This window comes from Somniosus microcephalus, chromosome 7, assembly GCF_052327205.1.
Source record: "Somniosus microcephalus isolate GS21.2 chromosome 7, FLI_Smic_1.0, whole genome shotgun sequence".
Lineage (NCBI taxonomy): Eukaryota > Metazoa > Chordata > Chondrichthyes > Squaliformes > Somniosidae > Somniosus > Somniosus microcephalus.
This window is the reverse complement of record NC_140993.1, coordinates 217,742,357-218,030,714: the sequence shown is the minus strand read 5'-3', so window position 1 is coordinate 218,030,714 and position 288,358 is coordinate 217,742,357. Positions and strand designations below refer to the sequence as shown.

Sequence of the window (288,358 nt, the reverse complement as noted above, 5' to 3'; positions counted from 1 at the left end):
AAGAAATATATCTAACTCCTTCTTGAATATATTTAATAAATTGGCCTCAACTGCCTTCTGTGGTAGAGAATTCCACAGGTTCACCACTCTCTGGGTGAAGAAATTCCTCCTCATCTCTGTCCTAAATGGCTTACCCCTTATCTTTAGATTGTGACCCCTGGTTCTGGACTCCCCGCCATTGGGAACATCTTTCCTGCATCTAGTCTGTCTAGTCCTGCCAGAATTTTATAAGTTTCATTGAGATCCCCTCTCATTCTTCTAAACTCCAGCGAATATAAGCCCAATCGATCCAATCTCTCCTCATACGTCATTCCTGCCATCCCAGGTATCAGTCTGGTGAATCTTCGCTGTACTCCCTCCATGACAAGAACATCCTTCCTCAGATAAGGCGACCAAAACTGCACACAATACTCAAGGTGTGGTCTCACCAAGGCCCTGTACAACTGCAGCAAGACATCCTTGCTCCTGTACTCGAATCCTCTCACTATGAAGGCCATCATACCATTTGCCTTCTTAACCGCCTGCTGCACCTGCATGCTTACCTTCAGCAACTGGTGCACAAGGACGCCCAGGTCTCGTTGCACTTCCCTTCTCCCAATCTATTGCCGTTCAGATCTGCCTTCCTGTTTTTGCCACCAAAGTGGATAACCTCACATTTATCCACATTATACTGCATCTGCCATGCATCTGCCCAATCACCCAACCTGTCCAAATCATACTGGAGTTTACATAGATACATAGATACATAGAAGATAGGAGCAGGAGTAGGCCATTCGGCCCTTCGTGCCTGCTCCGCCATTTAATGAGATCATGGCTGATCCTTTAATTCAGTATCCCATCCCCGCCTTCTCTCCGTAACCCTTAACCCCTTTTGCCCGTAGAAATATATCTAATTCCCTCTTAAATATATTTAATGAGCTGGCGTACACTGCCCTCTGTGGCAATGAGTTCCACAGGTTCACCACTCTCTGAGTGAAGAAATTCCCCCTCATCTCTGTCCTAAATGGTTTAGCCCTTATCCTTAAATTATGTCCTCTAGTTCTGTTCTCACCCGCCAAGGGAAACATTCCTTCTGCATCCAGTCTGTCTAGACCTGTCAGAATTTTATACACTTCTATGAGGTCCCCTCTCAATCTTCTAAACTCCAGTGTGTACATCCCTAAACTACATAGTCTCTCCTCATAGGTCATTCCCGCCATTCCTGGTATCAGCCTGGTGAATCGCCGCTGCACCCCCTCCATGGCAAGAACATCCTTCCTCAGATGAGGCGACCAAAACTGTACACAGTACTCGAGGTGTGGTCTCACCAGTGCCCTGTACAGCTGCAGCAAGGTATCCCTGTTCCTGTATTCTAACCCTTTTGCTATGAAGGCCAGCATACCGTTTGCCTTCTTGACCGCCTGTTGCACCTGCATGCTCGCCTTCAGTGGCTGGTGTACAAGAACACCCAGGTCTCTCTGTACTTCCCCCTCTCCCAATCTATTGCCATTTAAATAATAATTTGCCCTCCCGTTCCTGCACCCAAGGTGGATAACTTCGCACTTGTCCACATTATAGTGCATCTGCCATTTATCCGCCCAATCGCCCAGTCTGTCCAAATCGCTCTGGAGCTTCCTGGTCTCTTCCTCTGAGCCCACCCCACCTCCTAGTTTAGTGTCGTCTGCAAATTTGGAAATGCTGCATCCGACTCCCTGATCCAGGTCATTAATGTAAATTGTGAACAGCTGGGGGCCCAGGACAGATCCCTGTGGTACCCCACTTGTTACTGCCTGCCATTCAGAAAATGAGCCGTTTATTCCAACTCTCTGTTTTCTATCTGACAGCCAGTTCCCTATCCACGCCAAAACTTTCCCCTTTATCCCATGAGCCTCAATTTTCCATGCTAATCTTTTATGTGGGACCTTATCGAAGGCCTTTTGGAAGTCCAGGTACACCACATCTACTGGCTCTCCCCCATCTATTCTACCAGTTACTCCCTCAAAAAATTCCAATAGATTAGTCAAGCACGATTTACCCTTTGTAAATCCATGTTGACTCTGTCCTATCCTGTCCCCATTTGCTAAGTGCTCCGCTATTTCATCCTTAATGATGGACTCCAGCATTTTGCCCACAACTGATGTAAGGCTTACAGGTCTGTAATTACCTGCTTTTTCCCTACCCCCCTTTTTGAATAGTGGGGTAACGTTAGCTACCCTCCAATCCATCGGCACTGTTCCCGAGCATCCTCCTCACAGCACGCACGCCCACCCAGCTTTGTGTCGTCTGCAAACTTGGAGATATTACATCTAGTTCTCTCATCTAGATCATTAATATATATTGTGAATAGCTGGGGTCCTAGCACCGATCCCTGCGGTACCCCACTAGTCACTGCCTGCCACTCGGAGAAAGACTCATTTATTCCAACTCTTTGCTTCCTTTCTGTCAACCAGTTCTCTATCCAAGTCAGTATCTTAACTCCAATCCCATGTGCTTTAACTTTACACGCTAATCTCTTATACAGGACCTTATCGAAAGCTTTCAGAAAGTCCAAATGCACCACATCCACTGGTTCTCCCTTATCTATTCTGCCAGTTACATCCTCAAAAAATTCCAGTAGATTAGTCAAGCATGATTTACCTTTTGTAAATCCATGTTGACTTTGTCCGATGCTGTCACTGTTTTCCAAGTGCTCTGCTATTACATCTTTTATAATGGACTCTTGCATTTTCCCCACTACTGATGTCAGGCTTACCGGTCTATAATTCCCCATTTTCTCTCTGCCACCTTTTTTGAATAGTGGGGTTACATTAGCTACCCTCCAATCCATGGGAACTGTTCCAGAGTCTATAGAATTTTGGAAGATCTATAGAATTTTGGAAGAGAGAAGATTGGAAAGGAGAAGAAATTGAAGGTGAGAGTAACGTTTCCCTTCTCCAGAAATTGTCTTGATCCCCGAGTTATATTTTACGTCGTGGCTATGCAGTTTAGGCAGGAGGGAAATATGCTTATAAAAGTGGTGATTCTGATTCTTTTGGAGGAATATGTTATTATTTTTAGAATATGAGAACAGGTTTACCATGAGCTGTAGCTTTCACTGTTGTCCATTATAGGAAAGAATGTAAATCGTTCTCTCAAACAACGCCATGTTATATGATCAAGAACACAATTTCTCTCCCCATCTCAAGTATGAATTCCTACTGAAAGCATCTGAGACAAAATAACAAATCCTCCATTTTCCTAGATTGCCATGGGTACCAGTTAACAGCAGACCCGTTAATATACCAATTCCCTCTTTGTCTAAATAGTTCCAGCCTTTTCCTATATTAGAAACAGCTGGAAGGGGATTGTATCTTTGTGAATTAACCCTTAAAGTCCCAAACCCCATTGCCCAGAACATCGGGTCTCCACGGGTGAGTACGCACGGCGTACTCACCCGTAGGCCTGATGGAAGTGCCGGTTTCCTGCATGCACTGCGCATGCCCGGGAAACCGGCACTTCTGTTCCCCTGAACGAAGGGGTTCAGAGTTCGAACACGTGCGCGGGAGAGGCTGCGCGTACGCATCGAACTAACGTTTTTTCTGCAGGTTTTCCCGGGAGGGTAAGTCTCCAGAAGTTACACATTTAAAAAGCAGTCGCAAGGCCTGCTTTTTACAAGGTCAGTGGTGAATTAATTAAAATTAAAACATTTTTTCCACAGGTTTATTATTTTTAAATACTTTAAAGATAGATAAGTTTATTTTTAGCCCCGTTAGAAAATAAAATTATTTTTTTCAAAAATTTAAATTATTGTTTAAAATAGTTATTTCATGTAATTTATAGTTTATTTAAAAAATGTGATGTATTTAAAAAATGTATTTGAAGATTTAGTGATGTTTTGGGGCCCGTAGTATTTATAAGTTTTGACAGCTCTTCTTGTCAAACTTATGAATGGAGCATTCCCTGCTCCAATTGGCTCCCCATGGCCCACGTGATCCCAGGGGCCACATCGAACTAACTGCGCCCCTGGGATACGCAAGCACTGCGCGCCGGCAGCTGGAGCAGGCCCAGGATCGGAATTCCACGCGGGCCCACAGCTCAACGGCCGGTGCGCAATGTAAGTGCAGGTCGGGGGCTTGCACCCACGGGAAACCCCCGACCCGAATTTCTGGGCCAATATATTAACAGAATGATCCATTAAATATTTCCTGTGTGTAATTTGAATGTCAGTGGTTTGATAGCCACATAGGTATATGACTAGATCTAACACTATTTACTCATCCTTGCTTATTAACCCTTTAACAACTTAGCGTGACCAGAGCAGATAAAAAGAAAGACTTGCATTTATATAGCGCCTTTCACGACCATCAGATGTCCCAAGCGCTTTACAGTCAATGAAGTACTTTTGAAGTGTAGTCACTGTTGTAATGTAGGAAATGCGGCAGCCAATTTGCACACAACAAGCAATGTGATAATGACCAGATTTTAGTGATGTTGATTTAGGGATAGATATTGACCAGGACACCAGGGATAATTCCCCTGCTCTTCTTCGAAATAGTACCATGTGATCTTTCACGTCCACCTGAGAGGGCAGACGGGGCCTCGGTTTAATGTCTCATCCGAAAGACGGCAGCTTAGTTTTTTGTGCTCAAGTGGGACTTGAACCCACAACCTGCTGACTCAGAGGAGAGGGATGCTACCCACTTTTTTTTTTATTAATATACTTTATTGAACATTAAGAACATTTACAACATCGTGATCATTTCATTGTATGATATAAATCAATTCCGCCGCTCTGCACAGCCATTCTGCCAGCACATTTTAACATCAAAACCTAAAGTTTAATTTGTCTCCTGTAACATATATTAATCGATTGTACTTTAAAAATTGGTTGTAAAATACTATCCTTAAATTCCTTTCTGAATGAAACATCCACAGAGCCTTATAATGATCTTTTAGCTTATATTTAAAATACTCTTTCAGATTGATTCTCCTCCCTTTAAAAAACAGAGCATTCCTTCTTTGCACAATCACGAATCTAGCCAAACTGAACATTAAATTAATTGCCGCTCCGCTGGACTCGGACAGACTCTCCTGCAATCCCCATCTCAAAATTGAGTCCCATGGGATTCCCATTCTTGCTCTTCGGTCCCCACCCAGCAAAATCGATTTCAAAAACATATTATTGTATTCCATATACAATATCCCCTGCCCTCCTATCCCACTTCGTTTTAAAAAATGCTCAAAACAATCCTTCCAAAAACTTGTATTTGACTTCTGAAGAAATCTCTTCACCCATTTGATTCTAAAGGATTTTTTCTTCAAATCAATATCTGGGAAATTGAGTCCTCCCTGATTTCTCCGTCCAATGATGGTATTGTAAGCCACCAAGGCTGGTTTCCCTTCCCATAAAAACCTCACACAAGCCTCTCGGATGGACTTTTCCGCCCACTCAAGAATATCGTCCACCGTCAATAAGTACCATAGCTTAGATAGCAGGAGAACACACACCATTGTCGCTCTTCCTTGCACTTTCAACCACCTTCTTTCCCATCTTCCCAAAATCTTTTTAATTTTCATAACCTTCGGTTCCCAATTTAATCGATCCACTTCATCCCTGTCTTTCTTGCACCCCATATGCACCCCCAGAACTTCCAAAACCTCCACCACCTTAAAGGGACATTCCCCCAACCATTCCCCCCTACCCTTTCCTGCAACCAGGCATTGGGACTTACTATAATTCACTTTGGCTCCTGAAGCTCTACAATATTCCTCCACTACATCCATAGCTTTCCTCACTGACTCCCCATTTCTCAATGTTAAGGTTGTATCATCTGCATATTGGTGTATCACCGACACCAGCCCAGAACTGGGAACCACAATCTCAACTACACCTTGTTTCTTTCGCATCATGTAACCTAATGGTTCTGCTACCAATGTGTACAACAATGGGGACAGGGGACAACCCTGTCTCACTGATCTCTGTATCGGAAAATATTTGGATAAAAAAACCATTACATTTAACACAGCTAACTATGTTTGAATAAAAAATCCTTATCCACTGAATTACATTTTCCCTGAAACCAAATGTTTACAAAACCTTCAATAAAAACTCATGAGAGACCCTATCAAAGGCTTTCTCTTGATCTATCTTTAATACATAAGCCTCCCTCACACTCTCTTCCATGAGCTCTATCGCATCTCGGATTGAGACCACAGAGTCTGCGATGTCCCGGCCTATGACTCCATAGGACTGAGAGGGCAAAACTATCTGCGGCAACATCTCCTTCAAACGATTTGCCATAACCCTCGCCAAGATCTTATAATCCACATTTAATAATGTGATGGGCCTCCAATTCTTCAGATCCCGTCTATCCCCTTTATATTTTTATAAGCTAAGCTTATGATACCTTTCCTCATAGATGGGGCCAGGCTTCCCTCAATTTTAATTTCCTTAAAAACTTCTAAGAGCAATGGACTTAAAATCGCGAAAAATTCTTTATAAAATTCTGCACTTAGTCCATCGGACCCTGGGCTTTTCCCGCACTTCATTCCACTTATTGCTACTTTTATTCCCGCTAATCCTACTTCTTTGTCACACATGCTTCTCTCATCCTCCTTTAAACCCTCTTCAATAAAAGCAGTAACCGTCTCCATCGCCATATTGGAAATGTCTTCTTTTGTATATAACTCTTGATAAAAGCTGCTAGCCGCCTCTAAAATCTTCCCACTTTCATGAATGATCTTCTCCCCAACCTTCAACTCTTCAATTAATGATAATCTCTGTCACAGCTTCTCTTGCTCTAGAAAATATCTAGTGCATCTTTCACCCTCCAATGCATCTCTAGCCTTTGCATGGAGAATGGTCCCCTTGAGTTTTTCAGCTTGCAATAATTCCCACTCTTCCTTTACACCCAGAACTTAGTCTCAGCTCCCTTATCCCCTCCGTCAACTGCTTTACAGATATCCGTAAACCTTTTGTTTATATTCCCTTCTCGATGCCGGTTAGCTGCCTCTCTCTTTTTCCCATAACATACCGAAAAAACTTTTACCTCATATTTGAAATTGTCCCACCAAACTCTTCTTTGTTTCAAGAACAAAGGTTCCTTCCGAGCATTCTTTATTATATTTATAATCCCTTCTTTATAAGCAATTTCTTTCAGGTATTGATTGTTTAAAATCCACACCCCTGAACCGATCTTAACTCTGCTGTTCCTAATTCAAAGAACCAAAGCCGAGTGATCACTAAAAAATACTTTTTTATAATAAATCTCCATCACCTCAGAACTTAACCCTTCCCGCATTAACACAAAATATATTCGGCTCTGTTTTAAAACATCACCCACCCAACCTGATCTAGAGAACTCCCTTTTAATGGGGTTCCGGATGCTCCATAAGTCTCTCAAATTTAAATTTGCCATCATTTTTACAATCATCCCTCTGGAGGTATCATTCTTAAAAGTCATCTGGGCTGAAATATCCATCCGAGATAAAAATACATTAAAATCCCCCACTATACAAGGATTTTCCACCTCTGCCGCTTCAGTGAATAACCCCTGAAAAAACTCGCGACGCTTGCAATGGTCGTTTGGTGCATAGATATTAAAGAGATCGCAATTAAATTCCTCCATTTTTACCCTTAGCTGTAAAAATCTCCCCTCAGTGTCCTTGTCCACCAAGGTAATGGTCTCTTATGGACGGACTCACCAAAACAGCCACCCCTCTATGGTTATTGTTTGCACAACTTGCAAACACCTCTCCCTTCCAAACCTTCTGAACACTTTCTAGGATATCCTCATCCCAAAAGGTTTCTTGCAGACACAACAAGTCCGTGCCTTTAAAACCCTGCAACAACTGCTGCAATTTCTTCTCACCCCTCAGTCCGTTCACAGTAATCGAGACCAATGTAATCATAGCTCCAAAGAAGGGAAGTATGCCTGATAATCTACCCATCATTTAATCTCTGGCCCTTCCCTCCTTACATGCTCCTTCCCAACTTTTCGGCCAGCTGTTGCTTTTTCCTGCAGCCTCCAACTCTTTTTCACCTCCTGTTTGAACCTTCCCTGCTGTTTCAGCCTCTTCCTTGCATTAAGTTTGGGCCAAGGAGCTGCCCTTTCTCCCTCCTTCTGCCCCTCACTAACCTTTCCCTTTCCACATGATGCCACCCCACCCCCCACTTCCATGTCTCTGTCCCCCTCTAATTCCTCACTCTCAAGCTCTTCTGTAACCCTCTGTGCCTGCTCCCCATCAGATACATAATCCTGCTCCCCATCAGATACATCATCTCCCATAGAGAGTCTTCCTGCTATCGTGGTTTCTCCAACAGTGCCACTCCCTTCAACCTCATCTCCACCTCTGACCCTTGCTCCCTGATCCTTCTCTCTATGGGACAATGGCGCACCTATATTGTTCCCTTCTGGCGTCTTTGTCTCGCCAATCCCGTCCTGCTGCCCCTTTAAGGCTCCTGCATCTTGCACCCTCTCCTTGTCTTGCCCCCTCCTGCTCACCGAGATGTCCGAATCCCTGTCTTTCTTTGGAGTACTTACATTTACCACGCACCCCGCTCCCACCTCCTCTCCCCCCACGGACACCAGATTCTTTAGGGAGAGCTGAACCGTATTAAGGGTTGAGTCTGCACTCGACCCTTGCTGCCCGCTGCTGTCTTTGTTCTTTTCCACTGTACTTGGTATGTTTTCCACCATCTCCATCCTGTTCTCTGCTCTGCAATTTTCTGCCTCTTCCTGTGCTCTTTTCTCCTTCAATTTACCAGCTGAGTCCTCCGACTGCTCCGCTCCTCCAGCCGTTCCACTCACACCTCCTGCTCCTTCTCCCATCTCCTCATCACTCATAGAGCTTACTTCTGCCTCACACTCACAGCGGGTGGGGCCTTTGTGACACACCCCACAGCTCGCCACCTTGCAGCTCCGAGCGATGTGTCCAGACTCACTGCAATTATAACAGTACAAGTCTGGACAGTTTCTTACAAGATGGTCGTGTCCACGACAATAATAGCAAACCTTCACTTGGTTATCATGCAGTACTTGAAAGTACTGCACTCCTTCCAGTGTCTCGAATTTCATGCTGTACGATAATGACCTCACCCCCTTTGGGAACCGCACCTTTACATAACAGGTTCCATCTGCTACCCGTGTTCCTGGATAGTACCTCCTCTTTATTGCTCAGCAAATTTTAATGTCCCACGACTCCAACTTTTTGATTAGCACATCGTCCTCAATATAAACTGGCAAGTTTAAGATGAGACCACCACCTCTTCCGAATATAGCAGAGATACCTCCAAGAACTTATCGTCAACTTTCAGACTGTGTAAAAGTATTTCCACCTCCTCTCGGCCACTGACCGTCACCTCGAACCCAACATTCGGCTTTGGTCGGCAGGCAAAGCAGCTTCCCTAGCCACAGTCCTCATGTACCACTTGGATAATATCCCAAGCTCGTATCTCCTTATCCTCACACTGAACCACCACCATATTTTCTTTTCCAAACCTTCTGGGGTCCCGGCCCAAATCTTTGGGCCTTTTTCTTTCCCTTCCAACCACAGTTTCTTCCCTAATTAAATTCATCTAGGGAACACTGCCCTCTGAGGGGCCCGGCACTCCGAACCCCTCAGCAGCCATTGGCTGTTTTATGTGGGCCAAAACAGCCCTAAAACTTGAAAACAAAAACCCCAAAACCCACCACCAACTTTTTACAAACTCACTCCAACTCCCTGCTGCAATCAGGCAACCAGTAACACCTGTTCACTCCTAGACCCTCCCACCTAGAGAGTGCTACCCACTGAGCCACGGTTGACATCACACAACTCCCCAATATGTCAACAAGAAGGCTTCATACAGTTATGCATATTTTATTTTACAATATTTGTAAATAGCAGTATTCATTTTAAATATTTCCAAAGCACAGCTTTGTCACTGATTATTGAAACTGGACATATCCACACTGATACTTTATGGAGGGATATGATACAGTAGCTATAATGGAGATGTGGCTTAGCTTTGGATAGGACTGGAAGCTTCATATCCCTAGCTGATACATTTTGAGGTGAGTTATGTAGGGTAAAGGAAGATGGCGTGTTAGTGAAGGATTCTATCACAACTAGAAAGTGAGGATATCCTAGAGGGTCCCTTCAAGACAGGGTCCATATGGTTAGAGTTAAGAAATCGGAAGTGTAGAGGGTGGTGTGTGGGGTCAGCTTCACCTCTGACTTATGAGCGGTTCGAATCACTCCCACTCCCTTGGTTCTAGACCTTGGACTTATTTGGGGGTTGTGATAAAAGTGCAGCAGACAACTGGTTTTGGTGCAAGAACTTTGAATTTTATTTGAGAAAAGAAAATACAACACAATAATAACACGCTAATAAAATGGGGAAACACTTCAACATACATGAGGGAAAATTAGAGTAGACAAATATCTCACCCCTCCCAATCCCACCTTACTAGCTAAGTTAAGCTCCAAAGGACCAGGGATAATGCTCACCAAACGACTCCTTGTCAGTTGAGCTGGTTCACAATTTTGGGGTTCGCCAGATGTGTCGGTTGGGGCCTGCCGTACCCCGGACGCAGTAGAGGACTTCACCTGCGTATCTGGTCAGTCTTCGCGAGTCCGCTGATGCAGTAGGATGCGTATTGGATTTATCAGGTGAGTACCCAATTTTCTTCTGTTAGAAATAGGGCTTAGAGTCTCTTTGAGGAAAATCTTACCCAGGGGTAAGTCAGAATAGTTTGTAGAGTGGTAAAACTTGCGGATCTTCGGTTTCTTCCGAGTTGGTTTTCCGTTGGTCGTGGTGGCCCAATATTACACAGTTGGCTGAGGGTAATATTCGGTTGGTTGTTTCGTGGGGCCCTTGGTGCCGCGAGGTGTCCGATGGCGTGTTACTTCTTCTTCTTCGAGAGAGAGAGAGAGAGAACTGCTTCTTGATGCTTGCTCCTTGATCTTGATGTTACTCGATAATGGCTCTTCTTGAACTCCTCAACTTGTACTTGGAACTGTTTCAACTGTTTTACTTCTTGAACAGGCCTCCAATTATACTAATCGAGGCCTGCTAATCAGCACGCCAAATCAGTTTAGGTTTATTGTTAGATTTTGGCGGGCTCGTTAACATTGAGTTGTGCAAATTGTTTAAGTGGTTTCGGGATGGCTCCCTGAGCAGTTGAAGTTGTTTAAAAATGTGAGAAATGGCTTTGGGATGGTTTCCTGAGCTGTTGAGCACTTACTTAATTGTAGTGAAATGTCCTCAGTGTTTGAGTTTCCTGCGGGGCCTGAGATTCTTTGTAGGTTGGCGAAGCGATTTGTTTTATGCATGTTTTTGGATGGGTCCTGTGAGGCTGTTCTTCCGTGGGTCTATTGTTAGCATGTAAATTTCTTGATAGGGGCTGAGTGACATTTATAGTTCCCCCAGTTTGACTATCTGATTAACTCCAATACTCAAACTGTCTATTACAGAGGTTGATCCCATCTCCTGCTTCAGACTTTTTCCTTTAGAAGCCCAAATATGCCTTTTTTTTAAATACCAAATCTTGGTTTTTAACCTTGAATCTCCCTGTTAGGCCCAACATGCCTTTTATCCTCCTGAAGTTTTTAGCAAGGATCCAAAGTCATTTTTAATAGGGTTTTCCTTCGTTTTGGGGATCTGTTAATTTTGAGAACCGTACAGTCCCCCCGTGATACTTTACTCGTTAGAGTATCATACTGGGTGAGCAAAATTCTTGATGCTCCAGAGCCAACCTTCCCCTGTATTTTACTTATCTAAAACCCCAAAACACACATTCACCTTTTGGTGTAGTGTTCAGATACATACAAAGGTAAGAAAATTTGGTTACATTCATATCCAAGCGCGGAGGGGGTCCAACACCCCTGCACCACTTGGAAAAAAAATATGGTACATACATAGAAAAGAAAAATACACGGTCACAATCTTTATTTTTAATAACGATTAAGGCTCATCTCATACTTGGTCATAGACTTTATTTTGATGCTTGTCCCATGCTCTCTCATGTTGGGATCAGAGCATTCTGCCCCTCCCCTTGCACTTTGTGCATAGTAAGTAGAAAACTATACTGAGCTGGCAGACTACTAAAATGTGGGAAGCCATTCTGATCCAAGAAGGACCTCTATATTTTCAAAAAAATCCCACCTGGGTGGAACTACGATATCCAAGCTCTTGGCCCCTATCTCGACTGTCTTCTGTTCCAGTGTGTAGAAATGTTTTTGTGATATAACAACTGCTTTTAGTAGGGCGGTAAGATGTTCGGGTAGAGGGGGAATTTCATAGCCGAAATGTGTGACATAGTTTTGCAGGTTGGTGATGTTTTCAGTTACAGTGAGGTGAACAGTGGAGGGTTCAGGAATGGGGACAATCCGTTCCTGGGCCACTTGAACTTCTGCCTCAGGTTTAAAGCAGAAACTGCTGTCACTTACCAGACACCAGATGTGCTGTCCATGCTGGTAGTGGGCCACACTTGTGGTGGCACAATATGTCCCACCCCCTATGAATGCTACCTATGGGGGAACATGGTCTTGTGCCATTACCTCCATGGTACAGTTTATAGGTTGTGCGCCAGCAGCTTTAAACCTGCACTGTGGTCTCGAATAGGTGTTCAAGTGCTGGGGACACAATATTATGTGTGCTCCCCGGCTCCGACACCTGGAGAAGTCTGTACCTGTCATAGCGTGCTCCCACTTTATGACATAAGGTGGGACCGCTGCAAAACGGACGTGTGCACCCACTTGAATGATTTCAATGTTCTCCACCCTGTATACTGGTGCGGGTCGGGCTGTCCCACCCATGACCGGCATCCTCACTACTATCCCCATGATAGTGTGATTGGAACGTCCACAATCCACTGGGACAGGGTAGGCTTCAGAGGCTAGACGGAGCTGACACTGGCTCAGCGAATTACTAAACAGGTGGAGGGCTGCGAGGTGCTTGTTGCTAATCCAGGAGGGGACTAAACCTTGTTATAAATCCTCCAGGTTGCTGTGGCCCTCGCCCAGTAACCATGCCCCGTATAGCACACACACCTCATTCTGTGCAGCCTGATCCGAAGCATTCCTGTCCTCCCGTATGAGTGCATTTACTGTTTTTGCATGTCTTTCTAGCTCAGCAATGATTTCTTTTAAATGGACTGTCGTAGCTTGGTCCTCATGTAGCTCTGAGCCTACCACTGTGTTCTCCTCTGTTAGGATCTTTCGTAATTGGGTTTTTAAGCCATTTATCTGTGTTTGCAGTTCTATATCATCCAGGCTATTTATTACAGAGGATCCTGTATTATAAGTGGTGAAAATATCGTTCCAGGTTCCCCTTCTTTGTCTCCCCGCGTCCATAGTATGCTCAGCGTGTAAAGTGTATAGCTCTGCTTTGTCTATGTTGGCAAAGTCAAATTCGTAAAATTTCCTAAACATTTCCTTTCGTAGGGCCTGGTATAACTGTTCTGTCTACTTAGGGCACCATTCAGGTAAGTGTACTTCGGTAAGGTTTAGGATCACTGAAGCTACTGCATAGTGTACCCCCTGGTATAGCACCTTTTCAGTCGGCACTAGCGCTAACCCATTCCCTGGTCCCTTGGTGGTGGTAGGACACCTCTCTATTACTGTCTGTGATGTCGGGGTCGTGGGCAGGGGTTTTCGGGTGCATGCTACGAGTTCGGTGGCATTGACTGGGATCGGGGAGTGTGGGACCACACAGGCTTGATCTCATCCCATCCCCTTCCCGGCATCTTGCCATTGTCTGGAGAAGATGATGGATATGCCTGTGGGCAGGCTCTCTCTGATTCCCACATGCAGATATAGATTCCCTGTTCTGACTCCCACCACTTATCCCAACACACACTCACTCCCCCTTGGGTCCCTGTGATCGTCCGGTGGGTGTTGTTCCCCAGCCGTTCCCAGTCGGCTGTACGGTCCCCTATGTCCCTGCTCAGCTTCCTGAGCCACCACCACCCATCCGGGGGAATCCGTCCCTTGCATGTGAGGCACACACGTTTCCCCTCAGTGACACTGATCCATGTGGCCACGACCTGTACCCTGGGGCACGGGATGGAGGCCGCCCCGTAGGTGAACCCGGTCTGGCTGGAGTATTGTGTCGAGTTAGACCCCAGCCACCCTGGCCACCTTCCCTCATGGAAGTAAATAGCGAGCTCCTCCACACCCGATTCGCCACCCCCAGCGGTAACGATTGGCGCTCTCTCTCCCGAGCACCCATAAATGTGGGAGTCCTCCACATCACCTCGGTCACTGATGCTCACCCCTACCAGGACGAGCAGGAGCAGAACCCTCCTCATGCCGATTTCCTCTCTGTAGGGACACACAAAACAGATAGCCATGTCCCGAGAAGGTTCTCTGGCTTGACAAGTGATCAAGACACGAAAATTTTAAACTTACTTATTGTAAAATAATTAAATAAAATACACCTAAAGCTACCAAAACTGTAGAAGACACCTAAATACTTCAGAAAACTGTATGTACATCCGCCGCCCGTCTCCAGACGGCCAGGCTAATTCCTGTTCAGCCTCTGTCTTTTGTGGCCTCTGGGCAGCTTGTACACCTGGGCGTAAGGTGGTCTGTGCCGTCGGACCCGAAGAGTCCTTCTTAAAATAACTGGGAGTTTCCCTGAACCCCAGATGATCGGGGGAATGTGCCCTCCTGTACTGCAGCACACTACCCCCTTCGCTGAGTCCCTGTCCTGTTCTGTGGGTTCCTCGCAGCCTGAGGCCGTAGGCTGGGGACCCCTCTCGTTCTCTTTGCCCACCGCTACCTCTCCTGTGAGTCCCTCACCGTTGGAGGCTGCAGGCTGGGGATCCCTATCTCTAGACTGATCCCTGACCTTGGGCATTCTTTTTCGGGTTGCGGCCCCTCCGGGACTGAACTCTTTAAACTGATACGCTGATGACCATGGTAGTTTAGGCTGTGGCATGCGAGGAGACCTTCTTAAGGCTCCGGCTACCGGGGGTGTGTCCGAGTCCCAAATAATTGGTGGGACGGCCCCTCCAGTGACACAAGCCACTGCCCCCACTGGTGCGGTCTGTAAGTCTGCCACAGCTGCTAGCTGAGGATCTCTATCCTTAACCTTAATCTCTGCTTCCTGACCCTCCTCGTCCCACTCCACCCGGGTTTCCCCTGGTGCCATTGAACAGACCATGCCTCTGGCCTCAGACAAGGCTTGGGTCAATTTTTTAATCCTTTCTTCGCTGGGACCGTGATCAGAGTCTTCATAACCCCTACTTCTAGCTACCTTCTGAGCTATTTTAATGTCCCTTAGCTGACCCTCCAAACCGTCAGCTCTTGTTGTTAATCTTGCATTCTCCTCCCGTAAGGCCTGCTCATTTAACCTGGCCTCCGTAACCTGGCACCGCAGGTATTCCCCCATATTACAGGAGGTCTCTTCCTGGGCGCGTCTTTCAAGGGGACACAGGTAGACAGGCTGCGCTGGTTCTAGTCATAGGTCTGGGTTGTGTGGGGCAGATGGGGTTAAAGCACCAGTGGCGGTGGCTACCTTCCCATGGCCATTTAATAAAGTTCAGATCGCAGCTATGACTGAGTCTAACGTGGGGGGAGAGATCGGTGTTTTGGTTCTTGGGGCAGGAGCTGGGGAGTTCTTTCCTATGTTATCCTTCCACAGATTCCTACAGTCCCTTCTCCAATGCCCATTCTTACCGCACCCGAAGCAGTTACGCTTCATGTCGGAAGGGTTACCTCCTTCCTGGTGCCACTCTTTCTTATCACTAGGTTTCATTTCATGTACTTTTCCTTTAGGTGGGTGCTCTTCTGTCCCTATACCGTTCCGGTAAGCCAGGGTCAGTTGTCTGACCACTGTCTCCTCGGTGACCCGGGGGTCTTTCGGGTCAAACCACAGCTCAGCCTTGGCTCTGATCCATGGCAAGCTGTTTGCCACCAGGCTTCGGAGCCAGTGGGTCAGCTCGTCCTGATTTAGGTGAGCCCGGTCGAGAACCCCATTACAGGCACTCTTGTACACAGGCCACAGTCGGTCTGCGAAAACCTGTGGGGTCTCCCCTGCTAGCTGTGTTGTCCTCTCCACCCGGGAGAAGGGACTACCATCATTCATACCCATGGCCTCCAGAACTTCCTCCCGGATAGCAGCATATCCGCCCTGCCCTTTTTTACTCTCCGCAGAGAGGGACTGGTAGAGGTTGTCATCCAGGGAGAAAAGGAGCATTTTTGCCATCTCGGAGTCATCGCAGTCGTTGATGCCCGCTGCCTGTTCCACTTCCATGAAGTGGACCGAGGGGTCTCCCTTTTGGGTGAACTTACTCAGGTGGCTTATCATAACCCTAAGCTGTTGGTTGCCATGGGGAGCCACAAATTGGCTTTCAAGGGGTCCTTGACCCCCACCACCGCCGGGCAGGCCAAACTTTTGCTGCTGGACTGGGCACATCTGCCCTGGCTCCAACCTTTCCTGCATTGGTTCGCCCACCCCTCCCTGCTGCCAAACCGAGTTAAAACCCGGCGCCACAGGTGGTGGTGGTGTGCACTCCCTGCCGGCCTCACAAATTGTCCGTCCCTCCTGCTGCCAAACCGGGTCGTTCCCCGGCACCCCAGGTGGCGTCCGAACAGTTTCCGCTTGCACTTCCAGGTCCACCCGGGCCACACCCGGGCTTATTAGGCACACCATGCCTTTTGCCCTGGACAGAGCAAGGCTCAAATTATCGATCTGCTTCTGACAGGGGTCGTGATCTCCCGCTTCAAACCCCCTAGTGCTTGCTATCTTGTAAGCTGCCTGTACGTCTCTCAACCTCTCCTCCTGTTCCCTTACTTGCTTGGCAAGGTGGGCGTTCTCTTCCTGTAACACTAATTCATTACTTTTTGCTTCGGTGACCTGACAAGGCTTTCTCCACAAACTTTTTAAGATCCTTGCTCTCAGTCCATTTGGCTGCAGCGTCCATCGGACGCTGAGCTTGCAACAGACTGAGCACCCATTTCTTTGTTATACTTACTTTCTTGAACATGTAAGAGGAAATCCTCTCTTCCATCTTAGTTCTTTCCTCAAAAACAGTGTCCACTGCAACACATCCCTTTTGCCAAGCTCCTGCCATGGTCGCCATTATGTAGGGGGTGGTGTGTGTGTCAGCTTCACCTCTGACTTATGAGCGGTTCGAATCGCTCCCACTCCCCTGGTTCTAGACCTTGGACTTGTTTGGGGGTTGTGATAAAAGTACAGCAGACAACTGGTATTGGTGCAAGAACTTTGAATTTTATTTGAGAAAAGAAACTACAACACAATAATAACACGCTAATAAAATGGGGAAACACTTCGACATACACACGAGGGAAATTACAGTAGACAAATATCTCACCGCTCCCAATCCCACCTTACTAGCTAAGTTAAGCTCCAAAGGACCAGGGATAATGCTCACCAAACGACTCCTTGTCAGTTGAGCTGGTTCACAATTTTGGGGTTCGCCAGATGTGTCGGTTGGGGCCTGCCGTACCCCGGACGCAGTAGAGGACTTCACCTGCGTATCTGGTCAGTCTTCGCGAGTCCGCTGATGCAGTAGGATGCGTATTGGATTTATCAGGTGAGTACCCAATTTTCTTCTGTTAGAAATAGGGATTAGAGTCTCTTTGAGGAAAATCTTACCCAGGGGTAAGTCAGAATAGTTTGTAGAGTGGTAAAACTTGTGGATCTTCGGTTTCTTCTGAGTTGGTTTTCCGTTGGTTGTGGTGGCCCAATATTACACGGTTGGCTGAGGGTAATATTCAGTTGGTTGTTTCGTGGGGCCCTTGGTGTTGCGAGGTGTCCAATGGTGTGTTACTTCTTCTTCTTCGAGAGAGAGAGAGAGAGAATTGCTTCGAGATGCTTGCTCCTTGATCTTGATGTTACTTGATGATGGCTCTTCTTGAACTCCTTTCTTCAACTTGTACTTGGAACTGTTTCAATTGTTTGATCTGTTTTACTTCTTGAACAGGCCTCCAATTATACTAATCGAGGCCTGCTAATCTGCGCGCCAAATCAGTTTAGGTTTATTGTTAGATTTTGGCGGGCTCGTTAACATTGAGTTGTGCAAATTGTTTAAGTGGTTTCGGGATGGCTCCCTGAGCAGTTGAAGTTGTTTAAAAATGTGAGAAGTGGTTTCGGGATGGTTTCCTGAGCTGTTGAAGTTGTTTAAGAATGTGAGAAGTGGTTTCGGGATGTTTTCCTGAGCTGTTGAGCACTTATTTAATTGTAAATTGTAGTGAAATGTCCTCAGTGTTTGAGTTTCCTGTGGGGCCTGAGATTCTTTGTAGGTTGGCGAAGCGATTTGTTTTATGCATGTTTTTGGATGGGTCCTGTGAGGCTGTTCTTCCGTGGGTCTATTGTTAGCATGTAAATTTCTTGATAGGGGCTGAGTGACATTTATAGTTCCCCCAGTTTGACTATCTGATTAACTCCAACACTCAAACTGTCTATTACAGAGGTTGATCCCATCTCCTGCTTCAGCTTTTTTCCTTTAGAAGCCCAAACATGCTTTTTTTTAAAATACCAAATCTTGGTTTATAACCTTGAATCTCCCTGTTAGGTCCAACATGACTTTTATCCTCCTGAAGTTTTTAATAGGGTTTTCCTTTGTTTTGGGGATCTGTTAATTTTGAGAACCCTACAGAAGGGAAATTATACAATTATTGGTGTGCATTACTTGCCTCCAAACAGTAAAGATGAGATAGAGTTGGAGATCTGAAGACAGTTCAGAGAGATATGTAAGAACAATAGGGCGATAATATAGGTTGATTTTTAATTACCCCAAGATAGATTGGAATAAAGATAATGGCCCTGAATTTGTGGTTGGAGGCTTCCCGTGGGGAAATGCTTCCGATCTGCAAATAAAACCCGCGCCTACCTGGTGGTCCAGGAGGTACGGAGACACGCGGTCCTGGGCCTCTTCGGGTACCCGCGGGCAGAGGCCCATGTATCTCAGGGCGCAGGCGGTTCGCGAGTGCAGCTGGGATCACGTGGGCCGGCCCAACGAATGACAGAAGGGAATCCCCATTCATAATTATGGGGATTCTGTATGCACAGAAACCCCATAAGTATGAATGGGAATACCCCAAAAAATACATCTACACTTCAAATAAATAAAAAAAATCATCATATATTTTAAATTAATTAAAATGGAATTTAATTAAATATTTAAAACAAAAATTACATTTTTTGAAAAATAACAGTATGTTTTAAAGGGGCTAAAAATAACCTTATCTTATTTCACAGGTTTTTAAATGTATAAGTTATTGATAACATTTTATTTTTCTGTTTTTTAAAACTCTTACACTGGTAAAAGCAGGCCTGTAAGTGCAGGGTTCCCAAAATTCCCGCACTCCCCAAATTATGGATCAAGGGACCCTGTTTGGACAAGTTATTAAAACCAGGGTACCCAAAATGGCTTCTGCAGCCTCGTGACCAAACCAACAAGATTTTTAAAGCAAGATTCTGCAGACAAGCAGGCCCGGAGATGAAACTTAAAATGCAGGAATCTGTGAAAAGGGACTCTCTGGAGCCAGCCAGACAAAGTAAACGCAGAATACGCATTCATTCGACTTGAAACAAATCAAGCTAGAATGAGCCTAGAATCGAGGCCATTAGGTTTCTGCATATTTAATAGGTAACAGCTCACAGTAGCCATCAAGTCAGGATGGGGACAATTAAGTCTTATCCATGACAAACAATCAGGACATCGGGGCCATTAGACCCGGAGACAACCACTCCAAAAGTCGTTAAAGTAAATGGTTATAATCATTTAAACAAGCCCATCAAAAGTAAGACAATGGACTGACCTGATTTGGCACGCAGATAAGGAGTTGAAGAACAGGTATAATTGTAGGCCCATCAGTGGTAATCGGGGTGCGCTTCGCTTAGCTCTCTGATCTCTTGCTTGTGTCCTCAGCCTGCTGCCGCTCGTACTCGCACCCTGGCCTTGTGGCGGGCTCTCTTCTCGCTCCCCGTGCCGCTCAACAGCCAAGGATGCCCATTACACCAGGGCCAAACGCGGGAGGAGAACGAGACCCGAGTTCAAAACCACACAGGACACACAGGCCACAAACGGGCAGATGAGATGAGATGAAGAAGAAAGTAAACTGATAAAAGCAGAGAAAGGCAGTGAAAGACGCATTGGGAAAATCCAAATGCCTAGTTATAAGCTGGCGTTTGGTGAATAAGTTAGTGTTGCATACATGAACAGTGCGAATAAGCAGGCGTTCGAAGAGTGGGTGGCAGCGCCCATGGCGAATAAACTAGCATTCGAAGCATTGGTAGTAAAATCTTTTAGACGATAAAGACCGCCAATCGACTCCAATCGTAACATTATCGACGACGACCGCCCGAGGGAGAAGAAGAAGAAAACCCATCGCGACGAGACGACGATGGTAGCTGAGGAAAAGGGAGGGTGCTTCACAACAACAACTTCAGCGCCGCACCCTGAGACCACGTGGCGACGGCGTACCCCAAAGGACAGCGGGAGCGGACCTCAAAACTCATAACCATTTAAGCAACAGGGTTTGGATCAGTGAGCATGAATTCCTGGCCCCTCATAGCTTAATCTAGTTAGGTATAGGGGGTGGGATAAGGATAAGGGGATTGTTTAATGTAGTTGTTTTCCCTCGATGTGCGTGTGTTCCCCATTCCCATATAAGTGTAATTGTTTTATGCCTGTAATTTTCATACCAGTAATTCTCATAAGATTGTTCTATTCTGCTTTTAATAAAATTTTGATTTTCTTGCACCAAGCCACTTGTCTACTCGATTTTCTGTACCGTCGCCTGTACCTAAGTCCGGTCTCTAGAACCCAGGGGTGTGGGAGCGATTCGAACCGCTCAAAGGGGACAGCCAGAGGCGACCGCGGCAGGACTCTGGCAACAAGGTTGATATACAGTAGACAATGGTTCAGATGAGCAAACCATGATGGAGGAAAGGATTTCTGATTATGTGTTCAGCAAGGTGAATATCACAAAGAAGTGGATCACCACTCTGTTAAAGGCCGGGCGTCCGGTAGATGCAGCAGCTAAGTGGACAGAGGGAAAGGAACACAAGAAGTCCTTAGAGAAGGCAGTCTGGCTGATGTGTTTCAAAAAGCAGGTCCAGCTTTTGGACAGGCTCGTTGCAGCACAGGCAGCCGAGTTAAAGGAGTCAGCCCTGGAGGTCCAGGATAGGGCTCTAGCAGGGGGGAAGTTACTGGTAGCATTGCAGGCCCTGAATCAGGATAGGTTGCATTTAGTGGGAGAACACAAGGCCAAGTTGGAATACCTACAGTTCCAAGTCACCGAAGCCAAGGGTAATGAGTTAAGGTTGCGGGAATAGAATGCCCGCCTAGCAAGGCAAGTTAGAGAGCAGGAGGAGAAAGTAAAAGAGGTAAAGGCAGCTTACAAGCTAGCGAGTGGGAAACCTAAGTGGCAGAGCGGGGCATAAAAGTCCCCAGAGACCAGGAAACGCCTCACAGCGTCGGCGGGAAACCTGAGCAGCAGAGCGGGGTATAAAAGTCCCCAGAGACCAGGTAAGGTCTCACAGCGTCGGCGGGAAACCTGAGCGGCAGAGCAGGGTATAAAAGTCCCAGAGACCAGGAAAGGCCTCACAGCGTCGGCGGGAAACCTGAGCGGCAGAGCGGGGTATAAAGTCCCCAGAGACCAGGTAAGGTCTCACAGCGTCGGCGGGAAACCTGAGCGGCAGAGCGGGGTATAAAAGTCCCCAGAGACCGGGTAAGGCCTCACAGCGTCGGCGGGAAACCTGAGCGGCAGAGCGGGGTATAAAAGTCCCAGAGACCAGGTAAGGCCTCACAGCGTCGGCGGGAAACCTGAGCGGCAGAGCGGGGTATAAAAGTCCCCAGAGACCAGGTAAGGCCTCACAGCGTCGGCGGGAAACCTGAGCGGCAGAGCGGGGTATAAAAGTCCCCAGAGACCAGGTAAGGTGTACCAGTCTCTGAACTCGGAGGGAAGGAGAGAGGTAAAAAGTAATCCAAGTGTGACGTCACCAGAAAGCGGGTAAGTGATTGGTTGGTAAGTATTTCTCCCTTTTAAGCTTAAATCTCTTTGGTTTATAGCTTCTAAGGTGTGATATACACCATCTAGAATCGGGGCAGAGGATATTTAAGAATAATATTAATAAATTTAATTAATTACATAGAATGGGAGATCAGGCGATGTGTTGCTGCTGCAATATGTGGGAGCTGGTGAACACCATTGATGCTCACGGTGATCACATTTGCAGTAAGTGTTGGCTGCTCGAGAAACTCCGGCTCCGTGTTGAAGAGCTGGAGACCGAGCTTCAAACACTGAGACACATCAGAGAGGGGGAGAGTTACCTGGACTCTGTGTATCACGAGGTATTCACACCAATTAGATTAATTAATTCAGATGTAGTCCGTGGCCAGGGTCAGGATGGTGTGACTAGAAGTGAGGCAGGTACGGGGATCCAGGAGGTAGTGTTGGAGGAGCCGCAGCCCTTGCACTTGTCCAACAGGTTCGAGGCTCTTACTCCCTGTGGGGACAGGAGCAGGGACTGCAGGGAGGATGAGCAACCTGGCCACAGCACCGTGGAGCAGGGGGCCATTCAAGTGGGGGGAGTTAAAAGAAATGTTGTAGTGGTAGGGGATAGTATCGTTAGGGGGATAGATAGAGTTCTTTGCAGCCGAGAGCGAGAGTCCAGAAGGCTGTGTTGCCTGCCCGGTGCCAGGGTTAAGGACATCTCCTCTGGACTGGAGAGAAACTTGGAGTGGGAGGGGGAGGATCCAGTTGTCGTGGTCCATGTTGGTACCAACGACATAGATAGGACAAGGAAGGAGGTTCTGCTGAGGGAGTTTGAGCAGCTAGGGGCCAAATTAAAAAGCAGAACCACAAGGTATTATTACCTGAGCCACGAGCGAATTTGGCTAGGACAAATAAAATTAGAGAGTTAAATGCATGGCTCAAAGAGTGGTGTGGGAGAAATGGGTTTTGCTTCCTGGGACACTGGCACCAGTACTGGGGCAGGAGGGAGCTGTTCCGTTGGGACGGGCTTCACTTGGCCAGTGCTGGGACTAGAGTCCTGGTGGATCATATAACTAGGGCTGTAGAGAGGGCTTTAAACTAACTAGTGGGGGGGAGGTTCCTAGAGAGCAAATAATAAAAATGACAACAGAGAAGGTAATAGACTTAGGTAGCAGTGGGGAAATTAAAAACCAGAGCGTGTCAGGAAGGGGCAGAAGGTATGGAGTAAAAGGTAAAGTAATAAAAAGGGCAAAATCAGGAACTAAGTGTCACAAAACATATTTGAAAGTTCTCTATCTGAATGCACGTAGCATTCGTAACAAAATAGATGAGTTAATGGCACAAATAACTACATATGGGTATGATCTTGTGGCCATTACAGAAACATGGCTGCAGGGTGACAATGCCTGGGAATTAAACATACCAGGTTATTTAACGATCAGGAGGGACAGGCAGGAAGGAAGGGGAGGTGGGGTGGCTATGTTAATAAAGGAAGGAATCACTGTAATACAGAGAAATGATATTGGGTCAAAAGATCAGGATAATGAAACAGTTTGGGTGGAGGTAAGGAATAACAAGGGGAAAAAAACACTAGTGGGCGTAGTCTATAGGCCTCCGAACAGTGGCAACTCTGTTGGACGGAGTATCAATCAGGAAATAGTTGAGGCTTGTAATAAGGGAACATCTATAATTATGGGGGATTTCAACTATCATATTAATTGGACAAATCAAATTGGGCAGAGCAGCCTTGAGGATGAGTTCATTGAGTGTATTAGGGATGGGTTTCTTGAGCAGTATGTAATTGAACCGACCAGGGGGCAAGCAACCTTAGATCTGGTCCTGTGTAACGAGATGGGATTAATTAAAAATGTCCTAGTAAAGGATCCCCTTGGAATGAGTGACCATAACATGGTTGAATTCCATATTCAATTAGAGGGTGAGAAGGTTGGATCTCAAACAAGCGTGCTAAGCTTGACTAAAGGAGACGATGAAGGTATGAGAGCGGAATTGAGTAGAGTGGATTGGGAAAATAGATTAAAGGGTAAGACGATACATGATCAGTGGTGTACATTCAAGGAGTTATTTTACAACTTCCAAAAAATATATATTCCGCTGAGAAGAAAAGGGTGTAAAAGAAAAGACAGCCATCCGTGGCTAAGTAAAGAAATTAAGGATAGTATTCGACTAAAAACAAGGGCATACAAGGTAGCCAAATCTAGTGGGAGGATAGAGGATTGGGAAAACTTTAAAAGACAGCAAAAAATAACAAAAAGATTGATTAAGAAAGGGAAGATAGATTATGAAAGTAAATTAGCAAAAAATATAAAAACAGATAGTAAGAGTTTTTATAGTTATATAAAAAGAAAAAGGGTGGCTAAAGTAAATGTTGGTCCCTTAGAGGATGAGACCGGGAAATTAATGGTGGGAAATATGGAGATGGCAAAAACACTGAATGAATATTTTGTATCAGTCTTTACAGTAGAAGATACTAAGAATATCCCAACACTGGACAAACAGGGGGCTAAAGGGGGGGAGGAGCTAAACACGATCAAAATCACTAAGGAAGTGGTACTCGGTAAAATAATGGGACTCAAGGCGGATAAATCACCTGGACCTGATGGCTTACATCCTAGGGTCTTGAGGGAAGTGGCGGTAGGGATTGTGGATGCATTGGTAATAATTTTCCAAAACTCCCTGGACTCGGCAAAGGTCCCGGCAGGCTGGAAAACTGCTAATGTAACACCCTTATTTAAAAAGGGCAGTAAACAGAAGGCTGGAAACTATAGACCGGTTAGCCTAACATCTGTGGTAGGTAAAATTTTGGAGTCCATTATTAAGGAGACAGTAACAGGACATTTGGATAATCATAATTTAATAGGACAAAGTCAGCATGGTTTTATGAAGGGGAAGTCATGTTTGACAAATTTGCTGGAGTTCTTTGAGGAAGTAACATATAGGGTGGATAAAGGGGAACCAATGAACGTAGTGTATTTAGACTTCCAAAAGGCATTTGACAAGGTGCCACACAAAAGATTATTGCTTAAGATAAAAAATCACGGGATTGGGGGTAATATTCTGGCATGGATAGAGGATTGGCTATCTAACAGAAGGCAGAGAGTTGGGATAAATGGTTCATTCTCAGACTGGCAATCAGTAACTAGTGGTGTTCCGCAGGGGTCAGTGCTGGGTCCCCAACTCTTTACAATCTATATTAACGATTTGGAGGAGGGGACCGAGTGTAACATATCAAAGTTTGCAGATGATACTAAGATGGGAGGGAAAGAAGTGAGTGAGGAGGACATAAAAAACCTGCAAGGGGACATCGACAGGCTAAGTAAGTGGGCAGAGATTTGGCAGATGGAATACAATACTGGAAAGTGTGAGGTTATGCACTTTGGCAGGAAAAATCGTAGAGCAAGTTATTATCTTAATGGCAAGAAACTGGAAAGTACTGAAGTACAAAGGGATCTGGGGGTCCTGGAGCACGAAACTCAAAAGGTTAGTATGCAGGTGCAGCAAGTGATTAAGAAGGCCAATGGAATGTTGGCTTTCATTGCTAGGAGGATAGAATATAAAAATAGGGAGGTATTGCTTCAGTTGTACAAGGTATTGGTGAGGCCGCACCTGGAATACTGCGTACAGTTTTGGTGTCCATACTTAAGAAAGGGCATACTTGCTCTCAAGTCAGTACAAAGAAGGTTCACTCGGTTAATCCCGTGGATGAGGGGATGGACATATGAGGAGAGGTTGAGTAGATTGGGACTCTACTCATTGGAGTTCAGAAGAATGAGAGGCGATCTTATGGAAACATATAAGATTGTGAAGGGGTCGGATCGGGTGGATGCGGGTAAGATGTCCCCGATGATGGGTGAAACTAGAACTAGGGGGCATAGTCTTAGAATAAGGGGCTGCTCTTTCAAAACTGAGATGAGGAGGCACTACTTCACTCAGAGGATGGTAGGTCCATGGAATATGCTGCCCCAAAAAGCTGTAGAAGCTACATCATTAAATAAATTTAAAACAGAAATAGACAGTTTCCTAGAAGTAAAGGGAATTAAGGGTTACGGGGAGCGGGCAGGAATTTGGACATGAGTCTAGGTTCGGATCGGTCATGGCCCTGTGGGTAGCGGAGCGGGCCCAGGGGCCGTGTAGCCTGATCCTGCTCCTATTTCGTGTGTCTAATTCTGTTAGATTCAGGAGATGGTTCTGTGATAGTGGATTGGCAGTTAGGATCAGATCAGCCATGATCTTATTGAATGGCGGAGCAGGCTCGAGGGGCCGATTGGCCTACTCCTGCTCCTATTTCTTATGTTCTTATGTTCTTTTGAGTGAACAGGGGTTTGAAGATGCTGATCATGGCCCCTGCAAGGAGCAGATAGAAAATCTGAGCCTGGCCCTGATGTAAGATTCGAAATTTTCAGTAATTTTAATCACGCAAGAAAACAGGGTTAATAAGACAGTTTTATTGACCAAAAGAAGCTTGTACAGAATAACCTTGATAAAAAAAAAGGGCATACAAAATGGCCGCCGGACCTCGTGATCAGTTTCTGGGACCATTTGATTTCTGTTACTGCAAGCCAGACAGGCTTGTGGATTGAGGACAGTAAGCCCGCGAAAGCCAGTATCGGGAAAACGAAACTCAGGGAACTGAGCATACATATTAATTGGATTCTAAGTACAAGACAGTTTCAGGTAACAGGATGGGGCCCATCAAGAAATGGGCGGACATTTGAATGAACACTTAAACCCATTTACTGTACAAAGGAAAAACCGTTTAACAGCCATCAAGGGCAATCTCCAGACCGATCAATGTACGAACCGAGTTACGGTGACAAAGTAAAGACATTATCGGCCAGGAAGGCCAGTTAAGTTATCACCGGCTCCCGTTGTAAGACAAAGCACCCCTGCAGAGATTTCTGCCTGCCAAAAATATTACAAAGACAGGATTATGATTTGGTGGGAGATAAGACTGTCCCAAAAAGGTATAACTGTGGATTGAAAAGTCCATCAGGGTCTTCGCTTCAGCTCCGCTTCAGATTCACGCTTCGGGAACACGCTTCTTCTACCTCGGTAGCTTCGGAATTCGATCAGGACGTTTCGGGACGGACTCTTCGGTTAAGGCAGCGTGGTCGGTGTTCGGCCAGGCAAGGCTCGGCCACGACGGGGAGACGACGAGGGTGGCCCGGGTACTGTTGTCGGGAGATCATCGACAACCCAGGCCGAAGGAGAAGACACCCTCAGGAAAACCGACGATCCAGGCCGGAGATAGAAGGACACTCTGGGCCTAGCCCTCCAGGGCCTCAACATACCATTCGACCAGGAACTTTCCCTGTGCAGTTCTGCAACATCGCATCGGTGACTGAGTCTTCCATGGGCATCCAGTTCTTAAAGTCACGTCGGTAACGGATTCAGCCATGACGAGCGCTCATCGAGACTGTATCTACTGCTCCATCGCCTGAGAGAAAAACAAACTGCGCCAGAAGCTTCCAAATCCACGTGACGACGGAAAGCTGTGCCAAAAAGGCTGTGAATCCCCTTTTTGCAAATCTGAAAGTGGTGAGCATGATTCCGAGTTCCTCAAGTCGAAACTTAGGTTAGGTCTAGGGGAGTGGATTAAGGGAAATCGTAATGTGTTTCCCCTTTTTCGACGTGCCGTGTGTTCCCCATTTCCATAGAGTTAAGTTTATAGATATGTGCATGATTGTAGTTATTTTAATCTGTGCTTATGACATGTATTTTACAATGCTGCAAACTGTTTTATAATAAAAGCCTCCATTTCGTGCTATTCAACCTGGTCTATTGAGTTTTCTCTGCACTACAGTTCCCTGCACCTAAGTCCAAGGTCTAGAACCGTAGGGAAGAGTGGGTCGAACCACTCAAGGGTAATTATTGCACAAAGCCTGGTAGGAGACCAGAACGAGCAAGAGAAACCCCCTAGAGAGATGGCGACCGCGGCAGGACCTTGGCAGCAGGAATGTAGTGTTTTAGATCAAGGTCTGAATAAACGAAATGTGATGGATGAGAGCATAGCGGATTATGTTTTTGGGAAGGTAAACCTAACAAAACAGTGGATATCTGACCTATTAAGAGATAGGCGCCCGCTAGACGCAGCCATCAAGTGGACAGAAAGTAAAGAGCATAAGAAATCGGTAGAAAAGGCGGTCTGGCTGATGTGTTACAAGAAGCAAGTCGAGCTTTTGGACCAGGTCGTTGTAGCACAGACAGCCCAGATCAAAGGGCTGCTTACAGAAGTAGAGGAAAAGGTTGCGGGAGGTCAGAAACTGATTCAATCGCTTAACGTGCTGAATCAGGAATGCCAATCCGCAACTCACCGCCATGAGACCCGGATAGAGTATTTGGAATGTCAGGTCACTGAGGCCAAGGCCAGTGAAGGTAGAATGAAAGAGAGGTGTTTCCGCCTAGCTAAGCAGATAGCGACACAGGAGGAAAGAATTTTGGGGGCTAGGGCAGCATATAAGATGGCCATGGAGGATAGGTCTGAGAACACCGATCATAGCGCTTGCCACAGGGAGTTAGAGGACCTGAGAATGGCCCTAGCGAAGGCAAACGGCTTGGTGTGTCTCATAAACCCGCCAGCGAGCCAGATACTTTTAGCCAAGGAATCCAAAAGACCAATTCCACAGGAGGCAGTTAGGGTACCAACCCCCGAGCCCTCAGCACCTCCCGCCTATACCGAGTCTTGGACTCCGGGGGAGGAAACGGTAGAGTTAGACGAAGAGATTCCTGAGGTAGAGCAACCCCAGGTAGTAGAGTCGAAGCTGGCACCGATGTGTCCCGCTCGACACCGAAGGCTCGGTCCGGACCAAGTGAATGGGGAAGACGGACCCCTCGTGAATCAAATCATAATGCCCCATAGCGCACGACAGCTAAGGGAAATGATCAGTCACATCCCAAAGCTCTCCGAGTCAGGAGATCCCTCCGTGCATTTTAGGGACGTGGAGCAAACCGCAGCAGTTAATGACTGCGACGGGGCCGAACTGTCCAAAATGCTCCTGTTCTCCCTGGACAGCTCGCTCCTCCAGTGTCTCCCTGACGAGAGCAAGAGAGGGCGCAAGACATATGAGGAGGTACGGGACGAGATCCTGGAGATTATAGGGGAGGGTGACGGAACTCCGTTCCTCCGATTGGAAAGGACGGTACAGCTAGAGGGAGAACCCCCACGGGTTTTCGCCGGAAGGTTGTGGCCAGTGTATCGGCGCAGCTGCCCGGGAGGACCGGACCGGAACGCGCTAAATAATGTCCAAAGGGCTCATTGGCTCCGGTGTCTGGTCGCCAATTGCTTGCCACTGGTGAGGGAGCAGGCCAGAGCATGGTTTGACCCCACTAACCCCCCCTCCACGGAGGAAGTAGTACTTGATCAACTCACGATAAGTTACAGGAACAACAAGAGTAGGGATGTGCCTTCCTCAAAGGGAAAGGTGCATGAGGCAAGGCCAGCAGCTCCTGCCAAAAAGGAATGGCATCAGGAGGGGAATCGCCCTCCCCAAGCCAAGAGCAGTTGTTACGGGTGTGGGAAGGAAGGTCATTGGCGCCGGGACTGTAAAAATCCCTGGAAGGATTTAAAGGGAAAAACTTCCCCAGCCCCAGCCCAAATGCCCATCCGGGAGAAAGGGCCCGAGGGGTCGATACATCCCGATGCAATCGAGTCAGTGTTAGAGGCAATGCGGTCTCTAATGACCTCACAGGGGAAAGTAGCAGTCGCCAACAGCCCTGTCGCTCCCGAAACCCCAACCGCGGCGCCCAAATGACTGACGCCCGCGCAGCCCGTCTACTTGTGTCCGCTCCGCTATGACGCTTGGAGAAGACCTGTTGTGGAAATGGAGGTGGAAAGGGAGAAAGGTAGTTACCTGTTGGATACGGGAGCATCTTGTACCGTGATCCATACAGCTAAACCTTTTGCCTCACCTCTGTCTACCCAGGCTCCATTCTCAGTAGCGGGTTTCACAGGCAAAGAACAGGCTGGCGCGTACTCCATCACGCTCTCCATTCATTTAGGAGCACTCCACACCACATGGACGTGTATCCTATTGAAGTGGAATGAGGGGGGTGGGAAAGGCATCCCCGGGGCTGATTTCTTAGTGGAACACGGGATTCTCGTGGGCCTTAGAAATCACTGTCTCTGGGGAGCCGAGAATGTGTTAGGCAAGGTAGTTGTGATCCCAGGAAGGGGAGAAAAGGGGACCCTATGCACCATGAAGCCGTCAGGAGGTTACGATCTCGAGCTTATGGTCTCGGATGTCCCAACGGATTTGCAGGCGTGTGTGTCGGGCAATCTGACCGCGTTTGCCACCCACAACCACGACTGTGGGAGAGTCACCGGGTTTGAGGTCAGCGTAGACGGGGACCCCATGATCCAACCCCAAAAACAGTATAACTTCCCCAAGGAGGCAGAACCCGACATGGAGACAGCAATATCTTCATTGGTGCAGCAGGGCGTGTTGAGACCAATAGCCACTCACGTGAACTCCCCATTATGGCCGGTAAAGAAGCCGGACAATTCGTGGAGGGCCACGGTGGACTATAGAGTCCTCAACAGTAACATCCCAGTCTGCGCGCCCACGGTAGCAGCAGTTGCCGACCTAATAGGGAGTATTCCAGCATCCGCGACCACGTTTACGGTGCTGGATATCTTGAACGGTTTTTGGTCCATTCCGCTGCGGCAGGAGGATCAGTACAAGTTTGCCTTTACTTTTAAAGGGCAACAGTACACTTGGAACTGCTTGCCACAGGGTTTTCACAACAACCCCAGCATTTTCCATCAATGCATGGCAGGAAGTTTGAAGGAATTTAGCCAGCCCAATCAGATAGTGCAGTATGTGGACGACTTGCTCCTGTTCACTGATTCAAGGGAGGAGCACGGCCCGCTATTAGCCGAATTATTGGAGCTACTGGAAAGGAAGGGTTTCAAAGTAAACCCAAAGAAAGCACAGATCGGCCAGCAGGAGGTGAAATTCCTGGGTCTGGCCATCCGCGCTGGAGAAAGAGCCATAGATAAGGCTAGACGGGAATCGGTGCAAGATCTACCAATCCCTAACACAGTAACGGGTGTAAGGTCCTTTTTGGGATTGACCGGGTACTGCAGGGATTTCATCGAGGACTATGCAGCCACAGCAGCCCCGCTACTCCGACTCTTACACAAGGGAGTCGAGTGGTCCTGGGATGAGGGTTGTCAGGCAGCATTCGAGAAGTTGAAAAGGGATCTGCAGACCGCGCCAGCCCTAGGGGCCATAGATGGGGGGGAGGAGTTTTTCCTGGAAGTAGCCGCTAGTGGAGACAGCCTGAGCGCCGTGCTGCTCCAGGAGCGACACGGCAAGCTGAGACCAGTAGTCTATTCCTCAAGGGTACTTACGGATGTGGAGAGGAGTTTTTCCAATTGCGAACGGCATCTCCTGGCCACGCATTGGGCTGTGAACAGATCAGTGATCTTCACAGGAACCTCTCCCATCACTCTCCTCACCCATCACACCCCCACAAAGATGCTTCTGGATGGAAGGATTAAGGATGGGACTGTAAGCAGCGCTCAGATTGCGCGCTGGACCCTCCTCCTTTCCCAGATGGATCTCAAAGTTAAAGGTCTCTGCGAGCCAAAGCTCGCAGCCAACATGGTATATCCCGGAACAGCCCATCGGTGTTCCGTAGAAGGGGTATGGGAGGTCGACATAGGTTTACGGGCCGGGATACACCCCACAGGCCGCGAGATCTACGTAGACGGTTCCAGCACGGTATCTGCTGGCGAACGACTCACAGGGTGTGGAGTTTATGACCCTACGGCAGACATTGCCTTGGCAATTAAGCTCCCCAGCACTATGAGCGCACAGCAGGCTGAACTGTCCACGGTGGTGTACGTGGTTACCCACCCCGAGATCTTCCCAACCCCATACACGATTTGCTCGGACAGCATGTTCACGTGCAATTCGTGCACGGAGTACCTCGCCATCTGGTCCCGCCGCGGATACACCTCCGCGGACGGACGACCTTTAACAGTTAAGCCCTTGCTGGAGAAGATCCTGGCAGCTGTGGGGGAGGAAGGGGAGGTGTTCATCCACAAGGTAAAGGCTCATTCCACCACAGAACCCCGCAGCCAGGGCAACCAGCAGGCAGATGCGCTAGCCAGGGAGGGTGCCCGCAACGGCATTTTCTGGGACCCCTATGGACCCGGACCCATGGCAGCGATCCGAGACAGGGAGGGAACTCCAGGGAACACAGGGGCGACACCGCCCCCAGACCTAAAGACCGTCCAAACCCTGGATCCCACCCTAAAAACAGTCCTAAAAGCCATTACTGAGGGCAAGCAGGTAGAGGGTCCGTACAGTACGGCAGCCCTCTCAGTCAAGGAAGGCATGCTGTTCCGAGAGGAACAGTGGGTTGTGCCGCAGCAGCACCGGAGGGAATTCCTTCAACTGGCCCATGAGGGTCCAGGGGCAGGACACCCCGGGCCTGAGGTTACCTGGCAACGGGTAGAGCAGGCGGGATGGTGGCCGGGACTTAGAGACGATGTCCGCGAGTTCTGTGCAAGCTGTCTTGTGTGCGCTGCGAACAACCCAGACCCCCAGAAAAGGAAGGTGCCCATGGGGCACATCAGGAGGGTAGAGGGACCATGGCAATCGATTCAGGTCGACTACATAGGGCCCCTGCCCGCCGCCCAGGAAGGCTATAAGTACTGCCTTGTCCTGGTGGATGTGTTCACCAAATGGGTAGAAGCTTTCCCGTGCAGAACAGCTACGGCGCTGGGTACTGCCAAGATCTTGATCCGGGAAGTGTTCTCACGGTGGGGACTCCCCCGTTTTGTTGAGTCCGACCAAGGGAGTCAGTTCACCGGTCAAGTGATGCAGAACACCCTCATGCTCTTGGGCATTGAAGGGAAGTGGCACGTAGCGTACAATCCCCAGTCATCCGGGATTGTTGAACGCATGAACCGGACCCTCAAGGAAAAGCTGAGGAAAGAGACAATGGGCTCGCCCCAGAAATGGGCGGAGGTCCTGCCTTTAGTCCTCATGAGGATCCGGGCCAGCCAGTCCAAAAGTACGGGGTACTCCCCGCACGAATTAATGACTGGAAGGATCATGCGAACACCCACCCATTTACTAGCCCCAGTGCTCACTGAGGGCCAGCTCCAAGAGGTGAAGCGAGACAAGTTCGTCCAAACCCTTTTGGAGCACCTGAAACAGATTTATGGGCAAGCGGCTGGGAACATGGGGAGACAGCATCAGGGGAATCGACTGTTACTGGAACCTCATAAGCAACAAGAGTGGGAAGTCGGAGACCAGGTCATGGTTAGGAACTATGCCCGGGTGGGGAGCTTTGAACCACTGTACATGGGGCCTTATAACATTGTAGACAAGGCCAGCCCCATGGTGTATGCAGTGAAGGTGCCCCGACATACTAAATGGATTCACATTAACTAGTGCAAACTGTTTAAGTCGGGTGCACAAGGGCCGACAACAGGGGCCAGGTCTGAGGACAAAAATCCTCAGCCTGCGACAGAGTCACAGACCACACAGGCTGGAACAGTAGCCTGCGTGAAGGGAGGAGTCATCCCATTGGAGTGGGAGGTCTCCCCTCTGATTTGGGATTTGGACGAGGAAGAGCCCGAACAGCTCGACCCCGCCCTTGACCCGATCACGGAGGAGGAAGAGTCAGAGGACGAAGATCCCGCCCTCGACTCAAGCTTAGGGGAGGTAGGGGTTGGGGGCGGAGACTCACTGCCTGTAGGGACAGGTGAGGTGGAGTCGGATGCCACAAATCCCGGCCCCGGGGGGGGCGGAGCCTGAGGGAGGGGAGCCGGAGCCGGCAGCTGTGGTGGAACCACAGGCTGTGACGGTGAAAGCCCCAACCCCCGGTCCATCAGCCCAGGGAGCCTCACCCAAGGCAGCCCCTCGTAGGTCGACTCGAACGCCCCAGCCCAGAAAGCATTGGCCAAATTCTCCCTATCTTCCCCAACCTCGGTCCAGAGCAGCCCAAGAAGGGCACGATTCCCGTTCAGCAGCGACAGGCTGCGGGGGATCAAAGCCGAAGGTCAGTGCAGCCCCGCCACAGGGAGCGGCACGCTGCAGCCCCCACAGGGATTAAGTAGGCCGCCCGGAGGAGGGCGGCGCTGTACATAGGTGTTAGGAAATGATAAGTTAAGTTAGGTAGTTGTAATGATAGTTTAAGGTGTGTAAAGTTTAAGGTGATGGGGATGTTTAAAAGGTAGTTTTCGGAGTCTGCCCAGAATGTGTGGTTGTTTGGAAGCGGGGTCAGAGGACCCGCGCGTCCGTTTAATTAAGCCAGCACCTATTGGAAGCCTGGCTACATCATCTTATCGGTTACAGAAACCAGGAATGCAATGGAGAGGATTCTCGTGATACTCGCGGCGATCGGGTGCGGGCTGGCCTACCGGGGCCGCACCAAGGACGTCATCATGTTCGGATGTTCCGGGGACACAGCCCCCATCGCGACGGATGGGACGGGGAAGCGAGAGGTTGAGGAAACCGCCACCTATTTCCACCAAGGGAGATGGCCAGGATGGCTGGGGACGAATTCTACGGAATACTCCAGCAATTTCGGTTTCGCCTACCAAGAGACTTCGTTAATGTGCCCCCGGGTGAGGATCCTTGCACCCAGAGTCAGCGTTACCGTGGGAAAGAGGATCTGTTTGGTGTGTAATGGGAACGTACCGCTAAGTAGATGGTGGTGGTTACGAAAGCTGGGAAAGGACATAAAGAACTCTACTATCGAGTGGGAACGACTGGGTAACAATACCCATCGGACAATTACGGGGACTCACGGACAATTACGTGTGTGTTGGGACAAATGGTGGGAACCAGATGAAGGCATATATGTCTGTATGTGGGGTTCAAAACGCGTTTGCCCCAAGGGCATATCCATCTTTTTCCAGAGGCAGTGGCAGGATGAAGGAAAGGGGATGAGATGGGATGTCAGCACTCGGGCGTGCGGAGCCCCATACTCCCCGATTCCGGTAAACGCCACTGAACTCATCACCCGCCCACGCAAGCCCCTGCCCACGATTCCGGTAGCGCTAGCCCAGAGGGAAGGGTGCCCCGCCACCACAAAGGGACCCGGGAACAGTTTAGTATTGGTACCCACCGGTCAGGTGCTGTACCAAGGGGTACACTACGCGGTGGCCTCAGTGATTTTAAACCTCACTGAGGTACGATTGCCGGAGTGGTGTCCCAGGGAAATGGAACAATTGTACCAGGTCCTGTTAACTCGAATGTTCAGACAATTTTACGAGTTTGACTTTGCCGACATCGACAAAGCCAAATTGTACACCACACCACAGGAAGTTTTGGATCGGGTAGGGAGGCTAAAAAGGGGTACTGTAAATGACATTTTCACTGCTTTTAACACCGGAACATCTGTTGTCAACGCTCTAGACAATGTGGAGCTGCAGACACAGATCAATGGTTTAAAAGCACAGTTGAGGAACATACTGACAGACGAAAATAAGGTAGTGGGTTCTGAGCTACATGAGGACCAAGCCATGACACTACACTTAAAAGAAATAATTGCTGAGCTGGAGAAACACGCTAGAACGGTAAATGCGCTCATCGAGGAGGATCGGAATGCGTCCAATCAGGCTGCACAGAACGAGGCCTGTGTGCTATACGGGGCGTGGTTACTGGGTGAGGGCCGCAGTAATCTGGAGGATTTAAAACAAGGTTTGGTCCTGTCCTGGATCAGCAACAAGCACTTGCAAGCGCTCCACCTTTTTGAGAACGCATTAAGCCCGTGCCAGCTCAGACTAGCTGTAGAGGCATATCCAGTCCCAGTGGACTGCGGACGCTCAAACCACACTATTATGGGAATAGTGGTAAGGATGCCGGTGTTGGGTCCCGCAGCAAAGCCCGCCCCGGTATACAGGGTGGAGAACATTGGAGTCATTCAGGGGGGTGCGCACATTCGTTACGCAGTGGTCCCGCCTTCTGTCATCAGATGGGAGCATATGATGACAGGCACTGACCTCTCGGGGTGTCGTAGCCGGGGAGCACACATCATCCTGTGTCCCCAGCACTTGAATGCCTTTTCGAAACCACAGTGCGGTTCAGAGCCGCTAGCGCGAAGCCGATAAATTGCACCATGGAGGCAATGGCAAAGGACCATGTGCCCCCACAGGTGGCATATATCGGAGGTGGGACATACTGTGTCACCACTGCAGCGCCTCACTACCGCCACAGACAGCACGAGTGGTGTCCGGTCAGTGACAGCAGTTTCTGTTTTAAACCCAGGGCTGAAGCTCAAGTGGCACAACAACAGATTGTCCCCATTCCTGCACCCTCCACCGTTCACCTCACTGTAAAAGAGAATTTCATGGACTTGTAGCAATTCGTCGCGCATTTTGGTTATGTCATTCCCCCTCTCCCCGAACACCTCACCAAGATTCTAAAAGCCGTTATGGTTTCACAGAAACATTTTTACACACTGGAGCAGAAGACTTTAGAGATAGGAAAAGACATATTGGACATAGTCATCCCACCATGGTGGGACCTGTTCACCAATATAGAGATCCCGGCCTGGATTAGAATAGCATCCCACATCCTAGTAGTGTGTCAGGTTTTAATTGTAATATTTTTATTGTTCGTGCATTGCAAGAGAGGCAAACGCCTCCAGAGGCACGAGAACACAGGAGAATGGAGAAAACGCTATGTGCGAGTAGGGGAAGAGGACACCCCAGTGTAAGCAGCTAGTATTAAAAGTTAAAGCGTCCCTCCATTTTTGGATTTCAGCCACTGCATGATTTAAGTGTGTGAATACTGTTGTGTTATAGCCGTTGGTAAGTTTTGTTTTGTTTGATTAATAAAAGGTGTATGCAGGTGGTGCAAGGGGCATTGGCCCCCTTCACATCTGAAAGTTGAATGTGTTATAGTGTAAGATAATACTGCCGATGATTGTCCAACTGTACACAAGATAATTTTTCTGAAATGGGAACTGCATGTGTCGTGGGGGTTATAGATAGCTAATTACCAGGAATGTTTGGATGTGAGGAATCAGGGAAGATTTGCTCACCAAGGATTATTGATACTTTAAGCAAGCTATCAGTATAACAGGGGGAACTGTAAGATTCGAAATTTTCAGTAATTTTAATCACGCAAGAAAACAGGGTTAATAAGACAGTTTTATTGACCAAAAGAAGCTTGTACAGAATAACCTTGATTAAAAAAAAGGGCATACAAAATGGCCACCGGACCTCGTGATCAGTTTCTGGGACCATTTGATTTCTGTTACTGCAAGCCAGACAGGTTTGTGGATTGAGGACAGTAAGCCCGCGAAAGCCAGTATCGGGAAAACGAAACTCAGGGAACTGAGCATACATATTAATTGGATTCTAAGTACAGGACAGTTTCAGGTAACAGGAGGGGGCCCATCAAGAAATGGGCGGCCATTTGAATGAACACTTAAACCCATTTACTGTACAAAGGAAAATCCGTTTAACAGCCATCAAGGGCAATCTCCAGACCGATCAATATACGAACCGAGTTACGGTGACAAAGTAAAAGACATTATCGGCGAGGAAGGCCAGTTAAGCTATCACCGGCTCCCGTTGTAAGACAAAGCACCCCTGCAGAGATTTCTGCCCGCCAAAAATATTACAAAGACAGGACTATGATTTGGCGGGAGATAAGACTGTCCCAAAAAGGTATAACTGTGGATTGAAAAGTCCATCAGGGTCTTCGCTTCAGCTCCGCTTCAGATTCACGCTTCGGGAACACGCGTCTTCTACCTCGGTAGCGTCAGAATTCGATCAGGACGTTTCGGGACGGACTCTTCGGTTAAGGCAGCGTGGTCGGTGTTCGGCCAGGCAAGGCTCGGCCACGACGGGGAGACGACGAGGGTGGCCCGGGTACTGTTGTCGGGAGATCATCGACGACCCAGGCCGAAGGAGAAGACACCCTCAGGAAAACCGACGATCCAGGCCAGAGATAGAAGGACACTCTGGGCCTAGCCCTCCAGGGCCTCAACATACCATTCGACCAGGAACTTTCCCTGTGCAGTTCTGCAACATCACATCGGTGACTGAGTCTTCCATGGGCATCCAGTTCTTAAAGTCACGTCGGTAACGGATTCAGCCATGACGAGCGCTCATCGAGACTGTATCTACTGCTCCATCGCCTGAGAGAAAAACAAACTGCGCCAGAAGCTTCCAAATCCACGTGACGACGGATAGCTGTGCCAAAAAGGCTGCGAACCCCCTTTTTGCGAAACCGAAAGTGGTGAGCATGATTCCGAGTTCCTCAAGTCGAAACTTAGGTTAGGTCTAGGGGAGGGGGTTAAGGGAAATCGTAATGTGTTTCCCCTTTTTCGACGTGCCGTGTGTTCCCCATTTCCATAGAGTTAAGTTTATAGATATGTGCATGATTGTAGTTATTTTGATCTGTGCTTATGACATGTATTTTACAATGCTGCAAACTGTTTTATAATAAAAGCCTCCATTTCGTGCTATTCAACCTGGTCTATTGAGTTTTCTCTGCACTACAGTTCCCTGCACCTAAGTCCAAGGTCTAGAACCGTAGGGAAGAGTGGGTCGAACCACTCAAGGGTAATTATTGCACGAAGCCTGGTAGGAGACCAGAACGAGCAAGAGAAACCCCCTACACTGAGGAAGGTGAAAGGCATGGTGTGCCTCATAAGCCCGAAGGCAGGCTAGGCGGATTTTATGGGAAACGAGGGGAGAACAGTTCAAACATCAGTGGTAGTGCCCAGGGACGACCTGGCTGAGGAACAGGAGGTCTCACGACCACCACCCATAGCGCCAGGTTTTAGCGAGGTCTGGCAGCAAGGGGGGGTGGAGCCACAGGTGGGAGCGGAGGTGGAGCAACCCCTGCCAGAGAGGTCGGAGCCGGGACCGATGTGCCCAGCCCGGCATTGGAGGTTCGGCCCACCCGTCAATGGCGACGATGAGGGACCCCTCCAAAACCAGTTCGTTTTACCCTATAGCACCCAACAGCTTAGGGCTATGGCGAGCCATATCCCAAAGCTCTCCGAAAAAGGGGACCCCTCGATCCACTTCAGGGAAATAGAGCAGGCAGCCAGCGTCAACGACTGCGATGGTGCTGAGCAGGCCAAAATGCTGCTATTCTCCCTGGAGAGTAGGCTCCTCCAGTCCCTCTCTGACGAGTGTAAGAAGGGGCAGAGCGGGTATGAGGCTCTCAGGGATGAAGTTCTGGAGGCCATGGGGATGAATGAGGGAGGTCCTTTCTCCCGTGTGGAGAAGACGGTCCAGCTCACAGGGGAAACCCCGCAAGCTTTCGCGGACAGGTTATGGCCGGTGTACCGGAGTGCCTGTCCGGAGACACCTAACCGAGCGTTCCTAAACGGGGATCCACTGGCTCATTGGCTCTGTTGCCTGGTGGCAAACAGCTTGCCACAGGTCCGGACCAAGGCAGAGGTCGGGTTCGACCCCAAGAATCCCCAGACCACCGAACTTACGGTGATCAGACAGTTGACCCTAGCCTATAAGAACGGTAGGGGAACCGATGCACACCCGCCCAAGGGGAAGGTGCATGAGGTAAAACCCAGACCTGGTAGGAAAGAGTGGCATCAGGAAGGGAATAACCCCCCAACACAAAGACGAATTGTTACGGGTGTGGGAAGGATGGTCACAGGCGGAAGGAGTGCAAAAACCCTTGGAAAGACAACAAGGGAAAGAATTCCACAGCCCCAGCCCAAAAGGCGGGGACAGGAATCTCTCCCGCAGCGGTCGAGTCATTCTTGGACACCATGAGGTCCTTACTGACTGGCCACGGGAGAGTAGCAGCTGCTACCGGTGCTCTAACCCCGTCAGCCCCATCCAACCCACAGCCCTGACTAGAGCCAGCGCAGCCTGTTTACCTGTGTTCCCTTCGGTACGATGATTGGAAAAGACCCCTCATGGAGATGGAGGTGGAAAAGGTGAAGGGGATCTATCTGTTGGACACGGGGGCATCATGCACCGTGGGCCATTCAGCTAACCCCACCACCTCACCTCTATCTAATGGGGTCCCATATAGTCTGTTGGTGTTCACAGACAAAGAACAGGCCAGCTCGTTTTCCATCCCGCTCGCCATTCGTTTAGGACCGCTCCGCTCCAAGTGGACCTGTGTCCTGATGAAATGGGAAATGGAAGGTGGAAGAGGGGTCCTGGGGGCCGACTTTATTATAGGCCATGGGATCCTAGTAGATTTAAGGAATCATTGCCTATGGGGGGCAAGTACAGGAAAGGATGGCGCAATAGTAATAATCCCAGGGAAGGAAGGGAAGGGGACCCTATGCACCATGAAGCCCAAAGAGGGTTATAACCTCGAGCTTATGGTCAGTAACACCCCACAGGAGTTCTAGGCATTTGTGCAGGCCCACCTGGCCACATTTGCCGCACACAAAATGACTGCGGGAAGGTCAACGGGTTTGAGGTCAGCATAGATGGGGACCCCATGGCCCGACCACGGAAACAGTACAACTTCCCCAGGGAAGCGGAGCCAGACATGGAAGCAGCCATGTCCTCCTTAGTACAGCAGGGGGTTCTGAGACTGATAGCCACCCATGTAAACTCTCCATTGTGGCCGGTGAGAAAGCCGGACAATTCCTGGAGGGCCACGGTGGACTATCGAGTGCTCAACAGCAACATCCCAGCCTGTGCACCCACGGTAGCAGCAGTCGCCGTCCTGATAGGAAGTATCCCAGCATCCGCGACCACTTTCACGGTGCTGGATATTTCCAACGGGTTTTGGTTCATCCCTTTAAGGAGGGAGGATCAGTACAAGTTTGCCTTTACGTTTAAAGGGCAACAGTACACGCGGAACTGCTTGCCTCAGGGCTTTCATAACAGCCCCAGCATTTTCCTTCAGTGCATGGCAAACAGTTTAAAGGATTTCAGCCAGCCCAGACAGTTGGTACAATATGTGGATGACCTGCTTCTATTCACGGATTCGAGAGAGGAGCATGGCCCACTACTGGCCGAACTGCTGGAGCTGCTCGGGCAGAAGGGTTTCAAAGTAAACCCCAAGAAAGCGCAGATCGGCCAGCAGGAGGTGAAATTCCTAGGCCTGATCGTACGTGCTGGAGAAAGGGCCATAGATAAGGCTAGGAGAGAAGCAATACCAGAACTACCGGTTCCCAACACAGTAACAGGTGTGAGGTCATTTCTAGGGCTGACCGGGTACTGGAGAGACTTCATTGAAGACTATGCAGCCACTGCAACCCCTCTGCTCCGACTCCTACACAAGGGAGTGGAGTGGGTTTGGGATGAGGGTTGTCAGGTAGCATTTGTCAGGCTCAAGAAGGACTTGCAGACCGCACCAGCTCTAGGGGCCATAGATGGGGGGAAAGAGTTTTTCCTGGAGGTAGCAGCCAGCGGGGATATCCTGAGTGCTGTGCTGCTCTAAGAGCAGGACGTCAGGCTAAGGCCGGTGGTCTACTCCTCCAGGATACTCACAGATGTGGAGAGGAGCTACTCCAACTGTGAGCGGCACCTCTTGGCCACACATTGGGCTGTGAAGAGATCACTGATCTTCACAGGCACCTCTCCCATCACCCTCCTCACCCATCACACACCCACCCAGATGCTTCTGGATGGGAGGATCAAGGATGGAACAGTGAGCAGTGCCCGCATTGCCCGCTGGACCCTGCTCCTCTCACAGATGGATCTCAAGGTGAAGTGTCTCTGTGAGCCAAAGCTCGCAGCCGACCTGGTATATCCTGGAACAGACCACCGGTGTTCCATAGAAGGGGTTTGGGAAGTGAACATAGGTTTACGGGCCGGGATACATCCCACGGGTCACGAGATCTATGTAGACGGTTCCAGCACGGTATCTGCTGGCGAGCGTCTCATGGAGTGTGGCGTTTATGACCCAGCGGCAAACATTGCCCTGGCGATTAACCTCCCCACCACCATGAGTGCCCAGCAGGCTGAACTGTCTGCAGTAGTGTACGTCGTTACACACCCCGAAATCTTCCCAACCCCATACACAATTTGCTCGGACAGCATGTTTACATGCGATTCGTGTACGGAGTACCTGGCCATCTGGTCCCGCCGCGGATACACCTCCGCCGACGGGAGACCCCTCACAGTAAAACCCCTGCTGGAGAAAATCCTGGTCGCAGTGGGGGAAGAAGGGGAGGTCTTCATTCACAAGGTGAAGGCCCATTCCTCCACAGAACCCCGCGGCCAAGGCAACCAGCAGGCTGACATGCTCGCCAAGGAGGGTGCCCGCACCGGCACGTTCTGGGACCCATATGGGTCCAGACCCATGGGAGCAGTTAGAGATAGGGACGGGATCCAAGGGAGTGCAGGGGTAACTTTAGCCCCGGACCTTAATACGGTCCAAGCCCAAGAACCTGTCCTCAAAGCAGTCCTCAGTGCAGTGACTGAGGGAAAAAGGGTAGAGGGTCCTTACGGCACAGCAACCCTCTCCGTCAAAGAGGGCACGCTGTTCCGGGGGGAGCAGTAGGTTGTGCCGCAGCAACACCGGAGGGAACTCCTTCAACTGGCTCATGAGGGTCCAGGAGCGGGGCATCCCGGGCCTGAGACCACCTGGCAGCGGGTGGAACAGGCGGGATGATGGCCAGGACTCAGAAAAGATGTCCGCGACTTTTGCGCTGGCTGTCTTGTGTGCGCTGCTAATAACCCTGAACCCCACAAAAGGAAGGTACCCATGGGACACATCAGGAGGGTAGAGGGATCATGGCAGTCGATACAGGTCAACTACATCGGGCCCCTACCCACCGCCCAGGGAGGCTATAAGTACTGCCTAGTCCTGGTGGACGTGTTCACCAAATGGGTAGAGGCCTTCCCCTGCAGAACAGCCACAGCTCTGGGTACTGCCAGGATCCTGGTCCGGGAGGTGTTCTCGCGGTGGGGGCTACCACAGTATGTGGAGTCTGACCAAGGGAGTCACTTCACCGGACAGGTGATGCAGAACACCCTTATGCTGCTAGGCATTGAGGGGAAGTGGCACGTGACCCACAACCCACAGTCATCGGGGATTGTGGAGAGAATGAACAGGACCCTAAAAGAAAGGTTGAGGAAGGAGACGGTGGACTCGCCCCGTAAATGGGCCGAGGTCCTACTGTTGGTTCTGATGGGGATCCGGGCCAGCCAGTCAAAAAGCACGGGGTACTCCCCATACGAGCTGATGACTGGCAGGGTTATGCGGTCCCCCACCCATGTACTAGCCCCGGTGTTCACAGAAGGTCAGCTCAGAGAGGTAAACCGGGACAGGTTCGCCTGAAACCTGTTCGAGCACCTTAAACAGGTCCACGAGCAGGCGGCTGGGAACATGGGAAAGCAGCATCGGAGCAACCGATTGCTGCTCGAACCCCGTAAACACCACTATTGGGAGGTAGGAGATCAGGTCATGGTAAGGAACTATGCCCGAGTAGGGAGTCTGGAAACATTATACATGGGGCCCTACAGCATTGTAGACAAAGCCAGCCCCATGGTATACGCCGTTAAGATGCCTCGGCGTACCAAATGGTTTCACATTAACCAGTGTAAACTGTTTAGACCCGAAAGGAGAAGACAGCCAGTTGGGGTAGGGTCTGATAGAAATCCTCAGCCTACAGCGGGAGTGAGTTCACAGACAGCACAGGCAGGCGCTGTGGCTTGCTTAAGGGGAGGGGCCATCCCGCCCACCGATTGGGACACTCCCCCACTCTTCTGGGCTCCAGATGAGGAGGGACCCGAGGGCGAACACCCCGCCCCTGACCCAGGTTAAGAGGAGGAGGGACCCAACGGCGAAGACCCCGCCCTAGACCCAGGTTTGGGACCTGGGGGCGGAGACTCTCAGCCTGCAGCAACAGACTGCACTGTGGGGTTTCTGTGGGGTTTCTTTCTGTTACCTGCCCCTAGCCCAGGTTCGGGAGAGGTAAAGCCCGAGGAAGAAGATCCCCGGCCAGCGGCAGTGGTAAGCCCACAGACCGCACCGGAGGGGACGACGGTTCGGGTTAAAGGCCCACCAGCCAAGAAAACCCCACCCGCCAAAGTCCCTAGAAGGTCCCCACGGACGCCCCAGCCAAGGAAACCCTGGTCACTGGCTCCCCATTTCAAAGGGACAGCCTCCCGAGTCAGGGTGAAGTCCAAGGACAGAGGTCCCCAGCCAACAGCCGCAGGCTGCGAGGGACCGACAGTGCAGGACAGTGCGGCCACGCCGAAGGGAGCGGTTTGCCACAGCCCTAACAGGAATTAGGCTGGCCGCCCGGAGACGGGCGGCGGATGTACATAGTAGGTAATTTAAGTTTAGGTAATTTAAGTTTGGGTGTTTAGCTTAAGTTAAGTAAGGTGATGGGTAGTTTTAATTAAGTAGTAATCTGCTAAGAGTGTGTGTATTTGAGTCGAGGTTGCGAGACCCGACTATGCTTCACCCAAGCCAGTGAATCTCTTGGGGACCTGGCTGTATGTTTCTGAATCTTTTGCAGAAGGACTTTCAGGATGAAGGGGGGCGTGATCCTACTCGCCCTGATAGGACTGAGCATTGGAAAGAGGGGTGACATGAAGGAATCCCACATCTATGGGTGCTCAGGAGAGAGAGCACCTATAGCAACCGACGGAAGCGGCGAACGAGATGTGGAGGAGACCGCCGTCTACTTCCACGAGGGAAGGTGGCCAGGGTGGCTGGGGTCCAATTCGTCTCAGTACTCCAGCCAGACCGGGTTCACGTACGGGGAGGCCTCCCTCCTGTGCCCCAGGGTACAGGTCGTTACCACAAGGGTTAGCGTCACCGTAGGGAAACGTGTATGTTTAACGTGCAAGGGACACATTCCTTTGGATATGTGGTGGTGGCTCAGAAAGCTGAGTAAAGATATGAGAGACCCCGCAGTCGAGTGGGAACGGTTGGGGAACAATACCCACTGGACGATTACAGGGACTCACGGGGGATTAAGTGTGTGTTGGGATAAGTGGTGGGAACCGGATCAAGGGATTTATATCTGTATGTGGGGGTCAGAGAGGGTCTGCCCCACAGGCCTATCCATCATTTTCCACTGGCAGTTGCAAGACGCCAGGGAGGGGATGAAGTGGGATACCAGCCTGAAGGTGTGCGCAGTCCCATACTCCCCGATCCCAGTGAATGCCACTGAGCTTGTAACCCGCCCCCGAAAGCCCCTGCCCACGACCCAGGTGGCGAGGATACACAGGGAAGGGTGCCCCGCCACCACCAAGGGACCAGGGAATGGGCTGGTACTAGTGCCCACGGATCAGGTACTATACCAGGGGGCACACTACGCGGTAGCCTCCGTGATTTTAAATCTCACCGAGGTACATTTACCGGAGTGGTGCCCCAAAGAAGCAGAGCAGCTATACCAGGCCCTATTAAAGGAGATGTTCAGAAAATGTTATGAGTTTGATTTCGCCAATGTCGACAAAACCGAACTGTACACCACACCCCATGAGTTTTTGGGTAATACAGGGAGACAAAGAAGGGGAGCATGGAATGATGTTTTTACTGCGTTTAACACTGGGTCCTCTGTCATCAACAGTTTGGATGACATAGAATTACAGACCCAGATAAATGGTTTAAAAACACAGTTAAAGAAAATCCTAATAGATGAGAACAAGGTAGTGGGCTCAGAGTTGCATGAGGACCAGGCCATGATGGCCCATTTAAAGGAGATTATAGCGGAGTTGGAGAAGCACGCAAAGACCATAAATGCCCTTATAAGGGAGGACAGAAATGCTTCTGACCAGGCTGCGCAGAACGAGGTGTGCGTGCTGTCTGGGGCGTGGTTGCTGGGCGAGGGCTGCAGTAACCTGGAGGATTTAAAACAGGGTTTAGTCCCCTCCTGGATCAGCAACAGGCACCTCACAGCCCTCCATCCGTTTGAGAATGCATTAACTCCAGCTAGCTTCTGAAGCCTACCCAGTCCCAGTGGATTGTGGACAGTCCAACCACACCATTATGGGTATAGTAGTGAGGTCATGGGTAGGACAGCCCGACCCGCACCGCTATACAGGGTTGAGAACATCGGAGTCATTCAGGGGGGTGCACACATTAGTTTCACAGCGGTCCCACCTTATGTCATAAAGTGGGAGCACACTATGACAGGTACTGACCTTTCGGGTTGCCGGAGCCGGGGAGCACACATAATACTGTGCTCCCAGCACTTGAACACCCATTCAAAACCACAGTGCGGGTTCAGAGCTGCTGGCGCAAAACCTATAAATTGTACCATGGAGTTAATGGAACAAGGCTGTAGGGGGTTTCTCTTGCTCGTTCTGGTCTCCTACCAGGCTTCGTGCAATAATTACCCTTGAGTGGTTCGACCCACTCTTCCCTACGGTTCTAGACCTTGGACTTAGGTGCAGGGAACTGTAGTGCAGAGAAAAACTCAATAGACCAGGTTGAATAGCACGAAATGGAGGCTTTTATTATAAAACAGTTTGCAGCATTGTAAAATACATGTCATAGGCACAGATTAAAATAACTACAATCATGCACATATCTATAAACTTAACTCTATGGAAATGGGGAACACACGGCACGTCGTAAAAGGGGAAACACATTACGATTTCCCTTAACCCCCTCCCCTAGACCTAAACTAAGTTTCGACTTGAGGAACTTGGAATCATGCTCACCACTTTAAGATTCGCAAAAAGGGGGTTCGCAGCCTTTTGGCACAGCTTTCCGTCGTCACGTGGGTTTGGAAACTTCTGGCGCAGTTTGTTTTTCTCTCAGGCGATGGAGCAGTAGATACAGTCTCGATGAGCGCTCGTCATGGATGAATCCGTTACCGACGTGACTTTAAGAACTGATGCCCATGGAAGACTCAGTCACCGATGTGATGTTACAGAACTGCACAGGGAAAGTTCCTGGTCGAATGGTATGTTGAGGCCCTGGAGGGCTAGGCCCGGAGTGTCCTTTTATCTCCGGCCTGGATCGTCGGTTTTCCTGAGGGTGTCTTCTCCTTCGGCCTGGGTCGTCGATGATCTCCCGACAACAGTACCCGGGCCACCCTCATCGTCTCCCCGTCGTGGCCGAGCCTTGCCTGGCTGAACACCGACCACGCTGCCTTAACCGAAGAGTCTGTCCCGTAACGTCCTGATCGAATTCCGAAGCTACCGAGGTAGAAGAAGCGTGTTCCCGAAGCGTGAATCTGAAGCGAAGCGCCTGATGGACTTTTCAATCCACAGTTATACCCTTTTGGGACAGTCTTATCTCCCGCCAAATCATAGTCCTGTCTTTGTAATATTTTTGGCGGGCAGAAATCTCTGCAGGGGTGCTTTGTCTTACAACGGGAGCCGGTGATAGCTTAACTGGCCTTCCTGGCCGATAATGTCTTTACTTTGTCACCGTAACTCGGTTCGTACATTGATCGGTCTGGAGATTGCCCTTGATGGCTGTTAAACGGTTTTTCCTTTGTACAGTAAATGGGTTTAAGTGTTCATTCAAATGTCCACCCATTTCTTGATGGGCCCCATCCTGTTACCTGAAACTGTCTTGTACTTAGAATCCAATTAATATGTATGCTCAGTTCCCTGAGTTTCGTTTTCCCGATACTGGCTTTTGCGGGCTTACTGTCCTCAATCCACAAGCCTGTCTGGCTTGCAGTAACAGAAATCAAATGGTCATAGAAACTGATCACGAGGTCCGGCGGACATTTTGTATGCCCTTGTTTTATCAAAGGTTTTTCTGTACAAGCTTCTTTTGGTCAATAAAACTGTCTTATTAACCCTGTTTTCTTGCGTGATTAAATTACTGAAAATTTTGAATCTTACAGTCCCCCCTGTGATACTGATAGCTTGCTTAAAGTATCAATAATCCTTGGTGAGCAAATTTTCCCTGATTCCTCGCATCCAAACATTCCTGGTAATTAACTATCTATGGCCCTCACGACACATGCAGTTCCCATTTCAGAAAAATCACCTTGTGTACTGTTGGACAATCATAGGCAGTATTATCTTACACTATAACACATTCATCTTTCAGATGTGAAGGGGGCCAATGCCCCTTGCACCACCTGCATACACCTTTTATTAATCAAACAAAACAAAAAACTTACCAACGGCTATAACACAACAATATTCACACACTTAAATCATGCAGTGGCTGAAATCCAAAAATGGAGGGACGCTTTAACTTTTAATACTAGCCGCTTACACTGGGGTGTCCTCTTCCCCCACTCGCACATAGCGTTCTCTCCATTCTCCTGTGTTCTCGTGCCTCTGGAGGCGTTTGCCTCTCTTGCAATGCACGAACAATAAAAATATTACAATTAAAACCTGACACACTACTAGGATGTGGGATGCTATTCTAATCCAGGCCGGGATCTCTATATTGGTGAACAGGTCCCACCATGGTGGGATGACTATGTCCAATATATCTTTTCCTATCTCTAAAGTCTTCTGCTCCAGTGTGTAAAAATGTTTCTGTGAAACTATAACGGCTTTTAGAATCTTGGTGAGGTGACCGGGGAGAGGGGGAATGACATAACCAAAATGCGCGATGAATTGCTGCAAGTCCGTGAAATTCTCTTTTACAGTGAGGTGAATGGTGGAGGGTGCAGGAATGGGGACAATCCGTTGTTGTGCCACTTGAACTTCAGCCCTGGGTTTAAAACAGAAACTGCTGTCACTGACCGGACACCACTCGTGCTGTCCGTGGCGGTAGTGAGGCGCTGCAGTGGTGACACAGTATGTCCCACCTCCGATATATGCCACCTGTGGGGGCACATGGTCCTTTGCCATTGCCTCCATGGTGCAATTTATCGGCTTCGCGCTAGCGGCTCTGAACCCGCACTGTGGTTTCGAAAAGGCGTTCAAGTGCTGGGGACACAGGATGATGTGTGCCCCCCGGCTACGACACCCCGAGAGGTCGGTGCCTGTCATCGTACGCTCCCATCTGATGACATAAGGCGGGACCACTGCGTAACGAATGTGCGCACCCCCCTGGATGACTCCAATGTTCTCCACCCTGTATACCGGGGCGGGCTTTGCTGCGGGACCCAACACCGGCATCCTTACCACTATTCCCATAATAGTGTGGTTTGAGCATCCGCAGTCCACTGGGACTGGGTATGCCTCTGCAGCTAGTCTGAGCTGGCACGGGCTTAATGCGTTCCCAAAAGGGTGGAGCGCTTGCAAGTGCTTGTTGCTGATCCAGGACGGGACCAAACCTTGTTTTAAATCCTCCAGATTACTGCGGCCCTCACCCAGTAACCACGCCCCGTATAGCACACAGGCCTCGTTCTGCACAGCCTGATCGGACGCATTCCGATCCTCCTTGATGAGCGCATTTACCGTTCTAGTGTGTTTCTCCAGCTCAGCAATTATTTCTTTTAAGTGTAGTGTCATGGCTTGGTCCTCATGTAGCTCAGAACCCACCACCTTATTTTTGTCTGTCAGTATGTTCCTCAACTGGGCTTTTAAACCATTGATCTGTGTCTGCAGCTCCACGTTGTCTAGAGCATTGACAACAGATGTTCCGGTGTTAAAAGCAGTGAAAATGTCATTTACAGCACCCCTTCTTTGCCTCCCTACCCGATCCAAAATTTCCTGTGGTGTGGTGTACAATTTGGCTTTGTCGATGTCGGCAAAGTCAAACTCGTAAAATTGTCTGAACATTCGAGTTAACAGGACCTGGTACAATTGTTCCGTTTCCCTGGGACACCACTCCGGCAATCGTACCTCAGTGAGATTTAAAATCACTGAGGCCACCGCATAGTGTACCCCTTGGTACAGCACCTGACTGGTGGGTACCAATACTAAACCGTTCCCGGGTCCCTTTGTGGTGGTGGGGCACCCTTCCTTCTGGGCTAGCGCTACCGGAATCGTGGGTAGTGGCTTGCGTGGGCGGGTGATGAGTTCAGTGGCGTTTACCGGAATCGGGGAGTATGGGGCTCCGCACGCCCGAGTGCTGACATCCCATCTCATCCCCTTTCCTTCATCCTGCCACTGCCTCTGGAAAAAGATGGATATGCCCTTGGGGCAAACGCGTTTTGAACCCCACATACAGACATATATGCCTTCATCTGGTTCCCACCATTTGTCCCAACACACACGTAATTGTCCGTGAGTCCCCGTAATTGTCCGATGGGTATTGTTACCCAGTCGTTCCCACTTGATAGTAGAGTTCTTCATGTCCTTTACCAGCTTTCGTAACCACCACCATCTACTTAGCGGTATGTTCCCATTACACACCAAACAGATTCTCTTTCCCACGGTAACGCTGACCCTGGGTGCAAGGATCCTCACCCGAGGGCACATTAACGAAGTCTCTTGGTAGGCGAAACCGAAATTGCTGGAGTATTCTGTAGAATTCGTCCCCAGCCATCCTGGCCATCTCCCTTGGTGGAAATAGGTGGCGGTTTCCTCAACCTCTCGCTTCCCCGTCCCATCCGTCACGATGGGGGCTGTGTCCCCGGAACATCCGAACACGATGACGTCCTTGGTGCGGCCCCGGTAGGCCAGCCCGCACCCGATCGCCGCGAGTATCACGAGAATCCTCTCCATTGTATTCCTGGTTTCTGCAACCGATAAGATGATGTAGCCAGGCTCCCAATAGGTGCTGGCTTAATTAAACGGACGCCGGGGTCCTCTGACCCCGCTTCCAAACAACCACACATTCTGGGCAGACTCCGAAAACTACCTTTTAAACATCCCCATCACCTTAAACTTTACACACCTTAAACTATCATTACAATTTACCTAACTTAACTTATCATTTCCTAACACCTATGTACAGCGCCGCCCTCCTCCGGGCGGGCTACTTAATTCCTGTGAGGGCTGCAGCGTGCCGCTCCCTGTGGCGGGGCTGCACTGACCTTCGGCTTTGATCCCCCCCAGCCTGTCGCTGCTGAACGGGAATCGTGCCCTTCTTGGGCTGCTCTGGACCGAGGTTGGGGAAGATAGGGAGAATTTGGCCAATGCTTTCTGGGCTGGGGCGTTCGAGTCAACCTACGAGGGGCTGCCTTAGGTGAGGCTCCCAGGGCTGACAGACCGGGGGTTGGGGCTTTCACCGTCACAGCCTGTGGTTCCACCACAGCTGCCGGATCCGGCTCCCCTCCCTCAGGCTCTGCCCCCCCCGGGGCCGGGATTTGTGGCATCCGACTCCACCTCACCTGTCCCTACAGGCAGTGAGTCTCTGCCCCCAATCCGTACCTCCCCTACGCTTGAGTCGAGGGCGGGATCTTCGTCCTCTGACTCTTCCTCCTCCGTGGTCGGGTCAAGGGCGGGGTCGAGCTGTTCGGGCTCTTCCTCGTCCGAATCCCAAATCAGAGGGGAGACCTCCCACTCCAATGGGATGACTCCTCCCTTCACGCAGGCTACTGTTCCAGCCTGTGTGGTCTGTGACTCTGTCGCAGGCTGAGGATTTTTGTCCTCAGACCTGGCCCCTGTTGTTGGCCCTTGTGCACCCGACTTAAACAGTTTGCGCCACTTCCCACCAAACCACTTGCTACGACGGGACACCGCCACTGTGCGAGTGGCGTAGGCCGGCGGACTTTGCACCGATTCCTGCTCATCCTCCTGGTCTACGTTTCTCTCGCCAGCGCATAGGGTTAGACCCAAGAATTTTACTTCTCGACGGCCAACCCGCGCCTTTGTAGGGGTTTCCTGAACACTCTCCATCTCCTCCATGCTCGCAATCTCTCCACAGAGACAGTGATTTCTCAGGTCCACGTGGATCCCGTGGGCTACCAAGAAATCCGACCCCAGGACTCCCGCTCCCACTCCCTCTTTCCACCTCATCAGGATACACTTCCACGTGGTGCAGAGTGGCCCTAAACAAATGGAGAGGGGAAGGGAATGTGCGCCAGCCTGTTCTTCGCCCGTGAAGCCCAACAGACGATACGGGACCCCGGTTGACAAAAGCGAGTTGGTGGGGTTATCTGCGTGGACTACGGTGCACGATGCTCCCGTATCCAACAGATAAGTTTCCTTCAGCTCCTCCACATCCATCTCTATGAGGGGTCGTCTCCATGCATCGTAGCAGGTAGACGGGCGGCGCCGACTCTAGTCACCTGGGTACAGCGATCGCAGTTTCGGGAGCGACGAGGCCGGTGGCAACCGCTATTTTCCCCTGCGAGGTCATTAGAGACCGCATTGCCTCTAACACTGACTCGATTGCATCGGGATGTATCGACCCCTCGGGCCCTTTCTCCCGGATGGGCGTTTGGGCTGGGGCTGGGGAAGTTTTTCCCTTTAAATCCTTCCAGGGATTTTTACAGTCCCGGCGCCAATGACCCTCCTGCCCACACCCGTAACAACTGCTCTTGGCTTGGGGAGGGCGATTCCCCTCCTGATGCCATTCCTTTTTAGCAGGAGCTGCTAGCCTTGCCTCATGCACCTTTCCCTTTGAGGAAGGCACATCCCTACTCTTGTTGTTCCTGTAACTTATCGTGAGCTGATCAAGTACTACTTCCTCCATGGAGCGGGGGTTAGTGGGGTCAAACCATGCTTTGGCCTGCTCCCTCACCGGTGGCAAGCAATTGGCGACCAGACACCGGAGCCAATGAGCCCTTTGGTCATTATTTAGCGCGTTCCGGTCCGGCCCGCCCGGACAGCTGCGCCGATACACTGGCCACAACCTTCCGGCGAAAACCCATGGGGGTTCTCCCTCTAGCTGTACCGTCCTTTCCAATCGGAGGAACGGAGTTCCGTCACCCTCCCCTATAATCTCCAGGATCTCGTTCATCAGGGAGACACTGGAGGAGCGAGCTGTCCAGGGAGAACAGGAGCATTTTGGACAGTTCGGCCCCGTCGCAGTCATTAACTGCTGCGGTTTGCTCCACGTCCCTAAAATGCACGGAGGGATCTCCTGACTCGGAGAGTTTTGGGATGTGACTGATCATTTCCCTTAGCTGTCGTGCGCTATGGGGCATTATGATCTGATTCATGAGGGGTCCGTCATCGCCATTCGCTTGGTCCGGACCGAGCCTCCGGTGTCGAGCGGGACACATCGGTGCCGGCTTCGACTCTACTACCTGGGGTTGCTCTACCTCAGGAATCTCTTCGTCTAACTCTACCGTTTCCTCCCCCGGAGTCCAAGACTCAGTATAGGCGGGAGGTGCTGACGGCTCGGGGGTTGGTACCCTAACTGCCTCCTGTGGAATTGGTCTTTTGGATTCCTTGGCTAACAGTATCTGGCTCGCTGGCGGGTTTATGAGACACACCAAGCCGTTTGCCTTCGCTACGGTCGTTCTCAGGTCCTCTAACTCCCTGTGGCAAGCGCTATGATCGGTGTTCTCAGACCTATCCTCCATGGCCATCTTATATGCTGCCCTAGCCCCCAAAATTCTTTCCTCCTGTGTCGCTATCTGCTTAGCTAGGCGGAAACACCTCTCTTTCATTCTACCTTCACTGGCCTTGGCCTCAATGACCTGACATTCCAAATACTCTATCCGGGTCTCATGGCGGTGAGTTGCGGATTGGCGTTCCTGATTCAGCGCGTAAGCGATTGAATCAGTTTCTGACCTCCCGCAACCTTTTCCTCTACTTCTGTAAGCAGCCCTTTGATCTGGGCTGTCTGTGCTACAACGACCTGGTCCAAAAGCTGGACTTGCTTCTTGTAACACATCAGCCAGACCGCCTTTTCTACCGATTTCTTATGCTCTTTACTTTCTGTCCACTTGATGGCTGCGTCTAGCGGGCGCCTATCTCTTAAGAGGTCAGATATCCACTGTTTTGTAAGGTTTACCTTCCCAAAAACATAATCCGCTATTCTCTCATCCATCACATTTCGTTTATTCAGGCCTTGATCTAAAACACTACATTCCTGCTGCCAAGGTCCTGCCGTGGTCGCCATCTCTGTAGGGGGTTTCTCTTGCTCGTTCTGGTCTCCTACCAGGCTTCGTGCAATAATTACCCTTGAGTGGTTCGACCCACTCTTCCCTACGGTTCTAGACCTTGGACTTAGGTGCAGGGAACTGTAGTGCAGAGAAAAACTCAATAGACCAGGTTGAATAGCATGAAATGGAGGCTTTTATTATAAAACAGTTTGCAGCATTGTAAAATACATGTCATAAGCACAGATTAAAATAACTACAATCATGCACATATCTATAAACTTAACTCTATGAAAATGGGGAACACACGGCACGTCGTAAAAGGGGAAACACATTACGATTTCCCTTAACCCCCTCCCCTAGACCTAAACTAAGTTTCGACTTGAGGAACTCGGAATCATGCTCACCACTTTTAGATTCGCAAAAAGGGGGTTCGCAGCCTTTTGGCACAGCTTTCCGTCGTCACGTGGATTTGGAAACTTCTGGCGCAGTTTGTTTTTCTCTCAGGCGATGGAGCAGCAGATACAGTCTCGATGAGCGCTCGTCATGGCTGAATCCATTACCGACGTGACTTTAAGAACTGGATGCCCATGGAAGACTCAGTCACCGATGTAATGTTGCAGAACTGCACAGGGAAAGTTCCTGGTCGAATGGTATGTTGAGGCCCTGGAGGGCTAGGCCCGGAGTGTCCTTTTATCTCCGGCCTGGATCGTCGGTTTTCCTGAGGGTGTCTTCTCCTTCGGCCTGGGTCGTCGATGATCTCCCGACAACAGTACCCGGGCCACCCTCGTCGTCTCCCCGTCTTGGCCGAGCCTTGCCTGGCCGAACACCGACCACGCTGCCTTAACCGAAGAGTCCGTCCCGAAACGTCCTGATCGAATTCCGAAGCTACCGAGGTAGAAGAAGCATGTTCCCGAAGCGTGAATCTGAAGCGACGCGCCTGATGGACTTTTCAATCCACAGTGATACCCTTTTGGGACAGTCTTATCTCCCGCCAAATCATAGTCCTGTCTTTGTAATATTTTTGGCGGGCAGAAATCTCTGCAGGGGTGCTTTGTCTTACAACGGGAGCCGGTGATAGCTTAACTGGCCTTCCTGGCCGATAATGTCTTTTACTTTGTCACCGTAACTCGGTTCGTATATTGATCGGTCTGGAGATTGCCCTTGATGGCTGTTAAATGGTTTGTCCTTTGTACAGTAAATGGGTTTAAGTGTTCATTCAAATGTCCGCCCATTTTTTGATGGGCCCCATCCTGTTACCTGAAACTGTCCTGTACTTAGAATCCAATTAATATGTATGCTCAGTTCCCTGAGTTTCGTTTTCCCGATACTGGCTTTCGCGGGCTTACTGTCCTCAATCCACAAGCCTGTCTGGCTTGCAGTAACAGAAATCAAATGGTCCCAGAAACTGATCACGAGGTCCGGCGGCCATTTTGTATGCCCTTGTTTTATCAAAGGTTTTTCTGTACAAGCTTCTTTTGGTCAATAAAACTGTCTTATTAACCCTGTTTTCTTGCGTGATTAAAATTACTGAAAATTTCGAATCTTACAAGGCCATGTTCCCCCGCAGGTGGCATATATAGGAGGTGGGACATATTGTGTCACCACAGGAGCGCCCCACTACCAGCATGGACAGCATAGCTGGTGTCTGGTAAGTGACAGCTGTTTCTGCTTTAAACCCGAGGCAGAAGTTCCAGTGGCCCAGGAACGAATTGTTCCCATTCCTGGACCCTCCACTGTTCACCTCACTGCAAAAGAGAATTTTACCAACTTGCAGAAGTATGTAGCGCATTTCGGCTACGAAATTCCCCCTCTCCCAGGACACTTTACCAAAGTGCTCAAAGAAAACAGTAGAGATAGGGGCTAAGATATTGGACATTGTAGTTCCACCCTGGTGGGACATTTTCACTAATATTGAGGTCCCTTCGTGGATCAGACTGGCTTCCCGCATTCTCATGGTTTGCCAGTTGGGGATAGTATTGTACCTAGTATGCACGCAGTGCAAGGGAAAGGGTCAGATACTAGAATTCTGAAACCAAAGGACCTGGAAGGAACATTATGTTAAGATGGAGGGAGATACACGTGTTTGAATTTGCTGTTTGTAACGTTGATTAAAGATTGTGTTTTTTTTTAATGTTCTTTTATTGTTTTTAATAAAGATGTTCAAATGTGTTTGTAATAAAGATAATGTGTACCAAGTGGTGCAGGGGTGTCGGACACCCTCCGTGCTTGGATGTGTGTAAATGACTGTAATATTATTCTATGTATGCTTATGTACACTACATTTTTACAGAATGGGAAATGCATGTGTCTTGGGTATATTAGATAGGTAATTACAGGGGAAGGTTGACTATGGAGTGTCGGAAATTTTGCTCACCTCATCAGGATGATACGTAAAGCAAGTTTAGTATCAACAGGGTGGAGTGTAAGCGCAGGGTTCCCAAAATTCCAGCACTCCCCAAATTATGGATCAAGGGACCCTGTTTGGACAAGTTATTAAAACCAGGGTACCCAAAATGGCTTCTGCAGCCTCGTGACCAAACCAACAGGATTTTTAAAGCAAGGTTCTGCAGACAAGCAGGCCCGGAGACGAAACTTAAAATGCAGGAATCTGTGAAAAGGGACTCTCTGGAGCCAGCCAGACAAAGTAAACACAGAATACGCATTCATTCGACTTGAAACAAATCAAGCTAGAATGGGTCTAGAATCGAGGCCATTAGGTTTTTGCATATTTAGTCAGTAATAGCTCACAGTAGCCATCAAGTCAGGATGGGGACAATTAAGTCTTATCCATGACAAACAATCAGAACATCGGGGCCATTAGACCCGGAGACAACCACTCCAAAAGTCGTTAAAGTAAATGGTTGTAATCATTTAAACAAGCCCGCCAAAAGTAAAACAATGGACTGACCTGATTTGGCGCGCAGATAAGCAGTTGAAGAACGGGTATAATTGTAGGCCCATCAGTGGTAATCGGGGTGCGCTTCGCTTAGCTCTCTGATCTCTTGCTTGTGGCCTCGGCCTGCTGCCGCTCAAACTCGCGCCCTGGCCTCGTGGTGGGCTCTCTTCTTGCTCCCCGTGCCGCTCATCAACCAAGGACGCCCATTACACTGGGGCCAAACGCGGGAGGAGAACGAGACCTGAGTTCAAAACCACACAGGACACACAGGTCACAAACAGGCAGACGAGATGAGACGAGATGAAGAAGAAGGTAAACCGATAAAAGCAGAAAAGGGCAGCGAAAGATGCATTGGGAAAATCCAAACGCCTAGTTATAAGCTGGTGTTTGGTGAATAAGTTGGCATTGCATGCATGAACAGTGCGAATAACCAGGCATTCGAAGAGTGGGTGGCAGCGCCCGTGCTGAATAAACTAGCGATCGAAGCATGGGTAGTAAAATCTTTTAGACGATAAAGACCGCCAATCGACTCCGATCGCAACAGTACCGCCGACAACCGCCCGAGGGAGAAGAAGAAGAAAACCCATCGTGACGAGACGACGACGGTAGCTGAGGAAAAGGGAGGGTGCTTCGCATCAACAACTTCAGCGCCGCACCCTGAGACCACGTGACGACGGGGTACCCCAAAGGACAGCGGGAGCGGATCTCAAAACTCATAACCGTTTAAGCAACAGGTTTTGGATCAGTGAGCATGAATTCCTGGCCCCTCATAGCTTAATCTAGTTAGGTATAGGGGGTGGGATAAGGATAAGGGGATTGTTTAATGTAGTTGTTTTCCCTTGATGTGCCGTGTGTTCCCCATTCCCATATAAGTGTAATTGTTTTATGCCTGTAATTTTCATACCAGTAATTCTCAAAAGATTGTTCTATTCTGCTTTTAATAAAATTTTGGTTTTCTTGCACCAAACCACTTGTCTGCTCGATTTTCTGTATCGCCGCCTGTACCTAAGTCCGGTGTCTAGAACCCAGGGGTGTGGGAGTGATTCGAACCGCTCAAAGGGGACAGCCAGAGGCGAAGCTGGCTGGGCACGACACACCACCCCCTACAGGCCTTACGCTTATGCTTTTACCAAGCGTAAGAATTTCACGGGCATTTGCTGGGCAGACAACTCTCCACCCGCGGAGGCCCTTTTCCCGGGGATGCGCTGAATCTGTCGAGAAGATTCTTGACAGATCGCAAGTTCTGGGTTTCAGCGCATGTGCAGCGCATGCCTAAACCCGGAACTTGCACAGCCCCTACGGGCACATACACACCTCGTACGCACCCGTGGGGGCGCAAATTACGGCCCTATGCATGTGATCAAAGTGGGGAATGCTTTTCAGTTCTATGGATAAATAGAGAAATTAAAACTAAACTGAAACTTAAAAAAGAGGGATATGATAACGTTAGGGCTAACAATACTAAAGAATATCCTGAGGAACATAGATAGTGTAGTAAGGAAGTTAAAGGGATATCAGAGGGGTTAAAGGAAAATATGAAAAAGGCTGGCAGATCACATCAAAGGAAATAGTAAGGACTTTTATAAGTATATAAAAAGTAAAAGAGTAAAAGAGAGGGTATGGCTGTTCAAGGATGAAATAAGGAGTATAATTGTGGGAGATCAAGGTATGGAGGAAATATTGAATAAGTATTTTGCATTGATGGTGAAACTGAGAATGTAGGTTCACTGGAGGAGGATATGGAGCAGTGATAACTGTCAAACAGGAATGGTGGAGAAGTTATCGAACCCTGCTTGTATGCACCCTAGGTTGTTGAAAGAAATCATAAAGGAGATACCAGAGACTGTGGCCAAAGTTTTTCAATCCTCCTTAAGTATGTAAATCGTGCCTTTGAACTGGACAGTAGCCAATTTAACACCTTGGTTCAAAAAGGGAGAGAAGGATAAATTGGTCAACTATAGACCAGTTAGTCTAATGTCAGTTGTGGGCAAACTTTTAGAATCCATAATTTAAGATAAAATTAGTGAGCATTCAGAAAAGCATGGGTTAATCAAGGACAGCCAGCCTAGATTTGTTCAAAGCAAGTCATGTTTGACAAATTTAATACAGATTTTGAAGAAACGACCGATTGGATTGATGCAATGCAATAGGTATAATTTTTATGGACTTTCAGAAGGCTCTCGATAAAGGTACCACACAAGAAACTTGGTAGAAAAATTCTGGAGTATGGTATAAGGAATAAATTTTGCAATCTAGATATAAAGTTGGTTGATGGACAGGAAGCGAAGAGTCAATAGCATATTGTTGTTACTTAAACTGTTGACATGTTAAAAGTGGTGTACCCCAGGGGTCAGTGCTGGATCTACTTCTGTTCTTGCTATATATAGATGATTTGGACTTGGGTGTAGGGAACACAATCTTGAAATTTGTTGATGACACAAAAGTAGGAAATTTGGTAAACACCAAGGTGGTAAAATATAAACAGGAAGACAGACATGTTAGCAGATGTGAGATAAGACAAGGAATGGAGTATACGCTTAATAGAGAGACGCTGAACAGTATGGATGTACTGATAGACCTAGAGGTTCAAATACCAAGGAGGAGAAATTCAACTTGCGCCCAAACTGGGCACAAAGTCGGCAGAGCGACTGCTCTGTCCATGCCAGCCGGAGGACCGAACTAAATTTGCCTTCGGGCATCATTTAAATGCTGCCAGCGAGCATCTCATCTGGCAGGGAGTCGGTCGCTCTCACACGGAGCCAGCTGGCAGGTCAGGCCTGGGAGGAGGGGTGGAGGCAATCCCAGGGAGGGGCTCGAAAGCACCAGAGATTTTTTTTGTGGCCCACGAGTACTTTTCCTGGGCTCACAAAAATCAAAACTTGGGTCTTTTTTTGAGCGGGCTCCAGGGTCACTGGTTAGGTGTGAGAAATGAGTCGGGAAGAAATAAGAGATTCTGTAGGAATGTTTAGTTCCTATCCAAAGGCTGAGGTCCACTCAGGCAATCAAACAAAACGAAGTTTAATGGAAACTAACAGGTTTAAACAAGTAACTGCAGGAGAACATCGAGTGTAGGTCTGTTCAGTTCGGAGGCTCCACGAGGACTGCTCAGGCAGTCCCGTGGTTGATGTCATGACGTCAACACGTTCTTCCCGCCAGTGGGGGATCACGTGATGAACGGCATGACGTCATCGCGTTTACCCGCGCTGTTAAAGTAATCACGCTCTATACAAGTAAACAGTATAAATAAAGATACAGACTCAGGCTGTAGCTAACATGTTGTTAAAGTACAAACGATCTGAGTCCTTTAGTGGTTCCGCCACATGTGCCCCCCCAGAATTGTCTTTAACAGCAAAAGTGAGATGGCGAGGAGGCCTGACAAGCCTGTCCGAGCGACTTCTGTAACCCTGAAGTGAAAGCTGATGGACGGTGGTTGAGCTGGCGGGCGGTTGTGGTGGATCTGGCACGGCGACTGTAGGCGGTCGGCCACGTTTTGGCGGTTGAGCGATTTCGACTGGGCGGTCCATGTCTAAGTGTGCCGGCTTCAACCGGTCAACCAAAATGTGGTCCGGTTTACCTCTGATATCAACCGAAAAGGTTTTGTCTCCCGGCTCTATGACGCGGAAGGGACCAGTGTAAAGAGGCTTGAATGGATCCCGGTGAGCGTCGTGGCGGATAAACACGTACTCGGCGCTTTTCAGCTCAGTTGGGACGTGGGAGCTCTGTAAGCCGTGATGCGACGTAGGCACTGGGGCGAAACATCTGGCCGCTTCCTGGTGGCTGGCGAGTTGCTGGGTTTGCGGACTATGGCTCTGTTGGAGACGAGAGGAAATCTCCTGGTACTCGTAGTGGCTGGCCATATACGAGTTCTGCCGAGGGTGATTGCAAATCTTCTTTGGGCGCCGTACAAAGACCCAAAAGGACCCAGGGAAGTCTGTCCACCCATCCCGCGCCTTGAAGACTGGCCCGCAGAGCGGCTTTGAGTGACCTGTGGAATCGCTCGCACAGGCCTTTCGCCTGTGGATGATAGGCGGTGGTGCGATGCAGTTTGGTGCCGAGCCCCTGAGCCACAGCGTTCCAGAGCTCAGAGGAAAACTGCGGTCCACGATCGGAAGAGATGTCCGCCGGTATCCCGAAACGAGCAACCCAAGAGGAGATGAAAGCACTGGCTACGTCTGCCGAAGTGGTGGAAAGCAAAGGAACTGCTTCAGGCCATCTAGTGGTGCGGTCTACCATTGTGAGGATGTGTGTAAAACCTTGAGAAGGTGGAAGTGGCCCCACGAGGTCTACATTCACGTGGTCGAATCGACGCTCCGGAACAGCGAAAGTGGTCAATGGAGCTTTTACATGACGCTGTACCTTAGCCTTTTGGCAGACCACGCAGGTGTTGGCCCAGTCACAGACATCCATGTGCATACCCCTCCAGACGAATTTTGACGACATCAGCCTTTGCGAGGCCTTCATGCCAGGGTGTGACAACCCGTGTATGGCGTCGAACACTTTATGGCGCCAGGTGGCTGGTACGATAGGGCGGGGAGCTCCCATGGAGACGTCACAAAGTAGCGTGGTGCCTGCGGCATGGAATTTGACATTTGCCGCTTGGAAGCTAGAGGGGCTGGTCCTGTATGCTTGGACATCTGGGTCCGAGGCTTGATCCGCAGCCATGAGGGCATAGTCGATTCCGAGTTGGACTGCGTGAACAGTCGTGCGGGAGGGGCAATCCGCCACCAGGTTGTCTTTGCCGGACAAATGTTGAATGTCCGTGGTGAATTCTGAAATGAACGTCAGGTGACGTTGTTGCCGAGCTGACCACGGTTCGGCGGTCTTGGCCATAGCGTACGTTAGTGGCTTGTGGTCTACAAAAGCCGTGAACGGACGTCCCTCTAGTAAGAACCGGAAATGGCGGATGGCTAGAAAAAGGGCCAGCAACTCCTGGTCGAAAGTGCTGTACTTTGTTTCGTTTCGCCGTAGTTGACGGCTGAAAAATGCCAGCGGTTGCCACGTCCCATTCACCCACTGTTCCTGCACTGCGCCGATTGCGTAGTCCAACGCGTCGGTGGTAAGGGCAATGGTGGCACCTGGAAGCGGGTGCGCCAGCATGGTAGCATTGGCCAAGGTGCCTTTGGTGTCGATGAACGCCCGGTCCATCTCGGCCGTCCAGCTGATCGGATCCTTACCGGACTTGGCCTTGAGGGCCTCATACAAGGGCTGCATAAGCAGAGCCGCCTTAGGGATGAACCGGTGATAAAAATTGACCATCCCGAGGAACTCTTGTAGGGTCTTGATGGTCTGCGGGCGCGGGAAAGATGTAACCGCCTCTACCTTTGTCTGTAAGGGAATTGCGCTGGCCCAAGAAATCAATCTGCTGCAGGCCGAACTGGCACTTGGCCGGGTTGATAATCAAACCGTGTTGACTGAGGCATGTGAAGAGGGTGCGCAAATGGCAGAAGTGCTCCTCTTTGCTAGGGCTGGCGATGAGGATGTCGTCGAAGTAGACGAAAAGGAATTTTAGGTCCCGAAGCACGGAGTCCATCAAGCGCTGGAAAGCCTGTGCAGCGTTCTTCAAGCCAAACGGCATCTGCAGAAATTCAAACAGGCCGAATGGGGTGATGACTGCAGTTTTCGGGACGTCTTGCGGGTGCACGGGGACCTGGTGGTAACCACGGACGAGGTCGACTTTTGGAAAAAAGGTATTTCCCACCAAATGGGCCGAGGAATCTTGAATATGCGGGATCAGGTACCGATCAGGAGTAGTGGCGTCATTCAGGCGTCGGTAGTCGCAGCATGGCCGCCATCCGCCGCCGGGTTTCGGAACAATGTGGAGAGGCGAAGACCAGGGACTATTCGACCGGCGAATAATCCCCAGCCGCTCCATCGTGTCGAACTCCGCTTTCGCAGCCGCGAGTTTGCCGGGTTCGAGCCGTTGGGCCCGTGCGTAAACCGGGGGGCTGGTAGCGGTGATGTGATGTTCTACACCATGTTTAGTGGCCGAGGAGGAGAATGTGGGCCTGGTCAGATCTGGGAACTCTCCGAGGAGGCGAGTGAAGTCGTCTGGAGGTGGGAATGCACAGGAGACAGTGTGCGGCACGGCGTTACCGCGGTGGCACGGGATGGAGTGGAACATGGCCGCATTGATCAACCGGCGGTGCCTGACATCGACCAGGAGGCCGTTGGCGCACAAAAAATCCGCCCCAAGGATGGACTGCATGACTTTGGCCGTGATGAATTCCTAGTGGAAGCGCTGGCCGCCGAAACACACCTGGACCCGCCGCCTTCCGAAGGTCCGAATGGCCGCGCCATTAGCCGCCGCGAGGGCGGGGCCGTAGCCCCCAGCTAGTATATTGCGATTTGACGCAGGTAGGATGCTACACTGCGCCCCGGTGTCGCAAAGGAAACGTCGACCAGATAGGGAGTCGGTGATGAAGAGAAGCTTCCCCGAATTTCCGATGGCCATCGCAGCCGCGGGGCACTCGTTAGACCCGGTCCTCTTTCGCCAGGGTGGCTGTAGATTTTTTTTTTTGAGCGAGAAACTGCAGGGAGGGCGGCAGCATCTTGCTTTCGCGCCAAAACGGGCATGGTAGAAGCACAACCCCGCTGATTGAGGAGCTGGAGCAGCATCTGTGGGGGATGGGTGCCTCGTGGCAGCGCAGTACTGCAGTGTCACCGCGAAAATCTTGTCCACTTCGGCAGCAATCTCCACGCAGTCTGTGACTTCGGACCTGGCTAGGGCAGCCTGAACTTGCTCCGGGAGTAGGCTGAGGAATAGCTCCCTGAAGAGGAAGCATTCCGGTTCGGAACCAAGGAGCATGAGCATCTGGCTCATGAGCTCGGACGGCTTGGAGTCCCCGAGGCCGGGCATAGCGAGCAGCCGGCGGGCACGCGCCGACTTCATGAGCCCGAAGACCTGCAGCAACCGCGCCTTTAACGTGTCATACTTGCGATCAGTAGGCGGACTACTGAGCAGGCTGACGATCCACGAGGCTGTGGCGCTGTCGAGGGCGGAGACCACGTAATAATAATGGGTCTGATCCGCAATGATGTCCCTGATGGCGAACTGGGCTTCAGCCTGGATGAACCATGTGGCTGGTTGTTGCTCCCAGAACTGCGGTAGCTTCAAGGTAACGGCATTCGCTTCCATGTGGAGTATCTTCTGCGAAAACCGTTTGCAAAAGTCGGGGTCACCAATGTAGGAATGTTTAGTTCCTATCCAAAGACTGAGGTCCACTCAGGCAATCAAGCAAAATGAAGTTTAATGGAAACTAACAGGTTTAAACAAGTAACTGCAGGAGAACATCGAGTGTACGTCTTTTCAGTTCGGAGGCTCCACGAGGACTGCTCGGGTGGTCCCGTGGTTGACGTCATGACGTCATCACGTTCTTCCCGCCAGTGGGGGATCACGTGATGAACGGCGTGACGTCATCGCGTTTACCCGCGCTGTTAAAGTAATCACGCTCTGTACAAGTAAACAGTATAAATAAAGATACAGACTCAGGCTGTAGCTAACATGTTGTTAAAGGGAATTATATACAAACAATCTGAGTCCTTTAGTGGCTCCGCCACAATTCATTATTTTGTGGATTGCCAGTTCTGTCGCAAGGTTCATAGTTTTTTGTCCAGCATTACCTGCGAGTGCCACTCCTAACCAGGAGTGCCTGATTAATGAATTAACCTTCATATGTTTAAATGGAGCAGTTAGGCAGCATATTGAGAGGGAAAGAGGCTAATGTGGGAAAACTACTGAAAGCAATTGTCTCTATTGTCTCAATCCCTCCACTAATTCCCTCCCTCTCTTATAAGCTTTCCTTACAATTACCCACTCATGGATAGTTTACATATAAACTTCACTGCCGGCTTACTCTACAGTGACCTACGATAACCTTAGCTGGGGGAGAGGGCGGGTGATGTGGAGGACAGGGTAGGCCTGAAGGAAGGAACGCCACACGTCATGGTGTTGGTACGTAAACTTGAGGTCATCCAAAACTCAGCTGCCTGTAAACTTGAGGTCATCTAAAACTCGGCTGCCCATGTCCTAACTCGCACCAAGTCCTGTTCACCACCCCTGTGCTCACTGACCTACATTGGCTCCCGGTTAGGCAACGCCTCAATTTTAAAATTCTCATCCTTGTTTTCAAATCCCTCCATGGCTTCGCCCCTCCCTAGCTCTGTAATCTCCTCCAGCCCCACAACCACCCCCACCCCCCGAGATCTCTGCGTTCCTCTAATTCTGTCCTCCTGAGTATCCCTGATTTTAATTGCATTGGTGGCCGTGCCTTCAGCTGCCTAGGCCCTAAGCTCAGGAATTCCCTCCCTAAACCTCTCCGCCTCTCTACCTCTTTTTCCTCATTTAAGATGCTGCTTAAAACCTACCTCTTTGACCAAGCTCTTGGTAACCTGCCCTAATTTCTTATGTGGCTCGGTGTCAAATTATTTGTCTTATAATAGTCCTGTGAAGCGCCCTGGGACGTTTTACTAATTTAAAGGCGCTATATAAATACAAGTTGTTGTTGTTGTAGTTAAATGGAAATGTAATGTTAGTGGAAAGAAATCATGGAAATAAAGGCCGGAATTTTCTGGCGTGCATGTGGGTCCAATTGGAGGCGGGTCAGGTGGGAAATTTGAAATAAGTTGGAGCGGGTTGGAAACCCGCTGTCATCCCACGCACCTTTCCCTCGGGCGCATTTTCCAGCGCGGCAGAGGCCGCCGAGCTCATTGAACTCATTATGAGGTAATTGTCAGGCGCTTAAGAATCTCTTTAACCCTACCTTTCAAATTTCCGTGGATGAGCACAAGATTCTCGCAGCTCAGGAATCACGCCATCTGTGAACCTGAGACGGAAGTTGAGTGGCCATTGATCCAGCTCATTAGTGCACCGCATGAAAAGTACAATAAGAAATCTCACCTGATAGCTGGTCACTTTCCTAAGGCAGATCTTGTTGCTGACTGCATTGTCAGCATACATTTAGCTTTCTAGAGGTTGCAAGTGTTTCCAGCAATGTCGGCATCCAGTGTCATCTCATTGGCAGAACCTATTAGACCATTGTCAGATTGCTCCTGTCATCTCTACTTGACCTGCCATCTATTCCACCAGCATGGGTGCCATTTATACTGTCTCACCTTGGTCCTCAGAATCGGGCCACGATGAGCCCCAACTCCAGCAGCACCAGGGACACCAGCAGCACCAACAACAGCACCACCACCCTTCTCCTCAATGACCTGATGCTCCACAGTACAGAGGGCATCAGTGCAGGGCTGCACCGCATCGGAGGTGATATACTCAACACAGGGTATATAGGCAGAGGATGAGCTTCCTCAAAATGATGGAGCAGCAGTGCCAAAGGAGGCTCAGGCTATCTTGCCAGGTTATCGCAGACATTTGCAGATTGCAGCCCAGAGGAGCGGGTAGACATGCCTTACCAGTGGCTGTCAAAGTCATCAGCGACCTCAACTTCTTTGCCTTAGGTTCCTTCCAGGGATCTGCAGCAGACATTTGCGGCATCTTGCAGTCGGCCGCCCACAAATGCATCACACAAGTCACCAATGGCCTCTTTGACAAGTCAGCCAATTAAATCAACTTTGCCACTGATGAAGCCAGTGTTACTGAGCAGGCACTGGCCTTTGCCACTCTGGCTGGCTTCCCACAGATGCAGGGCATCATCAACTGCACATGTGTGGCCATCAGGGCACACCCATCATCACCCAGGAGTCTTTGTAAACTGTAAGGTCTTCCACTCCCTCAATGTGCAGCTGGTCTGCAACCATAGGAAGATCATCATGCATGTGTGCATCAAATTCCCTGGCAGCTGCCATAACTCTTTCATCCTTCGCCAGTCCACCCTCCCTCAGCTCGTCACTCCTCCAGACATTCCGGCTGTGAATGCTGAGCCTTTGAGTATATTCAAGGCTGAGATAGTTAGATTTTTGGACTCTAGGGGAATCAAGGGATATGGAGATCGGGCGGGAAAGCGGAGTTGAGGTCAATGATCAGCCATGATCTTATTGAATGGCGGAGCAGGCTCGAGTGGCCGTATGGTCTACTCCTGCTCCTATTTCTTATGTTCTTATATAATGAAAGCCACATTTCCACCAGATGTGTCATAGAGCATAGAGCAGACAATAGGCATGCTGAAAACGCACTTCAGATGCCTTGACAGATCTGGGGGAGCCCTTCAGTACACACCAGCCAGGGTCTCCAGAATCATCGTTGTCTGCTGCGCCCGGCACAACATAGTGCAGCAGCGAGGATTAGCACTGCATGAGGATAAAGGCCCTGAGCGCACAGCCTCTTCAGAGGAGAAGGAGGAGCATCAGCTGAAAGATGAGGAGCAGCAGGAGCTGGAGGAACCGACAGGCCAGATCCCGCCAGCACCAGAGCACATTGCTGCCCAGGAGGCATGGGATGGGCTCATCATGGCCAGATTTACTTAACTTCAGGCATTGCACCCATATGGCTGCCACATGCTGTGCCAGGTTCCCACCACCTCACAGCAACACCATAAAGCATCCCTACAATGACCAAGGCATTCCTTTCACACTGATCACCATTGCTGGAGGTAACCTTATGTCTCACCATTCACTCCAACTCACTAAGAAATTTGGCCATGAGTGTGGTGAAAATAAATATTTTTATCTGCGACATCACAGTAATGTAAACTTTACATGAACATTTATTAAAACACCCAAGTGGCTACCCTTGTGCATCTAATTGTGTTTCATCTTTCTCTTATGTTTGCTTCTACAAGGTGCTACTCCTGTGGCTTCAGCAGAGGTAGAACAGCCTGCTCACTTCCCTGTGACTGTGCAAGGGCAGACTTGGCCATCGCGATCCGGGGAGGCACTTGGGGCTCTGACTGAGAGGGGGTGTGCAATGGGGGAGAAGAGTGAGTGCTTTGAGAGGAGCCCCCACTTCCATGTCCCCTCTCATCATCATCCCTCCCATGGGCCACCCACACTTCCATGCTAGCAAGGAGCTGGAGAGCAACTTGCTGCACAGCAATGGGGCCATGAGGACCCACGTCTATGTTGACATCCCTCCTAGACAGGAGGTCTATGAGCATCTACCATCTATTCGCCATAGAAGCCATCTATTCTCCATAGATAGCCATCTTTTCTCCACAGAGACCATGTGCTCATGTGAATGGTGCATTAGCTGCTCCATGCAGGTGACCATCCTATCCATGGAAGAGCCTACAATCACCATTGCCTGTGACATGGTGGTGCTCATGTTGGAGATGGACTCCATTCTCTGCACATTTGTAGACATCGTGGTCACAAAACCTGTCAGAGCCTCCTGCACTTCTTTCTGCACCTCCAGGATTGCCCTCTTTCTGGATGGCCCCCCAGGCTCAGCGTCTGCATACAGCTGAGCAGAGCTGGGAGCGTCCTGCGCCCTCCGGCGAGGAGTCTCCACTGCTGACCCTGTCTCCACCATCTGTTCTTGCTTACTTGTGACACACCAGGTGACAACACTACTCTATCTTGCGTGAGACCCACCGAGGTGTGCATCTCTGTGCTGGTGCTGGGTGCTCTTATGTTTGGGGACGCTGCACCCTCAGAGGCTGGAGGCTCCTCTGAGGAGTCACTTTCCTCTTCCTCCTGGAACGTGAATTGGGTGGTTGCTCTTGATGGACCTGTGGGAGAGTAAAGAGATGAGTTAGATATGTCATATGAAGAATGGATATAGATAGCATTATGCATGTGATGAGCATTCACTGGCTGCTGACATCAGTCCCCGTATGAGTGACTGCTGTATGCTATGTAGCTGTATGAGATGTAATTCTGTCACTGGTTTGCTGAGATGTCCCCCACTCTCCATCTCCCACCTCCAACTGCTCTGCGACTCCGGACACTTCCAAGGCAACCTCCTTTGCTGCTGTTAAGGTGGTGAAGGATGGAGTGCCACCTCTGGATCTCTCCCTCTCCCTCTTATTGCGGGCTCTCTTTTCCTGCAAGGAGAGAAAGAAGAGAAGGTTGAGTGAGAGTGATGGAATGAGTGTAAGGAATGGATGGGTTACATCTTTAGAGGGTGACTATGAGGAAATGGGGTGGCAAAGCCAAGTGACCACCTTGTGTGTTGTTAGTTGGTATGATTTCATTAGGATGAGGGTGAGTGTGAGGGGTGGTTTGTCAGTTGGGGATGTGATAATGTAGATAGAGATAGAGGGATGGGTGGAGGTGCAAGGTATGTTGGTGTGAGTAAGGCTGTGCAGGAGTAGGGTTGGGAAGGCAGTGTGATGGGGATTCAATGAGAGGCACAGCAGGAAGAAGTTGAGTGTGGCTTTGTACTTACCTTTCCTGATCTAATGAGATCATTGAAACGTTTCCGGCACTGCACCCAGGTCCTCCTGACCCGTTGACCTCTTCTGCTATTGGGAGCCAGGCTCGTTTGATCTGCTGAGGAGGTCTCTTCTGCCCATTGGAAGGGAAGAGGACCTCCCTGCATGCTCTGACTCCCTCCACAAGCATATGGAGGGAGTCATCTGAGAACCTGGGCGCAGCCCTCTGTCTCTGTGCAGTCATGTTTGCAAGTGTTTGGAACATTCCAATGGTGCAGTGCCTGCACTCTCCTAGATGAACTTTCAAATGCAATGTGGCCTTGGCTCCTTTAAATATCCTGGCTGAAAACGCATCATCGATGATGTCATGAGACCTGCACCATTTAATTGGGCCGGGTAATGAGCTGGACAGGCTTAATACGCCACCTTACCGGGAAGTCGATCTCAGCAGCGGGATGGAATGAAGACCGGAGTCGCGACCCGCCACGCCGATCGCCCGCACCCGGCCTGCCCAGGTACAGGAAATTCCGGTCATAGTATCTATTTTCATGTGAGAATATGCAAAATATATTGCAGGTGGATGCAGTGCCCTATCATAAATATTCTAAAATAGTGTTGTGCTCTGAAATAAAAACAATGTTCAAAGTGAACGAGAAGGGCAGGCAATGTTTCAAGTGCTGATCATTCTGCATTTCCAGCATTTTCCATTCTTATTTCAGATCTCCAGCATTTGTGTGTGGTGTTTTTTTTAAATTTATTTTTATTTCTTGTGCGTGTCTTGAAATTAGTTTAGGGCTAATTGCCACTAACATTGTGTGCACCACGCTCGACGCAGTAGGTAGCGGTTTAGCAGAGATGCAATTTATAATGGAACAGGTCCAGTAAAGCTGATAATTGAGTACAGGAAACTTTCAATTAACCGGCCCCTAAACGCTCCATCCACCAGCAAAATTCAGGAGTCGGTTCAGGTAACTTTTTTTACTTTTAGTTACTTTTTTTACTCCATTTATTGCTGTGCAAGGGTGTAGCTGAAGCTGTTGCTAAGCTACAGAGATGCTTGCAACTTGTGCCGATTGTTTTGAAGCAACAGGGTTTGTTGCTTTATACGGAGCTCTGAGCTCCGTATCTTTTACTATAGCGTTCGGTGATCCGGAATTGTTGATGAATCGGCACCACGTCGGTCCCGTCCGTGCCGGATACCAGAAAGTTTCCTGCAAATTAAACGAATAAGATGTGAAGTTGCTTGTAATTAAATCACTGGATGATTTACGTGACGGGGTGTATATATCAGCTGACCTTGTGAATAGTTAATACCGCACTGGTGAAGAAAGGGCAGAAAAACATCCCTTTCCTCAGCACCAGCATCCTCCATCTACACGGTAGATAAGCAGCAGAGTAAATAATATGCTCAGCGTTAGGCAATGATAAAATAGTCATGTCTGTTACAACTTTCCAAAGAGTTACAACATTTACACTTGGGATTTGTTTATCTGCAATCTGCTTTTGTGTTTGCAGTTTGCAGGTCTGTGCAGTTTGTGCAATGATAGTGCCATTATTTAGAAGTGCTGAGCCACTGAAGTAGGCAGTGAAAAGGTTACGGTGCGTGGGAGGGTGTAATAACTGTTAATGTTTCACTGCTGTACTTCACCTCATAAATCACAAGTCAGGATTCATTTGCACAGGTGATATAATGCAGTGAAATCTGAATTGGTATATTACGCCCTACAGTCATTTTACAAGACAGCGTTGTTTTTCTTTATTCTTATTGTTTAGACGGGCAGTTTATTTGGGACATTTTCAAGAGTTGTTTTAGAACACTTATTTCAGCAGTCAAGCTGCTGCTGCAGTTCCATTGGTGCGCAAGGCTCGATGCAGTAGGTAGCGGTTGGTGCGCATTTAGCAGGCAAAATCTTAAAGTGAAAATTCATTTTTTGAAAATAATACTGATAAGAATTGTGTTATTATGTACCTGGAAATATCAGTTCATATTTCACTAACATATTGAGGGGATTTTAACCCCCAAAAACAGGTGGTTTGCGGGCGGGTGTGAGGTTAAATTGTTAAAAGTTTGAATCCCACCCCCCAACCTGCCCACTTCCGGTTTTATTGGAGGAGGGATGGGGGGGCGGGCAGCCGACTCACTCCCAGGAGGCACATTGGCACTTTAAATATGATAATGAGACTGGGAGCCTCGGATTTATCCTGCTGTCCAGGTTTAACTGTGGCTGACCAGGCTTCCTGGGGCTCGGGATTCCCGGAAGCTGCAGCGAGGCGAGGTCAGTTTCAGGGAGCAATCTTTGTGGGCCGGGAGCAGCAGGTGTGCTTCCGCCCAGTCCCTCAAGCTCACCTACCATCAGACCCACCCCCATACAAACCCCACCCCGGGGTTGGAGATCGGAGCCCCCACCCCGAGATCGGACCACACCCCTGGCCCGGGGGTTGGAACCCCCCTTGAGGTTGGGGATCAGACCACCCCCCCACCCCAGGGATCAGGGATCAGACCTAGGGTTGCAAAATTCCAGGAATTTTTAAAAGAGGAAACTTTCCATGGGAATTTTCAGGAATTTATGGGAATTTGGGGAATTTATGGGTATTTTGGGGAATTTTGAGTTTTTTTGCACACTGATGGTTTTTTCTCTGACCCTTATATTACCTTTGTCATCAAAATAGACATACTGTTCCATACAAATAAAAACAGGCTTTCAAAACTTTATTTAGGTTATAATTTTGAACTTTATTGAACCCCCACAAAAAAGACCCATCTAATATAAAATAAAAAGAGCGTCAGCTTATTTAGCCTGTAATTTGTCCTTATTTTGACCCTTTGAGTCTTCTACTCATGAGTCTTCTGAATCTTCTACTCCTCATTGCTCCTCCTGATTCGCTGACTCTGGCACTGACATGTCCATTTCCTCCTCTGTGTCACTGTCTAGCTGTGTGGTGGACACTTCTGTATCTGGCTCAATAAGTTGTAGGTTCGCCTGGATAGTCACCAGTTTCTCCACTCTCTTGTTAGTCAGCCTGTTGCACACCTTTGTATGCGTATTCCCAAAAAGTGACCAGTTTCGTTCAGAGGCCGCCGATGAAGGTGGCATTTGGAGCATCACCGATGCAATGGGTGACAGGGCCTCAGATGCACAAAGTCCCTTCCACCAGGTATGTGCACTGATATGCTTGCATGATTCCCATATCCCATCCCCATTCCAAAGACCTTGCTTGGTAGAGAACTTTGCCAGACTTCCCAGAACTTTGCCCACGTCTAGATTGAGGTGGCGTGAGAGGGTAGAAATCACACTGTAAGCTCTATTGATCTGTTCTCCAGAAAGTATTGGTCTCCCAACATGCTTTGGATCCAGTATGTATGCTGCAGCATGAATTGGCTTGACACAAAATTCTTGACGCCTCTGTATGAATTGAACAATTGCCTTCTCCTCTGCTTTGAGCAGCAGGGATGTGGGTAGGGAAATGCTGATTTGTTCTTTTAAATCAGCAAAAAGCCTGAGAACATCTGACAAGACAGCATCATCTCCTTCAATCTGAGCAATTGCAGATGCTACTGGTGAGAGTAGTTTAAGGCTGCTAACCATCTCTCCCAAAACACATCATCCAGCAGTATTTTCTTGATGGTGGTTTCCATATCCCCAGACTGGGATATTGCCATTTCTTGCAGCAACTCCTTACCCTCCAGAAGGCTGTTGTACATTATGACAACGCCACCCCATCTAGTGTTGCTGGGCAGCTTCAGTGTGGTGTTCTTGTTCTTTGTCATTTGCTTGGAGTTGTAGGCTGCTGCAACTACCTGTTTTTCCCTGACATACTTAACAACTTGCTTGTCTCTCTTGTACAGTGTTTCCATGGTTCTCAAACCCATGATGTCCTTGAGGAACAGGTTGAGCCCATGAGCTGCGCACCCAATAGACGTAATATGAGGGTAGGCCTCCTCCACTTGAGCCCAAGCAGCCTTCATATTCGCAGCATTGTCAGTAACTACTGCAAAGACCTTTTGTGATCCAAGAACATTGATGACCGCTTTCAGCTCATCAGCAATGTATGTGCCTGTGTGTCTGTTGTCCTTTGTGTCTGTGCTCTTGAAGAACACTGGGAGAGGAGTGGAGATGATGTAGTTTATGATGCCCTCCCCTCGTACATTTGACCACCCATCTGAGATAACTGCAACACAGTCTGCCATCGCTATTGTTTCTTTGAGCTTTCCTTGGACTCTGTTATACTCAGCCTCCAGCAAATAAGTAGACAAAGCATGTCTGGTGGGAGGACAGTATGCAGGGCAAATAACATTGAAAAATCTCTTCCAGTACACATTGGCTGTGAGCATGAAGGGTGAGCCTGTCGCATATACAGCTCGAGCAAGGCACTCATCTGCATTCTTCTGGTTATGGTTATCCATTGTATCAAAGAACCTTCCAAGTGGGCCAGGAGTTGCTGATGATAAGGAGCCTGATGCTGAATGTGAACCTTCATCTTCTTGAATGGAAGCAGAGGAACTCTGGGCTGACTGCACTGAGCTTTGAGTGAAGTTGTTGCATTTGGATAAATGCTGCTGCATCTTTGTGGCATTCTTTACATATGGCTTTGTACAGTGCTTGCACATGTACACAGTCTTTCCATCTTTAATGCCTGGGGTAAAATGCTTCCACACATCCGACGGTAAACGTGGCATTGTTCTATGCAGAGAAATAAAGGGCATTCGTCTCTTTGTCGAACTGCGGTCGATCAGTACGATTGCAACAGGGTGAGTAAATTTTTCCTGATGCTCCATGTGATGGAAGCATGACCTGTGCATGCACGACACTACATCACCAATAGAGGGAGCTAATCGCTCATCCACTCATCCAACCAATGAGGACACATTTGTTCACAGTCACACACAAAACTTGTAATTATTAAAACAAACCAAGAAAGAAGATAAACATATATTGATTAAGAAATTCCTTAATAATTAAGATTCCATCTCTTAGTAATTTTAAGAGAGGACCTGTGAAAAAAAAAATGAAAGAAATACAAGAAAAAACAATATTATGCTAGCATTGACTTTTTTGGGCAAAATTCCCAAAATTTCCAAGCTAAACTCCACATGGAAAACTTAACGGAAATTTACCGGAAACTTTCCACCCCTTCACAACACTAATCAGACCCTCCCTGGGATTGGGGATCAGACCCCGCCCCCGGGATCAACCCTTGCCCCACCATCCCCCCCAGGGCTTGGGCTGGGACCTACCTGGGGCTGCAGCCTCTTCTCCAGTGCTCCCTGCCCGACTGAAAGCCAAGTCTGTCAATCAGACTGACTTCTGGGTGGCGAACCTGTCAGTGACATTGCATGCAAGCTGTGTAGTTAAAACTCCAAAGCGTGCGAGGAGCCCCGGACTTCCGAGTTTCCTGCCGTTACCATGGTCCCCCCCGCCCGGCGGGTCCAAAAGTTAAAACACCCCCCATTGTTGTCATAAACATGGTTAACGATTATATCTGCATTAAAAATACATTTTCAACCCACATTGTTGTTTTGTTGTTTTATCTGCCAGTGTCACATATATACTGTTGTTATTTGAGGTTCTGTTGTGTAACAGGACCAGAAGGTAACAGGCTGTAGCAGAACTATCAAAACTGGTCGATGGGTACCAAGAACATCTGCAATTTTACTAAAAATCAAGGGGAGAGATTTGGTACCTTAGCACCTCCGGGGGGGGGGGGCACAAATGGGGCGCTGCCAGCTTTGGGACTGGGAGCAGCGAGAGTACCGATGCCCGCAAAATTGAGGTGGAGGTTCGCGACGGCAGTACCCACTAGCCCCATGCTCTCTGCGCCCAGAGATCGTGACATCATCCAGCTGTGCCCCGGTTCAGAAATTCACTCTCACCCCCTGCCTGAGCGCCTGCCATTAGCACCGACAGGTTGAAGGGATAATTACAAGTCCTAGCCCTGTTCGGGCTACCCCAGATCAGGTGTATTCCCCAGACGTTCACCTTCAACATAAGTTAGAGACAGCCGAATTCTATAAGACACTTAAATGGGTCTAAAGGTTCAGGCTATCTCCCCCTAAAGGAAAGGAACGACTGAAGATGTTACCATCCTCCAGATAGCACTTTTAGTAAGTTTAACTAAACTGTAACCTTCCGGATATTATGAGGGTCCGTAATACCCCCCAGAATTCTGCAACTCCTTACAAAAGAGTGTACAGAAATTGGGTTTGCGAGTTTATACAGAAATACTCTGAGACAATTCTAAAAATATATAGTTTTATTTAAGAACTGACATTCAGTTAACAGCTGTTGAATCAGTCGCAACATTAACAATTCAAAATACAAATAGCTTACATTTCTTATTTCTCAGCGATCCTTATTCTCAAATCTTTACTTCGTTACATTTCTACATTTCTTATTTCTAAATCCAGATTATCCACCAAAATCAATTACTTTGATTACCCGAGACTCAAAGTTAAAAACTTACAGAGTGTGCCTGTGAAGTTGAGAAACGCTTGGCCCGTTCAGCGAGTTCTGACTTTCTGTTTGAAAAGCTCTTATTTTTGTACCTTTTTTGCAGTGGTTTATTCTTTGAAGTTCTCTGCTGATGTAGCCAATTGTTTTTATTGATACCTCTGTTGAATGATTTCTGATCTTATTGTCATTTCAGCTGCTGCATGCATAATTATATCTCTACCACTAGGTGTTCCCAAAACTATCATAAAAACAATATGACAGCAATGGTTTCTCTTTGATGCCACTTTTACAAAATACTTTTGTTCAATTCTTAATATTGGCTTAACTGGTTTTTAGCAGACATTGAGGGCTGGATTTTGTTAATGGGGATGTGATGGAGGCAGGACTCCCACTTTTTGGGTTGCAGTCCCGCCTCCATCGACTTGTGGCCAACCCATGCTATTTTCCCTTGATTTACTTTGTTAAGCCCACCCAGCGGGCTCAGCAGGCCAATTAAGGGACAGATGGTTACTGGTGACATCAGTGATTGAGATTTCATCTGTCAAGAGCTTTTGACAGATGAAAAATCAGTGTTTGACAGCTCTGTGAAGCTGCCAAACACTGACAATCTGTCTTCTAACTTGAGTCCTTCTACTCAGACTCAGTTAGGGATCTCTCCAGACCAGAAAGTAGAACGATGCAGCTTTTGGCATTTCAGCGGCCATTCTGCTTTCTGTGCCAGTGAACTGAGGGACTCCCGAGAACTGAAGGAAGGAAGCCTTGTAGCATTCTCAAAATTCCCACATTCCCCAAAAGTTATGGATAAAGGGACCCTGCATGGACAAGTAGTTAAAAAAAAAGGGGACACAAAATGGCTTCTGCAACCTCTTGACCAAAAGTACAGGATTTTAAAAAAGCAAGGCCCTGCAGAAAAGACAGGCACTTTTTCAAACCTGAAACGAAACTTAAAATGCATGAATCTGTGAAGAGACTTTGTGGAGCCAGACAGCTAAAGCAAACACAGAATATGCATTCATTCGCCTTGAAACAGATCAAGTTAGAATGGGCCTAAATCAAGGCCATTAGATTTCTGCATATTTAATCGGTAACAGCTCACAGTAGCCACCAAGTCAGGAAACCCAATTTAGTTTCATAAATAACAAACAGCCAGGACATCGAAACCATTAAACACGGAGACAACCACTCCAGAAGTCGTTAAAGTATGTGGCTGTAATCATTTTAAACAAGCCTGCCAAAAGTTAGACAAAGGACTGACCTGATTTGGCGCACAGATAAGGAATGAAGAACCGGGTATAATTGTAGGCCCATTGGTAGTGATCGCAGGCTCTTGCTCTGGCCTCTTATCATTTGGCTTTTGGCCTGCTGCCTCTCGTTCTCGTGCCCTGGCCTCGTGGCGGGCTCTCTCCTCGCTCCCCGCGCCGCTCAACACTAAGGATGCCCATTACTACACCGAGGGCCCAACGCGGGAGGAGAACCAGACCCGAGTTTCGAAAACACACAGGCCACAAACGGGCAGATGAGACGAGACGAGACGAAGAATATGATAAACCGGTTAAAGCAGAGAAGGGCAGCGGAAAGGTGCATTGTGGGACAAACACCTGGTTATAAGCCAGCGTTTGGTGAATAAGTTGGCGTTACATGCATGGACAGTAAAACCCCAAACTACAGCCCAGTTTAAGAATATGCTGGCGTTCAAAGAATGGGTAGCAAAATCAAGACAAACGGCCTAGTTATAAGCTGGCGTTTGTTACATGGACAATAATAGCCCAGTTTAAGAATGAGCTGGTGTTCGAAGCTTGGGTAGTAAAATCATCGAACAGTAAAGACCGCCAACCAACCCCCAACCACAGCAATACTGTCGGCGACCGCCCGAAGAAAAGGAAGGCCCATCGCGATGAAGTACCCAACGACGGCATTGACGAAGGAAAAGGAGGGTGCTTCGCACAAACAACTTCAGCGCCGCGCCGCGCCCTGTGACCACGTGGTGACGAGATACCCCAAAGGACAGAAAGAGCGGACCTCAAAACCCAACCAGTTAAAGCAACAGGTTTCAGATTGGAGAGCATGAATTCCTGGCCCCTCATAGCTTAATCTAGTTAGGTATAGGGGGTGGGATAAGGATAAGGGGATTTTTAACGTATTTGTTTCCCTCGATGTGCCGTGTGTTCCCCATTCCCATATAAGTGTATTATTTTTAAATGCCTGTAACTATATCAGTAATTCTCAGTAGTATTGTGTCTTATTCTGTCTTTAATAAAATTTTGGTTTTCTTGCACCAAACCACTTGTCTACTCGATCTTCTGTATCGCCGCCTGTACCTAAGTCCGGTGTCTAGAACCCAGGGCTGTGGGAATGATTTGAACTGCTCAGAGACAGTCAGAGGTGAAGCTGACTGGGCACACAGCCACCCCCTACAGAAATGGCAACCGCGGCAGGACTCCGGCAACAGGGGTGCGATACAGTAGACAATGGTTCGGATGAGCAAACCATGATGGAGGAAAGGATTTCTGATTATGTGTTCAGCAAGGTGAATATCACAAAGAAGTGGATCACCACTCTGTTAAAGGCTGGGCGTCCGGTAGATGCCGCAGTTAAGTGGACAGAAGGAAATGAGCCCAAGAAATCCCTAGAGAAGGCAGTCTGGCTGATGTGCTTCAAAAAGCAGGTCCAGCTTTTTGACAGGCTCATTGCAGCACAGGCAGCTGAGATAAAGGAGTCAGCCCTGGAGATCCAGGACAAGACTCTAGCAGGGGAAAAGTTACTGTTAGCATTGCAGGCCCTGAATCAGGAAAGGGCTCAATTAATGGGAGAACAGAAGGCCAGGTTGGAATACCTACAGTGCCAAGTCACCGAAGTCAAGGGTAACGAGTTGAGGTTGCGGGAAAAGAATGCCCGCCTAGCAAGACAAGTAAGGGAACAGGAGGAGAAAGTAAAGGAGGTAAAGGCAGCTTACAAGTTAGCGAGTGAACAGGGGTTTAAAGATGCCGATCATGGCCCCTGCAAGGAACAGATAGAAAATCTGAGCCTTGCCCTAAGGAAGGCAAAGGGCATGTTGTGCCTCATAAGCCCGAGGGCAGCCCAGGCGGATTTTACAGGGAACGAGGGGAGAATGGTTCAAACATCACTGGTAGTGCCCAGGGACGACCCGGTTGAGGAACAGGAGGTCTCACGACCGCCACCCGTAGCGCCAGGTTTTAGCGAGTTCTGGCAGCAAGGGGGGGTGAAGTCAGGGGTAGAAGCGAAGGTAGAACAGCCCCCACCAGAGAGGCTGGAGCCGGGACCGATGTGCCCAGCCCGGCATCGGAGGTTTGGCCCACCCGTCAATGGCGACGATGAGGGACCCCTCTAAAACCAGTTCGTATTACTCTATAGCACCCAACAGCTTAGGGCTATGGTGAGCCATATCCCAAAGCTCTCCGAAAAAGGGGACCCCTCGATCCACTTCAGGGAAGTAGAACAGGCAGCCAGCGTCAACGACGGCGATGGTGCTGAGCAGGCCAAAATGCTGCTATTCTCCCTGGAGAGTAGGCTCCTCCAATCCCTCTCTGATGAGTGTAAGAGGGGGCAGAGCGAGTATGAGGAGCTCAGGGATGAAGCTCTGGAGGCCATGGGGATGAATGAGGGAAGTCCTTTCTCCTGTGTGGAGAGGACCGTCCAGCTCACAGGGGAAACCCCGCAGGCTTTTGTGGACAGGTTATGGCCGTTTTATAGGAGCGCCTGTCCTGGGGCGCCAATCGGTCATTCTTGAACCGGGATCAGCTGGCCCATTGGCTCCGTTGCCTGGTGGCAAACAGCTTGCCACAGGTCCGGGCCAAGGCGGAAGTTTGGTTCGACCCCAAGAATCCCCAGACCACTGAACTTATGGTGATCAGACAGTTGACCCTAGCCTATAAGAACGGTAGGGGAACCGATGCACACCCACCTAAGGGGAAGGTGCATGAGGTAAAACCTGGACAGGGTAGGAAGGAATGGCATCAGGAAGGGAATAATACCCCCAACATAAAGATGAATTGTTATGGGTGTGGGAAAGACGGCAACTGGAGGAAGGAATGCAAAAACCCTTGGAAAGATAACAAGGAAAAGAATTCCACAGCCCCAGCCCAAAAGGCAGAGGCAGGAATCCCTCCCGCCACAGTCGAGTCATTTTTGGACACCATGAGGTCCTTATTGACTAGCCACAGGAGATTAGCAGCTGCTACCGGTGCTCTGACCCCATCAGCCCCATCCAACCCACAGCCCTGACTAGAGCCAGCGCAGCCTGTTTACCTGTGTTCCCTTCGGTACGATGAATGGAAGAGACCACTCATGGAGGTAGAAAAGGTGAAGGGGACCTATCTGTTGGACACGGGGGCATCATGCACCGTGGTCCATTCAGCTAACCACACCACTTCGCCTCTATCTAACAGGGTCTCATACAGCCTGTCGGGATTCACAGGCAAAGAACAGGTCGGCTCGTTTTCCATCCCGCTCGCCATTCGGTTAGGAGCACTCCGCTCCAAGTGGACCTGTGTCCTAATGAAGTGGGAAGTGGAGAGTGGAAGAGGGGTCCTGGGAGCTGACTTTATTTTAGGCCACGGGATCCTGGTAGATTTAAGGAATCATTGCCTATGGGGGGCAAGTACAGGGAAGGATGGCGAGGTAGTAGTAATCCCAGGGAAAGAAGGGAAGGGGACCCTGTGCACCATGAAGCCTACAGAGGGCTTACAGCTTCTTTCCCAGGGCTGTCATCCTACTGAACTCCACAAATAAACACTAAAGCCTGCACATCTGCCGATGCACTTTATTATGGTCATATTTATGCTAATATATATGTACAAATGTATGTTGAAATGTTTAAGTGTCCTAATCCAAATTGTACACTCTCGGGAGCATCAAGCCTACATTTCGTTGTACTGCACTTGTGCACTAACAATGACAATAAAAGTTGATTTGATTTGATTTGATTTGATTTGATAACCTTGAGCTCATGGTCAGTAACACCCCAAAAGAGTTCCAGGCATTTGTGCACGCCCACCTAGTCACATTTGCCATGCACAAACACGACTGCGGGGGGATCAATGGGTTTGAGGTCAGCGTAGACGGGGACCCCATGGCCTGACGACAGAAACAGTATAGCTTCCCCAGGGAAGCGGAGACAGACATGGAAGCAGCCATGTCCTCCTTAATACAGCAGGGGGTTCTGAGACCGATAGCCAGCCATGTAAACTCTCCATTGTGGCCGGTTAGAAAGCCGGACAATTCCTGGAGGGCCACAGTGGACTATCGGGTGCTCAACAGTAACATCCCCGCCTGTGCACCCATGGTAGCAGCAGTTGCCAGCCTGATAGGAAGTATCCCAGCATCCGCGACCACATTCACGGTGCTGGATATTTCCAACGGGTTTTGGTCCATCCTATTAAGGAGGGAGGATCAGTACAAGTTTGCCTTTACGTTTAAAGGGCAACAGTACACCTGGAACTGTTTGCCTCAGGGCTTCCACAACATCCCCAGCATTTTCCACCAGTGCATGGTGTAGGATTTTGCAATAATTTCAAAATTTCCTATGGCTCCGAAGATTAATTTTGATTAAAGAATCCCTGGGTGTTATGCTCTTAAAATTCCAGGGATCAAAATGGCCGTCAGACCACATGGCCAAAGACAAAAGCACTTGGAAAGAGCAGCTTGTGTCTGTGAGAAAAGGACAATGGAGCAGTCAAAACTGCCAATCAAAGGGGAGTTTCCCCCCACCTCCCTGCAGAGACAATCGATGTGTTTACAGAAACTGCTACTTTCTGTACACAAAGGAGTAACCACTTGAGACTGCAGTTTCAGTTGACCACAGGACAATGACTTTCTGTTTACAATACCGTCAAGGCTATTTACTCAAGCAATCAAGGAAATAACTTTATTCGATGGCCCATCACAGACAATGAAGACACATTCAAACCACTGCAGCTTTATTCACAGACAATGAAGGCACATTTAAACTGCAACTTTATTCAAACCCACCCTAGACAATGGGGCAGCTTGGATTCCTTTTGTTTTAGCCCAGATACATCCGGATTTGGGCAGGCCCCAAATTGGGGTATAAAAGATAGCTTCTCAGAAGCCATCGCTCTCTGTGGCCTTGCCTCCGTGCTCTCTACAATGTGGGAGTCTGCCTGAAGAAGTGGAACACCAGCAGTTTACTTTTAAAATACTGGGGTGTTTTTACTTCGGGGCAGTGAAGATCAAAGATTGCAGGGCACGGAGGAGGCATTTTCATTGGTGAGCATATATTTTTCTGGCTTTTCACAAGGCAACTTAGAATAGGTATCGGGGTGGGAATTAAGTGGGAATTTTGTCAGAACTGTGATTTTAGTCGATCTTCCCTCATTGTGTCCGTTTCTCCCCCCCACCCTATTTAAGTAAGACAGTGTTGCACTAGCAGAAAAGTGCTTCAGTGAACACCGAAAGTAGCTGTATTAAAGTGCTGTTTTAAGTAAAAGCCACTAAGCAAAGGTGCTGCAGTGAGCAAGGTGTTTCTGTGTTTAAAACTGTATTAAAAAGGGGTGTTGCACCTAGCAGAGAAGTGCTGTGGTAAACACTGTGTAGCTGTCTTTAAAGTGCTGTATTTAAAGGAGTGTTGCACTGAGTAGAGAAGTGCTCCAGTGGACACTGAGTGGCTGTATTTTAAAAGTGCTGTATATTTTAATAAAGGAGTGTTGTACCTAGCAGAGAAGTGCTGTGGTAAACACTGTGTAGCTGTTTTAAAGTGCTGTATTTAAAGGAGTGTTGCACTGAGCAAGGACCGCTCTAGTGGACACTGAGTGTATTGCGTTAAGCAGAAGTGCTGTACCAGGCACAAGCTGTGCTGTATCGATTTTTAAGTTGTTTCTTTCTTTTTGTTTCAATAAATACTGATCTGTTTTGCACCCAAACCATGAGTCACGTTTTTCTGTCTATATCGCTACCGAATAAGTCCGGCGGTCAGAACCAGGAGGAATAGGGGAGCACTTCAAAACCGCAAGGGGGTCCCTGGAGCAGCTCAGAGGCTTCTGACTGGCCAGAGACAAATAACCCCAACCCCACTAGCGTGTGCTAATTCCTTACAAAATGACGACCACGGCAGGGCCGTCGGCAACGGTGTGCGATGTGGCAGACAGTGGTTTGAGTCTGGAGAGAGCAGCAGCAGTTATTGGGTTCCTTTTTATCCCACTAGTTTGTCTGTGGTTAGGTTCCCGCAGGCTTGGGGAAGTCACCCGCAGGCTTAGGGAAGCCAGGGCAGAGCATTGGGATAGGGAAAGGGAGGTTGAGGAATACCAGGCCAAGGTAGAGTGCCTGGTGGTCCAGTTTAGTGAGGGCAAAAGCCACACGAGGCACGAGTCAGAGTACCTGAAGTGCCTAGTTGCAGAGGCCAAGAACAAGGAGATGAGGGTGCGGGAGGAGAACGCTCGCCTCATACAAGAATTAAAAGAGCAGGAGGAAAAGGTTAGGGAAGTAAAGGCAGCATATAAGCTGGCCTGCGAGCAAGGGTTTGAGGAAGCAGATCATGGCCCCTGTAGGGCAGAGATAGAAAGCCTGAATATGGCTTTAAAAAGAGCAAAGGGGATGATTTGTCTGATCAGCCCGAAGGCAGGTCAGTCGGATTTTACTGCCAACCTAAGTAAAACAGCCCCACAGACAACACCCAGGGAAAGGTTGGTCAGGGAATCAGAGGTCCCACGACCGCCACCCATGGCTCCAAGCTTTCGCTAGCTCTGGCAGCAAAGGGGGGTGGAGGATGGGATGGTAGAGGAAACACAGCAGGCCCCGCTAGATAGGCTGGGACCAGGACCAGTGTACCCCCTCTGACAAGGGAGGTACTGTCCGCCCGTTGATGAAGATGACCCAGGGGATATCCAGAATCAGTTTCTGGTGCCGTATGGCACCCACCAGCTCAGGAACATGGTTAGCTACATCCCCAAGCTCACTAAAAAGGGAGACCCCTCTCTGCACTTCAGGGAGATAGAGCAGGCAGCTTGTGTAAATGACTGCGATGAGGCAGGGCAAGCAAAAATGCTGCTGTTTTCCCTGGCAGGAGATCGCCTCCAGTCCCTATCTGGCGAGTGCAAAAGTAGGCAGAGGGATTATGAGGGTCTTAAGAATGAGGTATTGGAGGCCATGGGACTCAATGATGGTAGCCCATTCGCTCGGGTGGAAAGAACAGTGCAGCTCCCAGGGGAGTCCCCGCAGGCATTCGCAGACAGGCTGTGGCCAGTCTACCGGAGCGCATGCCCGGGAATGCCAGGGCGGGCAGCACTGGACCCAGTCCAATTGACTCACTGGCTCCGGTGTCTCATGACAAACAGCCTACCCCAGATCCAAGCCCAGGTCATGGCTTGGTTTGACCCCCAAAACCCCCAGACCACTGAAGAAATGGTGATCCGCCAGCTCACAGTAGCCTTCAGCAACATGAGGGGTATCGAGGCTCCCCAACCCAAGGGAAGAGTCCATGAGGTTAAACCTGGGAGCCAGAGTAAGAAAGAGTGGCACCAGGAGGGGAACCGGCCCTCTCAGGCTAGGTTAAATTGCTACGGGTGTGGGAAAGACGGTCACTGGAGAAAAGACTGTAAAAATCCTTGGAAGGACAGGGGAAAGGATCCCACATCCCTAGCCCAAAAGGCAGGGCCAGACCTCCCTCCCGCAGCAATTGAGTCATTTTTACAGTCCCTACGGTCTCTTCTGACTGGCCAGGGGAGAGTAGCAGCCACTACTGGTGTTTTAACCCCGTCTGCCCCATCTTACTCCCAGCAATGACTAGAGCCAGCGCATCCTGTTGACCTGTGTCCCCGTGAAAATGCTGAGGGGAGCAGGCCCTCTGTTGAGATGGTGGTGGAGGTGGTGCAGGGGAGATATTCAGTGGACACTGGAGCCTCCAGCATGGTGGTCCACTCGGAGGACCTGACCCACTCACCCCGGTCTAACAAGGTCCCATTTAGCTTAATGGGACCCACAGGGAAACAGGCAGCTGGGAATGAACCTGAGAATAGTAATCCCCAGCCCACAGCAGGTCCAAGTTCACAGGCAGGCGCTGTGGCTTGCGTTAGGGGAGGAGCTATGCATGATTTTGAACAAGATTACTGGCAGGCAGCCAGTTATATCAAACAATGCAGTTTGTTTAAGCAGGGGGCAGGGGAACAGGCAGCTGGGATTATAGAAGCCCCCCAGCACTTGGCCCGAGCAATTCCCCCTCTCTTGTGGGACTCCGGGGAGGAGCCTAAACCAGGTTTTAGACCTGAAAGGGAAGGCTCTCAGTGACCGGCAGCCGGTGGCAAGGGATTGCCTGTCCCCAGCCCAGGTTTGGGAAGGGAGGGACGCGAAAGAGGAGGTCCCCAGCCAGCAGTGAGTGTGACCCGAGCTGAGGGCCTGCTCGCCAGGGTAGCCCCACCGGCAACACTTCCTAGGAGATCTCTTTGGGTACCCCAGCCCAAGGAAGTATGGTCACCCACTTTTCAGTGGAGTAGGGTGGACTCCCGAGTCAGGGAGAGGCCAAAGAGCAGAGTTTCCCAACCAGCAGCCATAAGCTGCGAGGGACCGGAAGCTGGAATCAGTCCAGCCATGCCACAGGGAGCAGCCTGTGGCAGCCCAACCAGGGATTAAGCTGGCCGCCCAGAGATGGGTGGCGCCTGTATATAGCTTTGTTAAGGTAGAACGTGTATTAAGGTAGAACGTGTATTAAAGTAGAACGTGTATTAAGGTAGAACGTGTTATGAAGGTAGAATGTGTTAAGTTTTGTTTTATATTGAAATTAATATAAGTGTATAAGTTTTGAGTGTGGTATGGTTCCAGAATTGTATTGTGCATCAAGGTCACGGGACCTGATTACACTTCCCCGAGCCAGGGGACCTGGCGAGATGTTTTCTTTTGTTTTTTTTCAGAGTTCCGGAAGGCACCGAGGGCCAGCATATCGTGAGACCCGAGGAAGAAAGCACTCCCAGCTTGCGAAGAAAAGGGGACCACGGGAGGCGGATGCCCACAACTTTTAAACTGTTGCTGAAAACACAATTTACAGAATTTTTACTGCTTGTTTGGAGTTAAGGGAACGGATTGTATATGCCTAGGAATTGTTGTGCCTGCAGTTCCATGAATATTTAAAATACATTTCTGGCTGAAGAACAGTGCCATTTAATAAAGTGCCTCATTATAATAAAAAGAAAAGGAAGCTCGTTGTCTTCCATCTGTTTTTTTGCAGATATGTTGGCTGGGTGACAATCCCTTTAAAAATGTTAAAATTATGTTACAAGTGGTGCAGGGGCATAGGACCCCTCCATGTTTGACTTATTATGAATATAAGTGGTGCAGGGGCGTAGGACCCCCTCCGTGCTTTGATTATTTAATTAATTTGGGGTTTTCTGTCAATAGATGCCTGCCGTACTACGATTCTCTCTGGGCAGGGGAGATTTAGTTAAGTATAAGGGAAGGTTGTTTGTGGGGGGTCAGAAATTATTGCTCATTTTTGGCAAGGATACTACCAGCAAGTTTTAGTATCCGAGGGCGGACTGTAGGATTTCGCAATAATTTCAAAATTTCCTACGGCTCCGAAGATTAATTTTGATTAAAGAATCCCTGGGTGTTATGCTCTTAAAATTCCAGGGATCAAAATGGCCGTCAGACCGCATGGCCGAAGACAAAAGGACTTGGAAAGAGCAGCTTGTGTCTGTGAGAAAAGGACAATGGAGCAGTCAAAACTGCCAATCAAAGGGGAGTTTCCCCCCTCCCTGCAGAGACAATCGATGTGTTTACAGAAACTGCTACTTTGTGTACACAAAGGAGTAACCACTTGAGACTGCAGTTTCAGTTGACCACAGGACAATGACTTTCTGTTTACAATACCTTCAAGGCTATTTACTCAAGCAATCAAGGAAATAGCTTTATTCAATGGCCCATCACAGACAATGAAGACACATTCAAACCACTGCAGCTTTATTCACAGACAATGAAGACACATTTAAACTGCAACTTTATTCAAACCCACCCTAGACAATGGGGCAGCTTGTATCCCTTTTGTTTTAGCCCAGATACATCTGGATTTGGGTGGGCCCCAAATTGAGGTATAAAAGATAGCTTCTCAGAAGCCATCGCTCTCTGTGGCCTTGCCTCCATGCTCTCTACAACGTGAGAGTCTGCCTGAAGAAGTGGAACACCAGCAGTTTACTTTTAAAATACTGGGGTGTTTTTACTTTGGGGCAGTGAAGATCAAAGATCGCAGGGCACGGAGGAGGCATTTTCATTGGTGAGCGCATATTTTTCTGGCTTTTCACAAGGCAACTTAGAATAGGTATCGGGGTGGGAATTAAGTGGGAATTTTGTCAGATCTGTGATTTCAGTTGATCTTCCCTCGTTGTGTCCGTTTCTCCCACCCCTATTTCAGTGAGACAGTGTTGCACTAGCAGAAAAGTGCTTCAGTGAACACCGAAAGTAGCTGTATTAAAGTGCTGTTTTAAGTAAAAGCCACTAAGCAAAGGTGCTGTAGTGAGCAAGGTGTTTCTGTATTTAAAACTGTATTAAAAAGGGTGTTGTACCTAGCAGAGAAGTGCTGTGGTAAACGTTGTGTAGCTGTTTTTAAAGTGCTGTATTTAAAGGAGTGTTGCACTGAGTAGAGAAGTGCTCCAGTGGACACTGAGTGGCTGTATTTTAAAAGTGCTGTATATTTTAATAAAGGAGTGTTGTACCAAGCAGAGAAGTGCTGTGGTAAACACTGTGTAGCTGGTTTTAAAGTGCTGTATTTAAAGTAGTGTTGCACTGAGCAAGGAGCGCTCTAGCGGACACTGAGTGTATTGCATTAAGCAGAAGTGCTGTACCAGGCACAAGCTGTGCTGTATCGATTTTTAAGTTGTTTCTTTCTTTTTGTTTCAATAAATACTGATCTGTTTTGCACCCAAACCACGAGTCACGTTTTTCTGTCTACATCGCTACCGAATAAGTCTGGCGGTCAGAACCAGGAGGAATAGGGGAACGCTTCAAAACCGCAAGGGGGTCCCTGGAGCCGCTCAGAGGCTTCTGACTGGCCAGAGACAAATAACCCCAACCCCGCTAGCGTGTGCTAATTCTTTACAATGGTGAATAGTTTAAAGTGTTTCAGCCAGCCCAGACAGTTGGTGCAGTACGTGGATGACCTGCTCCTCTTCACCGATTCGAGAGACAAGCATGGCCCGCTGCTGGCCGAACTGCTGGATCTGCTCAGGCAGGAGGGTTTTAAAGTAAACCCAAAGAAAGCGCAGATCGGCCATCAGGAGGTGAAATTCCTGGGCCTGACCGTGCACGCTGGAGAAAGGGCCATAGATAAGGCTAGGAGGGAGGCGGTACAGGAGTTACCCGTCCCCAACACAGTCACGGGTGTGAGGTTATTTTTAGGGCTAACCAGGTGCTTCAGAGACTTCATTGAAGACTATACAGCCACAGCAGCCCCTCTGCTCCGACTCCTACACAAGGGAGTGGAGTGGGCTTGGGATGAGGGTTGCCAGGCAGCATTTGTCAGGCTCAAGGAGGGCTTGCAGACCACAGCAGCTCTAGGGGCCATAGATAGGGGGAAAGAGTTCTTCCTGGAGGTAGCAGCCAGCGGGGATAGCCTGAGTGCTGTGCTGCTCCAAGAGCAGCACGGCAGGCTAAGGCCGGTGGTCTACTCCTCCAGGATACTCACGGATGTGGAGAGGAGCGACTCCAACTGTGAGTGGCACCTCTTGGCCAAACATTGTGCCGTGAAAAGATCGCTGATCTTCACAGGCACCTCTCCCATCACTCTCCTCACCCATCACACACCCACCCAGATGCTCCTGGATGGGAGGATCAAGGATGGCACGGTGAGCAGTGCCCGCATTGCTCGCTGGACCCTGCTCCTCTCGCAGATGGACCTTAAGGTGAAGGGTCTCTGCGAGCCAATGCTCGCAGCCAACCTGGGATATCCTGGAACAGCCCACCGGTGTTCCACAGAAGGGGTTTGGGAAGTGAACATAGGTTTACGGGCCTGGATACATCCCATGGGCTGCGAGATCTATGTAGACGGCTCCAGCACGGTATCTGCTGATGAGTGACTCACAGGGTGTGGAGTTTATGACCCAGCGGCAAACATTGCCCTGGCAATTAAGTTTCCCAGCACCATGAGCGCCCAGCAGGCTGAACTGTCCGCGGTAGTGTACGTTGTTACACACCCCGAAATCTTCCCCATCCCATACACGATTTGCTCGGACAGCATGTCTACGTGCAATTCTTGTACAGAGTACCTGGCCGCGGATACACCTCCGCTGACGGGAGACCCCTCACAGTAAAACCCCTGTTGGAGAAAGTCCTAGCGGCAGTGGGGGAGGAAGGGGAGGTTTTCATCCACAAGGTGAAGGCCCATTCCTCCACAGAACCCCGTAGTCAAGGCAACCAGCAGGCTGACATGCTCGCTAAGGAGGGTGCCCGCACAGGCACTTTCTGGGACCTGTATGGGTCCAGACCCATGGCAGCAGTCAGAGGTAGGGACGGGACACAAGGGAGTGCAGGGGTAGCTTTAGCCCCGGACCTTAAGACGGTCCAAGCCCAAGAACCCGTCCTCAAGGCAGTCCTCGGCGCAGTAGCTGAGGGAAAAAGGGTAGAGGGCCCTTACGGCGCAGCAGCCCTCTCCGTAAAAGAAGGCATGCTGTTCAGGGGGCAACAGTGGGTTGTGTCACAGCAGCACCGGAGGGAATTCCTTCAACTGGCCCATGAGGGTCCAGGAGCAGGGCATCCCGGGCCTGAGACCACCTGGCAGCGGGTGGAACAGGCGGAATGGTGGCCAGGACTCAGGGAAGATGTCCACGAGTTCTGCGCCGGCTGTCTGGTGTGCGCTGCTAACCACCCTGACCCCCACAAAAGGAAGGTACCTATGGGACACATCAGGAGAGTAGAGGGATCATGGCAGTCGATACAGGTCGACTACATCGGGCCCCTGCCCACCGCCCAGGGAGGCTAGTCCTGGTAGATGTGTTCACGAAATGGGTAGAAGCTTTCCCCTGCAGAACAGCCACAGCTCTGGGTACAGCCAGGATCCTGGTCCGGGAAGTGTTCTCGCGATGGGGGCAACCGCAGTATGTGGAGTCCGACCAAGGGAGTCACTTTACCGGGCAGATAATGCAGAATACCCTTATGCTGCTCGGCATCGAGGGGAAGTGGCATGTTGCCCACAACACACAGTCATCAGGGATTGTGGCGAGAATGAATAGGACCCTAAAGGAAATGTTGAGGAGGGAGACGGTGGACTCGCCTTGAAAATGGGCAGAGGTCCTACCGTTGGTTCTGATGGGGATCCGGGCCAGCCAGTCGAAAAGCACGGGGTACTCCCCGCACGAGCTGATGACTGGCATGGTTATGCGGCCCCCACCCATGTACTAGCCCCGGTGCTCACCGAAGGTCAGCTCAGGGAGGTAAGCCGGGACAGATTCACCCGAAGCCTCTTCGAGCACCTTAAGCAGGTCCATGGGCAGGTGGCTGGGAACATGGGAAAGCAGCATCGGAGCAACCGATTGCTGTTAGAACCCCGAAAACACCACGAGTGGGAGGTAGGAGGTCAGGTCATGGTGAGGAACTATGCTCGGGTAGGAAGTTTAGAACCGCTATACATGGGGCCCTACAGCATTGTAGACAAGGCAAGCCCCATGGTATACGCCATTAAGATGCCTCGGCGCACCAAATGGTTCCATATTAATCAGTGCAAACTGTTTAAACCCGAGAAGAGAAAGCAGTCAGTTGGGGTAAGGTCTGAGGATAGAGATCCTCAGCCTGCAGCAGGAACAAGTTCACAGATTGCACAGGCAGGCGCTGTGGCTTGTTTAAGGGGAGGGGCCATCCCACCCACTGATTGGGACACTCCCCCACTCTTCTGGGATCCAGATGAGGAGGGACCCGAGGGCAAAGACCCCGCCCCTGACCCAGGTTTAGAGGAGGAGGGACCCGAGGGCGAAGACCCCGCCCCGGACCCAGATTTGGGACGTGGGGGCGGAGACTCTCAGCCTACAGCAACAGGCTGCGAAGGGTTACCTGCCCCTAGCCCAGGTTCAGGAGAGGTAAAGCCAGAGGATGAAGATCCCCAGCCAGCGGCAGTGGTAAGTCCACAAACCGCACCGGAGGGGGCAGCAGTTCGGTTTAAAAGCCCACCGGCCAAGAAAACCCCACCCGCCAAATTCCTCAGAAGGTCCCCACGAACACCCTAGCCAAGGAAACCATGGTTACCAGCTCCCCATTTTAAAGGTACAGCCTCCCGAGTCAGGGGTAAGTCCAAAGACAGAGGTCCCCAGCCAGCAGCCACAGGCTGCGAGGGACCGAAAGTGCAGGACAGTGCGGCCACACGGAAGGGAGCGGTGTGCTGCAGCCCTAACAGGGATTAGGCTGGCCGCCCAGAGACGGGCGGCGGATGTATATAGTTTAGATAATTCAAGTTTAGGTATTTTTAAGTTTGGGTGTTTAGCTTAAGTATTAAATAAGGTGATGGGTAGTTTTAATTAAGTAGTAATCTGTTAAGAGTGTATGTATTTGAGTCGAGGTCGCGAGACCCGACTATACTTTACCCAAGCCAGAGAATCTCCTCGGGACCTGGCTATATCTTCTTGTATCTTTTGCAGAAAGATTTTCAGGATGAAGGGGGCCGTAATCCTACTCGCCCTGATAGGACTAAGCATTGGAAAGAGAGGTGACGTGGAGGAATCCCACCTCTATGGGTGCTCAGGAGAAAGAGCACCTATAGTAACCGATGGAAGTGGTGAGCGGAACGTGGAGGAGATCGCCGTCTACGTCCACGAGGGAAAGTGGCCAGGGTGGCTGGGGTCCAATTCGTCTCAGTACTCCAGCCAGACCGGGTTCACGTACGGGGAGGCCTCCCTCCTGTACCCCAGGGTACAGGTTGTTACCACAAGGGTTAACGTCCCCGTAGGGAAACGTGTATGTTTAACATGCAAGGGACACATTCCTTTGGATAGGTGGTGGTGGCTCAGGAAGCTGAGCAAGGATATGAGAAACCCCGCAGTCGAGTGGGAATGGTTGGGGAACAATACCCATCAGACGATTACAGGGACTCATGGGGGATTAAGTGTGTGCTGGGACAAGAGTTGGGAACCGGATCAAGGGATTTATGTCTCTATGTGGGGGTCAGAGAGGGTCTGCCCCACAGGCATATCTATCATTTTCCACCGGCAGTGGCAAGACGCCGGGGAGGGGATGAAATGGGATACCAGCCTGAAGGCGTGCGTGGTCCCATACTCCCCTATCCCAATCAATGCCACTGAACTTGTGACCCGCCCCCGAAAGCCCCTGCCCATGACCCAGGCAGCAAGGACACACAGGGAAGGGTGCCCCACCACCACCAAGGGACCAGGGAATGGGCTGGTACTAGTGCCTACAGATCAGGTGCTGTACCAAGGGGCACACTACGCAGTAGCCTCCGTGATTTTAAACCTCACCGAGGTACACTTACCGGAGTGGTGCCCCAAAGAGACAGAACAGTTATACCAGGCCCTATTAAAGGAGGTGTTTAGAAAGTTTTACGAATTTGATTTTGCTAATGTCGACAAAACCGAACTGTACACCACACACCATGAGTTTTTGGGTAATACAGGGAGACAAAGAAGGGGAGCATGGAATGATGTTTTTACTGCATTTAACACTGGGTCCTCTGTCATCAACAGTTTAGATGACATAGAATTGCAGGCCCAGATAAATGGTTTAAAAACTCAGTTAAAGAAAATCTTAATGGATGAGAACAAAGTAGTGGGTTCGGAGTTACATGAGGACCAGGCCATGACGGTCCATTTAAAAGAAATTATAGCCGAGCTGGAGAAGCACGCAAAGACCGTAAATGCCCTCATAAGGGAGGACAGAAATGCTTCTGACCACGCTGCGCAGAACGAGGTGTGCATGCTGTATGGGGCATGGTTGCTGGGCGAGGGCCACAGTAATCTGGAGGATTAAAACAGGGTTTAGTCCCCTCCTGGATCAGCAACAAGCACCTCGCAGCCCTCCATCCATTTGAGAATGCATTAAGCCGGTGCCAACTCCGGCTAGCTTCTGAGGCCTACCCAGTCCCAGTAGACTGTGGACGGTCCAACCAGGCGATCATGGGTATAGTAGTTAGGATGCCAGTCATGGGTCAGACAGCCCGACCCGTGCCGGTATACAGGGTTGAGAACATTGGAGTCATTCAAGGGGGTGAACACATCCGTTTTACAGCGGTCCCACCTTACGTCATAAAGTGGGAGCACGCTATGACAGGTACTGACCTCTCAGGGTGCCGGAGCCAGGGTGCACATCATCCTGTGTCCTTAGCACTTGAACGCTTATTCAAAACCACAGTGCGGGTTCAGAGCTGCTGGCGCAGAACCTATAAATTGTACCATGGAGGCAATGGCACAGGACCATGTTCCCCCACAGGTAGCATATATAGGAGGTGGGACATATTGTGTCACCACAGGAGCGCCCCACTACCAGCATGGACAGCATAGCTGGTGTCCGGTGAGTGACAGCAGTTTCTGCTTTAAACCCGAGGCAGAAGCTCAAGTGGCCCAGGAACGAATTGTCCCCATTCCTGAACCCTCCACTGTTCACCTCACTGTAAAGTAGAATTTCACCAATCTACAAAAGTATGTAGCACATTTCGGCTATGAAATTCCCCCTCTCCCAGAACATCTTACCAAAATACTCAAAGCAGTTATAGTTTCACAGAAACATTTTTACACTCTGGAGCAGAAAACAGTAGAGATAGGGGCCAAGATATTGGACACTGTAGTTCCACCCTGGTGGGACATTTTCAATAATATAGAGGTCCCTTCGTGGATTAGACTGGCTTCCCACATTCACATGGTTTGCCAGTTGGGGATAGTATTGTACCTAGTATGCACCCAGTGCAAGGGAAAAGGTCAAATACTCGAATTCCAGAACCAAAGGGCCTGGAAGGAACATTATGTTAAGGTGGAGGGAGTTACACCTGTTTGAATTTGTTGTTTGTATTATTGATTAAAGATTGCTGTTTTTTTGTGTTTTGTTATTTTTAATAAAGATTTTCAATGTGTTGTTTGTAATAAAGATGATGTGTACCAAGTGGTGCAGGGGTGTTGGAGCCCCTCCATGCTTGGATGTGTGTAAACGACTGTAATTATTCTGTGTATGCTTATGTACACTACATTTTTTACAGAATGGGAAGTACATGTGTTGTGAATATCGTAGATAGGTAATTACAGGGGAAGATGGACTATGGAGGGTCGGAAATTTTGCTCACCTTATCAGGATGATACTTAAAGCAAGTTTAGTATCAACAGGGGGGAGTGTAGGGTTCTCAAAATTCCCACATTCCCCAAAAGTTATGGATAATGGGACCCTGCATGGACAAGTAGTTAAAAAAAAGGGGACCCAAAATGGCTTCTGCAAACTCGTGACCAAAAGTACAGAATTTTAAAAAAGCAAGGCCCTGCAGAAAAGATTGGCACTTTTTCAAACCTGAAACGAAACTTAAAATGCATGAATCTGTGAAGAGACTTTGTGGAGCCAGACAGCTAAAGCAAACACAGAATATGCATTCATTCGCCTTGAAACAGATCAAGTTAGAATGGGTCTAAATCGAGGCCATTAGGTTTCTGCATATTTAATCGGTAACAGCTCACAGTAGCTATCAAGTCAGGAAACCCAATTAAGTTTCATAAATAACAAACAGCCAGGACAGCGAAACCATTAAACACGGAGACAACCACTCCAGAAGTCATTAAAGTAAATGGCTGTAATCATTTTAAACGAGCCCACCAAAAGTTAGACAAAGGACTGACCTGATTTGGTGCGCAGATAAGTAATGAAGAACCGGGTATAATTGTAGGCCCATCGGTAGTGGTCGCGGGCTCTTGCTCTGGCCTCTTATCATTTGGCTTTTGGCCTGCTGCCCCTCGTTCTCGTGCCCTGGCCTCGTGGCGGGCTCTCTCCTCGCTCCACGCACCGCTCAACACCAAGGACGCCCATTACTACACCGAGGGCCCAACGCGGGAGGAGAACGAGACCCGAGTTTCGAAAACACACAGGCCACAAACGGGCAGACGAGACGAGATGAGACGAAGAATACGATAAACCGGTAAAAGCAGAGAAAGGCAGCGGAGAGACACGTTGGGGGACAAACGCCAGGTTATAAGCCGCTTTTGGTGAATAAGTTGGCGTTTCATGCATGGACAGTAAAACAACAAATTACAGCCCAGTTTAAGAATATGCTGGCTTTTAAAGAATGGGTAGTAAAATCAAGACAAACGGTCTAGTTATAAGCTGGCGTTTGTTACATGGACAATAATAGGCCAGTTTAAGAATAAGCTGGTGTTCGAAGCTTGGGTAGAAAAATAATCGAATGGTAAAGACCGCCAACCGACCCCCAACCGCAGCAAAAATGTCGGCGACTGTCCGAAGAAAAGGAAGGCCCATCGCGACATAAGAACATAAGAACATAAGAAATAGGAGCAGGAGTAGGCCAATCTGCCCCTCGAGCCTGCTCCGCCATTCAATAAGATCATGGCTGATCTGATCCTAACCGCCAATCTACTATCACAGAACCATCTCCTGAATCTAACAGAATTAGACACATGAAATAGGAGCAGGATCAGGCTACACGGCCCCTGGGCCCGCTCCGCTACCCACAGGGCCATGTCCGATCCGAACCTAGACTCATGTCCAAATTCCTGCCCGCTCCCCGTAACCCTTAATTCCCTTTACTTCTAGGAAACTGTCTTTCTGTTTTAAATTAATGTAATGATGTAGCTTCTACAGCTTTTTGGGGCAGCATATTCCATGGACCTACCACCCTCTGAGTGAAGTAGTTCCTCCTCATCTCAGTTTTGAAAGAGCAGACCCTTATTCTAAGACTATGCCCCCTAGTTCTAGTTTCACTCATCATCAGGAACATCCTCCCCGCATCCACCCGATCCAACCCCTTCACAATCTTATATGTTTCAATAAGATCGCCTCTCATTCTTCTGAACTCCAATGAGTAGAGTCCCAATCTACTCAACCTCTCCTCATATGTCCATCCCCTCATCCCCGGGATTAACCGAGTGAACCTTCTTTGTACTGACTTGAGAGCAAGTATGTATTTTCTTAAGTACGGACACCAAAACTGTATGCAGTATTCCAGGTGCGGTCTCACCAATACCTTGTACAACTGAAGCAATACCTCCCTATTTTTATATTCTATCCCCCTAGCAATGAAAGCCAACATTCCATTGGCCTTCTTAATCACTTGCTGCACCTGCATACTAACCTTTTGAGTTTCGTGCACCAGGACCCCCAGATCCCTTTGTACCTCAGTACTTTCCAGTTTCTTGCCATTAAGATAATAACTTGCTCTACGATTTTTCCTGCCAAAGTGCATAACCTCACACTTTCCAATATTGTATTCCATCTGCCAAATCTCTGCCCACTTACTTACCCTGTCTGTCCCCTTGCAGGTTTTTTATGTCCTCCTCACTCACTACTTACCCTCCCATCTTAGTATCATCTGCAAACTTTGATATGTTACACTCGGTCCCCTCCTCCAAATCATTAATATAGATTGTAAAGAGTTGGGGACCCAGCACTGACCCCTGCGGAACACCACTAGTTACTGATTGCCAGTGTGAGAATGAACCATTTATCCCAACTCGCTGCCTTCTGTTAGATAGCCAATCCTCTATCCATGCCAGAATATTACCCCCAATCCCGTGATTTTTTATCTTAAGCAATAATCTTTTGTGTGGCACCTTGTCAAATGCCTTTTGGAAGTCTAAATACACTACGTCCACTGGTTCCCCTTTATCCACCCTATATGTTACTTCCTCAAAGAACTCCAGCAAATTTGTCAAACATGACTTCCCCTTCATAAAACCATGCTGACTTTGTCCTATTAAATTATGATTATCCAAATGTCCTGTTACTGTCTCCTTAATAATGGACTCCAAAATTTTACCTACCACAGATATTAGGCTAAGTGGTCTATAGTTTCCAGCCTTCTGTCTACTGCCCTTTTTAAATAAGGGTGTTACATTAGCAGTTTTCCAGTCTGCCGGGACCTTTGCTGAGTCCAGGGAGTTTTGGAAAATTATTACTAATGCATCCACAATCCCTACCGTCACTTCCCTCAAGACCCTCAAGTACCCAATGACGACGTTGATGAAGGAAAAGGAGGGTGCTTCGCACAAACAACTTCAGCGCCACGCCCTGTGACCATGTGGCGATGAGATACCCCAAAGGACAGAAAGAGCGAACCTCAAAACCCAACCAGTTAAAGCAACAGGTTTCGGATTGGTGAGCATGAATTCCTGGCCCCTCATAGCTTAATCTAGTTAGGTATAGGGGGTGGGATAAGGATAAGTGGATTTTTAATGTATTTGCTTCCCTCGATGTGCCGTGTGTTCCCCATTCCCATATAAGTGTATTATTTTTATATGCCTGTAACTTTATCAGTAATTCTCAGTAGTATTGTGTCTTAATTTTGGTTTTCTTGCACCAAACCACTTGTCTACTCAATCTTCTGTATCGCCGCCTGTACCTAAGTCTGGTGTCTAGAACCCAGGGGTGTGGGAGCTATTCGAACCGCTCAGAGACAGTCAGAGGTGAAGCTGACTGGGCACACAGCCACCCACTACAGCCTGCAGGAAAAAGTAAAGGTAAGTAAAACTTATTAAAACACTTTACACTTACCTCACACACTTACCTCTGCACACATGCACCCATCACTCACCTGCACAACGGACATCTCGACCCCTCCAACCCCTTCTGAACAACGGCCCACCGCGCTAACTTGGCGTGGTTCGGAGCCATCGGGAAGCCCACACTTCAGGGCTAAAAATAGGGAATAGGCAAAAAACTGCCTTTTAACTACCTGTTAACAAGCAGTTAATTAGCACTAATCCCCTTCCCGCCTCGGGGAGGCGGCTCCCAGCACAGGTCGGATACCCGCCTCCTGGGACATTGGCACGGAGGCGGGTTGGGGGCGGGATGGGTTCGTGCCCCCCGATTCTGCAATTTTCCCACCACTCCCGCCTCCAAACCCGCCTCCACGGGGCTTGGAAATTCAAGCCCTGAGTCTCCTAACTGCTCCAAGTTCAATACAAATACAATGTAATTGCTTGGTGTATCTATTGAAGTCTATCTTCAAAGTGTGCTGCAGGTATCATATTTACAATATGTAAATCAAAACCACTTTAACCAGAGTTTTTACTTGTTTTCTAGTTATCTCAATTGGTTGCATATTTAATCTTGTTTCCTGTCTTCCAAGTTTAACTTAAAAACTATTTGACCAGCAGATGTTTCTTTTACATGCCTCTTTTAATGTTTGTGTTTCTGTTCAACGTGTTAGCTTATAACACCTTAAACTGGGTCTTCCATTGTGTTATTCCCAAACTCCAGACCCTCTGGAATCGCCAAACTGCCATTTCAATAGGGTCATTGTTTTAGTATATTTAACTAATTCCCATTTCAAAGCTTGTTTGGTTTTTACAACTTTGTTAAACAACAGATCTTTATCTCAGAAGCCTGTATATCTGTTTGCAGCCTGTGTCTCCAAGGCTTTCCAGGCTTTTAAACGCAGTATATCATGTATTAATAAATATTAGAATTCTGTTCATATTATGGTGTATCTTTCTGAAATATGGCTTTTTCCTTCACAAGGTAGAGGAGGTGGTATGCAGTTGGATGAGCGCTGGAGGGCACTATATAAAAACGTCAACATCTGGTTTATTTTTAGTCGGCAAAGAATGCTGTCTTGTCAGTTTGACATAAGCAAGCAGGCGTTTTGAGCAATTTCAGCGTTTTCCACTTGAAGGAGTCTTCTGCCTCAGAAAAATTTATCACTTTCATTTTGATGAGATTTTAAAGTGCAATATTTCCATAATTTAATGGGGGCTGTGCTGGCATGGGACCTCGCCCTCCAGCGTCAATGTCAGAGGCAGCGGAGACAGAGAGAAAGAATGCAAAACGTGGCCAGAGGGAGGAGGGCCAACAGGGCTCTCAACAGGAGACATTACCCACCCAGGGTATTCTGGCAGCAGTTCTCCTACATCAATTTCACTGAGGAGCAGTGACTTAGAAGGCCCTGCTTAACCAAAGACATGGTCACAGAGCTGCCACCTCCTGTAGCCAGACCTCGAGTCTCACATCAGGAGCACCACGTCTCTCTCAGTGGCAGTCAAGGTCACCGTTGCCCTCAATTTCTATGCCAGCGGATCCTTCCAGTGTGCAGCAGGAGACATAGAAACATAGAAACATAGAAGATAGGAGCAGGAGTAGGCCATTCGGCCCCTTGAGCCTGCTCCGCCATTCAATGCGATCATGGCTGATCATCCAAGTTCAGTACCCGGTCCCTGCTTTCTCCCCATACCCCTTGATCCCTTTAGCCTTAAGAAATATATCCAACTCTTTCTTGAATATATTTAATAAATTGGCCTCTACTGCCTTCTGTGGTAGAGAATTTCACAGGTTCACCACTCTCTGGGTGAAGAAATTCCTCCTCATTTCTGTCCTAAAAGGCCTACCCCTTATCCTTAGACTGTGACCCCTGGTTCTGGATTCCCCGAACATCGGGAACATCCTCCCTGCATCTAGTCTGTCCAGTCCTGCCAGAATGTTATAAGTTTCAATGAGATCCCCTCTCATTCTTCTAAACTCCAGCGAGTACAAGCCCAATCGACCCAATCTCTCCTCATACGTCATTCCTGCCATCCCAGGTATCAGCCTGGTGAATCTTCTCTGAACTCCTTCCATGGCAAGAATATCCTTCCTCAGATAAGGCGACCAAAACTGTACACAATACTCAAGATGTGGTCTCACCAAGGCCCTGTACAACTGCAGCAAGACATCCTTGTTCTTGTACTCAAACCCTCTCGCTATGAAGGCCAACATACCATTTGCCTTCTTAACCGCCTGCTGCACCTGCATGCTTACCTTCAGCGACTGGTGCACAAGGACACCCAGGTCTCGTTGCACTTCCCATTCTCCCAATCTATTGCCATTCAGATAATAATCTGCCTTCCTGTTTTTGACACCAAAGTGGATAACCTCACATTTATCCACGTTATATTGCATCTGCCATGCTTCTGCCCAATCACCCAACCTGTCCTAATCATCCTGTAGTTCCTCGGCATCCTCCTCACAGCACACACGCCCACCCAGATTTGTGTCGTCTGCAAATTTGGAGATATTACATCTAGTTCCCTTGTCTAGATCATTAATATATATTGTGAATAGCTGGGGTCCAAGGATCGATCCCTGCGGTACCCCACTATTCACTGCCTGCCACTCTGAAAAAGACCCGTCTATTCAAACTTTTTGCTTTCTATCTGCCAACCAGTTCTCTATCCAAGTCAATACCTTGCCCCCAATCCCATGTGCCTTAACTTTACACGCTAATCTCTTATGCGGGACCTTATCGAAAGCCTTCTGAAAGTCCAAATACACCACATCCACTGGTTCTCCCTTATCTATTTTACTAGTTACATCCTCAAAAAATTCCAGTAGATTAGTCAAGCACGATTTATCTTTTGTAAATCCATGTTGACTTTGTCCGATCCTGTCACTGTTTTCCAAGTGCTCTGCTATTACATCTTTTATAATGGACTCTAGCATTTTCCCCACTACCAATGTCAGGCTTACCGGTCTGTAATTCCCCGTTTTCTCTCTACCACCTTTTTTGCATAGTGGGGTAACATTAGCTACCCTCCAATCCATGGGTACTGTTCCAGATTCCATCGAATGTTGGAAGATGGTCAGCAATGCATCTACTATTTCTAGGGCCACTTCCTTAAGCACCCTAGGATGTAGATTATCAGGCCCTGGGGATTTATTGGCCTTCAATCCCATCAATTTCTCTAACACCATTTCCCTACAAATACTGATTTCTTTCAGTTCCTCCCTTTCATTAGACCCTATGTTCCCCGACATTTCTGGGAGGTTATCTGTGTCCTCCTTTGTGAAGACAGAACCAAAATATGTATTTAATTGGTCTGCCATTTCTTTGTTACCCATTATAAATTCCCCTGATTCTGATCGCAAGGGACCTACGCTTGACTTCACCAATCTTTTTCTCTTCACATATCTATAAAAGCTTTTACAGTCAGTTTTTATGTTCCCTGAAAGCTTACTCTCATATTCTATTTTCCCTTTCTTAATTAATCCCTTTGTCCTCCTTTGTTGAATCCTAAACTGCTCCCAATCCTCTGGATTACTGCTCTTTCTGGCCAATTTATATGTCCTCTCCTTGGATCTTATGCTATCCCTAATTTCCCTCATTAGCCACGGTTGAGTCACCTTTTTTGTTTTATTTTTATGCCAAACTGGGATGAACAAATTCTGTAGTTCATCCATGCGGTCTTTGAATGTTTGCTATTGCCTATCCACCGTTAACCCTTTGAGTGACATTCCCCAGTCAATCCTACCCAATTCACGCCTCAGACCATCGTAGTTTCCTTTATTTAAATTCAGGACCCTAGTCTCTGAGTCAACTACTTCATTCTCCATCTTAATGAAGAATTCAATCATATTATGATCGCTCCGACCCAAGGGACCTCGTACAACATATCTAACATCTCGCAGTTCGCCATCCATTGCTGCATCCGGGAGGTCACAGATGCTCTCTACAGAAGGAGAAGGGACTACATTTCCTTCCCCATGAGAGAGAAGCAGGACGAGTGTGCATGTGGCTTTGCCAGGATAGCGGAGTTCCCTGTGGTGCAGGGCGCCATTGACTGCACCCACATCGCTTTGCGGGCATCTCATAACAATCCTGAGGTATTCCGTAACGGCAAATCCTACCACTCACTTAATGTGCAGTTGGTGTGTTACCACACACAGCGAATCCTCACCGTCAATGCCCATTATCCTGGTAGCAGCCATGATGCCTTCATCCTGCGCCAGACCAGTTTGCCAGCTCTGATCCAGCCACCATATCAAGCTCGTGGCTGCCTGCTGGGAGACAAGGGCTATCCGCTCTCCACCTGGCTCGTGACTCCCCTCTGCAACCCCAACACTCATGCCCAACAGTCATACAATGAGAGACATGCTGCCACCAGGAATATCATTGAGCAGACCACCAGAGTGCTCAAGCAATGGTTCCACTGCCTTGACCGTTCGAGAGGAGCCCTCCAGTACTCAGCTGAGCAGGTGTCCCTTTTTGTCATCGTCTGCTGCATGCTGCACAACTTGGCAATCATGAGGGTGCAGCCATTGCCACCAGGCATTGTCGCACCACCTCAGGAGGAGGAAGAGGGAGACAAGGAGGATGAGGATGAGGACGAGAAGGAGGAGGAGGAGGAACAGGAGCACAAACATCAGCGACGGAGGAGGCCACCACTCAATCTGCCTTGTGGAAGGGTGGTCCGTGACCGCCTCACCAGACTTCAGTTCCAATTAATTCGAGGCCACTTCCCGGTTGCTCAGCCTGTCCCCATCATTCCATCAATTTCTCATTCCATACCACACCCCAAAGCTGAAATGAGACACAGCACCATTTCTGCAACATTCCAATAATAAATGTATCCAAAATCAGTAACCACATATATACAACAACAATATTAACTAATCAGCCTTGTGCAAACCATTACTTGCCCTCATTACAGTGTCTTTTCCTAATCTACTGCTCCTACCAGTGCTTGCAGCAGGGCTGGCGGAAGGCAGCTGAGTGTCTGTGCCAGAGACGACAGATGGTCTTGCGGGATGCCCTTGACCAGTTCTGGGCCTGGAAGTCCTGGCTGTAGATTGCACCACCTCAGGATGGGTGGCGGCAGTCTGGGCTGGCTAGATGACAGGCAGCAACAAGGGTAATGGCAGAGTGGCAGTGGTGGGAGCAGGAATGCTGTCATCCTGAGAGAGGACAGCAGGATTCTGCTCCACTGATCCACTGCCACTCCCCCGGTGCGGTGCCTCAGCATTTCTAGTAGTCTGTTGGAGCGCAGATTGCTGTGCTGCTGCGACACCGTGAAAGCCCCATTGGACTCTGGTAGACCCAGCCATGATGGCAGCAGTCAGAGCTTTCGTGGCATCAAGCTGAGACTGCATGAGAGCAGCCTGAGATTGAATGGCACCAACCATAGACTGCATTACAGCACTAAGACGTTGCATGGCTTCCACCTGTGTGGCAATCGATGCTGTCACATCGCCCATGACACGTGGCATCAGGTCTGGGTCACCACAGTCTCTCTGGGAGTCTACCATCCTTTGCAGACTGCCAAGGATGGGCTCTATGGTGTGCGCAGAGCTCTGTGCAATGTTGGAGGTGGACTCCTCCACGCTCCTTACCATTGCTGACAGGCTCTTGGGCACCCTTGCCATTGCAGCTATCATCTCCGTGTGCTTGCCCATCACCCTTCTTGTGAACACCTCCCCATCGAGATCCTCATCTGAGCCCTGTGCAGCAGAACTCACCCTCCGGGGAGCTGGCTCCAGAGCTACCCTTTCCCCCTGGCCTTGCTGCAGCCTGCTCATCCCCGGTGCATCACCCAGTGCAGACCCCTCTACTAAACTTGCCTCTAAAGATCGCTTAGTGCCAATATCTGAGGTGGTGCCTGCGGGTGACACATGCAGTGAGGCGGTGCTTTGCTCCTCCTCCTCTTCTCCTTCCTCACTCTCAGTGGGAGGCTCAGGGACAGGCTGGTCATCTGGTTGCTGATTCTCTGAAAACATAAAGGCACAAGACTCACGTTAAGGTGAGGGAAGGAGGGCAGGAAGGGAGCAAGGAATGCAGACAGTATCAGGAGCTGGAAAGTGGGAAAGGCTTGTGGTGTGAGGGGGAAGTGGGATGAGAGAAGGAGAGGGAATGAACATACCGTTGTTGCCCCCAAGGGTTTGACGTTGCCGACGGCCACGCCGCCCACCACCTGCTGCCCAATGAGTCGCAGCACTCGCTCCTCCAGGTCTGAAAGCTGCTGGAGCTGCGCATCAACCCCGCCTGTTCTCTGCTGCACCCTCCTATTGCGGGCCATCTCGGCCTGCAAGAGAATCGAATGTGTGTGAGTCAGAGTCCAGCTATGTGTTTAGGAGCTATGCCTGCCATAGTTGAATAGCTATGATTGTAGGCAAGACATGAGATGTGGATGTGAGTTTGAGTAGGTGCAGATGCTAGTGGGGGTGTGGTGGTTTGTGCAGTGTGTACAGACTGAGGTTCAGCTGCTGGTATGTAGGACCTGTTGAAGCATGTACTCACCTTGACCACCCGAGTGAGGTCGTTGAATTTCTTCCAGCACTGTGTCAGGCTGCGTACGACCAAACTACTGACCGAGATCTCCTGGGCCACTTCCCTCCACATTGCCCTGAAGACCTGGGGCAATGGCCTCCTTCCAGTGTCTGGGAACAGCTCCTTCGCTCCACTCCCGCAACCAATGCCTCCAATACTTCGCCTGTGAAATGACGAGCTCCCTCCCTGGGAGTGGGATCAGCCATCACGATCAGGGGATTCAGTTGGTTGCAGGTCGCCCTCACAGCCAGCAATGCTGTTAATGAGGATCTGCACAATGATGCAACCTCCCTTTTAAGAGCTGGAAGGAGTCAGTGTGAAGGATCATTCCCGATTACACTGCACCTGAAATTCAGTGGCCCAGAACTTGGTGTCGGGGGCTTGCCGCGCGTGCAAGCCCCCGATGTGCACTTACCTGGCGCGCCGACATCTGAAACCTGGCCCGCAGTGGATTTCCTGTCAGTGGCCCGGTTCTGATGTCGGCGCGCTGTGCTAACCTGACCCAGTGGCGTAGTTAGTGCGATGTGCCGGCTGGGATCAGGTGAGCACTGTTCAGCCAATCAGGGGAGGGGAAACTTCATTCATAAGTTTGAGAGTGAGAACTCTCAAACTCATGAGAAGTACTGCACCCCAAAACACTACTTAAACTTTAAATAAAATTTTTTAAAACATCCCAATCATTAAATTAAGTATAAATAAGTTTAAAAAAATAATTTAAACAATAATTTTTTTTTTTGAAAAAAATAAATTTTTAATAAAAAGGGTCTAAAACTAAACTTACCTTATTGTAGATTCTTTAAAATAATAAACCTGTGGAAAAAAAAATTCTAAATTGCACTAAGACACCACTTACCTGTAAAAATAAATACTTACGTGTGCTTTTTACAAGCGTAAAGACTGGAGGCCTTTACACATGCGCAAATCCATCAAAACAGAGGAAATCCAAGACGCACGCGCTGCCCCCTACAGCGCACGCGTTAGCCTCTTCACCTCTTGGGTTAGAGGAGAGGAAATGCCGGTTTTCAGCGCATGCGCTGTGCATGCTGAAAACCGGCATTTCCTCCGGCCAGACGCTTGAGTACCCCTTCCGTACTCACGCGTTTGGGAAGGAATTACTGCCCCATTATCGCTCTGCTGGTAGCGCCCCTGTAGCACCCTGCTTAGGTCATTAGTGCTTGATTTAGTGCTCCAGCTTTCCAGGAGTACTAGCAGCCAATTTAGGGAAGTCTCAGAATCATTAGCGCCTGGCGCTAATTTTTCACATTTTCTCCCCCCTTGTTCCTAATGTAAGCATACTAAATATTGTCAAAAATCAAAATACTGCAGATGCTGGAAATCTGACAAAAACAGTAAATGCTGGAAACACTCAGCAGGTCAAGCAGCATCCATGGAGAGAGAAACTCTCAGCCATAAACCTTGGTCAGAACTAAATAAATGTTGTGTTCTGCACTATAAGGTTATTGTTGTGTGCATTGAGCTGTGGGAAATATGCCACTTACCCAATAGAATAATTTCTCAAAGTATGTCTGTGCTGTCAGTAAACAACAATGTCAAATTTCTGAGATATCCCTTCTCATTACGATTGCCTCTGGCCGCATGATGCTTTTATACTAGCCAGTATATGAAAATATATATTACAGCATGTGTCTCATCATTAGAGGGCACTACAGTACACGAATTTGAGTTTAGATTCCATCTCATTCAAACCACAAGAGTTGGAATTTCTGCAAGTACAGTCACTGGATGCATTATTTTGTACTCAAGAACTTTCCAATCCTCAGTATATGCACAATATAAAAACATTAGAAGTTAGAGAAGTTCAATAAGTCTGTGGCATCATTATTCATATTAAGTCATCTTCATCACAGATATTGCTTTCTCTAAATTAAAGTTTTGGATTATTCAAGAACTGTACCAAAACGCATCAGCAACTGATAATTTTTCACACTTAAGTAAAATATTATACCACGTTGCTTAATAATATCTATAATCTTCTGATAGGACTTTTCTCTGTGTTAATCTCTATGTCAGAAATAGCAGAGAGGGACCATGCGTGTTGGAGAAAACAGACATGGAGGAAGCTGTTGCAGACAGATTGGTTAGCTAAGTTATTCATTTCTCTCTATAAGCCTAGAAATGTTGGTTGCCGTTATTGACAGACATTCATATGACAATCCTATGTCCAATGTTTTAACTATTATTTTAAATATGCGACACCTCCACTAAAACAGAGAAATGTCATACAGTAATCTCTAGGGTGTAGTATCTTACATAGTCATGAATGGAGTAATCTAATTGGCTGACTGCATCTTTCCCACTTTATAAAAGATGCTGATCTTTTTCTTATTCGTTCATGGGATGTGGGTGTCGCTGGCAAGGCCAGCATTTATTGCCTATCCCTAATTTCTCTTGAGAAAGTGGCGGTGAGCTGCCTTCTTGAACCGCTGCAGTCCGTGTGGTGAAGGTACTCCCACAGTGCTGTCAGGGAGGGAGTTCCAGGATTTTGACCCAGCGACGATGAAGGAACGGCGATATACTTCTAAGTCAGGATGGTGTGTGACTTGGTGGGGAACTTGCAGGTGGTGGTGTTCCCATGCACCTGCTGCCCTTGTCCTTCTAGGTGGTAGAGGTCACGCGTTTGGGAGGTGCTGCCGAAGAAGCCTTGGTGAGTTGCTGCAGTGCATCTTGTAGATGGTACACACTGCAGACACAGTGTGCCGGTGGTAGATCCTACCAAGTTATGTCACTACATAACAATTAGAAAGTAAATAAACAGTATTCTGAGAGATCTGGACTATTTAAGCAGAACTAAGGACTTGCAAGATATATCTTAATATAGGTAAATTTATGATAAAGTATGTGCAACAGGAAAATATGCACATACAAATAGAATTAAAGATGAGCAACAGCCATTAGGCCTATCAAAGCTCATTCCTCTGAAATGCTCACTCTCCCATTATAACATCCCGTTACATTTTGAACACCCTTAATATTTTTCAAAAGCAAAATACTGTGGATGCTGGAAATCTGAAATAAAAACAGAAAATGCTAGAAACACTCAGCGGGTCAGGCAGCATCTGTGGAGAGAGAAACAGAATTAAATTTCAGGTCGCTGACCCTTTGTCGGAACCGTTAATATTTTACCTGCACTATTCTTCCAAACACTTAACATTCTTTGAATAAAGAAGTTCTTCCTTACAACTTGTCTAAAACTGTTTTGCATTAAATTAAATCTAAATCCTCTGGTCCTACTTTCGTGATTTAATTTGAATATTCTCAGTTTACTCCAGATCATTTAATATTTTGCGAAACTCAGTGAAATCCCCCTTTAATTTCCTTCTTTCAAGACTGAACAACTTCTCCAAACTTTCCTCATAGCTCAACCCCTTTCTACTTCGGATTAGTCTTGTTGCTCTTCTCTGCACCCTCTCCATTACTTGTATGTGTTTTTGTGGCTCAGTGAACAGAAATTAACACAATATTCCAAATATGGTCTTACCAGTGCTCTGTAAAACTCTCGAAACTTGGGGAGGAATTCTCTTGGATCATGGCAGGGAATGACAGAAAATACAAGTGGTGGGACCTATTGCCACCTCAGTGCCCTGACCAAGAATTCCTTGTTCTCACCTCCACTGAGACCGCTGCTGGCCACTCCTTCCCCACCCACTGCATGCAAATGGCAGGGGAGGGGGAACAAGGCCTGGGTCTGGAACAGAATTCGCTCCTGTCTGCCCAATTACCACAACTTCCCAGAGCCACCGTGTGGAAAGTGGCATTAATAGATCCGGGGTCCCTTGGTGGACGGAAAAGGCCTGGTAGCAGCTTCCCCTCCCTCCAGCTCAGGCCCAGCACATACCTGCTGAAGGCATCGGTATCAACCTTGGCCTTGCTGCCATTTTTGAGGCACTTCTGCCTCTTTAAGGTCCCTTACTGTCTCTTCTGGTACTGCAATGGCGTTCGTGCTGCAGCACTGGCAGGATTCTCCACCCTCGCACTGGCAGGATTCCTCTTGATGATGGGAATGCCTCCAGGAGCCCACAGTGCATATGGAAAGAACCCTGACCCAATCAAATGGGTCAGGGCTGGGTCGGGTATTGATGGTGGGTGAAAGACCCTCCCTGCCAGAACTCTAACCCTTAGAAGAAAATCATCCCCTTGTGCTCTACTGTTCTGCCTCTATATTCCAGTAAATGACAAGGTGCCTATTAACAAATGTGAAAGAGGAAATAAAGGATTTGGTTGTGATTATTGATCATTCATTGGAAGTATCCAATCAATGTGAAGCTGTTAACTGGCAAGCATTTTAAGGAAATGTAACTGAGTTAGCAAGGTTAATTAAATGCCAGGATATATCTGAGGGCATTTGACTGTAAATTAACATGATCTAAATATTGTAAATATCCCTTTTAAATTATATTTGGTAATTATGCACAAATCTAATTTTCAAAGAAGACATTGGCGCCGAATTTCCTCAGACATTTTGCCACTGTGCCGCCATAACTGAAAATTGTACTTAAAATTATGCATATATAAAACAAATTTCCAGTTGATGCTGTAATCAATTAACTCCTCCTTCAAAACAGAGCTGATTAACAACTGGTAAGGAATGGGATTGAAGTGATAGAGATTGTGATGATCAGATACTCCATATAACACAATGACACCAGTGTTGCTGGGGCTGGTTTGGGAGTGTCATCTATGAACTGTTGAACAGTAGAGATACGGGATGGATAGATAATCTGGCATTTCAGTTGATAAGGTTTTTTGGATCAAACAGCATTTATAATAAACTTTTCCTCAGGAGTCTAAATATATGGCATAGAGCAGGGGTTCTCAACATATTTGCTTCTGAGGCCCCTTCCCGTGTTATAAGAATTCCACGGACCCCCTGTTGGTGGGGGGGGGAGAAGCGGGTGTGTGAGGAGCGGGGCTGGGGATTCATCTCACATGGTTGCCATTAGCAACCGTCAAAGTTCACTAGGCCTCGACCCCTCAACGCAAACTTTCCACCCATTTTACCGCACCTGGAGGCACTCATTTCCAGGCCCCAGGCCTCACTCGCCCTCCAACAGATCTCCGATGCACTCAAAGGTGATCTCGAATTGAAAAACGGTGTCAGGTTGTCCAGCACCACCACGTTGTTCACCTGCACCTTTGTAATTTTGTGGGGTTTTTTCCCCTCGGGCCCACCCGTGCCGATTTAAAACAGAGACCAAGACCCCAGGCTGGCTTGGCAGAGTGTGACGGGCCCCAAGTCTTTGCTTTCCTGCAGAAGCTCCGGCCCATCCTCCTCCTCGATCTGCCACTCTCAATTGGTTCACAGAGCACCCACAGGCAGCACGCGCCTCTACTGCTACCAAAGGCCCAGCTGCTGACCTCCCCGTAGGGCATCACCTGCTGGCGGCAGCAGTGAGGCGGGTCCACCCAAAACCACCGGCTAGAACAAGTTGATCTCCCGTGGTGTTGACCCCTTGAAATATTCTCATGGACCACCATGCTGGATGCCTGGTTGAGAATCCCTGGCATAGCGCCAATCACATTGAGTCACCACGGCCAAACACTCCGCTACTCCTGACACAAGTATCAGGCTTAACCACCTAAGTGTAAAATTATAGTTGTTGCTCTACATCTACATTGGCCGTACGAAGTAGTAGTAGTATAGAGCCTATGATTGGATAGATTGTACATAACCTTTGGAAGGAACAAGTTTGAATGGGCTTTTCTCGCTCTATATTGTTAACTGTCGAACACACATTCTGCTTTTAGTTGGATAACTTATTTACGTTCACGAAATATAATGGCCCAGAAATTCGGGTCGGGGGCTTCCCGCGGGTGCAAGCCCCCGACCTACACTTACCTAGCGCGCCGGCAGTTGAGCTCTGGGCCAGCGTAGAATTCCTCTCCGGGGCCTGGCCCAGAAGCCAGCGCGCTTTGCTGGCGTGTCCCGGGGCGTAGTTAGTGCGATGCGTCCCCTGAGATCACGTGAGCCATGGGCAGCCAATCGGAGGAGGGAAAAGCCCATTCATAAGATTGGCAGAAAGACCTGTCAAAACGTATGAATGCTGAGGGCCCAAAACAGTAGTTAACCTTCAAATAATTTTTTTTTTAAATCACACTTTTTAAATAAACTATAAATTACATTAAATAACTATTTTAAACAATAATTTAAATTTTTGAAAAAAATAATTTTATAAAAAAACAGGGCTAAAAATAAACTTACCTTGCTTTAAAGTATTTAAAAATAATAAACCTGTGGAAAAAATGTTTTAATTTTAATTAATTGACCACTTACCTTTTAAAATGCAGTCCTTACGCCTGGTTTTTACATTTCTAAAATCTAAAGACTTACCCTCACGGAAAAACCTGTAAAAAAAACGTAAGTTCAAAGCGCATGCGCAGAATCCCGCGCGCGTGCGTTCGACCTCTGAACCCCTTCGTTCAGAGGATCGGAAGTGCCGGTTTCCTGCGCATGCGTAGTGCATGCAAGAAACCGGCACTTCCATCGGGTCCACGCGTGAGTACCCCGTGCGTACTCACGCGTTGGGACCCGAATTTCTGGGCCAATAGCAAGTTCAGATAATTAAGTAGCAACAGTAAAACTCATTTTATTGCTACTTCCATAACAGGTGGAGGGCGTTGATAACAGCATTATATAGTGATGGTGAGTTCCTTTGCAATTCACCAGCTAAAAGAACCCAGTATCCTGAGAGATCCTGTTTCAGTTTGTGTCAACAACTCAACACTCTGTGAGCGTCTGCATCATTTTGAGTCAAGACCAGGGTGGTGAAGAAAAAGCAGCAGTCAAAAAGCATTGAGAATAGCAGAGGTTAAATAATGGAAAAAGGCAGACAACATTAAAATGCTGGATTAACAACTGATGATGACACCGATTATTGAGTCCTGGAATACAGATGACTAATTAACTATTGAACTTTGCTCTTGTGGTTTTGTGCCCCTCAGTTGGATTACTATCTTGTAATCCACTTCGACCAGCCCTGTATCTTCTGCGTGCATACATCCACAGACACTAATTCTTCAAAACAAATTCCTGTTTAATATTCTTTCTGACATTAGCTTTTAAGCACCTTGGGATGTTGTATTACATTAAAGGCGTGATATAAATGCAAGTTGTTGTTGTTAATAAAGTGTAACTAATATTGCAGTTATGAATAGACTGTGTGATTCAGAGACGGGTCTTGGCTTGTCGTCATAGCAGGATTGTCCCGATTAGTGGTTCTCTAATATTGTATTGGTTCATAGGAAAACAGGCTCTAATTTAGAAAACAATCTGGTCATTAACAGTCATGTGAAAGGGATAATCAAATATTTAATACTTGTTGGAAAGTAAATCTATTAATACAGCCATTTATCAAATGTGAATGTAATATATTAACAAGATTTTAAACTAAGCTAAATAATTTTATTATGCAGTTGAATGTAAAGCGTTCATAAGATAAAACATAAAAAGTAAGGTTTATTAACCTTTTGATTAGTAATCAAAAACAACTTTAATCTGCCATGATATATGTTTTCTAATCCTAATGCTTGTCAAATGATTTCAAATATTTTCAAATGATAAATGTTAGAAAGTTAGGCCATTGACACCAAGTTTTCTCTACTTTCTCTCCCTAGAATGAATAGGCAGGCAAGTGTTCTGCTCCCAGCATTCTACCTGTGGCACTCTGATCTAACTTCCAGGAGGTGTGTGAGTACACCACGAGGATGACACTCTCCTTCCTTTCCCATGGGTACGAGCTTGGCTATATTCAGCGCACCAGCATTCTAATGCCGCAGAGGTCAAGAACTCGTTGGATATATGAGAACTGTAGGCTGGAACCCAAGTCCTACCATTCCATCACATCATAGTTTGTTTTTGTTTTGTTCTCTATGGTATCTCTTCATCCCGCAAAGCCATCATTGACTGCAGTTGAGTGGATAGATGCCTGTCCAACTCTCAAAACTCCATCAGTATCCCTCCAAGTCAGCAACATGTACATGAGAGCAACCCAGAATTGATTTTCCCTCTCCTTTGAGGAAGTGATTTGTCTTCATTCAGTGAATCTCCATAACAGCATTGTGGCAATCAGAAGTTAGGGGGTCGATTTTCCTGGAGCCGTCAGGCGGGGTTTCAGGCGTGTGGGGGGGGGGGAAATCTCATAAATAGAGGGTCGCGACCCCCCCCCCTGCCTGATTCCCCGCCCCGTCCGACTTTCACCCCGGCGTTTCAATCCGACCCGAATCAGTCCCGCCCGCAGCTGGCGGGACTGGTCGTCGGGAGCCTAATCACCAATAATTGGCATCTTTAATGCCATTTTAAGGGGCCCTTGCTATTTTCAGCCTTTTCCCACGCTAAACACGCCTGGTGGGAACCCCACTGATGAAACCTGGCGTGAACAATGTCGGCTTGCTTACTTTCAGCTGCAGGTCAATCAGGAAAGAAGAGATTTTATCAGACAGCATTTGTAGGTTGCAGGACCTTGTTGTTTCAGGCTTGGGGCAACTTGTTCAAGGCTTAGGCACAGCTGTGGAAGGTTGGAGCCTCACACACTTCTCCAGTGTGAGCTCCTGGGAAGCCCCTCTCGCCACCCTCATTCAGCGCTTCCTCAACTAAGGCACCTACCAGAAGCATGGGAGGCTTTATTTCCCTTCCCCTCTTGGCATTAGAGGACCTCCAGCCCCAATCACGAAATGACACACGCCACAACTGCAGAAGTTGCCATCTGAAATTTTATTTACAATCACCAACTGATGGCATTTTTAAAATAAACACATTTCACCCAAGTGACTACCCTTGTGATAAGTGGTGCTTTATTTTTCGTAGTGGTTCCCCTGTGGCTTCAGCAGATGTGGAGGCCCCTTGCTCACTTTCCTGCTGCTCCTGTCTCAACACCTTTGGTGGGCATCCTTTGGGGTGGTGAGCCTGTGAGGGCTCGCCAGCAGTCTGCTGCTCCAACATCTGTGCATGGAGATCCTTCACCTCTTCTCTTGCAGATGGACCCAGAGGCAGAGGGTCGACATGCAGCAGAGCTGAGCTGGCAGAGTCCTGCGCCCTCCGACAAGGACTCTCCACTGCTGTCCCTGTCTCCACCATCTGCTGATGCTCACTTGTGAGCTGTGATACACCAGGTGACAACACTACTCTATGTCCCGAAGGTCCCACCGAGGTGTGAGTGTCTGCGCTGGTGTTGGGTGCGCTGAATTCTGCTGACGCTGCGCCCTCAGAGGTGGGCGCTTCCTCTGAGGCGTCTGGCTGCTCAGCCTCTTCCTCCTCCGCAGTGGGGACGGGGGCTTTGGATGGTCCTGTGGGGGAGTAAAGGAAAGAGTTAGAGATGTGATGCCAAGGTTACATGCACATTGGATTTTGCAGATGTTCATAAGTCCAAATGATGTAGTTTCAGAATCATAACAGCGACTCATGCTATGTCAATGAGAGAGATGGAAAACTATTCTGCCACCAGCTTGTGGGCCTGCCCCATCTCTCCTTCCCCAGCTTCCGCTGCCACATCAGTCCCGACAATTTCCAGGACTCCTTCCTCCCAGGGGGTCAGGTGGGCTATTGAGGGTGGGCCTCCTCCAGTCCTAGCTCACTCTCTGTTGTTGTGAGCTCTCTTTTCCTGCAATGAGGGAGACAAGTGGAGTTTGAGTGAGAATGAAGGAGTGAGTGTAGAGATTGCATAGCATAGATACTTAGAGAGAGACAAAGATGGTGTGAGGCTGCAAGACCAAGGGCCCTCCCTGTGTGTTGTCAGTTGTGCTCAAAGCATCAGAGTGAGAGGGAGTGTGAGGGCTGCATGGTGGAATAGTTATGTGAACATCAGCATAGAGAGAGAGGAAATGGGTAAGGGTGCATGGATGTGACTGTGAAGTGGGATGTGGAGGAAGAGAGTGCTAAAGCTGAGTGCTGGTGGGGAAAGGCAATGGGGATCAGTTTGAGGGTGGTGGAAGCTTCATAATTACTTTTCCTGTACGGTGAAGGTCATGGAATCGCTTCCGACACTGTATCCAGGTTCTTCTGGTGACTCCCAGCAAGTTGACATCTGCTGCCACCTGCATCCATACAGCCTTGGTCTCAGTGGGAGGTGTCTTCCTCCCTGACCTCCCTGTGGGCCCTCACCCCATCCAATAATGCCTGCAGTGAAGTCTCGTCGAATTTGCTGCCAGCTTGGGGTCTGGCACTGGCCACAGCTGCTGCAGGCTCCTCTGCCATCCTGTGTGGTTCATATGGAAGCCTGCAGAGGCTGCAATGCTTGTTATAGACTTTTAAAGCACCATGAATGATGACATCATACTGTGGGGCTTTCTGACTGGAAATAATCAATTAGCAAGGGTTCCCACACGCTGGAAATGAATTGGCCAATTGAGGGAAAATTGCATCAATCTGGCAGACCCATTTACATTCGTGTGGGAACCTGACAATTCCTCGCACCTGCGGGAAAATCGACCCCTAGGTGTCTGTGTGGGGGCGGGGAGAGGGGGAGAGAGGCAAGAGAGAAATTGGACTTGTGTCTCACCACTCTACGGTCCCACACATTGGTGTTCCAACATGTAAGATTTGAAAATTTCTGCAAAACCCCAGAACAGAAGGAAAGCCTTATTTTAAAACGATTTTGGAACATCACAGAAGAAATCTGTAAAAGGGATAAAAGTGTGGTTGGGCCAAACAGAAGAATTCAAAGAGTTAAATTACACATTTTTCCTAAATGTAAGGAAGGAAGAGATTTTGGACTGTTTTAAGGAATTATTGGGCCAAAGGGATTTAAAAATAAAAATCCCAGGAAGATTTGGCTGGTTTAAAAGGCATGTTCAGGCTTGCAAAAGGCTGTGACACAGGGAGGTGGGGTGGGCCCACGAGTTTGGATATTGGACAGTCTGAGAATGTCCTAGGCCACCTCAGCCTTTTACATAAGGACAATGAAACCTGTTCCCACCAAAAACTCGCAGAGCCAAGGTACATGAATAAAACAGTACATGTCCCCAGCAACACAAAGGAAAGAACATAGCCCTACAGGATACAACAATCAAACCACAGTCCAAAACCAATCAAGGAGATTGGAAAACGTTTTGCATTTTTAAACTAGTTTCAAGGTAATCCCGAAACCAGTTAAAGGCCGATTAAGAGTTAGATGGACCATCCCCAAAACTCGTTAAGTTTAGATGGGCCATCCCCGAAGCTGGTTAAAGTTTTAAAACACATTAAAATTAACGAGCCCACCAAACTTAACAAAGAGACCCGAGATTTGGCGGTCAGATAAGCCAGGCCCCAAAGTAGTATAATTGAGGCCTGCCTTTTCAGTTAAACAGTTCAGCTCAGCAGTCAGGTCAGTTCAGCTCAGAAGTCGGTTCGAGTTCAGCTCAGAGTTCAAGTTTGAGAAACAGCACAGTACAGTTCAACAGATCATCATCATCGGAGACTTAAAGAAACAGAAAGAAGAAACGGAGATCGCGGCAACCAAAGGCCTACAGAAACCAACAACCACCAATATTACCACCAACCAGGTAATATTGGGCCACCGCGACGAACAAGAAACCAACCGCCAAAAAACTCAAAAAACAAAGACTTGTTTCCACTCTACAGGCTAGTCTGACTTACCCCTGGGTAAGATTTGGACACAAAAGACCCTAAAACTAGCCCTAACCAAAGAAAATCGGGTACCCACCTGATACATCCAACAACGCGACTAACCGCATCAGCAGTTCAACCCAAACTGAAGACCCAACACAGGTGCAGTCTTCTACCACGTCTGGGGTACGGCAGGCCCCAACCGCCACAACTAAGGAGAACCCCAAAATCGTGAACCTCTACAATCTGTCAAGAAAGTCGTTTTGGTGAGCATTTCCTGGTCCTCTGGATACCAGCCTAGCTAGTGTAGTGTGGTTTAGAGGGTAAGGGGTTTTGTATATTGTAATTCTCCCTCGCTTATTCCAAGTGTTCCCCACCCTTTTAGAGTATAAGTTTTATTGTATTGTATAATTTTCCTGTCTCAAAATAAAGATCTGAATTCTTTTGACTAACCCAGGTGTCTGTTGCAAGTTTATTACAACCCCCAAATAAGTCCAAAGTCTAGAACAAAAGGGAGTGGGAGTGATTCGAACCGCTCAAAGGAGTCAGAGATGAAGCTGACAAACAACCCACACACCACCCCTTACAAACACCCTGTGCCTTCTAACTTATATTGTTGAGACAACTTTTACAAACTGGTATATATTTATATTTTAATGAAGAAGTACCACTGCAGTCCTCGGCAATGGGTTTATGTTGGTATAAACTCTGGCATGCTGCATTATGGTGCAGGATATGAGTTTGAAAAAATGAGAATAAAATGGAATTTTAACATCTCTGTTGAAAATAATTTTTTAAAAAATACATCCAAGATCCCTCCCACCAGCCCCTTCGCTCCACTGAGCATTAATGTATGTAGGTACTAGCTGGAGTGCCCGACGGTGCCGAGGCTTTTTCGAGGGCATGTTGTTGTTGGAAGAGAGAGAGAGAGAGCGACTGGGGGGGGGGAAGAGAGAGAGCGACTGTGGGGGGGAAGAGAGAGAGCGACGGGGGGGGAAGAGAGAGAGCGACGGGGTGGTGAAGAGAGAGAGCGACGGGGGGGAAGAGAGAGAGCGACGGGGGGGAAGAGAGAGAGCGACTGGGGGGGAAGAGAGAGAGCGACTGGGGGGGGAAGAGAGAGAGCGACTGGGGGGGAAGAGAGAGAGCGACTTGGGGGGAAGAGAGAGAGCGACTGGGGGGGAAGAGAGAGAGCGGCTGGGGGGGAAGAGAGAGAGCGACGGGGGGGAAGAGAGAGAGCGACTGGGGGGAAGAGAGAGAGCGACTGGGGGGAAAAGAGAGAGAGCGACTGGGGGGAAAAGAGAGAGAGCGACTGGGGGAAGAGAGAGAGCGACTGGGGGGAAGAGAGAGCGGCTGGGGGGAAGAGAGAGCGACTGGGGGGAAGAGAGAGCGACTGGTGGGAAGAGAGAGCGACTGGGGGAAGAGAGAGAGCGACTGGGGGGAAGAGAGAGAGCGACTGGGGGGATGAGGGGGGAAGAAGAGGGAGGAAGAGGGGGGGAAGGGGAGGGGAGGGAGGGAAGAGGGGGGGAAGGGGAGGGGAGGGGGGAAGGGGAGGGGAGGGGAGGGGAGGGGTGGAGGGGAGGGGGAGGGGAGGGGGAGGGAAGGGGAGAGGGGGAAGGGGAGGGGGAGGGGAGGGGAGGGGGGAAGGGGAGGGGAGGGGTGAGGGGAGGGGAGGAGGGGGGAGGGAAGGGGAGGGGGGAAGGGAGGGGGAGGGGAGGGGGGAAGGGAGGGGGGGAGGGAGGGGGGAGGGGGAGGGGAGGGGAGGAGGGGGGAGGGGAGGGGGGAGAGGGGGAGGGGGAGAGGAGGCGGGGGGGAGGGGAGGGGAGAGGGAGCGGGGGGGAGGGGAGAGGGAGCATGGGGAGGGGAGGGGGGAAGGGGGAGGGGAGGGGTGGGGGAAGGGGGAGGGGAGGGGTGGGGGAAGGGGGAGGGGAGGGGTGGGGGAAGGGGGAGGGGAGGGGGGGAGTCCCCGAGCCCCGCCCCCCCGATCTCCCGAGGCTCCCCCCCCCGATCTCCCGAGGCTCGCCCCCCCTCCCCCCCCGATCTCCCAAGGCTCGCCCCCCCACCCCGATCTCCGGAGGCCCGATCTCTGGAGCCCCGCCCCCCGCCCGAGCCCCGGTTGCCTTGGTAACCCTCCTCCCCTCTCCGCCTCCCGATCTCCGGGCCTGGGCCTGAGCGGCCGATTGCGTGAACAAAGACCCTCCTCACCTGTCACAGAGTTGAAGTCTCCGAAAGCAGCCACGGTGCCCCGGGCCTCTTCCCCCGCGCATTCAGGAGGCGCGGAGAAGAGAGAGAGAGACAGACTGGGGGGGGGAGAGTTAGGCGCTGCCGCGCACCTGCTCCGCGGAGCTCCGTGACGCCACCGCCGCACCAGCCTTTACTAAGATGGCGGCGGTAGTGGCGCTCAACTGAGGCCCGCCCCTCCAGCCTTCACAAAGATGGCGGCGATCGGGGGCCGCTTGTTGACAGGGGCCGGGAGGTGCCTAGCTGGGGCGTGGGTGTGGAGGAGAGGCCGAGGCTTCGAGGCCTACCTGGAAAAACGGGGAAAGGTAGGAAAATTAATGAGATTAGATAAAAGATTTAGAAAGTAATTAACTTTTTTTTAAAAGAATATGTTTTAAAAGCAACTTTTTTTTTAAAGACGCAGAAAGCGGGAAAAAGAAAGGAAAAGTTTGGAATCAAGATGGCGGCGACTCACCTCGGTTCAGAACGATAAGGCCCGCCCACACACGCACCGATTGGTCGACCGTCAGGTGACCAAAGCGTAGGATTGGTCAATTGTCCCGTCACTCAACCGTAGGAGGGCCCGGCCGCACACGCCAGCAACCCGGCGTACGATTGGTCAACCTCGAGGTCACTCTATCGCTAATGAGTGGATAATGAGATGCTAATGAGCAGAATGTTGAACGTTTTTCGGATACCGCGGGCGCGATTTTTGTCCGGCCGAAACGTAAATACGCTTACGACCATTTCGGAACGGTAAGCTTTCTTTCGACGTAACGCACGCGTAGGTACGCCCTATAACTTTCGAGCGCATAGCCGGACAGACGCACACATGAGGACAGACAGACAGATAGACAGACAGATAGACAGACAGACAGACAGATCGATCCGTTTATATATATAGATACTATATAGATCCAACAGACCTTACTTCCAGCAGCCCTGGACAGCACAGAAACTATTATTTCATTACATAGGATTTACATGGGATATACGGCACAGCAACAGGCCATTGGCCCAACCAGTCGTTGCCGGTGTTTATGCTCCACTCGAGCCTCCTCCCATCTTTCCTTATCTAACTCTATCTGCATAACCCTGTATCACCTTCTCCCTCATATGTTAATCTAGCCTCCCCTTAAATGCATCTATACTATTCGCCTCAACCACTCCCTGTGGTAGCGAGTTCCACATTCTCATTTCCAGCAAATCGATTTTATTGTTACAATTCCCAGTAGAAAATGCATCAGTGAAATCGCAATGCCTATTATAATTACTGCTCCCTATAAGAATGTGATTGCCAGTAAGTGCTTGATTCCAGTGACTGGAGATGTCTCTCTTTGCTTTGCTTTGCCTGGTGAGCACGCAATCCTTGACGTCAAGCAGCTGAGATTGAGAGACAGCAGAAACGTGTGGAGGAGCCTCCAGCCACTCCTGCACCACAATAGTTCTCAGGGTTCAAACAAAACAAAAAAAAACAGACACATCATGATTTCCCTGGGCTTGTCAGCAGATAAACTAGCCGTGCCCTAATTCGGCCCACCTCACTGCGCCGGGAGACGGGAAAGATTCTACTGCTGGTCCTAGTTGGAGCTGAAGCTGTGTTTGGGGGGAGGAAGGGAGGAATCGCAGGATGGGTTGTGGTGGAAGCCGGGCTGATACTATCGAGCCCAGGTACTACGAGAGCTGGACCAGAGAAACCGAATCAACCTGGCTTGCCTACACGGACACGGATGCGCCTCTGCCCCTGGTCCCCAGCGAGCCCGGCGCGGTGGAGCAGGGCTCCCTGCCTGTGTGTTGCAGTAAGTAGCGCTGCGTGGGCTGGCTTTGCTTTGTCGAGAAGGCGGTCTGGTTGCATTTAAGTCTGCGCTCGTCGGATGTGTGTCAGTTACTTTAAACAGTAATTCAAGGGCAGTCGGACTATGGGATGGGGGGGGGGGGGGGGGTCTCTCTCCAAAAGCAAAGTCCGGCTTTGAGCTGAGCTGCGACTTGCAATCTGCTGTTAATTCCAGCAACTCTTTTGAGCATCATCCGCATTCCGTTTGGAAAGGCCGGATTGACACTGAACAAGCACCGGCTCCTTAGGCTGTTGAGCAAACGCATGCGAGCTGTCTCATTCACCCGGGCGGAGATTATTTTAGCAGCAAGAATTAAAAGAAAGCAGGAGGAACACGCACAACACACACACACAGCGCTTGTCTGAAGTCCCCGATCGCCCGAGCAACAGCACTGGGCTCACTTCCACCAGGACAAACCTCCCCGTCCCTCAAGTGCAGGGAGACAAGTGTTTTCGAGTGGCGGTACGTGGCTGGTGCTGAGGAGAGATCCAGAATTGTGCCCTGTTCCTGAGACGGGTCCGGAAGGGAGGAATCGCTGTGGTCCTCGCATGTTGCGCTGTCTCAGCAGTGGTCGCTGATGTGCTACAGTTGCCAAGAATACTCTTGATGTAGTCTAGGTAATTCAGTCCTAAACTTAGTTCATGCATCATACTTTGAAGTGAGCAGGGGTGGTGGGGGGAAACAGTCGGGAGATTGACGGATCCCTTTTATCATTTTGATAAACTGACTGCTAATGATTACTGTACAAGCCTTTAAATAAATGCACTATTTCACCCAGACATCGACGAATAACTTAATACCAAAGGAAAATGTTGATGCTGTATGATTGGTGGTTCCAGAGTGTAAGGTCTGAACGGAAGCATAACATCTAGTCACCATGTTAATTTTTTTTACCAGTTGGGATATTTTAGGTTTGGTTCTCTAAGCCTTTTCAAATTAATTCGATGTTCAGAATATCTATTCTTCCGTTCTTTCTAAATGTTATTGATATACCAGGTTTACATTTACACATACAATATTTGAATTTCTTTTACCACTGATTTTCCAGGCAGGTTATTTTTAATAAGATTAGTGAATGGTTTGTCCCCTGGCTGGAGAGTATAGAACAAGGGGTCACAGTCACAGAATAAGGGGTCGTCTATATAAGACTGAGATGAGGAGGAATTTCTTCACTCAGAGGGTGGTGAATCTTTGGAATTCTCTGCCCCAAAGGGCTGTGGATGCTGAGTCGTTGAGTGTATTCAAGGCTGAGATAGATAGATATTTGGACTCTAAGGGAATCAAGGAATATGGAGATCAGGCGGGAAAGTGAAGTTGAGGTCGATGATCAGCCATGATCTTATTGAATGGTGGAGCAGGCTCGAGGGGCCCTATGGCCTACTCCTGCTCCCATTTCTTATGTTCTTAAATCCCATCACAGATCCAGTCAGTAACTGTCCTCGAGCAGTGGAAGGGGAATCAAGCAGTTTCCATAACAAGCAGTCATTCGGCACCAGAGCAGCAAGTTGAAAATCTAACCCCAATATTTTCAAACATGCTAGAATGACATTGGTCTTGGTCGATAGTGAATCAGCAGGCCATTTTACATGTCACATAATTTTTTTTCCCCCCATAATATTTGGGAAAGTAAATCAGGTGGGGTGTAAAATGGCTACTAATTTGCTTTTACCATTTTGCCCTTCCAGCCAAAACCAATTTTACCCCTTTTAACAACTTTTGTTCTGCCCTATTTAAAGAATAAAAGAAGCTAGGGGGTTATCATTCAGGGTTCCTTGTATGTAACAGTATCAAGAATACAATTTCATGAAAATTAAACTTGCATCCAAAAAATCTAAAGATTTTCTGTGGTTAATGTTAAAGCATGTCATTCAAGCAGAGTGTACAAAGCTGGGTCAAGCTTCCATAAAAAGAGAAAATGCTGGAAATACTCAGCAGGTCAGGCAGCATCCATGGAGAGAGAAACAGAGTTAACGTTTCAGGTCAATGACCCTTTGTCAGAACTGGAGAAAGGTGGAGGTGTAACAGATTTTAAGCAAGTGTAGGAGCAGCGAAAGGGGGGAGGGGAGGAAAGAACAAAAGGTCTGTGAAAGGCTGGAAGGCAGAAGAGGTTAAAAAGACAAAAGGGATGATGGTGCAACACAAAAGGGTGTGGAAATGGGGCAAGAAACAAAAGATGGGTCTAGAGAAACTGTAAATGGCAACAGCAGAACCATTACCACCACCTGCTGTCTGAAAAAATGGGGGCAGAGGTTATAATCTGAAACTGTTGAACTCAGTGTTGAGTCCGGAAGGCTGTAAAGTGCCTTATCGAAAGATGAGGTGCTGTTCCTCGAGCTTACGTTGAGCTTCGTTGGAACAGTGCAGGTGGCCAAGGACAGAGAGGTCAGAGTGGGAGTGGGACGAAGAATTAAAATGGCAAGCGACTGGAAGCTCGGGGTCATGCTTGTGGACTGAACAAAGGTGTTCAGCAAAGTGATCACCCTTTCAAGCATGCTAGAGTGAAAGTGGTCTGTGTCGATGACGAAGCAGCAACCCCTTTTACATGTCACATGATTTTATTTCCATTGGAAAATCAAGTGTGCTTTCAAAATATCAAGCTACATCTGTCTTCTGAATGCTCGATGCTGATACGACAGCCAGAAAGTGTTTATTTCACAGCATGACATCCCTCACCTTAATACACAAAATAGTCTTGAAATACCAATTAAAAAAATATATGGCTTCTTTAAATATGCACCTTTATTTAAATACTGATAAATGAGGGGGATGTAATCCAATGATATGCACGAGCTCTCAGACAGCTGAGTCATATTTCTGTGGAAAACTGGGGAAATAAACCATCAAACTTTACATTTTCCATACATCAATTATTTTTAATCTCCGAGAGTTACTAGGTTGGAGGGCCCCCTCCTGTGCAATCTCTCCTGTGCATACTCATGCCCATTTCAAAACAATCAATTTACAGTAGAATTCCTTTCATTTTGTGTGTGGTGAGGCTGATATCGTTCCAACTGGCAGACGAAGCAACTGAATGTTCCTTCCACTTGTAGCCTGGCTGACATTTCAACGCAATGCCTGGGACTGAAACAAGCACAATGGGGCTCACTGACATATCTGTCACTCCAGCTAGACTGAATGTAATCATTCAAGAGCTCAATTCCAGAATCATTTCTCAGTAATTTCAAAGCAGTACATTTAAGGGCACATTATTAAATAAAATTTAAACTGAGCTCATTTAAAATGTGAAATCACTTTATTTTTCAGATCAATCCAATCTAGTACAGCAAGGAATGAGCATCCATGAAACACAAGCTCCTGATTTCTAGATTAACAGTGATATTTTCTCACCAACATATTGTGGTAGCCCTATTCCACTTCCCACATCAACTGAAATGGATCTTAGTGGATGGATTATACATTATGTGCATTTTAACTGATTAGCCACCAGGAGTAATATTCACAATGAAGGACCCACAGATTGACAATGTCAGGGAAAGCATTAAAGCAGGTGGAGAAAGAAAAAGATCTGGGCATCCTAGCGTATAGATCTCTAAAGGTTCATGAGCAATGCCGTGAAGCGATAGCTACAACAAATAGGGTGTTGAGTGCATTTATAGGACAATTGACTATAAGACAAAGCACACTATTTAGGTTAGGAAGTACCAAGTGTCACAATTTTAAGTTTTAAGCCAGATCTAGATAGATGTCAGGAGGTAGTTTACTCAGAGAATAGTGGACTTCTGGAACAAGCTTGTGCGGTGGACACCTATTCGCCGAATTTCTTCAAGCGAGAGCTGGACCTGTTTCTGGCTGGGGTGGAGATCACCTCTTCCAGAAGAGAATTCAGGACCAGAGTGATCTCCTGGACTAGTTTCGATCGCCTAGGGGAGTCGGAGAGGAATTTCCCAGATTTTTCCCTCAAATTGGTCTGGGTTTTTATCTAGGAGATCACATGTTTTTTTGGGTGGGATGGAGTGTGTATATATTGTGATACACAAGGTATCACAATTGTATAGGACAGGCTGGATATACCAACCGGTAAGCCTGACATCGGTAGTGGGGAAAATGCTAGAGTCTATTATAAAAGATGTAATAGCAGAGCACTTGGAAAGCAGTGACAGGATCAGAATAAGTCAACATGAATTTACAAAAGGTAAATCATGCTTGACTAATCTACTGGAATTTTTTGAGGATGTAACTGGTAAAATAAATAAGGGAGAACCAGTGGATGTGGTGTATTTGGACTTTCAGAAGGCTTTCGATAAGGTCGCACATAAGAGATTAGCGTGCAAAATTAAGGCACATGGGATTGGGGGCAAGGTATTGACTTGGATAGAGAACTGGTTGGCGAACAGAAAGCAAAGAGTTGGAATAAACGGGTCATTTTCCGAGTGGCAGGCAGTGACTAGTGGGGTACCGCAAGGATCGGTCCTAGGACCCCAGCTGTTCACAATATATATTAATGATCTGGACGAGGGAATTGGATGTAATATCTCCAAATTTGCAGACGACACAAAGCTGGGTGGGAGGGTAAGCTGTGAGGAGGATGTCGTGAAACTCCAGTACGATTTGGACAGGTTGGGTGATTGGGCAGAAACATGGCAAATGCACTATAATGCGGATAAATGTGAGGTTATCCACTTTGGTGGCAAAAACAGGAAGGCAGATTATTATTTGAATGGCAATAGATTGGGAGAAGGGGAAGTGCAATGAGACCTGGGTGTTATTGTGCACCAGTCGCTGAAGGTAAGCATGCAGGTGCAGTCGGCGGTTAAGAAGGCAAATGGTATGTTGGCCTTCGTAGCAAGAGGGTTCGAGTACAGGAACAAGGATGTCTTGCTACAGTTGTACAGGGCCTTGGTGAGACCGCACCTTGAGTATTGTGTGCAGTTTTGGTCACCTTACCTGAGGAAGGACGTTCTTGCCATGGAGGGAGTGCAGCGAAGATTCACCAGGCTGATACCTGGGATGGCAGGAATGACGTATGAGGAGAGATTCTGTCGATTGGGCTTATACCCACTGGAGTTTAGAAGATTGAGAGGGGATCTCATCGAAACCTATAAAAATCTGTCAGGTCTGGACAGACTAGATGCAGGAAGGATGTTTCTGATGGCCAGGGAGTCCAGAACCAGGGGTCATAGTCTAAGGATAAGGGGTAAGCCATTTAGGACTGAAATGAGGAATTTCTTCACCCAGAGAGTGGTGAACCTGTGGAATTCTCTATCACAGAGGGCGGTGGAGGCCAGTTCATTAAATATATTCAAGAAAGAGTTGGATATATTTCTTGAGGCTAAAGGGATCAAGGGATATGGGGAGAAGGCAGGGACAGGGTACTGAATTTGAATGATCAGCCATGATCTCGTTGAATGGCGGAGCAGGCTCGAAGGGCCGAATGGCCTACTCCTGCTCCTATCTTCTATGTTTCTATGTTTCTATGTTTCTATGTATGTTTGTGTGTAATCTGCTGCCGGCCCTTTAGGCCACTTCAGGCCTAGTACCAATGGGTGGAGCATGCACGGCGCACACCCTGCCCATTGTTACATGAAAATGCCGTCGGGCCCCATGACCAGCATAGGACCCTGATCAAAAATCGAGTCAGGTGGGCCTTGGGCAGACAATGGACAGGAGACTTTTTTTTTAATTTTCTGTCGACAGCCCTGATTTGAATGGGATGGTAGGCAGATAACATTCACCCCCATTGTTCAGGTAGAGTAGAGGGAGTTGTGTTTTGCATCTAGAAGCAAAACATTACATTGATTTAGCACCTGTCACGTCCTCGGATGTCCCAAAATACTTCACACCCAACGAACTACAGCCAATGGATTCAGTTGTGCTGTACCTAGCGTGTGGAGTATTTGATGCAGAAACTGAAACAAAAGTAATGTATTCCCAGCATTGACACATCTCACATCAATGGGCACAACATTGACAAAACAATGTAAAATAAATAAAAAGGATATTCAGAGGGAGTTAATGTGAGGGTGCCAGTCAGTTCCTTCTGTAACCTCTAGATGGCACCTTCACTTGTTTCTAGTCCTTTGTTAATTGTTCCTAGCTTCCTGTGTTAAGTCTTAACGGCCTGTTAGCTGTTCATGGGTTTCACCTGGTTTTCTTGGTATATAAGTTCTGTGGTTGCTTCCCTCTGTGCTCAGTCCTAACCGGGGAACCGGGGACTAGCCTTCGCTCTGTGGCTCCTGGCTTTGACTAGCTGGCTGCCATGGTTCTCTCGAGCTCTGTATTTAAGATGTATCTAAGTCTGTGTTCTTGTTGTTCTTAGTCTTGATAAGGTGCTGGGCTGGACTAGCGTGTTGCCATGTTGGCGCTTGTCTTGAGCTCTGTATTGATAAGCCTGTTACCCCTGTGGCAGCCCCTCGTGATAGCTTGTCTCGAGTCTCGTCTCGGCAAGCTGGTTGCGCTTGTGGTAAGCTTATCCCAGCTCAGTATGGACAAGTAGGTTGCCTCATGGAAGCTGTCCTGAGTTCCTATTCTTGACTAGCCATTTTGTAACTTGTCTCGAGTTCTATATATATTGTTGTGTTCCTTGTATGAATCTAGTTATGTGTGAATCTAGTAAAGTTCAAACAAAGTACTGTATATTTGCCTCTCTCCTCGTTTCTGCACTTGGGTCCAGAACCTACATTACCCGGAGAGCACGGCCCCGTGTCTACACGGCCCCGTGGCTCCCCAAAACCCTCACAGTAGGACTGAGCCATACATGGACCCAGTAGAAACCAACCGGCTAAGGTTTGAAACTCTCGAGTTAATTTTTTGAGCTGTTTTGGGCAAATATTTGGTCTCCTAGGACGTAGACTCCCCGCTGTGTCAGTGTTTAATTTTGAGTCTCCTAGGAAGAAGACCCCCACTGTGTTAAGTTTTCAAGTGTACTTTCAAGTCTTGTGTTAAATTTTCGAGTGAATTTTCAAGCCTCCAGTGTTAAATGTTCAAGTGAATTTTCAAGTCTCCTGTGTTAAATTTTCGTGTGAACTTTCAAGTCTGTTGGGCCTTTATAATGTTAAACTTTCAAGTAAAACTTTTGAGTCTCCTGGGCCTTTACTATATTTAGACCCCCAGGTGAACTCTCAAGTCTCCTGGGCCTCTATTGTGTTAGAACCCCAGGTGAACTCTCAAGTCTCCTGGGCCTTCATTGTGTTAAAATTTCGAGTAAACTTTCAAGTTTCCTGGGCCTTCATTGTGTTATGTTTTCAAGTCTACCTCTCAAGCTTCTTGGGCCTCTACTGTTAGACCCCCAGGTGAATTCTCAAGCTTCCTGGGCCTCTACTGTGTTAAACCCCAAGTAAATTCTCAAGCTTCCTGGGCCTCTACTGTGTTAAACCCCAAGTAAATTCTCAAGCTTCCTGGGCCTCTACTGTGTTAGATTTTTTGAGTAAATTTTCAAGTCTCCTATGTTAAATTCAAGTGAACTTTCAAGTCTTTTGGACCTTTATTGTGTTAAGCTTTCAAATTCTCTTACAAAAGAGAGACTTTCAAGTTCTTCTGGGCAAATTAAGTTTTCAAGCTCTCCTGGACAAATTAAACTCTCAAGCTCTCCTGGACAGGTTAAACTTTCGAGTTCTTCTGGATCGTATAGACTCTCGAGTTCTCCTGGATAAGTTGAATTTTCGAGCTGTCCTGGACAAGACAACTTTTGAGCTCTCCTGGATTGGATACCTTCGAGTTCTCCTGGACAAATATAATCCACTGAGCGTGCTAACTCTGGAGAACGATGGCTTCGTTGCTTACAAAGATTTTGGTCATATGATCGCCACGACATGTTCCTGCCGCTAGTGGATGAGGAGGATGATTCTGTTTTGAGATTTCTGAACATCTGTAGTTTGTGAACAGTTGGAATGGGAAATATTATTGCTTGAGAAGCTAAGAAGATTCGAGCCCTGTGTATTCGAGCCCTGTGTATTCGAGCCCTGTGTATTCGAGCCCTGTGTCTTAGCGCCCTGTGTCTTAGCGCCCTGTGTCTTAGCGCCCTGTGTCTTAGCGCCCTGTGTCTTCGAGCCCCTAAACTCCTCAAGGATTTTCGCTGTCGCCATCCTGATTGTCCAGAGGGAACGTCAGGAGCCATTCCTAGGGGAGGGGGTCCTGTGAGGGTGCCAGTCAGTTCCTTCTGTAACCTCTAGATGGCACCTTCACTTGTTTCTAGGCCTTTGTTAATTGTTCCTAGCCTCCTGTGTTAAGTCTTAACGGCCTGTTAGCTGTTCATGGGTTTCACCTGGTTTTCTTGGTATATAAGTTCTGTGGTTGCTTCCCTCTGTGCTCAGTCCTAACCGGGGAACCGGGGACTAGCCTTCGCTCTGTGGCTCCTGGCTTTGACTAGCTGGCTGCCATGGTTCTCTCGAGCTCTGTATTTAAGATGTATCTAAGTCTGTGTTCTTGTTGTTCTTAGTCTTGATAAGGTGCTGGGCTGGACTAGCGTGTTGCCATGTTGGCGCTTGTCTTGAGCTCTGTATTGATAAGCCTGTTACCCCTGTGGCAGCCCCTCATGATAGCTTGTCTCGAGTCTCGTCTCGGCAAGCTGGTTGCGCTTGTGGTAAGCTTATCCCAGCTCAGTATGGACAAGTAGGTTGCCTCATGGAAGCTGTCCTGAGTTCCTATTCTTGACTAGCCATTTTGTAACTTGTCTCGAGTTCTATATATATTGTTGTGTTCCTTGTATGAATCTAGTTATGTGTGAATCTAGTAAAGTTCAAACAAAGTACTGTATATTTGCCTCTCTCCTCATTTCTGCACTTGGGTCCAGAACCTACATTACCCGGAGAGCACGGCCCCGTGTCTACACGGCCCCGTGGCTCCCCAAAACCCTCACAGTAGGACTGAGCCATACATGGACCCAGTAGAAACCAACCGGCTAAGGTTTGAAACTCTCGAGTTAATTTTTTGAGCTGTTTTGGGCAAATATTTGGTCTCCTAGGACGTAGACTCCCCGCTGTGTCAGTGTTTAATTTTGAGTCTCCTAGGAAGAAGACCCCCACTGTGTTAAGTTTTCAAGTGTACTTTCAAGTCTTGTGTTAAATTTTCGAGTGAATTTTCAAGCCTCCAGTGTTAAATGTTCAAGTGAATTTTCAAGTCTCCTGTGTTAAATTTTCGTGTGAACTTTCAAGTCTGTTGGGCCTTTATAATGTTAAACTTTCAAGTAAAACTTTTGAGTCTCCTGGGCCTTTACTATATTTAGACCCCCAGGTGAACTCTCAAGTCTCCTGGGCCTCTATTGTGTTAGAACCCCAGGTGAACTCTCAAGACTCCTGGGCCTTCATTGTGTTAAAATTTCGAGTAAACTTTCAAGTTTCCTGGGCCTTCATTGTGTTATGTTTTCAAGTCTACCTCTCAAGCTTCTTGGGCCTCTACTGTTAGACCCCCAGGTGAATTCTCAAGCTTCCTGGGCCTCTACTGTGTTAAACCCCAAGTAAATTCTCAAGCTTCCTGGGCCTCTACTGTGTTAAACCCCAAGTAAATTCTCAAGCTTCCTGGGCCTCTACTGTGTTAGATTTTTTGAGTAAATTTTCAAGTCTCCTATGTTAAATTCAAGTGAACTTTCAAGTCTTTTGGGCCTTTATTGTGTTAAGCTTTCAAATTCTCTTACAAAAGAGAGACTTTCAAGTTCTTCTGGGCAAATTAAGTTTTCAAGCTCTCCTGGACAAATTAAACTCTCAAGCTCTCCTGGACAGGTTAAACTTTCGAGTTCTTCTGGATCGTATAGACTCTCGAGTTCTCCTGGATAAGTTGAATTTTCGAGCTGTCCTGGACAAGACAACTTTTGAGCTCTCCTGGATTGGATACCTTCGAGTTCTCCTGGACAAATATAATCCACTGAGCGTGCTAACTCTGGAGAACGATGGCTTCGTTGCTTACAAAGATTTTGGTCATATGATCGCCACGACATGTTCCTGCCGCTAGTGGATGAGGAGGATGATTCTGTTTTGAGACTTCTGAACATCTGTAGTTTGTGAACAGTTGGAATGGGAAATATTATTGCTTGAGAAGCTAAGAAGATTCGAGCCCTGTGTATTCGAGCCCTGTGTATTCGAGCCCTGTGTCTTAGCGCCCTGTGTCTTAGCGCCCTGTGTCTTAGCGCCCTGTGTCTTCGAGCCCCTAAACTCCTCAAGGATTTTCGCTGTCGCCATCCTGATTGTCCAGAGGGAACGTCAGGAGCCGTTCCTAGGGGAGGGGGTCCTGTGAGGGTGCCAGTCAGTTCCTTCTGTAACCTCTAGATGGCACCTTCACTTGTTTCTAGGCCTTTGTTAATTGTTCCTAGCCTCCTGTGTTAAGTCTTAACGGCCTGTTAGCTGTTCATGGGTTTCACCTGGTTTTCTTGGTATATAAGTTCTGTGGTTGCTTCCCTCTGTGCTCAGTCCTAACCGGGGAACCGGGGACTAGCCTTCGCTCTGTGGCTCCTGGCTTTGACTAGCTGGCTGCCATGGTTCTCTCGAGCTCTGTATTTAAGATGTATCTAAGTCTGTGTTCTTGTTGTTCTTAGTCTTGATAAGGTGCTGGGCTGGACTAGCGTGTTGCCATGTTGGCGCTTGTCTTGAGCTCTGTATTGATAAGCCTGTTACCCCTGTGGCAGCCCCTCGTGATAGCTTGTCTCGAGTCTCATCTCGGCAAGCTGGTTGCGCTTGTGGTAAGCTTATCCCAGCTCAGTATGGACAAGTAGGTTGCCTCATGGAAGCTGTCCTGAGTTCCTATTCTTGACTAGCCATTTTGTAACTTGTCTCGAGTTCTATGTATATTGTTGTGTTCCTTGTATGAATCTAGTTATGTGTGAATCTAGTAAAGTACCTTAAAGATTGTATACCTGCCTCTAGCCTGGTTTCTGCACTTGGGTCCAGAACCTACCTTGCCCGGAGAACACGGCCCCGTGGCTCCCCACACCCGTCACAGTTAAAGACAATAACAAAAGGCTGGATATTATTGTTGGCGATATTAAGCATGTTTTTAGAATGTTACCTAATGCACAATTTTATTGGAGGCATTAAACCATAATGCCTGTTCAAATAATAGATGTAGCCATGTCATATGCATGCAGTAAGTGTCTGTATGCTAATATCACAGTACTTTCTAGGCTTTATTCCCACAGAATTATTTGTATGAACTACATACACTTTAAGGCTAACAGTGTTACCTGAACCCTTTAAGTCCATTACTGCTATGAAATTCTTCATTTCCTGCATGTTATTAAGTAAGTAATGTGCAAATGCAGTAAATATATCTGTGACTGTTGCCAAAATATTTCCTGTGCTGAAGTAGCTGCAGTAGGGAAGCTGCAATTGGGCCCAGTGGGTCAGGGAAGGTAAAATTCAGTCAGAATGCCCCTCTCTGACTGGCATTCAGTGATAAACAAAGGGCCAAATACTGCAGGTGCTGCAAATCTGAATCAGAAACAGGAAATGCTGGAACAACTCCAGTCGGCATCTGTGGCGAGAACAGGTATGTTTCAGATGCAGCTCTTTCACCAGAACTGGGAAAAAATACAGATGAACAGTATTTAAAAAGCAATAGAACAAATGGAAGGGGAAGAAAATGCACAAACATAAATGTGCACATGCAAGAGAGGAAGTAGAACGACTTGTAAAATGTATAAATTGGAAAAATGAGATTGTTAAATGGTTGAAGTAATATTAACATGAGACAATAGAAAGAAGCAAAATGGAAAAAATGAAAGACATTTAAGAGGTACAGAGAACTCAGATTGCTGAGGTAGTGACAGGTTAGGCAGGTGTGAAATGGAAAAGCTGGCAGAGTGGAGTAGACTCCAGCAGACCAGGAGCTTAAAAGAAGGTAAAAATCAAGCCAGCACGAGGGCGTGGGCTGTCCCACCAGCACAGTGTTCCGACAGAAGGTTTCACCCCAAGCACCTTTCCATCTCTTTCCTTCCCCCAAAACACTGTCACACCCATCCCACATCGCCAGCATCTCCTGCTATAGTCATCCTCATGTTCAAATCCCTCCATGGCTTCAATCCTCCCTACCTCTCTTATCTCCTCCACCCCTACAGTCCTCCAAGAACTCTGGCATCTTGTCCAACCCCAACTTCCTTCACTCCATCATTGGCGGTCATGCCTTCAGCTGTCGAGGCCCAAAGCTCTGGAATTCCCGCCCTAAACCTTTCTGCCTCGCTACATTTCTCTCTTCCTTTAAGACACTGCTTAAAACCTACCTCTTTGTCCAAGCTTTTGGTCACCTGTCCTAATGTTTCCTTTTTTGGCTCGGTTTCAGTTTTTGTCTGATTTGTGTGATTGGGGCATCATTGCCTATGGAAACATGTGCAAAAACCTACGTGCTATAACTCTGCCACAACAATGTTGAGCCAAAACACTGCCTGCCATTGTTAACTTTAATGGGTTCTTGAGCAAAAACCAGAGGTCAAGATTTAAATACATCAAAGCAACAAGGATAGTGTATTTGTACAGAAGTATGTTGATGAGGAAGAGAGGAAAGTATCACTATTCCTGCAGATGAATAGAGCTCTGTCCAATGTATCTACAGCATCTACTAGCACAGCACAATTGATTGCATGACTACGCCATGCATGTAAAGACATGTGGCTGGCTGGGCTTCATTGCTCTGCAGCTGGATTAGTGCACTGTATTTGATATTGAAACGTGGAACTAACTAAGGGTTAACACTGTCAAGGCTCAATTGTTTTCTTCAAAGTGATAGACCTTGCTATTAATAATGTAATCACAGAATCACAGAAACCCCACAGTGCAGATAGAGGCCATTTCGGCCCATCGAGCCTGCACCGACACATATCACACCCGATCCCTGTAACCCCTACACCAACACATATCCCACCCTATCCCCGTAACCCCACGTATTTAATCCCCCTAACACTAAGGGTCAATTTATCATAGCCAATCAACCTAACCCGCACATCTTTGGACTGTGGGAGGAAACCGGAGCACCCGGAGAAAACCCACGCAAACACGGGGAGAATGTGCAAACTCCACACAGACAGTTGCCCGGGGCTGGATTCGAACCCGGGTCCCTGGCGCTGTGAGGCAACAGTGCTAACCACTATGCCACCATGTTTTCTTTTCTTTTACATTTTTCTAAAGATCTATTCAAATAAGTGTTTAACCTTCCTTAAGTACCTACGCACATTACTTTATCATTCTGATATAAACCAGAATAGTCCATGTTGAAGATCACTAGATTTTTTTGTTCCGCTTATCAACAACCATTTCCTTTAGCTGGGTGTATGCTGACATTTACCTTTCATCTAAACATAGCATCTTAGTTACATTCAGAGCTTCAGTCTGAGAGAGCCGAACAAGCACATTGATCTTTGGATTGTAATGCTTCTGATACCTTTAAGCAGTTTTCTATCCGAATGTATTATTTTATTCTCTCCAAAATATAATTTTCTATGACTTAAATTCAAAACTCTCCAAACTAATTTACCTCAATACACGAATGTTTCTTTCCAAAATCTCTTTCACTCACTCACTCACTTTGAAACAGGTCATTTTTGTTCTTATCAATGAATGATACTTTAATACAAAAATGATATTGACTTACTGAGATGGGGAAAAAAATGGCTAACCCCAGAAAACGGGCATGGGCACCGCAATTAACCCGCACTCGCTCATTTAGTTGCAGGCAGAACGTTAAATTGGTGCTGCCTGCTGCTTTACATGATTGCTGCATGCAGCCAGCACTACCCATGCTGTTCATTGGCTGCATGCATCAGCAGGGGGCCCGATATCGCGAGTGGCTAGCACTACTTAAAGGCAGCCTGCACCTCTTAAAGGGGAGGTGCATTGTGGCATTGTGGCTGTGAGAAGAGGTTGGAGTCATTTGAAAACTGAATCTGTGCTGTGAAACTTGGAGGAACGGCTGAACATGCAAGAGAGCATGAACCAAGGTTTTCAGACACTGCACTGGAGGTCTTGGTGGAAGAGGTAGAAAGGAGGAGAGATGTCCTGTATCCATAGGGGGGCAAGAGGCCCTTCAGACACATGCTCAGGAGGCAGTGGGAGCAAGTAGCGGCGGAGGTCAATGCCAGGAATGTTGCTCCAGGAACATGGATGCCGTGCAGGAAGAAGTGTAACAATCACACACGAGTTGTCAAGGTCATTCAGTTTACCTTCAAATGGCATATCCTACCAATTGCATCACTAGCCTCATTCACTACTCAATTCACTACACCCCATCACCCATCCATCAACAATCTCTATCAATCAGTACTCAACCCTTCAATTCATATGCTTTACCTTACCCTCACACACTCAGCACTGTTGCAAGCCTCGCACCCACATCTCACAGCTCACACACACTGGCAGCTATTCAACCATGACAGCCACATCACCCAAACATATTGCAGGACACTCACTAACACACTTCCCTCCCCTCGTTCTTGCAGAATATGGTAGCGCATAACAACAGGCAGCAGCAAAGAACAGGAGGAGGACAAGCACATCTGCATGTTTTAATCCCCAAGGAGGAGACAGTGCTGGTCATCATGGGAAGGGGCATCACTGAAGCCGTGGCCACTGGCGGGGCTGAAGCGATCAATGATGAGGGTATCTGCATACCTAATCCTCCTTTCATTCCACTTCTCCCTCATCCCTTAATCTCTTCTGACTTAGAAGCTTCAGATGGTGTAAGCACATGCTTCTTACTTTCTCCTTTCCCCTCACCGCAAACCAACCCTTATCCCTTTTTCATTTCAGATACCCAAGAACTGGAGCCTTCCCAGTCAATGAAGGAAGAGGAAGAAGAGTGAAGATGAAGAGACACCATCACGCGATCTTACAGTCGCAGCCAGCAGCTCAGATACTGACACTGCACATATTTTAGAGGCTAGGATAGAGGAGGTATCTGCACGTGGTGTGATACCGGGCACAAGTGCGCAGGAGCCAGGGTGGGGGAAAGGATAGTGCAGGTGCCAGCTCGCCGGAAGTCAAGGTCGCACACTTGTTCTGCTGCAGAGGAATCAGATGAGGACTTCAAAGGGCTAGGCTGTAGAAGAAGGCTGATGGGCATACATAACCAAATGATTGGTGCATTGGAAAGCCTGCCAGAAAGCCTGCACTCAATGACAAGGAACATGGAGGAGTCCAGCACCAACTTGGCACACGACTTTTATGCAGAGCTTGGAGCACACCCTTCCAGCATGTAATGGGTGGCCACCTCCATCAGCACACTTGTGGAATGCTCCAAGATGCAGCATCTGATGGCTGATGTCACAGGTTGCATTGCAGTAGAAACAACTTCCATTAAAAGTCTGAGTGCTGCCTTGCAAGCTCAGACTGCTGCCATCATATTTCTGGATACCACTGTTTAATGGGGCTTCCAGGGCCTCACAGCAGTCCATCAATCTGTTCTCCAACAGATTACTAGGATTGCTAAGGCGCCGCCCCGGAAGAGGGGCAGTGGCTCCATGGAGCACAAACCTGCTTTCCTCTCTAAGGATGACAGCATTCCTGCTCCCATTCCTGCCACTCTGCCAGTGCCCTTGCTGTTGCCTGTCAGCCAGCCAGCCCAGACTGCTGCAGTCTAGGATAAAATGATGCTGCCTGAAGCCAAGCCTTCTAGGCCCAGAGCTGTTTGAGGTCACCCTCCAAGGCCATCTGCAGTCTCCTCAAATGGAGGTCAGCAGCCTTCCACCAGCCATGCTGCAGACACAGGGGAAGCACCTCGTACGGGCACCAGGAGAGGCAAAGCAACACAGAAGACAGACTCTAAGGGAATGCACAAGGGTGATTCGTTTTTTTTTGTTTGCATTATGTCATGAGTGAATTTATAAATTTGGATTGGAATGTGTATTTTCTGGTGGTTTTTATTTTTGTGTTGTCGGAAAGAGGACGATGTGATGGTCAGTGATAGAGGAAAGGTAAGGAGCGTGGGACTGTTGGTGAATGGGGAGGTGTGGTTGAGGTTACTGGTATCACTCATTAATTATTTCATCACGTAGCATCCGGGCAGAAAGGAACTGTCTATGTTGTATCCTCCCTTCCTCTCCACTGTCTGTCGCACTTCCTCCTCCTCCTCCTCCTTCTCTTCCTCAAACTCCTGCTCCTCACCTTCTTGCCTGATGGGTGGTGGCAAGGGCTGTTCCCTCATAATGGTGAGGTTGTGCAGCATGCAGCATACTACCACAAATCTTGATACCTGCTCAGCTGAGTACTGCAGAGCTCCTCCAGAGCACTCCAGGCAGTGAAAGCATTGCTTGAGGATGCCAATGGTGTGCTCTATAACATTCCTTGTAGCAGCATGGCTCGCATTGTGCGCCTGCTGTGCACATGTGCATGGGTTCCGGACCGAAGTCATGAGCCATGTCATGAGTGGATAACCATTGTCACCCAGTAGCCAGACTTGCTGTGGTGGTTGAAGAAGGGTTCAACCCGAAACGTCAACTCAAATTTCTCTCCACGGATGTTGCCTGACCTGCTGAGTTTTTCCAGCATTTTCTGTTGTTATTTTGGTTCAAATACAGCTGGCACAGAGGACTGTCGCAGGATGAAAGAATCGTGACTACTGCCAAGATATCGGGCATTCACTTGACCCCCAGGACTCCTTTGCAATGCAGGAATAAGTTCAATGACCTCAACAGAGCAGCCAAGGTAAGCTAGCTGTCCCCCTAACCCTTCCTTGCAGTCTCTTTCTATGTGTGGCACTTCTTCTTTCATTGCCCATATGGTGCTGTAGGACTTTACTCTGAACTTCTGATGCCTTCTTCCATTCTGTGTCACCTGCTGAGGGGTCTAGACAGAGTAGATAGAGAGAAACTGTTCCCATTGGTGGAAGGGGTGCGAACCAGAGGACACAGATTTAAGGTGATTGGCAAAAGAACCAAAGGTGACATAAGAAAAAACTTTTTTACACAGTGAGTGGTTAGGATCTGGAATGCACTGCCTGAAAGGGTGGTGGAGGCAGATTCAATCACAGCTTTCAAAAGGGAGTTGGATAAGTACCTGAAGGAAAAAAAAATTGCAGGATTACTGGGAAAGGGCAGGGGAGTGGAACTAGCTGAAGTGCTCTTGCAGAGAGTCGGCACAGGCTCGACAGGCCGAATGGCCTTCTTCTGTGCTGTAACCGTTCTATGATTCTACAAATGAACCTTCCCTTGAAGTGTGCCATGCATGAGCATTCTTCGCTAACTCACCACCACCTGTCCTTTCTTGACTTTACTGCCTCAAATAACCTGATGTGTCAAACTGTTGTAACAAACGGCTCTGCCCACTCTTCACTGCAAACTCATGCCCTCTTCTCTTTCACAGGAGAAGGTTGCCCATAAGCATAGGGAATCTCAGGCCATGAGTGGTGGTCTCACTGATGATAGATCTCTGTCCTTTCATGAGGAAGAAGCCTTGGCGATCTGGAGAGCCATGTAGCCAAACCTGTTGGGGAAGGAAATAAGGAGAGCCAATGGTAGCTTCAGGTTTGTGTGGAGCATCTGCAGCTTTGCTGTGTAAAGGCTTGCGAGCACAAGCACGCTAGCAAGAAATATGATCACACACCTTCAAAAACTACAGTGGAACGGTCATGGTAGCCGCATAACATTATAGCATCTCTTCAGTTCCTTTTCCCCCAGAAAACTCAAAGCAAGATGCCACTGAGGAGGAGGAGAGAGAAAGAGTTGAGTTGCCTTCCATCCCTGCCCAACTGGCCACATCCTCACTCATGTCATCATTCATCCTTTCCCTCTCTTACTCACCAGCCCAGAGAAATCCCCCTCAGGGGATGTAGATAGTTCCAATGAGGGTTTTTCACTGGGTGAGTTTACAACACACGAGGGTGCTGGAGGAGTCAGAGGTGAAAGTGGGATCTGACAATGGGAAATGGAGGCTCCACAGAAGTCAATCCAAGCTCCAGAGCCTGTCGACTCAGTTCTCTGGGGTCCTACTCTAAAAAGAAGAATTCTGGACTGCTCCCTGGGGCAAGTGGTGGCACCAGGATCATCTGCATCTATCCCCCCAACAGAGAGACCTCTAGACATGTCAGTATATCCAAAGTGGATTCTCTGACCACTGACATTCAAGCTTTGGGGAATCGTTTGGAGAGAAAGGCTTTTAAAATCATGAAGGGTTAAACAGAAGAACATAAGAAATAGGAGCAGGAGTAGGCCATTTGGCCCCTTAAGCCTGCTCCGCCATTCAATAAGATCATGGATGATCTTCTACTTCATCTCCACTTTCCTGCACTATCCCCAAATACCTTGATTCCCTTAATATTCAAAAATCTATCAATCTCTGTCTTGAATATACTAAAGAAAAATTATTTCCAATGGTTGTAGGGTCGTTAACGAGAGGGCACAGATTTAAGGTGGTTGGCAAAAGAACCAGAGGTGACATGGGCCAAATAGCCTCTTTCTATGATTCTATGGAAGTGGCAAATGGCTTCTGAGAGCTTACGGGCACCACCTCTCTAGATCTGCAGTATCTAACTGATACCATCAGGTCTGTCCTCCCACTGATCAGTGAGCGCTCAGATGCAGGACCTAGTGTTAGTGGCTTGACCAGAATCCATCTACAGGAAACTGTCCTCTCTCCTGATGACAATTCATGTGACTTTTCCAGCCAGCTTCTTTCGATGCCTGCTTACGATGGCAGGATAAAGGACCAGGTTGCTCCTGCACCTGCAGCGGCAATGCACTTTGTTGAAGAGTCCTCCTGGGACGCAAGCCATTATATTTAAACAAAATTGTAGTTATCTGTGAGAATCTGTGGGGGTGATTTTAAACCACCTCGCCTGCCGGGATTCAAAATGATGTATTTACTCACCAATGTTAACACATCCCTAAGCAATAGATGGAGAAGGACCGATCTACACCTGGGAAAAATCAGCATTCATGGGGCAGGATGAGCCTAAGCATGGGATCGGTAGCCTTACCGCCCTGTTAAGCTTGACGCTGCAGCCCACTTTAACTTTCACAGAAACCTACCGCTGAGCGGCTGAAGTGCCTGCCTGAAACAAGCGGTAGGCCACTTTAGTGTGCAAATCAGAGTCCTAATGATGTAGTTAGGAGCTCGATTGCAATTTGAAATGACATACGGCCGGATCTTGCGACGTGAACGCACCACACATGTGTACTGGTGTTCCGATCGGGAACTGGCCAGAAGTGTTTTTTCTACTTGATTTGTTTGTTGAACGGGAAAGGGCAGGAGTGCTCCTCCTGGTTCCACAAGACTACTGCAGACCATAGAAAAGCTGGCCGAGCCCACTTCGTGTGTCTCTGCCACCCCACCCCACCCCCTGATCACCTACCTGTGGGCCTTTGCCAGCATCCCAGCCAGCCGACGATCCTGACACCAAAGATTGGAGAGCTGCATCAGGGCCCCTGTTTGACAACCGCACCTTACCTGCCAAATTCAACATCATGGCTGCCTCTTTGCTGCCCAAAAGACAAAATTGACGCCAACATCTCTTATTGAACCAATGTGACATTTGTATTTCCTGCAGTATCCTTAATGGGCCATCACTATGGCCTGTATGAGTTAGATTGCAAATTCAGCACCAAGTTGTCCCAAACCATGTTCTGTACAGTGGACCTATTTCCACTAGGAGCTTCACAGTCAGCACAGGAGACGATAAACCCTGGTGCGAGAGGGAGAAAGACACTGCTCACATGGAACACTGCTTCGTGTCCTTTATTGTGCAGTATTGGAATGCCAAATGTGAAACTCTTTATATTAACAGCTGGTTGCTCTGAACAATAATGATAGTGACTGTCAGATCATTGACATCGGTGGAGTGCTAAATTGGTGGCATTGTATGTTTTCCATTCAACAAAGCGAGGTTCGGGGAATCAGTGATGAGGTTTGTAATGTATATACCTTTAAGGGGGGAACTATCTTTTACAGCTCATGTATACTGCAGTACCGGCAGTGACCACACCTGTATATAGCACTGAGTAGTAATCTGTACAGATCAGTTCCAGTGTGAGCCACGTTGAGTAAACACCTGTTGTACCATTCTCCTGCAGTCTGTGTCTTATTATACACAGACACAACAAGGTTCACCAATTTAAAATTGTCACTGAGAGAGAGGAAAGGGTTTAGCAGAAATTGCTTTACTCAGAAGGTTATTGGAAGATGGAATATTTCACCACAGGAAGTGGATGAGGCAGAAACCATTGGGGGTGAAATTGGTCTCCGGCAGTAGGACACAACAGGTAAGAACAAATTGGCAGTGGGCTTTTATAACCCGCAACAATTCTTTAAACCATTGACTTCAGTGGAAAGGAAAATCGGGCGTGGTGTAAAACAGGCTGCTGGTTCGCTATCGCCCATTTTGCATTACCGCCAAAGACCAACCTCACTCCCATTGTATCTTTTTAAGGGAGAATTGGATAAATATTTGAAACAGAGGAAGATACAAGTCTGTGGGCAGAGAGTGGCACAGTGGGGTTAGATTTGGATTGTCTACCAAAGATACAATGGGCTGATTGGCCTACTTCTGTGCTGTAAACTTCTGAGGTTCGAAAGTGCCTATCTGCCATGCAATCATTTCTTTAACACATGACTGCAGTGAGGGCAGGTCTCCTGCCATCTGGAATAGAAGAGGCTGCATTTTTTGTTTGCTTATCCTGGCTGTTTCAGAAAAAGAGTAAAAAGAAATCAGGGCTAGGTCAGTAATTCTGCCGCTGCACCACTGTTACCATGTTTCATTCAAGTTTTGATAATCTATTACTTCCAGTGTGGGCACCAAGAAAATGGTTTTAGCTGATGATTTTATTACCAGGCAAAAGCATTACAAAACTGAGTGATGAATGAACCATGAGGTTATTCAGTGTAATACTTTAATGGTTCGGAAATTAATATTAAAACCGTTTTTTAACAATGAAAATTACTTAGACGTTTAATTCACTCTCAAAGCATGGCTGTTCTTGGCTAAGTTGGGTTTCTCATTTCATTATTCTAAGTTGAAAGTGCGAATGGATAGCCAAAATCTTCTAATAATGTAAACTAAACCGGAATACATAGAAGGTGGGAGGACGCACATTCCACAGGTTTTAGTTCCACGAGTCAGGGAGAATTTTAGTCAGATCCTTGAGTAGAAATCTATCTATATTATATAAAGTTGACATGTATTCTTCATCAGGATTTTCTGGATGACATGATTTTTGTTGTTATATTACTTAAGTTTAGTCTGAAAAACCAAACTACCCGAGAGGGTATGTTTTTGCTTAGTGCATAAAATTGAAGAAAAAATATTTTACTAAACTGTTGTCATAAACCCCTGGATTAGTAAAATAATTTTTCTATAACTTTACATGCAGAACAAAATATACCCCAACAGTAGAGTCACTACTTAGTTGAGACAACAATAGTGTGAAATTATATTTCTTTTGTTGGTGTTATAAATAAGACTCTCACTACAACATTCTGATGGCGGTATTAGCGGACAAATGCTTACCGTATGATAAGCCCTATGATATTCCTCCGTCTGGTATTAAACACAGGTATTAACCTGTTTATTTTAGTCTCTGCCAAACAAATGGGCATAAGGCTGTCATAGCCTAAGCATTCATCTACTGATATCGTCAAGAGTGATTCCTAGGCTTATGTCTCATTAATGGAAACATTATATAAAAACACACTTCTCACTTTGTCAATACTGGATGAAGAATGCGACCCGAGTACCTCTTCCTCCAATAGAGAGGATCTATTGTTCAGGTATTTTATGAAAACATAGGAAAACAAGAAAAGGGATATTTGGCCCAAAACTGGTTCTATCATATCACTTTAGAGCCCATGGGATCCAGGGTGCCTTGGCGCGTTGGATCCTAAACTGGCTGAGTGGCAGGAGGCAGAGGGTGATGGTCGAAGGTTGCTTTTGTGACTGGAAGCCTGTGTCCAGTGGGGTACCTCAGGGATCGGTGCTGGGTCCCTTATTGTTTGTGATCTACATAAATGATTTGGATGAGAATGTAAAAGGTATGATCAGTAAGTTCGCAGATGACACGAAAATTGGTGGGGTGGTAAATTGCGAGGAGGAAAGCCTCCGGCTACAGGACGATATAAACGGGTTGGTCAGATGGGCGGAAAAGTGGCAAATGGAATTTAACCCTGAAAAGTGCGAGGTGATGCATTTTGGACGGACAAATAAGGCAAGGGAATACACAATGAGTGGTAGGACCCTAGGAAGTACAGAGGGTCAGAGGGACCTTGGTGTACATGTACATAGATCCCTGAAGGCAGCGGAGCAGGTAGATAAGGTGGTTAAAAAGGCATTTGGGATACTTGCCTTCATTAGCCGAGGCATAGAATATAAGAGCAGGGAGGTTATGATGGAGCTGTACAAAACGCAGGTGAGGCCACAGCTGGAGTACTGTGTGCAGTTCTGGTCGCCTCACTATAGGAAGGATGTGATTGCTTTGGAGAGGGTGCAGAGAAGATTCACCAGGATGTTACCTGGGATGGAGCGCCTCAGCTATGAAGAGAGGCTGGACAGGCTGGAGTTGTTTTCCTTGGAGCAGAGAAGGCTGAGGGGGGACCTGATTGAGGTGTACAAAATAATGAGGGGCATAGATAGGGTAGATAAAGAGGAACTTTTCCCCTTAGTGGGGGGGTCAATAACAAGGGGGCATAGATTCAGGGTAAGGGGCAGGAGATTTAGAGGGGATTTGAGGAGGAACTTTTTCACCCAGAGGGTGGTTGGAATGTGGAACTCAATGCCTGAAAGGGTGGTGGAGGCAGGAACCCTCACAACATTCAAGAAGCATTTGGATGAGCACTTGAAATGCCATTGCATACAAGGCTATGGACCAAATGCTGGAAAATGGGATTAGACTGGACAGGGATGGATGGGCGGCACAGACACGATGGGCCGAAGGGCCTCTTTCTGTGCTGTCAAACTCTATGACTCTATGACTCTATGACTTTACTCATCTCAGGATAGCTCTTTAGTTTCAAGACTATAGCACTTCCACTGTATGCCTCATTTGCCTCACTCTGTCTGATTCTTGACACTTTAAATCCTGTAGCAAGCACTTACTGAACCTTTTAACATTTTGAGTGAGCCTAGTGTTGCTGCAATAACTGCGCTGACAGTTAATTCCACTATTCAGTGTTCTGCAGGAATAGCCTGCCTAACAAGCTCATTAGATCCTCCAATTCCTACAGTCATTATGAGGCATGATTGTTTATTTTAATTGCCCACAGGGGGATTTTTGGCATGTATGAAAATCAACAATATTGAAAGATTGGCAGCAGTGCACAGCATTCCAGAATTCACTTCAAGATGTACTTAATAGCGCGCAAATGCTGGGAGAGATTAGTCTGATGCAAAGTAAAAATTTGCTGTCCATGACTTCAATTTTTCACTGCCAGTGCCAACATATCGGGAATTTTGAGCTAGCACTGCCGTAAACCAGATCTGTCCAAGTGGTGGGTCTCACCATTGAAAGACTACAAGAATAAGCTAGCAGTGGACTTGTGACTGTGCATAATCCCTCCTTCTCATACTTACCATCTTTCTGATGCTTATCCGTACACCTGACTCCAACTCACCAATGGGAAAAATAGAAAAAGTAACAAAGTACAAAGCGCACACCATGGAGCTCCCACTGCACATGACTACTCCGGATACACTGCGCTGCCCACAGGACAATAAAATGGAGAGTGCACATTTTTCACAGGTGCTTGAGGTGGAGCAGAACAGCTTGCAAGAAAAGCCAGCACCATACAGAAATTTTTGGTAGTAGAGTCATAGATACGTGTATGGCTTTGTTTTTTTTCACATCACTACTCCAAAGTCCTAGTACCAATATCAGCAATAAAAAGGTTTGTTTCCAAAAATATGTTTTCCATGAGCTCTGCACCTTTCCTGGTCAAGTTCAAAGGCTGGAGGTCTGCCATTTTATAACCAGCCGCTGGAGATGCGCAAAAAGGTACCTCACTAAGTTACGCCCCCCCCCCCCCGAAAGGAGAAGCACTTAGTATTCTACACCTCCACAAGGTTTGAAACCATGTGCTGCTATTCTCTGTGACGCCACTCCAGAGCACACTGCAGCCATGTCCAAAACACTTTAAAGGTGCTTTTATGTTGCTGTGCTGGTTTCAGGAAAGGGGCACAATGCTGGCTAATAGGCGCCATGCTCCACCCAGCTACTTTTATACTGGTGCTGTTGTAATTCCAATTCCAGGCAACCAGGGTCTGTGAATTGGAACCCAGTGTTTACCAAGCTAAATCCCACTTCCTTATCTGAGCGCAGACTCACAGACCCAGTTCATCATAGGTGAACAAGCCATGCCACCAGGATTAGGGAGTCGGGATTAGCAGAGTAGATGCGGGAACCAACTCATGAGTGTCCGGCGACCAGAATCCCAATTTAATAGCACCAATATAAAAGCAGCTTTACATTATAAAAGTATAGCTGATGGATGGGAAATCTGCAGGACTGCTGTCAATACAGAACCACCTTAGGAAACAACTCGAACCACCTGCATTCTGATGGTAGTTTGTTCTATTGAAACAACATACAAGGACATTCTAAATTGCACTGCTTCGTACTTCAGTCTGTTTAGCTGATGCACTTCAGGCCAGACAGAGCATATTGGGATTCACTGGGGTGAATTTTAACTTGCCAACACGTTAGGAGCGGGGAGGAGTCTGGGAAACCCAGAAGTAAGTGCAACGCGTCTGTCAGTGGCTTTTTAACCCAGCCACAGCATTAGCACATGATTTCTGGGTTTCCCGACCAATTAGGCGTGATGGCGACCTGCATGAGTCGATTTTAACTCCAGTATTTAAAGGGATACTGCAAAAAATGACATTTGATGGATTCTGGAGTTGGGAGTAGAACACAAGGAATTGACAGAATGGAATTTAAGAGCTCGATTTTAACTGCCCAGAGGAGGCGGGTTTGGAGGCGTGTCAGCTGCTAAAATCAGAAAAAATGGCTTCAGACACCCAACCTGTCTCCATCCCGCCCCCACGTGATTTTCGTGAGTATTTGTTCAGCCGCTCCCAGACTGACTCGACTCCAACCGGTGGGACAGGTAGTTAAGGCAGTTAAGAGCCTGGTAACTGCCTTGATAATCCTACTTTGGCAGAGGTTTCCCCTTTTTGTGCCTCTGGCTCCTGTTTCCCATCGTGTCAGAAACAGTCATGCTGCAAGGAGACGAGTTGGTGGAGGACATGATCTGTAGTCATTATTGGTGCAGAACTTTAAAAGCACTCCTGTAACATGGCTGGCATTCAAATGCAACAACTTTGTCATTGGAGGTTTGGGATAAGATTTTGCAAATCTACTGACCTTGTGACTGGTCAAGCTGACACACATCTGCTGTTTGAACTGATTGGAATAATTTCAGGCCACTTTGAGTGTGCGCTGGCAAGCTTCTTGACTCAACTGAAATCTATAACAATGGGATTGAAACCATCCTCTCATCCTGGTTGTCAGATTTGGAGGAAGAGCAGCGCGGCTTAGTGCTGCCGGATGAACAGGTGGCTCAGCACACAGCCTCCTCGGAGGAAGATGAAGAGAACGATGAAGAGGACGAGGAAGAGGATGAGGAAGAGGTTGGGGAGTGATACCTTATGGGGCCAGATGTGGCCAAACCAGCAGCAGGCGACCACATTGCTGGCCGTCAGGCAAGGGATGCACACATCCATGCCAGATTTGCGTAAGCTTGCGCTTCAACCACAGGTGGCTGGCACATGGAGATGAATATAAGTCTGACATTCTCAAAACCCCAGGCATCATCTGTCCAATAAACAGTGGTTTGTGCTCAGTGTCACCACCACCATTCTACATGGAAATCACCCTGAGCCCTCACTCTTGGGGGTAAAAATTTGGTTGCTTTGCACCTCCCGTTAGCACCCTAAGAGGGCGCTAACGGGGCGCAAAGCAACTAGCGTCTGGGCGCTGCGCCGCCAACGCCTCCCGCAATATTCAGCGGGAGGTTAGCGGAGACAGTAACTATTGGTGCCCCGCGGCACTGCGCCGCTGGCGATGACATCATTGCCATGCGCAGCGCCCCACTTGCGCCCCAGCCACGATCTTCGGTAGCGCCACCTGACTTACCGCCGGACGCTATGTCCGACAGGGTCAGTGGGGCCTACCTGAGGCCGGGGCGGTGCTATTTAAAGGCGAGGTGCCAGGCGGCCATTTTTGTTGCTGGCTGCCTGCCAGCACCTGCCTCTGCTCCCGTCCCCGGCCTCCTGACCCGCCCGTCCCCCCCGCGGAGTGCTGGCTGTGCTCCATGAGCACTTCTCTTGAATGCCAGGCTCTTTTGCTGGCACTCTGATCCCCGGCTGGGCCCCTGGTTGTGCTGCGCAAGGCTCCTCCCCTCAATTTCGTCCGCAGGGGTGATAATTTTTCCGGGGTGCTAAAAGTAGTGCCCTGGCAAAGTTGCACCCCCAACGGGGGCGTGACTCAATTTTTCCCCCTTGAACTTCCATTTCCCAGAACACAGAGGCCACACTTCAGGTGATCTCAGCAGATCATTAAACCTTTTTCCACACTGAACCTATGTGCGTCTGCACACAGACCTTGAGCTCACCTCCTCAGCAATTTGCAGCCAAGCTGCCTTGGTTTGCTGAGGAGGCCTCCTCCTTCCATTTCCAGGGAAGAGGAGCTCCTGACGTCCTTTAACTCCCTCAACAAGACCATGGAGAGAGCCCTCATTGAACCGGGCTGCAACCTTTTTAGTTTTTGGGGCTGCCATTCCAGCAGCAGCCAGCACCTTTAAGAGAAAAAAGCATTAATATTACTAAGTCAATGATTGGAACAAATCTGGCATCTTTTTCATTTCATAGTCAGATAATAAATTGATATATAAAAAAATCATAAATATCATTTTGGAATAATATGACCAGCAATTTCATTCATTAAATTTTGTTCAGAATAGACGCTGTCAACTCTCCTTTCTATATAATACAGCACCAATCCATCCCATTGACATTTTTCCCAAAGGGGACATGGCCCCTTTAAATTTTCATCCAAACAACGTGTCATCAGACGCGAGAAACTGACAGCCTCCAAGCAATTGCCTGGAGAGACCTGCACATCATCCGTAACGAGGTCAACCAAGTGAAAATAGTAAGTGATGGGAGGCAGCAGCCAGGAACGAGTCGGAAAGCTTCCAAGCAGCGGACCCACACTCAACCCACCTCCATTAGTAAAATCACGGCCTAAATGTTCAAAGTTTGCACTTCGTTTTAGTGACGCCTCCCTGAATGTGATGCTGTGTAAGGACCCGCAGGGACCCGCAGGTTCCCTACTGACGAGTAGAAGAAGCCTGTAGGTGCCACACTCATGGATTCAATGCCTAAAGTGGTTTAATGACCTAAGCAGGTCAGGAAAGATGAGTACAGTGGCACATTCACCTACATCATGCTGTGCCCATCACCCCAACATCCTCACCATGCCTTCTCAAGCCTACGCCATCACATCACTCCTCACACCCACTTACCTTGCAGGTGCACCCATCCTTCTCTGTCTATGCACTTCCTTACATCCCATCTATCCATCCACCACTCTCACTCACCCTCATCATTATGCAATATCATGCCTCTCCCTCATAGTCACCCTCAATAAATGCTCTCCATCCATCCGTTCAACACATGCCATTACTCTCACTCATAAGTCCCTTCTTTCCCTCCTTGAAGGAGAGGAGAGCACAGAACACGAGGGAGAGGCAGAGAACCGGAGGTGGCCCTCCAGCCACCTCACAACTGACAGCTGTAAAGGAGGAGGTGCTGGACAGCAGTGGAGTCTCGGCGTGCTTGGCTGTCGGAGATGGAGAGATGGGGACTCAGATACTCGCACTTCGGTGGGGCCTCGTAGACAGATAGCTGGGTTTTCACCTGTTGATTCACACATCACAATTGAGCAAGAGCATATGGTGGAGTCAGGTGGAGCAGTGGAGAGTCCGTCTCGGAGGCTGCCGGACGCTCCAAGCTCTGCTCAGCTGGATGCTGATGCTGAACCCCGGGGGCCGTCGATGAACAGGATACTTCTGGAGCAGCAGCAGAGAATGTGTGATGTACTGGCAGGCGTTCCACTGTGCACCAATGCAGAGATTGGAGGAGTCCATCTCAAGCATGAGTCACATGATGTCGCAGACCTTTCCGATGATGTCTACGTCCATGGAAAGAGTGGCCACCTGCTTGGAACATCAAATGCAGCAATCACATGAGTGCATGCAGGCATTCAACAAGGCTTGCACACTAAGAATGCAAGTAGGATTGATGAAATCCTCACTTTGGCTGTTCATCACCCCACTGATCTGCAGCACGGTTCCTTCCAGAACATTGCTCACAGGGAAGTGCGAGTGGCTCATGAGAGGGATGATGGTGAGAGGGGACATGGAAGTGGGGACTCGGCTCAATGTGCTTCCACTTCTCACCCATTGCCCCCTCTCAGTCAATACCCGACATACAGCCTCGTGTCCCGATGGTCGAGTCTGCCCCTGCACAGGTGCAGGTGGAGCAGTCTTTGGCAGGGCCCTCACAGGCTCCAAAACCCAGAGGACATCGACCAAGAGCATCTCAGCAGTCGGAGCAGGGATCTGAGCAGCCTGCCTCTACCTCTGCTGAAGCCACAAGGGTTGCACCACGTAGAAGTGCTAGGAAAAAGAAGAGTAAAGATTTGTAGTTGCACAAGGGTACGCACATTGGTGTGTGACACATTGTTAAATTGCTAAGTTTCTGCTCCATTTTTAAGCCACATAAATATTATTTGCTTACACCACTTTCCCGTCTTGCCCATTTTTGGTTGCTGCCTGGCAAGTGGCCTTTTCACTTGTGATGAATTGTAAGACATGAATTGATGCCGAGCAATGGGGCGCTGTGAAAGGGATGCTTGGTTGTTTGCAGGACTGCTTTATGTTGGGAGCTGGGGGAGGGTGGGCAGTGCCTTTTGCATGTGGCTGCCAGATGGGGGGACTGGTGGATACTAATTGAACCTCACAATAATGAGGGTATCCCGGGCAGCAATGTGCGCCGCTGGTGGTGCATTGGCCGCATCACATTCCTCCTCCTCCTCCTTGGAATCGTCTGAAGAGGCTCTGTGCCTTGTTCCTCCTGAAGGTCCAAACCGTGCTGCTGTGCAATATTGTGGAGAGTGCAGCACACCACAACCATTCTGGAATCCTGGCTGGTGTGTATTCAAGGGCGCCTCCAGATCTGACGAGGCACCTGGAGCACATCTTCAGCATGCCGATTGCTTGCTCAATGACACATCTGGTTGCCATATGGCTTTCATTGTATCGCTCCTGGGCCTCATTGGTTAGGTTTCTCACGGGTGTCATCAGCCACGTTTTAAGTGGGTATCACTTTTCTCCAAGCAGCCAGCCGGTAACCCTGCTTCGAGATGCGAATAGATTAGGGAGGGTGGACTGGCGCAGGACAAAAGCATCATGGCAGCTACACTGGAATCTTGTGCACACCTGCAGAAATATATTTTTGTGGTTGCACACCTGCTGGCCATTGATGGAGTGGAAGCCCTTGCGGTTGATGAATACTCCTGGTGATCTGGGGATGCCTTCATTGCCACATGCGTGCGGTCGATGACACCCTGCACCTGTGGGAAGCAAGCTAAAGCCGCAAACCCGAGCACCTGCTTATTCTGACCGGCATCATCAGTGGCAAAGTGTACATAATTGCCTGCCCTGGCAAACAATTTGTGGGCCGCCAACTGAGCGATCCTGCAAATGTCTCTGACCGAGCCCTGGAAGGAGCCAGAAGCAAAGAAGTTGAGGGGGTTGGTGACTTTGACAACCACTGGCAAAGTGTGACCACCAGGTCCACTTGGCAGCAGGTCTTCTTCCAGCTGGCTGCAAATGTCTGCCACCACCTGGCACGAGACCCTGAGCCTCCTGAGACACTGGCGTTCCGACATGTCGAGGAAGCACATCCTCTGCCTGTACACCCTGTGTTGGGGGTTTGGCCGCCTGCGAGCTGCACCTCTCTGCTCATCACCTCTCTCCTGTGGAGCGGCAGGTCTGTGAGGAGCAGGCTGGTGCTGCTGCTGTGCCTGGTGCTCCTGCTGGTGATCTTCCTGCTGCTGGTGGTGCTGTTGATGCTGCTGGTCATCTTGGTCCTCATCTGAGGTCCAAAGTAAAACATAAGCGGCACCCATGCTGATCTGATAGATCACAGCTCCAAAGTGGAGATCAGACGTACAAACCTCCAAAGTGGTGAGAGTAGCCTCTCAGCACCAGTACTGTGAACAAAGCCTTTCACACAATCAGGCAAGAAAGCAGCTGGGAGATTTCAGTCCTTATTGTCGTATTTCCCTGTCATGTCTTCAGCCCCCTCAATTGCCGCTGTGTTCTGGCCTTGCTTTCACTGGCGAGTTACAGGAAGCCCAGGAAACCTGTGCACCCACAGATAAATCCCAAAACCCACGTTAATGTCGCTGTTAATGACCGATTAACATATTGAAATTAACAACCCGCCTCTCACACGCAGCCTAACACGCTGGAGTCAAATGCGGAAGTCGGCGGATTGGAGCCGGCTTCTCGATGCGCTGTCAATTTCCACGCCCAAACCCACGTACTCCTGCAAGTTAAAATTCACCCAAGGCTCTCAGAAGATGTTTGCCGTTGATAAATCACATCACTGTGGCCGTTGGCCTCTATCTCTGAATAATTAATGACCACACTAAACTCATTACAGATAAACCTAGTGTGCATACGGGTGAAATACCTAATGCATTAAACTCCTGGGGTAACTTTATGTTGCAGATACCCCACTGAAGGTTCTCTTCATGTGATACTGGTGGATTGTGTGCATTGCTCTCATTTTTATTTACTGTATGTGAATGCAACAGTCTCAACAAAAAATCCTCTTTTTAACAGATACTTCGGAAGGAGGAACTCAAACTCATACCCACGTAACTGTGTCTTCTAATGCGCATGAAAAAGTGAGCACCGATAAAATGACATCTACTATTGGAACAAACACACACAGTGGAAAACATCAGCTAACACATGTCCCAGGAACTACACTACAGAAAAGACGCATGTTTAGAACAGATGAGGTATGTTTACAGTGTCTGAACAAAGTTACAAATTCTGACAAAAACTCTTTTTTTAACTAAATTGCGACCAAGCACATTTACAACATAATTTTTTTAAGTTAGTTCCATCTGTAAATATATTTTTGTTTGTTTTGACCAATTGATTGACAATTTCAGTACAATAGGTCACAGAGATTCGCAGGAGAACTGGGCCCAATATGTTTCTTTCCATTCTCCCATTATATTCAGGCAATGTCCTATTTAGATGTTTATGGTATGTGTCCTTAAGACCTGGAATTTCCTCTGGATTTGCCTTTGGAAAGGCTCTAGATTCTACTCTGGGGAGGGTCTGGATTTTACTCTGGGGAGACTCTGGATTTTGCTCTGGAGAGGCTCTGGATTTTACTCTGGGGAGACTCTGGATTTTGCTCTGGAGAGACTCTGGATTTTACACTGGGGAGGCTCTGGATTTTACTCGGTAGACTCTGAATTTTACTCTAGGTAGGTTCTGAATTTTACTCTGGGGAGACAAGGCCATTTTGCACCTTGTCAATGTAACAGAATTCAGTCTTCTGATTTTTTGAAGCATACAGTTTATCGCGATATCTTCTCCCTGCCCCCTCCCCATTCCCAACTCCATCCCACCTGCCCCCCCCCGACCCCCCCCAACCCGTGAGTTGCTATTTACTTTCCCATAGAAGTGTTGCTCACTATGTACAGAAAATAGTATACGAGCTCTGCTTTCTCCTTCCATTCTCAAATCCCGGAGCCCCAACTGAATGCAAAGATTCTATATTCCTTCCTTCTCTGTGGCGCCTCTCGGTACTGGCATAGCAAATTAAAATGGGGTTTAATTTCCTCTGGTAGGTGCACGGCTTAATTGATTTGAGTAAAATTTCTTTGTGCTTTATCCTAAAATAAATTGATTAATGACTGTGATAAAATGTGCACAAAGGAGCTTTACACAAATGGATTGGGTATCTTGCTATGAGAGTAAACCTAACCCCATTGTAGGGAATTGTGTTTGCGAATCCACATCCATGGTGCAGCTTGTCAGAACATCAGTATGCTGCCTCATCTTGTAGCCCATAAAAAATTGAAGCGCAATCTTTAATCAGTTAAGTTTCAGCAACTTCGCTTTGATTTGACTGAATTACAAATGACAGAACAAAGTCTATCTGAGGTCAGACTGATCCATCAGGAATGATAATTACCCATAGCACTAACTACCTCTTGTGGCGCCATTCATGAACATATATTCAGAACTGTCAACAGTGGGAAATATGATGAGTGAGGCTTGGGATCAAAAAGAGCGAGGCAGATTACAAACCCATTTAAACAAATGGGCCTCATTATCTTCCAGCCGGCGAGCTCCGGACATGAACAGGCAACCGAAAAATGGGCACTTCGCAGCTGAATTTCTAGGCCATGGGGTGAAGATTTCCTCTCTGCACTAGGTGTAGCAAAATAATGAATCGTTCTTTTTAAGCAAGGTTTTAAACATCTGGATTTGGGAATAGAGGGCTTTATATCCAGGTTTGCAGATTATACTAAACTAGGAGGAAGAATGCAAATGGATTTGGAAAGATTAACTTAGTGAGCGGAATGATGCAGGATACAAATTGTTATAACAACGTGTAGAATTAAGAATGTCAGAAGGGAGTATAATCTAAACAATGGAGTGCTAAGGGGGCAAGGTGAACAGGGAGATTTAGGGACCTGGGTGTAGAAGTCATTAAAAGACTGCGCCGAGATGCAAAAAGCAATCGAAAAAGCTAATGAGAAATTGGGCTTCATCACAAGTAATTTAAAATATAAAGGAAAGGAAATACAGGTAGACTATCCTTTATCCGCACTTCCGAAAACCAAAAACCTCTAAAAACCAAAAGTTTTTTCGTGGAGCGTAAGTCGTGCGCACGACATGACCCGAGTGGCGCCAAACATGACAGAGTGGTCCGGGAGCTCTGCCTTTCCCTGTGAGCAGGGCAGAGGGTCACAGAGTTCCCTCCTGGGTAGGAGATTGCAGGCCGAGCCGGGCAGTGTGATGGAGGTACCGGGAGAATGAACCCAACAATACAGCGGCCCGTCCAATAGCTGCAGCGGCCCGTCCGATAGTCTTTTCTTCCCCCCCCCACCTGATTTGCGGGCCAGCTTAGTGTAGGAGTCAGCCGATATCCGGCTTTCCCACAACTGGCGGCGGCAGTCGAGCCCCAGACCCCCGCTAAGTCAAGGAATTCAGATATGGAGCAGGGGGAGCCAGAAACCTCGATCTAACGACAGAAATCAGCAGCCGTTTTGTTAGGTTTTTTTTCTTCCCCTAGCATTTTTTTTCTTCCCCTAGCATTTTTTTAAACAGTCAGGCTGTGGAAAGAGTCTCTGTAGCTTAGCAACAGCTTCAGAGACGCTTCCAAGGCAGGGCCCGAGTGTTTACAAGCTGTTGCTAAGCAACAGTGTTTGTTGTCAGATACGGAGATGAAAACCTTCTGAAATCCGAAAAATTCCAAAAACCAAAACACAGCTGGTCCCAAGGTTTTCGGATAAAGGATAGTCGACCTGTACTACCAAAATTATACAAAACATTGGTCCAACATCATTTGGAATATTGTGTTTCATTTTGGATGCTGCATCTTAGGAAGGCTACATTGTCCAACAACAACAACAAGAACTTGTATTTATAAAGCGCCTTTAACGTAGTGAAACATCCCAACTCGCTTCACAGGAGTATTATAAGACAAAAAATTTGACACCAAGCCACATAAGGAGAAATTAAGGCAGGTGACCAAAAGCAAAGAGGTAGGTTTTAAGGGGCATCTTCAAGGAGGAAAGAGAGGTAGAGAGGCGGAGAGGTTTAGGCAGGGAATTCCAGAGCCGAGGCAACAGAAGGCACGGTCACCAATGGTTGAGCAATTATAATCAGGGATGCGCAACAAGACAGAATTAGAGGAGCGCAGATATCTCGGGGAGTTTTGGGGCTGGAGGAGATTACAGAGATAGGGAGGGGCGAGGCCATGGAGGAATTTGAAAACAAGGATGAGAATTTTGAAATCGAGGCATTGCTTAACCAGGAACCAATGTAGGTCAGCAAGCACAGTGGTGATGGGTGAACGGGACTTGGTGCACGTTAGGACATGGGCAGCCGAGTTTTGGATGACCTCAAGTTTACGTAGGATAGAATGTGGGAGGCCAGCCAGGAGTGCGTTGGAATAGTCAAGGCTAGAGGTAACAAAGGCATGGATGAGGGTTTCAGCAGCGGATGAGCTGAGGCAAGGGCGGAGATGGGCGATGTTACGGAGGTGGAAATAGGTGGTCTTAGTTATGCCACGGATATGTGGTCAGAAGCTCATTTCAGGGTCAAATATAACACCAATGTTTCCAACAGTGTGGTTCAGCCTCAGACAGATGTTAGGGAGAGGGATGGATCAGTGGCTCGGGAATGGAGTTTGTGGCAGGGACCAAAGACAATGGGCTGGATTTTCATTCAGCAGTCGGGAAGGAGGCGGGACTACAACTTTCGGGTTTTAGTCCCACCTCTGTTAGATCCGTGGTTCAGTGGATAAATAATTACACGGATGCTGTACATAAACAAATAACAGGTCTTTACTGGAGGAGGGTAAATCTCTAGACTGGGGTACAGAGGCATGCGCACAGCTTATATACCGGTGTGGTCACTGCCGGTACTACAGTATACAGGAGCTGTAAAAAGTAGTTCTGACTTAAAACACATACACTACAATTCCTCCCTTTTTAGATTAATAATACCCCCTTAATATTCAAATAACAATTACATTTTTACATGTACATTCAATAACAAAAGTCCATTTATAGATTCAGTCTTTGGGGCGGCTTCCTGACCCTTTCGGGATAGCGCCTTTCCGGAGGTTCTTGTTCTTGGTGCAGAGGCGATTCTGACCCCCTTTCATCGGGTAGTTCATCGGGTTCCACTGCTACTGGGCCTGAAGTAGATACAACCAGTATGTCGGGTTCATCCCCAGGTACTCGAGACATGGAGTTGACGCATTCCTGTGATGCTAAGATCTGATCGACGTGGCGTCTCACAATGTTCTCCCCGACATCCATTGTGTACATTAATGGCCCCTGCCTTGTACATATCGTTCCGGGTTGCCACTTCTCTGTTCAGTAGTCTCGGGCCAAGACTGGTTGCCCTACATTGAAGCTCCTTGTCGGCTTCTCGTTGATGTGCTGGAATTGTTTGTCCTCAACATTTCTTCGCACATTTGGTCGGAGCAAGTCCAGACGAGATCTCAACCTTCGGTTAAAGAACACCATGGCCGGGGTCTGCTTGGTAACTGCATGTGTCACGTTTCGGTAGGCTAATAAGAAATTGTCCATCTTATGCTGCAGTGGAATTTCCTCGTCGCACATGGCCTTTATCGCCTTCTTAAAGGTTTGTATGAACCTCTCAGCCAATCCATTGGTGGCTGGATGATACGGGGCGGGTGTAATGCCTTACCCCATTCCTTTTCATGAATTTTTGGAACTCGTTGGACACAAACTGTGGTCCATTATCAGAGCAAATCTGCTCTGGCAACCCGTTTCTGGCAAATATGGTCCGTACGACTGCAATCGTTTTCTCTGTAGTGGTTGAAGACATCTTTATCACCTCAGGCCACTTTGAATGAGTATCCACTGCTATTAAGAACATTGAGTCCATGAATGGACCAGCAAAATCAATGTGCACCCGTTGCCATGGAGAGGAGGGCCACTTGGACCTTCTGGCATCCTGAGCAGCTCTTAGTTAGGTCTTCGATTTGTTGATCGATTCCCGGCCATCACACATAAGCCCTAGCTAGGCTTTTCATTTTCACTCGCCCCAGATGACCTTCATGTAGCTCATTTAGCACTCTCTCCCTTAACTTGGGTGGAATCACCACTCTGGATCCACACATCACTGTCCCCTGGCATACTGACAGCTGTTCTCTTCTGGATGAGAATGCTGGCAACAGTGAGTCGCCATGTGTTGGCCATCCCCTCACTGTCAATTCATATACCCGTGACAGCGTCAGATCATTGCGGGTCTCCTCTATATCCGCGTTTGTTACTGGCAATCGTTCAATTATCGATGAATAAAATATCTCGATAGGGTCCACTGCTGGTGCTTCCTACACAGTAGGCAGTGGCAGGCGCGATATCCCATCAGCATTCCCATGCTGTCTCGTGCCTTTATATTCTATTTCATATTGATTCGCCCCTAGAAACAGGGACCATCTTTGTAACCGCTGTGCAGTCATTACTGGCACGCCCTTCTTAGGATTAAAGATGGAGACAAGTGGTTGGTGGTCAGTCAGCAAGGTGAACTTCTGTCCATGCAGATAGTGGTTGAATTTTTTTACTCCCCATACTAGGCTGAGGGCCTCCCTGTCAATCTGGGCATAGTTGCGCTCGGCTGAGGTTAGTGACCGAGACGCAAAGGCTACTGGCCTCTCCAACCCGTCTGGGAATTTGTGCGACAGCACCGCTCCAATGCCGTAGGGTGATGCATCACATGCCAAACGAATTGGTAGTGCTGGGTTGAAATGGGCCAACACCTCTTTTGATGTGATCAATTCTTTACACTTCTGGAAAGCTCGTCTACATTCGTCATCCCACTTCCATGGTACCCCTGTTTGCAGTAGGGTGTTCAGCGGGTGTAATACCGTAGACAAATTTGGTAAGAACTTGTGGTAATAGTTTACCAGCCCGAGGAACGACCTCAGTTGTGACACATTTTCCGGTGCTGGAGCCTTGACTACTGCCTCTATCTTGTCAGGGGACTTATGTAACCCCTCTTCATTGATGACGTGGCCGCAATACGAGATCTGTTTCTGGAAAAACTCGCACTTGTGGCGATTAGCTCGTAGCCCATATTCCGTTAATCTGGCGAGCACCTTCTCCAAGTTAGCGAGGTGATCACCGTCATTTTCGCCCGTGACCAAGATGTCGTCCAAATAACACTGGGTCCCTGGAATCCCTTGCAGGACCTGATCCATCGCCCTTTGCCAGATAGCCGGAGCCGAGGCTACTCCAAACACCAGCCGGTTGTATTGATAGAGACCTTTATGGGTGTTGATCGTAAGGTAATGTTTCGAAGCTTCTTCTACCTCCATTTGCAAGTACGCCTGGGCTAGATCAATTTTGGTGAAGCATTTACCACCAGATAGCGAGGCAAAAATATCCTCAATTCGTGGAAGCGGATATTGCACCGTGTGAAGGACTGGGTTCACTGTCACCTTAAAATCCCCACAGATGCGGACCTTCTTTGGTTCCCCAGGTGTATTACTCAACGACCTCTTCATTACAGGAACGATGGGTGTAGCCCACTCGCTCCAGTCCACTTTGGACAGTACTCCTGAACGTTCCAACCCTTCCAGCTCTGCTTCAACCGCTGGTCTGATCGCATAAGGCACTGGTCTGGCCTTCAGAAACTTTGGGCTTGCATTATCCTCTATTTTAATTGTTGCTGTTATTCCTTTTAGCGTTCCTAGTGCCTCCTGGAACACTTCTTTTGCATCAGTTAGCATTTTTGACAGTCGTCCAGGTGCGACGTCGTCATCCTTTTTGGCTTCTACCTTCAGTGCCTGTATGGAATGCCATCTAAGTGTATCTTCCGGATCCATTCATGTCCTAGCAGTGGTGGTCCTCCATTTGGCAATACATATATATCCATTTTAGGTATTTCCTGACATTTATATGTCACTTTCACCCTTATTTTTCCTTTGGGGTAGACTTTTTGCCCCGTATACGTCTTCAAGACAATCTCTGTAGCTTTCAAGGGTATGTGTGAAAATAGCCGCTTGTAGTCTCTTTGATTTATGACTGTTAGAGCTGACCCTGTGTCCAATTCCATTTCCACTTGGACTCCGTCTATCTTGAGTGTAACCCAGATAGTCTGGTGATCCTCCATTTCAGTTACATTATGTAGTTTCAGACAACCCAGCTCCTTGCTTCCGGAGTCTGTGTCACTTTTCTGTTCGTCTGAACCACTGTCCATCACCTGGTGTACCTTTTTGTACTTCTCCTGTGGAGATTTCTTACTGTTGGTTTTCTTCCCAGACCTGCAGACTCTTGCTATGTGTCGTGCTTTCCCACACTGTCTGCACACTTGGTCCTTGAACCAACAATCTTTCTGGTCATGTGTTGTTCTGCCGCAGCGATAGCACTTCCCTGTTCCATAGGTCATTTCGTTGGTGCCATATTCTTGTGGTCTCCGTTGTATCTCTGCAGCGCCCCTTGCAGCTGCTTCGTGTGATACTGCCATACTGAAAGCTTTGTCCAGCGTAAGGTCCTTTTCTGATAGAAGCCGTTTCTGGGTTCCTTCACTTTGTAGCCCACACACAAACTTGTCCCTTAACGTGTCTGCTAGTCCCGCTCCAAACTGGCAGTATTTCGATAGCTTGCGCAGTTCCGTTAGGTACTCAACATTGCTTTCGTCTTTGTGTTGGTTCCTCTAATGGAACTTAAATCATTCTGCTATCAGCAGCGGTGTGGGGTTTAAGTGATCCTGTAGGATTTCTACTATGCTTTCAAAATTCTTGTTTACCGGCTTCTCTGGGGTTATTAGATTTCGCAGTAACCCATAAGTTTTTGCACCCATGGAATTTAACAAAACCAGTGCTTTATTAGCATCTGGCACTTCATTTTCCCTGCAGTACACCTCAATACGTTCCACATATGTCGCCCAATCTTCGACTTCATTGTCGAATGTAGAGATACTGCCACTCTTCGGCATCCTTGGTTGTGCGTTAACTATCACCAATGGTGCCTCCCGCGCTTCCCCTTCTTCTCCGCTGGCACAAAATGGCATCTCCCACGCTTTCCTTCCTTCCCGCGTTCGCCCGTCTTCTCCGCTGCGGCTTCGCAAAATGGCATCTCCCGCGCTCTTCCTTCTCCGCGGCTCAATGGCGCCTCCCGCGCTCCCCCTGCTTCTCCGCGGCTCAATGGCATCTCCCGCGCTCTCCCTGCTTCTCTGCGGCTCAATGGCGTCTCCCCTTGCTTCGCCCCACGGACCCTGATCAGCCCGTGATCCCTGGCTGTGCTCTGCACGTTCTTCTCTTGATATTTGTCGACGCCGCTCAGTCTAGAACCCGGCTGTTTCTTACCCTCTCCCTCTCCGGTTTGCAGTATTTTTCCTCGATGCCGCTCGGTGATCAACCCCCGGCTGCGCCCTGCTGTCTTCACCCTCTTTCTTACCCCGTCGACGCTGCCCGGCTCTCTCTCTCTGCCGTCGGTCGGCTCCAGCCGCCGCTGCTCAGGAAGGGTCTGCTATGGACCTGTCGTCGGTCTCTTACTGCTCGTTGTGGCTGGGGAACCTAGCCCGGCTCTCCACAGCCTCCCCAGCGAAGTTGGATCTCTGCCTGACTGCTGGGCGGTTGTTCGCGGTCGACGCCCGTGTTCCTGGACTTGACTATTTTTTATTTTTTTATTTTTTATGTTGCAGGTAGATTCGCATCAACACTCGTCGCCACTGTTAGATCTGTGGTTCAGTGGATAAATAATTACACGGATGCTGTACATAAACAAATAACAGGTCTTTACTGGAGGAGGGTAATCTCTAGACTTGGGTACAGAGGCAAGCGCACAGCTTATATACCGGTGTGGTCACTGCCGGTACTACAGTATACAGGAGCTGTAAAAAGTAGTTCTGACTTAAAGCACATACACTACAACCTCCATCAACGTCCGGCCAATCTACGCGATTTTCCCTTGATTGACCTTGTTGAGCCCGCCCAGCGGGCTCAGCAGGCCAATTAAGGGCCACCCGGCAACAGGTGTTGTTACAGACTGAAATTTAATCTGTCAAGACATGCTGACAGATGAAATATCAGTGTTTCACAGCTGTTTGAAGCTGTCAAACACTGACAGTCTGACTTCTAACCTGAGTCTTTCTACACAGACTCAGTTAGAATTCTCACCGGCACTGAAAGCTGCAGGCTGTCACTTTTGACAGATCGCGGTGATTCTGCTTTCAGTGCCGGCTGAGTGATGAACTCCCGATGCCTAGAGGAAGAAAGGCTGTTAAGGTAAGTACAGGTAGTTTAAACTTCTTTATAAACTTTAAACACACCAAACACACTTACCTTTGCACTCATGCACCCATCACTCACCTGAACACCGATATCGCGATCCCTCCAAGTCGTTCAACCCGACGGCCCGCCTGCTCTAACCTGGCATGGTTTGGAGCCATCGGGAATCCCACATGACACCCCTCAAAATAGGGATTAGGCTAAAAACTGCCTGTTAACAGGCAGTTAATTGGCACTAATCCCTTCCCGCCTCGGGTCAGAGGGTCCCAGTGCGGGGCGGGTACCCGCCTCCTTTGAAACTTACGTGGAGGTGGGTTTTGGGCGGGCTGGTGTCGGGACCCCCGAATTCGGGATTTTTGCCCCCCGCACGCCTAAAAGCCCGCCTCACGGCACACTGAAAATCTGGCCCAATGGCTTTGGTCTTCCCAATATTTAATTGGAGAAAATTTCTGCTCATCCACTGCTGGCTGACAATTTAGAGACCGTGGAGGGGTCGAGAAACATAGAAACATAGAAGATAGGAGCAGGAGTAGGCCATTCGGCCCCTCGAGCCTGCTCCGCCATTCAGTGAGATCATGGCTGATCATCCAAACTCAGTACCCTGTCCCTGCCTTCTCCCCATATCCCTTGATCCCTTTAGCGTTAAGAAATACATCTAACTCCTTCTTGAATATATTTAATGAATTGGCCTCAACTGCCTTCTGTGGTAGAGAATTCCACAGGTTCACCACTCTCTGGGTGAAGAAATTCCTCCTCATCTCTGTGGCTTACCCCTTATCTTTAGACTGTGACCCCTGGTTCTGGACTCCCCCGCCATCGGAAACATCCTTCCTGCATCTAGTCTGTCTAGTCCTGTTAGAATTTTATAAGTTTCAATGAGATCCCCTCTCATTCTTCTAAACTCCAGCAGGAAAAGCCCAATCGACCCAATGAGAGAAGTGGTGGTGAGGTAGAGCTGGGTGTCATCAGCGTACATGGAAACTGGCGCTGTTTTTCAGATGATGTCACCAAGGGCAGCATGTAGATGAGAAATAGGAAGGGGCCAAGGTTAGATCCGTGGAGGACACCAGAGGTAACGATGCGGGATCGGGAAGAGAAGCCGTTGCAGGTGATTCTCTGGTTACGGTTAGATAGATAAGAATGGAACCAGGCGAGTGCAGTCCTACACAGCTGGATGACGGTGGAGAGGCGTTGGAGAAGGATGGAGTTGTCAATTGTGTCAAAGGCTGCAGACAGATCGAGAAGGATGAGGAGGGATAGTTTACCTTTGTCACAGTCACAAAGGATGTAATTTGTGACATTGATGAGTGCCGTTTTGGTACTGTGGCGGGGCGGAAACCTGATTGGAGGAATTCAAACATGGAGTTGCGGGAAAGATGGGCACAGATTTAGGAGGCGACAACACGTTCAAGGACTTTGGAGAGGTAAAGGAGGTTGGAGATGGGGCGGTAGTTTGCAAAGACGGAGGTATCAAGGGTTGGTTTTTTTGAGGAGAGGGGTGATGACGACAGATTTGAGGGAGAGGGGGACAGTACCTGAAGAGAGATAACTGTTAACAATGTCAGCTAACATGGGAGCCAGAAAAGGAAGGCTGGTCAGCAGTTTGGTGGGAATAGGGTCAGTGGAGCAAGAATTGTGTCTCATGGGCAAGATGAGCACAGAGAGGTCATGAGGGGAGACCGGAGAGAAACTGGAGAAAGATGTGAGTTCAGGGCTAGGGCAGGGGGGAACCTAAGAGGAAGTTTGGCCCAGTGGGCTAGGGAAAGGAAGAGAAGTGGCAGAGGCAGCTGAACTGATGGTCTCAACCTTAGAGACAAAGAAGTCCACGAGCTTCTCACACTTGTTGTCGGAGGTGAGGGTGGAGGAGACAGGGGAGAGGGGTTTCAGAAGACAGCTAGCAGTGGAGAATAGAGGCCAAGGTTTATCTTTGCATTCCAGAATGATCCTGGAGTAGTGAGCAATTTTGGCAGACGAGAGCAGGACCCGATAATGCTTTATGTGGTCCAGCCAGATCTGGCGGTGAGTGGCTAAACCAGTTGTCTGCCATATCCGTTCAAGTCTGCGTCCCTTGGACTTAAGGGAGCGAAGATGAGGGCCATACCAGAGGGAACGGCCAGGGTGAGAGAGTAATTGTTTTAAATGGGACTAGAGTATCAAAGGTGGTGGTGAGGGTGTGGTTGAGCAGATCGGTAGCTGCAGAAATGTCATGGTGAACGGATGGCCTAAGGCTGGACAGTTGGGATTTCATAAGTGCAGTTTTAAGAGAGTTGGGAGAGAGGTTTTTCCAGGGGTGGACACAGAAGGAAGTGGAGGGATGGGGGTGGAGAGCGATACGAGGAAGTGGTCAGAGATGGCCTTATCTGCGATTGACATGATGGGAGTAGCGAGGCCACGAGAGATGGCAAGGTCGAGGGGGTGGCCGTGAATATGGGTTTGGGAGTTTACATGGAGGGAGAGATTAAGGGAGGATAGGAGGCTAGTGAACTCAGAGGAGAGAGATGACTTGAGATGGAAGTTGAAATCACTGAGGATGCAAAGTCGTTCAGTGCAGAGGCTGAGGGAGGAGAACAGTGAAGATATCTCGGTAATAGATTACCGAGGATGAAGTCTAATGATGATTCCTCTGGATGATACCTGGGATGAAGGAGCTGAGTTACGATGAGAGACTGGGCAAACTTGAGGTATATTTCCTGAAGTTACAAAGTTTAAAATAATATAATGAATTAACAGGATAGGTAAGAAATGACTCTCCTTTTATAGAGGAATCCAGAACAAGGGGATATAATTTAGAACAAAGGCAAATACGGTAGATACTGGAAATCTGAAATAAAAACAGAAAATGCTGGGAGCACCCAGCCGGTCAGGCAGCATCTGTGGAGAGAGAAAGAGAGTTAATGTTTCAGGCCTACGACCGTTCATCAGAACTTGATCATTAGTTTTGAATTAATTTGAGTTAAACCAGTTAAAATGATTCCAGGAAAAACTTCCTCACACAAAAGATAATGGGCAGGATTTTCATTGGGCTGTGGAGGCGGGATTGGAGGCGTGTGGGGGGTTAAAATCCCAAAATCGGGAGGCATGAACCCATCCCGCCCCCAACCTGCCTCCATGCCAGTTTCAAAGGAGGCGGGTACCCGACCCGCACTGGGACCCGCCTCCCCAAGATGGGAAGGAGATTAGTGCCAATTAACTGCCTGTTAACAGGTAGTTAACAGGCAGTTTTTAGCCTAATCCCTATTTTCATTCCCGACAGCTCCAAACCACGCCAAGTTAGCGAGGCGGGCCGTCGGGCTGAAGGGCTTGGCGGGGTCGAGGTGTCCGGTGTTCAGGTGAGTGATGGGTGCATGAGTGCAGAAGTAAGTGTGTTTGGTGTGTGTAAAGTGTTTAAAGAAGTTTTACTTACCTTTACAGCCTTCCTTCCTTCAGGTCTCGGGAGTCCCTCATCTCACCGGCACAGAAAGCAGAATGGCCGCGATCTGTCAAGAATTGCAGCATTCAGCTTTCTGTTCCGGAGAGATCTCTAAACCATCCTGAGAGGAAGGAATTAACTTAGAGTATAGATTGTCAGTGTTTGACAGCTTCAAACAGCTGTCAAATGCTGATATTTCATCTGTCAAAAGGTCTTGACAGATGAAATATTAATCTGTGATGTCACCTGTTGCCAGGTGGCCCTTAATTGGCCTGCTGAGCCTGCTGAGTGGGCTCAATGAGGTCAATCAAGTCAAAATCACGTGGGTTGGCTACAACTCGATGGAGGCGGGACTACAACCCCGAAAGTTGTAGTCCCGCCACCTACCCGCCTCCTCAATGAAAATCCAGCCCAATGAGACTGTGGAAAATACTGCCCCAGAAGGCATAGATGTAAAGCCAATCAAGATATTTAAAAGGGAGATGGGAATTTACTTTAGAAATAAGGGTATTAAGGAATATGAAGGTCATTATGACTGCAGCAAGTTTTATCCACACCAGCTCTTTCAGCTACTCCGCTCTTTGGACCCCTGGTCTTGTTAATACCCTGTCCATCATCCTCTATTCAATTCCTCTTACTCACGGTCCACCTTTTGGAAATTTGCTCATATTTACCCTACCCATAAGAAAGGTAATCCCACCTACATTTCCAACTACTACCACATCCCCCTTACTTTGATACTTGCTAGTGATACAACTTACTATGAACACTCAAATTTTTCACCACTTTGAATGTTGTGGCCTAATCCAGGGCTGTATACCAGCTATTAAAACATTTTCCTCATCTTTAGGTCTTTCCAGCCACACGCCTTAGGAATTCCTCTCGGTAATCAGCTGCAAAGAGTTGTACAAAAGCAAAACAGGGTGACTTGGTCTTTCCCTTCCCCCCCCCCCACCAACGTTTGGTCTCCCCTGCTGGAACATATAAGATGATGAGTTCATTGTATGGTGATTCACGTGTGGATTGCATACTGCCTGAATCACTTACAGTGTGCTAAAGCATCAACACACAATACCAGAGAAAATCTTAAGCCGATTGTATTGTGGATATTGTTGATAATTACATACTTAATTGAGGTGATAATTAACTATAATCAAAATAATAATGCTAACTATTTCCAGATTATTATTATTTAGCAGTCGGTATTAATTGGCATGCATTTAAAAACCAGAGGATAAAGACAATCAACTCATGGGCACAGTCTACATTGTTCTTATCAGGGGTTCATTTTACTGATGTCTGCAATCCTTTGCCAATTACAGCAGAGCTACTGATGGGACCAGAGAAAAGATTTGTTAGATTAAGAAGATTTTAGTAAAACAATATGGGGGTGAATTTCCACAGAGGTTCTCCTGCTTGTCCTGGAAAAACGGTGTTTCCGTGGTTCTTCAGTCAAAATTACAGCAGATGATCGGGAAACCCTCATGGAAACCCACCTTCCATATATCATCAGAGTATTATAAACCAGTAAAGGGATCAGTTAGGGACCCCCTTACTATTCACATTGTATATTAATGATTTGGAAATGGGGATAGAGGCAAAACTCTCAAAACTGTCCTAAAGTGACCCTTTATTGGTTTGAACCTGTGTCCCCTTGTCCTGCTCCCACTGTTTAATTTAAAATAGTATTCCAGATTAACCTTTTCCAAACCAGTTACTATCTAATATACCTCTAGAAGATCACCTTTCAGATGCCTCATTTCCGGGCTCTCTGCTCTTTCCTCATTACTCAGACCCCAGACACGTGGATCAGCTTCATGGCTCCTCTGCTTTCTCCAGTGCTTGAATGTTTTCTTTGTTCTTTGGTGACCAGGACTGGACACAGTAATCAAGCTGTGGTCGGACCAGTTTGATCACTCCCTTTACAAATGTTTGTCGAGGAATTTTAACTCTCTATTTGGGAATTAAACCTTAAAGCCTGAGTTAAATAAAAGAATGATACAGAAAACAAAAAAGGGATTTTTATATAATTTATTATTGATCGCAAGCGGTATAATGGTCTGTACCTTTAAAGGTATAGGCCTAGAAATTCAGTGGGCTGCGCCACCCGTTAGCGCCTTAAGAAGGCACTTAGTGGGTTGGACGCCACTGGCCACGCCTCCCGCTAAATTTAGTGGTAAGCTAATGGCGACGCTAGCCGTTAGTGCTGCGCCGCTACCGATGACATCATTGGTGTGCGGAGCGCCCCGCTACTGCCCTGATCGCGAAATTTAGTTGCGCTCCCTGCTTTAACGCCGGTCGCTATTTGCGACTGGTTCAGGGGGGCCTACCTACGGCGGTAGAGGCACTGAGGTGCGGGGCGGCCATTTGTTTTGTTGGCCGCCTGCCAGCACCTCTCCGCGCCGCCGTCCCCGGCCTCCTGAGCACCCCCCCCCGCCCGCAGAGTGCTGGCTGTGTTCCAAGAGCCCGGCACTTCTCCTCGGTGCCGGGCTCTTTTGCCGGCACTCGCGATCTTTGATTGCGCTGCAGCAGGCCCCTCCCCTTTAAGAAGGGGAGGAAGGCCTGCAGTACCGCAGCGCGCTGTGCCACAGCGTGTGGCGCTGCGGCACGTTGCACAGCGATATTGAGTTGCAGCGCCCCAAGAGGGATGCGGGGCACCTCCAGTAGCGCCGCACTTCCCACTGGGGCGCGCAAAGTCAATTTCCAGCGGGCGGCTGCGACTACTTCCGGGGCGCTACTTTTAGCGCCCTGGCGAGGCTGGCGCCCCAAACGGGGTGCCACTGAATTTCTAGGCCATAATGCTGAGCATGCAAGAGTGCCAAAGCCAACAAGCTCAGACTAAACAACATGACCCTAAATGGGTTAACAAACACATTAAAAGAGGAACAAAGGCAAAATACTGCAGATACTGGAAATCTGATATAAAAACAGAGAATGCTGGAAACACTCAGCAGGTCAGACAGCATCCATGGAGAGAGAAACAGAGTTAACGTTTCAGGTCAATGAACTTTCATCAGAACTGGAAAATGCTAGAGATGTAACAGGTTTTAAGCAAATGCAGAGGCAGGGAAAGGGGGGAGGGGAGGAAGGAACAAAAGGGAATTAAAAATTAAAAGAGGAAAATGGGAAAATGGTCTGTTCAAATCCTGCAGGGGGAAAGGAGAATGGTCTCACTGCAATGAATACAAGAAACGCATTGAAAGGGTGATCAGCGGGGCAAAGCAGGACCTGGAATAAAACATAGCACCTGAGGCAAAGCATAACAGTCAAAATTGTTTCACTACCACAACAGCAAGGGAACAGTCAGAGAAGAGGGGGAAACCATAAAAGATGGAAAATGGGCTTGAATTTGAGGATGAGCACAAAATAGTAAATATTCTAAAAAACTACTTCCTCCAGGTATTCACAAAGGAATACATGAGCAACATGCCCTCTCCAAACAAAGATAGCCCAAATAAAATGAATGGCTTCCTTATAAATAAGAAACCCTTATCCATGCTTTAGTTACCTCAATAGTCAATTATTCCAATGCTCTCCTGGCCTTCCCATAAACTTCAACTCATCCACAATTCTTCTGCCTGTATCCTAACTCAAACCAAGTTCTGTTCACCCTGTGCTCGCTGACCTACATTGGCACCCAGTCCACCTACGCCTCAAATTAAAAATTCTCCTCCTTGTGTTTAAATCCCTCCATTGTCTCCCTGTCTCTGTAACCTCCTCCAGCCGTACAACCATCCAAGAATTCTGTGCTCCTCCAACTCTGGCCTCTTGTGGAATCCCGACTTCCTTTGCCCCTCCCCATTGGCGGCCGTGCCTTCAGCTGTCTACATCCAAACTGTGGAACTCCCTCCCTAAACCTCTCCGTCTCTCTACCTCTCCCTCCTCCTTTAAGACACTCTTTAAAACCTACCTCTTTGACCCATCCTAATGTCTCCTTCTTTGGCTCGGTGTCAATTTTTTTGTCTGATAACACTGCTGTGAAGCGCCTTAGGTTGTTTTACTATGTTAAAGACGCTGCATAAATACAAGTTGTTGTTGTTGTGAAGATGGATGTCTGAGACAGACTAAATTTACTTAAAAGAAGTAAATCCCCAGGGACAGGTGATATTTATCCCAGAGTGCTGAAAGAGACTGGGGAGGGGATTTGTGAGGTACTTGCAATCATTATGAGGGAGTCAATGGACATTGAGGAGAAACAGGCTAATCTGGTGCCCATACTCAAAAAGGGCAAGGAAACAGACACAGGCTGCTATATATCCATTAGTCTTACTTCCATGTAAAATAATGGAATCAGTTATCAGGAGTAAACTTAAGGATTATTTGCATAACAATAACCTAGTTAACAGCAGTCAGCATGGATTCAGAAGGGGAAGACTAACCTCCTTGACTTCTTTGAGGAACTGACAACCCAAAAGGACTGTGATAAGCCCTATGATGTGGAGTACCTTGACTTACAACTGGCTTTTGATAAAGTTCCAGATAAAAGACTATTGATTAAACTGAAACCTGTGAGGAAGATAAAAACAGGAGTATGCCATTCAGCCCCTCAAGCCCTCCATTTAATTAGATCATGGCTGATTTGTACCTCAACTCTATTTAACCGCCTTTGCTCCATATCACTTGAAACCCTTAACTTACAAAAATCTATTGATATCAATCTTGAAAATTTCAATTGACCCAGCATCCACAGCATTTTATGGGAGGGAGTTCCACATTTCTACTACCCTTTGTGTTACGAAGTCCTTCCTAATTTCGCTCCTAAATGGCCTGGCTCTAATTTTAAGATTAAGCACCCTTGTTTGTAATGTATATACCTTTAAGGGGGGAACTATCTTTTACAGCTCATGTATACTGCAGCACCGGCAGTGACCACACCTGTATATAGCCCTGAGTAGTAATCTGTACAGATCAGTTCCCGTGTGAGCCACGTTGAGTAAACACCTGTTGTACCGTTCTCCTGCAGTCTGTGTCTTATTATACACAGACACAACATTGGCGACAAGGCAAGTTCGAACCTACCTGCAACTCTGCATCACCTCCCAGGGATTCGTTCCTGGAGATCAGTGGATTGGAGGTCAAGGCCAGAGACTCGGGCGTCAACCACGGGCAACCGCCCAGTCATCCAGCAGAGACTCGAGAATTGCAGGGGAGGCTGTCGAGAGCCAGGCTTGGCTTTCCAGTCGAGGTGGTCCAGCAAAACGGGCTGGCAACATGTAGTGCACAAACCCTTCCCAGACAGCGGCGGGCTAGAGCCTGACCGAGTGGCACAGCAAAGGGCCGAGCAGCGTCGATGGGGGAGAGAGAGAGAGAGGGCAGAGCGCACAGGGCGCAGCCGGTGTTCAGCATCGAAGAGAGGGAGAGAGAGACGCGCAGAAACCCGCGAGATGCCGCCTTTGCCACGAGGACCGCCGAGAGTGGCGTTGGCAGCAGCGCAGGAGAAGCGCTCGAAACCTATAGGGCGCTGCCATTGCCACGAGAACCGCCGGGAGCGGCGTTGGCAGCAGCGGGGGAGGAAGGAAAGCGCGGGAGACGCCATTTTAAGCCATTGGGAGACGCCATTTTAAACCACACCCAAAATGCCGAAGAGTGGCAGTATCACCGCATTTGACAATGAAGTCGAAGATTGGACTACATATGTCGAACGAATAGAGGTATACTGCAAGGCAAATGAGGTGACAGATGACAAGAAAGCGTCGGTATTGTTAAATTTAATGGGTGCAAAGACGTATGGTTTATTATGAAATCTAGTAACCCCAACGAAGCCAATGGAAAAGAGTTTTGAAGACATAGTAACGATACTACAGGAACATTTAAACCCCACACCGCTGCTGATAGCAGAAAGATTCAAGTTTCACAAACGGAACCAGCATAAGGATGAAAGCAATGCTGATTATTTAACAGAACTGCGCAAACTATCGAAAAACTGCCAGTTTGGAGCGGGACTGGCAGATACCTTAAGGGACAAGTTTGTGTGTGGGCTTCAAAGTGAAGGAACCCAGAAACGGCTTTTATCTGAAAAGGACCTTACGCTGGAAAAGGCTTTCAGCATTGCGGTATCATATGAAGCAGCAGCACGGGGCGCTGCAGAGATACAACAGAGACCGCAAGAATATGGCACAAACGAAATGTCATATGGAACAGAGAAGTGCTATCGCTGCGGCAGAACAACACATGACCAGAATGATTGCTGGTTCAAAGACAAAGTGTGCAGACAGTGTGGAAAAGTAGGACACATAGCATGAGTCTGCAGGTTGGGAAAGAAAACCAGCAATAAGAAACCTACCAAAGAAAAGTACAAGAAGGTACATAAGATGACGGAGAATAGTTCAGACGAACAAAAGAGTGATAACGACTCCGAAAGCAGGGTTCTGAGTTGTCTGAAACTACATAATGTGATCACAACGGAGGATCACCGAACCATTTGGATCACTCTCAAGATAGCAGGAGCCCAGGTAAAGATGGAACTGGACACAGGATCAGCCCTAACAGTCATAAACCGACGGGACTACGAGCGGCTATTCTCACACATACCCTTGAGAGACACAAAAATTATTTTGAAGACGTACACGGGGCAAAAAGTCTACCCCAAAGGAAAAATAAGGGTGACCGTTATATATAACGGTAAGGAAACACCAAAACTAGACCTGTATGTATTACAAGATGGAGGACCACCATTACGGGGACGTGAATGGATCCGGAAAATACAACTGGATTGGCATTCCATACAGGCACTGACTGTGGCTGACAAAAAGGATGACGACGTCACACCTGGGCGACTGTCAAAGATCCTAACTGACACGAAAGTAGTGTTCCAGAAAGGACTCGGAACACTAAAAGGCATGACAGCGACGATTAAAATGGAAGAAAACGCAAGCCCAAAATTTTTTAAGGCCAGACCGGTACCTTATGCGATCCGCCCAGCCGTCGAAGCAGAGCTGGAGAGTCTGGAACGTTCAGGTGTACTGTCCAAGGTAGACTGGAGCGAGTGGGCTACACCCATCGTCCCTGTGATGAAAAAGTCGTTGAGCAGCACGCCTGGGGAACCAAGGAAGGTTCGCATCTGTGGGGACTTTAAGGTAACAGTGAGCCCGGTCCTTCACACCGTACAATATCCACTTCCGCGGATTGAAGATATTTTCGCCTTGCTATCTGGAGGGAAACGCTTCACTAAGATTGATCTGGCTCAGGCATATCTGCAAATGGAGGTAGAAGAAGCATCAAAAAAATACCTCACAATCAACACCCATAAAGGTCTCTACCAATAAAACCGGCTGGTATTCGGGGTAGCATCAGCTCCGGCTATTTGGCAGAGGGCAATGGAACAAGTCCTGCAAGGGATCCCAGGGACACAGTGTTATTTGGACGACTTCCTGGTCACGGGCGAAAATGACAGTGATCACCTTGCCAACCTGGAGCAGGTGCTCACTAGATTGCAGGAATATGGGCTCCGAGCTAACCGCCCCAAATGCGAGTTTTTTAGAAAACAGATCTCGTATTGTGGCCACGTTATCGATAAAGAGGGGTTACATAAGTCCCCAGAGAAGATTGATGCAGTAGTCAAGGCTCCAGCACCGGAAAATGTGTCACAACTGAGGTCGTTCCTCGGGCTGGTAAACTACTACCATAAGTTCTTGCCAAATTTGTCTACAATACTACACCCACTGAACACCCTACTGCAAACTGGGGTGCCATGGAAGTGGAGTGACGAATGTAGACGAGCTTTCCAGAAGAGCAAAACACTAATCACATCGAAAGAGGTATTGGCCCATTACAACCCAGCATTACCAATTCAGTTGGCATGTGATGCGTCACCCTACGGCATTGGAGCGGTGCTGTCGCACAAATTCTCGGACGGCCCAGAGAGGCCAATAGCCTTTGCGTCACGATCACTAACCTCAGCCGAGCGTAACTACGCCCAGATTGACAGGGAGGCCCTCAGCCTAGTGTGGGGAGTGAAAAAGTTCAATCACTATCTGCACGGGCAGAAATTCACCTTGCTGACGGATCACCAGCCTCTTGTCTCCATTTTTAATCCGAAGAAGGGCGTTCCGGTGATGACTGCGCAACGACTACAAAGATGGTCACTTTTTCTATGGGCGCACCACTATGAGATTGAATATAAGGGCACGAAACAGCATGGAAATGCTGATGGGCTATCAGGCCTGCCACTGCCTACTGCAGAGGAAGCACCAGCAGTGGATCATTTCGAAATATTCCATTCGACTATAGTTGAATACCTACCGGTAACTAAGGCTTGTATCGAAAAGGAAACCCGAAATGACCCGACACTGTCTCGGCTATATGATTTGACGGTGAAGGGATGGCCAGCACATGGCGACTCACTGTTGCCAGCATTCTCGACAAGGAGAGAACAGCTGTCAGTGTACCGGGGGACCTTGATGTGTGGATCCCGAGTGGTAATTCCACCCAAGTTAAGGGGCTTCATGAGGGTCATCTGGGAGGGGTAAAAATGAAAATCCTAGCCAGGGCTTATGTGTGGTGGCCGGGAATCGATAAACAAATCGAGGACCTGACCAAGAGTTGCTCAGGATGCCAGAAAGTCCAAAATGCACCACCACAGGCCCCTCTACACCCATGGGAGTTGTAGTGTATGTACCCGTCTACCTTTAAGAGAACTATTGTATGTAACCGTCCACCTTTAAGAGAACTACTTTAGGTGTTGCACTACTTTGTTGGCTTCTGTATACTGTAATACCGACGGTGACCACACCGGTATATAAGTGCTGTGTCAGGATTATTGGGCAGATTCGCCTTGACCTTCGAATAGTAAAGTCCTGTTTTAAGTTACTCTGGTAGTCTGTGTATTAATTAACTAAACAACCCACAGACTTTACAGTGGCGACGAGTCCGATCGTACCCTGCGGCAACAATACTTCCGAAGCAGTTAACGAGCGTCGAGAAGAGGCAACCGCCCTCGTCATTCTGCTGGGAGAAAACTCGAGTCTACAGAGCTGGAAAGGAGGAAGAATTCAGAGACAAAGACTTCCATCAGCAACAGGCACTGATTGTCCCTTCTGCCACGGTGAGGAGTGAGCCGATCAGCACGAGAAGCAAGCCGGCCACGGTGACTGTGAGTAAGGGAAAAGTAAAAAGAATAACCGGAGGATAAGGGCAGTGCACTCGACCACGGTCGAGGGGGAAAGGAGCCGGACAGAAGTCGGGCCCAGAGGCGCTGAGACTGGGGCAGCGTGGAGCAAGGAAGCCGCGGTACAGACAGGCTGGGGACGCAACGGCGTCGTGAGACAGCTAGACCGTGACCGACGAAAAAGGCCGGGCAGCGACCGAAGCCACGAAGCGCTGCGACCGGGAACGTAGGCGCGGGAAGATATAAAAACTCAGCCGCAGCCGGGGAGGGAATCACCGGACTGCGAGAGGGCTGGGAGGCGCGATTGGGAGCCGAGCGAGCGGGAGAGGCAGAGCCGACCAAGGGAGACTGAGCGAGAGCCAGTCCAGCGGCTGAAACTGTTCGCCTTCAACGGGGTGTACCCAGCCCTGCCAAGAAAAGGGAAAGCACTGAAGCCGACGCGCAGGCTGTGAACCTGAAAGCCAGCGGCCGTCGCCCGTGGGGAAAGTGTACCCCTCCCGCCAGGGGAAGAAACGCGGGAAGCCGCCATTAGGCGGAGAAGATGACAGAAGCGGGAAACCGCCATTGAAGTGGGCGGGGAGAGAAGATAAGCGCGGGAAACCGCCATTTTCGCGGGAACCGCCATCTTGGAAAAAAAAAGAAAATTTAAAGAAATAATTCGTGGTGTTATCAGGAAGAGAGGAAGATGCCTAAGCGTGGTAACATCAACGATTTTAATTCCGAGGTAGAAGACTGGGCCACGTATGTGGAACGCATTGAGATCTATTGTGAGGCCAATAAAATAGAAGAAGAGGACAAAGCTATAACCTTGCTAAACTCGATGGGCGCGAAGACATACGGGCTCTTGAAGCATCTACTATCACCAGCTAAACCGGCGGATCAGACTTTCGATGATATTGTGACTGTTCTGAAGGACCACTTGAACCTCACACCGTTGATGTTGGCGGAACGATTCAAATTCTATGCGAGAACGCAAAGGAAAGACGAAAGCAACGCAGAATACTTGGTCGAACTGCGTAGACTAGCGAAACACTGCCAGTTTGGAGGGAATCTGACAGAGGCATTGCGAGACAAATTCGTGTGCGGAATGTCGAAGGAAGAAACACAAAAACGACTGCTCGAAGAGAACGATCTTACACTTGAGAAGGCTGTCCTTATTGCTGCATCGAACGAAGCCGCAGCGAAAGGAACGGCGGAAATGCAGCTAAAGGCAGCGGCACTCAGGGTGCAGCAAATTACTTCGGGTACAACAAAATGCTATCGTTGTGGGAAGACAACACACGACCAGAACCAATGCTGGTTTAAAAACCAGGAATGTAGGAAATGTGGCAAGCTCGGTCACATAGCTAAGGTATGCCGGTCAGGAAAGAAGACCAACAATAATGAGTCACCACAAAAGAGGTACAGAAAGGTACATGAGGTGACTAGGAAGAGTCCGGAAGAACAGAATTCGGACTCACACTCCAACTGCAAGGAACTGGATAGTCTGAGAATTCACAATGTGAGTAATGAAGCTGACCGACAAGCTATCTGGATCACACTACAGATTGCAAAAGTCCAAGTGAAAATGGAAGTGGACACCGGATCGGCGTTGACGGTCATGAATAAGCATGATTATAAAAAGTTATTCAAGCATATTCCCCTACGGGATACGGAACTAGTATTGAAGACATACACGGGGCACAAAGTATACCCCATCGGAAAGATAGAAGTCAAGGACAAAGAGCACCAAAGGATGGACCTGTATGTGTTGCCTGAGGGAGGTCCACCACTTCTGGGACGGGAGTGGATCAGGAAAATAAAGATAGACTGGCATTCACTAAACACCATGACGGTAGATTCCGGAAAGGAAGATGTCAAACCTGAACGGTTGTCCAGAATATTAGACGAAGCTAAAGAGGTATTCCAGCAAGGACTGGGAACACTGCGAGGAATTAAAGCAAAGGTTAAGATTGCAGAACATGCAAGCCCAAAATTTTTCAAAGCCAGATCGGTACCTTACGCGATACGACCTGCTGTGGAGGCAGAACTGGAAGAACTTGAACGATCAGGGGTACTGTCAAAAGTGGACTGGAGTGAGTGGGCCACGCCCATTGTTCCCGTCATGAAGTCTTCACCAAGTAACAAGCCAGGGGGACCGGGGAAGGTCCGCATCTGCGGAGACTTCAAGATCACAGTGAATCCGTTGCTTCACACGGTACAATACCCGCTTCCGCGGATTGAAGATATCTTTGCTTCGTTGGCTGGAGGGAAACACTTCACCAAGATAGACCTGGCACAGGCATACTTACAAATGGAAGTCGAGGAAGAGTCGCGTCAGTACCTCACCATCAACACACACAGAGGCTTGTATCATTATAATAGACTGGTTTTTGGGGTAGCTTCGGCTCCAGCAATTTGGCAGAGGGCCATGGAGCAGGTATTACAAGGAATTCCAAGCACGCAGTGTTACTTAGACGATATCCTGATTACGGGAGAAGACGAGGAAGAACACCTCACAAATTTGAAACTGGTGCTCACTAGGTTGAAGGAATATGGCCTTCGAGTTAATCGCAAGAAATGTGAGTTCTTCCAAAAACGGATCTCGTACTGCGGTCATGTCATTGACCGAGAGGGGCTGCACAAGTCACCTGACAAGATAAAAGCTGTCGTGAAGGCCCCCGCTCCGGAAAACATATCACAGTTAAGATCATTCTTGGGGTTGATTAATTATTATCACAATTTTCTGCCGAATCTATCCACGGTGCTGCATCCGCTGAATGCTCTGTTGCGGAAAGAAGTACCATGGAAGTGGAGTGAGGAATGTAAAAAGGCCTTTCGCAGAAGCAAGGCGTTGATTACCTCTGAAGAAGCGTTGGCTCATTTCAACCCAACGTTACCTCTTCGTCTAGCTTGTGATGCTTCCCCCTATGGAATTGGAGCAGTACTTTCACACAAGTTACCAAATGGCTCGGAAAGGCCAGTGGCATTCGCGTCCCGATCATTGACCTCCGCGGAGCGAAATTATGCTCAAATAGATAGGGAGGCCCTCAGCCTTGTGTGGGGCGTAAAGAAATTCAATCATTACCTGCAGGGCAAGAAGTTCACATTACTGACAGACCACCAGCCGTTGGTGTCCATATTCAACCCTAACAAGGCCGTTTCCACCATGACAGCGCAAAGGTTACAGAGGTGGTCCATGTTACTTGGGGCACACCAATATGACATCGAATACAAAAGGTCCAAACAGCATGGAAATGCTGATGGGTTATCGCGCTTGCCATTGCCGATAGTAGAAGAAGCGACTACAGTGGACCCGGTAGAGATGTTCCACTCATCCATAGTGGAATGTCTACCAGTAACAAATTCGATGATCGAAAACGAAACAAGAAATGACCCGACTCTCTCACGAGTCTATGATTTAACGGTGGAGGGATGGCCAGCACAGGGCGAACCAACGCTGCCAGCATTTTCGCAGAGAAAAGAACAGCTGTCAGTGTGTCGAGGAACCCTGATGTGTGGATCTAGAGTGGTGATTCCACCCAAACTTCAACAGAAGGTGTTAAAGGAGCTGCACGAGGGACATCTGGGTGGAGTGAAAATGAAGAACCTAGCAAGAGCGTTTGTGTGGTGGCCAGGCATTGATGGGGACATCGAAGAAATCACTAAGAGCTGTCTAGGATGCCAGAAGGTCCAAAACGCACTACCACAGGCTCCTCTGCATCCATGGGAGTGGCCCTCATCTCCTTGGCAAAGGGTACACATCGACTTTGCTGGTCCATTTATGGACTCAATGTTTCTAATAGCGGTGGATGCACACTCCAAGTGGCCGGAGGTAATAAAGATGTCCACCACCACCACGGAAAAAACCATCACAGTGTTAAGGACCATGTTTGCTAGGAATGGGCTGCCGGAACAGATCTGTTCTGATAATGGACCGCAATTTGTGTCCGAAGAATTCAAGAAATTCTTAAAGAGCAATGGGGTTAAGCACTACACGTCAGCCCCATACCATCCCGCCTCCAATGGATTGGCTGAAAGGTTTGTCCAGACCTTCAAGAAGGCCATAAAGGCCATGGGCAATGAAGCCATTAACTTACAACATAAGGTGGATAGCTTCTTGTTGGCGTACAGAAATGCAACACATGCGGTCACAAATCAAACTCCCGCCATGATGTTTTTTAATAGACGACTAAGATGCCGGCTGGATTTGCTTAAGCCAAACGTCAGAAGGGACGTAGAGAACCGGCAATTCCAGGGCATGAATGAAAGGCCAACTAGATCTTTTCAGATAGGTCAACAAGTTTTGGCCCGGGACTACCGTACCGAGAAATGGCAGCCTGGAACTATTGGAAAAAGGCTAGGGCCGTTGATGTATACGGTGGACATTGGGGACAGTATAATAAGGCGCCATGTTGACCAGATCATAGGGTCAGCCACAAATGGCCAACCTACTCCACCACCTTACACGGTTAATGTTGAGACAGAGATACCCAGAACACCTACCTCCGATCTGGTAATACTGGAATCAGATGAACCTGACACTGTCCTTCAAGCCGACTCGACCTTGCCAGAAGCACCTACTACCCCGCCGGGAGTTACGACACCACCGAGGCGTTATCCGGACAGAGTCCGGAAACCTCCAGAGAGACTGAATCTGTGAACTGTCTTGCATAAAGTTGTATATATGTTATAATGTATGTTTAATGGGGAATCAGTATGTTGTAAGCTAAAAAGGGAGGATTGTAGTGTATGTACCCGTCTACCTTTAAGAGAACTATTGTATGTAACCGTCCACCTTTAAGAGAACTACTTTAAGTGTTGCACTACTTTGTTGGCTTCTGTATACTGTAATACCGACGGTGACCACACCGGTATATAAAGTGCTGTGTCAGGATTATTGGGCAGATTCGCCCTGACCTTCGAATAGTAAAGTCCTGTTTTAAGTTACTCTGGTAGTCTGTGTATTAATTAACTAAACAACCCACAGACTTTACAGGAGTGGCCCTCATCTCCATGGCAACAGGTGCATATTGATTTTGCTGGTCCATTCATGGACTCAATGGTTTTAATAGCCGTGGATGCGCACTCGAAATGGCCTGAGGTCATCAAAATGTCCTCCACCACCACGGAGAAAACTATTGCAGTCCTACGGACCATTTTTGCCAGGAATGGCTCGCCAGAACAGATTTGCTCCGACAACGGACCACAGTTTGTGTCCAAAGAGTTCCGGAGGTTCTTGAAAAAGAATGGGGTAAGGCATTACACATCTGCCCCGTATCATCCAGCCACAAATGGATTGGCTGAGAGGTTCTTACAAACCTTTAAGAAGGCAATAAAGGCTATGTACAATGACAACATTCCGCTGCAGCACAAGGTGGACAATTTCCTGTTCACCTACCGGAATGCGACACATGCAGTCACCAACCAGGCCCCAGCCATGATGTTCTTTAACCGAAGGTTAAGATCTCGCCTGGATTTGCTCAGACCAAACGTACGAAGAGATGTTGAGAGTAAGCAATTCCAGCACATCCATGAGAAGCCAACAAGGAGCTTCAATGTAGGGCAACCAGTCTTGGCCCGCGACTACCGAACAGAAAAATGGCAGCCAGGAACGATATGCACACGGCAGGGCCCACTAATGTACACAGTGGACGTTGGGGAGAGCATCGTGAGATGCCATGCTGACCAGATCCTAGAGGCACAGGAACAAGTCAACCCCATGCCTCGCCCATACGTACCTGGTGATGAACCCGACGTACAGGTCGCATCTACCCCAGAAACAGTAGCATCGGAAGCTGATGAACCAACCGATGACAGGGAGCCAGAATCGCCTCCGCACCAAGAGCAAGACACTCGGGAAAGGCACTATCCAGAAAGGATCAGGAAGCCTCCCCAAAGACTGAATATATAAATAGACTATTTTCAGCTAATGTTGAATGTTAAAAGTGTTAATTGTAATTAGTTTGATATTTAATTGTTAAATGAGTGTTATGGTACTGTTAATCTAAAAGGGGAGGAATTGTAATGTATATACCTTTAAGGAGAGGAACTATCTTTTACAGCTCATGTATACTGCAGTACCGGCAGTGACCACACCTGTATATTGCCCTGAGTAGTAATCTGTACAGCCACGTTGAGTAAACACCTGTTGTACCGTTCTCCTGCAGTCTGTGTCTTATTATACATGGACACAACAGTTCTGGATTTCCCAACCATAGGACATAGTTTCTCTGTATCTACCCTATCAAATCCCTTTATCATTTTGAAGACCTCGATTAGATTGCCCCTCACTTTTATTCTGGAGAATGTGTCCGGCACTCTCGCCAAGGCCAATATGTATTACCTGAGGTTCGATACCCAAACCTGAATGCAATGCTCCAGTTGGGTTCTGACCAAGCCTCTTTACAACTGAAGCATCACTTCCTCACTTTTGTATTGCAACCCCCTTGAGGTAAAGGCCAACATTCCATTAGCCTTTTTTAATTCCTAGTTGTACCTGTGTACTAGCTTTTAGTGATCTCTGTATATGGACATACAAATCTCTTTGCTCTTCCTCAGCTATTAGTTTCTCAACAGCAAGAACATATCCCAAATTGTCTTTCTCAGATCCGAAGTGGATGACTTCACACTTGCACTCCTTGACCTGCTTCTGCCATTGTTTTGCCCACTCACTTAGTCTATTTATTTCTTTGTGACTTTCTATTTATATCTACACAAATTACTGTGGCCTAGAAATTCAGTTGGTTGCGCCAGCCGGTAGCACCTTAGGAGGAGGAGATGTTGGGCGCTAGGCGGCTAGCGGCCGGGCGCAGCGCGATCTGCGCCTCTCCCCAACTTCACTCACGATTTAGCGGCGGCGCAAAGTCTTTGCGCGCGCTCAGCTGCGCGCGCAGATCCTGACATCATTTCCTCGTGCAACGCCCTTTGTGCGCCCCAAACTGGAAATTCATTTGCGACGCCCCATTGTGCGCCTGGCGCCCCTAGCGACTGGTAGAGTGGAACGGTGCTCAGTCGATGCGGGGCACGCAAATTAAAGGGCACTCCTCCTGCACTATAAAAGGCTGCCATTTCGCAGCACTCCTTCTTGAGAGACGGATCTTTGCAGAGAGACCAAGGTAGAGAGCTTTCTGCTTTGGCTCAACACTCGGACAGGTACTTGTGGCTTCAGGCCACAGCTTTCCACTTGTCTTTGCCTTCATTGACATATCATTGTTTGCTAACATATTATGGGGGTTGCAATGGGTGCAAACGCTGGCCTTCTCCATTGCATCCAAAGGGCTCACAGACGCCGTGAGAGAGTGGCTGTGATGAAATATGCCATTCATCAGGCACTGTATTCCCTGTGTTTAGTTTAGTTTCAGTTTCATTTCCTTACCTGTATTGTATTGTGTGTAGGGCTCCGCCCATACCTGGCCCCTACTTAAGCAAGCCCCAGCGTGTCTCACAGCAGTACAGCAGATCTCTGGATGAGAGACACTTCTCCAATGTGTATTACTTTCTGAGTTAATAAAAGCCTTGCTTTGCTCCGTTAACGTCGAGTCTCGGATTCATTGAGGCACATCAGTGGCAGTCCTGGCTAGACGGAGAGGGGGCAACAGGCGTCGGGAACGGAGGCCTTACCCACCCAGGGTATACCGCCAGCAGTTCTCCTATCTCAACATGTCTGACGAGCAGTGTGTTCGGAGGCTGCGATTCCGAAGGGAGGTGGTCACAGAGATCTGCCACCTGCTTGGCGGTGATCTGCAGCCACATCTGAGGAGCAGGACGTCTCTGTCGGTGGCAGTGAAGGTGACGGTGGCTCTCAACTTCTATGCCACCGGCTCCTTCCAATCCGCTACTGGGGACATTTCCAACATCTCCCAGTTCGCCGTGCATTGCTGCATCCGCCAGGTGACCAATGCCCTTTTCAAAAGGAGACATCAGTTCATCTCCTTCTCCATGGCCCTTGCCAAGCAGCAACAGCATGCAATGGGCTTTGCAGCATTCGCGGGCTTCCCCATGGTGCAGGGCGCCATTGACTGCACGCATGTGGCTTTGCAGGCACCTCTGGAGAATTCCGAGGATTACCGCAACCGGAAGGGCTACCATTCGCTCAACGTCCAGCTGGTGTGTGACCACAGGCAGCTCATCCTAGCTGTCAATGCCCGCTTTCCAGGCAGCAGCCACGATGCCTTCATCCTGCGCCAGACTTCGGTGGCAGACATGTTCCAGGCCCAGCCTCACCCACGAGGATGGCTTCTCGGGGACAAAGGCTATCCTTTGTGTACCTGGCTGATGACCCCGCTCCGTGCGCCCAGCACCCCTGCTGAAGAGGGATACAACGATAGCCATCAAGCGACCAGGAACATCATTGAGCAAACAATCGGCGTCCTGAAGCAACGGTTCCGCTGTCTGGATCGTTTTGGTGGAGCCCTACAATATTCGCCGTAGCGAGTCTCCCATTTCGTGGTCGTTTGCTGCATGCTGCACAACCTGGCTATCCGCAGGACTCAGCCACTGCCACCAGAGATTGGAGGACCACCTGAGGAGGAGGAGGAGGAGGAGGACCAGCACAGGAGGGAGGCAGAAAGTGCAAGGGCCGCCCGTCGCCGGCTTATTGAACGTCGGTTCTAGGCCCCCTCTCAGGGAATGGCTTGTGCCAATGTCAGCAGATGAATGTAGCCGCTCCACAAGCCCTCAGCCGAGCAGGGCAACCAGGACTTGACAAAAAAACCATGCACAGTGCAATTTAAGAACATTAATTTATTGCAAACCTCTGCCCTTCCCACATTACAACCTCATGTGGAGAAGCCCCCTCCAAAAACACAAAACTAACAGTCTCGGCCTTACAAAAACTAAAAAAGACACCAGTCTCGGCCTTACAAAAACAAAGAAAGACACCAGTCTCGGCCTTACAAAAACACAACTACACCAGTCTCGGCGTTTCAACAACCACAAAGCATTTGTGCAGACCTTCTACTTTTTGCCCTGCGAGGGCGATGCCTTTCGCATCCTTGCCTGGCCCCTGCCCGCCCTGCAGCTCCTCCTCAATGGGAGCCCAGTGGCTGCAGCAAGACTGGGGGAAGGCTGCTGAGGGTCAGATGGCGAGATGGCAGATGCCCTTGGGGTTCGGCCTGCACCAGCTCTGGCCCTGGAGGGGCCGGCTGCTGACTGCTCCAACTCTGCTTGGGCGGCAGCAGTCTGTCCAGCGGCTCATGGCAGCTGCAATGGTGGAGTGGCAGTGTCAGCTGCAGGAATGGTGCCAACCTGACAGATCGCAGGTGCTCCCTGGTCGCCTGATATATTGGCACTCGCACGGGCCAGCACTGCAGCATGCGCAGCAAACAGCTGAAGAACAGACTGCTGGGCTGCTGCTGCGCGGCGAGTGCCCTGGCGATGCCTGGCTGATCCAGCGAGGGTGGCAGCAGTTAGTGCCCGTGTGGCCCTGGTCTGTGTCCGCATGACAACAGCCAGTGAATGGACGGCATGACTGAGCACTTGGCTCGAAGCCGCCTGTGCTGCCGCGAAGTCCTGCAGACTCCTGGCCTGTGCTGCACTGAATTGATCCAGACTCCTGGCCTGTGCTGCTCCAAATTGCTGCACACTCCTTGACAAAGACTCAATGGAGTCAGGCATCCTTGCCACTGCAGCCATGAGCTCATTGTGCCTGCGCTCAGCCTGGACGGCCATTTCCTCCAGGAGCCGCACCTCCTCTGCGCTCGCCATCGCAGGACTGGAGGCCGCACTCACCCTCTGGGGAGAAGTCCGCCGAGCTTCCCCACCCCTCCCGCGTTGCTGCAGCCCGCTGGGCCCCGGAGCTTCACTCTCCTCTGACCCTTCCCCCCGGCTCCCCTCCAGGGAAGACGTGTCCCCTTCATCGCCATGGGCTGGCGCGGCTGAGGGTGGCACTGATGGGCCGGCTTCCTCTTCCTCCTCCTCTAATTCGGAAGCGCTGACAGTGGCAGCTTGAGGGCCCGCCTCCTCACCTGGCGATTCACCATCTGAAAGCAGGAAGGCACAAGAGTAGCTTTAGAGTGAGGACAGGGCGGCAGCGAGGGAGGCATGAGTGCTGCCATTCACTGCATTGGTTGGACAGTGGCAAAGGATGCTGATCTGAGGCGCAAGTGGAACGAGTGAGGTCAAAAAGGTAATGCCCTTACCATTGGTGCCCAGAACAGGGTCGGCATCTCCACTGGCGACGGGGCCAATCAGTCGGCCTGCCATAATGCGCTCCACACGCTGGTCGAGGTCGGAGAGCTCTTTGACGTCAGGACGGCCTCCCCCGGTCTCACTTCGTTTCCGCCAGTTGTGCGCCACCTTGGCCTGCAAGAGAAAGGACGGCCTCTAAGTACAGTGTGAAGCCCTGATCTTGTCTGCACTGCCTCCCATGGTCGAATAGCTTGTACAGTGTGAAGCCCTGATCTTGTCTGCAATGCCTCCCATGGTCGAATAGCTTGTACAGTGTGTAAAGTGCTGAATGTGCAAGTGATTTTCATGACAGTCCCATAGCTGCTGGATGAGGGCTGGCCATTAGGGCTTTCAGGTCCCTTTGCCCATAAAGTGAGGTGCACATGCAGGGATGAGGAGGACACTGGAAAGGGTACTCACCCTGACAACCCGAGTGAGGTCGTTGAACTTTTTCCGGCATTGCACAGGAGTCCTGGCAACCACGCTGTTGGAAGACACCCTGTTTGAGACCTCCCTCCAGGCTTTCCGGTAGGCGCTGGGCAGCGGCCTCTTGCCACCTTCTGGGAACAGAACATGGCGCCTGCGCTCCACTCCACCAACCAGCACCCTCAGGTCACCGTTGCTGAAGCGCTGCGCTCTCTCCCTGGCCTTCTCCATAGCCCTGGGCATTGTGCAGATGAAGCTGAAGTGGTCAGGCCTAGGTTGAGGGCTGCAGTGTGCAGGGCGTGGCAGGCAAACAAATCCACCCTCCCCCTTTAAGAGCTGACCGGCGCCAGAGTGTCTGCCGTCAATCAACAACTCGCCGCACCGGCGCTGCACCCGGCCTCGGGGGTATCGCTCAGTACCGCCGGCTTAGCGCCTAAAGATATTCGTGCATCGCCTGTTTTAGCGCAGCAGCAACCTCTTGGGGCGATGCGACTGAATATCGGCGAAGGTGGCGCGACTTTGCGCCAGGCGCAAACTTTAGCGGCCGCCCGACTTTAGCGCCCCAAAAGTGGCTATACTGAATTTCTAGGCCTATGTGTCCTTACCTAGTAATATCTGCAAACTTGGAAATACAACTCTCTATTCCTTCATCCAAGTCATTTATATCTTCTTCTTAGGCAGTCCCTCGGAACCGAGGATGACTTGCTTCCACACTAAAAATGAGTTCTCAGGTGACTGACGTTTCCAATGTGGGACCTACAGTCTCTGTCACAAATGGGGCAGACGGTGGTTGAAGGGGCGGGTGGGTGGTGTGCCTGGGTTGACGAGCGCTCCTTCCGTGCTTGCGCTTAGCTTCCATTTGCTCCCGGCGAATAGACTCGAGGTGTTTGGCGCCTTCCCGGATGCTTCTCCTCCACTTTGTGCGGTCTTGGGCCAGGGATTCCCAGGTGTCGGTGGGGATGTTGCACTTTTTCAAGGAGGCTTTGAGGATGTCCTTGAAGCGTTTCCTCTGCCCACATGAGGCCCTCGTGCCGTGTCGGAGCTCCGAGTAGAGCGCTTGTTTTGGGAGTCTCGTATTGGGCATACAGACGATGTGGCCCATCTATCTGAGCTGATCGAGCATGGCCAAAGCTTCGATGCTAGGGATGTTGGCCTGAGCGAGAACACTGATGTTGGTGCGCCTATCCTGCCAATGGATTTGCAGGATCTTGCGGAGGCAGCGTTGGTGGTACCTCTCCAGTGCTTTGAGGTGCCTGCTGTACATGGTCCATGTCCCTGAAGCATACAGGAGGGCGGGTATCACTACTGCTCTGTAGACCATGAGCTTAGTGCCGGGTTTGAGGTCTTGGTCTTCAAACATTCTCTTCCTCGGGAGACCGAAGGCTGCACTGGCACACTGAAGGCGGTGTTGGACTTCGTCATCGACATCTGCCCTTGTTGACAGTAGGCTCCCAAGGTATGGAAAGTGGTCCACGTTGTCCAAGGCCTCGTCGTGGATTTTGATAATTAGGGCAGTACTGTGTGGCGGGGGCAGGTTGGTAGAGGACCTTTGTCTTATGGATGTTTAGTGTAAGGCCCATGCTCTCGTACGCTTCGGTGAAGGTATTGACGATGGTTTGGAGTTCGACCTCCGAGTGTGCGTAGAAACAAGCATCATCTGCATACTGTAATTCGATGACAGAGGATGGGACAACCTTGGATCTGGATGGAGGTGACAGAGGTTGAACAGTTTCCCGTTTGTTCTGTAGATTAGCTCCACTCCAGTGGGAGCTTACTGAGAGTGAGATGGAGCATTGCAGCAAGGAAGATCGAGAAGAGCATTGGTGCGATGACGCAGCCTTGCTTGACCCCGGTCCGTACGTGAATTGGTTCTGTGGTGGATCCGTTGGTCGAGATCACGGCTTGCATGTTGTTGTGAAGCAGGCAGAGGATGGTGACAAACCTTTGAGGGCAGTCGAATTTGAGGAGGACACTCCATAATCCTTCATGACTGACAGTGTCAAAGGCCTTTGTGAGGTCAAAGAAGGCCATGTACAGCAGTTGGTGCTGTTCCCTGCATTTCTCTTGTAGTTGATGCGCGGTGAAGATCATGTCCATTGTGCCCCTTAGTGGACGGAATCCACATTGTGACTCTTATCTACAAAAATTACTGTGCGTTCTAACCTAGTAATATCTGCAAACTTGGACATACTACTCTCTATTCCTTCATCCAAGTCATTTATATATGTCTTCTTCTTCTTCTTCTTCTTAGGCAGTCCCTCGGAACCGAGGATGACTTGCTTCCACATTAAAAATGAGTTGGCAGGTGACTGATGAGTCCAATGCGGGACCTACAGTCTCTGTCACAGGTGGGGCAGACGGTGGTTGAAGTGGCGGGTGGGTGGGGTGCTTGGGTTGACGTGCGCTCCTTCCGCTGTTTGCGCTTGCCTTCCGCTTGCTCCCAGCGAAGAGACTCAAGGTGTTCGGCACCTTCCCGGATGCTTCTCCTCCACTTTGTGCGGTCTTGGGCCAGGGATTCCCAGGTGTCGATGGGGATGTTACACTTTTTCAAGGAGGCTTTGAGGGTGTCCTTGAAGCATTTCCTCTGCCCACCTGGGGCTCTCTTGCCATGCCGGAGCTCCGAGTAGAGCCCTTATTTTGGGAGTCTCGTATCGGGCATGCGGACAATGTGACCCATCCATTGGAGCTGATTGAGCGTGGCCAAAGCTTCGATGCTGGGGATGTTGGCCTGAGAAAGAACACTGATGTTGGTGTGCCTATCCTGCCAATGGATTTGCAGGATCTTGCGGAGGCAGCGTTGGTGGTAGCTCTCCATTTATATATGTATAATATGGTGAAAAGCTGAGGCCCCAGTATGTATGCCTGGGGAACACCACTTGTCACATCACTGCAATCAGAAAGCAATCCCTTTATCTGTACTCTTTGTTTCCTACCTTCCGTTTCCTGCACTTTCATTTCTGCTAATAATCTCATTTGCGGAACCTTATCAACAACAACAACTTGTATTTATATAGCGTCTTTAATGTAGTAAAACGTCCCACGGCGCTTTACAGGAGTGTTATAAAGCAAAATTTGACCCCAAGCCACATAAGGAGAAATTAGGGCAGATTACCAAAAGCTTGGTCAAAGAGCTAAGTTTTAAGGAGAGTCTTAAAGGAGGAAAGCGACGTAGAGAGGCGGAGAGGTTTAGAGAGGAATTCCAGAGCTTAGGGCCTAGGCAGCTGAAGGTACAGCCACCAATGGTGGAGCGATTAAGATCAGGGATAGGAACATAGGAACCGGAGTAGGCCATTGAGCCCCTCGAGCCTGTTCCACCATTCAATGAGGTCATGGCTGATCTGCAACCTAACTCCATATACCTGCCTTTGGCCCATATCCCTTAATCTAAAAATCTATCAATCTCAGATTTAAAATTAACAATTGATCTAGCATCAATTGTCATTTGAAGAAGAGAGTTCCAAACTTCTACCACCCTTTGTGTGTAGAAGTGTTTCATAATTTCACTCCTGAAAGGTCTGGCTCTAATTTTTCAACTATGCCCCCTAGTCCTAGACTCTCCAACCAGCGGAAATAGTTTCTCTCAATCTACCCTATCTGTTCCCCTTAATATCTTGAAAACTTTGATCAGATCACCCCTTAACCTTCTAAATTCCAGGGAATACAACCCTAATTTGTATAATTTCTCCTCATAACTTAACCCTTGAAGTCCGGGTATCATTCTGGTAAACCTACGCTGCACTCCCTCCAAGGCCAATATATCCTTCCTAGGGCGTGGTGCCCAGAACTGCTCACAGTACTCCAGGTGTGGTGAACCAGGGCTTTATATAGCTGCAGCATAACTTCTACCCGCTTGTATTCTTGTCCTCTAGATATAAAGGCCACTATTCCATTAGCCTTTTTGATTATTTTCAGTACCTGTTCATGACATTTTAATGATCTATGTACCTGGACCCCCAAGTCTCTTTGGACTTCCACTGTTTTAAGCTTTCCAACATTTAGAAAGTACCCTGTTCTATCCTTTTTAGGTCCAAAGTGGATGACCTCACATTTGCCTACATTGAAATCCATTTGCTACAGTTTTGCCCATTCACTTAATCTATCAATATCCCTTTGTAATTTTATGCTTTCATCTACACAGCCTACAATGCCGCCTATCTTTGTGTCATTGGCACATTTTGATATATTGCTTTCTATGCCATCATCTAAGTCATTAATAAATACTGTGAATAGTTGAGGCCCCAACACAGGTCCCTGTGGGATACCACTAGCCACATCCTGCCAATTACAGTACCTACCCATTATCCCTACTCTCTGTCTCCCGCCACTCAGCCTATTTCCTAACCAGGTCAATAATTTGCCTTCAATTCCATGAGCTTCTACGTTAGCTAACAGTCTCTTAATTGGGATTTTATCAAATGGCTTCTGGAAGTCCATATAAATAACTTCCATAGACATTCCCCTGTCCACTACTTTAGTCACCTCCTCAAAAAATTCAATCAATCAGGTTTGTCAGGCATGACCTACCTTTCACAAATCCATGTTGTCTCTGATCAACTGAAAATTTTCGAGATGTTCAGTCACCCTATCCTTAATTATAGACTCTAGTAATTTCCCGACAACAGATGTTAGGCTAACTGGTCCATAATTCCCTGGTTTCCCTTTCTCGCCATTCTTAAATAGCAGAGTGATATGCATAATTTTCCAATCTAAAGGAACGGTTCCTAAATCGAGAGAACTTTGGAAGATTATAGTTAGGGCATCTGCAATGTGCTCACCTACTTCCTTTAAAACCCTGGGGTGGAAACCACCTGGTGCTGAGGGTTTGTCACTCTTTAGTGGCATTATTTTCTTCATTACTGTTATTTTACTTACGTTGATTTTATTGAGACCCTGTCCCTGATTCAATATTAGTTTCCTTGGGATTTCCGGCATGCTTCTACTCTAAATACTGACGCAAAGTAATTATTCAACGTGTCCGCCATTTCCTTATTATCAGTGACAGTATCGCCGCTTTCAGTTTTTAAGGGGCCAACATTGCTCCTGACCACCCTCTGTTTCCTAATATAATTGTAAAAATTCTCTGTGTTTATGTTGAATTCCCTTGCAAGTTTCTTTTCATACTCCCTTTTTGTAGCTCTTACTATCTGTTTTGTAACCCTTTGCTGTTCTTTGTATCTTTCCCATTCGCCAGGAGCTGTGCTATTTTTTGCATTTTTGTATGCTTTTTCTTTTAGTTTTATGCTGTCCTTTACCTCTTTAGTCATCCATGGCTGTTTTTTTTTGTCAAGTAGAGCTCTTGCCCCTCAGGGGAATAAACTGATTCTGTATCACATTAAATTCCTTTTATTAACATCTCCCACTAATCTTATGTCATTTTACCCATTGACAGATTTGCCCAGTTTACTGTGGACAGTCTCTGTCTCATCCTGTTGAAGTCGGCATTACCTAAATCTAGAATCTTAGTGACTGTTTTGCGTTTCTCCCTTTCAAACGTTACGTTGAACTTGATCATGTTATGATCGCTATTGGATAAATGTTCACACACAGTTAGGCTGTTAAGTAAATCTGTCTTATTACTCATTACTAAATCTAATATGGCTTGCCCCTTTGTTGCCTCGAGGACATATTGTTGTAGAAAACTATCCCGGATACACTCAAGAAATTCACTACCTTTCTGACAGGTGCTAGTCTGCTTTTCCCAATCAATATAAAAGTTAAAATCTCCCATTAAAACCACTCTGCCTTTGCTACATATTTGTCTAATCTCTGCATTTATACAATCTAGCACTTCATAGCTGCTACCAGGGGGCCTATACACAACTCCCACTACAGTATTAAGTCCTTTCATATTTCTTAATTCTACCCATAAAGTCTCCATTGCCTGCTTCATAGAATCATACAAATTTACAGCACAGAAGGAGACCATTTGGCCCATCTTGTCCATGCAGGCCGACAAAGAGCTATCCACCCTAATCCCACTTTCCAGCACTTGGTCTGTAGCCTTGTAGATTATGGATATGCACTTCAAGTGCATATCCAAGTACATTTTAAATGTGATGAGGGTCTCTGCCTCTATCACCCTTTCAGGCAGTGAGTCCCAGACCCCCACCACCCTCTGCGTGAAAAAATGTCTCCTCAACTCCCCTCTAATCCTTCTAACAATTACTTTAAATCTATTCCTCCTGGTTATTGACCTCTCTGCTAAGGGAAATAGGTGCTTCCTATTCACTCTATCTAGACCCCTCATAATTTTATACACCTCAATTAAGTCTCCCCTCAGCCTCCTCTGTTCCAAAGAAAACAACCCCAACCAATCCAATCTTTCCTCATAGCTAAAATTCTCCAGTGCTGGCAACATCCTCGTAAATCTCCTCTGTTCCCCCTCTAGTGCAATCACATCTTTCCTGTAATGTGGTGACCAGAACTGCACGCAGTATTCTAGCTGTGGCCTAACTAGTGTTTTATACAGTTCAAGGATAATCTCCCTGCTCTTATATTCTATGCCTCGGCTAATAAAGGCAAGTATCCCGTATGCCTTCTTAACCACATTATTTACCTGTCCTACCTTCAGGGATCTGTGGACATGCACTCCAAGATCCCTCTGATCTTCTGCACTTCTCAGTGTCCTACCATTTAATGTGTATTCCCTTGCCTTGTTAGCCCTCCCCAAATGCATTACCTCACACTTCTCCAGATTGAATTCCATTTGCCACTGTTCTGCCCACCTGACCAGTTCATTGATATCTTCCTGCAGTCTACGACTTTCTTCTTCATTATCAATCACACGGCCAATTTTTGTATCATCTGCAAACTTCTTAATCATACTTCCTACATTCAAGTCCAAATCATTGATATATACCACAAAAAGCAAAGGATCCAGTGCTGAGCTCCGCAGAACCCCGCTGGAAACAGCCTTCCAGTCACAAAAACACCCTTCGACCATTACCCTTTGTTTCCTGCCTCTGAGACAATTTTGGATCCAACTTGCCACTTTGCCTTGGATCCGATGGGCTTTTACTTTCGTGACCAATCTGCCATGCGGGACCTTATCAAAAGCATTGCTAAAATCCATATACACTACATCAAATGCACTACCCTCATCGACCCTCCTAGTTACCTCCTCAAAAAATTCAATCAATTTAGTCAGACACAACATTCCCTTAACAAATCCATGCTGACTGTCCCTGATTAATCCGTGTCTTTCTAAATGAAGATTTATCCTGTCCCTCAGAATTTTTTCCAATAATTTTCCCACCACCGAGGTTAGGCTGACTGGCCTGTAATTACTCAGTCTATCCCTTTCTCCCTTTTTAAACAACGGTACCACGTTAACAGTCCTCCAGTCCTCTGGCACCAAACCTATAGCCAGAGAGGATTGGAAAATGATGGTCAGAGCCTCTGCTATTTTCTCTCTTACTTCTCTTAACAGTCTGGGATACATTTCATCCGGGCCTGGGGATTTATCCACTATCAAAGATGCTGAACCCCTTAATACTTCCTCTTTCATTATGTGTATTTCATCTAATATTTCACACTCGTCCCTGATTGCAATGTCTGCATCGTCCCTCCCTTTTGTGAAAACAGATGCAAAGTATTCATTAAGAACCATACCCATGTCTTCCGCTTCCACTCATAGGTTACTTTATGGTCCCTAATAGGCCCTACTTTAATTTACATATTGATTGGACTACCCAAATTAGTAAAAATTCTGAGGAGGAGGAATTCCTGGAATGTTTTCGGGACGGTTATCTGGACCAATATGTCGAGGAGCCGACTCGAGATCAGGCCATTTTAGACTGGGTATTGTGCAATGAGAAGGGACTTATCAACAATCTTCTTGTACGAGGCCCCTTGGGTCAGAGCGATCATAATATGATCGAGCTCTCAGTCGAGATGGAGAGTGAGGAAATTGAATCAGAGACTAAGGTCCAGAACTTAAATAAAGGGAATTACGAGGGTATGAGACGGGAATTGGGTAAGATTGATTGGGTGGTGTTTCTGGGGGGATTGACAGTGGATAGACAATGGCAAGCATTCAAAGATAGAATGGAAGAATTCCAGAACATGTTTATACCGCATAAAAATAAACCTAAAAAGGTGGCTCAACCGTGGATAACGAGGGAAATTAGGGACAGCATAAAATCAAAAAAAAGGGCATATCAACTGGCAAAAAAAAGCACCAGACCGGAAGATTGGGGGCAGTACAGGATACAGCAAAAGAGGACAAAGGGATTAATCAGGAAGGGGAAAATAGAATACGAAAGTAAACTTGCAGCAAACATAAAGACAGACTGCAAAAGCTTTTATCGGTATATCAGGAGGAAAAGACTGGTAAAATCCCAAGTCGGTCCCTTGCAGTCCGATTCGGGAGAATATATAATGGAGAATAAGGAAATGGCAGACCAATTAAACTCATACTTTGGTTCTGTATTCACAAAGGAGGACACAAATAACCTCCCAGGAATATCGGCAAACATAGGGACTAATGAGAGGGAGGAGCTGACAGAAATTAGTATCTCTAGGGATATGGTGTTGGGTAAGTTGAGGGGACTGAAGGCCGACAAATCCCCGGGGCCTGATAAACTACATCCTAGGGTACTTAAGGAGGTGGCCCTGGAGATAGCAGATGCTCTAAGGATCATCTTCCGGAACTCCATTGACTCGGGAACAGTACCCGTGGATTGGAGGGTAGCTAATGTTACCCCAATATTTAAAAAGGGGGGTAGAGAGAAAGCAGGGAATTATAGACCAGTAAGCCTTACATCGGTTGTGGGCAAAATGCTAGAGTCCATTATTAAGGATAAAATAGCGGAGCACTTGACAAATGGGGAAAGGATCGGACAGAGTCAACATGGATTTACAAAGGGTAAATCGTGTTTGACTAATCTGCTGGAATGTTTTGAGGAAGTAACTGGTAAAATAGATGGGGGAGAGCCAGTGGATGTGGTGTACCTTGACTTCCAGAAAGCCTTCGATAAGGTTCCACACAAAAGATTATCATGCAAAATTAAGGCTCATGGGATTGGGGGCAAAGTATTAACGTGGATAGAGAACTGGCTGGCGGATAGAAAACAGAGAGTTGGAATAAACGGCTCGTTTTCGGAGTGGCAGGCAGTGACCAGCGGGGTGCCGCAAGGATCTGTCCTGGGACCCCAGCTGTTCACAATATATATAAATGATCTGGATCAGGGAATTGGATGCAATATTTCCAAATTCGCTGACGACACTAAACTAGGAGGAGGGGTGGGCTCTGATGAGGATGTCAGGAGGCTACAGTGCGATTTGGACAGGTTGGGGGAATGGGCGGATACGTGGCAGATGCACTATAATGTGGATAAATGCGAGGTTATCCACTTTGGGGGTAAAAACAGGAGGGTAGATTATTATCTAAATGGCAATAGATTGGGAGATGGGGAAGTGCAGAGGGACCTGGGTGTTCTTGTGCACCAGTCACTGAAGGAGAGCATGCAGGTGCAACAGGCGATTAAGAAGGCAAATGGTATGTTGGCCTTCATATCAAGGGGGTTCGAGTATAGGAATAGGGATACCTTACTACAGCTGTACAAGGTGCTGGTGAGACCGCATCTGGAGTATTGTGTACAGTTTTGGTCGCCCCATCTGCGGAAGGATGTTCTTGCCATGGAAAGAGTGCAGCGGCGATTCACCAGGCTGATACCTGGAATGGCGGGAATGACCTACGAGGAGAGATTGAATAGTTTGGGCTTGTACTCACTGGAGTTTAGAAGATTGAGAGGGGATCTCATCGAAACATATAAAATTATGGCAGGCCTGGACAGGCTGAATTCAGAGAGAATGTTTCCAATGGCAGGGGAGCACAGAACCAGGGGCCACAGTCTAAAAATAGCGGGCAAATCATTTAAAACAGAGATGAGGAAGAATTTCTTCACTCAAAGAGTGGTGAGCCTGTGGAATTCCCTGCCACAGAGGGCTGTGAAGGCTAATTCAATAAATATTTTCAAGAGAGAATTGGATATATTTCTGAAGGCTAAGGGGATTAAGGGTTACGGAGAAAAGGCGGGGACGGGGTACTGAACTGGTAAGATCAGCTAAGATCTCAGATGAAGATCAGCCATGATCTCATTGAATGGCGGAGCAGGCTCGAAGGGCCGAATGGCCTACTCCTGTTCCTATCTCTATGTTTCTATGTTTCTATGTTACTCTTACTTTAGTTATCCTCTCATTATGTCCTCTCTTATCGTTGAAGTGATTTCATCCTTAATCACTAAGGCTACTCCTCCCCCTCTGCCATTTTCCATCTTTCCTGTAGACCTTATAACCTGGTATATTTAGTTCCCAGTCCTGACCATCTTGCAGCCATGTCTCAGTAATGGCTACCATGTTATACCCTCCAATTTGAATTCACGCCTGTAGGTCATTCAGTTTATTCCTTATACTCCGTGCGTTTGTATAAAGAATGATTATTTGGGCCACACACCCCAGCCTGTCCTTCAGCTCTAATGTTTTACTCATATGTTTCTTATTTCTCTATCCTGGTTTAATCACTTTACATCTTTATAGTTTTCCCTTTACCAGTAGTACCTAAAGCACAATTTCTGACTTACTCTACTCTCTTCCTTTTCATTTGTTTTTGAACTATTATTTGTGCTACAATTTCCACCTGAGCCCTCCCCCGCCACCGCCCCCCCACCCCCCATTTACTAGTTTAATGCTCAAGAGCATTAAACTGTGCTCAAGATGCTCAAGAGGCCAGAATTAGAAGAGCGCAGATATCTCGGGGGGTTGTGGGGCAAAAGGAGATTACAGAGAAAAGGAGGGCCGAGGCCATGGAGGGATTTGAAAACAAGGATGAGAATTTTAAAATTAAGGCATTGCTTAACTGGGAGCCAATGTAGGTCAGCGAGCAGTGAACAGGACTTGGTGCGAGTTAGGACGCAGGCAGCCGAGTTTTGGATCACCTCAAGTTTACATAGGGTAGAACGTGGGAAGCCGGCCAGGAGTGCATTGGAATAGTCAAATCTAGAGGTAACCAAGGCATGGATGAGGGTTTCAGCAGCAGATGAGTTGAGACAGGGTGGAGTTGGGCGATGTTACGAAGGTTGAAATAGGCGGTCTTTGTTATGCTGTGGATATATGGTCTGAAGCTCATTTCAGGGTCAAATATGACCCCAAGGTTGTGAACAGTGTGGTTCAGCCTCAGACAGATGCTAGGGAGAGAGATGGAGTCAGTAGCTAGGGAACAGAGTTTGTGGCGGAGACTGAAGACAAAGGTCTTCCCAATATTTAATCAACCATGGATATGAATATGCTGAAGGCTAGGAAACATTGGGGGAGAACTTGAGCTCTGCAGCACCTGTTTTCTAGGCGCTACGCGGCCTTCTAATGCTTGAAAATGGGGTTGGATATGCACTTGCACACTTCCGATGGGAAGTGCGCTGGACACCACCTTGGTAAAGGGGTTTGCACGTGCACACCTAACGACCACCGGCAGCATGCAGAGCAGGCAGATTATGACGTCAATCAGTGTGAATGCTGATTTGATGCCAGCACTGCCATTTAAAACTCCACGCTCCAGCCTACGCCCTGTCTCAACCTCAAGCAGGTGAACACATGTTAAACGAAATAAAGGACACTACATCAGTGCTATTTAAATGGATCATGAACTACTTACTGTAATGTATGTAATGTATATATACCTTAAGGGAGAGAACTACTTTTTACAGCTCCTGTATACTGTAGTACCGGCAGTGACCACACCTGTATATAAACCCTGAGTAGTGATCTGTACAGTTAGTTCTAGAGTAAACCTCATTCAGTAAACACCTGTTGAATCGTTCCCTGCAGACTATTGTCTGATTATTGAAGGACACAACAGTAAGATACACGGACATAACAGTGGCGACGAGGCAGATTCGAACCTACCTGCAACTCTGCATCACCTCCCAGGGATTCGCGCCTGGAGAACAGTGGAAGAAGGTCGAGTTCAGAAGCACTGGCGTCGACCATGGGCAACCGTCCAGTCATCCAGCGGAGATTTGAGCATCGCAGGGGAGGCTGTCGAGAGCCAGGCTTGGCTTTCCAGTCACAGTGGTCCAGCGAAATGGGCTGGCAACAGGTACTGTGCAGACCCTTCCCGGACAGCGGCGGGCTAGAGCCCAACCGACCGGCACAGAAAAAGGCCGAGCAGCGTCGACGGGGGAGAGAGAGAGGGCAGAGCGCACAGGGCGCACCCGGTGTTCAGGACCGAGCGGCGTCAACGGGGGAGAGAGACGAGAGAGAGCAGAGCGCAGCCGGTGTTCAAGGGCTGAGCAGCGTCAACGGGGGAGAGAGGCGTGCAGGAAAACGCGTGGCGCTGCCATTGCCACGAGGACCGCAGAGAGCGGCATTGGCAGCAGCGCAGGAGCAGCGCACGAAAACCACAGGGCGTCGCCATTTGCCACGAGGACCGTCGAGAGCGGCATTGGCAGCAGCGCGGGAGACGCCATTTTAAGCCGCAATGGGGAAGAAAGGAAAGCGCGGGAGACGCCATTTTAAGCCAGTCTAACCACACCCAAAAATGCCGAAGAGTGGCAGTATCACAGCGTTCGACAATGAAGTCGAAGATTGGACGACATATGTCGAACGCATAGAAGTATACTGCAAGGCGAATGAAGTGCCAGATGACAAGAAAGCGCTGGTATTGTTGAATTCAATGAGTGCAAAAATGTATGGCTTACTACGAAACCTAGTAACCCCAGAGAAGCCAGTAGAAAAGGATTTTGGAAACATAGTGCCAATCCTACAGGACCACTTAAACCCAACACCGCTGCTGATAGCAGAAAGATTTAAGTTTCACAAAAGGAACCAGCACAAAGATGAAAGTAATGCTGAGTATTTCATGGAACTGTGCAAGCTATCGAAGCACTTCCAGTTTGGAACAGGACTAGCAGATACTTTAAGGGACAAGTTTGTGTGTGGGCTTCAAAGTGAAGGAACCCAGAAACGGCTTCTATCAGAAAAGGATCTTACGCTGGACAAGGCTTTCAGCATTGCAGTATCACACGAAGCAGCAGCACGAGGCGCTGCAGAGATACAACAGAGACCGCAAGAATATGGCACAAATGAAATGTCATACGGAACAGTGAAGTGCTATCGCTGCGGCAGAACAACACACGACCATAATGATTGCTGGTTCAAGGACAAAGTGTGCAGACAGTGTGGAAAAGTAGGACACATAGCAAGAGTCTGCAGGTCGGGAAAGAAAACCAGCAGCAAGAAATCTCCACAGGAGAAGTACAAGAAGGTACATAATGTGACGGAGAGTAGTTCAGACGAACAGAAGAGTGATACAGACTCCGGAAGCAAGGAGCTGGGTTGTCTGAAACTACATAATGTGATCAAAAAGGAGGATCACCAAGCTATATGGGTCACGCTCAAGATAGCTGGAGTCCAAGTGAAAATGGAATTGGACACAGGATCAGCACTAACAGTCATAAACCGAAGGGACTACAAGCGGCTATTCTCACATATACCCTTGAGAGATACAAAGATTGTCTTGAAGACGTACACGGGACAAAAAGTCTACCCCAAAGGAAAAATAAGTGTGAACGTTATATATAACGGCAAGGAAACACCAAAAATGGACCTATATGTATTGCCAGATGGAGGACCACCACTACTAGGACGTGAATGGATCCGGAAGATACAGCTAGATTGGCATTCCATACAAGCACTGACTGTAGATGCCAAAAAGGATGACGACGTCACACCTGGACGACTGTCAAAAATGCTAACTGACGCACAAGAAGTGTTCCAGCAGGGACTCGGCACACTAAAAGGCATAACAGCGATGATCAAAATAGAGGAAAATGCAAGCCCAAAGTTTTTTAATCCGCCCAGCCGTCGAAGCAGAGCTGGAAGGTTTGGAACGTTCAGGAGTACTGTCCAAAGTGGACTGGAGCGAGTGGGCTACACCCATCGTTCCTGTAATGAAGAGGTCGTTGAGTAATACGCCTGGGGAACCAAAGAAGGTTCGCATCTGTGGGGACTTTAAGGTGACAGTGAACCCAGTCCTTCACACTGTACAATATCCGCTTCCGCGGATTGAAGATATTTTCGCCTTGCTATCTGGAGGGAAACGCTTCACTAAGATTGATCTGGCCCAGGCGTACCTGCAAATGGAGGTAGAAGAAGCCTCGAAATAGTACCTCACGATTAACATTCATAAAGGTCTCTACCAATACAACCGGCTGGTGTTCGGGGTAGCATCAGCTCCGGCTATTTGGCAAAGGGCAATGGAACAAGTCCTGCAAGGGATTCCAGGGACCCAGTGTTATTTGGACGACATCCTGGTCACGGGCGAAAATGACAGTGATCACCTCGCCAACCTGGAGCAGGTGCTCACTAGATTGAAGGAATATGGGCTCCGAGCTAATCGCCACAAATGCGAGTTTTTCCAGAAGCAGATCTCGTATTGTGGCCACGTTATTGATAAAGAGGGGTTACATAAGCCCCCTGTAAAGATTGAGGCAGTAGTCAAGGCTCCAGCACTGGAAAATGTGTCACAACTGAGGTCGTTCCTTGGGCTGGTGAACTACTACCATAAGTTCTTGCCGAATTTGTCTACAGTACTACACCCACTGAACACCCTACTGCAAACGGGGGTACCATGGAAGTGGAGTGACGAATGTAAATGAGCTTTCCAGAAGAGCAAAGCATTGATCACATCAAAAGAGGTGTTGGCTCATTTCAACCCAGCACTACCAATTTGGTTGGCGTGCGATGCATCACCCTATGGCATTGGAGCGGTGCTGTCACACAAATTCCCGGACGGCTCGGAGAGGCCGGTAGCCTTTGCGTCTCGGTCACTAACCTCAGCCGAGCGTAACTACGCCCAGATTGACAGGGAGGCCCTCAGCCTAGTGTGGGGAGTGAAAAAGTTCAATCACTATCTGCACGGGCAGAAGTTCACCTTGCTGACTGACCACCAACCACTTGTCTCCATCTTTAATCCAAAGAAGGACGTTCCGGTGATGACTGCGCAACGGCTACAAAGATGATCCCTTTTTCTAGGGGCGCACCAATATGAAATCGAGTATAAGGGCACGAAACAGCATGGAAACGCTGATGGGCTATCACGCCTGCCACTGCCTACTGCGGAGGAAGCACCAGCAGTGGATCCTGTCGAAATATTTCATTCAACTATAATCGAATGCTTGCCAGTAACTAACGCTGGTATAGAGAAGGAGACCCGAAATGACCCGACACTGTCTCGGGTATATGATTTGACGGTGAAGGGATGGCCAGCACATGGCGACTCACTGTTGCCAGCATTCTCATCCAGAAGAGAACAGCTGTCAGTATGCCAGGGGACCTTGATGTGTGGATCCCGAGTGGTAATTCCACCCAAGTTAAGGGAGAAAGTGCTCAATGAGCTTCACGAAGGTCATCTGGGAGGGGTGAAAATGAAAAGCCTTGCTAGGGCTTATGTGTGGTGGCCAGGGATCGATCAGCAAATCGAGGACCTGACAAAGAGCTGCTCAGGATGCCAGAAGGTCCAAAATGCACCACCACATGCCCCTCTACACCCATGGGAGTGGCCCTCATCTCCATGGCAACGGGTGCATATTGATTTTGCTGGTCCATTCATGGACTCAATGTTTTTAATAGCCGTGGATGCGCACTCGAAATAGCCTGTGGTGATCAAAATGTCCTCCACCACCACGGAGAAAACTATTGCAGTCCTACGGACCATTTTTGCCAGGAACGGCTTGCCAGAGCAGATTTGCTCTGATAACGGACCACAGTTTGTGTCCGAAGCGTTTCGAAGATTTATGAAAAGGAATGGGGTAAGGCATTACACATCCGCCCCTTATCATCCAGCCACAAATGGATTGGCTGAGAGGTTCGTACAAACCTTTAAAAAAGCAGTAAAGGCCATGTGCGATGACGACATTCCACTGCAGCATAAGGTGGACAATTTCCTGTTAGCCTACAGAAATGCGACACATGCAGTCACCAACCAGGCCCCAGCCATGATGTTCTTTAACCGAAGGTTGAGATCTCGTCTGGATTTGCTCAGACCAAATGTACGAAGAGATGTTGAGAGTAAGCAATTCCAGCACATCAATGAGAAGCCGACAAGGAGCTTCAATGTAGGGCAACCAGTCTTGGCCCGCGACTACCGAACAGAGAAATGGCAACCAGGAACGATATGCACACGGCAGGGGCCAATAATGTACACAGTGGATGTTGGGGAGAACATTATGAGACGCCATGCTGACCAGATCGTAGAGTCACAGGAACGAGTCAACCCCATGTCTCGGCCATACGTACCTGGTGAGGAACCCGACGTACAGGTCGCATCTACCTCAGAAACAATAGCATTGGAAGCTGATGAATCAACTGACGACAGGGTGCTAGAATCGTCTCCGCACCAAGAGCGAGACACTCGGGAAAGGTGTTATGCAGAAAGAATCAGGAAGCCTCCCCAGAGACTGAATATATGAATGGACTATTTTCATATAACATTGTATATTAAAAATGTTAATTGTTAAATGAGTATTATGGTACTGTTAATCTAAAAGGGGAGGAATTGTAATGTATGTAATGTGTATATATACCTTAAGGGAGAGAACTACTTTTTACAGCTCCTGTATACTGTAGTACCGGCAGTGACCACACCTGTATATAAACCCTGAGTAGTGATCTGTACAGTTAGTTCTAGAGTAACCCTCATTCAGTAAACACCTGTTGAATCGTTCCCTGCAGACTGTTGTCTGATTATTGAAGGACACAACAGTAAGATACACGGACATAACACTTACTAGTTCGTTGCTGGATTATTTCTGGCTGCTGGTGCAATAGTATGCGTTTTTGGAGCTTTCCTATAGTTAACAAAAGTTTGATTAATCTACAAGGAGTGGTCTGGCTGGTGCTGAAGTACGTTTTTGTTCAATTAAAAGTTTGTGCTGAAGCAAGTTGCTTCCAAACATGAGTGACCTGATAGGGCTTCCTCTGGCAATTGAGCATGACTGGGAGAATGAAGAGGGGCCACGCAGAGCAGGGCAAGCTGCTGGAAGAGGGAGGAGGAGGAGGGGGAGAAGGGCTCTCAGCAGGAGAGGGTCTTTAGGGAGTAATTCTTTTACTTCAACTTCAGCGAGGACCAGTGCTTGAGATGTCTTCACTTCACAAAAGAGGTCGTGACTGAAATCTGTCAACTGCTGCAGCCACAACTGCAGCCTCAAAGTAGGACAAGGACCGTATTGCTTGTGGCTGTCAAGGTGACCATGGCTCTTAATTTTTATGCATCTGGCTCCTTCCAGGCTGCTGCAGTTTCCATTACACTGCTGCATAAGGGAGGCCACTGAAGCTCTCAATTCAAAGAGAGACAGCTTCATCTCATTCCCTCTTGCCAGAGACAAGCAGGCAAAGCAAGCAAGAGGGTTTGCACGGATTGCAGGTTCCCCATGTGCAGGGTGCCATTGACTACATGCCGTTACCTTGCAGCGCCTCATCTGAATTCTGCCATTTACATGAACCAAAAGGGATTCCACTCCCTCAACGTGCAGCTGGTGTGCGACCACAGGCAGTGCATCATGCAAATGAATGCCTGATATCCTGGCACTAGTCACGATTCCTTCATTCTGCTGCAGTCCTCTGTACCACCTGTATTTGACCCAGCACGGCTGTGACATCGGCCATCAGATGCTGCATCAGGGTTGGTTCCACAGGTGTGCTGATGGAGATGACCACTCAGTGGGCTCTAAACTCTGTGCAAAGCCGTGTGCCAAGTTAGTGCTGGACTCCTCCATGCTCCTTGAAATTGAGTGCAGGCTTTCCAGCAGGCTTTCCAGTGCATCAGGCATTTGGTTATGTACACCCATCAGCCTTCTTCTGTAACCTGGCCCATCAAAGCCTTCACCTGACTTCTCTGCAGCAGAACTAGTGTGTGATCTCGCGCCCTGGCAAGCTAGCCCCAGAGCTATCCTTTCCCCCTGCCCCAGCTCCTGCACACTTGTGCTGGTGTTTCACCACGTGCAGATCCCTCCTCTATCCTAGCCTCTAAAATACGCACAATGTCAGTATCTGAGCAGGTGGCTATGAGTTTAAGCTCGAGTGACAGTGTCTCTTCATCTTCACTGTCTTCTTTCACTTCCTCCACTGACTTGGAAGGTTCCAGTTCTTGGGTATCTGAAAAGAGAAAGGTGACTGTAGTGTATGTACCTTTAAGGGGAGAACTACTTTTTACAGCTCCTGTATACTGTAGTACCAGCAGTGACCACACCTGTATATAAACCCTGAGTAGGGATCTGTATGTTTAGTTTTAGAGTAACCCTTATCCAGTCAATACCTGTTGATTGTTCCTGCAGTCTCGTGTCTAGTTATTGAAGGACACACAACATCAAAAATACATGGATCTAACAGTGGCGACGAGGCAGATTCGAACCTACCTGCAACTCTGCATTACCTCCCAGGGATTCGCTCCTGGAGAACAGTGGAAGAAAGTTGAGGCCAGAAGCATGGGCGTCGACCACGAGCAACCGCCCAGTCATCCAGCAGCGATTGAGCATCGCAGGGGAGGCTGTTGAGAGCTGGGCTTGGTTCTCCAGTCACGGTGGTCCAGCGAAACGGGCTGCCAACAGGTACGGCGCAGACCCTTCCCGGACAGCGGCGGCTAGAGCCGACCGACAGCACAGAAAAGGTCGAGCAGCATCGATGGGAGAAGAAAGAGGGTAGAGCGCACAGGGCACAGCCAGTGTTCAGGACCGAGTGGCGTCGACGGGAGAAGAGAGAGGGTAAAACGCGCAGAGCGCAGCCGGTGTTCAAGGGACGAGCAGCGTTAGCGGGGAAGAAAGGGAAACACGCAGAGTGCAGCCGGTGTTCAAGGGCGGAGCAGCCACAGCGGAGAAGAAGGGAGAGCACGGAAAACGCCATTTTGAGCCGCAGCGGAGAAGAAGGGAGAGCGCGGGAAAACGCCATTTTGAGCCGCAGCGGAGAAGAAGGGAAGCGTGGGAAAACGCCATTTTGAGCCAGTCTAACCACACCCAGGGATGCCGAAGAGTGGCAGTATCACAGCGTTCGACAATGAAGTCGAAGATTGGACAACATATGTCGAACGCATAGAAGTGTACTGCAAGACGAATGAAGTGCCAGATGACAAGAAAGCACTGGTATTGTTGAATTCAATGGGTGCAAAAATGTATGGCTTACTACGAAACCTAGTAACCCCAGAGAAGCCAGTAGAAAAGGATTTTGGAAACATAGTGCCAATCCTACAGAACCACTTAAATCCCACACCGCTGCTGATAGCAGAAAGATTTAAGTTTCACAAAAGGAACCAGCATAAAGATGAAAGTAATGCTGAGTATTTAATGGAACTGCATAAGCTATCGAAACACTGCCAGTTTGGAGCGGGACTGGCAGATACCTTAAGGGACAAGTTTGTGTGTGGGCTTCAAAGTGAAAGAACCCAGAAACGGCTTTTATCTGAAAAGGACCTTACGCTGGAAAAGGCTTTCAGCATGGCAGTATCACACGAAGCAGCCGCACGGGGCGCTGCAGACATACAACGGAGACCGCAAGAATATGGCACAAATGAAATGTCATACGGAACAGTGAAGTGTTATCGCTGCGGCAGAACAACACACGACCATAATGATTGCTGGTTTAAGGACAAAGTGTGCAGACAGTGTGGAAAAGTAGAACACATAGCAAGAGTCTGCAGATCGGGAATGAAAACCAGCAGCAAGAAATCTCCACAGGAGAAGTACAAGAAGGTACATAAGGTGACGGAAAGTAGTTCAGACGAACAGAAAAGTGATACAGACTCCGGAAGCAAGGAGCTGGGTTGTCTGAAACTACATAATGTGATCAAAACGGAGGATCATCAAACTATCTGGGTCACGCTCAAGATAGCTGGAGTCCAAGTGAAAATGGAATTGGACACACGATCAGCACTAACAGTCATAAACCGAAGGGACTACAAGCGGCTATTCTCACATATACCCTTGAGAGATACAGAGATTGTCTTGAAGACGTACACGGGGCAAAAAGTCTACCCCAAAGGAAAAATAAGGGTGAACGTTGTATATAACGGTAAGGAAACACCAAAAATGGACCTATATGTATTGCCAGATGGAGGACCACCACTACTAGGACGTGAATGGATCCGGAAGATACAGCTAGATTGGCATTCCATACAAGCACTGACTGTAGATGCCAAAAAGGATGATGACGCCACACCTGGACGACTGTCAAAAATGCTAACTGATGCACAAGAAGTGTTCCAGGAGGGACTTGGAACACTAAAAGGCATAACAGCGATGATCAAAATAGAGGAAAATGCAAGCCCAAAGATTTTTAAGGCCAGACCGGTGCCTTATGCGATCCGGCCAGCCGTCGAAGCAGAGCTGGAAAGTTTGGAACGTTCAAAAGTACTGTCCAAAGTGGACTGGAGTGAGTGGGCCACACCCATCATTCCTGTAATGAAGAGGTCGTTGAGTAATACGCCTGGGGAACCAAAGAAAGTTCGCATCTGTGGGGACTTTAAGGTGACAGTGAACCCAGTCCGTCACACGGTACAATATCCGCTTCCGCGGATTGAAGATATTTTCGCCTCGCTATCTGGAGGGAAACGCTTCACTAAGATTGATCTGGCCCAGGCGTACCTGCAAATGGAGGTAGAAGAAGCCTCGAAACAGTACCTCACGATCAACACTCATAAAGGTCTCTACCAATACAACCGGCTGGTGTTCGGGGTAGCATCAGCTCCGGCTATTTGGCAAAGGGCAATGGAACAAGTCCTGCAAGGGATTCCAGGGACCCAGTGTTATTTGGACGACATCCTGGTCACGGGCGAAAATGACAGTGATCACCTCGCCAACCTGGAGCAGGTGCTCACTAGATTGAAGGAATATGGGCTCCGAGCTAATCGCCACAAATGCGAGTTTTTCCAGAAACAGATCTCGTATTGTGGCCACGTTATTGATGAAGAGGGGTTACATAAGTCCCCTGAAAAGATTGAGGCAGTAGTCAAGGCTCCAGCACCGGAAAATGTGTCACAACTGAGGTCGTTCCTTGGGCTGGTGAACTACTACCATAAGTTCTTGCCGAATTTGTCTACAGTACTACACCCACTGAACACCCTACTGCAAACGGGGGTACCATGGAAGTGGAATGACGAATGTAAACGAGCTTTCCAGAAGTGCAAAGAAATGATCACATCAGAAGAGGTGTTGGCTCATTTCAACCCAGCACTACCCATTCGGTTGGCGTGTGATGCATCACCCTATGGCATTGGAGCGGTGCTGTCGCACAAATTCCCGGACGGCTCGGAGAGGCCGGTAGCCTTTGCATCTCGGTCACTAACCTCAGCTGAGTGTAACTACGCCCAGATTGACAGGGAGGCCCTCAGCCTAGTGTGGGGAGTGGAAAAGTTCAACCACTATCTGCACGGGCAGAAGTTCACCTTCTGACGGACCACCAACCACTTGTCTCCATCTTTAATCCAAAGAAGGGCGTGCCGGTAATGACTGCACAACGGCTACAAAGATGGTCGCTTTTTCTAGGGGCGAACCAATATGAAATCGAGTATAAGGGCACGAAACAGCATGGAAACGCTGATGGGCTATCACGCCGGCCACTGCCTACTGCGGCGGAAGCACCAGCAGTGGACCCTGTCGAAACATTTAATTCGACTATAATTGAACGCTTGCCAGTAACTAACGCTGATATAGAGAAGGAGACCCGAAATGATCCGACACTGTCTCAGGTATATGACTTGATGGTGAAGGGACGGCCAACACATGGCGACTCACTGTTGCCTGCATTCTCATCCAGAAGAGAACAGCTGTCAGTATGCCAGGGGACCTTGATGTGTGGATCCTGAGTGGTAATTCCACCCAAGTTAAGGGAGAGAGTGCTCAATGAGCTTCACGAAGGCCATCTGGGAGGGCTGAAAATGAAAAGCCTTGCTAGGGCTTATGTGTGGTGGCCGGGGATCGATCAGCAAATTGAGGACCTGACAAAGAGCTGCTCAGGATGCCAGATGGTCCAAAATGCACCACCACATGCCCCTCTACACCCATGGGAGTGGCCCTCATCTCCGTGGCAACGTGTGCATATTGATTTTGCTGGTCCAGTCATGGACTCAATGGCCTAGAAATTCAGTTGGGCGCGCCAGCCGTTAGCGCCTTAGGGGGAGTAGATCTCGAGCGCTAGGCGCTTATCGCCCGGGCGCAGCGCGATCTGCGCCTCTCCCCAACTTCAGGACACATTTAGCGCCGGCGCAAAGTCTTAGCGCGCGCCGATCATGACGTCATTTCATAGTGCAACGCCCTTTGTGCGCCCCAAACCGGAACTTCACTTGCGCCGGCCCATTGTGCGCCGGGCGACCCGAGCGACTGTGAAGTGGAACGGTACACAGGCCAGCTGGGCCGGGGGGAGCGCTAATTAAAGGGCACTTACCCAGCAGTATAAAGGCCAGCCATTTTGCAGCATTCACTCTTGTGCAACGGTTTTTTGGACAGAGACCAAGGAGGAGAGTTTACTGGTTTGGACCAACACTTGGACAGGTATTTTTGGCTCAGGCCAGAGCTTACCAATTATCTTTGCCTTCATTCAGAGCTCAGTGTTTGCCAGCATATAATGGGGGCTGCATTGGGTGGCAACGCTGAATTTCAGCCTTATGCCAGAAGGGCTTACAGACGCCGTGAGAGAGTGGCAGCCCTGGCTAGACGCAGAGGGGGCAACAGGCGTCGCCAACTGAGGCCTTACCCACGCAGGGTATACCGCCAGCAGACCTCCTATCTGACCATGTCTGCCGCGATGTGTGTTAGGAGGCTGCGATTCTGAAGGGAGGTGGTTGCAGACATCTACCGGCTGCTTCAGAGAGATCTGCAGCCACAGCTGATGCGCAGGACGTCTCTGTCGGTGGCAGTGAAGGTGACGGTGGCTCTCAACTTCTATGCCTCCGGCTCCTTCCAATCCGCTACTGGGGACATCGCTAACATCTCCCAGTTCGCCGTGCATTGCTGCATCCGCCAGGTGACCGAAGCCCTTTTCAGAAGGAGACATCAATTCATCTCCTTCCCCATGACCCTGGACAAGCAGCAGCAGCGTGCAGTGGGGTTTGCAAGAATAGCGGGCTTCCCCATGGTGCAGGGCGCCATTGACTGCACGCATGTGGCTTTGCGGGCACCTCTTGAGCATGCCGAGGAGTACCGCAACCGGAAGGGCTACCATTCCCTCAATGTACAGCTGGTGTGTGACCACAGGCAGCGCATCCTAGCTGTCAATGCCGGCTTTCCAGGCAGCAGCCACGATGTCTTTATCCTGCGACAGACAACTGTGGCTGACATGTTCCAGGCACAGCCTCCCCCAAGAGGATGGCTTATCGGGGACAAAGGCTATCCTTTGTGTACCTGGCTCATGACCCCGCTCCGCGCGCCCACGACCCCTGCTGAAGAGGCATACAACGAGAGCCATCAAGCGACGAGGAACCTCATAGAACAAACAATCAGCGTGCTCAAGCAACGGTTCCGCTGTCTCAATCGCTCCGGGGGAGCCCTCCAGTATTCGCAGGATCGAGTCTCCCAATTCGTCGTCGTTTGCTGCATGCTGCACAACCTTGCTATCCGCAGGACTCAGGCACTGCCACCTCACGTTGGACCACCACCTCAGGAGGAGGAGCAGGAGGAGCATGAGGACGACGAGGACGAGGAGTACCAGCCCAGGAGGGACGCACAAGGTCCAAGGGCCGCCCGTCGGTGGCTTATTGAACGTCACTTCTAGGCCCCCTGTCAGGGAATGGCTTGTGCCAATGATAGAACATGATTGCAGCCGCTCCGCAAGCCCTCAGCCGGTTAAGGCAACAAACACTTCAAAGATCAAACATGGACAATGTGAATAAATAAAATGCTTTATTGTACAAACTCTGGGCCCTTCCCACATGAAAACCAAAAACAGACGAAACCCCCAAAAAACACTCAAACACATTACTCGCTCCCACAACCTGGAGAGGATTAACAAAATAGGGCAACTAAAATGGCCGTCATTCTCGGCCTTCGTCAAAAACAAACATCACATCATCGGCCTTCAAAAAACAAACATCCAATTCTCGGCCTCAAGAAACAAACACAAATGGCCACACATTCGACTATTTGGCCCGCTAGGGCGATGCCTTGGCCATCTTTGGGTGGCCCCTGCCCGCCCTGCTGCTCCGCCTCAAAGTAAGGCCATTGGCTGCTGCAAGGCTGGGGGCAGGCTCCTGAGGGGCACATGTCGTGACGGCAGAAGCCCTTGGGGGTCGGCCTAGTCGAGGTCTGGCCGTCGAGCGGGCGGCTGTTGATTGCTGCAGCTGTGGCTGGCCAGCATCAGTCGCTGCAGTAGCTCCTGGCAGCTCCACTGGGGGAGTGGCAGTGGCGGCTGGAGGAATGGCGACAAGCTGGCGGATGGCAGGCGCTCGCTGGTCGCCTGAGACACTGGCACTCGCCCGGGCCAGCACTGCAGCATGCGCACCAATCTGCCGAGAGACAGACCGATGTGCTGCTGCAGCGCGCCGAGTGCCCTGGCGATGCCTGGCTGACACAGCGAGTGTGGCAGCAGTGAGTGCCCGTGTTGACCTGTTCACTGACCGCAGCAGAGCAGCCAGTGACTGGACGGCACCACTAATCACCTGGCCAGTCGCTGACAGATCTGCCCGGTATTCCGCCCGACTGGTGGCCTCTAAGGGCCCGAATTCGGCCACACTCCGAGAGAGGGAATCGATGGACTCAGGCAACCGTGCCACTGCCGCCATGAGCTCTGTGTGCCGGCGCTCCGAGTCCGCGGACAAGTCTTCGAGGCGTTCCATCTCCTCGGCGAAGAGCATCTCCTGACTGGAGGCCAGACTCTCCCTCTGGGGAGAAGGCCGCCGAGCTGGCCGACCCTTCCTGCGTTGCTGGAGGCCGCTGGGCCCAGCAATTGGACTCCCCTCCGACGCATCCCCCCTCTGGGGAGAAGGCCGCCGAGCTTCCACCCCCCTCCCGCCTTTCTGCAGCACGCAGGTCCCAGGAGCTCCCCTCCCCTTCGACACTTCCGCCACGCTGCCCTCCAGGGAAGACGTGTCCCCTACATTGGCCTGGGTGGCCGTGGCTGAGGGTTCCCCTGATGGGCCGCCTTCCTCTTGCTCCTCCTCCTGCTCCTCCTCGGCGGGTCTGTCACTGGCAAGTTGAGGGACCTCCTCTTGACCATCTGAAAGCAGGAAGGCACAAGAGTAGCTTTAGAGTGAGGAGAGGGCATCAGTGCGGGATGCATGAGTGGTGGCATTCAGCGCATTGGTCGGACAGTGGCAAAGGATGTAGATCTGATGCGCAAGTGGGACGAGAGAGGTGCAAAAGGTGATGTCCTTACCATTGCTGCCCAGAACAGGGTCGGCATCTCCACATGCAACGGGCCCAATCACCCGGCCACCCATGAGGCACTCCACGCGATGTTGCAGGTCGGTGAGTGGCTGGATATGGGGTCGTCCTCCCCCAGTCGCAGTCCGGCTCTTGCGATTATTCGCCAGCTTGGCCTGCAAGAGAAAGGACGGCCTCTAAGTACAGTGTGTCGCCGTGATCTTGTGTGCACTGCCTCCCATGGTGGAATAGCCTGGCCAGTGTGTCATCATGATCTGGTGTGCACTGCCTCCCATGGTGGAATAGCCTGGCCAGTGTGTCACCATGATCTGGTGTGCACTGCCTCCCATGGTGGAATAGCCTGGCCAGTGTGTCGCCATGATCTGGTGTGCACTGCCTCCCATGGTGGAATAGCCTGGCCAGTGTGTTCAGTGCAGACTGTGCAATTGATGCTCATGCCTGTGCCATAGCTGCTGGATGAAGGCTGGCCATTAGAGCTTTCAGGTCCCTTTGCCCATAATGTGAGGTGCACATGCAAGGATGAGGAGGTCATTGGAAAGGGTACTCACCCTGACAATGCGTGTGAGGTCATTTAACTTTTTGCGGCATTGGGCACCGGTCCTGGGGATGTCGCTGTTGGCTGACAGCTTGCTGGCGACATGCCTCCAGGCTCTCCTGTAGACGCGGACCGTTGCCTTCTTGCCATTGTCCGGGTACAAAACATGGCGCCTCTTCTCCACAGCAGCAAGGGCCATATGCAATGACGACATTCCACTGCAGCATAAGGTGGACAATTTCCTGTTAGCCTACAGAAATGCGACACATGCAGTCACCAACCAGACCCCGGCCATGATGTTCTTTAACCGAAGGCTGAGATCTCGTCTGGATTTGCTCAGACCAAATGTACGAAGAGATGTTGAGAATAAGCAATTCCAGCACATCAATGAGAAGCCGACAAGGAGCTTCAATGTAGGGCAACCAGTCTTGGCCCGCGACTACCAAACAGAGGAATGGCAACCAGGAACGATATGCACACGTCAGGGGCCACTAATGTACACAGTGGATGTTGGATAGAACATTGTGAGACGCCATGTCGACCAGATCCTAGAGTCACAGGAACGAGTCAACCTCATGTCTCGCGCACCTGGTGATGAACCCGACATACAGGTAGCTTCTACCCCAGAAACAGTAGCATCGGAAGCTGATGAACCAACTGATGACAAGGGGCCTCCGCACCAAGAACAACACATTCAGGAAAGGCGCTATCCAGAAAGGATCAGGAAGCCGCCCCAAAGACTGAATTTATAAATGGACTATTTTCAGTTAATGTGCATGTTAAAAGTGTTAATTGTTAAATGAATGTTATGGTACTGTCAATCTAAAAGTGGAGGAATTGTAGTGTATGTATCTTTAAGGGGAGAACTACTTTTTACAGCTCCTGTATACTGTAGTACCGGCAGTGACCACACCTGTATATAAACCCTGAGTAGGGATCTGTACATTTAGTTTTAGAGTAACCCTCATCCAGTAAATACCTGTTGATTGTTCCTGCAGTCTCGTGTCTAGTTATTGAAGGACACACAACATCAAAAATACACGGATCTAACAGTTACGGTTACGGTGAGGGGAGAGGAGAAAGTGAGAAGTGTTTGCTTACACCAACTGCAGTTTGTGAGTCAGAAGAGATTGAGGGATAAGGGCAATTTGTGATGGGAGAAGGAGGATTAGGTATGCAGATACCTTCATCATCGATCGCTTCAGCCCCACCAGTGGCCACAGCATCAGTGATACCCCTTCCCATGATGGTCAGCACTGTCTCCACCATTAGGGTTAAAACATGCAGGTGTGCTTGTTCTCCTCCAGTTCTTTACTATTGCCTGCTGTTATGTGCCACCTTCTCCTGCAAGCAAGAGGGAAATGTGTCAATGAGTGCCGTGCAATATGATTGGCTGATGTGGCTGTCATAGATAAATAGCTGCCAGTATGTGCAAGCTGTGAGTTGTGGGTGCGAGGCTTCCAACAATGCTAAATGTGTGAGGGTGAGGTAAAGTTTATGAATTTTAGTGTTGAGTACTGATTGATAGAGATTGTTGATGGATGAGTGATGGGGGTGTGGTGAATTGAGCAGTGGATGAGGCTAGTGATGCAATTGGTAGGATATGCCATTTGTAAGGATTGCAAAATTACACATTTTCCCCCAAAGGAAGAAAGCAGAGATACTGGACTGTTTAAGGAATTATTGGGCCAAAGGGATTTTTAAAATCAAAACCCCAGGAAGATTTGGCTGGTTTAAAAGGCATGTTCAGACTAGCAAAAAGCTGTGACACAGGGGAGGTGGGGTGGGCCCCCGAGTTTGGATATTGGACAGTCTGGGAATGTCCTAGGCCACCTCAGCCTTTACATAAAGACAATAAAACCTGTTTCCCGCCAAAAATTGCAGAGCCAAAGTACATGAATAAAACAGTACATGCCCACAGCAACACAAAGGAAAGAACATAGCCCAACAGGATGCAACAATCAAACAGCAGTCCAAAGCCAATCAAGGAGATTTACAAACGTTTTGCATTTTTAAACTAGTTTCAGGGCAATCCCGAAACCAGTTAAAGGCCAATTAAAGTTAGATGGACCATCCCCGAAGCTCGTTAAGAGTAGATGGGCCATTCCCAAAGCTCGTTAAAGTTTTAAAACCTATTAAAAATAACGAGCCCGCCCAAAATCTAACAAGATTAGCAGGTTTCGTTTTAGTATAAGCTAAAGACCTGTCTCCACAAGAAGTCAGTTCGTTCGATGGGTCCGATCAGTTCGATCAGTACAGAGACAGTCGTTCAGGCAGAGAATTGAAACAGCAGTCAGTGAATTGAAGTCAGCAGTACAGTTCGGACACACACAGAAAAAGGCACAGCTCATTCGAAAGACATCAGCCTCGGGAAAACAGAAGGAGAACGGAAGGAATCGCAGCAACCAAGGGCCCCACGAAACAAACAACCAACAATATTACCAACAACTACGTAGTATTGGGCCACCGCGACCAACAAGAAACCAACTCGGAAGAAACCGAAGATCTGCAAGTTATTCCCACTCTACAAACTATTCCAGTGTTTGGTGAGCTTTATCCCTGATCCTTTAGAGTCTAACTTAGCTAGTAAGGTGGGATTGGTAGGGGTGAAGTATTTTGTCTATTGTCATTCTCCCTCGCATATTATGAAGTGTTCCCCCTTTTAGAGTGATAAGATTTATTGTGTATATTTTCTTGTCTCAAATAAAATCCAAGTTCTTTTCACCAACTCAGTTGTCTGCGGCAATTTCATTACAACCCCCAAATAAGTCCAAGGTCTAGAACCAAGGGAGTGGGAGCAATTCGAACCGCTCAGGGAGTCAGAGGTGAAGCTGACCCAAACACCACCCCTTACAGCATGGCGCGCGCGGCAGGACTTTGGCAAAAGGGAAGTAATGCAATAGACCCTGTGATTCGATGAGAGAACGAAGATGGAGGAGAGGATTTCCTCTTACGTTTTTGAGAAGGTGAATATCACAAAGAAGTGGGTGGAGGTCTTACCGTTGGTCTTAATGGGGATCCGAGCCAGCCAGTCAAAAAGCACGGGGTATTCCCCACATCAGCTGATGACTGGCAGGGTTATGCGGACCCCCACCCATGTGCTAGCCCTGGTGCTCACGGAAGGCCAGCTCAGAGAGGTGAACTGGGACAGTTTTGTCAGGAATCTGTTTGAACACCTTGAACAGATTCACTGGCAGGCTGCTGGCAGCATGGGAAAGCAGCATCAGAGTAACTGATTGCTGCTAGAACCCAACAGGCACCACGAGTAGGAGATTGGGGATCAGGTCATGGTAAGGAACTTTGCCCGGTTGGGAAGTTTCGTACCATTGTGGACAAGGCAAGCCCCATGGTGTATGCCATCAAGATGCCCCACCACACAAAGTGGTTCCACATTAATCAGTGCAAGCTGTTTAAGGCAGAGAGTGGAGATCGGTAAGCAAGGGTTAACTGCACTAAGGCTAGAGAGCAGCAGCCTGCAGCTGTGGCAGACTCACAGACCGCAAAGGTGGGGGCAGTGAATTGTGTGACTGGAGACGCCCTCCCACCAATTAAGTGGGATTCAGGTACACTCCCAGTATTCGGAGCCTTAAGAAGGCCTCCTCGCACACCACAGCCTGGACTTCCTTGTTCACCCGAGTATTATTTTAAACGGTCCAGCCCCAAGAGAACCCTTAACAAAAGGGGGAAACCCAAGGTCAGGGACAAGTCTAAGGACACAGATCCCCAGCCTGCCACCTCCAAAGGTGAGGGACTCACAGGAGAGGTAGCGTTGGGCAGGGAGAAAGAGAAGGGTTCCCAGCCTGCGGCATCAGGCTATGCGGAACCCACAGGACTGGACAGGGACTCAGCAGCCACACAGGAAGGTGTAGTGTGCTACAGCACAGGAGGGCAAACTCCTCCAATTAACTGGGAAACAGGGAAGCTCCCAGGTGTTTTAAGGAGGACTCTCCGGGTCCAGTGGCACAGGTCACCTTACGCCCAGGCGTACAAGCTGCCCAAATTCCACAAAAGGCAGACGCCTAACAGGAATTAGCCTGGCCGTCCGGAGACGGGCGGTGGATGTATATAGCTTTCTGAAGTATTTTAATGTGTTTTTACAGTTTGGAAGTTTGGGATTTTAGTGGTTTAATTTTAGTTAGGATAAGTTTAAGTTTTTGAATTTTGATAACTGTGTCAGGCCAGAGAACCTTCCCGGGACATGGCTATTTTGTTTGTGTGTCCCTACAGAGAGGAAGTCGGGATGAGGAAGGTTCTGCTCCTGCTCGCCCTGGTAGGGGTGAGCATCGGTGACCGAGGAGACGTGGAGAACTCCCACATCTTTGGGTGCTCAGGAGAGAGAGCACCGATCGTTACCGCAGGGGGTGGCGAACGAGATGTGGAGGAGCTCGCCATTTACTTCCACGAGGGAAGGTGGCCAGGGTGGTTGGGGTCCAACTCGACTCAGTACTCCAGCCAGACCGGGTTCACGATGGGAATTCCTCCATCCCGTGCCCCAGGGTACAGGTCATTGCTACAAGGGTCAGCGTCACCGAGGGGAAAAGTGTGTGTTTGATATGTAAGGGACAGATTCCCTTGGATAGGTGGTGGTGGCTCAGAATGCTGAGCAAGGATATAGGAAACCCCGCAGTTGATTGGGAACAATTGGGGAACGGCACGATGGCATAGTGGTTAGCACTGTTGCCTCACAGCGCCAGGGACCCGGGTTCGAATCCAGCCTCGGGTGACTGTCTGTGTGGAGTTTGCACATTCTCCCCGTGTTTGCGTGGGTTTCCTCCGGGTGCTCCGGTTTCCTCCCACAGTCCAAAGATGTGCGGGTTAGGTTGATTGGCCATGATAAATTGACCCTTAGTGTTAGGGGGATTAAATACGTGGGGTTACGGGGATAGGGTGGGATATGTGTTGGTATAGGGGTTACGGGGATCAGGTGGGATATGTGTCGGTGCAGGCTCGATGGGCCGAAATGGCCTCTATCTGCACTGTGGGGTTTCTGTGATTCTGTGAATACCCATTGGATGATTACAGGGACCCGAGGGGGAGTGAGTGTGTGCTGGGACAAGTGGTGGGAACCAGATCAGGGGATTTATGTCTGAATGTGGGGTTCATAGAAGGTCTGCCCCACAGGGATATCCATCATTTTCCACCGGCAATGGCAAGATGCCGGGGAGGGGATGGGGTGGGATTCCAGCCTGCAAGCGTGCACAATCCCACACTCCCCGATCCCGGTGAATGCCACTGAGCTTGTAACCCGCCCACGAAAGCCCCTGCCCACGACCACAACATCACGGGCTATAGTCCAGAGGTGTCCTACCACCACCAAGGGACCAGGGAATGATTTAGTCCTAGTACCAACAGATAAGCTGCTGTACCAGGGGGTACACTATGCAGTGGCCTCAGTGATCCTGAACCTGACCGAGGTGCACTTACCTGAGTGGTGCCCTAAAGAGACAGAACAGTTATACCAAGCCCTGTTGAAGGAAATGTTTAGAAAGTTTTATGAATTCGACCTTGCCAATGTAGACAAAGCGAAACTGTACAGTTTACATCCTGAACATAATATGGGCATGGGAAGACAAAGAAGGGGGACCTGGAATGATGTTTTCACAGCTTATAGTACAGGATCCTCAGTGATAAACAGCCTAGATGATATAGAGCTGTAAACTCAGATAAATGGTTTAAAAAAGAAAACTCCTAACAGAGGAGAACACAGTGGTGGGCTCAGAGCTACATGAGGACCAGGCTATGACAGTCCATTTAAAGGAGATAATAGCTGAGCTGGAGAGACACACCAAAACAGTAAATGCACTTATACGGGAGGACAGGAATGCTTCGGATCAAGCTGCACAAAATGAGGTGTGCGCGCTATACGGGGCATGGTTGCTGGGCGAGGGCCGCAGCAACCTGGAGGATTTAAAACAAGGTTTAGTCCCCTCCTGGATTAGCAACAAGCACCTCGCAGCCCTCCACCCTTTTAGTAATTCGCTGAGCCCGTGTCAGCTCCGTCTAGCCTCTGAAGCCTACCCTGTCCCAGTGGATTGCGGACGTTCCAATCACACTATCATGGGGATAGTAGTGAGGATGCCGGTCATGGGTGGGACAGCCCGACCCGCACCGGTATACAGGGTGGAGAACATTGGGGTCATTCAAAGGGGTGTACACGTCCATTTGCAGAGGTCCCACCTTATGTCATAAAGTGGGAGCACGCTATGACAGGTACAGACCTCTCCGGGTGTCGGAGCCAGGGAGCACACATAATACTGTGTCCCCAGCACTTGAATGCCTTTTCGAGACCACAGTGCGGGTTTAAAGCTGCTGGTGCATGACCTGTGAACTCTACCATGGAGATAATGGCACAAGACCATGTTTCCCCACAGGTAGCATTCATAGGGGGTGGGACATATTATGTCACCACAAGTGCGCCCCACTACCGGCATGGACAGCACATCTGGTGAGTGACAGCAGTTTTTGTTTTAAACCCGAGGCAGAAGTTCAAGTGGCCCAGGAACGGATTGTACCCATCCCTGAACCCTCGACTCTTCATCTCACTGTCAAGGAAAACATCACCAACCTGCAAAGTTATGTAACACATTTCGGCTATGAGATTCCCCCTCTACCAGAACATCTTACCGCCCTATTAAAAGCAGTGGTCATCTCACAAAAGCATTTCTATACATTGGAGCAGAAGACAGTTGAGATAGGGGCCAAGATATTGGATATTGTGGTTGATGCGCTATCAATTACTCATAAAAGACTGAGAGTTAGAAGAGTAACTAAAGGCTTTTATTAACAACAGAATGGAGGTCTGCCTCGCGTGGTCGACCGGTCCAGGATACAAAGGGCTGGGGAGCAGTCACCTTTATACTAGGACCTGTGGGAGGAGTCAGCCGAGGCATGTCCAGGCATGTACACAGTGGAATACAAACAGGACAAACAGGAATACAAACAGTGGTTTACCACATTCACCCCTTGTTTAAAATTGAGTCCGGCGGGGTGAAGTGTATTAAAAGTTAGTGTATTGGAGTCTCTCCGGAGGTCTTGTCTGCCGCTGTGATCGGCGTGGCGACGGCAGGGGTAGTGAAGCTTCCGGCGTCGAGTCCAGCGTAGGCTGTGGCACAGGCGTGTCGTCCTCATAGATGTCGAGCGGGTCGCGAGGCCCAGGCCTGCCGTCTGCTGGGGCTGGATATCAGATCGTGGGGGGGGGTGGTAGTGGGTAGTGGGTTACTGCGGCCCCCGAGGGTGCAAGGTCTCTTATGGAGACTGTGTCCTCCCGCCCGTCCGGGTATGCGATGTAAGCATACTGGGGGTTGGCGTGGAGGAGGTCGACCCTCTCGACCAGGGGGTCCGTTTTATGGGTCCTCACGTGTCTTCTCAGTAGGACCGGCCCTGGGGACGTCAGCCATGGCGGTAGCGATGTCCCCGATGTGGACTTCCTTGGGAAGACAAACATTTTCTCATGAGGGGTGGCGTTAGTGGCAGTGCAGAGCAGTGACCGAATAGAGTGGAGCGCATCGGGGAGCACATCCTGCCAGCGGGAGGTTGGAAGGCCCCTAGACTTTAAGGCTAGCAGGACGGCCTTCCAAACTGTCGCATTTTCTCTTTCCACCTGTCCGTTCCCCCGGGGGTTGTAACTGGTGGTCCTGCTTGTGGCAATACCCCTAGTTAGCAGGTACTGACGGAGTTCGTCGCTCATAAACGATGAGCCCCGGTCGCTATGGATATAGCTGGGGAAGCCGAACAGGGTGAAGAGGTTGTTCAGACATTTAATGACCGTGGCACTGGTCATGTCCGGGCAGGGGAAGGCGAACGGGAAACGGGAGTACTCATCAATAATATTGAGGAAGTACACATTGCGGTCGGAGGAGGGGAGAGGCCCTTTAAAATCAACGCTCAGGCGCTCGAAGGGGCGAGTGGCTTTTATCAGGTGGGCCCTGTCTGGTCTATAAAAGTGTGGTTTGCACTCAGCGCAGACTTGGCAGTTCCTGGTCATGGTCCTGACCTCCTCAATAGAGTAAGGCAGGTTGCGGGCCTTGATGAGGTGGAAGAACCTGGTGACCCCCGGGTGGCAGAGGTCATTGTGGAGGGCCCGCAGTCTATCGATCTGCGCGCTGGCGCAGGTGCCACGCGATAGCGCATCCGGGGGTTCATTTAGCTTCCCGGGCCGGTACAAGATCTCGTAGTTGTAGGTGGAAAGTTCGATTCTCCACCTCAAGATCTTGTCATTTTTGATTTTGCCCCTCTGCTTGTTGTTAAACATAAAAGCAACTGAACGCTGGTCAGTGAGCAGGGTAAATCGTTTTCCGGCCAGGTAGTGCCTCCAATGACGCACAGCCTCCACAATCGCCTGGGCCTCCTTCTCAACAGCGGAGTGTCTGGTCTCCGGGCCTTGGAGGGTTCGTGAAAAGAAGGCCACGGGTCTCCCCGCCTGATTGAGGGTAGCGGCCAGGGCAAAGTCGGATGCGTCGCTTTCCACCTGGAAGGGGATGGATTCGTCCACTGCGTGCATGGTGGCTTTGGCAATGTCCTCCTTGATACGGTGGAAGGCTAAGCGGGCCTCTGCCGTCAAGGGAAAAGAGGTGGACTTGATCAGCGGATGGGCCTTGTCCGCATTGTAGGGGACCCACTGGGCGTAATACGAGAAAAACCCTAGGCACCTCTTCAGGGCCTTGAGGCAGTGGGGCAGTGGAAGTTCCATAAGGGGACGCATCCGGTCGGGGTCGGGGCCGATGACTCCGTGTTCCACAACACAGCCAAGGGCAGCACGGTGGCATAGTGGTTAGCACTGTTGCCTCACAGCGCCAGGGACCCGGGTTCGAATCCGGCCTCGGGCGACTGTCTGTGTGGAGTTTGCACATTCTCCCCGTGTTTGCGTGGGTTTTCTCCGGGTGCTCCGGTTTCCTCCCACAGTCCAAAGATGTGCGGGTTAAGTTGATTGGCTATGATAAATTGACCCTTAGTGTTAGGGGGATTAAATACGTGGGGTTACAGGGATAGGGTGGGATATGTGTTGGTGTAGGGGTTACGGGGATCGGGTGGGATATGTGTCGGTGCAGGCTCGATGGGCCGAAATGGCCTCTATCTGCACTGTGGGGTTTCTGTGATTCTGTGATTCTGTGATGGCGAGGCGGTTTGTGCGGAATATGCACTTCTCCTTGTTATATGTCAGGTTTAGGAGTTGGGCGGTGCGGAGGAATTTTTCGAGGTTTGCGTCATGGTCCTGCAAGTCACGGCCGCAGATGGTCACATTGTCCAGATATGGGAAAGTGGCCTGCAACGCATTTTGATCTACCATCCGGTCCATCTCCCTTTGGAAGATGGAGACCCCATTGGTGACGCCAAAAGGAACCCTAAGGAAGTGATAGAGGCGGCCGTTTGCCTCAAAGGCAGTGTACTGGCGGTCCTCAGGGCGGATGGGGAGCTGGTGGTACGCTGATTTCAGGTCAATGGTCGAGAAGACGCGGTACTGCGCGATCTGGTTGACCATATCAGCTATACGGGGGAGTGGGTAGGCGTCCAGCAGGGTGTAGCGATTTATTGTCTGGCTGTAGTCGATGACCAGGCGCTGCTTCTCGCCGGTCTTAACGACCACAACCTGGGCTCGCCAGGGGCTGGTGCTGCCCTCAATAATCCCTTCTTTCAGGAGCCGCTCCACTTCGGTTGTAATGAAAACCCTGTCCCCGGCACTGTATCGCCTGCTCTTTGTGGCGATGGGCTTACAGTCGGGGGTGAGGTTAGCAAACAGTGGTGGGGGGGTGACTCTGAGTGTGGAGAGGTTGCACCTGGTGCGCGGCGGGCAATTTGGAAGCTGCTGGCTGCGGACTGTGAGTGGGGGTAGGGGTCCACCGTACGCCATCGTAACACTTTTAAGGTGGCACTGAAAATCTAACCCCAGCAGGACGGCAGCGCAGAGGTCAGGCAGGACCAGAAGTTTAAAATGATCGTACACGTTCCCGTCTACTACGAGTGTCACCACGCAGTAGCCGCCGATGTCCGCCGACTGGGACTCGGAGGCCATAGAAATCCGCTGTTGCGCAGGCAGGACTGGGAGAGAGCAACGCCGCACCGTGTCGGGGTGGATGAAGCTCTCCGTGCTCCCAGAGTCAAAAAGGCAGATTGTATCATGACCATTTACCTTAATGTCCATTGTGGAACTGGCCAGTTGGTGCGGTCTCGCTTGGTCCAGTGTAACGGATGCCAGCGTAGGGGTCGGTGTGTCGCTGCGGGTATCAGATGAGGCGGTGTCGGGGGCCTGCTGCGTCCCGGCTGTCGTCCAAGATGGCGGCGTCCATGATCCCCATGTGGCTGGAGGCGTCCAAAATGGCTGCTGTACCGGTGATTCGCACATGGCCGGGGAGGTCCAAGATGGCGGCCCGCATGGCCCACACGCGGTGCTGCTGGGGTTTGGGGTGGCTTTGGCCCTGCAGATGCTAGCGTAGTGTCCCTTCTTCCCGCAGCCCGAGCAGATCGCGTTTTTCGCCGGGCAGCGCGCTCTGGGGTGTTTTGCCTGGCCACAGAAGTAGCATTTCTGGCCTTGGGGCACTGCTGTCTGGCCTTGGGACACTGCTGCGGTAGTTGGGCCATTGTTGGGGTGTGGCTGGGGTGGCACGGCGCTATGAGGCGGTCCTACCGTGTCCCAGGCTGTCATTCCCCACGGCGTCCACGGTGCAGAGGAGTAGGCATCCATGCCCTGGTAGGCTGCATCCAACGATAGTGCGAGTTCAGAGGCCTTGTTGAGGTCGAGGTTACTCTGCTCCAACAGTCACTGTCGGGTGTAATTGGATCTGTGGCCCGCTACAAAAGCATCCCGGATAAGTTCCTCTGTGTACACGGCGGCCTTTACATCCTTACAACCACAGGCCCGGCCAAGCACAGACAGTGCCTGAAGGTATTCCACGGTCGATTCCCCAGGTTGTTGTTTACGACTCCCCAGGAGGTGCCTGGCGTACACTTCGTTCACTGGGCGCGTGTACTGGTCCTTGAGGAGCTTGATAGCGTCCGCGTACGAGGTCGCGTCTTGGATGACCGAGTACACTCGGTGGTTCACTTTGGAGGTCAGGACATCCAGTTTGTCCTCGTCCGATTTGATTGCTTCGGAGGCGGTCAGGAATTTTTCGAAACACTTAAGCCAGTGAGTAAACTTGGTGGATGAGTCCGCCTCCCGATGATCTAAGTCCAGGCATGCTGGTGTGAGGATCTTCTCCATTATAAAAATGTTGTTAATAAAATTGATGCGCTATCAATTACTCATAAAAGACTGAGAGTTAGAAGAGTAACTAAAGGCTTTTATTAACAACAGAATGGAGGTCTGCCTCGCGTGGTCGACCGGTCCAGGATACAAAGGGCTGGGGAGCAGTCACCTTTATACTAGGACCTGTGGGAGGAGTCAGCCGAGGCATGTCCAGGCATGTACACAGTGGAATACAAACAGGACAAACAGGAATACAAACAGTGGTTTACCACAGTGGTTCCACCCTGGTGGGACATTTTTGAAAATATAGAAGTCCCCTCTTGGATTAGGCTGGTTTCACACATTGTAGTGGTTTGCCAGCTGGGAATAGTTTTCTACCTGTTGTGTACAAAGTGCAAAGGAAGGGACCAGATGCTCCGCTCTCAACATGAGGGAGCATGGGACAAAAATAAAGTCTATGACCAGGTATAAAACCAACCTTGACCGTTATTAAAATTAAAGTTTGATGAGTGTATGTGTTTTTATTTTTTCCTGTGTGTGATTTTTCCAAGTGGTGCAGAGGTGTTGGACCCCCTCCATGCTTGGATGTGAATGTATTAAAAGTTTTTTTACCTTGTGTATTTTGATAAACACTACACCTAAAGGGAATGGGAGAGTGTTTTGTTTGGGTATTAGTTTAGGTAGTACAGGGGAAGGTTGGCTCCCGAGGATCAGAAATATTGCTCACAACTGCATAATACTATAGTGTTATAAAGTATCACATGGGGGTGTGTAAGGATCGCAAAATTACAAATTTTCCCCCAAAGGAAGAAAGGAGAGATACTGGACTGTTTGAAGGAATTATTGGGCCAAAGGGATTTAAAAAATCAAAACCCCAGGAAGGTTTGGCTGGTTTAAAAGGCATGTTCAGACTTGCAAAAAGCTGTGACACAGGGAAGGTGGGGTGGGCCCCCAAGTTGGGATATTGGACAGCCTGGGAATGCCCAAGCCACCTCAGCCTTTACATAAAGGCAATAAAACCTGTTTCCCGCCAAAAATCGCTGAGCCAAAGTACATGAATAAAATAGTACATGCCCACAGCAACACAAAGGAAAGAACATAGCCCAACAGGATACAACAATCAAACAGCAGTCTAAAACCAATCGAGATTTACAAACGTTTTGCATTTTTAAACTAGTTTCAGGGCAATCCCGAAACCAGTTAAAGGCCAATTAAAGTTAGATGGACCATCCCCGAAGCTCGTTAAGAGTAGATGGGCCATCCCCAAAGCTCGTTAAAGTTTTAAACCTATTAAAAATAACGAGCCCGCCCAAAATCTAACAAGATTAGCAGGTTTCATTTTAGTATAAACTAAAGACCTGTCTCCACAAGAAGTCAGTTCGTTCGATGGGTTCGATCAGTTCGATCAGTACAGAGACAATCGTTCAGGCAGAGAATTGAAACAGCAATCAGTGAATTGAAGTCAGCAATACAGTTCGGACACACACAGAAAAAGGCACAGCTCATTCGAAAGACATCAGCCTCGGGACAACAGAAGGAGAACGGAAGGAATCGCAGCAACCAAGGGCCCCACGAAACAAACAACCAACAATATTACCAACAACTACATAGTATTGGGCCACCGTGACCAACAAGAAACTAACTCGGAAGAAACCGAAGATCTGCAAGTTTTTCCCACTCTACAAACTATTCCTGCGTTTGGTGAGCATTATCCCTGATCCTTTAGAGTCCAACTTAGCTAGTAAGGTGGGATTGGTAGGGGTGAAGTATTTTGTCTATTGTCATTCTCCCTCGCATATTCCGAAGTGTTCCCCCTTTTAGAGTGATAAGATTTATTGTGTTGTGTATATTTTCTTGTCTCAAATAAAATCCAAGTTCTTTCACCAACTCAGTTGTCTGCGGCAATTTCATTACAACCCCCAAATAAGTCCAAGGTCTAGAACCAAGGGAGTGGGAGCGATTCGAACCGCTCAGGGAGTCAGAGGTGAAGCTGACCCAAACACCACCCCTTACACATTTGAAGATCAACTCACTGACCTTGACAACTCATGTGCGATCGTTAAACTTCTTCCCGCACTGCATCGATGCTCTTGGAGCAACACTCCTGGCATTGACCTCCGCCGCTACTTGTTCCCACTGCTTCCTGAGCATCTGTCTGGAAGGCCTCCTGCCCCCCTGCAGATACAGGACGTCTCTCCTTTCTACCTCTTCCATTAAGCCCTCCAGCACATTGTTTGGAAACCTTGGTGCTCACTCTCTTGCATGTTCAGCCATTGCTCAAAGTATCACAGCCCAGATTGACGTTTGAAAAAACTCCCACTACTTCTTGCAGCCACAATGCACCTCCCCTTTAAGAGGTGCAGGCTGCCTGTAAGTAGCGCTAGCCACTCGCGATATCGGGCCCCCTGCTGATGCGTGCAGCCAATGAACAGCACAGCTAACGTTGGCTACACACAGCAATCATTTAAAACAGCAGGCAGCACCAATTTAATATGCTGCCTGCAACGCAATGAACGGGCGCAGGTTAATTGTATATCACGATCCCCACGCCCATCTTTGGGGGTTAGCCAATTTCTCCCCCAATGAGTACTCATTAGAGTAGTTAAGTCAGAGTGGGGAGCCTCCAGACTTGGTGCTGGGAACTCTACTGTTTCTAATTTACGTAAGAGACCTGGATCCAGAAATTCAATGCAAAGCGGTGAAATTTGCAGATAATACCAAAAAAGGTCAGGCAGCATCTGCGGAGAGAGAAACAGAGTTAACGTTTCAGGTCGATGACCTTTCATCAGAACTGGAAGATGTTAGAGATGAACAGCTTTTAAGCCAAGTACAGAGCCAGGGAATAGCTTGAGGAACAGCACCTCATCTTCCTACTAGGCACTTTACAGTCTTCCGGCCTTAACATTGAATTTAACAACTTCAGGTCTTAACCACCTCTGCCATTTTCTGTCGGACAGCCGGTGCTGATAATGGAGGATGTCTGTACCAGAGTCATTGAGAGTGGGCTGGTGCTGGAGGTAACCCAGAATATTACTTTAAATTAAACTGTGGAAGTAGAACTAGAAGACATAGATTCAAACTAGTAAAAGGTAATTTTAGGACCGATATCTGGAAATAATTCTTCACACAACATGTGTAATAAACTTTCAAATAGAGTAGTTGAGGCAAGAACTCTGGAATCATTTAAGAAATAATTGGGTGTTAGAAGTGGGGATTGTAGTGTATGTGCTTTAAGTCAGAACTACTTTTTACAGCTCCTGTATACTGTACTACCGGCAGTAACCACACCGGTATATAAGCTGTGCGCATGCCTCTGTACCCCAGTCTAGAGATTACCCTTCTCCAGTAAAGACCTGTTATTTGTTTATGTACAGCATCCGTGTAATTATTTATCCACTGAACCACGGATCTAACAGTGGCGACGAGTGTCGATGCGAATCTACCTGCAACATAAAACAAAAACAAAACAAAAAAAAGTCGAGTCCAGGAACACGGGCGTCGACCGCGAGCAACCGCCCAGCAGTCAGGCAGAGATCCAACTTTGCTGGGGAGGCTGTGGAGAGCCGGGTTTGGTTCCCCAGCCACAACGAGCAGTAAGAGACCGACGACAGGTCAAGGGCAGACCCTTCCCGAGCAGCGGCGGCTGGAGCCGACCGACGGCAGAGAGAGAGAGCCGAGCAGCATCGACAGGGTAAGAAGAGGGTGAAGAGAGCAGGGTGCAGCCGGGGGTTGATCACCGAGCGGAGTCGAGGAAAAATACTGCAAACCGGAGAGAGAGAGGGTAAGAAACAGCCGGGTTCTAGACTGAGCGGCGTCGACAAATATCAAGGGAAGAACGCGCAGAGCACAGCCAGGGATCACGGGCTGATCAGGGTCCGTGGGGCGAAGCAAGGGGAAAGGCCATTGAGCCGCGGAGAAGCAGGGAGAGCGCGGGAGACGCCATTGAGCTGCGGAGAAGCAGGGAGAGTGCGGGAGGCGCCATTGAGCCGTGGAGAAGAAGGAAGAGCACGGGAGACACCATTTTGCGAAGCCGCAGCGGAGAAGACGGCCGAGCGTGGGAAGGAAGGAAAGCGCGGGAGACACCATTTTGTGCCAGCGGAGAAGAAGGGGAAGCGCGGGAGGCGCCATTGGTGATAGTTAACGCACAACCAAGGATGCCGAAGAGTGGCAGTATCTCTACGTTCGACAATGAAGTCGAAGATTGGGTGACATATGTGGAACGTATTGAAGTGTACTGCAGGGCGAATGAAGTGCCAGATGCTAATAAAGCACTGGTTCTATTAAATTCCATGGGTGCAAAAACTTATGGGTTGCTGCGAAATCTAATAACCCCAGAGAAGCCGGTAAACAAGAATTTTGAAAGCATAGTAGAAATCCTACAGGACCACTTAAACCCCATACCGCTGCTGATAGCAGAATGATTTAAGTTCCATAAAAGGAACCAACACAAAGACGAAAGCAATGCTGAGTACCTAACGGAACTGCACAAGCTATCGAAATACTGCCAGTTTGGAGCGGAACTAGCAGACATGTTAAGGGACAAGTTTGTGTGTGGGCTACAAAGTGAAGGAACCCAGAAATGGCTTCTATCAGAAAAGGACCTTACGCTGGACAAAGCTTTCAGTATGGCAGTATCACACGAAGCAGCCGCAAGGGGTGCTGCAGAGATACAACGGAGACCGCAAGAATATGGCACCAACGAAATGACCTATGGAACAGGGAAGTGCTATCGCTGCGGCAGAACAACACATGACCAGAAAGATTGTTGGTTCAAGGACCAAGTGTGCAGACAGTGTGGGAAAGCAGGACACATAGCAAGAGTCTGCAGGCCTGGGAAGAAAACCAACAGTAAGAAATCTCCACAGGAGAAGTACAAAAAGGTACACCAGGTGATGGACAGTGGTTCAGACGAACAGAAAAGTGACACAGACTCCGGAAGCAAGGAGCTGGGTTGTCTGAAACTACATAATGTAACCGAAATGGAGGATCACCAGACTATCTGGGTTACACTCAAGATAGACGGAGTCCAAGTGGAAATGGAATTGGGCACAGGGTCAGCTCTAACAGTCATAAATCAAAGAGACTACAAGCGGCTATTTTCACACATACCCTTGAAAGCTACAGAGATTGTCTTGAAGATGTATACGGGGCAAAAAGTCTACCCCAAAGAAAAAAAAGGGTGAAAGTGACATATAAAGGTTAGGAAATACCTAAAATGGATATATATGTATTGCCAAATGGAGGACCACCACTGCTAGGACGTGAATGGATCCGGAAGATACATTTAGATTGGCATTCCATACAGGCACTGAAGGTGGAGGCCAAAAAGGATGACGACGTCACACCTGGACGACTGTCAAAAATGCTAACTGATGCAAAAGAAGTGTTCCAGGAGGGACTAGCAACAATTAAAATAGAGGATAATGCAAGCCCAAAGTTTCTGAAGGCCAGACCAGTGCCTTATGCGATCAGACCAGCGGTTGAAGCAGAGCTGGAAGGGTTGGAATGTTCAGGGGTACTGTCCAAAGTGGACTGGAGCGAGTGGGCTACACCCATCGTTCTTGTAATGAAGAGGTCATTGAGTAATACGCCTGGGGAACCAAAGAAGGTCTGCATCTGTGGGGATTTTAAGGTGACAGTGAACCCAGTCCTTCACACGGTGCAATATCCGCTTCCACGAATTGAGGATATTTTTGCCTCGCTATCTGGTGGTAAACGCTTCATCAAAATTGATCTAGCCCAGGCGTACTTGCAAATAGAGGTAGAAGAAGATTCAAAACTTTACCTTACGATCAACACCCATAAAGGTCTCTATCAATACAACCGGCTGGTGTTTGGAGTAGCCTCGGCTCCGGCTATCTGGCAAAGGGCAGTGGATCCGGTCCTGCAAGGGATTCCAGGGACCCAATGTTATTTGGACGACATCTTGGTCACGGGCGAAAATGACGGTGATCACCTCGCTAACTTGGAGAAGGTGCTCGCCAGATTAAAGGAATATGGGCTACGAGCTAATCGCCACAGGTGCGAGTTTTTCCAGAAACAGATCTCGTATTGTGGCCACATCATCGATGAAGAGGGGTTACATAAGTCCCCTGACAAGATTGAGGCAGTAGTCAAGGCTCCAGCACCGGAAAATGTGTCACAACTGAGGTCGTTCCTCGGGCTGGTAAACTACTACCACAAGTTCTTACCAAATTTGTCTACGGTATTACACCCGCTGAACACCCTACTGCAAACAGGGGTACCATGGAAGTGGGATGACGAATGGAGACGAGCTTTCCAGAAGTGTAAAGAATTGATCACATCAAAAGAGGTGTTGGCCCATTTCAACCCAGCACTACCAATTCGTTTGGCATGTGATGCATCACCCTATGGGATTGGAGCGGTGCTGTCGCACAAATTCCCAGACGGGTTGGAGAGGCCAGTAGCCTTTGCGTCTTGGTCACTAACCTCAGCCGAGCGCAACTACGCCCAGATTGACAGGGAGGCCCTCAGCCTAGTATGGGGAGTAAAAAAATTCAACCACTATCTGCATGGACAGATGTTCACCTTGCTGACTGACCACCAACCACTTGTCTCCATCTTTAATCCTAAGAAGGGCGTGCCAGTAATGACGGCACAGCGGTTACAAAGATGGTCCCTGTTTCTAGGGGCGAATCAATATGAAATAGAATATAAAGGCACGAGACAGCATGGGAACGCTGATGGGCTATCGCGTCTGCCACTGCCTACTGTGGAGGAAGCACCAGCAGTGGACCCTATCGAGATATTTTATTCGTCGATAATTGAACGATTGCCTGTAACAAACGCGGATATAGAGAAGGAGACCCGCAATGATCCGACACTGTCATGGGTGTATGAATTGACGGTGAGGGGATGGCCAACACATGGCGACTCACTGTTGCCAGCATTCTCATCCAGAAGAGAACAGCTGTCAGAATGCCAGGGGACAGTGATGTGTGGATCCAGAGTGGTGATTCCACCCAAGTTAAGGGAGAGAGTGCTAAATGAGCTACATGAAGGTCATCTGGGGGGAGTGAAAATGAAAAGCCTAGCTAGGGCTTATGTGTGGTGGCCGAGAATCGATCAACAAATCGAAGACCTAACTAAGAGCTGCTTAGGATGCCAGAAGGTCCAAAATGCACCACCACATGCCCCTCTACACCCATGGGAGTGGCCCTCCTCTCCATGGCAACGGGTGCACATTGATTTCGCTGGTCCATTCATGGACTTAATGTTCTTAATAGCAGTGGATGCTCATTCAAAGTGGCCTGAGGTGATAAAGATGTCTTCAACCACTACAGAGAAAACGATTGCTGTCCCACGGACCATATTTGCCAGAAACGGTTTGCCAGTGCAGATCTGCTCTGATAATGGACCACAGTTTGTGTCCGACGAGTTCCAAAAATTCATGAAAAGGAATGGGGTAAGGCATTACACATCCGCCCCGTATCATCCAGCCACCAATGGATTGGCTGAGAGGTTCGTACAAACCTTTAAGAAGGCGATAAAGGCCATGTGCGATGAGGAAATTCCACCACAGCATAAGATGGACAATTTCTTATTAGCCTACCGAAACGCAACACATGCAGTTACCAACCAGACACCGGCCATGATGTTCTTTAACCGAAGGTTGAGATCTCGTCTGGACTTGCTCAGACCAAATGTGCGAAGAAATGTTGAGGACAAACAATTCCAGCACATCAACGAGAAGCCGACAAGGAGCTTCAATGTAGGGCAACCAGTCTTGGCCCGGGACTATCGAACAGAGAAGTGGCAACCCGGAACGATATGTACAAGGCAGGGGCCATTAATGTACACAGTAGATGTCGGGGAGAACATTGTGAGACGCCACGTCGATCAGATCTTAGCATCACAGGAATGCGTCAACCCCATGTCTCGAGTACCTGGGGATGAACCCGACATACCGATAGCATCTACTTCAGACCCAGTAGCAGTGGAACCCAATGAACTATCCGATGAAAGGGGGTCAGAATCGCCTCTGCACTAAGAACAAGAACCTCCGGAAAGGCGCTATCCCGAAAGGGTCAGGAAGCCGCCCCAAAGACTGAATCTATAAATGGACTTTTGTTATTGAATGTACATGTAAAAATGTAATTGTTATTTGAATATTAAGGGGGTATTATTAATCTAAAAAGGGAGGGATTGTAGTGTATGTGCTTTAAGTCAGAACTACTTTTTACAGCTCCTGTATACTGTAGTACCGGCAGTAAGTTGTGCGCATGTCTCTGTACCCCAGCCTAGAGATTACCCTTCTCCAGTAAAGACCTGTTATTTGTTTATGTACAGCATCCGTGTAATTATTTATCCACTGAACCACGGATCTAACAGGGATGATAGGCTCTCTTTGGTTGGGTGAATTAAGAAGGGTGGAATGCCCTTGCTCATCTGTAATTATCTTGTGATTGTTGTTAAGTATGTGTATTGTATTGAACAATTAACACAAAGACTTAAACGTATAACTCAAACAGGTCTTTACTGGTTGGAGGTAGGGACTATACGTAGGTCTTTACTTCATGCCCACAGGCGGGAACTGAGGGGAGATCAGTACCCACAGTACTATTTATACCCCTATGGCCAGGAGTGGTACTGCGTATCACTACGCCCTACAAGTAGTGCAGTCCTGTCCATAGGTTCAAAGTAGCACACATATTACATACACAACATTCCTCCCTTCCTAGCTTTACAGTCATCTCCCCATTTAACATAACGTAATAACATATATACATATATAACTTCAGGTTTACATAACAGAATAACATAGATACATAGATAACTTCATGTCAAAACAGATCACAGATTCAGTCTCTGCGGAAAACAGTTCATAGATTCAATCTCTGTGGTGTAGTCGGTTCACGTTGCTGGAGTGACTCATTCAATAGTCCTTCCATGGATTTAACAGTTTGAACTTCCGAACTGAATTGGCTCCGTTCGGAGGGACCACGTGTGTGATCTGGTGGAGGTAATAATGGTTCAGATGGGTCATCTTCTGTTTCGACTTTTCCTTTTCTGCTTCTTGGAGACTCTCTGGGCTCCACTGTCAGCTGCCAGCTGCATGCGCAGTTCCTCCTTCTCTTCCTCCTTTTTCCGTAGTAGAGCCACCTTCTCCCGATGTTCCGTAGACTTTCGGTGCTCCTCCATGATTTCTGTATGGTGGGAGTCGAAGTTACAAGTTGGGCAGGACAGGACATAGTAATATTCGGTGTCGTCCTGATCTAGGCCAGCGAGAGGGTCTTCTATTTCCTCCATACCCAGCTGGGCGTTAGCCAGCTTTTGTTCCAAGTCCAGACATCTTTCCTGAAGAGACTTCTTCATGCGTACCTCTTCATCCAGCTTTTTCTGGGCTTTCAGCAAGTCGTTTACTAATGACCTCATTTGAGATTTTACTACTTCAACTTCTTTTGGAGATTGATTGATCGGACTATTCAATCCCTCTACCGGAGCAGCTGTTTCAGCGGTCTGTTGTTCTACGTTGACGTGAGTCAGCGTACTTTTGGCATCCAAGGGCTGCTCTGTTGCAGTCATCTCAGTTTGTGTTGCCACCTCAGCTCTTCCAATAACCTTTGAGAGCTCCGAACCCCTTTCGTTTGAATATTGAAGTTCGTGTTCAAGTTTTTCCCATTTCAGAGTCCTGTCCTTCAGCATATGCAGGAGTTGGCTGACCGTTAACTCCTCTGACATCAGATGTTTTGTGTGCTCCTGCTCCATTTTCTCCATCAGCTGCTTCTGTTGTCTTTCCAGATTCTCCAACTCTATATCAAAGAACTCTTTCGTTGCATTCAACTCTTGCTCAAAACGGCGAAGCATTTGTTCTAATTGCTGTTGTAGTTTGAAATGGAGTTGAGTTCGAGCCCGGTGTCCCTCAGAAATGGGCACATCAGTAGACTTGCCAGACTCAGAATCCACAGTTAAACTATGTTGTTGTTGCTCAGTGGAATTCTGTGCTGAAACTTTGTCTTTTGCACCTGAGTTGGGCTTACCATCATCCGTTCCAGAGTCTGGGCCGACTATCTTCACCGAGTTCTCACTCGTTATTGTTTGTAGGAAATGCCAGTCCATATTCATTTTCCTAATCCACTCCCGTCCTAGTAGTGGAGAACCTCCTTCAGATATCACATATAAGTCCATTATTTGACTGTTTTCGCCCTTGTGGACCACTGCAACCTCTATTTTCCCGATGGGGTACACTCTTTGCCCCGTGTATGTTTTCAATATAATCCCCGTATCCTGTAGGGGAATATGTTGGAATAACTTTCCGTAATCTTTCTTATTTATGACCGTCAATGCCGATCCAGTGTCCAATTCCAGTTTTACTTGGACTCCTTCTATCTGAAGAGTGACCCAAATTGTCTGGAGGTCTGCACCCTTACCAGCGTTGAGTACTCTTAAGCTAGCCAGTTCATTACAGCTTAAGCTAGCCAGTTCATTACTGCTAGCGTCTGAATCGGACTCCTGTTCGGTCACCTTGTGTACCTTTGCGTATTTTCCTTGCGGTGACTTCTTGTTGCTGGTCTTCTTCGCTGACCTGCATACTCTAGCTATATGTCCAAGCCTACCACAAGTTCTACATTCTTGGTTTTTAAACCAACACTGGTTCTGATCATGCGTTGTCTTTCCACAACGATAACATTTGCCAGAACTCACACCCAATTTGTGTGCACTGAGCTCCGGTGACCGTAGCTGCATTACTGCCGTGCCTCTCGCTGCGGCTTCGTGTGCTGCTGCCATAGTGACCGCCTTCTCAAGCGTCAGCTCATTCTCCTCGAGCAGTCGCTTTTGTGTATCCTGTTTAAATAAACCACACACAAATTTGTCTCGTAGTGCATCTGTCAGTCCCGTTCCAAACTCGCAATATTTCGCTAATTTACGCAATTCCAGCAAATATTCAGCATTGCTTTCATGCTGTAGCTGCCTTCTGTCATAAAATTTAAATCGCTCCGCTAGCATCAGCGGTGTGGGGTTTAGATGATCTTTCAGGACAGTAACAATCTCATCGAACGTCTTATCCGCCGGTTCATCTGGTGATAACAGGTGTTTCAATTGCCCGTATGTCTTCGCACCCATTAAATTTAATAATGTTAGAGCTTTATCTTGGTCACGAATTTTATTGGCCTTACAATAATTTTTTACTCTTTCAACATATATGGCTCAATCTTCGAGGTCACTATCAAAGGTGCTAATACTCCCGTGTTTAGGCATTGTAGATTTGCAATTTCTTCAGATTTTATTTTGTTTACTTGTTATCAAAGATGGCGGCTTCCCGCTCTTGCCGTCGTCCTCCGCCCACAAAATGGCGGTTTTCCCGCGCTTGGCGGTCTTCACCCGTCCCCCGACGCTGTCTCCCTTCAGCCCCCGAGTGCGGCCCTTATCTTCGCCGCGATCGCCCGAGTGCGGCCCTTATCTTTGGTCCCGATCGCTGGCCCGCGCTGCGCCTCGCACTTGAAGCGGCTCCCGGCCTCTGGCTCACCCACTCGTGCGGCTCTTGCTCGCTCCCTCCCGGGCTCTGGCTTACCCGCTCGCGCGTTTCACCGCGGCTCTTATCAGGGATTGCGATCGCCCTTATCTTCTCCAACTTCCCCAGCCCTGTCTTTGCAGCCAACGCTGCACGGCTTACCCCACCACCTAGGTTGAACAAGGAAACTGCAGAAAGACTTCTGTCAGTCGCTGGAAGCTGTCAGGATGGCTGCTGCACTCCAGTGCTCAGTCGCTGATGGAGGCTTCAGAGTCCTAAAGCCTGTCGCTTCTAGTGGGGTAGTGATGTTTGAAACCTCTCTTCAACTGCCGCAGGGTAAGAACCTGACTCGTCGCCAGTGTTAAGTATGTGTATTGTATTGAACAATTAACACAAAGACTTAAACGTATAACTCAAACAGGTCTTTACTGGTTGGAGGTAGGGACTATACGTAGGTCTTTACTTCATGCCCACAGGCGGGAACTGAGGGGAGATCAGTACCCACAGTACTATTTATACCCCTATGGCCAGGAGTGGTACTGCGTATCACTACGCCCTACAAGTAGTGCAGTCCTGTCCATAGGTTCAAAGTAGCACACATATTACATACACAACAATTGTCATTGCTTTATATGTTTTTTTTAACTTTCACAAGCCATTTCTTTATTAGTAACTGCATACATTCTGTTAACAGTGGACAGTTTGACTCAATTAGTAGCACTTTCACCTCTGATGGGGAAGGTTGTGCTTCAAACCTCCCCTCTGGACTTGAGCAGAAAAAATGTAGTCTGATACTTCAGTGCGACATGCAAGAGTATAGATATGTTTAACATTGTTTTTAATACAGAACATAGACAGAACAATTAATGTAGGAATTATGGTTAAACAACATGAGTAGATCAGAACTGGTTTAAACTGCTTGCAGATCCTATCTTTGATCACAGTGACACTCCTGAGTGAAATCATAGTTCAGGAAGAGCAAAGATAAGAAGCAAAGGTTGCTGAGATAACATTGGAACAGGAAGATAACATTAAAACTCAGCAAGAATTAAACAAAGTGTTAGTTAATGAGGAGGATGCTTGTTTGCTGAAATGGTATAAATGAGGATTACAAAGAAAAGCTCAGTTAAGAACTTCAGCTATCTTCAAGGAGAGGTACCGTGAATGGCCTGAGCAGGCAATTGCTTGTGATTTCCGGGGAGCTCTTTACACTTGAGATTTCTAGACATAGGTCTGGTGTGTACTGCTTTGTGTGTAGTCATAAGTTGAATGTTTTGAAACATTAACAAATGTAGTTAATTGTCAGACATATTACTGTCTCTAGCATCCATGAATCTGTTATTAAGAAGATAAGGATTATCCAACACAGTATTGAGGGAGGGCAATTTTCCGGTGAGCCGGTTCTGTGTGCCAGCTCATTCAAAGAACAGCAACGTTCTCCAGCATTCTTTGCTCAACCAATACAAACAAGGCAAGGGGAGGGAAGAAGTGTTTAGACATGATGCTTCATCCATCATGGTGTGGGACAGGCTTGATGAACCAACTGGTCTTTTCCTGCCCTTCAATTTTGTATGCTCATGGTTATCTCATCATTCATTTGTTGTTTGCAGTCTGACAATGCCTCAATTTAAACATTCTCATCCTTGTGTTCAAATCACTCCATGGCCTCGCCCCTCCCTATCTCTCTAATATCCACCAGCCCTACATCCCTCCGAGAACTCTGCACTCCTCCAATTCTGGCCTTTTGCACATCCCCGATTTTCATCACTCCACTATTGTCGGTCGTGCCTTCAGGTGCCAAAGTCCTAAGCTCTGGAATTTCCTCCCTAAACCTCTCCGCCTCTGTACCTCTCTCTCCTCCCTTAAGACGCTCCTTAAGGCTTACCTCATTGGCCAAGCTTTTGGTCACCTGTCCTAACATCTCCTTATGTGGCTCGGCATCAAATTTGTTTTGATAACACTCCTGTGAAGCGCCTTGGGACAATCCATAATTAAAAACAAATTCAAATTCGTTCACACTTCTTTGCCTATGTCACAAAGTTATTTGTAAACATGAACCATCAAGGTAATGATGTGCAATGCCTGCTGTCATCTGCAAAGATACAGGGCAAAGACAGCATAAAAAGATATTAAAGAGATATTTTACTAAAGATTAAAATGCCATGGAGTGAGTTCCAAACTGTAATCTAATTCCAGGATTTAGCTGATGATTTGAAACAACTTGTGTTTGCTCTCTCGAGTGTCGATTTTAACTTGGCCCGCTTATCAAATTCAGGGTGGTAGTGAAGTTGAAATAGCAGTGGTCAACTTACCACCCCGTTCCTGTTCCGCCACCATTTACTGGAGCTTTTTGCTGGGTGGCCCAGGTGGGAGCCTCATTATTACATGCGAATCGGGGTCCTACGACGTAACTTGTGGCGGATACAGTTTCGAGAGACAAGTGGGCAGAACATGTGCCGTGCATGCTCTGCCCAGCTGAACCATCCACCCAGTTGAACCTGGCAGTGAAGAGGAGGAGACCACTAAAACATCAGTAAATCATTATTTGCGTGGTACTGGACGGAGCAGTCGTGCTCGGATGGGCTCCACACGAATGATATGGGCCACTGCCGCCCCAGGTTTCCCCCTTTGCAATTTCCCACACTGGATCAACCTTCCTGCCAGCTGAGTCAGCCTCCAGGCTGCCCAATACTACGCCTGCAGTCGACGAGTTGCAGTGGGATGCCCGTTCAGGGTAATAAGGCCCAGCCCTCGGAATGGCTCAGGCCTCCTGCTGGTAGGAACAAGTTAACATCTCACCCGCTGCTCACCCGTTCCATGCCTGGTGTTAAAATCTACCCTCTGGTTTCCAGGGTATTACAATTTTTCAACTAGATCCTAGTCTTGTAACCTGTTCTCAGATATCCAATTTTCTGCGGAGTGTTTCAACTGCATGTATGTCAAACCCATAAAAGGATTAATAGGTGCTTTGGTCAACATCCAACAATCGTTTTGCCATACCTCTTCACTTCTTCATTGTAATCGGATGTTCTTAACCATTTTTAAACTTAATAACCTATTTCTGCTTACTTTAGAAAAAAAAACGGGATGCCAACAAAATGCCAGCAAAAGAAGTCAGCATTCATGTCACAAAAAATACCTGCTCAATTGAGTCAGATGGAAGAAAAATGGAGAACTACGTGAAGTAAAAAAACAATTAACCCAGGAGCTTACAGGGCAAAGAGATCAATACTGTTTGCACTTTACAATTGATCCATTGCCACAAGAAGAATTTGAAGAAATGAAATGCTTAAAAACCTTCAAAGCTGAGCGGAAAATAATTATTTTTCTGTGCCTTGAGAACCAACATCTGACGGTTCATTGAAAATGTAGATCTTCCTACATTATTTTTAAAAACAAAATTGTGCTGTAATGTGCCAATATGTATGTATGAATTTATCTAAGTAACCTGAAATATGCATGTAGGTTTTCCTATGGATCTATTGATCTTGTTTGCAAATGGACACTTTTACACTAATTAAAAAGACTTCTTCAGTTCTCATTGATCTACATAGGCTGGTTTTAAACCTCTTTAAAATGCTTTTGATCATCTTTTACTGTTTTTCGGTTGTCCAGGTTTTGTCCTTAAATGTTGATGGATGGAACAAATTCCAACAGGGCTCACTCCGTATTGCTTTATATTGCCTAATTTGAATCTTTTTATTCCATCACAAAATATTTGCTAAAATATTCCATCACATACATTTATAGCACTTTTCATAACCAAACTTTGTTTCAATATTTCATAGTAGGAATTAATTATGTACTCAAGCCAAGTCCTGTCCACCCCTCATTCATGTGCTCGCTGACCTACATTGACTCCTGGTCCCCGAACGTCTTGATTTTAAACTTTTCACATTTTGCTCAAATCCCTCCATGGCCTCACCCCTCCCTATCTCTGTAACCTCCTCCAGCCCCATAACCCTCCAAGAACTCCATGTCCCTCCAATTCTGACCTCTTGTGCATCCCCGACTTTGTTTGCCCCACCATTGGTGACCATGCCTTCTGTTTGTAGGCCCCAAGCTCTGGAATTTCCTGCCTAAACCTCTCTGCCTCTCTACCTCTCTCTCCTCCTTTAAGACACTCCTTCAAACCTATCTCTTTGACCAAGCTTTTGGTCACTTGTCCTAATGTCTCCTTTTGTAGCTCAGTGTCTATTTTGTTTTCTGATGCTTCTATGAAGCACCTTGGGATGGTTTACTACATTAAAGGTGCAAGTTGTTGTTGATACCATGTGGGAATATTTAACTCTTTCCCACTTAGTCTCTGCAACCCAGCATCCTAGTTACAATCAGGAATTCATTCAATGGAGAACTACATACTGGTTGCCTTCACATTATACCTTTTTAATGTACGTATTGAACAGATTTTCCCTGTTCAATTTAGTCCCCTTTTCCCCAGAAGGAGTTACCTCATGCTGAGCTGCAGTACCATGGGAGTCAACTGCCCACCAGTATCTAACTCAAGTGTGTGGACATAGAAATACAAATAAATTACAACATGGAAATAAGCCATTCGGCCCAATCAGTCCATGTCATGTTTACCCTTCACATGGGCAAACCGTCCGAATCACATTTACATGCCCTGTTCCCATATCCCTTCATCCACTTATCTGCTTTTCCTTGATCCACCTATCCAGTCTAATCTTGAATGTTGACAGAGTTTCTGCCTCAACCACTAACCCCTGGAAGTGAATTCCACAGTCTCACAACTCTTTGTGTAAAGACGTTTCTCTTGCTCTCTGTTCTAAATCTCTTACATTGAATCTTGCATCTGTGGCTGCTGATTGTAGACCCCTCAACTGTTGGAAACAGTTTGCTTCTATCTGCCCTGTCCCATCCTTTCATAATTTTAAACACTTCTATCATATCACACTGCAATCTGTATTGTTCTAATGCAAAATGCCCCAATTTTTCAAGTCTTTACTCATGTTCCTACATAATATTGCCAGCCTATTCAACCATCACAGCCAAGCCCAATTCTATCCTCAGCAAACGTCTGCACTTGTACAGGTTCCAGTGGGAATACTGGGTAACAATCAAGATTGGGAACCTTAGTTGAGTTTTCCCCCTTGCTAGCCAGAGATGTGGAGGTAAATTGTAGCTCCCTAGTCAGCACAGGGATCGAACTTGGGTCTTTCCTGTTCCATACGGCTCAGTTCTAAATTAGACAATACACATACGAACCGAGCCATCGAGGAGGTGGGTACTTCAAGCATTCATTTAAAACCTTCCTGCTCAATGGAATACCATTGAACAAATGTGCATTTTTTTCTTTTAAAATTAAATGTTTACAAAGTTCAGGGGGTAGCGTTTCTGCTAACTTGCTCAAAATTGGCCAAACCAGCGCAAAAGATGGAGGAAGTTAAAGCACCAGTTGCATCCAGCACAAATTGAGCTTCCGCGATCTTTTGTGCTGGTTTAAAAATCATCACGCTGGAAGCTGGCCCTGCCCACAAAACTGTCCGCACCCCCTGGTGGAATTAATCACCATGACGAGCTTCCGCTAATTGGGCCCGTTTGCGGGGCTTCGAGCAGACTCTTGAAATTAAGCTTTTTTTTAGGTGCAAGGTCACCAGTGGGCACCTTTTAAAAGCTTTTAACTGTTGAAAATGATTTAATTTGCTAAGAAACTGACTACTGTACACCAATTTAACTTGTAGATGGTTCTATGTAATGATATCAGCAAATAGTGATGGTATGTGCCTGTTTGATTATTTATGCCTTACCAGCATATTTGCCTGATTGATTATTTATGCCTGACCAGCAGAGGGCATGTGAGAGACAAGCAGTTTAGTTTTGGTTTCATTTTAGATGGATCTCTAAGATGGTGTCTCCTGTAATGCTGTTAACTGAGTTGAACATACTTTAGATAAAAAGTCATTCTCTTTCATGAATGTGTCGTCATTGAACCCACATACAAATCAATACATGGTGTCAGAAGTGATTGAAAGAGATGAAGAGGAAGAATCTGAAGTTAAATCAGCTCTCCACATATTAGCAAGCCAAAAGAGAACATCGTTACTTACCATTGGAGAATAGCTAACGAAGTGAAAAAATGGTAGGATTACACCCACCGGCGAAGCTTCAGTTGACAGGTAATGTGGCTGAAAATTGGAGGAGATTCAAACAACGTTTGGAGTTGTATTTGGCGGCAATCGGAGCTGACGAGAAAAGTGATCAAATGAAAGCGTCAGTGTTCTTACATGTCGTGGGTGATGAAGCGCTGGAGGTGTATAATAACTTCACATTCACTGCTGATGGAGACAAAATGAAGCTAGATAAAATAATAGAACAGTTTGAGGCCTACTGCATACCTAAACGTAACGTGACGTTTGAGAGGCACAGATTTTTCACATGTGTACAGAAAACGGGAGAGACTATTGATCAGTATGTGACTGAACTGAGAAACCAAAGCAAAACATGTGAATTTGGGGGACTGACAGACTCGCTGATAAAAGACAGACTGGTGTGTGGTATTCCAGATAATGGTCTAAGGGAAAGACTGCTAAGAGAGCAAAATCTAGACCTGGGAAAAGCAATAGCACTGTGTAGGGCTACAGAGACTGTGAAGTCGCAGGCAAAGGAGCTGTTCAGTGATAGTAGCTGCAACGTGGCTGCAGTGAGAAAGAACGGACACAAACCGTTTAACAAAAAGAGCGCCAATATGAAAAAAGAGGCGTAGCCAGCGAACAAAAATGAAAGGGGCAATCGAAAGTCATGTAGTCGATGCGGTACACAGCATCCACCAAAAAAGTGTCCAGCATATGGTAAAACATGCAATAGTTGCAACAAAAACAACCATTATGCCCGTTGCTGTAAGAACCAAGCGCAACAAAGCAAGGTCCATGCAGTAGAGGAAAGCAAGATAGAGGAGTTCAATGTGGATGTTGTGTCTGAAAACAAAAAAGAAAAAAGAGACTGGATGTTGACACTAAAAGTGAATGACATACATGTTCCATTTAAATTGGATACTGGAGCACAAGTTAATGTGATATCAGAGACTGATTTTAAGAAAATTAGACCCAGACCAAAGATACATGGAATAAAAGTGAAAGTGACAGGATACTCAGGTACTGATATACCAGTGAAAGGAAGATGCATTGTCAAAGTGACACACAAGGACAGAGAGCACACGCTAGCACTCATCGTGGTGCCAAAGGATGTGCAGGCCATACTAGGGTTAAAAGCCTGTGAGAGACTGAACCTGGTAAAGAGAGTCCTCGTTGTGGAAAGCGAAGGAGAGACAGTCTATGATGAACTCATGAAAGAGTACAATGACCTATTTCAGGGTCTAGGCTGCCTTCCAGGAGAACACACGATCAGAGTAGATAAAAGTATGACACCGGTCATACATCCATGCAGAAAAGTTCCGTTTGCTCTTCAAAAGCAACTGAAGGCAGAGTTGGACAGGATGGAAAGCCTGAACGTGATTCAGAAGATAAATGAGCCAACTGAGTGGGTGAGTTCCCTCGTCGTTGTGGACAAAAAGAATGGAAAGCTCAGAATTTGCCTGGATCCAAGAGATCTAAACAGAGCATTAAAGAGATAGCACTTCAAGCTTCCTACACGTGAGGAAATCATGTCACAGTTTGCAAATGCAAAGTATTTCAGCAAGTTAGATGCATCATCAGGATTTTGGCAGATGAAACTGGACGAGGCAAGTTCAAGACTGTGCACGTTCAACAGTCCATTTGGCAGATACAGATTCCTAAGGTTACCATTTGGCATTGCCTCAGCTCCTGAAGTGTATCACAAAACTATCCATATGATCTATGAGCATCTGGAGGGAGTTGATACATCAATGGATGACATCATAGTATGGGGAACCACGAGAACTGAGCATGATGAGAGACTGAAAAAAGTGCTGGAAGCAACAAGGAAAACAAACCTGAAGCTGAATAGAGAGAAATGCCAGCTCGGGGTGACAGAACTGACATTCGTGGGAGATATCCTTAGCAGTGAGGGCATCAGACCAGATCCCAGAAAGGTGTCCGCCATTGAGAATATGCCAAAGCCACAATGCAAAAAGGACGTGCAGAGGTTTAATGGAATGATCAACTACATGGGTAAATTCATATCCAACCTCTCAGGAAAGATGGCGCCACTGAGAAGACTAACTGAAAAGAACATAGAATGGGAATGGAATCATGAGCATGAGAAGTCATGAAGCGATCTAAAGAAACTGCTCACAGAGGAACCAGTTCTGAGGTTTTATGACCCAGCGAGACCCATCAAGATATCATCAGATGCATCACAGAGTGGGCTCGGTGCCGTTCTTCTGCAAAAATATGACTACTGGCAACCTATTGCATATGCATCGCGCTCAATGACAGACGCGGAGACGCGATATGCTCAAATAGAAAAGGAGCTGCTCAGCATCACATATGCCTGTGAAAGATTTCACCAGTTTGTGGCAGGACAAGCAATCAGTGTAGAGACTGACCATAAGCCCTTGATTGCATTGTTCCAAAAGCCACTAAATAGCTGTCCGCTTAGAATACAAAGAATGATGATCAGGCTGCAACGCTATACACTGAATGTTGCGTACACACTGGGTAAGCTGATGTATACAGCAGACACGTTGTCCAGAGCTGTTGACCCAAGTGAGCCCGCAAACACCAAAATGGATGAAAAAGTGAACGCCTACGTGGACATGATCACAAGTGCACTGCCCATAGCAGATGCAAAAATGGAGCTCATAAAGACTGAGACAAACAAAGATGAAACAATGAGACAACTGAGGAAAAGTATCTTGGATGGATGGCCCAACATGAAGCAAGACTGCTCACCTGACATGGCAGAGTACTGGAACTGCAGGGCAGAACTATCAGTGGTCGAAGACATCATCTACAAAGGAAGTAAAATAGTTATCCCAAAGAGTCTGAGAAAAGAGATGCTAAAAAGGATCCATGGAGGACATCTGGGAATCGAAAAGTGTAAGAAAAGAGCACGAGAGGTGATGTACTGGCCACGAATCAACCAAGATGTGACAAATGAGGTGTCAAACTGCACAATATGCCTGAAATATCGAGCAAGCAATCCTGCAGAACCACTAAAGCCACACCCAGCGCCAGACAGACCTTACCAGACGGTAGGCGCTGACCTATTCGTATATCAAGGGAAGGACTATCTTGTAGTCACAGACTATTACTCCCTGTATCCAAAGGTTTGTAGACTGTACACCACCACTGCAGATGCTGTGATAACATGTATGAAAGCCATATTCTCCAGACATGGCGTGGCAAGCGAGGTCTTCACAGACAACGGACCCCAGTTTTACAATGCAAGTTTCCAACACTTTGCCAAAGAGTGGGACTTTGTCCACACAACGTCAAGTCCTCACTTTCCACAGTCCAATGGACTAGTGGAAAAATCGGTCCAGACAGTGAAAAGACTGATGTACAAGGCAAAAGACAGTGGAACTGACTTCTACCAGAGCATGCTTGTATACCGCACAACGCCGCTCGAGTGTGGTATGTCACCAGCCCAACTCCTGATGGGACGTCTGCTAAGGTCAAACCTACCCATCTCGGAGAACCTCCTGAAAACAAAAGAGGGGGAGAAAGTGAGGAAGTTCAAAGAACAACAGAAAGAAAAGCAAAAGTACTACTATGACAGAGGAACACAAAACCTACCTGAACTCCACACTGGTGACCAAGTAATGTTCAAAGACAAAACAAACATATGGACTCAGAAGGGAACTGTCCTGAGTGAAGTTCAACCAAGATCATACACCATTCAGACAGATGAGGGTGCTGTTCTGCGAAGAAATCGTCGAGATCTTCTCATGGGACCAGCCACAGCAAGTCAAAAGACTGATACTGTTGAACAACCTGATCACACAGCAGGTCAAAAGACTGATACTGTTGAACAACCTGATCACACAGCTGAGAAATCATCATCTGAGGCAACAACTCAGATTCAAGGACAATCAATCAGAAAATCCTCAAGACGCGTGAAGCCTCCTGAGAGGCTCATTGAGCAAGTTTAAGGACTCTTGTTATAGAAGGAAGTAATGTTATCTTATTCTCTCTTCAAGTTCTAGTGTATTTTCATATTTCATGTGAACACACAAAACAAGGTTAAAAAACCTTGATCATGATAATGATAATGTAAGTTCATTAAGTGTTACAGTTAAAATGCAGAGTAATACAAAGAAAACATGTTGTTAGATAAAAGTAAAATACTTTTGTTTTAAGAAAGGGAGATGTAATGATATCAGCAAATAGTGATGGTATTTGCCTGTTTGATTATTTATGCCTTACCAGCATATTTGCCTGATTGATTATTTATGCCTGACCAGCAGAGGGCATGTGAGAGACAAGCAGTTTAGTTTTGGTTTCATTTTAGATGGATCTCTAAGATGGTGTCTCCTGTAATGCTGTTAACTGAGTTGAACATACTTTAGATAAAAAGTCATTCTCTTTCATGAATGTGTCGTCATTGAACCCACATACAAATCAATACAGTTCTATATAGTTATTTAAAGCCATTTTCAATTATTTAATATTAGATTACTCGCAGGTGATGGACTAGACACTCTGGGCTAGAAATTCATTATAGCCCAGGAATGGACGGTATCATTAGAAAAGTTGGAGAATTAGCACCAGGCACGAATGCTTTAGACAGCACGCAAAATTCATGCTCACTACTCAAAGAAATGATTGGAGTCCTAAATCAAGTCTTAAAGCCCAATCTCATTGGCGTTACACTCAAAGGAGCGCGGGTTCGATCCCCGTATGGTCCATCAGAATATTTACATAATTTAATCAAAAGAGTACACTCAAAGGAGCAGGCTCGAAGGGCCAAATGGCCGACTCCTACTCCTATTTCTTATGTTCAAAGGGTGGACCAATTTCAGGTGCAGTCTAATCGCAAGTCATGATTGCCACAGGCTTTTTTCAGTACCTAAAAGGGAGGTTCATTAATGCTGCAGCACCTCATTCTCAGCATTGCCGGTTGTGCAGCTGTCTCAGCAAGCAGCAGCAGGTCAAGGAGAAGGAGCCAGAGGACTGAAGCAGCTGTACTCATGACAGATCCACGCCCCAGGGAGAGAGACTGCAAATTCTGCAATCAAGCATTGGAGGCCCTGGTTTTCACTGTGGCGAGACGGAGGCAGGTGCTCTACCCAGCAAGTGGCAGGAGGCCCTTGCCGCAAGTCTTCCGCACCATGTGGAGGGAGGTAGCACAGCACATCTCGGGCAGCACTGTGGTCCCCAGGACCCACACACAGTGCAGGAAGAAATTTAACAACCTCACTCGGGTGGTCAGGGTGAGTGAATGCTTCAACAAATGCTACATACCACCATCTGTACCACAATCTTCACACACAGCCCAAAACACCACACCCCCTGCACTCGTACACCAACAATCTCTACCTACCAACACTCACACCCACATCCCACACCTTGCACACAATGACAGCTATTCAACTATGGCAGGCACATCACCGAAACACATTGCTCCACACTCACTCACACACTCCTTTCTCTTGCAGGCCAAGGTGGCTCACAACAGGAGGGAGCAGGAGTGCACAGGCTGGGGACAAGCTGACACCCAACCACTGTCTGCGCTGGAGAATTGAGAGCTGCAGATTATTGGGTGCCAGCTGGCAGGTGCCGTGGTCACCGGCGACGTTGACCCCCATGGGGACAGCAACGGTATGTTCATCCCTAGTCCTTCTTCTCACATCCCACTTCCCCCTCACCCCACAAGCATTTCGCACTTTCCAGCTAATCATGCTGTAAGCATGCATTTCTCCCATCCTGCTCCCCTCCCCTCACCTTAACCCAACTCTTGTGCATTTATGCTTTCAGATAATGAGCAAGTACTTGAGCAGCCTGTCTCTGAGGGCACAGTAGAGAGCGAGGTGGGAGAAGAGGAGGAGGAAGAAGACACTGTGTCACTGCAGCTCTCACCCGCAGACACCAGCTCAGATACTGGCACTACGCGTTCGTTAGAGGCTAGTATAGTAGCGGAATCTGCACAGGGTGAGGCACCAGGAATAAGTGGGCTGCAGCAAGGCCAGGGGGAAAGGATAGCTCGGGAGCCAGCTCCTTGGAGATCGAGTTCACACGCAAGATCTGCTGCACAGGACTCAGATGAGGACCTCGATGGGGTGGCGTTTGGAAGAAGTGTGATGGACATGCACACGGAGATGATAGGTGCAATGGCAAGGGTGCCCAAGAGCCTTTCAGCAATGATAAGGAGCATGGAGGAGTCCGCCTCCAACATTGCACAAGGCTCTGCGCACACCATGGAGCCCATTATTTCCAGTCTGCAAAGGATGGTAGACTTCCAGAGAGACTGTGGTGACCCAGACCTGATGCTGCGTGTGATGGGCGATCTGGCCGCTTCCGTTGCAGCACAGGCGGAAGCGACACAATGTCTTAGTGCTATAATGCAGTCTATGCTTGGTGGCATCCAATCTCAGACTACTCTCATGCAGTCTCAGCTTGATGCCACACAAGCTCTGACTGCTGCCATTGTGGCTGGGTCTACCATCGTCGACCGGGGCTTTCACGGTGTCACAGCAGGCCAGCAATCTGTGCTCCAACAGATTGCTATGGATGCTGAGGTGCTGCCCTGGGGAGCAGCAGTGGGTCAGTGGAGCAGGAAGCTGCAGTCCTCTCTCAGGATGACAGCATTCCTGCTCCCATCACTGCTACTCCACCATTGCCCTTGTCGCTGCCTGTCATCCAGCCAGCCCAGACTGCTGCAGCCCATGCTGAGGTGGTGCAGTCTACAGCTGGGCCTTCCAGGCCCAGAGTTTGCAAGGGCATCCTGCAAGGCCATCTGAAGTCTCGCGCATGGACACTCAGCAGCCTTCCACCAACCCTGCTGCAGCCACTGAGCTAACACTTCGTAGGAGCACTAGAGTAGGCAAAGGCACAGTAACGGCAGGCACTAAGGGATTGCACAAGGGTGAATAGTTACTATTTTGTTGTAAATATGTGTTCACTGATTTTTGATAAATTTATTAATTCAGTTTGGATTCTTTTGTGGTATGTCTCATTTCAGCTTTGCGCTGTGATATGGCCTGTGACAGGGATGGAATGATAGGGATGTGGTGAACAACGGGGATCTGGGGTTTAATTTATTGGAACTGCAGTCTGATGAGGCAGTCATGGGCCGCCCTTCCGGAAGGCTGATTGAGTGGCTCGCTCGCCCCTGTTCCTTCTCCTCCTCCTCTCCATCTTCCTCCTCCTGAGGTGGTCCTGCAAACCCTGGTGGCAATGGCTGGGTCCTCATGATGGCCAAGTTGTGGAGCATGCAGCTGACCACGACAAAAAGGGACACCCGCTCAGCCGAGTACTGTTCCTGGTGGCAGCATGGCTCTCAGTATATGAGTGCTGGGCAAGGGCACTGGAGTTGCGGAGGGAAGTCATGAGCCAGGTGGAGAGCGAATAGTCCTTGTCAACGACCAGCCAGCCATGAGCTTGATGTGGTGGCTGGAAGAGTGCTGGCACACCAGTCTGATGCAAGATAAAGGCATCGTGGCTGCTGCCAGGATAGCGGGCATTCACATTGAGGATTCGCTGTCTGTAGTCGCACACCAACTGCACATTAAGTGAGTGGTAGCCTTTGCGGTTATGGAAGATTTCAGGATTGTTATGCGGTTCCCGCAAAGCCTCATGAGCGCAGTCAATGGCGCCCTGCACCATGGGGAAGCCCACTCTCCTGGGAAAGCCACATGCGTGTTTGTCCTGCTTCTCTCTGATGATGGGGAAGGAAATCTAGTTGCTTCTCCTACTGTAGAGAGCCTCTGTGACCTTCCGTATGCAGCAATGGGCGACAAACTGTGAGATGTTAGCTATATCTCCTGTTGCAGACTGGAAGGATCCAGTGGCGAAGAAATTGAGGGTGACGGTGACCTTGACTGCCACTGATAGAGTCGTGGTTGCCCTGATCTGAGGCTGGAACATTACAACATAAGAACATAAGAAATAGGAGTAGGAATAGGCCACTTGGCCCCTCGAGCCTGCTCCGCCATTCAATAAGATCATGGCTGATCTTGGGCTCAAAGCCACTTCCCTGCCCGTTCCCCATAACCCTTCATTCCCTTATCTTGCAAAAATCTGTCTATCTCCACCTTAAATGTATTTAATGACCCAGCCTCCAGAGCTCTCTGGGGCAGAGAATTCCACAGATTTATGACCGTCTGAGAGAAGAAATTCCTCCTCATCTCAGATCTAAAAGAGCGACCCTTTATTCTGAAACTATGCTCCCGAGTTCGAGATTTCCCCACGAGGGGAAACATCCTCTCTGCATTTACCTTGTCGAGCCCCCTTGGTATCTTATATGTTTCAATAAGATCAGCTCTCATTCTTCTAAATTCCAATGAGTATAGGCCCAACCTGCTCAACCTTTCTTCATAAGTCAACCCCCTCATCTCTGGAATTAGCCTAGTGAATCATCTCTGAACTGCCTCCAATGCAAATATATCCTTCCTTAAATAAGGAGACCAAAACTGTACGCAGTACTCAAGGTGTGGTCTCACCAATACCCTGTACAGTTGTAGCAGGACTTCCCTGCTTTTAAACTCCAACCCCCTTGTAATAAAGGCCAACATTCCATTTGCCTTTTTGATTACTTGCTGCACCTGTAAGCTAACTTTTTGTGTTTCATGCACAAGGATCCCCAGGTTCCTCTGCACTGTAGCATTTTGTAATCTCCATTTAAATAATAATTAGCTTTTTTATTTTTCCTGCCAAAGTGGATAACCTCGCACTTTCTCACATTATACTCCATCTGCCAAATGTTTGCCCACTCACTTAGCCTGTCTATATCCCTTTGCAGATTCTTTGAGTCCTCTGCACAACTTGCTTTCCCACCCATCTTTGTATAATCCGCAAACTTGGCTACATTACACTCGGTCCCTTCATCCAAGTCATTAATGTAGATTGTAAATAGTTGAGGCCCCAGCACCGATCCCTGTAGCACCCCACTAGTTACCGTTTGCCAACTGGAAAATGACTCATTTATCCCGACTCTCTGCTTTTTGTTAGTTAGCCAATTCTCTATCCATGCTAATATATTACCCCCAGCTCCGTGAACTCTTATCTTATACAGTAACCTTTTATGTGGAGGTCTGGTTGCAGGAGGTGACAGAGTTCTGTGACCACCTCCTTGGTGAAGCGGAGCCTCCTAATACACTGCTCCTTGCTTAATTGGAGGTAGGAGAAGTGCTTTCAGAATACCCTCGGAGGGTAAGGCCTCCTGTTGAGAGCCCTGATGGCCCTCCTTCTTGTTCTGGGCACATGTTCCAGTCATTCTCGCTGCCTCAGCTCCCTCCGCCGTAGAACCTGGAGGGCGAGGTTGATTGTCAGTACAGGCACCTTTAATGTAACCAATGTAGCAGTTTGATTTTTTTAAGAATAAATGTAGCTACATTTTAGTTGCCACAATGCTCCTGATACTAAATAACCTTGAAATGATGAAATGAGACTGTTGGGCTATGTGAAATTGATTTAAAAAAGCATTGAAACGCCACTAACCTACAGCTGTGACTCATTACTGATGATCCCTTTAACTAACATCCCTGGAGCCAGCTTTCTGATGCTTCACGCCAGCTCGCCCTGATGCTGTTCACTCCAGCAGCTAAGGTATGTGGTGACAATCAAGTTCGCAGATTGGGCGCTCAGTGAGCATCGATCCACCTGACGTTGAGGCTCCTAGTGATAACTGTTAGCGCTGGTGCTGCGGGCATGTGGCGGGATTTGCCTCGCCCCGGCAATAATACTCTAGCGCCCCGTTAGCGCCATCTGCTAGTGCTAACAGGAGGCACTAAGGTACCAAATTTTTCCCCCTCTGATTAAAAAGGCTTATTTTTTGTGATAAACCCATTTTCTGCTGTATTAATAAAACTGTACCAGGTTACCACTCTTAAATATATCAAGGAATTTTTTTTAATGGAAAAAGAAAAATTGCATTCTAAAATGCTGCCTGATTGCACTGTTTCATTGAAGATTTTGTGTGTGTGTTTGGTGTGTGTGATTATGCAAATGAGTTTGAGCTGAAACTGGAACCATAAATCAATTCAGATTACTGGCACTATTTTGAACATGATATGCTCCCGGATTGCCCATTGCGCCCAAAATGGAAACGCTACTCTTAGATGTTTCTGTGGCTAGATGGAAAGAATGGCATCTGATACAGACTTCTGCTTTATTCACATGCACAATGCTGGACGGAGGGAGGGCGGGGGTGGAGTGGCGGGGGGTCTAACAAGTTTTATCCAAGTAGAGATATCTGTTCAGTGATGGATGCTTTTTCAGTGACATTTTTTGTGTATAGTTTCTGTCGCTCAGTTAATGTTACTCTACAGCATTTAATTCAGAGGGATTTTTGAAATATTTCTGTATTGCTTATATTTCCTCCTTTATATTTGGGATCTAAAAGCTAAGTGAAACGTCTTGTGTTTTTTTTCTGTATGAAGCTGCACGCACTTGGCGTCAATCGTGCATATACGTGCTGCAGAGGAGGTCTAAATAAGCCAATAAGCTGTGTTTATGTGACTAAAACAGTTAAAAGTTTTATTTGAAGAGATTTATCAAACATTGGCTGACAATTATGAATTCTATAATGTATTGAAAGATCGTGAATAATTTTAGGGCCACATATGCAATTTTGGCTACTTGAAAGTATAAAATCAATTAATTTTCATTTGTAAACAAAAATGAAGTGGCTATGAACTCTAAGTTCTCACACCTTTTCCTTATTCTGTACCAGTTGTAGTTTATTGAAGATTGTTGCCACGTCAACGAAACAGATTGGAATTCATGTGACTCATCTATCTAAAAAGCAGAACATTGCTGTGCCATTCACCACACATATCCCCAGCATTAGATGGTTTCTTCATCTCCCACAATTTATTATGAAATTTTACTTCATCATAAAATGCTACATTTTATGACAAGGATATTTGTTTCTCTGTATGGTGACTTAGCAAGAGACGATGAGGATCGCCTAGGTTTAAAACTGACAGCATACTTATACAGGTACTTGAGAAATAGTCAAAGATAGGTGAATATATCATAAACATATATCATTCACTGGCATAAAACACAAGTCTACATTAACTTGATATGGATCTCAAAATGTTACTGCCCAGTAGCCACTTGCATCTGCATTTCATAAGTTTCAATTGAAAGTTAAGTTTCAAATCTAAGCCTAGAAATTACTGTTGGTGAAATTAGTGGGCCAACACTTAACACATTCAATGACATTTGTTTTTTCATTGTTTTAATGCAGACATCAGCTTGTTTATTTTAAATGGCTGTTACCATTCTTAAAAAAAACACTCTTTAATCCTCTATCCTTGAAACCTACCACCCCATCTCCAATCTTCCTTTCCTCTCCAAAGTCCTTGAATGTGTTATCACCTTCCAAATCCGTGCCCATCTTTCTTGTAACTCCATGTTTGAACCTTTCTAATCAGGTTTCTGCCCCTGTCGCAGCAACGATACGTCCTTAACCACAGTCAGAAATAACATCCTCTGTGATTGTAACCACAGTGCATTCGCCTTCCTCTACCTATTTGACCTCTGCAGCCTTTGAACTAGTTGACCACACTATCCTCCTCCAATGCCTCTCTGTTGTCCACCTTAGTGGAATTGCCCATCCTTGGTTCCACTCTTACCTATTGGATCATAGACAGCATCTCTAGCAATGCTTTCCCTTCCCATCCCCGCACCGTCACTCCTGGAGTACCCGAAGGATCTACCATAAAAGTGGTCAACTTTCACATGTACACTGATGACACCCAGCTGTACCTCTCCACCACCTCTTGACTTCTCCATTCTTCTTCTTCTCTTCTTAGGCAGTCCTTCGGAACCGAGGATGACTTGCTTCCACATTAAAAATGGGTTCTCAGGTGACTGATGAATCCATTGCGGGACCTACAGTCTCTGTCACAGGTGGGGCAGACGGTGGTTGAAGGGCCAGGTGGGTGGGGTGCTTGGGTTGACGTGCGCTTCTTGCACTGCTTGCGCTTGGCTTCCGCTTGCTCCCGGCGAAGAGACTCGAGGTATTCGGCGCCTTCCCGGATGCTTCTCCTCCACTTTGTGCAGTCTTGGGCCAGGGGTTCCCAGGTGTCGGTGAGGATGTTGCACTTTTTCAAGGAGGCTTTGAGGGTGTCCTTGAAGCATTTCCTCTGCCCACCTGAGGCTCTCTTGCCGTGTTGGAGCTCCGAGTAGAGTGCTTGTTTTGGGAGTCTCGTATCGGGCATGCGGACGATGTAACCCGTCCATCGGAGCTGATCGAGCGTGGTCAAAGCTTCGATGCTGGGGATGTTGACCTGAGCGAGAACACTGATGTTGGTGCGCCTATCCTGCCAATGGATTTGCAGGATCTTGCGGAAGCAGCATTGGTGGTACCTCTCCAGTGCTTTGAGGTGCCTGCTGTACATGGTCTATGTCTCTGAGGCATACAGGAAGGCAGGTATTACTACTGCTCTGTAGACCATGAGCTTGGTGCCGGATTTGAAGTCCTGGTTTTCAAACACTCTCTTCCTCAGGCAACCGAAGGCTGCACTGGCACACTGAAGGCGGTGTTGGACTTCATCATCGACGTCTGCCCTTGTTGACAGTAGGCTCCCGAGGTATGGAAAGTGGTCCACATTGTCCAAGGCCTTGTCGTGGATTTTGATAATCGAGGGGAAGTACTGTGTGGTGGGGGCAGGTTGGTAGAGGACCTTTGTCCACTGCAAAGGTCCTCTACTTCTCCATTGCCATTGTGTTGTCAGACTGCTTGTCCGGCATCCAGTTTAAGATGAGCTGCAATTTCCTCCATTGGAAAGACTAACACCATTGCCTTCAACTCACGCACAAACTCCATACTCTTGCCACCGATTCCATCCTTCTCCCTGGCTACTGTCTCAAGCTGAAGCAGACTGTTCGTAACTTTGGTGCCCTATTCGTCCCTGAGCTGAGCTTCCAATGCCATATCTTCTCCATCAAAAAGAATGACCACTTCGACCTCTAACATCGCCTGCCTCTTTCCTTACCATCTGTTGCTGAAACCTTCATCCATGCATTTGTCACCTCATCCATGCATTTATCACCTCCAGTGTTCTCCTCACCAGCCTCCCATCCTCCACTCTTCACAAACTTCAACTCATCCAAAACTTTGCTGCCCATATCCTATCCCACACCATATCCTGCTAGCAGCTTAGGAACATAGGAACAGAAGTAGGCCATTCAGCCCCTCGAGCCTGTTCCGCCATTCAATGAGATCATGGCTGATCTGTGATCTAACTCCATATACCCGCCTTTGCACATATCACTTAATACCTTTGGTAAACAAAAAGCTATCAATCTTAGATTTAAAATTAACAATTGATCTAGCATCAATTGCCATTTGCGGAAGAGAGTTCCAAACCTCCACCACCCTTTGTGTGCAGAAGTTTTTCCTAATTTCACTCCTGAAAGGTCTGGCTCTATTTTTTACACTATGCCCCTTAGTCCTAGAATCCCCAACCAGCAGAAATAGTTTCTCTCTATCTACCCTATCTGTTCCCCTTAATATCTTGAAAACTTTGATCAGATCACCCCTTAATCTTCTGCTTCCTCATGCCTCTGTGAGCAGTCTTTCCCCTTTGCTGCCTCTGCTCCATCTCGGTGTGGTGTTGCAGCCCAAGGGGGACTGCAACTAGAGCCCCCAGGACTGGGAGCAAATGGTGTTCTCAGAGACCTTCCTTTAACAACCAAAACCTTGCAAACATCAAGCAGCACTCCCTGCACTCCCTTCATACTTTAACAACTTTTTTAATGTAGTGCATCAAGCCACTACTCCAATAAAATGTAAAGAAATCAGTACAAAAGCAAAAATCTAAACTTACCTGAAAGATGTGTGTGTCCCTTTAAGAAGCGCTGGCAGCGTCTCTATAGTACTGCTGTATGCACGTTCTTCCCTGCGTGTTTTGGAGAGGGCGGTATCGACAGCGTTGACTTTCAAATGAACAGCGATTGACATCATGATCGGCCGCCCTCCCCAAAACGGTGTCCGCCCCATTCCGCACCGGAAGTGGGCGGAAGCGAGGCTGCCGCCATTTTTTCAGCAAAATCAGCCTTGATGACCAGCACTAAACTTCCCAATTTCGCGGCCGTAGTAGCTACAGATAAATGGACAGAATCACAGACTGCGATTCCCGAAATACTATTAAAATCTCAGAATCTCGTAATCAAAACAGAATTTAAGTTAATCAATCACTGTAAACCCATGGCCCTGATTCTGGATTCTGGAATTGTCAATGACATTTTACAGCTACCTGGAACCATTATCTGCTTGTATGTGACAGGCATGTGTCCATTTAGCTGAGCCAGTTGGCTCATTTGTCAATCTGTTAACAACACTGATGTAAAATCAGCAACACTTTTCCAACCAGTATGTGGATGTCATCAGTATGAGCCTCTCGGAGTCATCTGCCTTTCAGTCTGTTGTGATTACATCATTTCCCATCCACTAAAATTAAAGGACAGGAAAGCACGTGGGTCTTGCTGACCTCATCACCTGAATGCCTTATACGCATCTTGTCACACAAAGCTCTGTATTGGGAGCACTAATTTGTAAAGTCTATTCCTCTACCTTATTGGATACAAGGGTGAATAAATCACAGAATCTCTTGACTTTTATAGCAATCATTCTTGAAGCCAGAATATTATGAAATTCAACCTGGAGTTGCTGTTAGTGCTCTTATATCAGTTCACGCATTTCCTCTCCAAGTAGGTGAGATATTGGCCACAATATTTCAGGGAGGTGGAGAAGGTGCAGGTGAGACTGAAAATGTCTGAAGAACCTGGCAAGAGTGGGGACACAGAAGTCCTGCTCCACAACAAGCCTCCCCCCACCCTTCTTCATCTAATCCTATCAGCGTACCCTTCTATTCCTTTCTCCCTCATGATACAAAGATGGGAGTGAAAGTAGTGAGTGAGGAGGACATAAAAAACCTGCAAAGGGACATAGACAGGCTAAGTAAGTGGGCAGAGGTTTGGCAGATGGAATACAATACTGGAAAGTGTGAGGTTATGCACGTTGGCAGGAAAAATCATGGAGCAAGTTATTATCTTAATGGCAAGAAATTGGAAAGTACTGTAGTACAAAGGGATCTGGGGGTCCTGGTGCACGAAACTCAAAAAGTTAGTATGCAGGTGCAGCAAGTGACCAAGAAGGCCAATGGAATGTTGGCTTTTATTGCTAGGGGGATTGATGTGCCAAATAACTGCCTGAATCCAAAAGGTTAAAGCTTAAAACTAAAGGCTTTTATTAAGTAAGAACATGGCATTGAGTTAACACAAGGCAGCCATCATTCATCACCGACCCAGCTCTTATGAGTGAGACTCACACCAATCCGGAGGATCCAGAGGGGCGGGGCTAGGGAGGATGCATTAGTGGTTACATCTGTAGAACATTCCAGACATTAGCAAGTACAACAACAACAGACAATACAAATGCCAGAACACAGAGTTATTTCATCACATTCACCCCCCTGCTATAGATTCAGTCTGTCAGGAGGTCTGATAGTCCTCTGGGAACGACGTAACTCTTGCTGAGGCTCCTCCCGAAGTACTAACTCCGGTTCATTTGAATTCCCAGAATCATCAGTGTTTTCCACACTGAGGATTTGTGTCTCTGAAGGTCCAATACCACGATTGAAAACTCTACTCTCAGAGTCGAACTCTTTTCGAGCTCCAGCAGGTGCAAGATCTTTAATAGCGACCGTATCCTCTCGCCCATCTGGATATTGAATGTACGCATACTGGGGATTAGCATGGGAGAGTTGTACTTCCTCCACCACTGGATCAGTCTTGTGGCCTCTCACATGTCTGCGCAACAGCACAGGGCCCGTGGTCGTCAACCATGTGGGTAACGATACTCCATTAGTAGCTTTTCTCGGAAAGCTAAACATCCTTTCATGAGGGGTGGCATTCGTCGCTGTACACATAAGAGACCTTATGGAATGCAGCACGTCTGGCAGGACATCCTGCCAGCGAGAGGTCGGCAGGCCTCGCGACTTCAGAGACAGTACGGTAGCCTTCCACTCTGTCGCATTTTCTTTCTCAACCTGCCCATTACCACGAGGGTTATAGCTGGTAGTTCTACTCGTTGCAATCCCTTTCGATAGCAAAAACTGTCGCAATTCTTCACTCATAAAGGAAGAACCCCTCTCACTATGTATATAGTTAGGCATGCCAAACAAGGAAAACAGTTGGCAGAGGTGTAGTGTCCGCGTATAAATAACACACGGACTGCAGGAGAACGGCAGTAACAGGTGTTTACTGAACAGAGGGTATGCTGGAACTAACTGTACAAATTACTACACGGTGTTATATACAGGTGTGGTCACTACTGGTACTGCAGTATACAGGGGCTGTAAAAGATAGTTCCTCTCTTAAAGGTACATACATTACAATTCCTCCCCTTTTAGATAAACAGTACATATCATTCATTTAACAATTAAATAATAACTAATTACAATTATAATTTTCTTTGTACTATATACATCAGCTGAAAGTAATCATTTATAAATTCAGTCTTTGAGGAGGCTTCCTGATCCTGTCTGGATAGCGCCTTTCTCGAGTATCCTGTTCTTGCGGCGGAGTCGATTCTGGCTCATTGTCATTGGTTGGTTCGTCAGCTTCCAATACCACTAATTCTGAGGTAGACGCAATCTGTACTTTGGGTTCATCACCAGGTGCGTATGATCGTGGCATGGGTTTGACTTGTTCCTGTGACTCTGGAATCTGGTCAGCATGGCATCTCACGACGCTTTCTCCAACCTCCACTGTGTACATTAGTGGTCCCTGCCGTGTGCATATCGTTCCTGGCTGCCATTTTTCAGTTCGGTAGTCGCGGGCCAAGACTGGTTGCCCTATCTTGAAGCTCCTGGTTGGCTTCTCATTGATGTGCTGGAATTGCTTATTCTCAACATCTCGTCTTATGTTTGGTTTGAGCAAATCCAGGCGACATCTTAACCTTCGGTTAAAGAACATCATGGCTGGAGCTTGGTTGGTGATTGCATGTGTCGCATTCTGGTAAGCAAACAAGAAATTATCCACCTTGTGTTGCAGTGGTATGTTGTCATTATACATCGCCTTTATTGCTTTTTTAAAGGTTTGAACAAACCTCTCAGCCAATCCATTTGTGGCTGGATGATATGGGGCAGATGTGTAATGCTTTACCCCATTATTCCTCAAAAACCTCCGGAAATCCTCGGACACAAACTGTGGTCCATTGTGGGAGCAAATCTGTTCTGGCAAGCCATTCCTGGTGAAGATGGCCCGTAGGACTGCAATAGTTTTCTCCGTGGTGGTGGAGGACATTTTGATGACCTCTGGCCATTTCGAATGTGCATCCACGGCGATTAAAAACATTGACTCCATAAATGGACCAGCAAAATCAATGTGTACCCATTGCCATGGAGATGAGGGCCACTCCCATGGGTGTAGCGGGGCCTGTGGTGGAGCGTTTTGGACCTTCTGGCATCCTGTGCAGCTCTTGGTCATTTCCTCGATTTCTTTATCGATTCCCGGCCACCACACAAACGCCCTGGCTAGGCTTTTCATTTTTACCCCTCCCAGATGACTCTCATGAAGCTCATTGAGCACTTTATCTCTCAACTTGGGTGGAATTACCACTCGGGATCCACACATCAAGGTCCCCCGGCACACTGACAGCTGTTCTCTCCTTGGCGAGAATGCTGGCAACAGTGAGTCGCCATGTGCTGGCCATCCCTTCACCGTCAAATCATAGACCAGAGAGAGTGTCGGGTCATTTCGGGTTTCCTTCTCTATACTTGAGTTTGTAACAGGTAGACATTCGACTATGGTCGAATGGAATATCTCAACAGGGTCCACTGCAGGTGCTTCCTCCACCGTAGGCAGTGGCAGGCTCGACAGCCCATCAGCGTTTCCATGCTGTTTTGTGCCCTTATACTCTATTTCGTATTGATGTGCCCCTAGAAAAAGGGACCATGTTTGCAGCCGTTGCGCCGTCATCACCGGAACGCCCTTCTTTGGGTTAAAAATGGAAACAAGAGGCTGGTGATCAGTCAGTAAGGTGAATTTCTGCCCGTGCAGAAAGTGATTGAACTTCTTCACCCCCCACACCAGGCTGAGGGCCTCCCTGTCAATCTGGGCGTAGTTACGCTCGGCTGAGGTTAACGAGCGTGACGCAAAGGCTATTGGCCTCTCTGAACCATCAAGGAATTTGTGCGACAGCACCGCTCCAATGCCATAGGGAGACGCATCACATGCCAACCGAATCGGTAGTGTTGGATTGTAGTGGGCCAATACTTCTTTTGAAGTGATTAGGCATTTACATTTCTGAAAGGCACGCTTACACGCATCACTCCATTTCCATGCTACTCCAGTTTGCAGCAGGGCATTCAGTGGGTGCAGAACTGTAGACAAATTTGGCAAGAACTTATGGTAGTAGTTCACCAACCCGAGGAACGACCTCAGTTGCGACACATTTTCCGGTGCTGGAGCCTTGACTACTGCCTCAATCTTATCTGGGGACTTATGTAACCCCTCTTCATCAATCACGTGGCCACAATACGAGATTTGTTTCCTGAAAAACTCGCATTTGGGGCGGTTGGCTCGTAGCCCATATTCTTGTAATCTAGTGAGCACCTGCTCCAGGTTGGCAAGGTGTTCACTGTTATTTTTGCCCGTAACCAGGATGTCGTCCAAATAACACTGGGTCCCCGGGATCCCTTGCAGGACTTGTTCCATCGCCCTCTGCCAAATAGCCGGAGCAGATGCTACCCGGAATACCAGTCGGTTGTACTGGTAAAGACCTTTGTGAGTGTTTATCGTGAGGTATTTTCTAGATGCTTCTTCTACCTCCATTTGTAGATACGTTTGGGCCAGATCAATCTTCGTAAAGCGTTTCCCTCCAGATAGTGAGGCGAAAATATCTTCTATCCATGGAAGTGGATATTGTACTGTGTGAAGGACTGGGTTCACAGTTACCTTGAAGTCCCCACAGATGCGAACCTTCTTCGGCTCCCCAGGCGTGCTGCTCAATGATTTCTTCATTACAGGAATGATGGGTGTGGCCCACTCGCTCCAGTCCACCTTGGACAGCACACCCGAACACTCCAGACTCTCCAGCTCTGCTTCAACGGCTGGGCGGATCGCATACGGTACCGGTCTGGCCTTAAAAAATTTGGGGTTTGCGTTATCTTCAATTTTTATCATTGCCGTTATGCCTTTTAGAGTCCCAAGTCCTTGCTGGAACACCTCTTTCGTGTCAGTTAGAATTTTTGACAGTCATCCAGGTGTGACGTCGTCATCCTTTTTGTCAGCCACAGTTAGCGCCTGAATGGAATGCCAATCCAATTGTATTTTTCGGATCCATTCACGTCCCAATAATGGTGGTCCTGCATCTTGTAGTATATATAGATACAGGTTCTGTGTTTCCTTGCCGTTGTATTTAACGGGCACCCTTATTTTTCCTCTGGGGTAGACTTTTTGCCCCGTATATGTCTTCAAGACAATGGACGTGTCCTTCAAGGGTATGTGTGAGAATAGCCGCTCATAGTCTCGTCAATTCATGACTGTTAGGGCTGATCCTGTGTCCAATTCCATCTTTACTTGGGACCCTGCTATCATGAGGGTGACCCAAATGGTTCGGTGATCCTCCTTTGCGATCACATTGTGTAACTTTAGACAACTTAGTCTCCTGCTCCCAGAGTCATTATCACTCTTCTGATCTTCTGAACTACTGTCCGTCATCTTTTGTACTTTCTTCTACTTTTCCTTAGTAGTTCTTTTAGTGTTGGTTTTCTTTCCCGACCTGCAGACTCGTGCTATGTGTCCCACTTTTCCACATTGCCTGCATACTTTGTCCTTAAACCAGCAATCCTTCTGGTCATGGGTTGTTCTGCCGCAGCGATAGCACTTTTCTGCTCCATATGCCATTTCATTGGTGCTATATTCTTGTGGTTTCTGTTGTATTTCCGCAGCTCCCCGTGCTGCTGCTTCATAGGATCCTGCAACGCTGAAAGCCTTTTCAACCTAAGGTCCTTTTCCAAAAGTAGTCGTTTCTGGGTTCCTTCACTCTGGAGCCCACAGACAAACTTATCCCTTAAGGTATCTGCCAGTCCTGCTCCGAACTGGCAGTGTTTCGATAACTTGCGTAGTCCCGTAAGATAGTCAACATTACTTTCGCCTTTGTGCTGGTTTCTTTTATGGAACTTGAATCTTTCTGCTATCAGCAGCGGTGTAGGGTTTAGATGTTCCTGTAAGATATTGACAATCTCTTCAAAGCTTTTCTCCATTGGTTTAGCTGGGCTAAATTCCGCAATAGGCCGTACGTTCTCGCGCCCATCAAATTCAATAATACCGACGCCTTCTTTTCATCGGCCACCTCATTTGCCTTGCAGTACACTTCAATTCTTTCCACATACGTGGTCCAGTCTTCTATTTCGTTGTCGAAAGCAGTGATGTTGCCACTCTTCGGCATCTTGGGTGGTTTAAAATGGCTATCACTATGTATATAGTTAGGCATGCCAAACAAGGAAAACATTTGGCAGAGGCATTTGATTACAACAGCACTAGTCACATCCGGACAGGAGATAACAAAAGGGAACCGAGAGTACTCGTCTATAATATTAAGAAAATAGACATTACGGTCGCTCGATGGAAGGGGACCTTTAAAATCGAGACTCAAACGCTCAAATGGTCGAGTTGCTTTAATAAGATGAGCTGGCTCGGACGGCTTATAGAAGCGGGGTTTGCATTCAGCACAAACACGACAGGTTCTGGTCATTGTCCGGACCTCCTCAATAGACTAGGGTAGATTGTGGGACTTAATGAAGTGGTTAATTCTGGTAACCCCAGGGTGGCAGAGTGCATCGTGGAGATTTTGAAGCTTATCTATACCTAGACTAGCACATACTCCTCGTGACAAAGCATCCGATGGCTCATTGAATACTCCAGGCCTGTACTGAATATCATAGTCATATGTTGACAGTTCTATTCGCCATCTTAAAATCTTATCATTTTTGATCTTGCCTCTCTGCTTAGTATTGAACATAAAGGCCACAGATCGCTGGTCCGTAATAAGCGTAAAACATTGGCCAGCGAGATAATGTCTCCAATACCTGACGGCTTCGATAATCGCCTGTGCCTCCTTTTCCACTGAAGAATGTCGAACTTCTGGTCCTTGCAATGTACGAGAGAAGAAAGCTACTGGTCTACCAGCTTGGTTAAGAGTTGCTGCCAACACAAAATCAGATGCATCACTTTCCACTTGAAAAGGGATCTTCTCATCCACGGCACATACCACTGCCTTCTCAATGTCCCGTTTGATATTAAAGAAAGCCTCCTGAGCTTCCGCCGATAGCGGAAAAGACGTCGACTTAATAAGAGGTCGGACTTTATCTGAGTAGCTAGCCACCCACTGGGCATAGTACGAGAAGAATCCCAGACACCTTCTTAAAGCTTTTACAGTGTGAGGTAAAGGTAATTCCTTAAGTGGGCGTAATCTTTCAGGATCTGGCCCGATTACCCCATTCTCCACAACGCAACCAAGAATACACAAACGTTTAGTATTGAAGGTACACTTGTTTTCGTTGCAGGTCAGGTTTAACCTCTTTGCAGTCTCTAGGAATTTCGTAAGATTTTGATCATGCTCCCATTGGTCGCGCCCACAGATAGTAACATTGTCCAGGTACGGGAATGTTGCTTCCAATGCGTATTCATCCACCATACAATTCATCTCTCGTTGGAAGACGGATACCCCATTCGTCACTCCAAAGGGCACCCAAAGGAATTGGTACAGGCGCCCATTAGCTTCGAAGGCCGTATAAGGTCGGTCTTCTATTTTGATGGGGAGTTGATGGTAGGCAGACTTTAAACCAATGGTGGAGAACACGCGGTACTGAGCTATCTGGTTCACTATCTCAGAAATACGAGGCAAAGGGTAGGCATCTAATTGGTTATACAAGTTCATAGTCTGGCTATAATCGACCACAAGTCTTTTCTTTTCATTAGTTTTAACCACCACCACCTGGGCATGCCACGGGCTATTACTGTATTCGATGATTCCCTCCCGTTGAAGCCTTTCCACTTCCTCTTTTATAAATGTTTTATCTTCTGAACTATACCGTCGACTCTTAGTCGCTATAGGTCTACAATTAGGAGCAAGGTTCATGAACAAAGAAGGCGGACTTACTTTTAAAGTAGAAAGGCCGCAGACTGTGAGTGGAGGCTGAGATCCACCATACTTAAGGGTAATGCTCTCATGCTGACACTGGAAGTCCAAGCCTAAAATTAAGTTCACACACAACTGAAGTAATATGAGGAGTTTAAAGCCCTTATACTCCATATCCTTAACGGTCAATGTGACTTTACAATATCCAGTTACCTCCGAAGTAAGGGACTTGGACGCCATCACAATTTCACTTCGAGTAGGATACACCTTCAATAAACAGGAGTTAACAAGGTTGGGGTGTATAAAACTTTCAGTACTGCCACAGTCTATCAAACACCCAGTAGGACGACCATTAATCTTGATGTCCATCATAGATTTCGACAAGGAACACAGTATGATCTGGTCAACCATAGCCGAGGCTAGAGTAAAACGATAGGCGGCAGCAGAGAAGACATCGGGTACAGTATTACCCTTACACACCTTACTAAAATGTCCCCGTTTCTTACATTTAAAACAGGTAGCCTCTCTGGCTGGGCATCTTTGCCTGGGGTGTTTAGATTGGCCACAAAAATAACACTTAGACCCATGGGGTACAGCTGCAACAATAGGATTAAGTGGAGGCTCCATTGGTGTTATGGATGCCTCCATACTCAGAACACACGAGGCTGAGAGAGACGCATGGGCTGATGCATACACTTCTAAATTCTTCTGGGCTACATCTAACGATCAAGCAGTAGCGACGACCGTTTTTAAAACTAACGAGTCGTTCTCGAGGAGTCTCTGTCTAATATCGGAGGCCAGATATGAAAGAATCGTGGATGGCTTCTTCCTAATACACTATGGCAGAGACAGCCTTGTAGTTGCAATCCTTAGCCAAAGCCTTAAGGTCCTGCAGGAAATCGTCCAGGGATTCCTCGGGTAATTGCCTGCGAGTAGACAAAAGATACCTGGCCTATACTTCATTAACCGACTTAAGGTACTGGGCCGTAAGAGCTGCGAGGGCCTCTTCATATGTAGTAATATCTTCAATTATAGAGTAAGTTTGATGACTTACCAAGTTGGTTAGAAGACCCAACTTGTTAACCGTCGGATCGATCGATGCGATGAAGTGTTCAAAACATCGAAGCCAATGCGTAAATTTCTTCGACGCATCTGCCGAATGGGGATCGATATCCAGATGCTCTGGTTTCAAAAATCGATCCATCTTCCAAAAGTTGTTACTTAATAAAATTGATGTGCCAAATAACTGCCTGAATCCAAGAGGTTAAAGCTTAAAACTAAAGGCTTTTATTAAGTAAGAACATGGCATCGAGTTAACACAAGGCAGCCATCATTCATCACTGACCCAGCCCTTATGAGTGAGACTCACACCAATCCAGAGGATCCAGAGGGGAGGGGCTAGGGAGGAGCATTAGTGGTTACATCTGTAGAACATTCCAGGCATTAGCAAGTACAACAACAACAGACAATACAAATGCCAAAACACAGAGTTATTTCATCACAGGGATAGAATATAAAAACAGGGAGGTATTGTTGCAGTTGTACAAGGTATTGGTGAGACCGCATCTGGAATACTGCATACAGTTTTGGTGTCCATACTTAAGAAAAGACATACTTGCTCTCGAGTCAGTACAAAGAAGGTTCACTCGGTTAATCCCAGGGATGAGGGGGTGGACATATGAGGAGAGGTTGAGTAGATTGGGACTCTACTCATTGGAGTTCAGAAGAATGAGAGGCGATCTTATTGAAACATATAAGATTGTGAAGGGGCTTGATCAGGTGGATGCGGTGAGGATGTTCCCAATGATGGGTGAAACTAGAACTAGGGGGCATAATCTTAGAATAAGGGGCTGCTCTTTCAAAACTGAGATGAGGAAAAATTTCTTCACTCAGAGGGTAGTAGGTCTGTGGAATTTGCTGCCCCAGAAAGCTGTGGAAGCTACATCATTAAATAAATTTAAAACAGAAATAGACAGTTTCCTAGAAGTAAAGGGAATTAGGGGTTACGGGGAGTGGGCAGGAAATTGGACATGAGTGTAGGTTCGGAACGGTCATGGCCCTGTGGGTAGCGGAGCGGGCCCAGGGGCCGGGTAGCCTGGTTCTGCTCCTACTTCTTGTGTTCTAATTCTGTGTTAGATTTCAGGAGATGGTTCTATTCCTGTTACTGGCTGGGGTGGAGATCACCTTTTACAGAAGGTAAGTACTGTGAAAATATAGGGACAGTGTGATCTCCTGGATGAGTTTCGCTCGCCTAGATGGGTCGGAGAGGAATTTCCCAGATTTTTTCTCTCAAATTGGCCATTGGGTTTTTATCTGGTTTTTCGCCTCTCCCAGGAGATCACATGGGTTCGGGTGGGATGTAGAGTGATAGTAGATTTGTGGTTGGGATCAGATCAGCCATGATCTTATTGAATGGTGGAGCAGGCTCGAGGGGCCGATTGGTCTACTCCTGCTCCTATTTCTGATGTTCTTATGTTCTTATGTTCTTATGTGTTTATACAGCTTCCCCTTAAATGCATCTATGCTATTTGCCTCAACTACTCCTTGTGGTAACACGTTCACATTCTTGCCACTCTTTGGGTAAAGAAGTTACCCCTGAATTCCCTATTGGATTTATGTGCGACTACCTTATATTTATGGCCCCTAGTTTTTGAATCCCCAACAAGTGGAAATATCTCCTCTATTTCTACCACATAGAACCTCTTTATCATTTTAAAGGCCTCTATCAGGTCACCTCTCAGAATTCTCTTTTCTATAGAAAAGAGCCCCAGCCTATTCAGTCTTTCCTGATAGCTATAGCCTCTCGCTTCTGGTACCATCCCTGGACATCTTTTTGGCATCTTCTCCAGTGCCTTTATATCATTTTTGTAATATGGAAACCAGAACTGATCACAGTACTCTAAGTGTGATCTAACCAAGGTTCGATACAGGTTTAACATGACTTTCCTTCTTTTAAATTCTACCTCTCTAGAAATGTACCCCAGTGCTTGGTTGGCTTTTTTTAATGACTTTATTAACCTGCGTCGCTACTTTTAGTGATTGTGCCTCTGTACCCTTAGATCCTTTTGCCCATCTACCCCATTTAGACTCTTAGGGCTGGATTTTAACTCAGGTGCGGGCTGTTGTCGTGTTATCCGAAATTCGTGTTTCCCACACGAATCTAAATGGACGTGGGAAATTGATGCAATTTTAACTCAATTGGCCAATTGATTTCCAACGTGTGGGAAGCCGTTGCAAAGGGATTTTTCATGACTGAAAGTCCCCTCCGATGACGTCATCATTGCTGCTGCATTTAAGGTCCACAGCAAGCTTTGCTTCTTCTGCAGGCTTCCAAGCTTTCTCCATTTGGTGTCAGAGGGACCTGCAGGAAAGATGACAAGCGGGAGGGCAAGAGCAGCTCCTCGCTTTGACGAGGCGGCACTGCAGGCATTAGTCGATGAGGCTAGGGCCAACAGGCAGCTCCTGTTCCCTTCATCATGGAGGAAGAGGCCTCCCACTCAGACCAAAGCAGTGTGGATGCAGGTGGCTGAGGAGGTCAACTCCTTGGGAGTCACCTGCAGAACCTGGATACAGTGTAGGAAAAGATTTCATGACCTTCAGCGCACTGGAAAAGTGTGTAAGAATTTCCCATCACCCTCAATCTGATCGCCATTGCCTTTCCTCACCAGCACTCAGCTTTAGCAATCTCTTCCTCCACATCCCACTTGACACTGACATCCATGCACCCTTACCCATTCCCTCTCTGTCTATGCTCACATTCACATAACTATTCAACCATGCAGCCCTCACACTCCCTATCACTGATGCTTTGAACACAACTGACAACACATAGGGAGGGCCCTTGGTCTTGCAACCTCACTCCATCTTTGTCTCCTTCTAAGTGTCTATGCTATGCAATCTCTACACTCACTTCTTCATTCTCACTCAACCTCCACTTGTCTCCCTCATTGCAGGAAAAGAGAACTCACAACAAAAGCGAGTGAGCCAAGACAGGAGGAGGGCCACCCTCAACAGCCCACCTGACCCCCTGGGAGGAGGCCATCCTGGAAATTATGGGCATTGAGGATGATTCGCGCGTGGGGGACGGACAGACGGGTGAAACACAGCAAGCTGGTGACAGAAAAGTTTCCCCTCTCTCTGACATTGCATGAGTCGCTGATAATGATTGTGAAGCTCTAACAGATGCACTTATGAGCATCTGCAAAAAGCTATGTGCATGTAGCCTTTGCATCACATCTCTGACTCTTTCCTTTACTCCCCCACAGGACCATCACAAGCATCCGTCCCCTCTAGCCAGGAAGAAGATGCTGAGCAGCCAGACTCCTCAGAGGAAGCTGCAACCTCTGAGGGCACAGCGTCACCAGAATGCAGCGCACCCAGCACCAGCGCAGACACTCGCACCTCGGTGGGACCGTCGGGACATAGAGTAGTGTTGTCACCTGGTGTATCACAGCTCACAAGTGAGCATCAGCAGATTGTGGAGACAGGGACAGCAGTGGAGTGTCCTAGTCGGAGGGCACAGGACTCTGCCAGCTCAGCTCAGCAGCATGTCGACCCTTTGCCTCTGGGTCTATCCATAAGATCAGAGGTCATGGAGCTCCAGGCACAGATGCAGGAGTCTCTGGCAGGTTTTGTCTCTAGGGTCGCTGCGAGTGTGGAGCGAATGGAGGAGTCCGTAGCTAACATGAGCAGAGTCTTTGTGGAGTCATTGGCGCATGAACGCATCACCACGGAAAGGATGGCTACCTCTGTGGAAAGGCTTGCTACCTCCATGGTAAGGCTGGCTACCGTAGAGGAGAGGATGGCTACGGTAGAGGAGAGGAGGGCTACGGCCATGGAGGAGCTTAGTCACCAGGGTATGGAAAACATGGTCATTGTTCAGAATAGAATGACATCTCTTGAGGAGCGATGGGCATCTATTGAACAGAGAAACCAGACCTTCATGGAAGTCCTTCTGAGTAGGACTGCCATTGCAGATATGGGTCCCCATGGCCCCCCTGATGTGCAGCAAGGTGCTCTCCAGCCACTTGCAGGCACTGAGGGGGATCTGACCCATGAAAGGGAAGTTGGTGGCAGACCTTAAGGAAGTGGGGGTTCCTCTCCAAGCGCTCACACTTCCATGCCACTGCAGAGCCCTCGGTCAGAGCCCCACCGGAGTCCACACCCAAGTGTGATAGGCGTCTCAACCCCTGCACAGCCGCAGGAGCAGCAGACTGTTGACGAGCCCTCACAGGCTCGCAACCCCAGAGGACGCCCGCCAAAGGTGTCGAGACAGCAGCAGCAGGAAAGTGAGCAAAGGGCCACCACATCTGCTGAAGCCACAGGGGAAGCACTACGTAGGAGCACACATAAGAGGAAGATAAAGCACAAGTAATCACAAGGGTAGTCACTTGGGTGGAATTTTGTGTTTAGTGTAAAAATGCCATCACGTCGTAATTGTTGCAGTTGTGGCGTCTGTCATTTCGCTATTGGGACTTCCACATTGAGGCCTTAGGAATACTTGCAACTGTCAGTATGGTGGCCAGAGTGCTAGGAATCCTCTGGTTCTTGCCATTTTCAATGCTCTGGTAAGAAGCTGCGAGGCAAAAGTGTTTGATTGACTAGGCTAAGCAAATCTGGCCAGGATGAGTACGTTCCTTGCATCCTGGGCAGCAATATTCTCGCCTAATGCTGCCGCTGGTTGATGGGCCTCTGCAGGATGTTCATTTTCACCCTCCTCCTCCTCCTCCTCCTCCTCATCTGAGGAGGATATGTGAGGAGCCAATTGGTACTCAGGAATCTGCAAGCCACGATGCTGTGCCATGTTGTGAAGTGCACAGCAAAACACGATGATTCTGGAGACCCTGGCTGCTGAGTGCTGCAGGGCTCCACCTGATCTATCCAGGCATCTGAAGCGCATCTTCAGCAAACTGATGGTTTGCTCGATAATGGATCTGGTGGAAATGTGGCTGGAGTTGTAGCGCTCCTCAGCTTCGTTGGCTGGCCTCCTCAACAGCTTCATTAGCCACGTCCTCAGGGAATAGCCCTTGTCTCCAAGTAGCCATCCATCAAGTTGGTCTGGCGGACTGAATAGTGGAGGCACACTAGACTGGCGCAGTATGAAGGAGTCATGGCAACTGCCAGGGTACATGGCACAAACATGCAAAATTTCCTTCTTGTGGTCACACACCAGCTGAACGTTGAGGGAGTGGAAGCCCTTGCGGTTGACAAAAATACTTGGATTGCGATGGGGTGCCCTAAGGGCCACATGTGTGCAGTCAACGACGCCCTGCACCCTTGGAAAGCCTGCCAGATGAGCTAATCCAACTGCTCGTGCCATGACACTTGCTCGATCCTTGGTGAAATTGATGTGATTGTGCGCGAGGGCAAAGAGGGCATCAGTTACCTGCATGATGCAAGTGTGTGCGGCCGCCTGGGAGATGCCGCTGATGTCTGCTGCTGATCCCTGGAATGAGCCTGAGGCAAAAAAGTTGAGTGTGGTGGTGACTTTGATGGCCACTGGTAATGTTTGTCCATCTGGTCCTCTGGGCAGCAGGTCTTGCTGTAGCTTTGCGCAGATGTCAGTCACTACCTCTCGCGAAAGTCAGAGCTGCCTTTGGCACTGCTGCTCAGACATGTTGAGATAGGTGACCCTGCGTCTGTAGACCCTGTTTGGGGGGTATCTCCTGCACCGACGGGCTTCCAGGCGCTGGCCCCTTCTGGCCTGTGCAGCTTCAGGTGGGTGAGCAGCAGCCTGGCGCTCCTGTTGCTGCTGCTGTTGCTGGTGCTGCTGTTGCTCCTGGTTCTGCTGCTGCCACGGCTGGTGCTCGAGCTCCTACGTTGAGGAAGCGCTGAGTGAAGGTGGCGAGAGGGGTTTCCCAGGAGGTCACACTGGAGATGGGTGTGAGGCTCCAACCTTCCACAGGTGTGGTTAAGCCTTCTAAAAGTTGCCCCGGACCTGAGACCACTAAGTCCTGCCGCCTGCAAATGATGGCTGATCAAATCTCCTCTTTAATGTTTGACCTGCAGTTGATAGTCAGCAATCCAATAGTGCTCCCGCCAGGTTTCACATTCATGTTTCCTACCAGACGTGTTTCACATGGGAAAAGGGTTAAATTCGCAAGGGCCTGTTAAAATAGGATTATAGAGGCCATTTAAGTGGTAATTAAGGGCCTTAAAGACCAGTCCCGCCTGTTGGATGCGGGACGGAGTCGAGACCATCAGACACGCCTGAGTTAAAATTGCTCAGAGTCAGGAACCAGGCGGGGGGGTCCCGCCCACCAGTTTTTGCAATTTTAACCCCCCGCACGCCTCCAACCCCGACTCCACGGCTCAATGAAAATCAAGCCCTTAGGGTTCGATTTTACTAATGGAGGCGGGTTGAGGGCGGGCTTTCTGGTGGGCAGGTTTCGGACCCACTGTCAGTTTCAGCCACTCCCGGTGTCTCATTTTGCCTTAATTATTTCAATTAGCCCTGTCGTGCATGTTGCCTGCTGCATTGCCTGGGAGCGGGTCTGTTGGTCTGCACTGATCATTGCTGCACTTGTTTTTAAGGGCTCCATGTAGCCTCAGCCTCTCATTTCTCGTTAATGCTGCAGCTTGAATGGGCCAAGGTGACCATGAGTGCTGCGAAAGCCAAGGCTGCTCCCCGATTCACTGAGGAGTCTCTGCAAACTCTTGTGCAGGGAGTAAGAGGACTTGGCAGATTCTGTTCCCTCCCAATGGCCAGAGGAAGCCTCCTCAGCAGACAAAGGCAGCCTGGCTGCAGATTGCTGAGGAGGTAAGCGCAAGGTCGCTATGTACACGTACCTGGGTCCAGTGCAGAAAATGCTTCAATGATCTTGTGCGAACATCAAAAGTGAGTATCACATCGCACTTACCTTCAATCTACTTCCCTACTCTTCTCATCACCAGCACTCTGCATTGTCAGCCTGCTCCTCCACATCCCACCTTATCCTTACTTCCCTTGCACCCTTACCTCTCTACCTCTCTCTCTGTACTGAACCACTTCACTATTCTACTATGCAGCCCTCACACTCACTCTCACTGTTATGCAACGACAACAACTAACAACGCACAGGGAGGCAGCTTCCTCTTGCCACCTCACTCCATTTTGATCTCCCTCGAAGCTTCTAGGTTTTGTATTTTTCACACTCACTCCATGACTCTTGCTGAAACTCCACTTGTGTCCCTCCTTGCAGGAAAAGGGACAATAAGAGGGAGAGAGTAAAGACAGGAGGAGGCACACCATCCCTGACCACATTAACCAACACTGAGGAGGCTGCTCACGCCATTGTGGGAGGTGGCGAGGAGCTGGAAGTGGGGGAAGGAGAGACGGGTGCATTTGAGGAAGCTGGTGACAGAATGCTTTTTCATCCCTCGCATTTACAATTTATGATTGACTGCAATGGCATATGATGCTCATAGAGATTGACTTCTGATCATCTGCACAAAAGGATTTGTCTGCTACCTGAAAATCTGATTTCTAACTCATGATCCTCCTGATGTGCAGCAAGGTGCTCTCCAGCCACTTGCTGGCACTGAAGTGCGGCTGACTCATGAGAGGGATGTTGATGGCAAGCAACAAGGAAGTGTGGGCTCCCCTCCAAGCGCTCACACAACCATGTCACTGCAGAGCCCTCGGTCAGAGCCCCAGATTCCTCATCAAACTGAGATGGCTGTCTCAGCCCCTGCACAGCTGCAGGAAGAGCAAACTGTGGAGGAGCCCTCCCAAGCTCCCAAACCCAGAGGATGCCCACCAAAGGCATCTAGTCAGGCGCAGCATCAAAGTGAGCAAGGTGCCTCTACATCTGCTGAAGCCACAGGGGAAGCGCCACGTAGAGGAAGTTAGCACACAAATAGTCACAAGGGTAGTCACATGGGTGTTTTATTGTGCTGTAAATTATCCTCTTTTTGTGATTTCATTAAACAAAAGTGATGGCAAGCAATTGAGTTTCTGGTCTATGTGTTCTGGGAAATGGAAGTTGCACAGTGAGGGCTCAGGGCTAATTCCATTTATAATGATATAATTGTTGACAGTGATCGGAAAGCACCGTTTATTGGACAGATGATGTATGGTGTGTTAAGAATCTTGACCTTATCTTCATCTCCATTTGCCAGCCACCTGTGTTTGAAGTGTAAGCTCATGTGAATCTGGCATGGATGAGTGAATCCCTTGCCTGACGGCCATCAATGTGATTGCCTGCTGCTGGATTGGCCACATCCGGCCCCGCAAGGCATCACTCCCCATCCTCCTACTCATCCTCCTACTCATCCTCCTCCTCGTCCTCCTCCTCATCTTCTTCCTCATCCTCTTCCTCATCCTCTTCTTCGTTCTCTTCATCTTCCACCGAGGAGGCTGTGTGCTGAGCCACTTGTTCATCCGGCAGCACTAAGCCGCGCTGCTCTTCCTCCGAATCTGGCGACCAGGATGAGAGGATGTAAATGGTTCCCATCCCGTTGTTATAGATTTCAGTTGAGGCAAGAAGCTTGCAAGCGCACACTCAAAGTGGCCTGAAATTATTCCAATCAGTTCAAACAGCAGATGTGTGTCAGCTTGACCAGTGACAAGGTCAGTAGAATTGCAAAATTTTTATCCCAAACCTCCAACAACAAAGTTGTTGCATTTGAATGCCAGCCATGTTACAGGAGCGCTTTTAAAGTTCTGCACCAATGACTCCAGATCATGTCCTCCACCAACTCGTCTCCTTGCAGCAGGATTCTTTCTGACACGATGGGAAACGGGAGCCAGAGGCACAAAAAGGGGAAACCTCTATGAAAATAGGATTATCAAAGCAGTTAACAGGCTCTTAACTGTCTTAACTACCTGTCCCACCGGTTGGAGTCGGGTCAGTTTGGGAGCAGCTGAACAGACACTCACGAAAATCGCGTGGGGGTGGGATGGAGGCGGGTTGGATGTCTGAAGCCATTTTTCCCAATTTTAGCACCTGACACACCTCCAAACTCACCTCCTCAGGGCTGTTAAAATCAAGCCCTTATTATACAAGGGATATGTGTATATTCTTCCTATCAAAATGCACCACTTCACAATTATCTATATTGTAATTAATTTACCAACTAAACATCCATTCCTCAAGTTTATTAATGTCTTCTTGTATTTTGTCACAATCTTCCTTTGTATTAACTGCACCTCCCCCCCCCACCACCAATTTGGTGTCATCCGCAAACTTAGAAATTGTACTTCCGATTTCCGAGTCCAAATCGTTAATGTAAATGGTGAACAACAGTGGTCCCAGCACCGATCCCTGTGCAACATCACTTCACACCTTTCGACCTTAGTCATGAATCTACTATGTGGTACCTTATCGAAGGCAAATTGAAAAATCCAAATATATTACATCTACTACCCTTGTCTACTCTTTCTGTTATTTCTTCAAAGAATTCAATAAGGCTGGTCTAGCGTGACCTCCTCTTTTGAAATCCGTGCTGACTACTCTTTATTATATTTTCAGTTTCTAGATGTTAAGCTAACTGGTCTAAAGTTCTCTGGACTTGTTCTATCTCGCTTTTTAAATATAGGAATAACATTAGTTGTCCGTCAGTCCTCTGGCACTATTCCTTTCTCTAATGGATTGTTTTATATTTGTATTAGTGCTTCTGCTATCTCTTCCCTATCTTCTTTTAATATGCGTGGATGAAATCAGTCCAAAGAAGGGGTTTTATCCTCTCTCAGTTTGATTAGTTTATCAATTCTCTCCCCCATTTCTACCTTAAATGTCTTTATACCTTTTGTGATCTCTTCTTCTGATGTCATGCCACTGTTAGTCTCCCTGGTAAATACTGAGGCAAAGTAACTATTCAATATTTCTGCCATTTTGCGGCCATTACCTGTGAGTTTATCTTGTGCATCCCTTAGTGTTCCAATCCCTATTCTGATTTTTCTTTTGTTATTTATGTGCCTGTAGAATACTTTACTATTTCTTTTTATATTCCTTGATAATTTAATTTCATAGTACCGCTTTGCTTTCCTAATTGATTTTTTACTTCTTTCCTAACCTCTTTATATTCCCTTTTGTCATCCTCTCCATTATTGTCTATCCACTTAGCGTATGCCTTTTTCTTTAGTTTCAATTGTAACCTTATCTCTTTATTTATCTATGGTGTTTCATTATTGGCTAGTTTGTTCTTGTTTTTTAGTGGAATATATTTCTCCTGAACTCTATTGATCACCTGTTTTAAGTAATTCCCACCGCTATTCCATCTCTTTGTCAATTTTTTTCCAGTTTATCTTCCCTCGTTCCATTCTCATGCCCTCAAAATTAGTTTGTTTCCAGTCTATTGCTTTTCTTACTTATGTCCTTTTCACTCATTATTTTTAAACCTTATTATATTATGATCACTATTGCTGAGATGTTCCCCTATGCTTACTTCTCTTATCTGCTCTGGCTCATTTCCCATTACCAGATCCAGCAGTGATTCCTCTCTTGTTGGATTTCTTACATATTGGGTAAGAAAGGAGTCCTGAACACACTGTTAAAACTCTATTCCCTTTTCTCCTTTCCCTACCTCTCCTTGACATTTATTTAAGGGTAGTTGAAATCTCCCAAGATAATTATTTGATGTTTTTTACTCATTTCATAGATTTACCTACATATTTCTTCCTCCACTTCCCTTCCATTATTAGATGGTCTGTAGAATACCCCTATTAACATGATCAATCCCTTCTTATCCTTTGCTCAATCCATATGGATTCTGTTTCTATCTTAATATTAGTTATGCCCTTTTTTTCTAATGCTATTATGTTATCTGTAATTAGTAAATCTTTCCCTACCCACCGCCCCCCGCCCCCCAACGTCTTCCTTCTGCCAATCTTTTTAAATGCATTATATCCTTCAATATTCCAGTCCTGTTCTTTATGTAGCCATGTTTCAGTTATCCCTACTACATCCGGCTCCTTGCTGCGAATTATTGCCTCCAGTTCCCCGTTTTCGTTCGGATGCTGTGCACATTACTGAACAAGCAATTTAATTTGTTCCCCTCACTTTATTTTTAACAGTCATTTTATGCTTATGTTCTATAAGTGCATCTGTTCCCTGACCGTTTATGTTACCTTATTCCTTACCTTGGTCTGACCTTTACTCTCATCTCCTATTTCTTTTAACTTCAGACTTAAGTTATTTTCACCAGATCCCTCCCACTGTCTTACTAGTTTAAAGTCCTATCAACAGACCTATCTATCCTTTACGCTCGGAACATTGCAGTTCAGGTGAAGCCCATTCCAGCTCCTTCCTGCCAGTGTCCCATGAAATGGAACACCTCCTTCCCACAGCACTCTTTCAGCCATGTATTCACCTTCCTGATCCCTATGCCAATTAGTATGTGGGTTGGGTAGTAATCCTGAGATTACCACCCGTGAGGTCCTTTTTTAAAACTTAGTTCCTAACTTCTGATATTCCCTTAGCAGAACCTCCTCCCTTTCCTTTCCTATGTCATCGGTCCCAACATGGAGCATGACCACTGGATCTTTCCCCTCCCTTTCCAAGTTCCTTTCCAGTTGCTCCGAGAGATCCTCTACCTTTGTACCAGGTAGGCAGTACACCCTTCTGGACTCTCGGTTGTGACTGCAGAGGACACTATCTATCCCTCTAATAATTGAATCCCCTATGACAACAACCTTTCTATTCTGCTCCTTCCACACTTGGACTGCCTCCTGCTCCACGGTGCCATGGTTAGCATTCTGGCAATCCTCCCCGCAGTTTTTCTTCTTATCCTCACAGGTTGAAAGTACAGATATTCCTCCCCCTCCCTAATCTGTCAGAGTGTCTCTAACTCGCACTCCAACTCCAACTCCAACTCCAATACAACTGAGCTGGAGTGTTTCAATGCAGACATTTCCTGCAAATATGGCAATCCAGACAGTCTCACTATCAACAACATAGGAACATAGGAACAGGAGTAGGCCATTTAACCCCTCGAGCCTGTTCCATCATTCAATGAGAACATGGCTGATCTCTGACCTAACTTCATATACTCGTCTTTGTCTCATATTCCTTAATACCTTTGGTTAACAAAAATCTAACAATCTCAGATGTAAAGTTAACAATTGACCTAGCATCAATTGGCATTTGCGGAAGTGTTTCCTAATTTCACTCCTGAAAGGTCTGGCTCTAATTTTTAGACTATGCCCCCTAGTCCCAGACTCCACAGCCAGTGGAAACAATTTCTCTCTATCTACCCTATCTGTTCCCCTTAATACCTTGAAAACTTAGATTGTAGGAATCAACAGATTCCTACCTAAATCACTGAGGTCGAGGCAGTTCAGTAAATTAACCGAATTTAATTAAACTGGTGAACAAAACAAAAACATGCAGGAGCAACAGCAAACAGGTCTACACAGTAACTAGCTCCACGAGGTCTGAACTCAGAACCTCCCACCTCTGACGTCATGACGTCATCACGTTTCCCGCCACTCGGGGCACCACGTGACCAACGTGATGATGTCATCGCGTTGTTTCAGGGTTTTTACAGAAAGCTTGTTTACACTCAGCAAACGGACATAGGTGCTGTAACATTGCTTTAAAGACAGTTATTCATTTGTACAGGAGTTCATTGGTGGTTTCACCACAAGATCAAATCACTCCTTAACCTTCTAAATTCTAGGGAATACAACCCTAATTTGTGTAATCTATCCTCGTAATTTAACCCCTGGTGTCCCGGTATCATTCTGGTAAACCTACACTGCACTCCCTCCAAGGCCAATATATCCTTCCAAACGTGTGGTGCCCAGAACTGCTCACAGTTCTCCAGGTGTGGTCTAACCAGGGCTTTGTATACTCCCACATATTACAGCCCTGACACATAACCTGCACTGCTGTGTCCAGTTTTTATTTATTAATTTAGTCAGTAGTTATTTCTTAGTAGTAATTTAATTATAGATCTTGAGGTCTCAATTTTATTTAGTAGATGGATTTTAGCTTGATTTTAAATTACTGTAGTTATTAGTTATTCTGAATATTTATTTATTTAACAATTTACTTATAGTTTAGTTAAGAATAGTAGCCCATATTTTTCGATGCCTACGGGGGTGTAAGGGCTGAGTGCACACCCGTAGGGACATCGGAAATGCCGGTTTCAGGCATGCCAAGCACCTGCCCTGGAGAAGGGCCTCCGTGGGTGGAGAGTTCCGCTTTTTGAAGAACCTCCACCCGCAGAAAACCCTTAGAAATCTTACACCTGGTAAAAGCAGGCGTAAGGCCTACTTTTACCAGCATAAGAGTTGAAAAAAAGTTTTTTTTTTAATTTCACTCATTTATAATTTAAAAATACTTTCAAAAAAGGTAATTTTATTTTTCAACTTTACAATAAACTTTAATGATTTTTTTTAGAAAGTTAAATTTTTGTTTAAAATACTAAATTTAATGTAATTTTAACTCATTTTAAAAACGTGATGTATTTTTAAAAATTTATTTAATGTTTTAGTGTCTTTTTGGGGTGATCTCCATTCATATATTTGACAGGTCTATCTTTCAAAAGTATGAAGGGGGATTCCCTTCTCCTATTGGCTGGCCTGGCCCACATGATCCCAGGGATGCTTGCGAACTGCATGCGCCCTGGGATACCTGGGCCCTACACATTTCGACTGTGGAGAGGTCCAGGAGCGGAAGTGTCCCGACCTTGGGAGCCCTCAGGTAAGTTCGTAGATTTATATCGGATAGGTGGCATCCGCACGCAGGAAGCCTCCCATCGGAAATTACGGGCCAGTGTGTGTATTGTAGATTAAATACTTAGCTTAATTTCCTCAGGATGCGCTGCTCTTCATTGTGCTGACTATGATGTTACTTTGTGATTTTTCTCTGGGTTTGTTCAGCTGCTGGCATGGGCTGCTGCTGGGCTTCTTTTAAACTGCTCTGGTTTCCCATTCTTTTTTTAACTCAGGCTAGGGGGTGGGGTGGGGGGAGATAGGAACTGGTGGAGGCTGAAAGCTTCCTTGAGGGGCCTGGGGGGGGGGGAAGGAGCGCTCCTACTCCTCCTGGCCCACAAGGGGTGCTGAAAGAGGCACTTACCCTGTGGAGGCAGCTGCTCCTGCCTTGAATTCACTGCCGAGTTTCCCGGCCCCTGGAAAATTTCAAGTCGGGCTCCCAAATGTACTGTGGGAGTCTGATTTAAATGTGTTAATTAAGAGTCACATGGCGGGACACTCGGACGCCCCAATAATCACCGTCATAAAAAAGGCGGCGAGCACGTTCATGGCGGGTTGGGGTCGTGTACTGCGCATTTCATTTTTTAACCTCCCCTCAATCTGACTCTCTCCCACCCATCATAGGGGATTAATATCAAGGCCACTGATGCTGTCTTCAGTATCAGTTACAGACACAGGGACCAAATTTTCTCAGTCATTCCATCAACGTCCTGAACAATGGCTTGGACAACACCACTTGGAAGGGCAATGATGTCAAGTGGGGTAGAGCCAGGCCATAATAGACTCCCTATGCTGTGAGTTCCAACTTGTCAGGCCCAGAATGGTCCTCGCATTAGACTGGAGGCCAGTATGCCAAGTTAGATGAGGTGTACCATAAGGGTAGAGGTTGGTCCCACTAGGGGAGAATCAAGGTCAGCGCCCTGTGTGAAGATAGAGGCTGGTACACTGTGTACCTCCCCTCCAGAAAGATAGAACTGGCCCCACTGAGAATGGTCCAGGATAGGGAGACCCCCAAAGATGGGGAAAATTTTAGGATCTGCCCCACACAAAAGTGGGCACTGGGGAGAGCCTAGGTACTCCCTCCAGATGCTAGGTGATGTAATAAAACTCACTACGCACTTGTTTTGAGTATAAAGCAAGGCTTTAATCAACTTGTTTCAAAACATGGCGGTCTAGTTATCTTTCACTAGTTCCTGTTTACAAAATGTCCTGGGCAAGCTGGGCCCACGCCCGAGTATTTATACTCCTTGGACGGCGCCACCAGCTGGCCGTCCAGTGTTATTTCATGAGTCTTTCTTCATGGATCATAAGATTCATAACATTCTTCCTCCCTAAAGATTTGGAAGTCCGATGATTTCCTTTTAACAGATTAGCCGGACCACGAACAGCTGCAGTCTTTCAGCTCTTCGCTTGTGGCTGGAAGGCACGTCCCCCCGGACCGTGTCTGGGTCCCTGGGTTGCTTGATCTGTACTGGTAGGTCGACAGGGCCCGTGTCGCTTTGATCGACCAGAGGGAGCCTGGGGAGATGGTGACTCCGGGTGGCCATCCCATGGGGAGCGCTCCGCTCCCTGAGTTGATCCGGTGGAATAGCCGGCAGATCTCTTGATGTCCCAGGTAGGGTGTCATCTTCAAAGGAGCACAGAGTGTCGGCTTCATTACCGTGGGAACCTCTATCATTTGGGTCCGTGGGACCGGTTGGACGGGCAGCCAGATCTCTGAGTGAAACGGTGGACTCACGGCCAGCAGGGTACCGCACGTGCGCGTAAGTGGGTTTAACGTCCGTGAGCTCCACCTCGTCGACAAGGCGATCATTTTTGGAAGATCGGACGAATCTTCGAAGCAGCACGGGGCCGGGAGCTGCCAACCATGATGGTAGTTATGTCCCATGAGTGGAGCGACACTGGAACCTGAAGAATCGCTCGTGAGGCGTGACATTGGTGGACGTAGAAAGAAGAGACCTGATGGAATGCAACACGTCAGGGAGCATAGTTTCCCACTGCTGGTCTGGTAGGTTGCGTGACCTCAGTGCAAGACGAACAGCGTTGCAAATAATAGCGTTGTATCTCTCAGCCTGTCTGTTACTGATGGGATGGTGTGGTGTCGTTTTACTTGTGGCGATTCCCCATTGGGAAAGATAACTTTTGAGTTCACTTCACATGAAGGAGGGACCCCGATCAGAGTGGATGAAATTGGCCGTACCGCAAAAGGAAAAGACTTGATCAAGGCATTTGATCACTGTGGAAGTAAGCATATTGGGACAGGGGAAAGCAAAGGGAAAGCGTGAATATTCGTCCACCATAGTAAGTAAGTAGGTGTTTCACATTGAGGAAGGCAATGGCCCTTTAAAGTCAATACTGAGTCGCTGCATAGGTTGCATAGCATGTATGAGCGAGCCATCCGATGGGCGGAAGAATTGCGGTTTTAATTCCACACAAATTCTACAGGAGGAGCATGTTCTTTTCACATCTTCCATAGAAAATGGGAGATTTTTAGATCGCACAAAGTGCAACATATGGGTAACGCCAGGATGGCATAAATCAGTATGAAGCTCCGCAAGAGTCGAAGTTGACATAGAAGAGCAGAATGCCCGCATGAGGGTATCCGGGGCCACATTCTCTTTGCCGGGTTGATAATGTATGGTGTATCCAAAGGCGGCCAATTCCATCCTCCAGAGTTGTATTTTGTTATTCTTGATCTTAGTCCATTTTTGGTTATCTAGCATAAAGGCCACGGAGCGCTGATCGGTTATAAGTGTGAAATGGCGATGAGCGAGAAAATGACTCCATTTACGTACAACTTCGATGATGGCCGTAGCCTCCTTATCGACAGGAGGATAATGGAGCTCGCTACCCTGCAAAGTTCTGGACAGAAATGCAATGGGTCGACCACCTTGATTCAAGGTAGCAGAGATCGCCACCTCTGATGCATCGCACTCGACCACGAAAGGAAGATTTTCATCAATGGAATGAAGCGTGGCTTTTTCCAGTTGTCGCTTGAGGAGGTTGAAAGCTGAAATAGCCGTTGCCTCAAATGGAAGTGACTTTGTGTGAAGCAGGGGCTGGATCTTGTCGGAGAAGTTGGGTATCCACTTCGCATAATAGGCGAACATGCCGAGTACCCGACGAAGAGAGCCGAGATTCATAGGGGGAGGGAGTTCCTGAAGTGGACGAAGTCGGTCCGGATCCAGTTTGATGACACCGTTGCCACCCAGTAGCCAAGGATGCTGGCTGATGGTACTGATTTCACAGATTTGGAATCATTTAAGGTTAAGTTGCGATGACGGAGAACGTCAAAAAATTTCTGGAGATTGGCATCATGCTCCTTCTGGTCATGACCAGCAATGGTGATATTATCTAGATATGGAAAAGTGTCTGTTAAGTTCTCCTGTTTGACTGGGCTATCCATTGCCCGTTGAAAGACGGCCACCCCATTGGTGACCCCAAATGGAAGGCGACAAAACTGATAAAGCCGACCTTTGGCCTCAAAGGCTGTATACTTTTTGTCAGAGTCCTTTAACGGTACTTGATGATATGCGCTCTTTAAATCAAAAGTTGAAAATACCTTGTAGTTGACAAGGTTATTGACCATGTCATCGATGCGTGGTACTGGTTAGGCACCCAGGTTGGTATACTGGTTAGTAGTTTGCGAGTAATCGATGCAAAGACGTTTCTTGTGTTGCTTCAGAGGATTTTTAACAACGATGACTTGAGCCCGCCAGGAAGATGAACATGGCTCAATGATACCGTCAGCTAGAAGGCAAGAAATTTCTGCCTCGATAAAGGATCAATCATCTTCGCTGAAACGTCGTGATTTAGTGACTATGGGCTTACATCGGGGGGAAAGATTGGCAAACAAGGAGGGCTTGTCGAGCGAAGCCACCGAAAGCGCACAAAATGGTACTTTGGAAATAGTAAGCTCCGGCTTTGACCCTCCAATCTCGAAAGTGAGTCTTTTGTGTTGTTTCTGGAAATCCTGTCCCAGGAGCGCATCACTGCACAGGTTTTTGAGCACCCCGAGCCTGGTGGAGAAATATGTGCGGCCATTGAGAAAAAGGTCGACAAGGCAAAAGCTGGAAGAATTGGTGGTCAGTGTCATCAGAGCCATTGCAATTTCCCTGTCCGAGGGGAAAATACGCAGCTTTAACTTACTGACAGCCCGCTCACTAATGAAGCTGTCAGAGCTGCATGAGTCGATTAGTGCACTCAAAATGTGTCCATTTACCGAAACCTTCATGGCTGCATGGGACAGATTTTGGGGAAAAACAGCAGTGATGGGAGGAGGGGCAGTTTTACCCTTGACAGCTGTAACATTATTAGTGGTTCTTGGGGGAGGAGCAGTTTCATAGATAGCAGCTGTAAAACTAACAGGAGCTCTCGACCGGTATACCTTAGAAAAGTGACCTTTCTTACTAACAGAGGCGCTTGACTGGCATACCTTAGAAAAGTGACCTTTCTTGCTGCAATGATTGCAGGTTGCATTACGAGCAGGACAAAATTTCCTATAATGGAACACACCTCCACAGGAGAAACACTTCCTTCCAGATTGCCAAGATGCCGCTAGGGCAGGGTCGTCATCAGTGAAGGCTTCTAGGGTAGGGTTGTCATCAGCCAGGTTGGAGTCATCATCCGTGAGAGCTTCCGCCCGAGGCCTATCGAAGGAGTCCCTAAAAGTGATAGCAACAGCCTGTGCACGTGGTGAAAGATAGGTATCTGCATTCCTCTTTGCTAAGTCCAGAGAACATGCCTGGTCATAGGCAGCCTGTAACTTGAGGGTTTTATTCTCCAACAGATGCTGATGTATGAAGGGAGACACAAACCCATTAATAAAGGAATCACGAATTAACTCCTCCTGGTACTGCGCAGCTGTGACAGCTTTAAGATTACAATCTTGCTGAGCCTGCGAAGTTTCTGAAGGAATTCATCAAGTGATTCCCTGGGTTGTTGTCGAGTTGTGGCCAGTAGATGCTGAGCAAAAATTTCGTTTGGGGACTTGACATATAGTTGCTGTAGTATTTGGTAGCAGCGTCATAGTCTACACATTCTTCGATATAGTCAAACACATGAGGGGATACATAATTAGCAAGCATTCGTAAATTGCTAGGAACATTCTCACCACACTCCTCAAGGAAGTTGCTGAAGGTACGATACCAGTTTTTCCATACCTTAGCAGCTGTAAGTGAATTCGGGTCCAGGTCGAGAAGGGTGGTTCTGATTAGTTTCTCCATGATGGATCAAGTACCTTGTCTGAGTTCCCTTCTACAGTTTAAGTCGTAGCTGGCTGTTCCCGAAATCACCCAGAGCATGGAGTCGATATCAAGTTGATTAAATTGATGTAATAAAACTCACTACGCACTTGGTTTGAGTATAAAGCAAGGCTTTAATCAACTTGTTTCAAAACATGGAGGTCTAGTTATCTTTCACTAGTTCCTGTTTACAAAATGTCCTGGGTAAGCTGGGCTCACGCCTGAGTATTTATACTCCTTGGATGACGCCACCAGCTGGCCGTCCAGCGTTATTTCATGAGTCTTTCTTCATGGATCATAAGATTCATAACACTAGGTGTGCACCAGAATTTCCAGCAGTGTGGGGCAAAATCGCGCATAGTAGTGTGGGCACCCAGCAGCCTCGTTGAAATGAGGAGCCCTGAAAACACTGGTGGAGTCGGCGCTTCAGTGCATGGGTGGACATAATCCCAATGTAGCTGCTGGAATTGTAACAGCCGGAATTGCAACCCAAAACTGTTATGTCCGTGTATAATCAGACACAGACTGCGGAGAACGGTACAAACGGTGTTTACTCAACATGGCTCAGACTGCAACTGAACTGTACAGGTTACTACTCAACGTTATATACAGGTGTGGTCACTGCCGGTACTACAGTATACATTAGCTGTAAAAAGTAGTTCTCCCTCTTAAAGGTACATACATTACAATTCCTCCCCTTTTAGATTAACAGTGCCATAACACTCATTTAACAATTAAATATCAAACTAATTACAATTAACACTTTTAACATGCAACATTAGCTGAAAATAGTCTATTTATAAATTCAGTCTTTGGGGAGGCTTCCTGATCCTTTCTGGATAGCGCCTTTCCTGAGTGTCTTGCTCGGTGCGGAGGCGATTCTTGCCCTCTGTCGTCGGTTGGTTCATCAGCTTCCGATGCTACTGTTTCTGGGGTAGATGCTACCTGTACATTGGGTTCATCACCAGGTACGTATGGGCGAGGCATGGGGTTGACTTGTTCCTGTGACTCTAGGATCTGGTCAGCATGGCATCTCACGATGCTCTCCCCAACATCCACTGTGTACATTAGTGGGCCCTGCCGAGTGCATATCGTTCCTGGCTGCCATTTTTCTGTTCGGTAGTCGCGGGCCAAGACTGGTTGCCCTACATTGAAGCTCCTTGTTGGCTTCTCATGGATGTGCTGGAATTGCTTACTCTCAACATCTCTTCGTACGTTTGGTCTGAGCAAATCCAGGCGAGATCTTAACCTTCGGTTAAAGAACATCATGGCTGGGGCCTGGTTGGTGACTGCATGTGTCGCATTCCGGTAGGCGAACAGGAAATTGTCCACCTTGTGCTGCAGCGGAATGTTGTCATTGTACATAGCCTTTATTGCCTTCTTAAAGGTTTGTACAAACCTCTCAGCCAATCCATTTGTGGCTGGATGATACGGGGCGGATGTGTAATGCCTTACCCCATTCTTTTTCAAGAACCTCCGGAACTCTTCGGACACAAACTGTGGTCCGTTGTCGGAGCAAATCTGCTCTGGCAAGCCATTCCTGGCAAAAATGGTCCGTAGGACTGCAATAGTTTTCTCCGTGGTGGTGGAGGACATTTTGATGACATCAGGCCATTTCGAGTGCGCATCCACGGCTATTAAAAACATTGAGTTCATGAATGGACCAGCAAAATCAATATGCACCCATTGCCATGGAGATGAGGGCCACTCCCATGGGTGTAGAGGGGCCTGTGGTGGTGCATTTTGGACTTTCTGGCATCCTGAGCAGCTCTTGGTCAGGTCCTTGATTTGTTTATCGATTCCCGACCACCACACATAAGCCCTGGCTAGGATTTTCATTTTTACCCCTCCCAGATGACCCTCATGAAGCTCATTGAGCGCTCTATCCATTAACTTGGGTGGAATTACCACTCGGGATCCACACATCAAGGCCCCCTGGCACACTGACGGCTGTTCTCTCCTTGTCGAGAATGCTGGCAACAGTGAGTCGCCATGTGCTGGCCATCCCTTCACCGTCAAATCATATACCCGAAACAGTGTCAGGTCATTTCGGGTTTCCTTTTCGATACAAGCATTAGTTACCGGTAGGTATTCAACTATAGTCGTATGGAATATTTTGACAGGATCCACTGCTGGTGCTTCCTCCGCAGTAGGCAGTGGCAGGCGTGATAGCCCATCAGCATTTCCATGCTGTTTCGTGCCCTTATATTCAATCTCATAGTGGTGCGCCCCTAGAAAAAGTGACTATCTTTGTAGTCGTTGCGCAGTCATCACCGGAACGCCCTTCTTTGGATTAAAAACCGAGACAAGAGGCTGGTGATCAGTCAGCAAGGTGAATTTCTGCCCGTGCAGATAGTGATTGAACTTTTTCATTCCCCACACTAGGCTGAGGGCCTCCCTGTCTATCTGGGCGTAGTTACGCTCGGCTGAGGTTAGTGATCATGATGCAAAGGCTATTGGCCTCTCTGAGCCGTCCGAGAATTTATGCGACAGCACCGCTCCAATGCCGTAGGGTGACGCATCACATGCCAACCGAATTGGCAATGCTGGGTTGTAATGGGCCAATACCTTTTTCGATGTGATTAGTGTTTTGCTCTTCTGGAAAGCTCATCTACATTCGTCACTCCACTTCCATGGCACCCCAGTTTGCAGTAGGGTGTTCAGTGGGTGTAGTATTGTAGACTAATTTGGCAAGAACTTATGGTAGTAGTTTACCAGCCCGAGGAACGACCGCAGTTGTGACACATTTTCCGGTGCTGGAGCCTTGACTACAGCCTCAATCTTCTCTGGGGACTTATGTAACCCCTCTTTATCGATAACGTGGCCACAATACGAGATCTGTTTTCTAAAAAACTCGCATTTGGGGCGGTTAGCTCGGAGCCCACATTCCTGCAATCTAGTGAGCATCTGCTCCAGGTTGGCAAGGTGATCACTGTCATTTTCGCCCGTGACCAGGATGTCGTCCAAATAACACTGGGTCCCTGGGATCCCTTGCAGGACTTGTTCCATTGCCCTCTGCCAAATAGCCGGAGCTGATTCTACCCCGAATACCAGCCGGTTGTATTGGTAGAGACCATTATGGGTGTTGATTGTGAGGTTTTTTTTGATGCTTCTTCTACCTCCATTTGCAGATACGCCTGGGCCAGATCAATCTTAGTGAAGCGTTTCCCTCCAGATAGTGAGGCGAAAATATCTTCAATCCGCGGAAGTGGATATTGTACGGTGTGAAGGATCGGGTTCACTGTTACCTTAAAGTCACCACAGATGCGAACCTTCCTTGGTTCCCCAGGCATGCTGCTCAACGACTTTTTCATCACAGGGACGATGGGTGTAGCCCACTCGCTCCAGTCTACCTTGGAGAGTACACCTGAACGTTCCAGACTCTCCAGCTCTGCTTCGACGGCTGGGCGGATCGCATAAGGTACTGGTCTGGCCTTAAAAATTTTGGACTTGCGTTTTCTTCAATTTTAATCGTCGCTGTCATGCCTTTTAGTGTTCCGAGTCCTTGCTGGAACACTTCTTTCGCTTCAGTTAGGATTTTTGACAGTCGCCCAGGTATGACGTCATCATCCTTTTTGTCAGCCACAGTCAGTGCCTGTATGGAATGCCAATCCAGTTGTATTTTCTGGATCCATTCACATCCCAGTAATGGTGGTCATCCATCTTGCAATACATACAGGTCTAGTTTTGGTGTTTCCTTACCGTTATATATAACGGTCACCCTTATTTTTCCTTTGGGGTAGACTTTTTGCCCCGTGTACGTCTTCAAAATAATTTTTGTGTCTCTCAAGGGTATGTGTGAGAATAGCCACTTGTAGTCCCATCGGTTTATGACTGTTAGGGCTGATCCTGTGTCCAATTCCATCTTTACCTGGACTCCTGCTATCTTGACAGTGACCCAAATGGTTCGGTGATCCTCTGTTGTGATCACATTATGTAGTTTCAGACAACTCAGTTCCCTGCTTTCGGAGTCGTTATCACTCTTTTGTTCGTCTGAACTATTCTCTGTTATCTTATGTACCTTCTTGTACTTTCCTTTGGTCGGTTTCTTATTGCTGGTTTTCTTTCCCGACCTGGGGACTCGTGCTATGTGTCCTACTTTTCCATACTGTCTGCGCACTTTGTCTTTGAACCAGCAATCATTCTGGTCATGTGTTGTTCTGCCGCAGCGATAGCGCTTCTCTGTTCCATATGACATTTCGTTTGTGCCATATTCTTGCGGTCTCTGTTGTATCTCTGCAGCGCCCCGTGCTGCTGCTTCACATGATACCGCAATGCTGAAAGCTTTTTCCAGCGTAAGGTCCTTTTCAGATAACAGCCGTTTCTGGGTTCCTTCACTTTGAAGCCCACACACAAACTTGTCCCTTAAAGTATCTGCTAGTCCCGTTCCAAACTGGCAGTGTTTCGATAGCTTGCGCGGTTCCGTTAAATACTCAGCATTACTTTCGTCTTTATGCTGGTTCCTTTTGTGAAACTTAAATCTTTCTGCTATCAGCAGCGGCGTGGGGTTTAAGTGGTCCTGTAGGATTGACACTATGTTTTCAAAATCCTTTTCTACTGGCTTCTCTGGGGTTACTAGTTTTCGTAGTAAGCCATACATTTTTGTACCCATTGAATTCAACAATACCAGCGCTTTCTTGTCATCTGGCACTTCATTCGCCTTGCAGTATAGTTCTATGCGTTCGACATATGTCGTCCAATCTTCGACTTCATTGTCGAACGCTGTGATACTGCCACTCTTTGGCATTTTTGGGTGTGGTTAGACTGGCTTAAAATGGCGTCTCCCGCGCTTTCCTTTCTTCCCCGCTGCGGCTTAAAATGGCGTCTCCCGCGCTGCTGCCAACGCCGCTCTCGGCGGTCCTCGTGGCAAATGGCGACGCCCTGTGGGTTTCACGCGCTGCTCCTGCGCTGCTGTCAATGCCGCTCTCTGCGGTCCTCGTGGCAATGGCAGCACCTCGCGTTTTCCTGCACGCCTCTCTCCCCCATTGACGCTGCTCGGCCCTTGAACACCGGCTGCGCTCTGCTCTCTCTCGTCTCTCTCCCCCGTTGATGCCGCTCGGTCCTGAACACCGGCTGCGCCCTGTGCGCTCTGCCCTCTCTCTCTCCCCCATCGATGCTGCTCGGCCTTTTTCTGTGCCGCTCGGTCGGGCTCTAGCCCGCCGCTGTCCGGGAAGGGTCTGCGCAGTACCTGTTGCCAGCCCGTTTCGCTTGACCACCGTGACTGGAAAGCCAAGCCTGGCTCTCAACAGCCTTCCCCCGCGATGCTCAAATCTCCGCTGGATGACTGGGCGGTTGCCCGTGGTCGACGCCCGTGCTTCTGGACTCAACCTTCTTCCACTGTTCTCCAGGAGCGAATCCCTGGGAGGTGATGCAGAGTTGCAGGTAGGTGTGAATCTGCCTCGTCGCCACTGTTATGTCCGTGTATATTCAGACACAGACTGCGGAGAACGGTACAAACGGTGTTTACTCAACGTGGCTCAGACTGCAACTGAACTGTACAGATTACTACTCAACGTTATATACAGGTGTGGTCACTGCCGGTACTACAGTATACATGAGCTGTAAAAAGTAGTTCTCCCCCTTAAAGGTACATACATTACAAAAACTTTTGGCCACACAGTAACAGACAGACAAAGGCTTTTTAGCAATAAATGATTACAAGTATTAGTAAAACAAAACGAAATCCGTGTATCTACATTGTTAATTTATATATAAATTTACATACAATTCTTCGCGAATATTTGTGCTTATAGCAATGAGAGAATCAGTGCTGGAGAATTACACATTTTCCCATTATTGACAGCCAGTGTCAGTTTCCACTGCTCTCAGGTCAGGTCAAGCACAAACCAGATGCAGAGTGAAGTTCCCTATACTCAGTCCTGTAGCTCCAATTTCCAAAGAGCACCCTCTACTGTACCACTTTACAGAACACACATCCTTGCAGCCTCAAGAAATCCAATAGGGAATCAAGAAATTAAGTAGGGAATTCAGAAGGAACTTCTTTACCCAGAGAGTGGTGAGAATGTGGAGCTTGCTGCCACAGGGAGTGGTTGAGGTGAATAGTATAAATGCATTTAAGGGGAGGCTAGACAAGCCTATGAGGGAGAAGGGAATAGAGGGTTATGCTGATTGAGTTAGATGAGGAATGATGAGAGGAGGCTCGAGTGGAGCATAAACACCGGCATGGGCTGGTTGGGCCGAATGGTCTGTTTCTGTGCCGTATGTCCTATGTTAGCCTCTGAGTACGATTGTTAATAGTGAGTCAGTTTGTAGTTTTGTGCTGTGTACTCTTGCCACCAGAAGCTGGGTAAAGGGTGCCCAAGCTCATTTCGACCAGGATCCCTCCAAGCAGCAGAGAAAAGACTTCTGTCCTCTCAGTAAAGTGTCTAGTGACACCACGGTGCAGCCAATGACTTGGAGGCGGGACGGGACTTATGGTGGGACTTAGCGCGAACAATGTATTTTATACCAAACAAAGTTAATTTACTCAGCAAACAGCAAATCAAACAAAGTCTATTTACAATCTATTTAAAAGGAGTCTCTGTGAACTGCAGCAAACAGAACTCCGGACCGAAACTGCAGCAACTTCTCTCGATAAAAGCAGGGTGATTTCTCCAGCAAGATGCAGTGAGTGGAGGATAGTTACACAATACACATTCTGTGCATAAAATCAATCCAGTCACTCACAGCAGTGCAGCTTCCAGCCACGATTGATGGGGGAATTCCCCAATCACCTCTGTTCTGGCCGGGAATATTGGTGCCACTATATGCAGCCTCCTTTCAGCCCAAACTTCTGGATTGTTGTAAAAAACCCAACTGGTTCACTGATGTCTTTTAGGGAAGGAAATCTGCTGTCCTTGCCTGATCTGGCCTATATGTGACTCCTAACTGCCACTCAGTTGTATCAAAACCACTACGAAAAGCTATAATAAGAATAACACTGGTCCACTCGGCACCGGATTCGGACACGACAAAGGCACACCCAGCCCACTCAACCCTGCAAAGTCCTCCTCAGCAACACCTGGAGGCTTGTGCCAATATTGGGAGAGCTGTCCCACAGACTAGTCAAGCAACAGCCTGACATAGTCATACTCACAGAATCATACCTCTCAGCCAATGTCCCAAACTCCTCCATCACCATCCCTGGGTATGTCCTGAGGTGGCGGCACAGTGGTATACAGTCGGGAAGGAGTGGCACTGGGTGTCCTCAATATTGACTCTGGACCAGTCTCATGGCTTCAGGTCAAACATGGGCAAGGAAACCTACTGCTGATTATCACCTACTGCCCTCCCTCAGCTGATGAATCAGTACTCTTCCATGATGAAAGGCACTGAGGGTAGCAAGGGCACAGAATGTGGTTCGGGTCTTCAATGTCCATCACCAAGAGTGGTTCAGTTGCTCCCTACTGATGTAGCTGCCAGATGGAGGCTGATGCAAGTGGTGAGAGAACCAACAGGAGGGAAAAACCTACTTGACCTTGTCCTCACCAATCTACCTGTCGCAGATGCATCTGTCCATGACAGTATTGGTAGCAGTGACCGCCGCACAGTCATTGGGGAGATGAAGTCCTGACTTCACCCTGAGGATACCCTCCATCGTGCTGTGTGTCACTACCACCGTGCTCAATGGGATAGATTCAGAACAGATCTAGCAGATCAAAACTGGGCATCCATGAGGCGCAGTGGGCCATCAGCAACAGAATTGTATTCCACCACAATCTGTAACCTCATGGTCTGGCATATCCCTCACTCTACCATTACCATCAAGCCAGAAAAACAATCCTGGTTCAATAAGGGGTGTAGAAGAGCATGCCAGGCGTACCTAAAAATGCGGTGCCAACCTGGGGAAGCTGCAACACAGGACGACATGCATGCTAAACAGCAGAAGACAGAGCTAAGCAATCCCACAACTAACTGATCAGATCAAAGCTCTGCAGTCCTGCCACATCCTGTCATAAATGGTGGTAGACAATTAAGCAACTAAACGGAGGAGGAGGCTCCATGAACATCCCATCCTCAATGATGATGGAGCCCAGCACATGAGTGTAAAAGACAAGGCTGAAACATTTGCAACCACCTTCAGCCAGAAGTGCCAAGTGGATAATCCATCTCGGCCTCTTCCTGAGGTCCCCACCATCACAGAAGCCAGTCTTCAGCCAATTTGATTCACTCCCATGTGATATCAAGAAACTGCTGGGCGCACTGGATACAGCAAAGGCTATGGGCCCTGACAACATCCCGGCTCTAGTGCTGAAGACTCATGCCCCAGAACTAGCCGTGCCCCTGGACAAGCTGTTCCAGTGCAACTACAACACTGGACAAGGCAGGACAAATCCAATCCGGCCAATTACCGCCCCATCAGTCTACTCTCAATCATCAGCAAAGTGATGGAAGGTATCGCTGACAGTGCGATCAATCAATAACTTGCTCACTGATGCTGAGTATGGGTTCTGCCAGGACCACTTGGCTCCAGACCTAATTACAGCCTTGGTCCAAACATGAACAAAAGAGCTGAATTTCAGAGGTGAGGTGAGAGTGACTGCCCTTGACAGCAAGGCAGCATTTGACCGAGTGTGGCATCAAGAAGCCCTAGTAAAACTGAAGTCAATGGGAATAGAGGGGAAAACTCTCCACTGGCTGGAGTCATACCTAGCACAAAAGAAGATGGTTGTGGTTGTTGGAGGTCAATCATCACAAAGAGTGCCGAGAGTGGGAGCAGCAGTACAAAGAGTGCCGCGAGTGGGAGCAGCGGCACAAAGAGCGCCGAGAGCGGGAGCAGCGGCACAAAGAGCATTGAGAGTGGGAGCAGCGACACAAAGAGTGCCAAGAGTGGGGGCAGCGGCACAAAGAGTGCTGAGAGTGGGAGCAGCGGTATAAACTGCGCCGAGAGCTGGAGCAATGGCACAAAGAGTGTCGAGAGCGGGAGCAGTGGTATGAAGAGCGCCGAGAGCGGGAGGAGCAACACAAAGAGCGCCGAGAGTGGGAGCAGTGGTATAAAGAGTGCGGGAGTGGGAGCAGTGGTATAAAGAGCACCGAGAGCGGGAGCAGCAGCACAAAGAGCGCCGAGAGCGGGAGCAGCAGCACAAAGAGCGCCGAGAGCGGGAGCAGCAGCATAAAGAGCAGCGAGAGTGGGAGCAGTGACACAAAGAGTGCCGAGAGTGGGAGCAGCGGCACAAAGAGCACCGAGAGCGGGAGCAGCGGCACAAAGAGCGCCGAGAGTGGGAGCAGTGGTATAAAGAGCGCCGAGAGCGGGAGCAGCAGCATAAAGAGCAGTGAGAGTGGGAGCAGTGACACAAAGAGTGCCGAGAGTGGGAGCAGCGGCACAAAGAGCGCCGAGAGCGGGAGCAGCGGCACAAAGAGCGCCGAGAGCGGGGGCAGTGGCACAAAGAGTGCTGAGAGTGGGAGCAGCGGTATAAACTGCGCCGAGAGCGGGAGCAACGGCACAAAGAGTGTCGAGAGCGGGAGCAGTGGTATAAAGAGCGCCGAGAGTGGGAGGAGCAACACAAAGAGCGCCGAGAGCGGGAGCAGCGGCACAAAGAGCGCCGAGAGTGGGAGCAGCAGCATAAAGAGCAGTGAGAGCGGGAGCAGCGACACAAAGAGTGCTGAGAGCGGGAGCAGCGGCACAAAGAGCGCCGAGAGCGGGAGCAGCAGCACAAAGAGCGC

At 48.1% G+C, this 288,358-nt stretch overlaps 1 protein-coding gene across 1 annotated transcript; it reads left to right on the top strand.

Moving 5' to 3' along the window:
* The first annotated feature begins 118,582 nt into the window (after positions 1–118,582).
* LOC147115119 (brain and acute leukemia cytoplasmic protein-like) lies at positions 118,583–236,541 on the top strand. The gene is made up of 3 exons (XM_085992129.1): positions 118,583–118,992; positions 149,793–149,974; positions 233,686–236,541. The coding sequence occupies exons 1-3, from the start codon at positions 118,824–118,826 to the stop codon at positions 233,797–233,799; spliced, it is 465 nt and encodes a 154-aa protein (XP_085848255.1). The 5' UTR covers positions 118,583–118,823; the 3' UTR covers positions 233,800–236,541.
* The last annotated feature ends 51,817 nt before the right edge of the window (positions 236,542–288,358 follow it).

Coding starts and splice junctions, on each gene's coding strand:
- LOC147115119 (XM_085992129.1), top strand. CDS start 118,824: ATGGGTTGTGGTGGAAGCCGGGCTGATACTATCGAGCCCAGGTACTAC. Junction 118,993..149,792: donor CTCCCTGCCTGTGTGTTGCA/GTAAGTAGCGCT, acceptor TCTTTTTAACAG/ATACTTCGGAAGGAGGAACT. Junction 149,975..233,685: donor GCATGTTTAGAACAGATGAG/GTATGTTTACAG, acceptor TGCTTACTTTAG/AAAAAAAAACGGGATGCCAA.